The sequence below is a fragment of the Miniopterus natalensis genome, chromosome 8 (genome assembly GCF_054644295.1).
Source record: "Miniopterus natalensis isolate mMinNat1 chromosome 8, mMinNat1.hap1, whole genome shotgun sequence".
NCBI lineage: Eukaryota > Metazoa > Chordata > Mammalia > Chiroptera > Miniopteridae > Miniopterus > Miniopterus natalensis.
In genome coordinates, this window is record NC_142088.1 from 49,348,802 (window position 1) to 49,637,159 (window position 288,358).

Below are 288,358 nucleotides of genomic sequence, written 5' to 3' on the forward strand. Positions count from 1 at the left end.
AAGATTTACTCCTAAGTTTTCTTCTAAGGTTTTCATAGTTTTACCTCTTATTTTAGGTATTTAATTTATCTTGCATTCATTTTTTATATCTAAAGTGAAGTAAGTGTCCAACTTCATTACTTTGCAAATGGATGTCCAGTTGTCCTAGCACCATTTGTTGAAGAAACTATTCTTTCTCATTAAATAGTCTTGGTACCTTTGTCGGCATCACTTGACCATAGATCTGAGGGTTTATTTCTAGACTCACAGTTCTATTCCACTGATCTATATGTTATCCCTATGCCAGTATCACATGGTTTTGATTACTATAGTTTGTAATAAGTATTAAAATTAGGAAGTGTGAGATCTCCAATTTTGTTGTTCTTTTTCAATATAGTTTTGCATTTCCATATGAATTTGAGAGTTAAATTTGCAGGGGGGGGGGAGGTTATTGGCATTTTGATAGACATTGTATTAAATCTGTAAATTACTTTAGGTAGTATTGTCAGTTTAACAATATTAAGTCTTCCAATCCATGAATATGTCATCTTTTTCCCTTTATTTAGGTCTTCTTTCATTTCTTTCAGGAATGTTTTGTCCTTTTCAATGTACATGTCTTACATCTCCTTAGTTAAATTTATTCTTAAGTATGTTTTTTTTCCTATTGTAAGTGGAATTGTAGTCCTGGTTATTTTTGGATTTCACATTGCTAGCATACAAAAATAAAACAGAATTTTGTGTGTTGATCTTGTATCTTGCTGCCTCACTGAATTCATTTATTAGTGCTAATAGTTCTGAAGAATTTTTAGGGTTTTCTCTATATGAGATCATGTCATCTGTGAATAGTTTTGCTTCTTCCTTTGCCATATGAATGCCTTTTATTTCATCTTCTTGCCTAAATTCTCTAGCTAAAACTTCCAGTACGAAGTCAAATAAAAATGGCAAAAGCACGCAACATTGTCTTATTCCTGGTCTTAGGGAGAAAGCTTTCAGTTTTTCACCACTCTGTAGATGTTAGCTGTGGGATTTTCATAAATTTCTTTTATCATATTGTGAAAGTTTTAAGGGAATTTTTTTGCAACTTCAGATTCAACACTCAGCCAAGCTCTCAATCGGAAGTGAGAGCAGAATTCATTTTCAAACTTGCAATGTCTCAGAACATTTGCATCACATTAATCTTTTCATAGGCAGTTGCTTGACAATGTACTAGAGCAAAACAAGATACAAAGTAACCAAAAGGAAGATGTGGGATACAAAAATAGTAGCTCCACCCAATCCAGGAGCATAATAAAAGAAATTTCTAGAATGACATCAATATAGAATGCAATTAGTCCAATTAGATGAAAGGATTCTAGGAGAGCTCTATGGTAAGAGTTGGGAGTAGGAATAAGTATGAAAATATTCATCCACTAATGAAGAAACTGGTCAAATTAAAACATAAAGTCAGGAGCCTCAAGGAAGAATGAAATTGATTCTAAGTAATAAAGAGTAAGAAAGAGGCTGTTTAGATACATAGGGGGGAAGCAGCATAAGAAAATTGGCTGGTTGGGTGAAAAAGGTGATGGGATTAAGCAAAAAAACAAAAAACCTCATAAATACACACACACACACACACACACACACACAGGAAACTGTCTGAACTAGATATTATGAAACAAATTGACTGTAGAACGATTTTAAGTAACTGGTGCATAAGAAAGACACCTTTATTTGAACTTAACACAAGACACTATCCTTGGAATGGCACCAAAGTCCTGAAATTGTTCCATTGGGAGGCCGTTAAGTGATGAGTATTTACATACTCATAATAATTTTAAAGTTGCTTATTGCTTTTCAGTGTTCATAAAGGACTTCAAAGGAAGTTTTAATCATGGTGATAGAACAGAATGAGAAATATAACCGACAGTTCAATGGAAAGACAAAAAAGTATATATTTTGGATTATCCCTTAAGCAAGAATTTTTTCCTATCTCTTAGGCTGGGTTCTTTATGGGAATGGACTCTACCAACAGAGTCTTCCAGAAGTGCGGGAGGAGATGGCAGGTTTACAAGGCAACGTGAGGATTGGCGGCATGAAGTTCTAAAAAGGATATGAAAGACACTTTTCAAAAGCATGGGTTAAAAGAAAAAAGGAGGATATTCTGTCCTATTTTAGGGAAGAAAGATAGAAGTAGTGGTAATTAGTGTAACTGAGGTGGGGGCAAAGAGAGTTACAGAAGAATTTGCCAGATTTCTCTGAAAGTTCCATCTCTATTTAACTCGTTTCTAACTTTTGCCTGAAAAGCAAGAATGATATATCACATCCAATTCATTTTAAGCATAAATTTGAATCCATGAATAACGTTTTTCATTTTTGCAGGCACCACACCCTTTTCCTGTCCTCCAGTCCTGTTCAGTTTTGTTCCATCAGACAATCGTGCCATTATGATCGTGGAAACCATTCCGCGCATTCTTGGCATTAACTTTTGGTCCTCTTGGTATCTATAACTCTTACTGGTATGAATGGGCATGACATCAGTATCAAAGAGTCATTTAGTTTGGCATGGACCATGTGATATGCTCATAATGAATTATTTTCAGTGCGTGTAATATATACAACTCAACGCTTACACAGAATATAAATAGTTCTTGAACATATTCTGTCCCTTTTGAAAAGCAATGCTGTATTTATATGCATAAATCCCATGATTCCTTCTAGCCATTTTGGACATATTATATGTGATTTCACTAGAAAAAGAAAGTGGAAAGTTAAGCAATTACCCAATGAAAGTATTTAATGGAGACAGTCAGTCTGGACCACATAAATAATAAAACATTTTCTCAGAACCCCTTTTTGAAACTTGAATTATCAATACAGACACCTCAACTCCCGAGTTATTTGTTTATGTGCTACCTATTACTTGGAATGGGGATATTAAATGGCAATATTTTGCCTATTTTCATAGAAAAAGAAGAAATTGACCCTGTTCAAATAAATTTTCAGACTTTTGAAGTAGATATTGGCAAGTTTAATTCTTTTCAATGTGGTCAGTGAGGTATCATAAGCTCTAGCTGAATTATGAAGATTGTTGTGCTTTCCGTGGGCCTCCTTCAAATACAACTTTTCCTAACACACCAAAAGTGGAGGAAGGAGAATAGACTCCCCTAGAGATTTCCACCACTTATCTCAAACAGTCTTTTACAGACATATGTACTTACAGTTAAGAACCCTGGGGCTGAGAGTGCAGATGTGTAAAATACATAAATTAGCACCTTGAGTCAAAAGCCAAGGTATGTTTTTTAAAAGCACTGGAATCTGGATAAGCAGTTCCTCCTACTCTTCCACCTGCTGAGGGTGATCCCACAGGAAGCAGAGGGAGGAATGCTTCATTTTCCACTCTCCAGCCCTCCGGGTCCGTCCCAGGCAGCCGCAGCCCCTTGGGGTGGTCCCAGCAGGCAGGTTACACCTGCGTGTGAGAGGAAGCTGCTGAGCGCTGAGCCGCATGATTTCGCGAGCCTGGCCTGGGTGCTACGAATACCAAGATGACATCCATGATAAAAGATAACATGGAAACTCACTAAGAATTAGTTTCAAGACAAGGCTATGCAAATATTCAACTGGATACGGACCTGTTTTCAGGGTTGACCGGCAAAATCATGTAGCTGAGAAACCTCTGCCGTAAGGTATTGATCTCTAAAGCACTCTTCCCTGTGTCATGGGGACTTTCGTCTTCCTCACTGTGTTTGAGCATCTTCATGTACCACCCCCAGCATGGCCCTTCCTGGTACTTACCCTCCAGCCTCTTAATCCATGAATTTTCTATTCTTCCCATCTCTATTCTCACTCTGATACTCACGAGAAGACCATGTACTTCAACCTCCAACGTTCTCTACCTTGGAAATCCTCACTCTAAAATCCCCACGACCGAAGAGCCTCCTATTTGACGTGTCTCCATTCATCAGCTGAACGCCGGGTGCGTTTGGTTATCACTGACATGGAAATGCCCCAGCAGCCACATTTTCAAGCTTCCTCTCTGTCTTGATGTCATGTCCATCCTGGCAGCCATTTAAAAATTGTCACTTGGTGGCTTTTAGAGATAGCCAAGGTTGAAAGGGTTTTGTTTTTGTTCTTTAAACTCATTTGCTGTAGGTGATGAGAAGGCAGGCTTTGCGTCTTCAAGTCTTACCCCTTCCAAATAGTTGTATCTAAAAAGGTGAGGTTCCCCCCACTCCCTGAACCTGTTCAATATTAAAACAGAAACTACTCAATACATGTAAAAATTGCACAAAAATATCTTCTATGGAAATGATTTGTATTTTGTAGGCTTAATACCTGGGAGATCTCTTGGGAATATGGATCCCATGCTTTGGGTTGTGGGACTTTTTTGTTTGTTGGTTTTCTCCAAATAAATATTATCTTTAAAGTTTAAGTAAAGAAATGAATAAAATGTGTCACTTAAAAAATATCTTTTCTTTTTTCTACTCACAGAAATAAAATATGCTCATGAACACCTCATTCCTTAGCTGCATACTACTCCTTAGAATAGATACATCTGCAACATGACTGACCATTGCAATAATGTGTTCATCTGGAATCCTTAAGTATTTGCTGATCTGCAAACCACTATCTTCCTTCAGTAGGTTGTGTTCTGTTTTCTCTCTTTCCTACTTTTGGGCTGGTAAATATTGTTAGAGCAGACTCTTGTGCTAAACCACAGTGCAAAGCTGCCTCTCACTTCAGCTACTGTCTTCTCTCTTCTTCCTTGCTATCCCATTTTCTGAAAGAATGATCTCTGCTCTTGATTAAATCTTAATCATTTACTCTTTAATTCTTTGCAGTTTATGACCCTACTAGTGTCCTGAAAATACTCTCACTCGTCGAAAAGCTTTTTCTTGCTCTCATCATTCTAACTTTTCCAAAGGATTTCAATCAATTGATAAGAAGAAAGGACATGGGAAGAGAATTCATACTTACTATTAGGTATCAGAGCCTTTGCAAATTATCTAGTCTAATTTTTACAACAACTCTACAGTCTGGGTAATATTTCTTTTTCATAGCTGAGAAAAAAATACTTGCAGAACACATTCACTAAAGAATTTGTTTAAATAGAACTTATTTTTTAATGAAAAATAACATTTTAAGTCTCAATAATAATAAAAAAAGTTTTTTAAATGAACAAAAGATTTGAACAGACACTTCACCAAAAAGTGGTAAATGGGCAATGAAAAGATGCTTAAGGTTATTAATCATTAGGAAACTGCAAATTAAGACAATACCACCTACACACACACTCAGACAAAATTAAGAAGCTGACAATGCAAAGTGTCTACAAAGATGTGAAATAATTGTATTCATTGCTGGTGGGGAAATAAAGCCACTTTCAAAACAGTTTGACAGTTTCTTATGAAGTTAAACCTATGTCTACTATACAACCAACTAATCCCACTAAGAGATACTTACCCAAGAAAAATGAAGACATATGTTCACACAAATACTTGTGCTCATATATTCATGTCAGTTGTATTTATAATTGCCAAAGACTGGAAACAATTCAAATGTCCATTCAGTTGATGAACAAACAGCATATTGTGGTGGATTAAAAAATGGATTTCTATTCAACAATAAGCAGGACTGAGCTCTGATACCTGCAAGAGCATGGATGAATCTCAAAAGCATTAGGCTAAGTGAAATAAGCCAGACACAAAAGAGTACATACACATGAAACTCTAGAAAAGCCACAGTATTGATAAGAAGCAGATCAGTTGTTGCTAGAGGCCAGCAATGACAGGAGAGGATTGAGTAGAAAAGGCTATGAAGGAATTCGGAGCAGTGATAAAAATGTTCTATATTGTGACTGCAGTGGTAGCCTCGCAGCTATAAACATTTATCAAAAATCATCAACAATTCACATAAAGTTGGTGAATTTATAATGTATTACTATATATTATGATAAAATAATTTAAAAATAATAAAATAATAAAATTTTAAAATATATTTTAAATAAAACAAAAATAATTGGCAATTAGAAGAGCGACATTGACCTTAACTATGTTCTCTCTTCTCTCCCTTTACGTCTTTTCTTCTTGTCGCTCTGTGTTATTCTACAGTCTTTTCCCCATACCTCACATTTTTATTGCCACAATAAGTGATTAGCTCTACAAATTATCTGATAATTTGTAATGCTAGAATGTGGCTGTTACATGAATGGGAAACAGAGACAGCCTTATGGAGTCATGTGGTGCGAAGTTTCTCACGGCTAAAGAAGCAAAGCTCTGTTAGAGTGAGATGTGGACATACTATGTCATCGTAAATGCTGACTGCCAGCAAGGCACAGCCAAATTCGATGCCCCGTCACAGTAACTCTGCCAGCGCTTGAGGCTCACATATTCGTTTTCTCCTTCCATGGTCTCGACCTTCTATTTCAACGTCATCATCCTTATAAAACATCTCTTCTTCATGTGCTCCCTAAGTTCCTTTTGAGAAAGAAAAGGAATATAAATAAGGAAAGTAAAATTATAATAATAATGATGGTGCTTATGGTAATGGATTATTCTTTTATGTGGAAAGAACTGCAGTGGTTTGTACTCTACTTACAGTTCTTTTCTCAAAACGCAGAAGTAATTAGTATTTTCCAGTACCAGTGATGGTCTGAAATCACAGAAAAAAAAGGAAGAAATATGTTCTCATTGGTGTTTTACATATGGAAAAGGCTGAATTTACTGCTGCATTTGTGAAAGCAACCTCATGTGAATCTCTAACTTGAGACCGTTTCTGCGCCTCCTCAGGAGTGGTAATGTCCTGAGGTGTCCCATGTTCCCTGTTTGCCCCTCCAGATCCACTCTCCACCCTTCTCTGTTATGGACCACATCATTGAGCATCCTTACCTCAGGCCCTCATTTTGATTTGGCCAATGAGAGGCAACAGCGAGAGGATGGGGAGAGAGTAAGGTTGGGCATTTATTCCCCCAGCTTTTTTTTTTTTATGTCAGCCCACACGTTGAAATTCTTTCAAAAGCCTCACTGCTGTCAGGTACAGTTGCTGGCTCTACAAATTACCTGGCATTGGGTGCTTCCTCCCCTTTCTCCTGCAGCCCTAGTAAAGACAAACCCTGTGGGGCTTCACTGTCCCTTGTTTGTTCCCCACAATCCTGTAGTGGATTGAATGGTGGCACCCAAAAAGATATGTCCACAGTTTAAGCCCTAATTTGGAAAAAAAAAAAAAAAGATCTTTGCAGATGTAACTAAGTTTTGGATCTTGAGATGAGGAGATCACCCTTTACTATTTGCCTGGGCCCCAAATCCAATGACAAGGGTCCTTATAAAAGAAAGGCAAAGGGAAATTTGACACAGACAGAACATAACAACATGATGTAAGAAAGGTCACAGAGATTGGATGACGTGGCCCAAGTCAAGGAAGCCAAGGAATGCCAGCAGCCACCAAAAGCTGAAAGAAGCAAAGAAGGATTCTCCCCTAGGGCTTCAGGAGGGAGTGTAGCCCTTCTGACACCCTGATTTCTTACTTCTGGCCTCAAGATAGGTGAGAAAATAAATTTCTATTGCTTTAAGACACCAAGTTTGTGGTAATTTGTTATAGCAGCCTAGGAAACAAACACACCTGCCCATACCTTTGTAAACAGACCCTCCTAAAACTGTTGCCAATTACCCAGTTTGTAAGTGCCACCTATCTCCTGCCGAGATCTGTGGGTATATCTGGCAATGGGTGAGTGCCTCATTATTATAACTCTGAACTCTAGGAGTGTTCTGGTGACATAAATGCAAAACTGGCATTTATAATACTTATTAAATAACATTGAAATTTGTATGCACTGGTAACTTTCCATTCAGCTTGAGGTATGTCTAGATGCATAAGGTACATTATAAAGTCCCCCAAATAACCATATTGTGGGGTTGTTTCCCCTGTAAGACAATTCCACAGTAAGGATTGCAGTTTTTAATGTGTTCTAGGAAGCAGCTCCTGTGCAGTGGGATTTGATACCTGGAAGAAGAGACTGTAACTTATCTTCATGAAAAAGAATTTTCATATCTAAATTACAAAACTATGGTCAAGTCCAGAATAAAGTCAGTAGGTGGTCTACTGAAACAACCCTTGCGGGAGAGATCAGGCCAACAGATAGTTGTGAGAACATTGTTTATAAAGAGGTAAAGCCATGACACAATCCAGGGACAATGACTCAGAGAAGAAGCCTAGGACAGCTCTTTGGGGATCACCTATATGTAAGGTGCCAAAATTGAAGAAGAGGCAGAAGAGCAGTTAGATATACAGGAAAATGTACAAGAGAGGGAAGAGTTTTAAGGTGCCTGAAAATATGAAGTATTTTTACCTCTGAACTGTAAAGATTCAGAGAAATGAACACCAATAAAAAGCCATTGATTGGGGGACATTCAAGAGTGCCTGGGACAAAAGCCAGATTGCAAGAGAAGGGTCTGCTGATTGCTGATAAGGGTCCACTGTGTGGGGGCAACTTTCAAATACACAAACAGCAACTATTTCAGAGCAATGGCTTACACAGCGTTGACTCTGCATTTTAATCCCTGGGGAGTTTTAAATAATCCCAACACTGGGGGCTGTCTCAGACCAAGGAAATCAGAATTTGGAAGGGGAAGTCCAGACAATACCATTGTTTAAAAGCTCCTTGGTTATTCTAATGAGCATCCAAGATTGAGAATCACTGCTATGGAGTGGTGCACAAACTATAGCCCAGGCCCAAATCCAGCATGCTGACTGTTTTTATAAATAAAATTTACTGGAAAACAGCTGCAATCATTGTCAGCAGGGTTATTGTCAGTCGCTGATTTCATGCTACAATAGCAGAGTTGAGTAGTTGTGATGGAGACTGCATGGCCCACAAAGGTGAAAACATTAACTATTTGGCTCTTGTAGAAAAAGTTTGCAGGCCTCAGTTTGCAGCCTTGGCACTGCAGATATTCTTGATGGGGTAATTTTCTCTTCCTTCTACTGGTTATTCAATATTTTGATTCACTAACATTGACTCACAGCCAATTGCACTATAACTCATGTCCTGTGTATTGTAGGAAGTTTGAGATCATCCTTACCTTTGCCCATTAGACGCCAGTAGCACCCCATCCCAACCTTTAACTTCCACTTAATCTTGGCCATCAAAATACCTTTACACATCGCTAAATATCCTGTGGGATGCAACTGTCACCATGACTGAAAAACACTGCTCTAGAGTATCAAAAACTGTAATCTTATATATAAGTTGGTTCTTGTTACTCACAGTAGTTATGTTCTATAAAGTCACCGGAAATACTGAATTAGTGAAAACGAGCTATTGCTCCTAGGGGAAATACAGGTTAGGTTCCTTCAAGCCTCTGGTCACAACAAGATCAATGCATAATCTTGTTTTATTCTATTTAAAGTCTACATATTTGATACAGATTTTTCACAAATAGTTGTATGCAGTATTGCTTTATAATAAGCCACTAACCTAGAAGGGCTTAACATTTTCCTGGCCCTGAGTAAGGTGACTATAAATTTCTTTGGCTTTCAGCCTCACAACAGTTCATTATCTCATGAATATGCAAATTTAGCCACTTTCCATATACATGTGTGAATATATATATGTTTATCTTTTGTATCTTCATCATCATGTACTGTAGATGCTACTGTAGCACTTTCTGGAGCAGTCTCAAGTACAGATCGACGAATTTTCTCTTCCTTCTACTGGTTGTACAATATTTTGATTTATTAACAATGAAGTTATAGCCAACAACACTAGAACTCATACCTAAACAAAGCTGAACTAATTCGTGTATTTTGTCCTTAAGTCATATCACAGCCTTGGTGTAGGAACACTAGCCAGCACTTCAGCACTCTACTTGGAAACCTTTTAAATAGCAAAATTACCAACAAAAAGCACAAAAATGCAAAAAATATGGCAACAAATAGGCTGCTGAAAGGACACTGGTTACGTAGTGAGAACTGAAGCAAGAAGGCAGAGCGTGGCCTTGCTCGGCTCCAACAGAGTGTGCGAGCGACAGGGGACTCAGCCCGTTCGCTGCTCTGCGCACGTTCGCTAATGACCACAAAGCACCACAGCTCTTGACAATGGAATTACAAACAAACTTTATCGAGTAGACTAAATAATAACGAGGATCGGCTATATATGGAATCAACAGTAAACCTGATAGTTTAGTTACACCAGAGTTTAAATCTCTTATGGACAAGGACCACGACTTATTTATCCTCATGTATCAATTGCTCAGCACATCCTAGTGTTCAATACATACTAGTCTACTAAATTCATGAATACTGCAAAAAAGGAAGCATTTTAATCTACTTGTAATTCTTTTAAAAGTAAGCAATTCTTACATATAGCGTGAACAATAGGGGGAAGATCCAGTGATTTTTACTGACTGTTCCAATACTATCCAAAGGAGTTTGAAACTTGCCAGCTGGTTACCCGACTGTGGGGAACACAGATAGCACGTGGAGGCTGCACCATGGGCAAGCAGAGAGGGTGACAAATACGCAGTTAAGGCAGTGTGCAGGGCCCGTTACAGGAAAAGAAGTTTGGGACGGGCATGCCCATTCATCCTGCATTAGGTCGGGCTGGCTCCCGACATCTCAAGAAAGTGATAGTTGCCCCTGTGACTCTTCATGACAGTTAACTGAACCTTTAGATTTAGTTAATCACAAAACAGTGGTCCCTCTGCTTAGTAAAGGGTAGTTCTTCCCTCATGTTTTCACATCATCACTAGTTCCCGTGCTGTCTGGAATTTCTATGAAGAATTTCTCATTTCTAAACACCATAATTTTTGCTAATGTCTAAGATCAGTCTAATAATTACAGCAATAACATCTTACATTTTAAAATTAGTAATAACAGCTCACATATATGGTGCTTATTACTTACTAGATACCCTTCTCCATGATGGATACATGTATATATGAATAATATAATATAAAAAGATATTATTCATAATAAATTTAATATTCACAACAACTTACAAGTAGGAATAATTATTACCTTCCCATTTTATAATGAGGAAACTGAGGCACACAGCAATGAAGCGAGAGCGCAAGACTTCAAATCTAAGTTTATATCCTGACTCCCACCCACTGGGGCATCTGCCTGTGTAAAAAGGCTGCATTATCATTTGATATGATCAGCAAATATATCTTTGGCTACACTTTCTGAGTCTGCAAACTATTAACCACTCGGTAATATTTGTTGAACATATACCTACTGAACGTTGCTAAAATACAAAATTATATTGCACTTGAGGAGGCCATGGGTTTTTACCGGAGCCTGATGAGAAAGATACCTTGTTTTCCACTTTGTTTTATTTTGTTAACAGATTCAGGCTGTTGCCTTCTGTTTTTCTTTTTTACTAATGTCACTTGCCTCAAAATTATAACATGAAAAATAAAATCATGTCTTTGTCATGGGGAATTTATAATTCATAGAAAAAAGATCAAGACAACCTGTCAATGTGATATTAACCATTCTTGCAAGTATAAAATATGATCCTAGAAAGTCCAGGAGACGCTGTAGCAGGAATGGAAGGAAACAGTTGTTTTAACTAAGACATACTCTATGTTAGTTCACACAAGCTGCGATGGTTTAAAGGCACACCTTCATACAGTGGCTGCCGGAGGAACCTTGAAAACACACTCTGCTTTGCCCCTGACAGAATTAATCATGCGCAGAATGGCTGATTCTGATAGTCTTATCTAGCACGTGTGGCTACCTGTCGGCTTCAGAGCCAAAAAGGGAAGAAAACAGACAAAAGAAGACTGGATCAAGGGGGACTATTTGCTATTGTTTACATTCTTCGAAATAGAAATTTTCTAAGAAAAAGAAAATAAGGAAACTAGGCCAGTCAGAATGTTGATATCAGAGGGAAATAATCAATCTACTTTTGTAGAATAAATTTATAAAAAAATTGTCCAAAACCACAGCAACAATACATGATGCTTTAGGAAAGCATGTCCTCACCTGTTAAGAAAAATGCCCATGCGGTGCTGGGCAAGCAGGTGGAGGGTGTGGAAAATATTCAAATAGGGATGTTGATCAGGCCACTTCTGTCTTTGACTAATCTTTGTCCTCTTAAGTCTCCTCAAAAATTTCAGCTTCCTGATATTTAAAACAAGTAAATAAAAGTTGATGGGAGGCAATTAGCAAAACACTGGTAGAATGGTAAATAGTGATTCCCACCCCTTATTGAACAAAAATAAAACCATATTTTGTGTGTGGAACAAGGTAGAGTGATTTTCATGATTGTGTATCTTAAATATAACCTTGTCAAATATAATCTCATTTAAACATAATCAAATTCACTAAAAAAGAATAAAATATTTGGGGAGGGGTGAGTGAAGGGTGCAACTTTATCTGCTGTCTTAAATATAATCAGTCAAATGTCTTAAAATGTTTAAGATATGTGTTTCCACTTATAGAATTTGGGACTTTTAGGAAATATTTGTCATTGCATATCTTAACATTATAACATAATACAATATTATACTAGTATATCTAAAATCATAGACAATATAAAATACTTTGTTTTTTCTATTTTTCCCCTTCACTTTAAATTCATGAAAAATGTCTCATATAAGGTCTAAAATTGTAAGGAATACATGGAGGCTCTCTGTTAATTGCTTGAAAATTAAATCGAAAGTGTGGATAGGATTTGAAATGGGGTTATTGAGGAAATGAGAAATGCTCCCAGTCCCTGGATCTTGTTAAAAATAGGACAGAGTGTCATCTGTCTGGGCTGGTTTGGGCGTGGTCCCGACTGGAGGTAGGAGAACCGACTGGAATAGATGACCACACACCGTCCCTGACATCCCGAGGACGCTAAGGTTCCAGAAACACTTGGACTCAGGACTGTGGGAGTAAATGAGAGAAAAACTCTCCTGAGTTTTTATTGACCAACCAGGGCCTGAGAAGTAAACACATCCTTCATTCCTCTAGGTTTCTGTAACTGAAAAATACCTAGAATATATGGGTAGCTTCATTTTGCCCAATCAATGTGTTAGTCACGGTGGTGCTAAGAAAGGATCTCAGAAATTATCCAGCCTCAGGCAGACCTTCACAAAAGTGTGTAACTTAATTTTAAGAAATTGAATTTCTTGGGGACTCAGAGGAGCATACTATTTAAAGGAATTCTATATTGAATCTTTTTGTTAAGAAAATATTCACCTCGCCTTGGTTGGTGTGGCTCAATTGGCTGAGCATCGTCCTGTGCACCCGGAGGTTGCCAGTTCCACTCCCTGTCAAGGGCACATCCTCGGGTTGTGGGCTTGTGCAGGAGGCAGCCAATCGATATTGTGCAGTCACGTGTTTCTCTCTTCCTCTCCCTTCTTCTCTCTCTAAAAAAATCAATAAATTATTCTTTAAAAAAATCTATTCATCCACTGTTTTGCTTTCTTGTTTGTCCATAATTCTGGTTTTCATAAAGTGAGGTGCACTTGTATGGTACTGTCTTAATTTTCACTACAACATTTCGAATGCTTCTTTTTTTAAAAAAAAAAAATTAAAAAAAAATATATATATATCTTTACTGATTTCAGAGAGAAGAAAGGAGAGGGAGATAGAAACATCAACAATGAGAGAGTCATTGATCAGCTGCCTAGCCTGCAACCTGGACATATGCCCTCACCGGGAATCGAACCCTGATCGCCTGGGTCCTAGGTTGACGCTCAACCGCTGAGTCACGCCTGGCCGGGCTAGAATGCTTCTTTAATGATTGATATTTACTGACTGCCTTGTTGTATAACCACTGAAATTATAACTATAAAAGGTATGCAACATGGGAAAATGTAAATGAAATGTTACATGATAAAGGTAGAACTTGAAATTGTGCATTTGCTATAATTACAACTATATTAATATAATAGTTATATTTGAAGTAAAATCAGAAGGCACCTTTACAAGATAAGGGTAGATTAAAACAATGTCAGAAAATTTACATAAATGTGCCTACTATTTTGAAAATTAATTATAAAATTAATTAAATGAACTACTCATATTTTCCATCAACTTTTTGTTTAAAGTGAAATAATGATGCATGAAGCATTCAGTATGAACTCAGTTCAAATCCTGATTCCTCCACTCTGAACTCTTGGGCAAGACGTAACCTCACATGGCCTTTGTCTTCTCATTGGCAAATGCAAGGATAGTAACCTGCAAAGCAAGGTAATTGAGAGGATTAAGTGAGATGACATTTAGTAAGTGGCTGACATTGTGCAAGAGCTATGAAGTGTAAAAGATTCAGGGAAGTTGAGTGTAAGCATGACCTCCAGGAAGCCAACTGAAAATGGCTGTATTTCTGCAAGATCCTGGTGGGCCAAAGGTGCCCTGACCTAACCACATTTTGCCCATTCCCCACCAAAGCCAATTATCCATTAGGCAATCTAGTCTCCCTGCACAACATGCATTAAAGGGTGTTAACTTTACCTTTTGAGCACCCTAAGAGGCAATCTTTCAAAGAGTTGGAATATCCTATTGATTCCACGGCAGTAAACACCACTGCCCTGTAATCACATTACCCAGGAGTCTAACTTACTTCCTCCTAGACATCAGGGTACAGGTACTGTTCTTCTGAATGCTAGATTAGATTTCCTCCTTCCCCTAGGCCAGATAGCTCCTAAATACAAGGAAATCCATCTAAAGCATCTTGACAGGGCAGGATTACTTGCATTTCATTATCATTGCTGTGTCAATCACAATATATACCAAACACAGAAGGTCCTGACAAAGACTGGATGGCTTACAATCATTGCATTCTGCATTGTACATACAGGAAATGGAAACAAGTGAGGTTTGTATAAGCTAAAATTTAGTCCAGCAGATATATTTATAGTTTTGCTTATGCTCCAGTATTCATTAAAGTGTAAAGGTTGCAAACAAGAAAAGGTTTATGAAATCTTAGAAACATAATTTAATGGGAGTAGTGTCCCCCAAACTGCAGGTGAACATCTTACTGTCAATCTAGTTGAAAGCTATCACACTGGGGTGAATTTTAGGTCCCCAATGTTGTTCAGTATTCCTTATCAGTGACAAAATGTAATCAGAGAAATTCTCAAACCTAGTATAACAAATATGACAAGATTACTAACAATTTAAAAAATATAAGAAAAAATTGAAGTTTTTCTTTATAAATTAGAGATATGTATTAAAGAATTTTGAGAAAACTGTGAGGGCATCATTAACATATTCCTTGAAATTAAAATAACCTCTGTTGAGATGATAAGAGAAATGATGACTTAGACATAAACATCAATGGGTTTAAGTTTACAATGGAACACAAGCTAAAGGTACGGACAAGTCAATAGTGGATTTGTCTTGTTCCTTTTTATAATAATAGAACATGATACTATGCTAAAAGAAGGGTGGACTATAAGAGCTTGGAGAGCACATTCTTTATTGAGCATGAGACAGTGCTTTGCTAACCTATCCATCTTCCACAGGGCTGGAAGTGATTTCTTAATGTCATAAATTACAACTTGAGCACCTAGAAAAAGGGATTCTTGATCATAAAAATGACTAAACTCTTGAATAAGTTATCAAAAGAGGTTATGTGATCCTACAGTCTATAGGTCAATGATAAATGAGAAGCTCTGCCTATTGTAAGGTAGTTTGATGCTTAGGTGACTCAAGGTGTTAGACCAGAGTGTATCTAGGGGTTTTAGCTTAGTTTTATATGCAATAAACATTTTTACTTAATTCCTACCTTTGGTCTGTTGCTTTTTTTCTGTACATGCTCTCCTTAGGTGATCTCATCTCATCTCTTGGTTTTGAACACAACCCATATGGAGTTGCTGACCTCAAGCCTATCTCCATCTCTGACCTTCCTCTTAACTTGAGACCTGCATGTACAAATACCTGATGAACATATTCACTTACCTATTCACAGACACCTCAATATCAGTGTCCTCCCCAAACAAATACTTTTACACAAATGTTCATAACAGCACTATTCACAATAAACAAAAGATGGAAAAAAACCAAATACCCACCAATGGATGAATGGATACATGAACTGTATATACATACAACAGAAAAGTATTCAGCCATAAAAAGAGATGAAGTAATAATACATGGTTCAATGTGAATAAATCTCAAAAACATGCTTAGTGAAAGAAACCAGACAAAAATGGTCACATGTTATATGATTCCATTTATATGAAATAACCACAATCAGCAAATTCATTGAAACAAAAAGCAGATTGTTGGTTCCCAGAGGAGGAGATGGGAATGGGGAATAATCATTTAATGGGTAATTTTCTAAATTAACTTCCATGTAGCATACAGTGCTTATTATATGAGTAAGCAAGAACAATAAGTAAAAGAATAAGTAATAAGAATGTGTCCCTTTGAACTTTCTATGTACCTTATTGTGAGAGACATCAAGATGGCCCCGACTGATCCCCACTCCAGGTATTCGCATACCCAGGCAGTCAGTCCCTTGCCACGTTGTAACTAATAGAATATAGAAGAATCGATAGTGTATCACTTCTGAGATTAGGTTATAAAAGATACTGCAGCTTTTCTCTTTCTCTCTCTGCATTGAAGAGTATGTATGAGCATATACATATACATTTACATATACAATATATGCACACACACTGGTTAAATCTCAGCTTTTAAGACATTGTTTTATTTCATTTTAAAATACTTTTTAAAAAGTCTCTAACATCTAAGAATTGAAACTACTAGATAGTTACCTTTAAAACTGGTTTTTTGAAAGAGGTGAGGAAAGGCAAACACTCTCTTCTCTCTGTTGCTTCTATACCTCTTTAGAAGTTCTCCTATTGGTGAGCACACTGGAAACATCTCTGATTAAAAGACAGCCTTAAAATGTTCGTAGCTGAGGCACCTTTTGTTGACTTCTTCTGACTGTGAAATCATGAAATCACAGCCTACCTCTCACAGGCATCTAAACATATTGCTGCAGATGTCAGACTATTTTAAAAACTGAAATTATAGTTAAAAAAATAACCCTTGGTAGACACATTTAATAATATGATTTTGTTGGTCCTCTTAAAATATTTTTTAAAATTATTCCATCAAATGATTTTTATCAAAAGCATTTTTAAAACCTGGGAGGCAAAGGAAGAAAAATTAAAATCTATCTTCAGGAAATATTGGCCTCTATAAAATCCAGATTTTAAACAAAAAGCAGCTTGAGTATGCCTGGCCTATATAGGAAAGAAATCAGACAGTGAAGTGAAAGATATTTCCCCCTTCTCATTCAACTGCTTACTCTCTTAACTTTTGAAATTTTTAGCTTTGATGCCATCAAAGATTATAATAATACTTATCAGCAACCTGTTTATAAGTACATATGTTGGATCAGCTAATGAGTACAAATAATGGAACCATGGTTCCTTGAGGGCAGGATATGTATCTTTACTCACCATCAACAAACAGTCCCTTGCATAGTGATGGTGCTTACTAAACGCTTACAGGATGAGTTAATTAGTCACTAAGTTATTTCAGAAGGTCATCTGGGCTAAGTCAGAGAGAGCGTGGTGATAGAGGTGAAACCTTCTTTATGGACCACTCATCCCAAGCAGAACTGATTAGGGGAATATACACACTTGATGGTCAACTGAGTCCTTAGTCCCACCACATTCTTGGAAAGCAGCATCACTCCATGCATTACTTGCTAAATTTGGAACATAGTAGCTTACCATCAGGGACATTATCAGATATTCACTGTAACTGAGTCCCTCAACTATGCCCAATTTTGCTCTCATTAATCAATGTATCAAAACATTTTTTAACTTATGTATACTTTTTGTCTATTTTACTTCTTGGTAGAATGTGTTCTAAAGTTTAGTACCTACTATTTGAAATTTGTGTTCCTTTTTTTTTTTTTTTTTTTTGGTCTAAAACACACTGGGGCAAGGAGGGGATGAGTGGGTACTCATCATATAGTCACTCTTACAAGTGACAAGCTCACTGAATTCTAAATTGGAAGGGGTCTTTGAGCACTTAGACACCATTTCCTACCACAAATTCTGGAGGATGCCTAGTCTTGACACTTTTCCATCTGCAGCCAATGAGTTTGCAAACTAATTGGATAATTGGTGTTCAGAGAGAGATTCAGACTGGGTGCCAAGGGAGGGTAGCTGGAAAATGCCATGACAGAGCTGCGTCTAAAGGGAAGAGTAAGAGTGGACCAGATGAAGAAAGGTGAGAGGTGCCTTAGGCAGGTGGATCAGAAAAAGTCAAAGCTGGTTGGAGTTATACAGCAGTATGGGAGGGTTGGAAGGAACAGGCACGGAGGAGGCCAGAGCTACTACTAAGAGGTGAGGTAGTGGAAGGAAATGAATATGAATAATGGGAAGGGTCTAGTCAGGAAGGGAGTTAGGTGCCGTGATAAAAAAAAAGAAAAAAGTGTGAGTTAAACAGTGTTTCTCAAACTCCGGTGGGGGTAGGGACACATTCTGAGAATTTTCATGTTTGTGTTTCATTTGGATGAAAAAAAAATTAAATGTATGACTACTTATGAAGATAATAACGCCCTGGCCAGGTGGCTCATTTGGTTGGAGCATCCTCCCATACACCAAAAGTTGAGGGGTTGACTCCTGGTCAGGGCACATACCTAAGTTGAGGGCACGTAGGGGAGGCAACCAATCCATGTTTCTCTCTCTCTCTTTCTCCCCCCCCCAGAAATCAATAAAAATATAAAGTTAAAATAAAAACTAAAGATAATGAGATTTTAGTTCCTTCTGACAGGGATCCACAAAATATGGCCTGAGGATAAATAGCTGAGAAACATCAGGCTAGAAGATTTGTACATAAGCTTCCCTGAAGACTGTAAAACAATTCCCTACTCATGACAAAACTTCATTGTAAATTATAAGCGCTGGTTCCCTTCTACCTACATTCTTATTTGTTTAGCCCCCTAAGAGCTCCACCGTGTATGTCAGTTACAATGACACCTTCCTGACATTACGGGGCCTTGCTGACTACGGGTTCGGTCAACGTATTACAGACATCACCTAGTGACCCGGTGCGGAAGGAAGAGGACTCACTGATCAATAATTCTCCAACTTTTGCACGCAGTCTTTCTGATGAACCTAAATCCCATTTCTGGTTCGCTGAAGCTCTGGCACAGGGGCTTTTTTGTAGCAAAATTTCTAACTTCATCCTTCAGTTATTTCAGTACTCCCGGCAGATGGCAATAGAACAAAGGCTTTAATCAGTGCTAATTTGTTTGGTCCACTTCTGATTAACCGTAATAAAAAAAAGTTTACCTTTGGTTATGATGGAAACCAGATTGGAGATCTTGGATGGGACAGTTTGTGCCTCAGAGTCTTTAACCGGCTGCTGCTTCTGCTGGGACACAATGCGCCACCTTCCTCCTCATAGGAGGTTCTTAGGGCCCACTCATTCCCGGTCACCATGTCTCCCCCAAGGGGTTTTCCCCGACTACTCTGTTGAACATTTCTAACCCAACTGCCACAGCGTTTCTCCCCTCCCATAACACTGTTATCTTCTTCACAGAGTTTATCACAATGTATCATGGTCTCTCTCACTAGATCGCAAGCTCTGTGCAAGCAAACACCAAGTCAACGGGATCCCCAGGGTCCTGCACATAGAGGCTGCTTCTTAAACACTGGTGGAAGTATAAACGTATGCCTTCTCTTGCAGAAAATTGCTCAATGGTTCATGCTCTCTTAGGGGTTATCTGAGCACAAGTTCCATTAAGAATCTTTCATGAGCTTCTTCCCCCAAATGTGATAAGTATGAAGAACACTTTTTAAAGTATTTGTTATTATTTTTTTTAAAAATGTTTTAAGAGCAAGCTAAGGTTTCTCTGAGAAATAGTTGATCCAGGCTTGAGCATGAACTGCATAAGAACTTGGGACACTCTTATCATGCTAGGAAGCAAAAAAATCTATCAAAGACTTTTGGGGTCTGGTAAAAAAAAAAAAAAAAGACACAGGAGCCAATTCAAAGGATTTCCCATTGGCTGAAGATGGAACAATTTGAGCATCAATAAGAATAATGATTGTGATGGATTAAAACAATTCAAATGTATAAAAATTCACAAGTTCAGGATGCTACTTAAAACTGATTAGCTTTGGTGATTCCTATGGCATCAACTCATTATTCTGAAAATGGGGAAACGGAGAAATTTATTCTGCCTTCCTGTGCTAATTGTATTTCAAGTTAACCAAAGAGTTGAAGGGGGAAAGTTCTTTAACATAGACAATACCCAACTAATAAGTGCAGAAGAAATGACAAAATTATAAAAAAAACCCACAATTTTATAACCTCTAATAAAATGATAGACTGAGGTAACACTCATGAATGACTATTAAAACCATGGACAATTTTAATGGAATAGTCAGAATGATACAACCTGAATTTTTGATCCATCTTAACATCAATAAAAGTGAGACAACCAAACATTATGTGTCTCCTGATGAGATGTGATGCCTATCATACCACTTGTGTGTGTTTAGTACCATCTAAGAAGTGTTCTTTGCCTCTCAAAAATTAAAAAAAAAAAAAGAAGCTGCATGTAATTAACTCCCTCAAACTAACCACCACAAGGTTGCAATCAGCCATGTGGGAAACTCAATAGGACAAGTGACGATTTCTTTAGCAAAGAAATAGCAAGTTAAAAAGTGAGTTGGGGTGGGGGTGAAATTTTATATATTAAAAGAGACTTAAGAGATATATCAACCAAATTTAATATGTGGACATTGTTTCATCCTGATTTAAACAAATGAACTACAAAGAGTGATTTTTAGATAATCAGAGAAAAATGAACAAGAAGTGGGTCTTCGTTGATCTTAACAAATTATTGTCAATTTTGCTTGATGTGATTATGATATTGTGTTTTTAAATAGTTCTCATTTGTTAGAGGTAGATATTAAAATAGTTGCAGGTGAAATGATACTATGTTTAGGATTTGCTTTAAAACACTCCAGGAAACTAAAACTGCGTGTGCATGTTTGTGAAACACAAATGACAACATGTGAATAAATGTTGAAGCTGGGTGTTAAGAATGGAAGGGCCATTATTTTATTCTCTCTGCTTTTGTATTTGATAATCATGATTAAAATTCAAAGCTGAGTTTTGTTTTTAAAATGTGTCTGTATAAAACACAGCGAATATACTTAAAGAAAATTGCTTAAGGAGAAAGAATGAAATCTATTTCTATGTATCCACAAGCCAGTGCAAAGGGCAAGCATCAGCATCTCTACAAGTCCCCTTGGGTGCCCCCTGAACATCTGCACCCCCCCCTCAGAGATAACCACTATTCTGTAGGTTGTGTTATAATCTCCTTATTTTTCTTTATAGTTTCTTTTACTACCAATGTACCTCTTCTTATACAACTTGCTGTTTAGTTACTTTGTTTTTGAACTTCATGCCAATGGAATCACGCTTTTTGTTGACTTGTTTCTTCAACATCAGGTTTGAAATGTGTGCTGTTGCTGTTGGCCATAGTTTATTCATGTTCACTGTTGCAAGTGTTCTCTCGCATGCACACACCACAGCCTTTTTATCCATCCCACAGCTGCGAGACATTTGCATTCCTTTCAGTATATTATGAACAATGCTGTATATTTCTCATGGTGCACATATAGAAGAAATTCTTTGAGGTGTATACCTCTTTGAGAGTCACTGTGACATAGCCCACATGCAAATGGATTTGGGTAATGCTGAACTGTTTTCTAAAGTGGTGGTTGTACCAATTTACACTTTCTCCAGTAAGCAGTGTTTTTAAGATTTCCCCCCCTTTCACATCTTCACCTACTCTTAATATTTTCAGAGTGCTTAATTTTTGCCAGTCTGGTGAGTGTGAAGTGGTATCTTATCATTTTAGTTTGCATTTCCTTTAATACTGAGTGTGAGCATCTTTTCATACATTATAGGGACACTTGTGTTTCCTCCTCTGTGAACTACGCACTTTCATTCTTTTGCTCCTATTCTAACAAGTTGTTTTTCTTTTTCTTATTGATTTCAAGGAGTCCTTTATATATTCTGTATATTAAGCTTTTGTAGTTGTATAGATTACAAATAACTATTTCGTGGCCTGCCTTTTCATTTTCTTTATGGAATCCTTTGATTAATCATCAGTGTTCTGAATTTTAATAGAGTCAAATTAATCAATCTTGCACTCTTGGTCACCTTATTAAAGAAATCTTTTCCTGCCTCAAGGCTATAAAGATACTTCCCTATATGGTCTCCTAACAACTTTATAGTTCTGTTTTTTACATCTAGATCTTTAATTCACTTGAACTTTTTTCTTCCCCTTTTGTGAGGCAGGGCTCCAATTTCATTTTTTCCATATGAATAGCCAATTGACCCAGAATCATTTATTGAAAAGCTCATTCTTTCTCCACTGCTCTGCAATACCAACTCAGTCATAAATCAAGTGTCTACATAATTGTGGGTGTGCTTCTGGGCTCTCTAAAACAGGCTGAGTTTTCATCAGCCAGAAATAAAGTAGAACAGTCTAAGTTTGGTAATTTCCCTTATCACCTGAAGCCTAGAACTTCTGAGATTGTTCTTAACTTGTTCCCTTCCTTCAGTTACTCCACCAAACCATCATTCCTACTCCGAGCACTAGTTAGTACGTGTCAGTTCTCTGCTCAAAAACCTTTAAGGGTTCCCACAATGAAACAATATAAAGAACTGTTTTAGGTTCCTCAAGCTACACTGTTAACTACTCCAACCTTCAGGTTAATGTTAACCTCAATAGTGACCACAATGCAGCAGAAGCTCAGTAAATACAAGTGTCCCTATAGGATTTCACATAAGTTAACTGTTGTTATTATTATTATTATTATTTTTTTAAAGAGAACATGATTTGTCTCCTGGCATATCCAAAGTGTTCTCATATGAACTCATTTATTTTGTCAAAATGTATAACCTAGAAATTTGTCTAAATTATATACAGATTATATAGGTTTCAGTTCCCTATTTCATTGTTTTCAAGTATCTTACTAAATCTGTTTTGAAATGTAATCATATAAAAATGTCACTGTTTAGCAAAATCATGCATTCCATTTCAGTTTGATTTACCTTTGTGCTGTTAAGAAAACAGACTCTCGGAAAACCAAAATGACAAAACAAAGTAATCAAGCTCTATTTAATAACAAATAAATATTTTTATTTCATTTTATTAGATGTGCAGGAACTCCAATTTGGAAGCTTTCTTACTTATCCTATTTGTACATTTTGGTATTATCTCTTTTTGAGCTAGAATATAAAAAGTCTTCTACAGGCAGCTGCAGGGACCAATTAACTCCATTAAATTATATCCAGTTATGTAGTGAACTGAACCACTGCTGTCTGGGGCTGTCTATAGCTGTGGCAATTAGGAGATGGAGAGGGGCAGAAAGAGAGAGATTGATTTTGTATGTCACTGAAACACACTGCAACGATATGCCAGCGTGACTTTCAAAATGGCCTTAAAATATTCCAAACTCAGGGAGTTTCCTTGCTCCTGAGTGGGAGTTGACAGACTGTCTGGCAGCATCAGAAAAAGGCAGAGAAAAGCTGATGTCTATATTGTGTCCTCTAATAATAACATTCTGCCTCTTAGCGGCACCTCCCCTTTAGAAGGATCCCTCTATTTGTTGTGAGGTGTGTGTGCGTGTGTGTGTGTGTGTGTCCAAGCTTTGCCTCCCCTGGTGCAGAGGACATGATTTTACCTCTCACATCTGGGAAAACCAAACCGAAGGACACTAACCCTCCCAAGGTCACCTAGAAAAGCAGTGCTGTGGCCTGGGGCGGGGAGGTGTTGGGGGAGTGGTGAACACAACCCAGGTGTCCCCATTCCAGCCTTGAGGTTGGGCACGAAATAATTTTTCCTTCCCTTGTGGAAAGAAAAAAAAAAAAAAATCATTGGGCAGGGGGAAGTGAGAGATTAATCAGATTTCCTTCTTTCCTTTTACCTCCCCTCCCCCTTACGGAGACAACTCGGGTGAGCAAACGAGGTGTCCACTCTGCAGTTCTCAAGCTGGGTGCCCCCAGTGCACTCCCCCCCCCCAGCACAAAGCGACCGGCTCCCGGGCGGCCGCGCGCCCGCAGCGCAGCGGGAGGTGAGGAGCGGTCAGAACTCAGCCCGCACCTCCGGCGGTCCCGGCTCCGCGGCGCCCAAGCCCCGCCCCGCCGCCCCTCCCCCACGCCGCCGCGCGCCGGCCCCTCTCCCCTCTCCCGGGCGGGCGCACCCACCCCAGATGCCGCCTGGCACCGATCGCAGCCACCTCCGCTGTCGCCGCCGCACTTTCCACTTATATTGATCACCTCCCAGCCCTGCTCAGCCTGCTCGCCCGAGCGCAGCGGCCAGCGCGCCGGCCCTTGGCAGCCCCGGAGCGGTCGGGCTCCCGGAGGCAACTCCTTGGGAGCGCCCTGTCCGGGGTGCCCTCCGTGGTCTGCAGCCTTTCTCTCTACCTGGGAGGAGGAGGAGGAGGAAGAGGAGGAGGAGAAGGAGGAGGAGGACCTCTCGTCCGGGCTGGGAGGTGGAGCAGCGGCAGCCGCCGCCGCCGCCGCCGCCGGAAAGGGAGAGGCAGGAGAGACCGAGACTTGGAAACCCCAAAGTGCCCGCGACCCTGCACGGCAGGCTCCCTTCCAGCTTCATGGGCAAAGTGTGGAAACAGCAGATGTACCCTCAGTACGCCACCTACTACTACCCCCAGTATCTCCAAGCGAAGGTAAAGGAGCGCCGGGGGGGCTCCGGGGGCGCTCCGGCTCGCGCCCGGGAGGGGCGGCGGGCGACCCCCGCCGCCCGCCGCGGAGTTGAGGGGAGGCTGCTAACTATAGCGCCGGCCTGGGCAGAGCGCGCGGCGCGGGGCGGCGGCTGCGGAGGCAGCGGAGTGCGGGATCGGGTTACAGAAAGCCGCGGGGGGAGAGGCTAGACAGGAAAGAGCCGCCAGCCCCTTCCTGGCCCGGGAGGCGGGAGGGTCGCGGGGCCGAGCGGCGCCCCTCGCCGAGCCCCTCGCCGAGCCCCGCGCCGAGCCCCCAGCCGAGCGTCGGCGGCTCCGCTGCGGACGCCTGGGGCCCGCGGCGGGACCCGCTGGCCGCGCGGCTTTCCGACCCCCGCTCCTGGGCCCCGCCCTGCGAACGGCAACTCTCGGCTTAGCTCGGAGTGGTGCAGAGCCCCCACCTCCCGGGGACGCCCCTCGGCCTCCGGCGCGCGACGTCTGGGGCTGGGCGGGGGGCGGGGGGCGGACGGGACGTTTCCCTCCCCGCCTCCAGCCCCGCGCGCCCGCCCCTCGCCTTGATCTTTGTGCGGTGTGGCACTTCACCTGGTTACTGATTTCTACTTTTACGCTGGTGTTTTGGGTAGGAAAGTGGCCAAAGTTCACTCAGCGTTCATTGATGTCCCTTTTAATCTTCCCTGTAGCTTTTGCTTAGAAGGGACAATGGGCAGATTTCAGTGCAGAGAAAGAAGTGACTTTGTATTTAGCTTAGAAAAATACTACCTTACGTGTTTACCACAGATCGATTTCCAATGGTGCTTTCTCAGAAGTGGCCTTGGCATGCTCTTGGGTAACACGGATGATGACCTGTAACCTCGCAAATTGCGACTGGCTTTCTAGGGACCCTGGGTACTTGGTTAGTGGGCCTGTCTTATTTTTACAAGAATTGGATGCCGCCTGAACTCATTAAAAAATACACTGGGTCCATGAAGAGTGAGGGTTTCACTGCTTTGGAAGCTTCTTCCACAGTTTGGGAAGGTGGAAGTTGGATGCACCAGCCTTCTTCAGCAGTCAGCATCTCCTGTCGTGACTCCAGGCACCCTTCTAGATCACAAAAGAATCAAGCATGGGTGCAGTGTCTGAACTTTCTTTGGGAGGTTGTAATCATGCCCTGCTTGCTGGCAGAGGGCATTTCTGGCCTGGTGCAAAGAATCTCTGATTCATCCTTGATAAGCTTTTCTTTCTTACAGCGCGTGTGGTCCATGTTCTGTACCTACAAACACAGTATTTGTCCTAGAGAACACGAGTCAGCATAGAGATCAGACATTTCTTAGCCCTCAAGGGCCTCATTCTCCCCCCCGCCCCCCAATTCTTCTTTTACTTTGGGTCGTCTGAAAGCAGCAAGATGGTAGTAGCAAGGAAATCTATTATTCATTTCTGTGTGGTCCCCATAAATTTGTTTTCAGGGACTGGAGGGAGATGCCTGCTTTTTTGCGAGCTACACTGTAAATATAAGTTGTTCAAAGAAATTTTGAGACGTAATCAATGCACTACCTTTTAGATAGCATATATGTTTAATGCACTTGTTTAAATTATGCAGCATTGGGTGGCCAAAGGACAGCCTATTCAACACTTAACTATATCAATAATAAATACATATACTCAGGTGAAGAAAAAAGGCCATGTTTCTACAGGCACATTCACCTTAGTAATTTTTATGTACCATTAGTAAGTTAGAACCCAAGTACATAGCATTTAATATAGCTAATGCAATGCCATTTGGCTCTTTTTGCCCCGTAAATAATTGAAGAGAGAGACAAACGGCAAGAGCTTGCTCTGGTAATTAGGGTCGGATCCCAGAAAGCTTTAGGGCCCATTTTCTGAAAGTGTGCTTCCTGCATAAAGCATTTAATATTGATTTGTGTTACAGTAAATGACATTCTCAAAACATATCTTGTGGTTACTACTATGAAATCTGAAATCCTATTACTCTGAATCTCTTTGTTTCCAGAGAAGGACATACATACCCACTTGACCTATATAACATGGTATTAAAATTTGATAATTAAATCTAAATTCCCTATTGTAATGTATCTTGATTATCTCAAAAAGGGGCATCTCCTAAAATGTAAAGTGACTAGTTGCAGATTTTAGATAAGCACAGTTCAGAACGCATAGCCTCTTTTTTCTCCCTTACATATCTGTTGGTAGCATGGTAGTGTGAGCCATTTAAAAGAAAAGAGAGACTTCTTTTGATTTTTAGTTTAAAAACAAGTGTTGCCTAATCTACCTAAAGAGTTAATAAACTCACTTATAATCTGTTGTCTTCAGGGATGATCCTTGCCTGTGTGTGCGTGTGTTTTAACCTTCCTGAAGTATGGGATAGAAAACATCACTGTTTAAAGTACAGTGATGTGTTTACTAGTCAGAGTTGTTTTGAAACTTCTGTTTGGAAGCTATAACAAAAACCAAGGAATCCACGGTCAATTATGAAGTGATATTGGTCTTAAACAGTGATCAAGAGATGGATGTGATTGTTTTAAACTGAGGAAGAAGGAACGGATGGGATTTCTTTGCATCAGAAGGAATAGATACCAATTAACATGCCCCTTGAAAATGAGTTTTGTTACCATACTTTTAAAAGTTAACATATGTCAAATTATTTTTTTGTGTGTGAATCATTCAATCAGTGACTGATTTGGAAAATTTATTTAGTAATTTTCCCCCATAAAAAATATTTACTTGTACATTTTATTAGCAACAACAAAAAAGTCCACGGAGCTGTATTATAGTGTGTGAGCGTATTGGTGTGCTTTGCTCTTTGACAGAAAGAAAATCATTAGAAAAAGTAATACAGCTGCATTAAACATAAATTTGAGGAGGCTGTGGAAGGGCAGGACATGGGTGGAAATGAAGAAGACTGCGAAATTTTCATAATACCTTAGTTTAGAGCAACATAGATTTCAAGTAACCTGATTTTATACACTCGTGTTTTTGTATCTCTCTGTCAGGATGGTCTTATCACAGCAGGTGCTCTTTGTCACCTGACACATTCATTCTAAGATGTAGTTAGACATAGCTTCGTATATATAAGCACATATTGTTCTAAGGGATTTTCTGAATTATATAAAATGACATGCTAGATTATGAAAAATTAAATTTGGAATCTACTTTGAAGCTATACAGATAATTCACTGTATTTTTTTCTAAAGGTGTGTATTACTCATTTTCATACAATGGCTATATTATTTTCACTTACTGTAAAAGCAATCCTTCAGTCATGGTCTGTTTATTTCAGAGATACTACAACTTACCTTATTGCCATTTCATGTATGCAAATTTTTATGGGAATTGAAATACTTATTCTACTTCTTTTGAAGAAAGGGAAGTACAGAATGTTCTTTACATGAATAGCTATTTGTACTAGCTAAAAGCAATTTGACAAATGTTTGACCTTTATTCATAGTTATCAAAATGTTTCTATAAAATATAGCATAATGAAAGCTTCGTTTTTAAGTTTTATGTATACAACAGTATTGTTTTTCTATTCTAAGGAAATGTTTGTTTCTAAAACAAAAGTTTGTTTTAAAGCCATCTTGTGTAAGTGCATGCTGAAGAACATACCTGACCTGAGATTCAAAATCTGGAAAATAGTGATAATAATTTGGAATTCTATTAATGAAGGCTACTAGAACAGAACAGTTTTTTCTGAATTGAATTTCTGGGAGCATTAACATTTTGCTGAATTCCTTAACTTCTTCTTAGTTGTAGCCAAGTGAATATTATACTGCCTCAGTCTGTTTCTCCAGGATTTAGGGGTCATGATTTGATAATGGAACTACTGAGCATTTTAAGGTGGATTGGAGGTAGAGAAATTTGATATTAAGACTTGGAGTGCTTTGAGCTTTCAGAAGTAACCACATTTATGAGGTGAATAAAGTATGTTTAAATGTATCAATACAGTCATGCTATACTTTACACAAAGAATACACCTTATTAGGTGAGGGAGGCATTGTGGCTGTCTGGACGTGGCTTTGGAAGAATCAAGGTCATGGAAATGTTAAAAAGAAGATGCATTATAATGCAGTATTGTAGCACCCTCCCCGTTGGATAGCTATTCCTTTTGAATTTCCCATAATGCATATTAATTTTTTATATGTTGGGAGCCAAATTTTAAGCTACTAGAAGGGAACAGGAAAAGATAAGTAAAGAGAAGTAGGAAAGTGTTTGATCATGTATTATCAGCATAACTAAATATACGTTACAAATTTGGCAATCTTGGCTTTGAATTTAAATTCAGATATGGAAAATTTCCATGTAGTACACTTTTAAGGAAAAAAATTTAAAACTTGACTGATTTATTGCTCAGACTTTATATTTTGCTTACTGGTTTATTGGGACTGTAAAATGACCCCAGCATACTTAATGAATACAGAAATTTTAAATTATTACGGGTCTTTTAGCTAAAGACAAAGGGATCTTTTTTTCTTTTCTTTTTACTCAGGAGTGAGTCGCCAGAAAAGAAAATCTTTCTTTATTTCCCCCCTCTCTATCTGCTTAACTAGTAAAAATCATGCGAGGAAGATCTAGAATGAAAGGATAGGGGCTTAGTAAAAATGATATGGACACTCACATATTATTCATTCTTTTTAAAGATGAGGAATTTCTTGTCTGGTTTGTTTTTTATTGGAGGCTCAGTTCACTGAAGTTTATTTTCCCCAAGCATGGTCTTGATATTGTATTGTTAGTCTCTCTTCAAAGGGTATCAGCACCTCCCTCGTTTCTTGCTTCATTCACAGAGCAGTAGGTGCTAAATAAATGCTCCTTTGTGACTAGTAATATTCAGAATAAGTACCTGCAAAATTTTTCTAGACTAGAAAGAAATCATAGACCAAAACCTACAAATATAATGAATAATCCAGTTTAATTTTCTAATGAAGTCTCGGTATAGTTAGGTTTGTGTTTTGATTTATTTTGCCCCTATAATAAAAACTTCCAAATGTTTTATGAATCGAGTAAGATCCCTGAAATGAATCACATATCAATTGGTCAGTGCTTCACTTACGGAATCAAACGTACCTTTTTGTGCAACCTTCATTAAAAAAGAAGGCGCCAGAGGAAAATTTCGTAGCGTTAGATTAAGGGGGGCGGGATATGTTACATACGATGGGTTGGTGATGTGGCCTGTCTTTGCCTGCTCTCACTGGCACCAACCAACACAATCCAGACTTTTTCCTGCTTAATTTTCAAGAGAAGTCCCTTTTTTTCCAAGGTATTTCAGACTTGGTAAAAACAAAACATTCATTCATTTAATGGATAATAACTAAAATATAAACTGTCCTTGGGGTGTTCAGAATTATAGTTATCTCTCAGTTACTGACTGTTTCGTAACCCTAAACTTGACATTCAGCCATCTAGCTTTTTATCCCATTTTTTGGGATATTATAGGAATAGGCGGGAACATGCCAAGTTGCTCTTAGGTCGAATTGTTTTATTCAATGTAACAGCTTATTTTAAAGAAAATGTAATGATATACCAGTAATTTAAATGCAATGCCATAATAATTGGTATAAAGTCAGACCATATAGTATTCAAGATTGAACATTGGGCTTGGGGATTTTATGTGCAATGAATTTAAATGTTCTGGTTTCTGTTGTTCATTTTGATGAGTAAATAGTAAAACCTGGTGGAATTCAGCTGTGCCTCATAAGAGGCAGCACGTGGATGATAACAGACGTTTACCACTAGTTTGGTCAGATGACACCCAGCAGACTGTCTTCTTAGACGTGCATGTGCGAACACACACGCAAATTTGAGCGCACACGCAAATTTCATAGCAGAAACTAAACACGTCCTAATCAGGTCGCTATGAGGGGAAAAGTGTAAAGGAGATGATGACAGCTAAGCCAAGAACGAAGTGAACATGTCTCCCATAACCGAATTCCTTATTTTGCCTTGGCACACCTAGTCTCCTTAACATAATTATATGAATATTTTAATTTTTCAAACAGGAAAATAAGCATATCACAGATGATGAGGGAGAGAGAAAAAGGAGAGGGCAAAAAATCAACATCCATCATGTTCAGAAAAATGTATGAAACTGAACATTGTCCTTCACCCATACATCTTGTTTTAGCTAATTCTTAAAGGAATGCATTTGTCATTTCAGAGGATAGAGAAAAGTCTTCTGGACAATGAATATGAAAACTTAGATCCTAAAAGAGGGTTTAGATGCTAATATGAACAGTTACCTTGCTTATATTATCTGGTACTGTAAGCACACAATTCGATGTCCTGTGGATGATTTCCTACGCTCACTGTAACATCTGTATTCTGGAATTAGGTTAATTTTTAAGCTGATAGCTTGTTGGAAAATTGCTGAGGCTCGTGGCAGGCTAAAGTACTAATCGATCATATTTCCTGAGTGACCATTCTCTGCACGTGCCAGTGGGAAAGGTTAGGGAGTGTAATATCTGGTCCCTGCTCTCCAGCATCTCACCAGCTACCAAGGGAAGACAGAATGGACACAATACGAGAAATAAGCAAAGAATATTTACAAAATAGCACACCCAAAGGTCTGTCTTAGTGACAGAGAAGGCACTAAGATCTATATGTGGGATTAAAAACAGTGCCATGTGTTTTGTGAGAAAAAAGTAAAATGCTAATTAAAGCTACAATAAACCTGGGAATTTTAGAAGGAGGTTGGGGTTTAGATTAATGAGTGAAATTTTTAAAAATTGATAATCAGCATTGTTTTGTATTTATTCTGCTTTATAATCCTCTTACGAGTACTTAGAATTTTAGTGCTTTGTGTTAACTCCTTCCTCTCTGGTTTTATATTCAATTACCTTATTTTACATTATTATTTTTTCAGTCTCATGCTTATAAATGTGCATGGGCCAACCTATTAGGGTTGTGACAGCCCGAGAATATAATCTTAAATGATGACATAATGGTTATACAGAAACATTACTTTTGTTGTTTTAAGCCATTTTGAAGGGATGTTTATTTCTCTTAGTTTGTTAGCCTTGCTCATGGCAAAGGGGGAAAATAAGTTTGGAGTTTTGTTTTGCTGCTGATTGGATCACTGTGCCTGCAATCTACACATTGATAATATGTCTAATGTCAGCTGGTGTTTCATCAGAAAATAACAGATTTTTTATTATTCTTGATCTTATGTGGCTATAGCTATTTATTCTCTTTATTTGGTCATTGTCTGGCTTTAATTCTTTTAAAATAAGCTGTTATTCCCCTCTGCATATGGAACACAGTCCTTTAGGAGTCACGCTGTCCTCTGGCCTTAGTGTGGGACACGGAACGCATCCCTCTTGCTGCTCATTGACCAACACGTGCTATTGGGCTGCTGGGTCCCAGATGAAGAGTGGCTTCAGGGAAAGGTTTTGTATAACAAAATTACATCATTTCGTAGGTAGCAAAAATATTTTTTACTGATCTTGAAAGAAAAATGCATCATCTTCCCAGCAAGCGTGGGGCTCATTTTACATGATACCAGTTTTGCTTATTTTATAAGTTGAAAATGTAATAATTAGCATGGGCAGAATTGGATATATCACGGAATGTTGTGCTCTTAACTTGAGTTTCTTGGAGGGGAAATCAAAGTTGCCCAAATGAATTTTAGATTAAATTTACATTTATCTTAAACTCTTCATGACACTGTACTATTTTCCCTGTTTGCCACTTTTTAAACACAGTGATTCTGAGAGTTGCAATTGGAAGTATATTTCTACTTCGGAAGAGCCTCTAAACCCTTTCTTACCTGTAGAATAACTGGGAAATATTTTCACACTTTATAAAATAAAGTCCCAAACAAAATATTTGTTTATAAGGATAAGTAACTCTTACTAGACATTTGTAATACTATCAACTTTATGTCTGTCTTCTCAGCAGCAATTTGGATTTATCATCAACAGGCATTTTGACAAATGCAGACATTTATAAAAAGAAAAATTTGCCAGTTTTTATTTTCAGGTCATTAACTGAAATACTCCCAAGAGCCTCTCTGCCTTCCACAAAGCACAGCTTTGATTAATTTCATTGTTTTAAAAATGGAAGTTTTAAAAAAATAAGGTTCCTAATCTCAGTCTCTTTGTAGGTTTCATTCCACTTGATAACTTGCATACTCTTATTAAACAACAACAACAACAACACAGAAAGATTTGGCTACCAGATACCAACTGCTAGAACAAAAATTCTAAAGCGGGGCAGATGGTATTTATTTGGGGCTCTATATGACTTGTTTAATGATTGGGCATACCTTACCTTACTAGTGAGTTGTGTTTCCAGCAGGTCTTATTCCAAAAAGTTCACTCGTCAGTTATTTAAAACTTGAAACTCATTTCCTATATTTCATATATAAGAGCCTGCAAAGTGGGAGTGGGTGGGGATAGAGACCCTGAGTTAGGGCAGTCTCAGTGTGTTTCCTCTCTTCCTTTCCTATTCCCTCGCTCCCTTCTCCCCCACTCATACTCGCAACTACTCTTCCTGCAAAACTAAGAGTAGTGCCACTCTGGGCTTATATCGGCAGGTGTATGTGCCAGTGGTGGATCTACCAGGGTGATTGTCACATATTAGCTACTCGCACTGCATTTGCCTGAATCAGGGACCAAGTGTGCCTGGCTTAATTTTGCTAAAGAAATCTTTACTACCTCTTAATGCTCCAGTTTATGATTAAGAATTTCCTAATGACAATTGCCTCTTTGAATTTGATTTTCTTTCTGATTTCTTATGCAGTCTTATATGGAAATTTTAAATAAAATTTTATTGGTTAATGTACAAATGAGTTAAAGAAGCTCAGACATGATGTAATACTTTGAATAAAAGAGAAGGTAATTAGCATAATAGAAAATATTTTGGTGATAAATATATATTCAAATGAGATTGGAATGTAAATAGGGGGTAGTGAAATGGTAAGATGTTTACATTTTTTCTCCATCCATACTTTAATTTAAAATTATTCATAACCATTTTTCTGTTTCTTGAATATTTCACAAAAAAATTCTTTACCTAAAAGTAATCACAAAAGTATTGTGTTTTTGTAATTTGTAAAAGACTAAAAAAATGTTTCTTGGTAATAGTTCCTCAGGTTTTAATTTTAATAGCAGAAATCTTAAATGTTGATTTTGATTGTGTTTTTTTTTTAAGAATAGATTATAACTTAATATATAAATAGGATTTAAAATGATAGTGGATGATATCTGCTGTTCTTTTCTACCCCTCTGTCTTTATCACAAAATTCAAATTCATGTTTCAGCAGTACAGGATGTACTTCAGTGCACATCCTTTGAGCCTTCAAAATTTGATTTGACTGTGTGGTCTGAGGAGAGCATGTTCAGATAAATACATTGTGATAGTAATCTGTGTCTGGGCCCTAATGAACATCTGCTTTCTAGGGCACCACAGCTGCACCTTTCTTTGTTTCTTTTTCCTTTGCCTTTTTTATTTAAATCTTATTTAAACTCTGCAAATAGGGTCAGTTTTTCAGTATGCAAATAATCGTATTTCTCTTTTTTGGGGGGAAAAAAGCTAGGTATTTTAAATATGAATGCATTGGGAATTTAAAAGGAGCCTGCAGGAAGCAAATCCACAGCTATAGTTCTACTATTGATAACTCAGACACTGTACTAAAATTATCTAGTTAAGATGTAGTTGGAACTACCTGGTCAATTTAATTAAATTCAACAAACACTGAGCAGGCATTGTATTAAGCCCTGGAAACTACAGATATGTAAATAAGGCATGATTTGTACCATCTTGGAGCACAGTGGAATATTTTTATTTACTTGTTTCTTTGTTTAAAATTTTTATTACAATGCATAACTTTTAAATAAGTGGATACGCTCATATAATGGCCACCCAGGTCATTCTATAGCATTTCCAGCACCCAGAAAACACCCTCATGCCCCTTCCCAGTTTGTGCTCCCTAGAAATAACCATTAGTCTTATTTCTATCTCTGCGGATTGGTTTCACTTATTCTTGTACTTCACCAAAATGAAATTCTATAATATGTATCCTTTTGCGTTTGGCCTCTTTAGTGCATCCTTATTGGTTTGATTCATCCATGTTATATGCAGCAGATGTTGGTTCTCTTTTTTTTTTTTTTAACCTTTATTGATTTCAGAGAGAGGAAGGGAGAGGGAGAGAGAGATAGAAACATCAATGATGAGAGAGTCATTGATCGGCTGCCTCCTGCATGCCCCTGACTGGGGATGGAGCCCGCAACCTGGGCATGTGCCCTGACTGGGAATCAAACCACGATCTCCTGCATCCTAGGTTGATGCTCAACCACTAAGCCATACATGGCTGGGCTGTTAGCTTTTTTTTTTTTTTTAATGTTATGTAGTATTCTATCACAGAATAGATCACAATTTATTTATCTATTCTACTATTAATGGGTATTTGGATTATTTAAATTTTCAGCTATTATAAGTAAAGTTGATATAATTATTTGTGTCCATATCATTTGGTCAACATTTGTACTTACTCATAATAGAGGAACTGGTAGGTCATGGAACTGGTGTGATATGTGTGTGTTCAGCTTTGGTAGATATTACCAGATATTACCAGGCAAAGCATGAGAAAAATCTAATTGCTCTATAAGTCACTAACACTTGGTATTGTCAGTCCTTTTAAGTGTAGCCCTTCTGGTAGGTGGTATTTCATAATGATTTTAATTTGTACTTCCCTGATGATTAATGATGTTGAGAACTTTTTAATATATTCATTGGCAAGTGACTGTCTTCTGTTGTGAAGTACCTTTCAAGTTTTTTGTTCACTTTTAAAAAAATAACAGCTTTATTGACTATAATTGACGTAACTTACAACTTAACCTTTTGCTCACTTTTTATATTGGATATTTCTTTTTATTGGTTTATAGGTTTTCAAATATAGTCTGGATACAACTCCTTCATCAGATATGTGTATCAGAATATCTTCTCCCAATGTTCAATTTTCCCTTTCACTAGTGTCTTTTAATGAATAGAAGTTCTTAATTTTAATGAAGTGCAGTGTACCCACCTTTTATGATTATTGCTTCTTGTGTCTGTTTAAGAAACTGGTGCTTACTTTAAGGTCATGAAGATATATTCCTATATTTTCTTATAGAAGCTGTATTTTACCTGTCACATTTAGGTCCGCATTCCATTGCCAATTAATTTTTGTGTTTGATATGGAAAGGGTCAAGATTTGTACTCCCCACCCTCATATGAATATCTAATTGACCCAGCATCATTTATTGAAAAGACATTTTCTTTCTTTCTTTCTTTTTTAAATTGATTTCAGAGAGAGGAAGTGAGAGGGACAGAGGGATAGAAACATCATTGATGAGACAGAGTCATTGATCGGCTGCCTCCTGCACGCCCCACACCGGGGATTGAGCCCACAACCAGGGCATGTGCCCTGACTGGAAACTGAACCATGACTGCCTGATTCATAGGTTGATGCTCAACCACTGAGCCATGCCAACTGGGCTGAAAAGACATTTTTATGTCCTCCTTTGAATTTCAGTGTCGCCTTTGTTGTAAATCAGGTGACCAACATTTATGTCTTTCTTTTTCTGGACCCTTTGTTTTGATCCATATGTATCTTTGTGTAAATACTACATGGTCTGAATTTTTGTAGCAATATATTAAGTGTATATTCTTCAAAGTGGTCTTAACTTCTAGATCTTTTTCATTTCTTTGTAAATCTTAGAATCAGTTTGTCAGTTTTCATTAAAAAAACTGATAAGATTATTATTGGGATGGCATTAAAACTATACATCAATTTTGGGAGAATCAGTATCATCCAAACTAAGTATATCTCTTCTTATTTATTTATGAACTTACCACTTTTAAGTAATTCATAATAAAACACATGGAAAATTATTATTGTTTTAAGTACTCATTTTAAAAATACATCCAATAATTGCTTCAAGATCTGTAGTATGATAATTGACATAGACTCTGTTAAGAAAATAATTCTTTTCAGGAGGTAAAGAGACTATTTATTATCAGAGATCAAAAAAATTTTGAAAAGTAGCTTATTAACTGAAACTTACCCTTTAAGAACAGATGGCATTTTTTTTGTTTTTTCTTGAATGCATCTTAAAATATGATTGATTCTCCTTTACACTCTTTATTCTCCTTCTGAGGCTTTATTTGATGTTGTGACATCTCATTACCCTGTCTTATATATTTATACACATACTAAGAAATTGAAAGTTAGTTGTATTTGGAGAATTTTCTGACATCCCTTGTGATTTTTCATTATGCCCTGAATATTGTGAAAACGAGGCCTGGGAATGCTGCTTAGGTACAGACTTCTGAGCAATAGAACATGCTGCTCTATGGCTTCAGCTCCTTCAAACTTTTTCTTAGATGTTCTAAAAATCATATATATATATATATATATATATATATATATCATGCTTTAAGGTTTTAAAGCTTTGATTATTGCAGTATTCAGCCAGCCAAAAACAACTACATAGAACTTTCAAAGCTTATTAGTTCTGGCTAGGTTAGCTTAGGTTGAGCAGGAGGTTGAATAGACGACTTCTGAAGTCCCTTTCAACTCTAAATTTTAGGATTCTGGGAATTTATAGCATCCAAGAATCACAGAATGTTAGAACTGGAAGGGACTTTAAGATAATCTGGTTCAAGCTACTAATTTTACAGATGAGGAAAGCTACCCAACGTGGAGAAACCAGAGTAGAGCTCCGGAGAGGCAGAGTTGGGAGGCGTGGCAGGAGGCCCAGAGATCCGGAGGGTGGAGGCCTGACCTCACACAACTCGTCAGAACAGTGACCTGAAGAGGAAGAAAGGAGAAGGGAGGCCACACACAGCTTTAGCAGTCATTCCAGGAAATGTATCACGGAGGCTGGACTGGAGTGTCAATGGGCCAGTGTCACCAGCTGGTGTCGGATCAGGAATCAGTAGTGGTCACTCTGTCTGAAGCCACCCCACCAGGCAGGGCTGGCCAGACATCTGCATTTCCTTCCACTAGCAGGATGCTGCTCCTTGCTTGCCAGAACAGTGTTCAGAACCGAATCTGTTTTGTTCTAATGTTTCTAACTTTGCAGATGATGGGAGCCTCTAGTTGGGCGCTGCTCGTCCACCATGGCTTCCTCATGGCCTTGTTCTTCTGGGTCCTTCCATTACCACATTCCTAAGGGCCTTTGTCTTTATAGCCCTGGGCCTGGGGCCAAACCCTCTCACTTTTTTTTTTTTTTTTTTTAGCATGCCTAGAGCTTTCCCACATTGACATGATAGACTCCAGACTACTACATTCTTGCTAACTTTCTTTATTCTGCCATCACCACCTGCTGTAACCTGTTAGAGAGTCTCTGATTAAACACCTTTTTTATTTGTTGAGGCCACCCTCTTGTTCATCACTCTGATGGGAACCATCTTCTTCACAATGCCAAGCACTCCACACTAGCCTCTCGTATCTCTTGTTTTTTCATGAGACACTTGAACACAGTTGACGACCTTCAGTACTCATCACAGGATCATGCTTCAGGACTCTGTTTTAGTCAGGTTTGTGGAGAGCCTCGGAAAAGCAAAACACACAGTAGGTGGCATCCACAAGCCCAGGTGTCACTTGGACATAGCTTCTCTCTCTTGCTGTTCGTATCATATCCTCGTTAAGCACACAGAAGTATCATGCCTGGCTATACGCTATGTGCTGTGGAAATCAAATACGGAAGAAATTGGGATATATTAAACAAATAAAATGGAATAATTTTCCCACAGTTTACAAAGAGATTCGCCAGTGAAAATACCTCCTTAGTTCATTTACGTGTTTCAAAGATTATTACAGGTCCCTAAGCCTTTGACAGAAAGTATAATTTAAAGGTAAGTCATAGGGAACCACAGCTTATTAAAGATGAATTAGATATTAAGGAAAATAGTTTGTGAAATAATTTCTTAAGTCAGTTGGAAAGGATCAGTTTATTTTGTTATATTTGATTTTCACTCAGCTTCTTAGGAATGCACAATTGAGCAGAGGTACAGCTGTAGCTTAGCTTTGTCTGTTTGGTTACTTTTATTCTCACTATTTCAAAAATCCTCTGTACTGATTGGCTCAGACCTTCACTTTTCCTCCTGTAAGTGTGTGTAACCATAACTGTGAACTTTGGAAGTCGTGGGCTGTACAGAAGGAAATGACAGAAAGGGCTGTGGATGATTGAAAATAGATAGGTCCTCTGTGTGATCTGTAGGGAAACCAAGTTGTTTGTGGCCTATTATTTGACATGTCAAAGTCAAGGTTCCAGTGTGGTGGTATGTTTAAAGACTAGGGAGAGGCATGACCTTTTAGACATTTTAGGGTGCTTTTTTTTTTTTTACAGAACAATTGATTACTTGTGCTAGAAAGTTCTCTCAGGTGAGATCCAGTGAATCACCTTAAACAACTGATGATCCAAAGCATTTTGCTGTTAATGTGTGTGTGTAACTTACTCTCCTAAAACACTGCAGTTGCCTTGTATTTGCATTTCCTTTACCTAGGATTCAACAGTGAAAGATGGGCATGCTTGAAGTCATGTGCATTATTCGTTTAAGTTAAAAAGGTACCTATTCAGTCGGAGTGACATAAGGTCTAAAAGGAAAGCTAGGGCACGGCTGGTGTGGCTTTGTTGGTTGAGCGCAGTCCCATGCACCAAGAGGTTGCACTGGTTCGATTCCTGGTCAGGGCACATGCCTCGGTTTTGGGCTGGATCCTCAGCAGGGGGTGTGCAGGAAGCAGCCAGTCAATTGTTGTTTCTCTCCCTCTCACATCCTCTCTCTCTAAAAAAACCAATAAAAACATATTTTAAAAAATTAAAAGGAAAGCTAGGGTTTAAATAAGCACATGAGTAATTGTTATATTAAGAAACAGAGGGAATTTCCTTTCTGATCTAAGTTTACTTCCTAAATACAAGTTTCTGGCTTTAGAACCTTTCATCTAACCCTCAACATGTGAAGCTGTTGAGGACAGTTTACCCACATTTCAAAGAACATACAGGAAAATTGAGGGAGATATGTCAAATTCTGTGTTGGTTATATGCTCACTCATAGGCAGCTTGTAAAATCTCATTTTTAGGATATTTAAAAAATGGAGACATGAGAGTTTACTAATTTGATTTTTTCTTATTATATTTAAACTTTTTCCAAGTGGCATTTCATTTAGACTATACTGTATAATAAATTTACATTATAATCTAATATAATTTACCTGTTGGGGGAAAAGACTAAAAAAAATCAGAAGATGTCAGGGGAAAAAAAGCATGCATGAAGTTGATGTATATTTAGTAAGTAACAGTTTAATGTAGTATTTTGTTAACAGTAATTTGTGTTCCTGTGGTCTCCTTTGTAAGAATGTAAGAGTCTTAAAAAATGTATCTGGTTCATTTTTGTGCCCATTATAATGTATTGCACATAGTAGATACTTAGTAAATATTTTATTAAATTGAATTCATAACTTTTGCTTTCTAACATGATAAAGAGAAACATGAAGCCAGATTTTTTTAGGAATGAAAATGCTTCTGCTTAAAATACACACATGATTAGGATAAAAATGGGCTCAATTACCTAAATAATTTTCTCAGTCCTTGGCTTGACTGTTAGACTTTGAGTTCATGCCTAGCAGGCTATTAGTGTATTGTTGGGCTAGTTTGTTATTGTCATATAAGCACTCTTTGAGGCACAAAAACAAAATATTCAATGACTATCTTAAGTCAAATACAGTGAATATAATGTGTTAGAAATGAGAGGCCTATTTCTACTCTATTAGTGTAACTTTTTGAATATCATCTGGATGGGGCATTATTATTGAAAACAATTGAATTTTTTAAAAGGGCTCTATTTCTAAGAACTATGAAAGAGATTAAACTATCTGAAGAGATTAGCTGGAGGTCTCTAAGGACCTAGGACTGTGCCTGAAAGGATACGTGCTTACATTTGTCAAGATCTGGACAGGAAACATATGGTATTTAGGTAATATTTAACAAACAAGAATATTTACAAATGTGTTGGCAGGACTTAGGAAACCAAAAAAGGGTGATGATGTATTCTGAGGCCAGCAAAAGGCAGTTTCATTAAGCGCAGGGTCTAGGGCTAGGGGTGGGAACAGTGACAAGAACCGAGAGGGGAACCTGCTTTGTGAAGTGGGCTGCCTGAGAGGAGCTGTGGCCTTTAGCTGAGGACCAAGGCCAACCCATGTTGAGCATATATCTCTGACTTTCTTCCTACTTTGGAATCTCCTCCCAGTGCCTCCAATTGGAACCTACAGGAAGTTGGAGAGAGGAGGATTCCCTGGATGCAAGACTTTATGGGTCAGCCTCCCGGGGCACAGAATAGGGTGGAGAAAGAAGGTGGACAGGCAGACAGAGGTTGGGGGATCAGTAAGTAGTGGTTGAATAAATGAACTGCTGCTAACTACTTTTCTTAATGGATAGTTTTGTTTCTTTTAATTAACAGTGCTATTCACTGCCTTCATAAAATTCTGTATTATTACTTGAGTGAGTTAAGTAGTATTTAGTGAGTGCCTACTATGTGCAAAGCATTTTGCCAGGCCTGTTTCTATTGATAGTAGATAACTTTCTAAGAAAATTGGCTGGTACTAGAGTTGTATCTCCCTTTACGTAATACATAGATACTGAAAACAACCAATCAAGTGTTGACATTAAATAGTTTGAGGTGACATAAAATAATCCAAAACACCTTATTTCAAGTAAATTTGGGAAGCTTGCCCTTTAAAGCAATCCTATAGTGCAGCTCTATCCAGCAGAACTTTCTGCGATGCTGGAAATGGTCTGTATCTGCAATCTTACGCAGTGGCCACTGGCCCCATGGGGGCTATTAAGCACTTGAAATTTGGCTAGTGCAACTGAGGAACTGAATTGAAAAATTTTAGCTACATGTGGCCAGTGGCTGTCATATTGAACAGTGCAGCTATGGTTAATTGTTAAGTAAATATATGCTGCCTGATTTAATTTTTGTATGAACTCCTTTTTAAAGTAAGAAATTGGATCTTGCGTTTTCAGATTTTCAGATTGCTAGCTTCCATATGTAGGAACGGTGCGAATACTGGTGACCATAATGTAAAGAGGCAAGAAGTCAAAAGGAACTAACATGAAGCAGGTCCTAAGGTTTGGCTAATAAAAGCAAAGCAAAAGACACAGGAACCCTTTTATGTTACAGAGTTATGTATGCTTTACAAATGTAGGTTGCATTTATTTAGACTGAGTTATATATAAAAATAGACCATTGTGTCCAGGTTTCTCATCATTAAAAATTCTACTTCAATTAAAAAACAGTACATTTATTTCTATGATGTAGTTGTTCTTGCTATTTGATATTTAATTACCACACTAGTTGCTTTTATGCATAAGCAGTTTGTTACAAAGAAGATATTCAAAGAATGATAGGAAATCTAATGTACACAGCTGAACAAAAATATGACAATATATTAAGGGCACATAGATTTTGACTTTTAGTGGCTTTGTTTTATATATTTTTTATTTTCTTAGCTTTATTGGATATATGTATATATATATTGTATTTATTCAGCTTTAAGAAAAATTCTGAGAGTTCTCTTGGCCTTATCATAACACTTTTTCTTCCTTTTAGCTTGTCTTCGAGAAATCTGTGTTAAGTTCAGAATCTGAAAAAAACAATCATTTGGAATTCATAATTATTCCGTAAGGACAGACAGATTATCACATCATAAATATGACATATTACCTGTAATGCAATTGAAAATACTTTTCAAAGCAGTAAGTTCATGAGTATTTGTTTTCTGATTAGTCCTATTCTATTCAAGTCTACCTTTTTGACATTATGCTCTATTTGATCTGTATTTAATAGGACATAACAATTATATATACGACTGTGCCTTTTAAAGGGAACCAGTTCCAAGTCCATTATGACAAATTTTTTAAATGGCTTTTGATGTACAAACCCAAGGTTGTTTTTGTTTTGTATATTTATCACAATATACAAAACATAAAATTTACTATTTTAAATATTTTAAGTGTACAATTTCGTGGCATTAAGTACATACATATTGTTAAACCACTCATGAACATTTTTTAATTCTTTATATTGAGAGGTGATGTTTCCAGTTTCACGGAGGTTATTTTTTCTCTTCCAAGAACAAAAAAATCATCCATAAATTCTTACTCATGTCAATAAAGAATTATCTGGTAAAATCCTATCAAATGGCATTTTTAAAGTGGTATTAAATTAGCAAAGCTATTGTTTGTTCATCAACACACAAACAGAACTTGTTGAAATAACTTTTTAAATGAAAATGGCCCTTTAAATAGGAAGATACAGTTATTTTTCTCCTTTGCATTTCACTTTTGAAGGAATTTTGTCAAAAACCCAACTACAACAATGGTCTGATGAAGAAAGGCTGTGGTTGTAGTGTATGGGATATACGATGCTTTGTGACTCAAGTTCCTTTACTGTGTTTTTCAAGTTTGTGTAATTATATCCAGACCTAAGCTTGCTTTCTTTTGTTCATTTAATTGAGTTCTTGAGATGATACTAACATGACAGTAAAATTTTAACTTACTTTTATGTGTGATAAAGCATGTAATTAATTCATAATGTTTTGTGAAAATATAAAACTATCTTTCTTGCACAACATGGGCTCCTCCTACTTATCTATTGCCATAGTAACCAGGTAAACACTAATAAAACCAAATGGGCATCGAAAAAGTTTCTCACATAATTTGTGTTGAAAATTCATAGGATCTTTTAAAGCATAGTCTTACCTGAGTAGGAGAAGGAAGGATTCAAGTGATGGAAGAGAGAAATCAAACTTTATTTGAATATAGAAAGGGAGTTGAAGAGATGGGAGTCTGTATTGCTGAGAAAAGCGTTTTCAGAGCAGACTGTTCTGGTGTTTTATACCAATTATGTGCAGCTATTGCTTTGAATAAATTTAGCTGTCCTGCTGAGATTTCCTTTTTACAAATCCTGGAGCAATTATAAGATGGAAGTCTGGAATGTATAAACAATGTCCTTTGAACAGTAAATGAGCCTCATTCTTACAGAACTCAAGGGTCAGAATGTTCCACCTTTTATTCAGTTTTTCTCTACCTTTCTTTCCTCCTTCATTGCACAGAAACTAGTGTTTACTTCGAGCGTACAAAAACATAAATTTTTGTCTAGGAATAGTTATAAATAATTATTTCCATCAAACTAACAAAATCTCTCTGTTGCTATAACATTATAACAAGGTTTCTTAATACCTGTTCAGTAGAGCTATTGATTATACATTCTGCATTTCCCACCTTAACACAACAAATTACCTTTATGTATAGACCTGGAAACAAAACATGCACCAAGTCAGTGTTCATGGGGGAAATAGACACTCTTAGAACATAACATTAGACTGAGTTTCTAAATGTCAACTTGTTTTATGTGACAAGCCAGACTGCACTACTCATGACAAACAATATAGAAAATCCAAAAGAGAAGTCAACTGTCACTTAGAGTTAACTATAAAAAGCCTGAACTCCATTATTTTGCTGAACTTACAGACCTTATACAATGTTTACAATAAGATTTGGAGAGTTGCCTAGCATTGGAATATATACAATTAAACAACACAGTTGAACCGCCCTTTTATGTCAGCACAGCTAAAAGACTGCCATTATACTCACATGATAGTCATTCTTGGAACTCTTAGCATAAACAGGAATAGAGAACATTCATCTGTAATTCTATCTAAGTGCATGTAGGATTTTATTTTATTTTATTTTATTCTATTCACATAAACCCCCATGGAAACTAAAGATAGCAATAATAAAAGGGATAACTGAATGAGAATTATTTCTTTGACTGTCAAAGAATGTAATACTTTTATTTTGTTTGCAACTGAGCCTAAGCACTCAGCTCTTTGGACTTTTATGTAAGCTTATGCAAATAAGGGAGATTGTGTTTAAATTTATTACCAAGTGAATTTGTTTGGAAATTAACTTAAAGCTAGAAATTAACACAAAATGCGCTTCCTGGTTTTCTCTTTCGGACATTTACTTAAAATAACAAATGCAGAGAGACAACAGAATATCATAGATTAAGATGAAACCAAACAGACCAAGCTTTATGTCCACATTCATGTTTTATTGAAGTTAGATTAGGCCAATTTAATAGTAATAGGCCAGAAGGGTTGAGCCTTTGGCCTTGATGGCAACAATAAGAGGGAAAGATACACAACTGAAGCAATTTCTTCCTTTTGGAAAGTGGAAATATTTAAGAGATTGATTTATAGTGCTACCCTTAAGTAATATAAATATATATTTTAATACACATTTGGGTTTCCCCTGTGGTGATTTTTTTACCTGTCAGTTTCCCAGAGATGTTTGGCTTTATAATTCTGAAAACTAGTTTACAGTGACACCAAAATAAAGCATAGATATATTGCATGACTTAGTACAGAAAGGAAGATTTGAGCTCAGTTTAGGTCACCGGAGCCAGTCACTACAGTGGTTTTTTTGCCTCTGTTTTCTAGTCTGTTGTCTAAAATTTGGGAATTTGTTAAGCATATTTGTAGAGACGTGTGAGCTGCTTGACAGAAAGTTGACCTGTTATATGGCTTAAAAACAAAAAAAAGAGCCCGGCCGGGCGTGGCTCAGCGGTTGAGCATCGACGTAGGATCCAGGAGATCGCAGTTCGATTCCCAGTCAGGGCACATGCCCGGGTTGCGGGCTCGATCCCCATTCAGGGGCATCCCTCTCCCTTCCTCTCTCTGAAATCAATAAAGATACATATTTAAAAATAAAATAAAATAAATAAAATAAAAAAAAGATACTATCAACTTGACTCATGAAAGGTTTGCAGCATGATATGTTAGAGTACCTCAAAAAATTAAAAGGTTATCTGAAATACAATTTTTGAAATAAAATATTTGCCTTCCCCTCACCCTGGAAACTTATAGTTTAAAGTCTTCAATACAGACAAGTTTTCCTCCTTTACTTTCTCTTATAATATAAATCCTTCCCCCCACTTCTCAAAATACCTAGTGGGCCTCAATTTATAATCAGAATATATGAAAGTTTATATTGAGTTGAACCAAAGGATTTTCTAAACATGGTTTTGTCCCTACTTTTGGAAACAAGGGAGGGACTTTTCAGAGCATTAGTCAGTTGGACGAGGTCAACCAAATGCTCCAAATATCCCTTAAATAACCAATGAATCAATCATCTGTGAGTGTGCCGAGACCATTCTTGGACCCATTTCTGTGTTTAGGACTTGAGAGTAATGAGATCCACACACATTTGTGAAGCACTACTGACTTTTTGTTTGTTTAAAAAAAATACATATTTCTAATGTTTTCTCTATTCCTAGTTTTCCATAATTTGAGGAATACGTTTGGTAACAATTTTATAAACTTTAAATATATCTCCTTTGAATGAGTATTTTTCCAGACCAAAGAATCCTAATTTTAAAATTATACTCTCATGGAAACATCTCTGTTCTTTGAATCAGTTTAGTTCTGTTTTGCTGTTTTGGAAGGGCTTCCTAGAGCAACTCAGGTGCACTTGAATTTGTACTTAATAAGATTAGTTTTTTATAAATGTTATTTTCATTAAAACTCTCTGTTCTTAGTGTTTATTGTTCTTTTGGGCTATGGCTCCTGTTGGGCTGCCTCCTTTCAGGTCGTCCAAAATGGTCCCCAAACATTGTTCCAGTTGTAACTGATAGTTTAGTGGGCTGTGTCAGGCTTACCTTTATGGATGTAGTGGATAATTTGTTACCTTTGGATCCACTTTCCCACAGCTCAGCCTTATCAGCTCAGTGTGATTAAAAGGTAGAGTGTTACACATAGGTGTGGGTATTTTATTTTATATTTTAATTAAATTTATTGGGTGACAGTGGTTAATATGAACATATAGGTTTCAGGTGTTGGTGTCTGTGTCACAAGATCTGTATATTGCTCTGTGTGCCCACCACCCAAAGTCATATCTTCTCCCATCACCATATATTAAGACCCCCTTTACCCCCCCACCCCCTTCCCTCTAGTGACCACCACCACACTGCTGTGTGAGTAGATATGGGTATTTTAATATGTACCTCTTTTTTCAAATGCTATACATAAAAATGTTAAACTAAGCCAGACATGAGTCTGAGAGAGGTCATTCTTGCAACTTAAAAGAATTATGTGATTGATTCTTATGTGAGTTTCTTGTTTAATTTCTTAATAATAATGTTCTTTGCACAAATATTCTTAATTAGACATACGGAGGATTCAAAGGTCAGAAGACACATCCCCACTATTGGAGAGAGTGCATCACACGTAGGGAAAACAGTATATAATTAACAGCTATTAAAACCTAAGGTGAGGGGCCACGGATGGTATGAGGGGAATGGCCTCCGGAAAACTGGAGAGACAGACCTCACTTCTCTCCAGTGAAGATCAGCAAAGCTCTGGATGGGACATTTGTGCTCAGCCTTGGAAGAAAGATAATAATCATGGTGGGAGGTGTTGGTGGCAGAATAGCCTTGTTGTGTTTGGGGTGGACGGGAGGAGAGTGTGGGTACAGCCTGGCAAAGCCATGAAGGAAGATTAGGCAAGAGGAAAGTTCTTACCTTATCCGTTGGGCAGTGGAGAACCATTAAAAGTTTTAAGCTGAGGAATGACAACATTTCAGAGAGATTAATCCAGCATATGCCTGAAGAATGAGGTGAGAGGGAACTCGACGCATAATAAGGCTTTTTTGGTATGTGTTCTAAAGTGGATTCTGTGGGAATCTTGTCCCTTATTTCTTGAAGTCTCCCCTCTCCCCCCAGCTAAGGTACTGGCTATATTCTTTTCAACAAAATTAGTGTTAAACAACTCTTTTCCCTAGTGACCATAAAAATATTCTAAGTACAAAATCAAATGTGCCTGTGATGTGTAGAAAAGAGATCTAACCAAAGTGATTCTACATTTTTTCATTAATTGTTTGAATTTGGAGCCCTGCATTGCCAGACTCAAGTACTATGTAAATCCATCTAGCAAGCTGTAGGAATTTCCTGGCAGGTATAGGCTATGATGTAATTAAAATTGATTACAGCAAGGTAAATTGTTATTAACATTAATGACAAAAATAATAATGATAATGATTACCGCTAACATTTATTGAATATTTACTATGTGCCAGGCATTGTTCTAAGGAGTTTATATGTGTACAAATCACTATTGTTAAAATATACATAGTTAAGTATGAATGTACCTCATGTTAGAATAAACAATAGTAAAAGGGAAAAGAACAACAAATTTGATGTGCTTGATAAATAGAACAAGTTCCATCTATAAATATTGTGTCTTTTTATATAATGAAGAAAATACCTATGTACTAGGCCCTGTGGGAAATGAATAGTGTCACTGTTTTATACTGACAAGTCTATAGTATAGTTCATTAACATATGCTAGAAAGGAAAAATAAATTGGGTGTACAGAATAATATTTGGGGAGTGTGATGTGGAGCTATTCCAAGCAGAACACCAGCGTGGATTTGTTTTTCTTTTACATCTACACCCGCACAACAGCCTCTTGGATTTAAAAATATTATCTCTGGCGTTTTAGCTCCTTGGCTCTGGAGCCGCCACTCAGTGAACATCACAGGTACCTGCGTTAGGCTGCAGATGCTGCTAGCGCAGGCCAAGCATCTTTCATTAAGAACCTTCTTCCACGTTTCTTCTTTCAGAAATATGTAACCCTGTCCTCCCCCCATGTTTCATTGTTTTATCTGTTCACCATGAGGTCACCATGGGTATTTTTTAATGTGTACCTCTTTTTTTTAAATCCTTAACTTTATTTTAATTTGTTTTTTGAAATGTCTTTTTTACTTGCTTGTGGCATTTCAGTCCAGAATGTGTATCTCCTATAATTACACATGCTGCCTTGGGACAACTCTCTCCATGCTTCCCTGGTACACTTTCTGAGTTGTTTACCTAAGCCTGTGGCTTCAGCGAGAGTTAGAGGGATAGCAGTGAGATCCTGAAAGAAACAGAAGATCCGGATATAAATGCTAAGATTACCAATTCCCTGAAGAAAACTGGTCTGTCTGGTAGTGGGTACCAAGGTGGGCAATTAGAAACCTTTGGGTAGTGATTCTGGTGGAGGGTTGTCCAACTGGGAAGAAGCTGAACCTATTAGAGAAATGATGAGTTTGGAAAACAGCTGGAAGCTCTCAAAGCTCTGCATACCGTAGTTGCCATCAGGGGCCACATAACTTGTAAGGGCAGAATCCAAGGAAACCTGGAGTCAGGGCTGCCGTGGCAGCAAGAACCCAGGGGATGAGAAACAGATCCAGGCAAGAAGCCCTGGGTCCTTCATGTCCAAGGAGGCAGACAGAGAGAACTCTGGTTTGAATTAAGGTTGAGAGACTTGGAAAAGAGACTGAAAATGCCATAAAGGAATGATCTAGTGTGTAAACATGAGCCAGACCATGTGGAATTTGAGAGTGCATACCTATAATAAGTCTAATTTGTATGTAGTTTATTTCTCGAGATTCTTTTATGTTTGCTTGCAAACAGTTACCAGTCAGTCATTTTTTTTCAATTTTAAATGACTTTCTGAACATGCAGGGCTGAAGGACTCAGAATGGGAAGCAGAGCATTGTAAGAAAAGTACAACCGCATGAAACCAAGTGTCTCTATGTTTGGAGGAGAAACCTGTGTTCCTTTGGGTGATGGTAACAGAACATTTCCCAAGAAGTGGCATCAAACAGAGACTTTTTGTGTAAGGGTTCCCTGGGGCTGGGTTTTGGCATATGTACATGTAATATTCCCAGCACGGGTAAATACTAACTCTATCATGGGCAAGCTCAGAACTAATGCTAACAAATCATTTTTTCAATGAGCTGTTATTAATTTAGCCCCATACCTCTTTTCATACAAAAGTTCAAATCTGTTGTGACCAGTAAATTAGACGTTCACTTTTCAAAGCTGAATTAATGAACATAAGTTGCTTTTAAGATGCCTTACATTACAGTATTTTTTGAAAAGCCTTAAGGATAAAGCTTCCTCAGATTTCCCTGCCCAAGATAGAAGTTAATCATATGTACTTAGCTCTAAATTTTAGCTTGATCAAATGATCAAGATTGGATATCCCACATGCTGTACACAATACTGTTATTTTGAATGAAAACTAATCAAAGTAATCAGAAAGTAGCTTGCAGGGTTTTTTGTTGTTGTTGTTGGAATTGGAGGAATTAAAATAAGTTTACTTTTATTAAGCTGACTGTATATAAGCACTCTTAATGCTAGATCATAAAAAGCAGAGCCAAAATGGGTGTGTGTGCATTTCCCTCTGTAACCATTTAGTGACAGCACTATAACCAAGCTGGCAAAACAACCCAGTAGTAAATGAGATAGAAACAGGAATCTGTGTTCCCAAATAGATTGTTAGTAAGCTGCTTGTAACAGGGGTCATGCCCTCAATGGTTTTGAAACCCCTTTTATGCACATACTAATAAATACTTGTCTAGCGATCCAGATTTATGTATAATATCATCTTACTCTTTTTAAGAAAACAGCTACTGCCATTTCTGTAATTCCAAATGCATACATATCCCCCCATACTTCAGCATCCCTGAAATTGGAATGTGTATATATATTTCTATTTGAGGGGCCATCGGCCTGGATTAAAGTCCAGTTCTTCCAGAGGGGTTTTGTGGATTTGTGTTTATTTGTGATAGCTACCTGGAGACACTGCCAGTCTGAGACCACTTGAAATTAAATTCTCTGCTTGAGGTTTTCTTGTGGTGCATTGGTTGTGTAGATGCAGTGGCAGTTGGTAGTTCGGATTCTCAGGGGAGTTTTTTTCTTCACTTTACCCAGGCACAAGCTTGAGTCTTTCAGCGTGGTGAGTTTATTTCTTGTTTGCGCTACCCCAGAGAGTGGGACCCTTTGATGTCTCGGTTTCCTACAGCGCTCTTCCATTAGATTCTCATTGTGGAATCTAAGGGGTATGTAAAATAGTGGTGTATCCATTGTTGATGGCATCTTAGATTTGTTGAAATGTAGTTCTTGTTCAGGTTGTAATTATCCAGCCGATCCACAGCATTTGAAAGCCCAGACAGAGATTCTGCTCATTGGCCGCCTGTGGGTCTAGAAATCTTATTTTGTATAGAAGATGGTTATGATACCCTTGTGGATCCAGAGGTGTGAGTCAGTCTGGATGACAATTAATGTCTTAGCAGTGTTATTTCTGCTAAGGTTCCCTGGGTTTGAGAAACAAAGTCCCACTGTAGTTACTTCATCACAGTTCCTTGCTATGCCTGAAGTTGACTTTGAGATGGCACTTGAGTGATACTATCAGGAATCCCAGTGGTTTTTAATCAGAAGTCCTTTTTCTTTTCATAAACTCTCACGAAACAGCCTTTCTGTTTGTTCCATTATGGCTAAGCTTCTACCGTACAGATTTACTGGTCAGCTGCCTCCCTTTCGCATTTGTCATAGCAGTTAGCCCTTGCCCATCACATGTGCAGAATAGAACAGCCTCCCAAGTTATAATCTCAACTAGTAACAGGTTATTCATTTCTCTCCCTCTCTCCAACACTTACTGCTCTGTCCCTGGATGGTTCTCTTCTTCCTTGGGAAAAGAGACAAGGCGAAGAGGGCTAACAGTTATTTAGTGCTTATAGTTGTCAGGTACTTCATGAAATTATGTTATTTGGTTCTCACAGCAACCTGTGGTAGATAATTCTTATTGTCCAATTTTACATAAGAGGAGACTGAGTCTCACAGAGGTGAAGCACCTGCCGAAGGTGCTGTACAGCAGGTAAGGAGTTGAGCCAGGGTTTGAAACCTGTGTCAGACCTCAAAGCCAAACTATTTTCACTCTGCCTCATTGTTTCACTGGAGGGAAGAGTTTTTTGGATTTTTTTTCAAGACTCATTTAAGTGATTTACTCACAGTAAAGATTCAACACACATATAGAATTCAGCTAAAAGCAGATGCTGCTTCTGACTACATCAGAGCAATAGGCCCTGAGGCTTGAAATTCGGGCTTTCCACACGTGTGTGTGTGTGTGTGTGTGTGTGTGTGTGTGTGTGTTGTAAACATGCTGGTTTTGACTACTGTGTTAACATTTGAGAAATGAGTACTTTTACCTCAGCTAAAAACAAAAGCTGAAGCTTCACTAATCTGATTCTCAGTTTAAACATCTTAAAATTAGCCCTACATCTGCTTTGGTGTCTCATTTTCAAATAGCTGCCCAATTTAGAATTTTTTTCTCTTTAACTAGGATTTGACAAAGTGTCAATTGAAAGCAAACAATATTTTATATTTTACGTAGTTATATTCTGAAAATCTCTAGAACTTACTATAATAATTTGAGTAAATTTAAGGTCATAAAAGAAAGTGGTTTTAGAAACTTGTTTTTATAGTTATGATTGACAGACATAATCTGATTCACTTGGGATTACAACAGATTGCAATAAAATTATAATAGCACACTTTGAGTGTATATATACCATATGATAGTAATACACAGGTACACTTTAAGCTAACAAAAACTTTCCTGATGTTAGAATTAACCTAGAGAGGGAGGCTTTGTGAAAGCTATATGACATTCAAAATTACTAAGTAAAGATTGAAATTCAAAAGAAAGAAAGAGAAAAGAGAAGAGAAGAAGAGAAGAGAAGAGAAGAGAAGAGAAGAGAAGAGAAGAGAAGAGAAGAGAAGAGAAGAGAAGAGAAGAGAAGAGAAGAGAAGAGAAGAGAATGTGTGTGTGCACACAGATCTGTAGCCCTACAAAGGCCTGATTTCTTTACCTGGCCTCCTGTTTCCTACTGCTTGATCAGACCCAGGCACAGGTTTGGGTAATCTGAATCAGTGTTTCAATCTGATGGGCTCTGCTGTGAACTCTGATGATTGATGAGCACTTTCAAGAGAAAGCATTAGAGAGAAGAGAGAGCCCTGTCCCACAGTCCTCTCACTTGGTTCCTGAGCCAAGCCTGCTTTAATGATTTCATGCTGGAATTCCTTACTCCTGATACTGGCTGTGCTCTGGTTAGTATCTGACTTTTTCTCACCCTTAGACCTAGTCCCTCTTTGAAAGTAAGTAATAGTCAGAACAGCCTGACTGCAGGCCTGAGGGCTGACAGGTGATGACTGAAAAAGTGGCACCTTTCTTATCTTTATCAAATAAAAATAGTTGAATGAAAAATGTAGGATTGAGTTGGACAGGAGCAATAATGCTGGAGGTAGCGAACAATAGAGGGGCTTGATTTTTTTCAATATAGTTGGCGATATATGTTTGTCATGTAAGGACTATACACAGCTACGTTAGAGAAAAACAGGATGCACAAGACTTTTAGTCTTGAATTTCTACAGAATTGAGTCATAAGATGTGTTGTAGTGATTATGTCAAAATCAAGTTTCACTATGTCACATATGTTGTCATTAGTAGTGACAGGTTGGCCAATTAATCTGTCTCTTTGGAAAACCTTCAAGGAAAGATCAACTTATTTGACTTTTTGTCATTATGATTGTCTGTTTGATAATATCTCACTTTGGAACATCTTCAAAACTCATTTGCTTTAATGCCCTTTAAAAAACTCTTGGCAAGAATGTGGTTACAGATAAATATTGACACATATTTTTGGACTTACAGTAGCATGCTATCCTGTAAATAAGCACATTGCAGTTACTCTTGAGCAATTTCAAACTTAATGGAAACCCTTCCTTACTGTATACATTGTGGAATGTGACAGGATTCCTAAATAGGATTTGGTCCATTTGTGTGGGCCTTACAAGGGCAAAGATCTTTTCTTATTCTTTTTATCCCAGGATTAATGACATGTTTAACAAATATTTATTGAATTCATGAGTAAATGGGCAATTGATTGATTTTAAGAAAATGTATGACTTTTAAATAAAAGGTATTCAAAGCTACACTATTTTAAAAAGTCAATTTCACACCCAGAAAGCTGCAGAGAATAACTTAAGAACCCATATATCTACCTTAAAGTATTAATCATTAACATTTGCCACCTATGCTTTACGGTCCTTTTTCCCCTTTTAATTCAAGAAATAAAATATTGCCTTCCCTCCTTCCTCAAGGCACTGCTCATTGTGAATTTGAAAACTATTCTTCATGTTCATGTCCTTATACTTTATTTTTTTAAAATCCTCACCAGAGGATATGCTTTTCATTGATTCTAGAGAGAGAGATAGGGAGAGGGAGGGAGGGAGAGAGAAAAAAAAATCTATCAGTTGCCTCACCCAGGCACGCCAACCTGGGATCCAACCCACAACCCGGGTATGTGCCCTGACTGGTAATCAACCCCACGACCCTTCTGTACACCAACCAGGGCTCCTTATACATATATGTGCATCAACAAAACAATTTATAGTACTGGATATTATGTTTTTGAATTTATGTTTATGACATCATACTCTATGCTGGAGTATCATTCTGCAGTTTTGTTAATTCAAAGTTATGTTTTTGAGAAATGCCCATGTTGATTACATATATATCTATTTTATTCGTTTTATTGCTTTGTAGTTTTCTGTATTATAACACAATATATCCATTCATGCCCTAGCTGGTTTGCTCAGTGGTTAGAGCGTCAGCTCTCGGACTGAAGGGTCCCAGGATAGATTGCAACCAAGGGCATGTACCTCAATTACAGGCTTGACCCCCTTCCCTGTCGCCAGCCCTGGTCAGGGCGCATGCGGGAGGCAACCAATTGATGTGTCTCTCGTTCTCACATCCATGTTTCTCTCTCTCTCCCTTCCACTCTCTCTGAAAAGCAATAGGAAAAAAATACCCTCTGGTGAAAATAAAAATAAAATAAATAAATATATATATCCATTCACTTTTTTGATGCATATTTAGATTGTTGCAGGCTTTTCCACTGTTCTAGATCTGTTCCTGTCAATGCCCATGTTCAGTTCTCTGGTTCACGTGCAAGCTCCTCCTCCGAGTGCCCTGGGAGTGGAGTGGGAGCTCTCGGTGTGCTGTGCGCTCCCTGAAGGTCTGTCTTTGCTCACCCTTCCACCAGCATGCAGGAGAATACCTTTCCTCCATGTTCTCTCAAAGGGGCTACAGTATTTAGTTAATAAAATATGCAAAGCAGGTGTTTCTTTTTGTGTTCATGGTGGATGGCTTAACGGCTATTTAATTTTGTGAAATTCTTTTTCCTAACCTTATAGGAGAAAGGAAGACAACCTACTAAACAAAACGCCTGTGAATGATGAAAGGAGATTGCCATGGAATAAAATAGGAGACGTTTGGTTAAAACCCCTTTTGTTGCTCTCCATCCAGGGTGGCTGTGGAGCTGCACTGAAGTGCATCTCGTTCTGTAAGGCACGGTCACCAAACCCCCGGTACCGATCCTGGCTGAAGCCCTGGCCCAGTCGTGCAGCTGGTTAGAGCATCGTCCTGATAGACCAAGGTTGTGGGTTTGATCACTGGTCAGGGCACCTGCCAAAGTCAATGGATGTTTCTCTCTCTCTCCCTTCCTCTCTCTCTGAAAATCAGTAAATAGATTCAGTAAAAAGATTAAAAAAAAAAAAAAGTAATCCTGGCTGGAAAAACGATATAGTAACCTATTTTCAGCCCTAATAACTTAGTTTCTTAGCAGCCTGAACTGATGCTTTTTGAGAGGCATATTATAAAACGAAAGTAGATATCTAATGAAAGGTTCTGGATTAAATAGTGGGACTAAGAATTAGCTTGCTAATCCTGACCACTCGGAACAACTTTTTAAACCTTTTTTTTTTTTTTTTTTTTAAGAAAAAATGCCATCTCTTTTATGTGGAAACCACTGTTAGCAGAAGCGAAACTCTGGTTTTGTCAGAAGACAAAAAAATGTATGACTGGTTTTATGGATCATGTTTTTTTCTCTCTTCTCCGGACAGTGGGTTCTGTTTTCTCAGCTCTGCAGGAAGAGCCCATTTCCTTGCTGTGCTTCTTTTTTCCTTTACTATATAAATAGCAAGAGTGAGGCTGCCTTTTTCACCTTAAATCTCTTCCATTCATCTCAGGTTTTCGCCCTTTGACTGAAATGTCCACCTAAAGCTAGCAGATGGCCATGGCTAATATGATGTTCTTTATCTTTTGCCCAAATTCTCTATTCTTCTTGCCAAATATTTTTATGGCCGAGAGTATCATTTCTACTAGAGTACTAGAATCTCAAAAATCACCTGGTTGTAAAGTCTTTCTCATGGGTACCGTAACTCATTGCCCTCCTTAGAAAAAAAAAAAAATCACCTTTTCTTCTTTTGTCAGCTCCTTCCTTTTCTCTCTTAGTCTGACCAGTGTAATACGTTAAATTATAGGTCTGCAGAAGGCCTTTTCGGGGCTGCTACTTTGAAACCTCTGGGCAAAGGACATATGTAGGAGCAGAGGGCAGGGATCATGTCCCTGTTATTTCAATAGAGTACTTAGCACATTTGTGAACTGAGTAAATATTAAGCACAAACTCTTGAGTGTCCACTTGCCAGTTACCCGTGATAAATGGCATAAAACAGATTGATTTTCCTCACAGCGCAATATGCTTTCAGGCCCCTTGAGTATCCTCCCTCAGATGAATTCGGGGCCCATCCAAGTTTGGGGCCCACTGGGCTAAGCAGAAGACAGCTTGGGAAGGAAATTGATGGGGGCAGGGCATGTAAAACAATAATAGCTAAAACAATAATAATAACCTTTATTATCTGTTGTTGTGGGTCATCTGCTCTGCTACTTGCCTTCTGTTGTCATAGAAAACAGAATATTGATTAAAATTATTAAATCGAGGAGATAACAATGGCGATTCCATTCAGCTGCCTGTAAGCCAGAGGGATTCTTTCACAGCTAAGCAAATGGGCACATGGCTAATGCCTGAAAGAAAATGAGCAGCAGGTCCAAGGGAAATTAAACTCTCCTTTCTCTGACCCCTTTCTATTATATTTTACTGGAAATTTGTGTTTGGGAAGAATTTCTGAGTCATTTGCTGTAGGCAAATACTCGTGTGGGCCTAATGGAGTATGGAGCAGTGAAAACGGAGGTTATAACTCAGGGAGGAAGGCGGTGAGTGGCAGTGATGGATGGCAGCCAGGGCAGGGTGTCTTCCACAGTCTCAGTGGCCCTGTGCACTCACCGCAGCCCCCAAGCTCTCATGAAGCCAGACCAGCCACAGGGACTCTCCTACCAGGGGTGACAAAAGCCCTTCAGTGACCATTGTGCTGACTTTACAAAAGTTAAAGGAAAGAGATGGGAAGTCACCCTCCGGCCCTCCGCTGACTTGAATTGGAGTGCAGTGAGTTCTAGAACCTCGGAGCAGGCCACAGCCACCCTGCATTTCTCTGATGAGTGTAATGCCACCATTTGCACTTTACTTTGTTCCTTTCATCATGGCATGATCCGTGGTTCAAAAAAACAAAAGCACCTGGTCTAAGATGATGATATGAAACATCATTGCTCATTTAACTCTTATTGTAGTAGGCTGGATGGAGAACAGAGAGACCTAGAGGGTGCTGTAGGTCTTTAGAAGAACTCCAGCAAGGTCACCGGTTGGGGAGGTGGGGAAGGAGATGGTCATTCCTCAAGGAGCTTAGAGACCAGGGAGAGAACGCATCTCCTTCCTCCCTACCTCACGTAGCCACTCGCTGTGGTTGTAATATTGGTAAAATCAGAATAAGCTAAGCCAAAGGCAGCCTTAAGGGGAGCACAAGAGCCAAAGAGAAAAATACAAAAAAGCAACAGTTTGTCTGATGGCCTGTGATGGAACAGGGAGTGAGCACTGTTGCAGCAGCCACTCCAGAGCATCTTTCCTCTGGGAACTAGCCAGCTGACTGATCTGTGGCCAAACCCCAGTAGTTTTACAATAGCCTTATTTGAGACTCATCCTCTGAATCACAGTGTCCTTATCAGCAAGTTGTCCATTGTGGGGCCCCCGGCTGTCGATCCCTTTAACTTGTGGTGACATGCTGAGCGATGAAGCCACCAGATCGGTGACCACCTCCTCCTCCTGCATCTCTCACTTGGCGCCCTTTAGTATCTCCACATGGCCTCAACTTCCTGTTCTCCACAGAAAAGCAGATGCACCCCAGAATGTATGACCAGAAGCAGGACACTCACCTTGATTGCCTTTCTTCAGGTTAAGGATGGGAACAGTTGGGGGCAGAGTGGGGTCATCACCTGCTTCAGCGAGACTCTACCTTCTATGTGCCCAGAGATTTGTTTTGACTTTTCTACAAGGTTAATGGATTTAATTGTGTGTCAGGTTGTAATTAAGGATTCTTCCCAATTAATGATGCTGGTGTAGGAAAAGTCATAAATTCTCCCATGGCTCCGCAAGCTTAGGCTTGAAGTAAAGAGGTGTTTAGAGGAAGTTCCTCTCTCCTAATATATGCCTTTGTGCACATTGGGTTCAATCAATATTGACTAACTGATCTCTTAGAAAGAAGATAAGTGCATTAGACCTTATCTTATCTATCCAGTGAGTCAGTTGCTGTGCTTTGAGTTAGTGTCAGACAGTATTCTGAAACTTTACTTTCCAAGTAATGGAAAAGTGGGATCAATTATTTACTGAGGAGGACATTGGTCATAAAATGCCCCCTGGTCACTTGAGGCAATACGATTAACTATATAATATGTGAAATAATATACGACTTTGGTCAACAGTTAATAATGATAAATGAGTGAAGAAAGAGAAAAATGTTTTAAAATAGGCCAGAAATGTCATGCTAATGTTGGTTTCTACTTCTGCTGGAAATTTTTAAAGATCAGCATATGTATCATTTTCAGTTATTTGAAATCTGCCATTAAGAATTATGGATTTAAAGTTTCCCAAAAGTACATTTAATCTTTTAAGCTTTTGTGCTATTAAAAAGATCATGGGGGATCAAGTAAAAGCATTTTAAATGTAAATCTTATAGCAGGAAGAACGGCGCATTTTGTGGGTCTAGTTTATTTTTCTAAGATGAAATTAAATGTCATGTATTTGGGAAGCCTACTAGAGTTTTCTGAGGGAGACTACAACTTAGGAACCCTGAGAGAGCAGGCACCTATGGGGAATAGGAATAAATATGCCAGCGCTAGAAAGGAGACAAAGAAAGCTTAAATCTACATGAATGGAAACTAGAGTGTGGTAGACACTCTAGTAATAGGATTGCTTGGAACATAAATGCAGATCAACCGTAGGCTGAAGACCCTTAAAACATAATTGCATCCCCAAAACAATTAGACCACATGGCGAGTATTAGATCTGGTCTCCGAAGCTGCATTATTAAGGTGCTGCCGGAACTTCTAAGGAGCTTTTTAAGCTGATGTGGTTTTTGCCAGGGTGCCTCTGATTTGTGGTTAGAAAGAGTGAAGACAGCACATAAAGCCTGTGTGAGTCTAAAGTGACTGAAACACAAGGGCTCACCCCACCCAAGAGCCGTTTCTCCTCAGCTCTGTGCATGTTGGTGTCTGTTATAGAACTTGTGTTTAAAAAGTTTCTCTGTTGCTTTCTTTCTGCCCATGGTGGACAGAAACACCAAGGACACCAAGATGTGACCAATAGTTCTTACTTCAAGTCTAAGGAAGTTTTTCAGGGTGGGCTTGGTTGCTGCATGAAAACCTCTCCATTGTGTTAACTTCCATAACTTTAAATGTTAGTAAATTGGGAAGAAAATGCTTTTAATGTAATTTCATGTGTGAAACAGCTTGTATAGAAAGTTTCTTGATCCACTTTTGAAATAACCTACCATTTTAACGATCATTGTGAATAAATGAAGGTACACATCAATCCAGTTACAATCACTGTGCCTAAGTGAATATCCCGAATGATATACTCTAAAAAGTCACTTCTATCCTATCATCTAGCATAATATGTAGCACATAGTATCTGTAGCCCCATATCTACTTCATACATACTAGGTAAATAAATAAATGCATTTGGATGACCAGTCTGAAATAGAATTGGGCCTAAGAGGAGAGATGAATGGGCTTTGAATCAGATGCCCGAACAGGGTAATCAGTAAAGCTTGAGTGTGATCATATGCAAATATCGATGCTAGCAATATATTTATTCTAAAGGATACTTAGTATCCTTAGAGAAACCTATATTACTTTGCACAGTAGTTTTATCCTTATGCAATAATCTGCCTTGAAAGTGGAGGGTTGCACCCAAGAGTGCCAAGAAATCTCTGAGGAAGTCACACGATGTGTGCGAACGTGGCATTCAGGCTGGCAGGGGTTAATGCGTAGGCAGCCCTGCCCAGCTGGCCACACGTTGTATGCTGCCTGTTTAGCAACCTCTGGTCTGTGCTCTGAATCCTGTCTTATAATTTCAGTGCAGATCTGTGCTATCACTTAATACTTGCCATACATTAAAGACTGTAGCAAACTGTGGCTATTTCTTGAGGCCATCAGTACTGCATGAAATTGTGTTTCTCACTCCCATTTGTTGCAGTGAACCTTAGGGAGCAGAAAGACCATGTTTAAATCCTACCTCTGCCACTTATTAGCTGTGAAAGCCTGAGCTGATTAATATCTGAGCCTTGGTTTACCTCCCTGTAAAATGAGGATACCACTACTGATTCATAGGATTGTCAGTCTTCTCAACCTCTGTTAAGCGAGAGTGTCCCTCAGAACTGCACAGCTGAGGTTTGCTAGAAAGGAAGTGTAAGTTTTCGTGGTTTGACACAGTATCTCTGCTATTACTGTTGATAAAATAGCCCACAGAGAACAAATACAGGTCAAAGTTGACTTTATAAATATGTGTTGAATTGAACTGGTTGGAGTTCAGAAGGCAGTGGATGGAACAAGAGAAGGTTGGAGAAGCAGCTGAAGCGGAGGTGAGGGAGGGTAGATTGCAGTTGATAATTTGGCAATGAGGGAAATGACAGTCAGAATATGAAAGAGGAACAGCTCAGAGCATTTGGCTCTCATTTGGTGTATGAACAAACGGTCCTCCATATCTCAGTACCTCTTGAGGTTGCTATTAAGGCAGAACATGAGAGCTAGTGTTTAGATTCTGCTTGGTATATTGTGAATTATTAAATTATGCTCATGATATTCTGTTTAAGAAAGAAGGAGAATCTAAAGTATGACTTAGAAAACTTTCTCTTAAAATAGTTAAGGTAGAAATCTATATTGTATTTTATTTAAGTTTTAATTGTCTAAATTAAAAAAACAACAGAACTTACCTGGAATTCCTTTGCAGAAGCTCCAATCAGACTGAGCTGAACTCATATTCACATTTTAGTTTCGTGATACTGGATTTAGCACCAATTTCCTCAAATGGAATTTCCTACCCACCATAGAGCTGGTAAGAGGCTTAAATTAGATAACCCATGGAAAGCAATCAGCACAGTACCTAACACAAAGAATGTGCTAAATAAAAGTTAGCTTTTCTTATTGGTGTTCTTACTATTAATGCACAACTACTATTTTACCTTTTCAAGATTATTTTTCTGAAACCATTAAGTCCCGCTCCTTGTACATTACCCGGGGGTCCTTGCGTTCTACCCCCTTGTTTGGCCTGGATTTCCCTTTCTCTCATTGATTTTTCTAAGCATTGTGTTTTTATTGGATAATATAAAAAGCTTTTGGACAAGGAGTTTATATTACACTGTGTGTGCAGGTTATGCTTTTCCCCTGTTCCGTTCCTCGTCTTGGCTGGATGTTGGCTATTTCCTTGGTGTCCTTCCTGTGCATATTCACCGTTTTCCTTCCCAAGCCCTAAGCAGCACCCATGCCACACTGCTGCTTGCTGGCCACAGTCCGTACACTGAAGGAGTGTGCAGGGGTGTTCCTGTTAGTCTATGTTCAATCTGCAGCTATATTTCTCTTCTCCTCTCCTTTCCCTCTTTCTGGTTGTAACATTTCTTTTGGTTTAACAAAATGTCACAGGAACATTCTAAAAATGATACTGGGCTTTATCTCCTTTTTGTGACATAATTGTCACTTGAGTGAATTTGTTCTCAGAGGAGAGGATTGTAACATTTATAGACAAGCAAACATTGCAGCCTTCACCGTTTCTTATATGCCATTCATAAAGCATGAGCTCAGATAGAAAAGGCCAAGTCTTCCACTGCAGTTAAAATGAAAAATGTGAGTTTCAGGCAACCTCAGATATTAGTCTTTGTCTTGACAAGAGGCTTTAAACACTTTGGAACGATAGCTCAGATTAAACACTTGTTGGCAGTACAGTGTGGCGCTCTCGGCACCAGGGTCTGTACTGTAACTCTGTACCCCTGAAGTGTATTACTCAGGGAAACAAGAGCTACAGGGGTGGTTTGGGTTTCACTTTTGAGAATGAACTGAGACAAATATTTGACTGATGAGTATAATATTTGACTGATAGATGTTCAAATAACTATTATCTTAAATGTACTGGAAAATCAAATAAACGAAGAACTTTTCCATCTCACCAGTAATTCTACCTAAAAGGAATTTTAATTCCTCACTTCAGGGTTATATTTTAAATAAGAAAATCTGATCCCATCACCCCCGCTCCCCCTACTGGTCCCCCAAGACTGCCTAAAATCTCCAGTGGCTTCTGGGTGCCCTGAGAAGAAAATGCAGTCTGTTTTGCAGAACCAACACACCTTAAAGGAGCTGGCCCGTCACACTCCTGCTTCTGCACCAAGGTTGCTTGGCAAACTGGCCATCCTTCACTTTCTCAAAGGCTTAGTGCTCCCTCCTGCCTCGGGTCCTTCCAAGACATTTCCCTCTTTTGGCATGCTCTTTCTCCCATTTTTACATGGTTCATTCCTCCTCAGCCTTCACTTCTCATTGTCACAGTTACTTTCTTCGAGAGGCCTTCCCTGGTTCCAGGTTTAAGTTGGAGCCTCAAAGTTGCTATCTTTCCTGGCCTCCTGTTCTTTTACCTTGTGGCACTTCCCACAGTCTGTAATTGTATGTTTGTTTGCATGTGTCTTTAGCATCCATCTCACAAGCAGATCGTATGGTGATGGAGATGGAGACAAGGATTCTGTTTTACTTACGACTGTGACGTGGTTTCCCGCACAGTGCCTGGCACAGTGAGCTCTCAGTACTGTGCTGAAGTGAGAACGCTCCCGTATGAGTGCAAGGGAAGGGTGAATATCGGAAATGGTTTGCATGGGTTGTCTTCGCTTTTTTCCTACCTCCAGGATCCTCTAAATGTTCTACTTTTCATGATATTTCCTCAAAGAAATTATTACATTATTTTAATTTGAGCAACAACAACACAGCATTTACTCACTTTGAGCTGGTTGCTTCTATACACGGAGGTAAGTTAGATGTAGCTTCTACTTTAGTGGAACTCGGACTATGAGCAGAGAGATAAACATTTGTCTAACTCTTTGGAAGCCTATATGGGGATAGTTCCCAAGGGGCCTATATGGGGATAGTTTTGGGGAGAGGTGGACAGGGCAGGAGAAACTTTCATAAAGGAGATGGCATTGAAACTCATTGAGTCTTGGAAAAGGAGTAGAATTTGGTGAGATGGAGAAGGTTGGAAGGCTGCTCTTGGCAGCAAAACTAAAATGGGCTAAGACAGAAGGGCCTTAAAGTACATGCTGTGTTCAGGCAACTTGGTGAGGAGTTCTGTGTGGCTGGGAGTGGGTGGAGAGAAGGGTGAGTAATGAAGAGTGGCAGGAAAGGACACTGGAAAGATGGAAAGATAGCTTGGGCTTAGATCTTAGATCATTGAGGTGATTTTGCTAAGAAGTTGAGATGTTATGTAGGGCCTAAGAGGCCATGAAATGTTTTAGGCAGGTGAGCGAGAGAGCAGATGCGTGTTTTAGAAACATAATGCCAGAGTTCTATCTAAAGGCCTTTCCCAGAGAGCCGTTTCAGTGGAGTGGTGACAGTTAGCTGCCGAGTGGGTGGGAAGGAAAGAAAAGAGCAATGAAGAATGGCCAAGCTTTGCAGAAATTAGATTGCTATGGGAAGGGAAATAATGATGGGATCTCTCTTCTTTTTTTAATTGTGGAACATGCTTAATAGAGAGAATTTGGAAAGTGCAGAAAATTATAAAAAAGAGATTAAAGATTACAGTATGGAATCTGGCAGGGAAAATGCTCTTACGAAGATCTGAGTGAGGAGGACTTTTGGAAAGGATCTTTCCTTATACCTTAGTTTCTTCTCTTTTTTTTCTGTAGGTCCTAATTCTGTCTATCTAGAGGGGCCACAGCCTTTCGGGTGTCAGGCTTTTGCATATATTTCTGCCTCTGTCTGGAATAATTCCTTGTATTGTCCCTGTGTTCTTCCTTTTACCTGGCTAACTTACTCCTTCAGAGCAATAATAGTAATAATAAGCATCATAATAATAACAATAATTGCAGAAACATATATTGATCACTTGTCAGATACTAGTTGCTTGGTTAGTTCTTCCATTTGTTATCTAATTTAATCCTCACAAGAGTTCTATATGGTACATATAATTATTATCCCATTTTGTAGATAACAGTACTAAAGCATTGCCAGATTAAGTGACTTGAGCAATCGTCAGTATCACTATTTATCATTTCCTCAGGGAAGCCTTCCACACCCCAAAGTTAGGAACCCCTGTAATGGGATCTCAGAGCTCCTAATTTCTCCCAGGAGACTTTGATCACATTAGTACTTACTTGGTAAATGGGGACCTTCCCTGTGAGACTGTACAGCCCATGAGGGCATGCTGTGTGTCTGTCTTATTCCTGGCTGTGTCTCCAACGCTTAGCTTTGTGATTATATGACACACAGTAGGGTGCTCAGTTAACCAATCTCTTGATAGTAACGATGGTTGCTACTCCTGTAGTGAGGTCAGTCTAAGCCCGTGATGCACCAACCTAGTGAAAGCACCCACACTGGGAGGATATATGTGTTAGCTGGGCTCCGAGATGGCCTAGGGCCTTGAGGTATGAGGACTTTGGGAACTCCAGAAGCCTAGAGGCCTCTAGGTCACACTGTATACATCTCTTTTCCATCTCTTCTCAGTTTCCATGGAGCCGTCTTATAACTGATCTGATTTTCTAGGCCTTGAACTTGGTCTCATCCTCACGCAGGTCTAGACAGCAAGGACTCCAGGCCTGACAAGGCTGATGTTCAGATTCTCTGAGCAGTTTCCTTTAAGGGTCCAAGCTTGCTTTTATTTGGGTTTTATGCGTCTGGTTTTCACCGAACTTTTAAGGCTTTGTAATTTGAGAAAAAAAGTTAGATGGAGATCCTACAAGGTGATTTTTCAAGATAATACTGCATTAAAGTTTCATTTTCATATTTTGCCTGATGGATTAGATTAAGTCAATTTGAAAATTACCAATAAAGAAACTGAGATTTCTTTAATGCAAAAAAAAAAAAAAAAAAAAAGATGAGTTATTGATGTTTACATTTTAATTCTAATATAAGTTGCATATATATTCTAAGGTAAATATATTTTGGATTAGTTTTGGACTTGTTGCTTCTTTATTTTATTTACCAAGAGATAAGACCTGTGAAGGCACCAGAGAATGAACATTCTCATTTCAGCAGGTTAATCGAGGGTATTTTGAGCACAACCACCAACATCCAGAGAGCAAGTGTTTGTATTAATTTTGATAAAAACCAATAGATATAAAGATTCTGGCTTTTTTTTTTTTTTAACGGTTAATACAGAGTATCAAGAAAAGAAGCACACATTATGAAGTTTTTTTGTCTAGTTTTAGACATAGTTGAGGTCCCCTCCCCTAAATATTGGTAAGCAAGGCATTTAAGGCAGGGCAACATGAGTTTACAAAATATTGGCTTGGGAGCTGCTTCAGTCTTATCTTTGTCCTTCTGTTTATTTATAGACTAGAAAGGGAAGACAGCCTTTCCTGCTGTTTCAGTTTCCTAATGATGATATCTCAGTTTGTAGTGAATTGATCCAAAGGAAGGAGTCATTCTTTCTACATCTGCAGAAGAAGCCACCACTGTGAAAAGCTGGGGTCAGGGTTGTCAGATTCAAATGGCTAAGTGATTTCCACCATTTCCCTTTATTAAGAAATTAATGCAACTTTCTAAAAAATTTCTTAGCCCTAAAATGTATTAGAGGGTGGTATTATAAAAAGAATATAAGAACAGACTGTTTTAAAAGGCTATAAAGATAATTGTTGTAAGCCATAGTAAAATGAACTCTATTTTGGCATTTCACTGCTGGTCCTGGTGTCAAGTTTTGCTACTTTTGGCATGAAATTAAAGTTAATAATAGAGCCTATGTTGATTATTCTATTTCTAACAGTATTTTATATTCCTTCATTTAGCAGACACTTTCTAAGAGTGCTGAGTGATAAGGATTCAGAGATGAGTAAGACCTAGCTCATAGTTGAGGGAGAAAGAAATGGCTTAATTATCAAGGGTATCATCTAATCTAAGTTTTAAGAACCACTGTAGCATCTCTTGACTCCTAGTGCATAGAGGAGGCCTGCTTTACTACATCTTGATCTTTGGGTCTTCAAGATTTCAGCAAGCTGGTCAGGAACAGCAGGAAGAGTAGGCCAAGACTCCTTCATTAATCCATTCACTCACAAGTATAAACTGGCATTTGTGGTAGGCATGTCTTGTGTTACATGCTAGCAATGTAAAAGTGAAAGTCACAGTGCTATACTCAAGGAGCTTACAGTTCAATTGGGGAAACAAACAAGTCAACATAGGTAATTTCCCCATTCTGTGTAGTAAGTGCAATGGGATCATTAACCGTAGACTTTCAGGGAGATCAAGGTAGAGCCCTCTGGAGATAGTGCTATGGATTCAGCAGCCCTGTTTCAGTTTCCTCTGCCAGCCACATTTCCCAGCTTCTTTTGCAGTAAGAGTAAGAGGCCTGTGACGAAGTTGTGATGGATAGAATGTGGGCAGAAAGGACCACACCAACCACGTCATGGGCTGACCGTAAAATCCTTCACGTATTTTCTTTCCTTTCTGAGATGACCTTGGAGATCAGGTGTAGAAGATGTCAGCATTTCCCAGAAAGAAGGAGCCTGGATCCTTGGAAAATTGTGTGCAGATCACTCACCCACTTATAAACAGGTCCCCTTCCAAACAATATGGGACTGCAATATAAATGAGAAACTTTCATTGTGCTATATTCCTAAATTTTGAAGGTTATTTTTATAGTATTAATATATTAATATGTATTGATTAATGTACTCTCTGTCCAGTGTCAGGATATCTGCCCCTCGAAAGCATTAGTTACGTGATGAGGAAGAAGAAGAGTGTTCCTGGTGGAGAGCAGCATAGAGGAGGGAGAAACCTTGGAACTTTCAGGAAACAGTAGTTTGGTGTGTCCAGGGTGTAACAGGGGTGGAGGATAGGATTTATGGATGGGACTGGAAGAAAAGTCAAGAGCAAATCATGGGAAACTTTGTGGGCCAAGCTAAGGGAGGAGAACCGTCGAGAACTGAGGGAAAAGCAGCCTAAGGGATGGAGTGTGCGATGGTGATATTCAAGCAATAAAGAAAAGGTGCTAACCCAGATTCAGTAAATGGTTTTAATAATAGAAACAATTTGTCATAATAGAGAAAATTTTTAATAAGGGACATGCTTGGTGAGTTTTCTCATATACAGGGTCTCCAAAAATTCATGAATGTAGACCCCTCCATTGAGGCTAACGTGGGCATGGACATTGATAGAACATGAGAAACATGAAGAAGCTGGGAATGTTTAGCTTGAGAAGGGGGAACTTGGAAAGACCGTAATTATTACCTTTAAGAATATAGATAGTAGGTGGAAGAGGGATATACTTGCCTGAGTGCCCTCAAAGGACTAGTTAAGACAAATAGGTAGAAGGGAAGGGAGACTGATTTAGGTCCAGCATAAGGAAGAACTTTCTGTCACAATTGCCTGAAGAACCATCATTCGGTCCTGGAGAAGATGGCAATGAGTTTTAGGAACAGGATGGGTTGAGATAGACTGGCTTTATAACTTGGAGGTATTGTCATGGAGATGGTTCTCAAGTAGTGGATGAGGCTGGGACTAGATAACTTTTAAGGTCTTTGCTAATAGTCTCATATTTTTTGATATTTATCTGAAATTTTTAATTTTATGAAGGCCGACTTTACTTACATTCACCCTGATTTCAAAGTCAAGGAAATGTATGATATAAGGTCAAAAAGCTTCTAAAGAGAGAAAACTATACTTGCACAGACATCTTTACCTAGAGCTAACCATTTGACACATAATACATACTTTTTGTTGGAGCTGATGAATAGGCATTTAGTCTGGGAAGCATGGCTAAATGACCTTGCAATGATATCACTGAATTGTATCTCCAATAGAATGTCAGCCCCTAACAACAAGGCAGTGGAGTGAATGAAAAGGGAGATACTATCTTCCTCTGAGATACTGGGGGAAGAAACTTTCCCTTAACTCCCTTATTTATCAAAGCCAGATAGTTCAGCTGTTCCTCTGAAACTGGCAGAATTTCTCTCATCGCCACCTCTAAACTGATGGATGGGGTTTGATTGGTCTTGCTTACCAAATGCGCATTGTACCAGACACAGCTTTATTTAAAATACCATTAAGATGCAAACACATTATGGCTAATCTGAAGGCCTTTTCTTACAACATGAATTATTCAAATAGCTTCTTAATAATTGCATTGATTTCCACAGTTAAAAGCAGATCAGATTATGGAATCTGCTCAATACCACTTAAATGTTTATAGATGTTAGAGTTGACAAAGACCTTTTAGACACTGATAATTCTTTTCACCGGTGGAAATGCTAGAGATTTAGCATTGCTGATAGTGCTCTGTGATTGTTTTTAATAAATCAGGAACGCCGTATCAGTAGCCATTTAAGGCCTCGATTCTTATCCCATTTCATTCCTAGAGTCATTGCCTGAAAATCTAGTTATGCTAAAAGTCTGACCAAAAACTTTTATATTTCTCTTGAATAGAAGCTTTTATGTTTCTTTTTGCAAAGGCCAGTATAGTAAACATGTCTTAACCTGCATGTATTGATGCATATGTTGTAAAAATCTATGAATATTTATAGTGGTAAAATCCAATAAAGTTTCAGTTTCTCAGATGCTTTTAGTACCTGATAAAAGAGGGGCAAGTTTACTCGTATGAGAAGAAATGGTAGGTGAAGCAAAAATTAGATCTTGTGTTCTTTTTGTATCTCCCTTTATTTGGAAATTTCTGCAAATATGATTTCCATAATGTTTTAGTCTACCAAAATACCATAGACTGCGTGGCTTAAAAAAACAAGTTAATTTTCTCACAGTTCTTGGAGGCTGCATGTCAGGGTGCCAACATGGTGGGGTTCTAGAGACAACTCTTTCCCTGGCTTGCAGATGGCTGCCTTCTTGCTGTGTGCTCTTATGGTCTATCCTTGCTGCCCACAGGAGTGGAGGGAGAAGCCACCAATCCTGTTGAATTAGAACCCTACCCTTATAACCTCACATGAGGAGTTAGGGCTTCAACATACAGATTTGGGGGAGACACAGTTCAGTCCATAGCACATATGCAGTGGGCTCTAGAGTCAGGTTGCCTGAGTTTGAAGGTGCCCTGCAGCACATGACTCACACTCTCTGTTTCTTAGTTTTGTGCATACTTAGAATAAAAATAGTAATTATTTTGTGGCTTTGTTATGTTAAATAAAAAAGTTAAAACATGTGAAGTACTTGGCACATGGCATCTACTAAGCGTTAAATAAATGTTAATTCTTATTATTAAATATCTAACTGGACATTTATGCCTTACCTAAGACTTTTATGATTCTATATGTGATCTCCAAGTACTTCATGTTTACATGTCAAATGATTACTGACACTGGCAATTCACAGCATGCCTTGAAAAATTTCCCCATGTATCTTGATAGATGCTTAAATAGAAGAGAATAAAGTATATTTTATTTTGTAAAATTCTTATAAATAAGTTGTTCCCATCACTGTTGATTTGGTCTCCCCACCTCCTCCTAATCGTGTTGTGTCCTCCAATACTGAAGACAGTCTGCTCTCCAAACAGGCTCGGGACCTCTTTACCACTTAAAGATTTCAGGATGGTATTGTGCACATTCTACCAAGAAGCAAGAGCAGAGTATTTTCCTAGCCCTGGAAAAAGAAATTCTCTTATCCCATTTTCCTACTTACCTACCCCCCCCCACACAGAGTTTCCTATTTTTACAGTAAAAAATAGCACACATGGTTGCATACCTTATTACTGTGGAAATCAAGGTACTTCACCCATAATAAGAAATCCAGTAATCTTTGGACTCTACCTATAAGGAATTTGGAGTCAAAGACATTCATTCCATTTAGTGTCTTGGAAAGCTAAGTAGAAGACAGTTGATGACTTACTGGTAGCTCTATAGGTAATGTACAGTTGCCTAATTCATTGGCCAATATTCTGTTTCCTTTGTTAAAGTAAACACTGACTAGAATTTAAATTGAATTAAAAGCGTGGAAACAGTGCACTTAACTGATTCTCAAATAATAAATTATTTGTCAACATTTGCAACACACACTATCAGAGTGTCTCCAATCCTTTTTCTTTCTAAGTCTAGAAAAAGAAGAGCTATGTTTTCTGCCAGCATCAATCAAGGTCATTTCTATTTGGAAGGCAGGGTTAAAAAAAAGAAAAAGGAAGGAGAGAAAAAGCAAGAAAGAAGTGCCCACGAGTTCTCTTAGCTCCCTTCTTAAGAAGCATTTCTCTTCTCCTGCCTTCTGAATTCTTGTTGCAAGAATTGGGCCCATTGCTTATCTCCCTATTATCCCATTTTGAGGACATGAACAAGTCATGGATATTTTACACTTATAAACATTTCATTCTAAATAGTTGTACTTATGAGTCAAATTATAAGACTTTCTATCTAAAATTTGAAAACTAAGAGTCTTTTGATATCTGAACTCCTGCTTTAAAAAAAAAATTAAAGTGAAATATTTATGTAGCCCAATCTTTAGCTGCTATAGGATGTGCAGTTTAAGTGATTTATCCTTGTAATACTTTTCAGTGTTAAGGTGGCCAGTTTTACTGGAATACTGAATGCAGTAGGAAATAAAACCAGCATGGTGCGGACATGTACAACTTACATGAACACTAAGGTGTTTATATATTATATTTTAAAAACTATGAAAACATATAGTATCAAGAAACCACCTCTTGGGGAGTGGAGGAGGGTATAGGGAATATAAATGGTAGTGGACAGAGACTAGACTTGGGGTGGTGAACACACAATATATGTACAGATGATGTGTTATAGAATTGTGCACTTGAAGCCTGTATAATTTTGTTAACCAGTGTCAATCCAATAATTTCAATAAAAAGGAAGAAAATCGGCCAATGAGAAATGGAAACCCCCCCCCACACAAAACAAAAACAATCTCTCTGGGGGAAAAAGGAACTTTGGCACCTATCTCCATACTAAAAAATTAATTTGAACTGGATTATAGACCCAAATGTAAACTCGGAATCATAAATCTTCTAGAAGACATAGAAGGATGTCTTTGTGACCTCAGAGTAGGCAAAGATTTCTTGGACACCACACAAAAAGCACAAATCATAAACTAAAAAAAAATTGATAAATTGGACATCATTAAAATTAAACATTTCTGCTCTCCAAAATATGCCTGTCAGAAAATGAATAGACAAGAACCAACTGGGAAATTACTCAAAGCACATACAACTGACAAAAGACTTGAGTCAAAAATACATACAGAATTTCTACAAATCTAGAAAAAAAGATAAACCAATTAAAGACTTGAACAGGTACAGTACAGAAGAAGATATATGAATGGCCAGTAAGCTCTGAAAAGGTGCTCAATGTCATTACCCACCAGGGAAATGCAAATTAGAAGCACACTGAGATGCCCCTTCACATCCACCAGAGTAGCTAAAATAAAAACCATAAAAACGCTGCCAGTGCCAAACATTGGGGAGGATTAGAAGCACCTGGAATTCTCAGTCATGGGGGGTGTAAAATGGTCTCACCACTTTGGGGAACTATTTGACAGTCTTGTAAAGTTAAACATACATTTATCATATGACCCAGCAGTTTCACTCAGGTATTTACCAAGGAGAAATAAAGATATAGGCCCACAAAAAAACTTACATAAGAATGTTTATAGCAGTGATATTCATAAAGCCAAAACCTGGAAACAATCCAAATGTCCATTAACAGGAAAATGGATAAACAGATTCCTTTATAATGGAATACTACTCAGCAATAAAATAACAACACTGCAGGTTTGAGCAAAAACATCGATGAATCTCAAAAACATGCTGAGTGAATTCTAGAAGCCTGTCACACAAAAGGCTTTATTCTATTCTTTTATTTTTATGAAATCCAAATACAGTTAAAACTAACTTGGTGGTAGATATCAGGTAGTGGCTGGAGAGGGGGTTGACAGGAAAGGGGCATGATGGAATTCTCTTAAGGACGCAAATGACTTACATCTTGTTTGAGTGGTGGTTATACAACTGTATACAAGTGTCATGAACTAAACATTTAAGACCTACGCAGATCTACACATATTTTGTCCTATGTTAATTATATCTCATTTAAAAATAAACAAGAATCTGCCTTCCTTCACCAAAATGATTGCAGATTGATGAATAATCCAAGGTGGGAGCCTACAGAGTGTGAGAAAATGTATGGGATTTCTTGGAAGAAGAAGAAATTGGCTGCCTCCAGTTGTGTACGATATGCCTGAACTATGAGAACCTCTCAAAAGAATCTTGTTAGAGAGGAGGACCTGGAGTCATCACTAACAAAGTGGAATGGGGAGTGCAGTTTCTGTACCAGCAGATCTAGGAACTTCACCAGGGAGGCCCTTTTAGAGTGAACGGATTTTGGTGGGTGGTGGGGGGGCTTTGCTCGCAGTAAAGACACCCACTTTCAGACATCCCCCAGAGAAGAAGGTGGTACATGGAGATCCTTTTGGGGATGCTCCTGGTGTTCCTTGGTTTGGAAGTCGACTGACCAAAAGGATTAGTTAGTGGGTGTGTGCTGAAGGTAGAGCTGAGGTGGAAGCCTCCTGATGTCCAGGATGCTGGATTGGTTTTAACGTGTCAGAATTGTTTTGGGGCCCAGTTTCTTGAGGCCAGGAATGTTGGATTCCACCTCACGCAGGAGGTCTGATCTGTCTGGTCAACCTTCCTGATGCAGAAGAATTCCTTTATGTTCCTAGTTACTGGAAGGCATTGATCCTTCTAAGATTGCCTTTCGTCTGCATCAACAGTGGGCTCCGTATAACTTGATTTCCCTACGGAGTCCCTTATAATGGGCTCAAAGAGTATCCTTGACTTCCGAGTGCTTTCAGTGCTGCTGAAAAGCACAAAGGACTTGATGGGAAGTCAGAGAGGGCATCGGCATCAAAGTAACGTACTCCCTTCCTGCCGTGGTAGGAAGAGCAGGACCCTAAGGCATTTCTTATTACTTGTTCAGGTCCTGTCAGAAATCTCAGCTGATCACAGGAGTAAAAGTGGTATGAACAGGGTGATTCTCCTGCATTTTTGAAATCAGGCTCTTGACAACTGTTTCAGAGAAATGTTCCTGTTATCCTTAGTCCCTTAAATGGAGAAGTATCTGATATGGCTATACTCAGCACTTGGTTTTAGAGAAACTGGAAAGTATCGCTTGGGTCCCGTTAATAATCAGTGCATCTGATTTCCCCCAAATCACAGCAATGTGTATGCATGTGATGGGGACTGTTCTTTTATACTTATAGCCCTCACAGTTAGAACATTTCCTATTATACGCTCTAAAGATGCAAAAATATTGTGAGACAGTGTCCACCAAACCCTTGGGGGGCTGACCCAGAAGGAAGTGTCATAGTCATGGACTGCTTTGTTCATATGGCTGTAGACATTTCAGGATTCATTTGTCAGCCACAAAAATTGTTCGTTTATATTTCAACATCTGTTACTCCTGCACATACTGATGGAAAGATGAAGATTGTATGTAGTGAATACTGGATTAGAATGTTGGCATTTTTGACAGGACTGGCAATTTTTCAAATTGAGTGAGGCATGGACTTTGCCTTATGGATTATATATCACTTTATTATGGATTATATACCATTCTTGCTAATTGTGCTGAACTGGGAGAGTCTGCAAGAGAACTGAACAGTCTGTGCTTTGCACCTCTCCCTCCTCGGAGTACCTTCAGAGGGATCAGGTGGAAGCCACAAACCAGACAAAAACTAAGGAGGTAGCAGTGACGGAGCTAAGTGAGGTGTCACTAGGGTAAGCATGACGGTCTGAGATGATGGCTTTTCAGATAGTTGCTGCCAATTTCCTATTTTACTTTTATGTAAGTTTTTTCCCCCCTTCAGCATCACTCTTTTAGGGTTCAAGCTCATTGGATTAGGAACTCTAAAGCAGGTTTTACCTTGGAGGGTATCCTCTTTAGCATTTCAGACTTCTCTAGCTATTGCTTTTTTCATGCCGTTCATATTTATTTTGTCTATCAGAAGTATTTTCCCAGCATCATTCCACCATAGGGGAAAGGAAGCAGACCCCTTCATAAGCGAAGAAAGTTAATGTGCAAACTTAGCACTTATGTACTTATGTTTTGCAGTGATTTAAAGTTCTTACCCATTGTTGAATTAACTATTCATGGTCAAAAAGAAAAGACAAGAAATAAAGTAGGGTGGGGGTAAGATTCTAGGGTGTGCTCCAGAGATGGACAGCCTGGCTGCTGGATTTCAATGTTATCTGGCTATTTTTCTTTATTAGCCTGCAAATGTCAATCTAAAAGCCTCAGCTAAAGATTCTTTTGCTAAACACATTCTTTCTGAATAGTGTGAAAATGTATGCTACACTTTTCCAGGAACCTGTTCTTCTGTTAAAAAGCTTCCCTCTTTCTTTACTTTCCTTCTTACTTGGTGGTGGCAATGAGAGTGAGGCCGGTGTAGCAGGAAACCTCAAGGATGAGCTCAGGGTGGGCCTTTCCTGTGCCAGTAACACCCTCAGAGATGTCTGTGCTCAGCCTTCTTTAACCTGGACTGAAAATGGACAATGGAAACTTTCCAAGTTAGTTCTTTCATTCAGAACAAAAAGCAGAAGTAGCAAGTTTGGTAATAAAGTATGGAATAGATATCCTAACAAATCAACCCAAAACTTTATAATTTAAAACAGTGATCATGTATTCTTTCTGCTGATCCCTTGGCTCAGGAAGTCTGGAGAGGGTGTGGCTGTTGTGCGTGTTGTCAGCTGGGGTGGGGCCCGGCTGTGTTCCGCTGGGTTCATTCACTCAGCTGCGCTCAGCTGGCAGCTTGAATGGGCTGCAAGCTCGCAGAGGTTTCACTTTTGATAACTGGTGCCCCCGCTTTGCCCTTGTCTTTTCTCTCTCCACCCGAGCAGCTTGGCTGTTCTCACAGGACGGGAGTCTTACGACGCTGGACTTCTTACACGGTGGCTGGCTTCCAGGGGGAAAGGTGGAAGCTGCCAGGCACAGCATCCCTTCTACCACATTTTTATTGGTCAAAGCAGGTCACCATGCCAACCCAGATTTAATGAAGTGCGATAGGTTCCACCTTTACATGGGCAGAGTAGCATGTGAGAACAGGAGGGGAGGGAATTGATGGTGGCTGTTGGAGATGATCTATCACAGGTTTTTACATATGTAACTTGAACAAAGGGACAATTTTAGAAAAATTGCAAATTTTTATTTGTCCCAATGAGGTGGACTGTTAAAATGAAGATTATAAAACCTTTCTTGATGGATTGTTTCATGGACATGACTTTATAAATTCAATAATGTTGATTAAAATTCCTTTCTGACCCCACCTCCCTCTCAGTTTATCAGTACTCATCAAGTAATAACTTGACTATCTGATGGTACATTTATTTACACATTGTAACTAAATCCTTGGGATACTGTCATGAATGCATTCTTGAGTCCTAAGAAATTTAGTCTAGTTCTGAAAGGAATTCTAGATTTCCCATGATTGTACTTCGGTTTACCTTGGCCATGTAACCCTTCTTGTTTTCCCTCCTACTTCCTCAAGGAGTGGTTAATGTCCATTTTCTCACAGCCAAAGATGATCTTGAAAATAAGTGCTTTTTTTCAGAAGAAAAAAACAAAGCTGGAATTCTAATGTAAAAATTCCCCGTAATACAAAGACTAGTCTATGGCCTGGTGAATATAAAAATCTGCTGTTCCTATTGCATTCCAATTATTAAGCCATAAAATATGTTGCAAGACTATTGTGTATTAAATATTCTGAAGAAAGACCCATGGAGTAGCCATGAGAGGCCTGATGTTTTGGTCTCCTTTTGCAAGTCGCTAAACTTCCAGCCTTTCTCTTAATCTATAAAATGAGGAAAATAATGGAAAATAATTCTTACTCCACCTACCCCAGGGAGTGTTTGTCACACTTAAATGAATACAAGTAATCAGGGCCACACATAAGTTATGATAACTAGGTGAAAAAAAGAAGTGTTGATGTAAAAAAAAGTGAGAAAGAACTCAAATATATATATGTATATGCATATGCATATGTATATCCCAAGAGATTCAAGTCTCATTAGAGGGTATTTGCAGTAGGATATCTAGTTAAGGCATAGAGATAGTTTAAAATAATACATCATTTCCAGAAAGAGTTAGCAAGACCTAACTGTTTGTTTAGTTCTACTTGGTTCTGCAGGTTATGTAGATAGTTTGGGTCAGGCTGAACTTTCCTGGCTACCGTACCAGTCTCCGTTAAATGTTTCATTCCCTGGAAAAGCTGGGTAACATGGCAGAACAGTAACCACAGGACTCAGGATTGGGCTTGTCCTTCTGCCCCAATTCTATCATTTCTGGCAGTACTTTTACTCATTTGCGGTTAAAAATCCTTTTCATGACCATTTTAATAAGGATTTTAAAAGATCATTAGGTAATCACAGGGTAAAAGTAATTCTAGACTCCTGCTGGTCATAAAATAACTGCCACATTTAGCTGATGGTATACAACAGTTTGCTTCTTTATTTTTCAGGAATTCAGTAAAATATAGGACTTTGTTGTCTAATACAGTAGCTGGTAGCTATGTGTGACTATTTAAATTTAAATCCATTAAAATAAAAATGCCAGTTTCTTAGTCAACAGTAGCCATATTTCAAGGGCTCACTAGCCATGTGGCTAGTGGCCACCATATGAACAGTGTATGTACACAACATTTTCATCATTACAGAAAATTCTAAAGGATAGCACTATTATAGGCTGCTTTCTAACTCATGTGTTGTTTCTTTCTCTTGCTGTCTCCCTCAAAGGCTCTTTCTTTCATGCTCGTTTATTTTGGTTGAGCAATGGGAAAAGAGATCAAACTCATGTCCAGTGTCTTGTTTTTAGTAGTGTTGATGAAATAGCTGGTAACTGGATGGACTGGAACTATTGACTAGAGTAAGATTTTTTAAATTTTTTTAAAAAATATATCTTTATTGATTTCAGAGAGAGGAAAGGAGAGGGAGAGAGAGAGACAGAAACATCAATGATGAGAGAGTCATTGATCAAGCCCACAACCTGGGCATGTGCCCTGACCGGGAATCGAACCCCGATCACCTGGATCCTAGGTCGACGCTCAACCGCTGAGCCACGCCTGGCCGGGCTAGAGTAAGATTTTTGTAATGCCTTTGAATTTAATTTATATCTATTACCCCAAACAGTGCTTGTAGAGGTAGCTGTATCTATTTTTTTAAGTGGATTAGAATCATGTGTTATCTAAATACTTCTCTTGAGCTAGTGACTACAGTTGTTCTATTGAGTGTTGTTTCATTACTTCTAAAAATTTCACTTCATTACAGACTGCTTTCCTAAATGAAAATTAGGCCACTATGCTCCTATCTAGGTCATTTGAAGTAATATGTGCCCTTTTCTCAGTTTAAACAGAATTTCTGATCCAAGATATGTTCGGATCTTGATATATGCCAATTAAAATATTGACTTTAAACAAAGGGATCATAAAAATGTGAGATTAAAATGAGTAGGAGCTGAGTTCTTATCGCATAACCCAAAGTAAACGATGATTGCACAGTTCCATACTTAAGAAGCACAGTTCAGTTGCACAGGCATGTTCCTGGATATTCCAAACTGCTTTAAATGATAGTGTTTCAGAGATTGATATTTAAATTTCTAGGGAATTAAAGCTCATTTACGATGAATAGTTACTAAAAAGACTTTAAGATAGCTCTATGGAGACGTGGTATAAAACAGTATAGTCTTCAAAGCCAAGCCATTTCTTCAGATCTGAACCAGGAACATTTGTGTAAGCAGTTTAGTTTACCAAGCATGTGTCTTCCTAATGGACGTTTGTATTTATCTTTACATTGACATAATTTATGCAAAGCCAGGAAACAAAAGTATACCCTAATGTCACTTAGTGTTTGCTACCTGAACCCAGTTTTAGTAATTTTAATTGTGAAACTAAAATGAAGTTTTATTGCTGAAAACTGAATTCTGTGAACTTGTTTTAAACATATTTTTCCATTTTCATATCAACACTTGTGAGAGTAGGTACTCACCCAGGAGATCTGACCAAGTAGCCAGGAACCACGAACTGCAGAAGGGAAGGGTAGCTCTCATAACTCATCTCATTGGACTTCCACGTGGTATGCATTGCTTGAGGACTGGGCAATGAGGGTGATATCCCAGGTCTAATCTATTTTGTTCTAGATAGTTGGGCAAGATACTTAGCATATCTGTCCAGAATTCCAAACCATTAAATGAAATGATTGTAATCAGTGTTTCCCAGTCACTGTCATGACACATCAACATGTCCCAAAGATTTCCCTGCAGGGTTGCTGCAAAGCTCTGGCTCTTTCTTTTTTGGACACACAGCCTCCCAGGCTGCCTACATGGCCTGCATGCTCTCTCCCCATCCGCAAGCATTTTGCATTCCTTATATCTGGATTTACCTAAGGACTTTTCTTGGGCAAGGGTGGTAAACCTTCTTTTTCCTGTTCCCTCATTGTATGTTAGTTAGATCTCTTATCATATTACTACCGATCAGGTTCTGCTTTACCACTTGGTCATCTGTGCATGTCTCTTTCTTATTGAAAGTATCAAATTCTTCTTTTTACCTTCATAACTACTTATAATGTAACATAACAATATATGTTTATACATATATATATTTAATATAATAGATTCATACTCAGTAAATAGTATTCAGTACCTCAAGACATTGGTGAAAAAACAATGAACAGAACAGATATGACCCCCTTCTCTCAAGGTGCTTTCTTCAGAGGATGGGCATGAAATAACCATTTAAATTACCACCTGATGAGTCCAGAAAAGCAGACGTACAGTATGCTAGGAATTAACCAGGCAAAGGTAGAGGAAGAGGGTTCCATGCCGAGGGACCCGCATGTATGAAAGATGTTGATGGGTAGATGGCCTTGTAGACATGAAGCACTGAAAGACCAGAACACCTGGAACTTAGTGGGAGAGGAAGAGATGGTGGGAAATGGTGCTGGAGGAGTAGATAGGCATCAAATCTTGCAGGGATTTGTGGCCCATGTGAAGGATTTGGCCTTTAGCCTAAGATCAAGGAATGGTCAATGAAAGGTATAAAGTAGAAGATGCTTAATTTGCATATTTATTCAGTTAAATCCTAAGAGCCTCCAGCTTCTGTAACTTACATTTGCTCTCATTCTCATTTGCACTGTGACTGTTGGGGGGAAAGGGGAAGTGGAATGGCCTATACAGGTAATTGGAACCTCTCTATCAAAAGGTAATGCGGTGCCTCAGAAAAGAAACTGACTAGGAGTTTGGAAGGACCACCAGTCTGGATCCCAGGCTTTCAGGGTTTGAATTTTATTCTGTCTTGGACATGGACCACTCAGTTTATTCTGAAAAACCAATTTCTAGTAATCATCCTCCTCCCAATTTAATCTTGGACTGTTGCCTAGGTGACCTAGGTCATTCTTGGATTCTGAAACCATTCCCCTGACACGTATAACACCAGCCCCCACCTAAACACTTAGCTGTCAAAGGAAAAAAATCCCAACATTTTTCATTTGCTAGAGCTGTGCGTCCATATCAATCATAAGCAGTCTTACCAGTAAGCTTGGAGGAGGGAAAGTGGGGGGTGGGGTAGGGGGGTGGAAGGACCAAAATGCAAAGGACCCGGTGCTAGATTTCCAATCATTATTATGTTGAACTGGAACTCAATCAGATAGGAGAGCTGTAAAATCTGTGAGTGCAATTAGAACAAAGAAGGCAAGAATTTTTTAAGGGTCTTTCCACATTTAAAAATCCAGTTTATAATATTGCTTGAAAATACCAGTGCTTCTTGCATAGACCTTTTAAATGATTAACATTTCTTAACCATCAACACAAAACTAAGGTGTACATACATAAAGGGGTACTGGTCCACAAAGGTTATTTTTTGCTTTTCAAATCATTAGGACTGATAGAAATTAATAAATTGTTTAGAATTGTTCAGTTTTTACTGAAAAGAAATGCTGGAAAGAATAGTTTTGGTCAGTGCTTGATTATTTGGTAATCACTACTGTACTAGGTACAAAATTTAAAAATAGAGATACAGCATTTTCTAATGGGAGCTTGGCTGCAGATGGAATGTCCCTGATGGCCACAGTCACATGCTTTGCAGTTGTCACGCTCTTGGCTGGAGTGCCTCTGTTACCTCTACCTGGCTTCTGATTCTGCAGGGCCTCTCTCTCCATGTGGGCTTTCTACCTGGATAAGTACACCTACCCAGAATTCTTTACATGGTAGTTGGCTGAGGCCTCTTAAGACCTAGACCAGCAAGTCACTCAGCAGCACTCTTGCATTTTTCTGGCCATCACATTCAGGGGTAGGAAAAATAGGTTTCAACTCTTGTCTGAGGAAGGCAAAGTGACACTGGGAAAGCATATGCAGAATGGGAGGGACTGTGACAGCATCTATGGAACATTGTACCACAGTTATTATTCAGTAAAGTTTGATGATTAAAGATTCCATTCTTGATGAATAAGCAATTAGAACCCAGTTCTTGACCTGCACTACTTCCAGAGATCATTTTAAGTTGTTTTTAGTATCAATGAGCTGTGCTTGATAACCATCAAATAGCTTCACTGTAGTTACTCTAGTTGAAGGGGGACTATATCTCTCAAAAATTTAATTCCTGATTCAAGTCTTATTGTTTAAAAAAAAAGGAAAAAAGGACTACAATCATACTTCTTATTGTTTCAGAAGTTATATTTTGAACTCCCTCTAGTGGCAAAAGATTTTCTTTTATTTTTTTTTCAAAGAGCTTGCTTGAAATAATAAGATGGCTGACACATGTAACAACACGGTTTCAAAAATGACTTGCTCTTGCTGAGATGTGTGCTTTCTCCCGTGTGAGTTATGGTAGAATTCTCATCTCTAATGAGAGCTATCCACCTTCCTAAGAAACACTCATCATATTGCACGAAGAAAAATAGACTTCCTGTTAACTTTTAAAGTATAAAAACTGCTAACTGCTCCCATCAGTCAAGCCCTTAAGTAAAAATTATTATATTTGACAATTAAAATATCCTGATCTCTGGTCAAAAAGTAAATCAATTTTTAATTTTTGTCCCAAGAATTCTTTTTTGAACAGAATGATGTATTTAATTGCAAAAATCTTTGGAAAGAGAGTAATTAATAGGCAGCTATTGAAATGTGAAGCTTAGACAGTACTGATAGTCAAAAAAAAGAGGCACCAAAGCATTATGCTGTCCTCTTAAAAAAAAGTTCACATTTGGCTTCCCGTGGCCAGTGGGGAAACAGTATTCATCACTGCTATCATCATCCTCTGGACAAAAGGAAGCACAGCGTCAGAGGCTGGGAATAGAAAAACAGCTACTATCGGCTTCGTAAATGCAGTTTTCCTACCTCCACCCACCACCAAAGAGAGTAATTCTTATTAACTTACTTGGTTATCTATCCATTTACAGGCAGATATACCTCGATTCTTTAAAATAGGAAAGACATCAGAAAAAAACAGTCTTACAAAATGCTATTTTCTCAACACTTTGCTGAAGCCGATCCGAGTCCCTTGTACTGCGTTGTCTTGTCTGGCAGGCCGAGGCCCTCATCCCTCTCTTTTTTCTGACAGAGAGAATGGCCAGGGATAGTGGTAAGAATCCACAGATTTATTTATTTATTTTTTCCTTTTAAAACTCTGGAAAGCAGAACCTAGGATTAACAGAATAATTCCCACAGATTTTTTTTGTATTTGGGAGTAAGCTATGAGCTAGTAAGATTTCACGAAAACAGTTAAACTATCCAATGCAGAGTTCGACTTTGTTTCTTTCCAATACCTCTTTTCAGTCCGACACGTATAACCAAGTATGTGTCTCTTGTGGTCTCGATTACATCCGGTGTTTTTAGCTGGCAGCATTTCCTCTGCTGAGGCCCCACTTTATTTGCCAGGCTTTATTTCTGTGAATCTAAAGGTAGAAAAACAAATTGTATTAGAGAGTGAAATTTAGGAAAAAAATTAACTGTTACTATATCACGGGTTTTTTGAAACAAGAAACCAAGGCATTTAAGTTTGTTATAAACAAACTGGTGATCTGGTTATTAAAATATAGAGGCTACAGAGTACATGGAAAGTCTTATAGCCATCTTTTAACCACGCCGCATGTTTTCTTTTGACTATTTCTAAAAACCTAATTTACCTGAGACCAGAGATTCCTCTCCTTTTTAGTTTCTTAGATTTAGAATAATGAAAGTGAATTTGCAATTCTTAAAATGGTGTTTTCTTTCATTTTTCAATCTAGTTCTCATAGAAATGTTTTTGGAACAGCGATCTGTGCTAACAGCTGTATTCAATCTTGACTAAAAGTCACTTCCTGAAGAGAATGAAATTCAACTTAACGTGTAAACTTGCCTGGCACGTAATTCTGTAGGGCGAGTGTACTATGTGATTATGAAACTGGACACAGGCACCCTGCTGAGGTGATTTCTTGTAAATAGTACCCAGTAGAAACCATTAATCAGTGTCAGTGTTTTTAACTGAAAATTTAATGATCTAAAACATTGCTTATTCATATACATAACTGTCTTAATTTTTAAGAATTTTACTCTTAGTTATTTTGAAAATATGATTCCCTTTGGAATTATACTTATATGAGATCTAATAGTAGTAGGTTTGTAGGTAATCTATAGTACATATATCTATATCTGTGTACACATACCTAAAGATAGATAGATCAATAGAGATATAAATAAACATCCATTTATATATATTTAGGCTTTTTAGAATTTTTAAATTGTTATTCTTGTGTTTCAGGCAAATTTATTTTTGATTCAGTTTTATTAATTTATTCATTTATTGTAGTGAGCCTACAATAGAATTGTTCCTGGCCTCATAAGATAGTTGATTTTATATATATATATACACACACACACACACATATGAGGTACAGTTTTAGCTATTTAACATCTGTTTTCAAAATATCTTTTAGGTAGGTATTACTGACTTTTACTCTTTTAAAGATTGTAATTCCTTATTTTAAAGAAAGAAAATGTATCAGTATAACTTGGATATTGTTAAATCTTCATGGAATCATGCTTTAGATGGAAAAGTTCTTTAGTGAATCATTTTTTTCATTTTAATGGATCACTCTTTTGTTGTGTAAACAATGAATGCAGAGTTTTCAATCAAGGGTATAAAATTGAAAGAGAAAGTCTAACACATTAATTAGAATTAATAAACATACATAAAAATCCCAACCTACTCAGTTTGTAGGAACCAAAACCATTTTCAGCTTTACTTTGGTAACAGAATGGGAGGCAGGCTGATTTTCATTCCTTCACCAAATCACTAAGTTGCCTTGAAGTCCTTTGTTCATAATGTCTTCGTGCACTATTTTTCTCGGGACGTGCTCCCCTCCCTCTAGTGAGATACTAATTAAAGAGAAGCCACTGTGACCCTAGGTCTTTTAGAAGTGACCGGGAATGAGGCAGCGGCACAAATCTGGACAGGAAGTGCTTATTCCTAAAATATAACACAACGCTTGAGACTGTCTTACCAAAAATCTGTTCGTTTCTAATAGCAAAAAAGTGCCTCTTTTGATTTAAAACATGTACACTTAAAACCATAACAGAATCCCTAAGACTTAAACAATGCATCATATATACACTTTTTAGAAGAATTTGCAACAAGTAACATTGTCTAATGTATCAAATGATAGTTTATTTTGGAGTCATTGAAATATTTAAACATTAAAGACATTTTCAGTTTGATGGAGAGTCTAATTTGTAAGTGGGTTTGTTTGTTTTGTGTGGGGAGGAAGCCTATAGCTTGTCACTCCTTTTAAAGAATTTTAGACAGCTCAGCTTGTATATGAGAAGCGTGGTTTGTTTGGACATCAGGTAACACTTTAATTGGGATGATAAGAAAGATGAATGTAGTACCTGCTGATCACATACGTGCAATTAGGGCAATTTTGTTCATGATAAGAGATTTGAAAGAAATAATTTAGTAACTTGTCTTAAATAAGCAGGTGGTGCTGCCTGATATCAAATTATTTCCCTCTTGCAATGACTTGCTGTTGCCAAGTGTTAACTTTCAGGACTAGTTTCTTATACAACTGTGTTAGTATTTGTTTAGCAAGATGCTTTTGATTGCAAGTAATAGAGACACACTACTCTTTGTGTTAAGTCATGGGAGTGGGATTGTTCTAAGAATATATAAGGGCATCAGAAACTCAGCTATGAGACCAGGCCTCAAGGGAACCCGGGAAAACTGCCTTTCCAGGCCTCAGGATGGGGAGGAACCATAGTGGCCACGGGTCTCGTGGAGACTAACTGGATAATTGTTCTTAGTTCAAGGCACAAATTCAAGATTTGGAATTTGGAATTTTGGCTCTTGAACTTCCACCATTTCTGTCACCCAGTTGCTTTTTTTTTTTTTTTTTAGGAGATTTCTTTGTCTGGCTACTTTGCTTCTTGCAATCTACTGGCATCTCATCCCTCCACTCCTGTGAGTCTCATAGTTGTTGAAAATCCCTGCCCTGTGAGTCACTATTACAAGTGATGACTCTTCTTTCATTGTTTCTGTTCCCTCCCATCTCCCGCTTAGTCATAGGTCTTCAGCGACCTCATGGCCTCCCTGCACAGCACCCAGCAGTTTGACTATAGTATGCTCCTTGTAAATGTTGGTTGATTGAATAGACGAGGAACATTGTTAGGGAATCAAAAAAGAAAAAGTTATTTTCTCTTTCAGTCAAACTTTAAAAGAGCTAATAAAATATAAAATAACTAAAAGGCAGCTAGAAAAGATATTTTGAAAATTTTAAGAGACCTGATCATTTCTTTTTGCGTTAAGAGGAATTCACTGGTAGTAGCAGTAAGAAATTGTTTGCATAGGCACTGAAGTGTAATGTTTAAAACTGAGAGTCCAGACTTTCCATTAAAAGATAGAAGTGCCTTTAAATCCTTCTACTTCATCCTGCTCCATTTACTCAGCTATATGTATTATTAGGGATGAAGATAATCTAACTTCAGGTGCCAAGAAGTGGAGTAGTCATTTTGTTGACCATATTGCACCCAGGAACCAAGATGCAGATTTCTAATATGGGTTTGAAGACTACTCTTCTTTTTTACTTTACTAATCAGATCTTAATTACATGTCTGAATAGATTATCAATTTCTGATTACCTTAAGGCAACCGTCCCTTCCATGTTCATTTTTTAAAATCCCCTACCTTACTATAGCTGCTCATGTTTAGCTTTTGGTTGCTCAGGGTATAAAAATAAACACCAGAAAAGATTTTTCAATTCTTCATTCCCTTCTTAGCTTTTTGTTTTTTTAATGTAAAAGAGATGTTTTGAAGTTCATTCTGTAAAGTCTTTGCTAGATTCTGCCATGTCTATAATAGCTTGTGAGTAGATGGTAGACATAATTAGACTCAAATGTAATTATTTTTTTCTTTTAAAAATTTTTCAACTAAAAATTGAAGAAGAACCTGAGGAGCAGTTTAAAATTCAGTTGCAGAGCTTACCTTCTTAGAGCATGAAGGTCCAATATTCATTTCCCTCTTAAAGCATGAATGTCCCCAGTTAATGGGGCTTTTATTTCCCCTGCACTTTGGAAATAATCAGCATTCCCACATGCATTAGAGAGTATTTTCCCTCATTAGAGAAAAAGTGCTTCTCAGATTCTGAATACTCTCTGTGTGAAAACAAAACAAAATAGATAGTAAAAGTGCTACATGAGCATGAGGATAATTTTCTCTCCAGTTTTATGAAAATTGAACATTTTTTTCTTGGACCCCTAAGTCAATAAATTTAAAATAACTTTTGCTTATAGAATTGCAACTGTGTGCCAGCCAGTGAGCTAGACCTCTAGCTCTTAATGGCTTAGATTCCAGTGAAATGCACTGATAAATGTAACCAAAGTACACTATGAGTTGCCATAGTAGGCAGCGAATAGATTTCATTGGTGGCATCAGACAGAGAGAGAGGGAGAGGGAGAGGGTGAGAGACAGGGAGAGAGAGAGAAAGCAGTGAATGTTGACCAAGGGAAATAAAGACTCAAGGAAGTTTGAACTGTGAGTCTGGATCCCTACAGAGAAGAACCAAGATTGGCTCTCTAGATGTGGGCCTTTTTGTTTAGGGTGATTATTGACATGCTAGTCGTGGGTGAATTCATATATGGAAAATAATCTAGAGCTGGGGGCAAAGAGGGCAAAGGAGGGCAACCAAAATAGTAGACACCTGGAACCCCATGAAGGTGACTTACAGAACTAAGTCATGTTGGATGGAAACCAAGAGGCAGTTGTGGGTGAGTGGTAGGGGCAGAAGCCAGATTAGAGTGGTCTGAACTGGAAGGGGAGTGAAGACCTACACACTTCCACTGATAAATGGTCTTTTCAGAAGTCTGGCAATGAAAGAAAGAAGGAATAAAAGTGCTTAAGAAGCAAAGAAGCATTTCCTTCTTTGAAGATAGAGAAGACTTTTCAGTAAGTTGCTTTAGAGGGAAAAAAGTCATTGCACCTGTTGTTCTAATTTCTGAAAGGAAAATATATTAATGCATTACTTTTATAGTAGAAAAATGTTAAGTAGCCAAGAAGAAGTGAAGGCAGGAAGGAAAGAAGGAAGAAAGGAAAAGGAACGGGGTGCGGTGGGGGGGGAGGAAGGAAGGAAGGAAGGAAGGAAGGAAGGAAGGAAGGAAGGAAGGAAGGAAGGAAGGAAGGAAGGAAGGAAGGAAGGAAGGAAGGAAGAAGTAGGAGGAGAGGGAGGGAGGGAGGGAGGGAGGGAGGGAGGGAGGGAGGGAGGGAGGGAGGGAGGGAGGGAGGGAAGGGAGGGCGAATACAGAAATTGGGTTGGAAAGACAGGTGAAGGTGACAGGAGAGTAAGTAAACCAACATCTTGAAAAGAACTGGGAACATTCCTACTACTAGGTAGTAGATGGCCAAGGAAAATACGCACGTGCACACACACACACGCACACACACACACACATATTTGAGTATTCATGCAAATTCAAATGATGTCTGCCTGAATATTTGACAGTGAAGAGTGAGATTGAGAGTTTGAGGGGGAAATAAAAGGTTTGGACTTAATTCTGTGTGGGATGGGGTAGGGAGCCACTTGGAAATGAGTAAAATGAGTGCTAGGCTTAAGTGAATTTTTTGGAAAGCCAACAAGTATTGTTATGATTTGCAGTTATCAGCAACTCAGGAGGAAGCATAGAAAAACTGATGGTCAGAAGTGCTCCTCTGAAAGAATGCAAAGACTGTGGGTACTAGAAATAACAAAGCAGTGTAGCCTGATTTGGGGATTTAAATTGGTCTGAAGGAAATGAAAGGAGGGACGGTTGTGTTGGTGATGGTGGTGCCCTGCTAGACAGAGTGGGAGAACAAGGACACTGAGGGGAAGCTTGAACTTCCACACTTGCACCGGGAAGAATAATGGTGGTGTGAAGCTTAATGAGACAACGCCTGTAAAGTACTCATAATACCTGGCACAGATTACACACTCGTACTGTTATATAATACTATTATTTTTATTAATAAGAGTGCAGAAGAGATGGAGATGGGATTTCAGACATGATGACATGCAGTGATGTTAGTCATTGAAGCAAAGCAGAAATGCAGGTTTTCTTGAAGTGGAGTTTAAGGGCCTGTGAGGTTCGGGCTTTAGATGAAATGACATCACCTAGGCAAGCTCTTAGCCATGTGCTAAATTATCGGAAGGTAAGTACATTTATGCTAAAAGTAAGTAAGTGATGGTAACTAATCTTTATAATTTAAGAAACTGAAGTGTCTTATTTGCTTCTCCCAAAAACTCTGTAAGGAAGGTATTGTCTTTTTCCAATTTACAGTTAAACAGATGTAGATGAAGGTTGGTAAGCTGGCAGGTGGTAGAATTGTGTTTCGAACAAGGCAGATTTTATTGAAAGCCGATGCCGGTCCACTACTCCAGGCTGTAAATGCCATGGCAACCTGTAGGTCATAGAGGAAAGTGGAGTCCGTTTCCAGGCCTGTGCAGATGCCTCTTGGTTTGGGAAGACAGAAGAATCAACACTGGCGTCAAGGGAAGTTGTGTCATCAGGGAACATTAATTTGAAGCTGCTTTAATCATTCTAAAATACATTTTGGTACCATCTTGGATTTTAATAAATACATGCTCACCTTGGAGAAAACATTTAATCATTTCCAAGCCCTCTTAAGTCAAGAGACTGTGATTTGTATGTACCTTATAGCAAGGTTCTTTTTCTTTTTAATAGGAAAGCAGTATATATCTATAACATATGTCTTTTATGTAAATGAGAGAGGGAGAAAGAGAGAGAGAGATGACGAACACACCCAGCTAAGTGCAGGAGCGCTGAGGTTAAATACTTATCTTTTCTGGGTTCCTGTAACCGTGGTTCTTTCTCTATTAACAGTGTTTTTCAGATAAGGATGGGAGTGTGTGTCAGAATCATGTGAAGTCAGACTCAGTGACTGATGGGAATATATAGTATTCTTCAGGTGTACCTGGAGTAGAGCCTGAGGACCAGTGATTTATGGTGAAGCCAGGTCACTGAGTACTTGCCTTTGGATACAGTAAGCAGTGGAGAGCACATGGTAAATCTTGGCCATGGTTTTATCAGTAAAGGAGTTCATAAAGTAAAGAAACTAAATTGACCTACAGTGTTTAGAAAATAGAGTGAGAGGTCTCGGAAAACAGATGAGAGTAGGAAAAACTCACAGGGGGTGGACCATGAGCTGTGATTTCAACAGAGTCAACACAGAGAGGGGTTAATGTGGTTTGGCTGATGGAAAAAACAGCGACTGTTTCCTGGCAAAATTCAGAGTCAGAAAAGAGTGAGTTCATGGGCAGCCAAAACACAAATCGTAGCTGGAAGAGAAGTAAAGGGGGAAAGGAGTTAGAAAGTAGAGTGCTTTTCAAGTGATGCTCAGAAATTTGCATTTGATGTGGGAGTTTTAGGAAGCAGGATGATAACAGAGAGGTCATAAAATATTATTTTGGAAGCAGTGTACACAACAATTTGGAATAAATAAGGACCAGTCAGAGAAAGAAATAAAAGAGGTTCCAGTAGTCCTACCTTGAGGAAACTATAGATAAAAGATATAGAAAAAGAATAGAGTCCGTAAAAACCATAGAGATGCTGCTAATTTAGAACATGCATTTTCATTGCCGAGTGTAAAAATTGGCTGAATTCTATCTGCTTAATCACTTGAATTTGTAGCGTTTTCTAGCAGAGTTACTGTTAACCTTTGTACTGTCCAGACCATAGTCTCATATCTCAGCTTTTTAATTTTTTTAATATTTTTAGATTCATGTTTCAAAGAAAACTTTTATAATCAGCTATGTTGTCACTTTGTAGGTTTTGGAGCACCAAGAATCAATTTGCTTTGGTTTGGGGGATCCTCTGAAAGTCAGCCTCACAAGTCTTTTAAGTACGCTGGTATCATCTAAAACTATGTTCATTGTGGAAACTTTCAAATTTATACTAAAATAGAAAAAATAGCTTTAACGATTATCAACAATTTGCCCATTCTTATTTACTGATAGAATTTTTTTTTAATGTTATGTGATAGGATGAAATAAACTACATGATTTTTAATCACAAGCATTTGTACACCTACTTAATAATTTTTGGTAAGCATCAAAAACATAAATCATGGATTTTTTTTAATAAAGGGGTAAGACAGATACAGAAACAAGGAAAAAACAGTTCCTCCAGAGATTTGCAATATTTTATAGCCTGATATACGTAACAATATCCATGGTAAATAGCTTAAATGAATCCTGAGACTTCTTAAAAGAGCCCCTAAAATAGAATATATTTTTAAAACACTCAGGAGCTCATGAACTGCAGAACCTGGAATGATATTCTTTAATACTGAAGAAGTTTGGTTAATAAATTGTAATTTGTCATTGAATTAACATCTCAGAATAAAAAAATTTGTTTTACTTTTATGAAATATCTGTTTGAATAGGACTTGCACGCATTTAGATGTTCATTCATTCATCATACATTCAATTGAACCAATATTTGGATGCCTAATGTGTGCCTGAGTTGGGACTCGGGTTGTGTGAATGGTTTGATGTGTTAATAATTCCAAAAAAATAATTTTCCATGTGAAATCAATTACATTTTTTTATAACAATGAAAAACATTACAGATAAATGAAATTCATATATAATCACCAAGCTTCAGTTTCACCAACCTATAGTCAATTAATAAATAGACCAGTTTGCTTCACTTTTTCATATCAGCTTCATCTTCACCCCAGCGGTGAGATGACTAAAAGGGAAGTTACATAAAGAAGAAGGAAGAAATGAAAGGGAACTAGTCATTCCTGAACAAATGCAAAATGTCAGATACTAACATCTTCTAATAGTCACTGCTTCAGGTGCAAACCATTTACATCGTTTTCTACAACTGGGTCATCTCACCTGCTAAGTTATTGCTTTTGATTCACTTTGTAGTTTCATATCAAGTTTAAGGATTGTGATGACCATTTTAGATATATGTCTATTTATCTGACATAGCTGATCGACGTAAAAATTACTTTTCCTGTCTGAAGCCCTAGGAAGACAGAACTGGTGTTACAGGCCCTGCCAAAATATGGTAGGTAATCTGTGAGACTCGTAGGCTGGAATTGGTACTGTGTGCCAGAGCAACAATGGTGACCGATCTTTGGAGTGTGTGTGTGTCCATGTGCATGTGCATGCATGTGTGTGACTAAAACTTGCTAAAGAATTAACAGTCTAGGACGAATGTTATCAAGTTATGCTTGCAACTGACAGCTTTAAAGCACCAGTAGTAAGAAGTGTGGAGTGGAGAAGTTTGATAAATACCTACAGATTTACAGTCTTCTCTCTGTAGCCTTTCTTATTATGTGAATGCATTGTATGTCTAAAACACTGGGTGTAACTTGATGTAATTGTGTGAGGGAGGGATGGATGCAAGGGAAGGAGACAGCCCAGCTGGTTCCTTTGTGAAGGATGCCTTTGTGAGATGAGGGTAGTTTCTCATTCTAACTCGCAGACTGTGCCCACTAGCTGTAAGACGCTGTCAGATCTCCTGGGAAAATTGAGTGTGTGAGGCATTTACTTGTAACCTCTTAGTAGCTCTTTGTTCTTCAGAAGGTTAAAAATTAGTGCTTGAGCCTGGCCGTGTGTGGCTCAGCGGTTGAGCATTGACCTAGAATCCAGGAGATCGCGGTTCGATTCCCAGTCAGGGCACATGCCCGGGTTGCGGGCTCGATCCCCAGTGGGGGGCGTGTAGGAGGCAGCCGATCAATGACTCTCTCATCATTGATGTTTCTATCTCTCTCTCCCCTCTCCCTTACTCTCTCTTAAATCAGTAAAGATATTAAAAAAAATAAAATTAGTGCTTGAAAAAATATATTTCTCGAGCGGAGGCTGTGAATAAGAACACGAGGGTGCATCTGCACGCATGTTTCATGCCCCTGTGTGCCATACCGCGCAAATTCCAAGACTTAACTTTCTCACATTTCAACATCTCTGAGATCAGGATGCATCTTATAATTTATGATGCCTTATAATTACTGTTGTCCATTTTTTCAAATGTTAACATCTCAGTAATTGTCAAGTATTTGTAATCAGTAGTATCTTAGATTGCATGGCATACAGTTCATAGCCAAATATTTATAGGGGACTGATTTCAGAAAGATGAATAGCACAATTCCCTTTTCCCCCAAAAAGTGAAGCAAGATTTATTCTGACAGTAGTAGTTGAGGTCAAGAGAAACCATTTGGTCCTGGAATCCCATTTCCTTAATAAGTCACATACAGATACGAAGTGCAACATTTATTACAACCCCTCTTATGATCCCAAGTGAAATAAAGATTGGGGTGCGAATTCACCAGGTTTAATATAATCTGTAAAGTATAGTCTTTAAAATTTGATCACTCCATAGCTTATGTTCAGCTCTTTCTAGCTTCAGATAATCATCATTTTGAAAAGAGGGTGAAAATAATCATTTTTGCCATTTGTGTTAGTGTTTATATTAAAGCTAGCTTCCTTCATCCATTCATGGCTCCAACAAAATTGTGTAGAACAGTAGGTTAAATAACTCATTAGAGATTTGCAGACTGCTTAAGTAATCTTTATAAGCTTGTTAAGCCTCAAAATAAAGACTCCACCCTTATTTATATGGGTACTATACTATTCAGAAGGCACAGACTGTGGTCCTGGAGTGGCACTGTGATGGGTAGGTTCAGGCTTGGAGGCCATTTAACAAAGAACTTTCTAGGGATATGGCTAAATATGGATAGGTGGGATGAATTTAGAGACAGTGGTGTTCATTCCATTATTGTAATATTGACCTAGGACAAGTTGTTTAACCTACCTGAGGCTATCTCACCTGCCCTGCTTCATTCTCTGAGACTTGAATGAGGTAATGTATAATAAAAGCATTTTGTAAATGATAACATTTTATACATTCATTCTGCTTCTATGTGTTAATATATATATACACATATAAAATATTTAAAACTATATATATTTTAAATAGGTCATATCTATTTTTTTTTTTTTTTTTTTTCTGAAAAAATGGCTTCAGAAGTTATCTACTTCTTCCTCTTGGCACCTTCTCCAACTTTAAACAGTTTAGCAGGATTTTAATGCTTAATAATCCTTTGGTTGAAATATCATCACACTTGTGACTGAGGGGAGGGGAGGGTGGTTTGGGGAGGATCTGTGTAGTATGTTGTCAGCATTCAGGGAGTGTTCTTTATAGTTTGGAATTAGGAACTGCTGATGTCATGATCAGTCATATTGTCATGACAACATCAGAATTTCCTCATTTGCCTTCTCTTCGCTTGGGGAGTATCAGTTTGCCTCAGGTCTGTCATCAGTTGGCCCCATGTGTTAAGTGTATTAAATAGCCCAGAACTAGTCATTCTTAAAGACACTTAGGGTGGGGAATTTGTGTAAGCTCCTTATGTAGCCCATTTCAGAACTCTTAACTAGATATTCTAATGTTGAAAAGTTTGCCTTCATACATATTCACCTGAATAGAAATTCATTTCTAATTCTGCATTTTCTTGATTGAACCTTTATATTTATAGTTCAGTTGAGAATGAAAAGCTTTTAAGCACCTGCACTTACAGGATGTCATTAATTATTCTACTATCCTCCTCTTTAGGCGAAATGGACCTAATTTAATGGTAAGCGTGGCAACTGAAGAGAAAGGGAACTATCCCCCCCCCCCCCCCCCCCCCCGCCGTGTTTTGAATGCTTTATCTTGTGCTATGGATCCCAGGTTTTGGACATTGCTTCTGTCCCCCAGACATTTAGGAATGTCTTATGATAACCCTTTGTCATTCTTAGCTTTTATGAGGGTCTTGTTTGTCTCGGTTACTCACCCTGTACTGTCAGAGTTGTCATTCGAACAGTTATTTTTACTCATGGAAAGGAGGTGGTGATTATAGGTTTGAATTTTGCTTTTTATGTTTAGAAATTTTTACTTTGGCTCTCGTTTTCTACAAATTCCATTGATTTCTTAAGTACTTTCTTTCTCTTCCCAGGTCATATAGCAAGAGGTGGATGTGATTAGCTGTTTCCATAGCACATCAGCCCCAACCTTGCTCATCTCAGTTTTATCCCTTGCCCAGTTTGCTCACATCCAGTAGATGATTACGTTACTCCCAACTCTTTAGGTAAGCTGCAATTTCAAAAAATCACCTAGTAATATATTTTTTAAAATGCTGTAAGTTTTACTATAATTCATGAAAAATTTATTGAATTATCCTTATGTATTCTGAAAGTAAGCACTAATTTTCTTATAAGCTTGCTACAGGAATGGAGCAGCTCCGATACCAGATTTGCAGTCAAAGAATATGGAGGATTGAGGCATCCATCCCTAGTTGACTCTCCTTTATTTTGTTATAGAATTTGATACAAATTCTATATCAATTTGATTCAGATACTATATTGAATTTGATACAGATACAAATTCAATGTAGTACAAACCAAAACAAAACAAAAATCTTGACTTTTTAATTCATATAGCTTCTCCCCCTATCCTTTTTGATTTTTGGAGAGAATAAAAACCCCATGTACCTATTTTTATACAAACACAGGAAAGGAAATTGAACTTGTAGAGAACTCTTCTGCCAGGAATTTAAGTGAGCATTGACTTTTATTAAGTATTCTGTAGGAGCAGAATTTATGAAGAGATTATATCCAAAAATTTTGAGTGTAAATTATTTGTTTCAAATTTGGAGGATGTTTTGCCATAGAGAGAAATGTCCCAAATGGTGATTAGGATTTTTATTGACCTATAAGCATCTGTGAATTAAATAATGAAGCTGATTGCTAATATGGTCTCCCATTATTTTTTGAGGGAAAATATGTTCATAATTCCAGTTCAGGATTCAGGAAACATCTTTCACTTATCACTCTCCTGGTTTCTGCCCCTCTCCCAACTCCATCCCACCAATGATCCCAGAAAATAAAACTGGTTGTAAGAGAGCGGTTACACTTTAACAACTATTAGTTAAATGAAATTAGGAAGTAATTTGGACCAGAATATATATCTGGACTATATATACATTCTAATATTGGAGAATTTGCCTTCACATTCAACTGAATGGAAATTCTGTGCAATTCCGAATCCTTGCCTAAGGTCACATAGATTATAATTGTTGAAGCCAAGATGCACGCCCAGGGTTGGGCTCTTAGGTTTTCCCTTATGGGATTTGGACTCAGTCTATGGGTGATAGTAATAATAGCTATCATTAATATTATTAGAGACAGGGAACTTTGGAGTTACAGAAACCTGAGTTCAAATCTCAGCCTCATTATGTATTGAATTTTTGTGGCCCTGGGAAAGTTACTTAAATCTCTGAGTCTCTGTTTTCTCTTCAGCAAAATGGGATAACCATTCTTCTCTTGTGTGTGTGTGTGTGTGTGTATGTGTGTGTGTGTGAGAGAGAGAGAGAGAGAGAGAGAGAGAGAGGAAGAGGGAGAGATGCTGAGAAAGTGCCTGGAATATAGTAGCTACTCAGTAAATAGCTATTATGTATTAGTTCATGCAGAGAAGCACAGTAGGATAAAGCCCATTTCTTTTTTTTTTTCTTTTTTTTTTTCTTTTTTTTGTTTTGTTCATAAGGATAGATTTAGGAATTACCAGAATATTGCTTCTGGTAAAAGTCATCAGTATATGTCTATGTTTATGTTTTCTATATACCTTCTAGGATTATAGCTACAGAGCTATAGTTTTATTATAGTGGTTTCATTTTACATGTGTCTAGGGAGCCTTTGAGTCTAGAATAAGAATCATAAATTTTTTAAAAAGAAAATAGTAAATAACAGAAACTATTTCTGCTACTTTAGAAATAGGGTACTTTATCAACTCTATTTTGTACCAGGAAAGAACAGAACTTTAAAGAATCTGCTGACCTCATATTCTCTCTCTCTCTCTCTCTCTCTCTCTCTCTTTCTGTTTTGCTGGGAGCCAGAGGCTTTGTGACAATAGAGACTCTGAATGTAAATAATTTTTTAGTGTGAACTGCTTCCATTGACCTATTTGAAATAATGGCAGATAAATTTTCCTCTTAATTCCTTTCTGTTTTTAATGTGACCCAAATAAAAAGGGTGCCTGAAGTGTAGCAGCAGTGACAGAAGGATCGAGCCTGCTATACAGGTCTGTTCTTTTTTTTATAGAAGTGTTCTGTTCTTATTTCATTGGGCATCTTCTCTGCCTCTATTATGTTTTTTCCTCTTTCCAAACTTAGCTTTCCCATCATACTTTCTTTGTAATTTCATTCAAAGGCTTCTCTCTTCTACGGGGCACAGTAAAGTGTGTGTTGGAATGGGGGGGTTGCCTTTAGCCTTGGGACTTCTCACCATCTGCTCCATTCTGGGAGCACATCTATTAGCCATGATTTCAGTAGCGGTCGCCCCAAATCTACAAATCTCATCCTCTCTCACCCCGGCCCTCTATCTCAAGTTCTGTTTTTCTGGCTATCTGCACAGTGCTTCTTTCTGAATGTCCCTCAAACAAAACATTTATACAGCTGAGCTTCCCACGCCCATGTTACATATCCTGTATTGATCTCTCCCTCCTGTGGACTCCTGTAGCACATAATTGTCTAGACCACTTGGCTGGCACTTATCACTTAATGCCTCACATTATTAGTGCACAGCTACTCGGGTGCTGTAGGGGTTACAAGTACTCACCTGGGAATTAGAGCATTATTTATAAGGCTTTTTGGAGACACAGCTTTATAGAGTTGAAGGAGCACAGGACAGACAGTCTTTTAACCCTAGCTAGGTCTCGATTTTAACACTTGCTACGTACTAGCTCTGTGGGTAGGTCAGTCCATCAGTCTTACTTAACTTTTTCCCCTCTCTGCTGTAAATGGAGACTAATACCCTTCCAACCTTACAGGGTGGTTGTGAAAATGAAATGAGATATGAAATATAAATGAAAGTCTCATTTTCAAATCGTTTCTATGGGACAAATGTCTTCTACAGTCAGATTCTCACATTCCAGTTATACAAATGCTTATAAGTCTCAGGTCTCATCTCTACAAGTTTGCAGGCTTTTGCAGGTACTGATGGCTCCAGCCTTATTGCCCTCTTTCGTCTACTCCTCCTGCCTTACAGAGTGTGCCCATTCATACGGATAGGGCCCTAGTCCAACACATAACTTCATTAAAGGAAATGAGACAAAAACACATAGGGGAGAAAAACTAGTGCACCTAGGCTATTGAAACAGTCAGTTTATCAGACCCTTTTTTTTTTTTTTTTTTTGTAATGTCTTAAAATTAAGTCTGTGGTATAACAGCCTTAGAAAACATATTCATTTAGCCACCCTGCAGTTATCGGAAAGATGGCCTCCCCTTACCTAAATTTGCTCTCTTTACTTCTTGTCAGTTCCAGCTACACCCTTACTTCTGCTCTTTGATGGCCAGCCAGACTTACTAAGCATCAGTTATTTACACAGTACACCCACTTAGATCTACAAACCACCACTGTAAAACCTGGAAAAACAATAATAACAGCTGCCAGTTATTGAGTTTAGCACTTTTGTTGGTGTATTGTATATACATTTAAGACAATCTGTGAGGAGTCTGGGACTCAGAGAGGTTAACTAACTTGCCCAAAGCCATGTGGCTAGTAAGTGGGACGTTGAAATATGGAACTAGATCTCTTTGGCTGTTTTAATTTTGTTCCTTGGATTGCAAAGTCCAGATTTGCTTAAGTTATCTGAAGAAGGGGGTAGGGGGTTAACTATACACGTGGAGGGGCTGTTGTAAGTCTCAAGGGCTAAAGCAGCTCCAGGGACTCTGGCTCCCTCCATCATCTAATGGCCAAGAGCTCACCCACTCCTGGCATCTATTTTACTCTCTGCTTGCTGCCAGTCAGCTTCCTGTTTACTCATAGTTTCTGCTTCCTCATAACCTTGGCTTGCATATGGTTTTGGCTTTTTGTGACCTCAGCTCTACCCCCAGCACGCTTGCTGTTTCTTCTGCCCCTTTCCTAACTGGTTCAGCTCTTGGAGTTTTCTGAATCAAATTCCCAGGGTGAGAATCTGATTGGCTCTGCTTATTTTTTCAGTCCCAGGCATGTCATAGGTCACTGGCTCATCTGTGGATCGGCTGCCCTTGGGTCAGATTCCCACAACTTTACCCATCAGCTCAGTTGGGGGAGGAGGGTGATGTAGAACTGCACAGCAGCAAAGTCTCAGTTTCCCCTCCAGGAGGATGAGTGTGTACAGGACAGGCTCCAAAGCCCTTGCTCTTAACATAACTTGCAGTTTCTCTAGAATGTTTCCTTACTTTGTCTGTCTTAAAACCCATTTGTTTCAAAGATCAGTAAACCTTTCCAGATGAATCTCACTAGGATCTATCCCTGAAATTACTTACAACTAAGCACTTGTGGATACCTGTAATTGATTATATAGACACACGTGGTTTCATAGTTCTGTTTTTCTCTTAATGTTGGAATTATTTGAGCTTTTGTGGCTTCATTACATTTTATAGTCTTTGCACATGGAAAATCTATCTTCTCCTTTCTTTATAATGCTTTACTTAGTTAAGAGTGTAGCACCTACCTAAGTCTGGAGCTTTTGAACCCTGGCTAGTAGACATTGTTTTTTTAAATATATGCTTGTCTGCTCTCCTGTTATGTCATTCACCATTATAGAACACTACATTTTGTTGATAGGTACCTTTTTTAATCTTAAAAATAGAGTCTTTTAAATATTCTTTTAGTATTCTTACTATACTTTATTATCTAGTATTATAATTCTTTTCATATTCTAATTGAAAGTTTATTATCACTTGAAATCTTGTCTTACCTTGTAAAGCTATTGGAGAGTATCAAGTCAAGTCTTAGCAGTGGAGAATAGCACAATATCCAAAGCATGACAGTGGAGCACAGCCATAGAAAAATTTAATCTACACTGTTCTTTTGTGGTTTGGGTTGTGGTTTCCTAAGAGACCAGTCATGACAACTGAGGTTGTACGTAGAATTTTCCCCAAAGATAACAGGTCTGAACTATCGGGATCTTGGATATTAAGTTCTAAGGAAAAGGCACCTATGAGTTCAACAGTTCTACTCAAAACCTTATATTTTATACTTGTGGTTGATAACTTTCTATAAAGGGTCTTAGTGAGAGGACAAGCAGAGGGGCAGCCAAAACAATTGTAAATGTGTGGAGTAGCAGGAAATAGTTCTAGCATATATATACTGAATGTTAGCTGTGCTGTGTTTATTAAATCACCTTAAAGGACTGATCCATTTCTGTGAATTTTAGCAAGTTCTTACTTGACCATTGCATGCCTAGTACTGTCCCCAAAATAAGTTTGTGGGGTTTACTGTGCCCAAAATAAGTTTGTGGGGGTTTTTTGTTTGTTTTTCTGCTGCTTTCTTTTTTATGAAAAGAATTAGGAATATATGCATACTTTGTGTATATGGTTGTTTTTGATTAGGTGAGACTTGTCAGTTCTTAATACTTTTGCAGAATATTTGGAGCACCTGGGAGTGTGGAGGTGGCTCACTAAGTTAGGGTGGATATTTGTCAGTTTCTTGCTCCTGGACAAATCCTTGAAGGGCCACATCTTTGCTAGAAGACTCAATTTCCATAGGGACACTATGTTTTCCTCCTGGCAGCCAAAAGTTGAGTTGCTTTCCCTTCTCAGTCAAGTTAGGATTTTTCATTATCAGGGCAGATGGCCCTTTCCAGGAAGGTGTTAGAGGCCAGGTTCCAAGGAAGAACTTTGTGAAACTTACCATGGTGATATTACCCTGTAATACTACAGTTGAACGGGCCAAATTGGAAATGTCCAGCCTGTCTTAGTGGCCTATCCAGAGAAGGCGGACTATGCTTGTGGGACTTGCTGTAGAGGCCTCTGCACTGCACAGTTCTAGGCTTGACACACTAATGCACAGGTGATCCAGAAAAGTGGCATGTTGAGCCACCTGAGATAATTGCAACTGGGAAACAATGGAAACTACCTCCTGCCTTTGTCCCCCCCCCCTTTTTTTTTTCTTCCCTGTTTCTGTGTCCTTTCAATAGAACACATTTGTGTCGCATCTAATAATTAACACATAGAAGGATTACACTGTTCCAGTCTTCTGGAAGGCTTAGCACACCGATGGCCTTAAATGACGTTCATCTTTGATACTGTCATTTTGAAGGTAAACTTGCAAACTCCGGCATAGGAACGAAGTACGGAACTTTACTGTGCGTATTTGCGGCGAGGGCGTGGGGAGTAGAGAGCTGTTTTTGCTGTTAAAATTTTAGCGTGTGAACTGGGGGGAAGGGGGTTGCAGAGATTTGACGGAGGGTTGGTTTGTTCCTTGAAGCGGGAGTGACTGCCCACACCTTTTCCGGGCGAGTGGAGGGTGGGGGGATAGTTTGGAAGGATGAACGAAAACAGAGGCGACCTGGGACCAGTTCGCTTCCAACCCAGGTGTCAGGGTGACTCCCCGAAGCGATGCCCTTAAAAGGGGCTTCGAGCAGGGGTGCAGAGCTGCCTCGGTGCTCAGGCGAAGAGACGAAGGGGGGAAAAAGGAAAGGGGGATGGCTACTCCAAGGAATGTGCGGCATGCGGGGAGCCAGACCCAACCATTGCACCAGAGCGGGGGCGCCGGCGGCTCCCCGGGCCGCGCGGCCCCGGCCCCGGCCCCTGGAGCCCGAGGGAGCGCGCGGGGGGCCGGCGGGCCGGCCAGGCTGCGGGCGCGGCGCCCGGCGGGAGGGCGGGGAGGCGCGGGTGGGCCTGGGCGCGGCGCAGGGCGGTGCGCGGCCGCCTCCCCGCCCCCGGCCGGCGCGCTCTCTGGGCGGTGGTTGAGGCCACGGTAGGTGGGGACGCGGCGGCGCTGCTCCTCCGCTGCCGCCCGGGAGAGTCCCCGGCGCCGCCAGCTCCGCGCGCGAACTCCCGTTCATGGCCCCCAGGGCGGCGGCCGCCCCAGCTGTCCCAGGCGCTGCCCCCGCCGCCGCCGCGCCGCACTTTTAGGCGAGTCGGAGGTGAGAGCGGAGGAGCGCGCTCGGAGCTGCAGCCCCCGCCGGCCGCCGCCGCGCGGCGAGAGGGAGTTCCCGGAGCGGCGCGGTCCCGGCCCCCGCCCTGCGCCCTCCCCCGCCCGGCGAGGCTGCCCGGCGCCCGCGCCCGCGCCCGCCGCGATGATCTTCCCCAGCAGCAGCGGCAACCCCGGGGGCAGCAGCAGCTGCCGGACGCCCTATCGCAAGCAGGTGAGGCGGCGGCGGGGATGCGGCGCCGAGGCCGGCGGCCCCGCGTTCCGAAGGGGGCAGCGCCCCGCGGGACGCCGCTCTCCCCCCGAGGCGCCGGGCTGGCCGGTGACCTTGTTGCCCGCGGGGCCGGCTCGGGCCGGTGACCTTCGGCGGGGAGATGCCCTCGCCCCTCGGGCCGGGCCGGGCCGGGCCGGGGGAGCGCGGAGGAAGGGGAAGGGCGGAGAGCGGCGGGGGCTTCGCCCGGCTCCGCAACAAGTTTGGGTTTTTTTCTGAAACCTTTGTGTGTGGAGCTGTACCGTAATAAGTCGTGCCGTGGATTCGCAACAATCTTCACTTGAAACCTCAAAGAAGCTGTCTGATTCGTAGGAAACCCGGAAGACGCGTGTGTGAGTGTGTGAGTGTGTGAGTGACTGTGAGTGTGTGTGTGTGTGTGTGCGCGCGCGCGCCCCCTCCCCTGTATATTTAAAAAAGAAACAGGAACTTCTCCTGTCACTCTCTCAAGGTTTTCAGTTTTCAGAAACACAGGGAAATCCAGTGACATCCTAGTTGCAGAGATACTTGGAGAAGCCTGAGTCATACACTTGCCTTTTCTTATTTTAATACCTTTTCATACATTTTTTAGCAGATTGAACTCCAAAGGCACTTGAGCAGTTGGATCAGAATCCCCTGCCAGGAAAAGGAATGGAGCTAGGATCTTACAGTTACGGCCTTTTATTTTGTTTTTCATCCTTGTTTTTAAAAAGAAGGGCACTGGAGCCATGTTGCGATATATCTCACAGAGCCTTTCGAGCCTTTCGAGCAGCAGCAATAACAAAACCGAGCTTTAAATTATGTAAAAAATGTGCAGGTCCGTTTAGAAAAGGTTAGGCTGATTTAGAGGTCAGTGGCAAGATGCTTGTTGAGGGGGAAAAAACACGATTGCAGATATTTTTCTTCCATAATAAATCTCTTGTCTACATTCTTAGCCACTGAGACAAATCAATTAAGTTATTATCCCAGTAATGATACAAGCGAACTGTATCTTTCTGTGCAGACCATGGCTCTGTTAAGATCGTGACAGATGACAGTGATGCCTGGTGGCTTTTCTGAAGACATTTCAGGGTTATTGATTATGTTTAGACCTTCTTGTTCTGAAAGTCTTTTTTTTTTTTTTTTTTTTTGGGAGGGGCTATGTTCTAGCATAAGTATATCTGAAAGTAGGGCTAATTTTGTCAAAAAGTATTGTTTTCTGTTCTTCGGTTCTTGTTTTTTCCCTTAAAAAGGCAGTAAGTGCACCCTGGTGTCTGTGCCTCTGCTGTCCAAGTCAGTGGAACTTTTACTGGCTTAAGAAAAGCCCTCTCCTTTAATTTAAAAAAAAATTTAAAAATCTACATTTATGTCCTGGCTGAAGTATATACTAAAATTGTCAAGATTCAGAAACAGGAACCTCCAAACTTCATGTGGCCTCATTTAAAATAAATGCCCTCGGGTCCAGCACACTCACATCAACTTCATAAGTGGAGCCAATTTACAATAAATATTCTTACCCTGAACCCACCTCTCTTACCCACTTCGCTCTACCTGAAAAGACGGCTAATTATGTAAAGGCCTGTGTATTCATTTATTTGTTGTCAAAACCCGGCAGGGTGTTGGCTCTGAAATGGGGAAAAAGCTCTGAGGGCGAGGCCTTTTGCTGTGAGGGGCTGGAGGTTTTGTGTGTGGAGGGGGAATGCCTGCTGGTCTGGAGCACGCTGATAAGATGCTCTTCTTTTCACTGGGCTCTCCTTAGATTCAGAGACTAAAAGGGCTGACTGAATCAGAAAAACAAACAGACTTTCTTTTTCTATAGGCAAAGAAAGAAATGAATGTGTAGGCATTATACAGACACAAGACCCCGGGTACCAGTGGTATTTGAGTCAAAGGTTTCTTTTGTTAGTATTTAGCCATTCACTGGGAAAGCACACTTCCAGCTCGGGGACCTGGTTACCAGGAGTGACTTTGTGATCTCATCCCGGCTTAGTCTAAACGGGAAGTCTAATTAATGCCTTTTAAAAGGTTTTGTGATGTTCAGCTTGCATCTTTCAATTCAAGTTTATTTGTTCATTTTGATGAAAGAATAGGTAATTTTTAGGCGTATAATGCAGTTTAGTTTTAATCTAGAATTATATAATCAGCTGTTAGAGCTGATTACAGATAATTTGCCTGAGGGGGGAAAATTGAATGTGAGGAATACTTAAAAATTACCTTTGGAAAAATGTAATGAATCAGAATCACACTTGTATTATATACACACACACACACACATATATATGTGTATGTATATATATATATATATATACATACACATATATATAGGAATGATAGTAGTAGCTAACCATCATTGAGCACTTTCCTTTCTGCCTGCTGGTGACTGTGCTAAGTGCTTTTGGTGGATTAACTCATTTAGTCACCTTGACAGTTCCAGGAGGCAGGTAATAATAATATTTCCCTTTTACAGTTAAGAAAACTGAGGCAGGTAATAATCATATCTTCACTTTACAGTTTAGAAAACTCTGAGGCATTAATTAAGTAGCTTGCTAGATCTGTACAATCCAAAGTACAGAGCCAGGATTTGGAGCCAGGCAGTAAAGCTCTTAAAACCACTGCACTGTCAGTGCCTGATTACAGGCACACCTCAATAGAAACCCACGCAGAGCCCATCTGCAGCACTGTCCATCGCCCTTTTAAGTCTCAGAAGTCCAGTGAAGGGATTCCTTCCACCTTGTTTGGCAGGGGTGGAGTCTGTGAGGTTGGAGGTGAAGAATGAGGTAAATAAATGATGACATGGATGGTGGCTTTGTGATATTTGGAAGCAGCATTGAAGTCAGAATATTGCACTCCTGAATGATTGTACAATTTCTTCTTAAAACTTTACATTTCCCTTGTATAGGAGTCAACCAGTTTCAGTTAAAGCAGGGGTGGGTGACGCTTGTCCCCTTCCTGCTCCAGGTAGTATATTGAGGGCATCCAGGAGCACTGATCTCTGGCCTCATCAAGGATAAACAGGATTTTCCTGCATCGCAGGCTTCAGAGCACGTTAGAAATACACCTGGTTATCTCAGGTCAAAGAGAGTGAGAGGCTTTCTAGTGGAGAGAGAACCCAGTAAGTATCTAGACAAAGATTGTTGGTTCAGGTCTTAGTGGAGAAATGTCCTATTATTATTGACTTTCAGATATATAACATTCCTTAAGCAAATTCAGTCTGATTATATGAAAACAGCACCCCCACAGCCCAAACAAAAACTATTTACGAGGACTTTCATAATTGTGAAAATATTTTAGTGTGTTTTGAAAGAAAAAGTGTCTTATGCTGAAAGCCTTTAAATATAGAAAATGAATTTCCATTAAAATTATTTTATTAGCTACTTCTCTCTTGATGTTTCCTTACTTGCATCTTAAAACTGCTTGCTTGAGGTAGTTGACTCAGTTGTGTCGTTTACTTTGGTTTTTACAAATCATGGTACACAGCTTTGGGCAGTGGCAGTATTGTAGCCAATGGGGTTTACCCTAGGGGCGATTTTATTGCTAATTGAGACAAATCATGGCGTGTAGCAAGCCCTTTTTTGCTAAGTAATGTTTCTAGTGGTTTACCATGGTGTTTAGGGGTAGGAGAGTGAATGCAAAAATTTTCATGGATGTGTATATATTTCTTGTTCTTTACAAATGATCTTGCCAACTAATAGCTATACTTGTTAAATGCTGATAACTGTTTGATGAGTATTTATCTTCCCAGTTTAAGTAGATTTACGTAGTTTCCTTCTTTCTTGAAGATTAACTGGGTGTAGCTGCACGTGAAGAATTCAAGTGATTCAGTTCAGAGGATGACACAAAGCTGTTGATTAATCCTCTGCAAGCATTTTCTGCTCACTGCGCTTTATGTGTAGTAGATTGAGTTTTGTTAAAGTTTGGAGATTAAAGTTGTGCATAGAAATATTTAAATGAACACTGTCTTGAGCTAGTCCCAATTTTTTGCTTTTTAAAACAGGGTAAACATACGCAAGCCACAGAGTTGGAGGTTTAGTAGAAATTAGTAGAACATTGGATTGGTATGGGTGACTAAGGTCTTGTCCTGTTTTTGTATTAGGCTATCTCGAAGTGTCCGTGATTCAATTTATGAGCCAAGGTAACTGTTTTAAATATGTATCCATAGCCATTTGAAAGATACAGAATCCTCCAGCAGTGGTAACCCAGATTTTTTGCCAGGTACCCCCTTTTGCATCTCACTACACTTCCCAGAGTTCACTTCAGGTTTTAATCACATTTCTTGATTTTGTTCTTTATTTCCTTTTAGAGACTGCTGTCAGCTGGGCTCACCATACATTTTAATACTTTCAAGCCCTTTCTTGGTAGTGGGAGAAAAGTCTTGTCCAAGTTTCTGAGAATGTATTTCCAAAGCACTCTGCCAATAAATGAATATTTAAAGATATATACGATATCCCCTCGCAACCTCGGTTGTATTTAATCTTCACAACACCCATATAAAGTAGAGAAGGGTGAGGAATTTTGAGTCAGTGAATTTAAATAGCTTAGTTGGTGAAAGCGAGGTCTCTGGAGTGAAGGGCTGTGTCTGCTACCAGGAACAGAAGGAAGCTCAGTCACGAACAGCTGTGGCCCCGCTCACTGTACTTCCCTTTGCTTGGCCTCCCAGAGACATGTGGCACACAGAGCGTCCCAGATTTCAGCTTTGGGAATTGTAACTGTAATTTATTAATGTGTGTTGTTTGTTTCATAAGGGCCCTTACTCTAGGGTTGTCAGATAACATACAGGAAGCCAACTGAAATTGAATTTCAGATAAACAAATAATGTGTTAGTATTAATGTCTGAAATATTGCATGGTACTGTATATATTATACACACACATGCATTTGTAGTTGAATCCAGCAACCCTATGTCTGGGGAACCCATTTTCCTTTTTAAAATTAGTTATAAAAAGTCATAATTATCAACCATATTACTTCTACTTTTTCCACTTAAAAGTTTGCCTCTTGGCATTTTCCTTCAGCCCTGATAATAATGCAGATTTCACATTTTAACTTTGTTAACCTTCACTCAATCTGCTTGAAAGACCGGGGCTTAAGTTCTGGCTCTACCACTTGCAAGCTTTTTCTCTTCACCTCAGTAAGCCTCAGCTTCTGTTAAGTAAAGATAATAGCGCCCACTCCACAGGGTTGTTGTTGTTAATCTTTCTAAGGTGTTATTATTATTAATGTCCCCACAGAGCAAGCAGCAGCGGGTGGTCCTGAGAGGCTCTGTGTGTTCCTGGGAGACTTTGACACAGCCTCTAAGAATGGACTATGTTTAGAAAGTGGGGGCAGCCTCCAAAAGGGAAAGGGAAAGGACCTGGAGCTTGAAAACAAGAGTCTCAACCACATTTGAACCAAAAGAAGTATGAAAGTGAATTCCACTGTATTTTAAAGCAGCTGTTCCTGTATTACGCGCTTAGCAGGGTTTGCCTTCTCTTTGAGGAAAGAAAAGCCTGTCAGTCCTCTATTCTTTATCGGTGACTGGAGAGGGGTGAAAAGACTATTGCTCTCTTATTGATGAAAAATGCTACCTTTTAATTTGCTTGCAGGTGGACAAATTTATTAGTGTATGCATGATGACTTCCTGAATTCTTTTCTTTGTCTTGTTTGTATATTTGGTTTTCAAAGAATGCTGTCTTTGCATTACTCAGAAAAATAAACATTTTTTTTGGTCCTTGGATATCTGTAGGTGTTTGGTAGGTGTTTGTTTTTAAACTTGCATCTGTAGAGAATGCTTTGTTTAATGCATTCTAAAAGCTCGGTAAACTTCAAAATAGGATAGACATACCGTGAGGAAGGAAGCAAGCTTTTCCTGGAATTAGGGCAAGGTGAAAAATTAAATGGTGCAAACTAAATTCTGCATTAAAATAATCACTGTCGCTGTTGTTATTGAACACTTACTAAATGGCAGCAGCAACAACAAAATGGTGTTATACAGACTAGTACCAAAGTAACTTTTACTCATTAAAACATGGAGTTTCAAAACAGTGTAATGTAATCTAGGATCGGTTATACAGGGTGTGCCAAAAGTAGGTTTACAGTTGTTCCTATGGAAAATAATACAGTACTTAATAAGTAATAATACAAGAATAAACTATTTTGCATACTCATAACTAGAAGGCTACTTTTGCTCTACCCTGTATTTGTACTTATTAATTGTAAATACAATGCAGTTTCAAAATGCATTAAAAATGATTTGGAAGAAAATATGTCAAAATTTTAATGTTTCCCTCTGTTGGTAGGTAGAATCGTAAGGGACTTATTTTCATGATTCTTTACATTATTTTCCAAACTTCTAGTCCCCCGTGCTTCAGACAAGGAACATGCAATACTTTGGTTATCAAGAAAAAGATAGTGAAAAAGAAATCTAGAACATTTTATTATTTTAATGTCTACTTGTGGTGAAAACCCAAGGGATTCGTGTTGTGGAGAATTTCAGCAAGTAGCATTAGGTGATACTTGCTTCTGTGTGTGAGCTTTGAGATGTGGTCTCTCCTATTCTTATGAATTTCTGTTTTTATTTTTACTACAAACTCCTAAACCACCTTTTTGGAAATCAGCTATTTCTGATAGTTTCTGTATGTATAAACTTAGTATTTTCCTATTTTATACATACTTTAAACAGGTCTTTGCTTTTTAAAAAACATTCTTAGAACACCAATTTATCTGTATGAGTCAATGAGCGAAAAGTATAGCTATATATATGAAATTTCATATTCTCAATTACTTTTTAGGAAAGTAGCTATTCTAAATATTGAAGAATTACCACTGTTGTCTCTGTTTTCATGTGACTTAACAGCTGCATTTAAATACAGCTGTTTTGTGGACAAATTCCCCCACATTTAATTTCTGTATTAAATGTGAAAAGAATTGAGACTGCGCTATTACTTGTGTCGGAATCTTTTGGATTTCTTTTGTTATGAATACTCATGATTGTCTCCATCACACACTTCCTTTTTGGTTTTAGCTTTCAGAAGGGCAGTGCTGTGGGAGGGGTGGCATCTTACTTATAATGGAACAGTGAAGGTTTCTGCAAGAAATGCCCTGTATAGATGTCAGCACTTTGCAAGCTGTTGTTACTGTGTAATCAGGGGGAGTTTTCAGCTATCAGGAGTTTCAGGCTGCCCCAGAGAGGCTGCAAGACTTCAGTGAGAGCGGAGAGGAGGGAGGAAGGAAGAGCTGGGGGCGGGGGTCGAGTGGAAGAAAGAAGGAAAGCGATATTGCATTGTTAGGTTCTTACTATATTAATTGATGTGTCACGTTAAGAAATCTGTTAAAGTCTCATTGTCTTGGTGCTGTGTAGGTTGGCTGCAAATATGTAGCTTCATTGTTCTGTATTACCTCAAATTCTTACATCCCATTTTTATCTTCATACCATTCCCATTACCTAGAATTTCCTTTCCGCTCTCTTCTGAGACAAGATCTCTGTCTCTGCACTTCAGGGAACTGTCTAAAAATCACTCTTTTAGAAGATCACTTGTGATCAGCCCAACCCTACCTAGTCAAATATTCCAGGAACTGCTTTGTCTCTACTCTCCCAGCATTCTCAGTTTTATAGGTCAGGTGCATCAGACCACCTCCTGGGTAGCATAAGTTAAGTGGGTTTTGGAGCCGACGTCATTATGTAGGAAGTAAACTGGTGGAGTGCAGGGGATATGCTGTTGCTGGTCAGGGGAGAGGCTGGTCAGGGAAACCAGTTACCTAGCTGTTCAAACAGCTACGAGATGGTGAGGACCCAAAAGAAGGCAGTTAAATTGTGGGCATGAGGAACAAGCAAATTTTCTAGACATTTGAGTCTTTAAAAGTCCAAGTTGTATGTAAAATGTTGCATGTATGAGCTCTTTCCTGGGGGGAGGCTCAGAGCATTTATCAGTATGCCAAAGGGATCTGTGCCCTCTGAACGATTTTATGACTGTGGAAGGAGAGGGAGAAGGAGAACTTAAAGCCCATGCCAAAATTTCTAACTCGGCAGACAGGATCTGTTGCTTGCATCATGGAAGGTGACATTTCAGGCGGAAGGAACATTACAGCAAAGATTTGAACATAGAAAACATGGGCTTTATTAGGGGAATAGTGAGTAATGCCGGTTAACTGGACTGTATGGTAAAGGTTGGCAGGCAGGGGGGATGGGGTCAAGCTTGCTAAAATGAATGAGAATGGAGCCTGCGTTTAGAAGGTGTAGCCACTAATGAAATAAAGTTATAAAATGGAAGAGTGTCAGTGTGAATGTTTTAGATAGAGGGGACTCAAAATATTGTGCAGCAAGAATTGACAAGATTTGCCTGGTGACTCACTGGATGGGAAGGGGAGGGTCTTGGTAAAAGGGTCCTAGGTTCCTAGTCTTAAATGAGTTAGGAAATGAAAAGTTACTGTAAACTTGCTTGCTCTGGGCTCTGATGAGGAAGAACCCAGCTATTCTCTTACAGGAATTTTCTACCTTTTTTTTTTTAAGGTGTTAAATAGGAAGGGGGTTGTGTTTGCTAAAGGCTAAACTCTGTTGTTACTCAGTGTTCACACACGAGGCATGCAAAAGGCATTTCTGTGTCTAAGTCAGTCTTGTAAAGAAGAATTGTCCAGCCTAAAGTGCTAGTAGTGCCCACAGTGTGAACCACTTTAGGAACTCATTTTGGGTCCAGGAGATAGTTGTAAACATTTTTTTAGGCTCCTTTGGGATTGCCTTAAAGTCATTGTAGAGGCTGTGCTACCTGGGTGCATGCATTTTTCCCATTTGGCCTGAATCCTCAGTCTTTTGAGGGGAGCACTTACACAGTAAGTCTTTTTCTTGATAGTGTTTGTCGTCTCTAATTGTGTAGTTGTCTATAACAGCTACAGTGTAACTAAAGTGTGTTGGTTATGCTAAAAGATCTCCTGCTTCAGCATCAGTGTGGAAGATGGCCAGGTAGGGCGGTGAAGGTGTTAGCATATTCATCCTACCACAATAAAATAGTCAGGAAAGTGATGAGCTTGGTTTGGCTATTTTAATTTGGCCGCAAGAACCACCCTTTACCACACACCACCCCTTTCCATTCCAGGCAGCAATTTCTACCAAGCAGTTAAAAGTACAAAACTGGAGCTCTGCGCAAGCGCAGAACCCCCTCAAACGTAATAGGTGGGTCACTGGGAGTAGATTAAAGCATCCAGGAGAGAATTGTCTAGAAGAGCTTGTGGAGACCTAGGGGAGCACAGATTCTGTAGTGGGAAGGAGGATGAGCCTTTGGCAAAGGAAGGGAAAGAAATGGCAAAATCCTGGGAGAACCCAGAGAGTGTCACAGGAACCCAAGAGCAGCTTCCAGGTGCTCAGCTCTGTGAATTGTGTCCTTGAGGTAAAGGAAGACAAAGGCCAAAGTAATAGGCTACTGGAAATAGGCCCCCTTTATCCACGGTTTTAACCGCAGTCCAAAAATTTTTAAACGAAAAATTCAGAAATAAACAATGCATAAGTTTTCAATTGCGTGCTGTTCTGAGCAGCGTGACGAAATGTCGAGCCCTCTCCCTCCAGCCCTGGGTGTGAATCGTCCATTTGTCCCGCGTATCCATTCTGTATACACTCCCTGCCCCTTAGTCACTTAGTAGCCCTCTCAGTTATCAGATCCGCTGTCACAGTGTCACAGGGCTTGTGCTCAAGTAACCCTTGTCTTACTTAATAATGGCCCCAGAGAGCAAGAGGAGTGATGCTGGCATTTCCGATATGCCAAAGAGAAGCCATAAAGTGCTTGTTGTGTGTCATCAGGTCAGCCGTAGCCCAATGCTGCTCCGCAATGCCGGCCATTCACTTCACTTCATCTCATCACGTAGACATTGTTTCATCTCACATCATCACAAGAAGAGTGAGTACAGTACAGTGAAATATTTTCAGAGACCACATTCACATAACTTACTATAGCATATTATTATTATTATTCTGTTTTATTAGTAGTAATCTCTTACTGCGCCTACTACGTAAATTAAACTTTATGTGTGTATGAGACAGTACATAGAGGGATTGTACTATCCATAGTTGTGAACATCTACTGGTGGTCTTGGAATGTGTGCCCCATGAATGGGGGGGTGGGCATAATGTGTGCAGTGGGAGGTCTTGAAAGCTTTTGAATCAGAGGTTTCATTAGAGTAGTATGTGGGGCAGGGAAGGGGGTTGGGCCCAAGGGTGGTAGAAAGCACACTCTAGAAGGTTTAGAGAATGAACAAGCAAAGAGGGTGTATCTTTAGAAAAATCAGGAATCTGCCCAGCTGGCATGGCTCAGCTGTTGAGCATTGACCTGGGATCCATGAGATTGAGGTTCAGATCTGGGTCAGGGCACATGCCTGGGTTGTGGGCTTGATCCCCAGCAGGGGGCGAGCAGGAGGCAGCTGATCAATGACTCTCTCATCATTGATATGTCTGTCTCTCTCTCCCTCTCCCTTCCTTTCTCTGAAATCAGTAAAAACATTAAAAAGAAAAGATCATAAACCTTAAAAAAAAAGAAAAATCAGGAATCAAAAAGGAAAGGGAGTCCCCTCACACAGCCTTGATGCCAGATTATTTTAGTATCTCACTGTGGATATAGGTAGAGCAAGGTAATAGAAATAAAGAGGATTGTTGGAAACAGGTTTTTCTTTTAAGAAATACTGAGGCAGGGTTGGTCTTCTGGGAAAGGAATGTGAGAGTTTCCATCAGTGGTACAGGAGGGAGGAGATTGGTTAGATTGGATATGTTGAGGAGGAGGGGGACCCGGTGAAGCTCAATCTCTGAAAGCTTACATTTCAGTGAAGAGGCTAGCTCATTTGTTAAGATTTTTTAAAAAGAAGATGGAATTCTAGGCTTAAAGACTGTGACCAAAAGATTTGGAATAATTGCTCTAGGGAATTTGGTGAGCATTCAGATAGACAGGAGTAAGAGGATGACTGAGCTGTATGAGGATCCCAGGGAGTTCACTGGCCTGAGTCAGCAAGATATTTTCACCCTTTTCAAGCAATAAATAGAGGGAAAGGGTCTGGGTAATGAGCTCATGTAGGGTTTGGCATTGGTGAGGTGAAAAGGTGTGAAAATTGAGAGCATTGTGAAGGTTAAGGAGACTGGTGAAACCAAGAGAGAGAAGAAACTTTGAGAACAGGGAAGGGCATGGGGGTTCTGATAAGATAAAGAGAAAAGTCCTTGGGAGTTAGGGGAGGAAAGAGTTCATAGAGGAAATACCATGGTCAAGATCTTGAAAGCAAAGTAGTTCCAGGATCTTCCCTTGTAGTTTGTTGGGAGGCTTCAATGAGATAATACACATGTGTCCATCTGGCATGGCCTAAATGCTTTGGTGGTAAAATTTATTAAGATGTGGCTCTTGTATAATTTATACTTCCCTATAACTACTGTTACATTATTTGTGTAAATAAAATCATATTTCAGGCTTCAACCAACCATGAACCACAAACCAAAATAAAATATTATTTTTTTAAACTGAACCACAAGGCCAACTTAAGTTTTAAAATATACCATCAAACTATTTCAAAACATCGGAACTTGGTTTTAAAGAAAAGAGGTGGATACGAGTGTGGATCCCAACTTCATCGCATATTATGTTACTGTGAACACTTTTCTTTTAAGCACTAGTTCCCAAATGTAGGCCTCTCCCTCACTGAAGTGTAGAAAATTGGATGGATTTCTGCATTTATCGGCAATGCCTTTCCCATCATCACCACTTTACTTTGTCAATACCCCTCCTCCAGGATCCTTCACTCGCCATTCCAGACACACCTGTTTCTTTCTCTGCCCTTGGTTCTGTTTAACATCGTAGCATCTGAACTATCTTTTCTAATTATTTCTCCTCATAAAATTTGTAAGCTCTCTGAAAGGAAGGGGCTAATATTTACTGCACAATCTCTATGGATCAGGCATAGGCCTGGGTACATTTACATCCATTTTCTCTCTCTCACAACACTTCCGTGAGATGTTTCCTCTTATCCCTGTCTCACAGATCAGGACAGTATAAGTTGTTTACCCTCAATCCCAGAGCATAGGTATAGAGCCAGGATTTTCCCCGACTTCTAGGGCCTCTCTCTCCACTAGACCAGCAAGAAGAATCTCATAAGTGGCTTTTGAAGAGAAAAGGTGGACATGGGTGTTGATCCCAACATCATCATTTATTAGTTCCATTATTGGGAACACATTTCTTAAACTTTCTGGGTCTTAATTTCCTCAGTGGCAACACTAGGTGTAATAGTTACTTAATGTCATTGAGGTGATTAGATGAATTCATTTGTCATCTGTGACAGTACTTAACACATTACCTGACACAGGCGCTCTCTCTGCATCCCTCCTTCCTTGGGGTGTCGCCCAGCAAGTCAGTTTACACAGGAGGATCTTGGAGGATGATTCAGAGAAAAAGCCTGAAATGGTAATAGTGGTAGAAGATTGTGATCATTCTATTCATTAGTAGAAAGTACTTTGTAATGAGAAAGATCTAGAAGGGAAACTCTAGACGGTAAAATGGAAATGATTCTGATATCAGTCCTTGACTTCCTAGAGTGAAGGGTCAGTGAGTTTATGTAAGATAAAGTGCTCTATGACATGTAAACACTGTAGAGATGTTGTTACGGTTTCTGAAATGGATGCCTTAACGTCTCATGTGAGCATTTTGCTTCTTTTAGCATCTGATTTTAGATTCATGAAGTTTATTGTTTAAGGCTGCTTTCCCCAAATTGTGTTCACTAAGATCCTTGGCTTTTATTAAATGTTGAAAGTGTTCCAGAAATTAAAATACTCAGTCTTCAAAGAAACTTGGGAAACACTCCATACTATGTAGTATTGTTTTAGAGCGTGTAACAGTATGAATTAGTATTAAAAAGTCTCTGAGAAGTCTGCAGTAAAGACATTTGTCCAGCTTTGTGTATTTCATTGTTTCCTAGAATTATTTGATTATGGAACCATTTAGACCTAGAATATTTACCAAATGTACTCTGAGGAACAGTTTGGGAAACACTTATTTAAATAGGAGCATTTTGCATTTTAGAGTTGGGAGGGACCTTAGAGATTAGTGATTCCAACCCCTTTAATTAAAGAAATTAAAATTCAGAGACATTGAATATTTGTCTAAAATCTCACAGGTTGAAAAGCTTCGGTCTTCTATTAATGCTCCACCATCCTACTTTAAAAGTCTTGGCCTGCCAGGTGTAGCATGTCCTTGTGCCAGTGTTTTCTGAATTGTTTTCATGTGAGGTTTTTTTATCAGTCTGTGAACAAGTAGGCCCTCAGGGATGGTATGCTGTGTGTTATTTTCAGACAAAATAAAGTAGTATCTGCCAACTATCATCTCTTTCATTTTTAATTTCTCCTCTCCATAGGGTCAATTTTCCCACCTATTTTATAGGTTCTTAAAGCCTTTATGAAGTCAAGATCACTGACTTGGGAAATCAGTCTAGGTCAAAATATTGGTGATCTAGAAAACCCATACATTCTAATTATTAATGAATGTACTTTTGCCCTCTAAATTGTTGTGTGTGTTTTTCATGTAATTGGCTGTGGGTAGATGAATTTACATATTTTAGCCCCTTCCTGCCTGATTTATTACAGCATGTAAAACTTGCTCTGTGGTTTCTGGGTTATGTTCCTGTACAGAGAATCCACAGTGAAGACTTCACAGCACTTCTGTGATGAATGCCTGTCTAGGACATGCTGCTGTGTGTTCCTGAAAACTCTGAATGACCAGTTTATTGCCCTTTGTTATAATTAAGATTTATTTCAGGCAGTAATAGTTCACTTGGGGCATTTCTCTTTTTCTGTATTTTAAGGTTCTTTGATGCTTAGTCTAAAGAAAAGTGGGTGGGTTTCTGTCAGAGACCCTCATTGATTATTGCATGAAAATTTACCCTGAATGAATCCTTTGACATGATACTAGTGTTTTGAATGAAGTGATAGGAAATAATGTCTGTTATATTATGTGTATCACAAAAGAAGCATTAAATATTAGTGCTGAAAGGGCTTTAAGAGATCAGCTTTTCCAGAAACTCATATTAGAGGCGAGGATGTTTCAACATCACACATCTTATTTGTAACAAAAGGCAGGACTAGGAGCCATATATCCTGACTGCCAGTACAGTTTGGACCTTTTCAAACAAATCCAACGTGGATCATCATTCATTCAGTCATTATTTTAGAGCCCATTATGGGCCAGGCACTGTGTTAATCCCTTAAGGGAATAACATATTAATGATCTTCTTCTCAACCCGGTAGTCTAAAAGGGTCAGTGGGACAAGTATGTAAATAACTCTATAATGTAGAAATTAGTCAGAGCCGTAAGAGCTGCAGATACTTAGGAAGTTCATAGTAAGAACATGTCTAACCTATAGCGATCGTGCTCCAATTGACCTGCGTTTAGACTGTTTTATTTCCAGGTGTATTTAATTTGATTCTAAGATAGAAACAAGATTTTGAGTTGGCTGATCAATTTTGTCATCGTGTTGGTTGTCACCTTAGAGTAGTTGTACCCTTTTAATTGACTGTATTCAGCTGCTTATTAGGGTGCTAAAGCAGAGAAGAGAAGAAAAGAAGTATATCTTCCACATTATTGGCATCAATTTATTGCCAGATTTGGTGTTATTAGTCCTTTAAAAGGAATGTGAAAAAACTGGAGAACATTAAGAGAAATTCAAAGCAAAAAAAGGCACTGTATCAGTTTCTAAGAGGCCCTTCCTCTTTTCATTGTTCCTTAGTCCAATGTGTGATGTAGGATTGGAAAATGATACCTGTGGAGTTGGGATTGCTAGCAAAGGAAGCAATCAGTAAGGGTTTCCATAGGAATTGCTCATATATTTCATAGGCTGGGGACAGCAAATGTTCTTCTGTGAAGGCTTCTTATAGGCTTTGCAGGCCATAAGGTCTTTGTCACTATTCACTGCCTTTGTAGCTCAAAAGCAGCCATAGGTAACACACAAATGAATGGACATGGCTGTTTTCCAGAAACTTTATTTTGAAAAGCAAGTGGCAGATGGGATTTGGACTGTGGACAGTAGTTTGCAGACCCCAGATCTGTAGAGTCTTTTGTCTGATGGCTCTTTTACCAAAAGGTGCACAGAAAGAATCAAAAGAAAATGAAACTCAAACAAATGAAACTTAAACCACATAATAATGATACTTATTAGCACTATCAACATAGAGCAGATACAGAATAAAACCAAGTGAATGAAGGCCTGACTTACAGCTTTGATCAAAAGGTTTTGTATTAAAGGCTCAATCTTGACAAGATGCTTTGTTTAATTCTGTTTGGGGAGGCATCCTTCATGTATCTATATAATCACTACTACCTTGGTCATTTTTTATATTTTGAATCCCAAGATTTGGCCATAATTCTGAAATGGTGAGACAGAGCGCTGTGGTAAAATAGAAATAGCATCCCAGGAGTAAAATGTTAATTTTTTTTCTTAAAAAAATACTTTTTGGCTAAATTTGTTTTACTAATCACTATCCAAGTAACCTGTCCCAAGCCGACTGCTCATGCCCCTGTGTATTCATTTGCTAGGACTGCCATAACAAAGTTCCACGAACTGAGTTAGCAGGAATTAATTTCGTCACACTTATGGAAGACAGAAGGCCAAGGTGAAGGGGTTGGCAAGGGCCATGCTCCCTCTGAAGGTGGTAAGGAAGGACCTGTTCCAGGACTGTGTCTTAACTCCAGTCTCCACCTGACATTCTCCCTGTGTGTGTCTGGTGTGTGTGCAGATTTTCCCTTTGTATAAGGACACTAGTCATATTGGATTAGGGCCCACCCTGATTATCTCAACGTAACTTGATTACCTCTGTAAAAACCCTATCTCCAAATAAGATCATATTCCATGACAGTCAGGGTAGGACTCTAGTGAGTGTGTGTGTGTGTGTGTGTGTGTGTGGTGTGTGGTGTGTGTGTGTGTGGTGTGTGTGTGTGTGTGTGTGTGTGTGTGGTGTGTGTGTGGTGTGTGGTGTGTGTGTGTGGTGTGTGTGTGTGTGTGTGTGTGTGTGTGTGTGTGTGTGTGTGTAGGGTGGGCGACACAATTTAACACATACCAGCCTAGTACCGGATACTCATTCACCTTGGGCAAAACTCATTATGGGTACATTGTTGGACCCAAAATAGTGCTAAAATGCTTCCTGACTCACTTGTGGTCACATTAGCTTTCATACCAAAAGTGCTATACTGGTTGTCCTGTTATGCATAACATATAAGGAAACGTTATGTTTCGGTTTTAACCTGCAGGATAAAAGTTACTTCTTCACAGACATAGCTTAAACATGGAGATGGCTATGGAAGCATCCATTTCAACCATAATCTTCAAGGACCTTGAGCAACTGTTCAATCCCTGATGGACTTTGCCCAAGTCCATACTTGTCATTCCAGCCAAAAGTTCTTTCCTTGCTTGAAGTCTGTTTTTTTCCCTTTCTCTCCTCCAGACTTTTTGTTAGCCCGTCACAAAGGGACACAGAATTCTATCCTTTCACCTTCACATTCCTCTCTTCTTTAAGTTGAGGTTCAAGGTCTACCTCTTCCAGGAAGGTGATCAGTGTGATCTCCCTTTTCTGCTGTTCCTGCGATTACATTAGAACAGGATTCTGATGTGATGGTTTTCCATCGACCACATCTCGGTTGGGGTGTGTGTATGTGGGCGGAGTGGGAAGCAGTAATGCCTTTTTTTATTGAGAAGGGGATGAGTTACACCACTATCCATTAAGGCATCAGGTTACCTCTGGGGACTTGGGATGGGAGTGAGTTCCTGTAGTTATTAGGCAAGTCCTTCAGAACAGGAAAAGATTCTTGCCATTTTTAAGTTTGTTTTGAAAGCTATTAGAGAGCTACAGTTCAGTAAGAATGTGAAGTGGTATCAAAGCATCTTGAGTCTTATACATAAATTTAAAACTGTTCATATGACCCATTAGGGGTGGAACGTCAATTCTCGATTTTTACTTTTCCTCCCCTTTTTTTGGAATACCATGGACACATCTTAGATGGCACTAGTTGTTTTTTTAACAGCCAAATTATTATTTCTTTTTACAGTAGGAATTCTCATTATATATAATTGTTACTTAATTGCTGAGTTGTTCTTGAACATTTTGGGGGGGGCGGTCTTATTACTAATTAGACTATTTAATGTCTTTGAGCACCGGAACCTGTGTTTTCTTTGCAGCATAGTGTTTAGGTAGCACAGAGTTTTACATGTATATTGGGGGGACAATATTTGCTGGCTTCATTTTCAGGTGTTCTTTAAAAATCCTGTTTCCTTACTGCATTTAAAGCATGGGTTTGCACACGTAGATTTTTCAGAAACACATCAAGTGTGTGAATACTTATAAATCATTATTTCAACAAGAATTTATGGGCGACTGGCAGTGCCATGTGTCAGAGAATGTAACTTTCTGTCCCTAATGAGGTCGTTGGATTTATAAGAGCAGCTACTTTCTGAGTTTTATTTATTTTTGGCCACAAATAGCCGCATAAACTAAAGTGAGGATTGAACATGAGTGGAACTGACTCCATGACTGAGCTGGAACAGAAAGATCTTGTCTTGTAACTGTGTAGGAGGGACACTGTAGAAGGCCTCTCTCTGCGGAATCATCAAGCAGACACGTTTTTATTTGCTCGTACCCAGTGAATATGTGGAGTAGTTAACCTAGAGCTGGATGTTGAACTCACTGTGTCAATAAGAAGCCATGAAAATCTCTCACATCTGAAGAAGCGTTGGTAAGAAGTGTCAGATCAAGGAAACAGAGTTTGCTTGGATCAGCTGATGCAAAAGAGGATCTGGAGGGTGTGACCAGAGAGTGTGTTGTTTCAGAACCGGGAGACACGCCTTTTCCTGCTGGCAAGTCAGAGGATCAGCTGTCATTTATAAGAGTTGAAAGATAGACCCTGTGGGGGGCAAGGGACAAGGTGGCAACTGCTTTGTGAGTGGCACAGTTGCAGCCAGAGTGCTAGGGTTTAAGTGAGTGGGGAAGCCCAGTGCCCTGAAGACAGATCAGCTTGGAGACCGTGGAGTAAACCTTCCAGGGTCTGAGGGGCACCAGGGTCTCTGAATTTCAATGATGCACCTTCTTGGTTCTGCCCTTTACGTAGGCTTTCCCTGAAGTGTGGTCCTGCGACTGTCTGCATGAGAATTTCTTGGGGTGCTTATTAAAAATGTAAGTTGTTGGGCCCCACTGCCTCGGGAATACACAAACACTACAGGGCATGTTTTATTGGGCCCCACTGCCACGGGAATACACAAACACTACAGGGCATGGTCGGGTTTCTCGGTGATGGAGAAGCTCACTGAAGCCTGAGGACCACTGGGTGAAATATCCCTCAGAGACATTCTGCTCGTTGGCGTTTCTCAGTGGTGAAGAATATGCTGTATTCTAAAGCGGCGATCTTTTACATCCATTGGTGATGCAGGCAGGAAAGGTGGTGGGTGCCAAGTAGATAATGACACATTTATGAGTAACTGAGTCAAAATTGAGTCCAAAGAAAAACTGGGGCACATCTCCTCAGGCTGACATCAGAAAAGCTAATAGCACATGTCCCTTGGAAGCCCGTTGGCCAGAGGGCTGGTGCATTTGAGCCACTCTGAGTGCCTGCAGGAAACTGGAAACAGTCTCAAAGGTCATTTGTAGACTTGCTGAGCCAGCTAAGATGCCACTGCCAGCCGTAAACCTAGGGAACCAGGTGCAAATCTTTAAAATCCAGGATACAGGAAGCTTTTTCTTTTTCCTGTTGAGTTTTTGCCATGAATGTTTTCCAAGTAACAGCCTGGGGTGCGTGCCTGTGTTGGGGGACGTGGGGAGGATAGGTGGGTCCGAGGCTTGCTCTGTGTGTCTTGGGGGAGGACATTGCAGGGAGGAGAGAATCCTGAGCATCTCAGAGTCCCCAGACAGTGTGTGATAGAGAGAGTGGGTTTCCATTTTCTTTCTTTCATTGACTCCTCTCTGTTGCTGCTGCACACAGAGTGGGCGAGACTGCCACTGGCAGCAGAGATGGGGAAGTTTCCAGGGCTCACACACACCCTTGCAGAGACTGCCCACCAGCTGGACAGCTGTGCAGTCAGAGGCAAGCGAAGGGCGGTCCCGTCAGACAGTGGCACCCAGCTCCTTGCATGGTCAGCTACACTGACTCTGCTTGCTTAGCCAGGGTCCACAGAACTTAGCAGTTACCGTTTATTTTAGGAAGCAACATTTAGTAATTAAAAGCTCTTGCTAAAATTTAGAGATTTACCCAATTCTTATTCATCCCTCCTAAGGGTATATAGTGCAAAAAGAATCATTTGGATAAAAAGAATAGTTACTGTAATGTAATCTCACTCACCTCAGCCTTTTCCCCATTGTTACCACCTCCCCAATGCCATTTACTACAGCTAATGACAACATTTTTAAATGTTTAACTTTTCTGTTGACAACCATATGTAGTCAATTGAATGGCCAGAGGGGAAAAGCAGCCAGGAAGTGAGAGGTGGGTTAGTCATAGGATTTGATAAGCCAGACAGTGAATGTCTTGTGATAAGATCTGTTGAAAACAGCAGCTTGTACATCACGAATAAAACATGCTTCTCAATTCTTCATGTGACATCCAGCTGGGAGGGATGGTGATCCAGATAGAATGACAGTTAGCCAAGAGATACCAGCACAATGGTAGGCAGGCCCAAGTTTTAACAAAAGAAGGGTTACTAGGAATAAGTAATCATAAAATCTTGCAGTGTCGCGAACGGTGCTGAGGAAAATCTCATATAACTAGATATGTGAAATGACATGTGTGGTTGATTTGGCCATAAATGAGCATCAGCCAACAAACTGCTTTACCCGCTTAGACCATTAGTGTATAATTTTACCTACATTTAATAAAAATTATAATACTTAGATTAAGGAATAAAATCATCCTGCTGCATAAATATGGAAAGTTATAATCCAAATTTCATCTCTTAAGTTGAAATTTTAAAATTAGGACACACTTTTTCATAGAAGCATTGTATTTGGTAGGTTGGTTCCCAGGTTTGCTAATTGCATTTTTGCTAGCAGTGATTAGATTCCCAGGTTAGCCTCCAAGACCATAGTCTCCTGATGGAGTTTTAGAACCGATAGTGCCAGCTTCAGCTCTGAGTCTGGTCAGCTCTGAGTCAGCTCCGAGGGCTGTCGTATGGTACATTAGGTGGAGGGAGAAAACACCTCAACTTCAGGTTGAGAATAACAAAAGCTAGGCACCGCTGAGGGAATGTATGCACATCTTTAGATTCTCTTGCTGACGCTCATCTCGACTGTCTTAGTGATGACTATTTTATCGTATCATATCCTGGAGGTTTTGGAATTTTTAAAGAGGGACCCTAACCCAAATGCATCTCTAATTGGAATTTTAAATGGTGAAACTAACCCGAGTGGAAAAGCCTAGGACCTACAAAAGGCTTGACCAGGCCGTCCTCTCCTGGGGAATCGGCTCTTCCAGTTCTCTCTGCCTTTCGCAGCATCTTCCACTGTTGAGCCCACAGGTCCTTTTCATTTGGCTGCGTTTCTTTCTTTAACTGTGGCTATGCGAAGGAGTCTCTTGAGTAGGAGGAGAGGAATTGAGAAAGTTACTCACCCGTATAAGTGAGTTTTCAGATCAGGACCGGTGGTGCCTACACTGGGCACAGCCCTCGTGGCCATCTGGATACCAAGTTTAGAGAGTGACACGGAGAAAGGTGAGCTCAAGTGCAGCTGACGTTTATTTACTGAGCGCTGCTTACAAGCTTGGCACTTGACCGAGGGCTCAATAGTAATTAGCTTGTGCAATCTTCACGACTCTGTGAGCTAGAATTGAGGGTATCAGCCTCACCTTGCAGATGAAGAGATGAAGTTTGGAGATGTTAAGTAATTTGCCCAGGGTCACAGTGAGTGAGCAGCGGTGGTGCGATCTGAACTCGGGCAGTGTGATTTCAGAGTCATCCTTTCAGCCCTACTTATCCTTAGAAGTTGTCTAGTGAAAGAAGTTGTTTGGATATTGGCATTTGTTTGGAGGTTTACAGGAATACCATTTGGTGGCTGGTGGTAATAGTTACCATTAAAGATTTAAATTTGGATAAAAGAATGGGAAACTAGACTTGTTATATGTTCTAGCAATTAGAAATGTTTTAGAAATAAATTGGGCATCTGCTGTGTTGTAATGATTCCCCGCCCCACCCCTAATCTCTGCCATAGAGAAAAATCTCTGTGTATGAGGCCAGACAAGATGCCCCATAGGTTTCTTCTGAATCTAATTGTGGTTAAAGAACTAATGGGTATTATAGCTTAGTGGGTGCTTATGTACAGTAATTTTGTATACACGTTTTGATTACGTGGCTCAGATTTTTAAAAGTAAGATTAGATGAGTCAAAAACTGACCTTTGGCTCTGGCCAGGTAGCTCAGTTAATTAGAGCATCATTCCGATAGGCAAAAGTTGTGGGTTCGATTGCCAGTCAGGGCACATACAGGAAGCAATCAATGAATGCATAAATAAATGGAACAACAAATCGATGTTTCTCTTCTCTCTCTCTCATATCAAAATTAAAAAAAAAAAAAAAAACTTGAAAAATAATCAGCCTTAAGAGAAAGCATAGTGTCTGCCAAAAATTCATGTCTAGCTAGAACTTCAGAATGTGACTTAATCTGGAAATAAGATCTTTGCAGATGTAATCAGCTAAGGGTCTTGAGATTAAATTAAAGTGGATTTAGGGTGGGTCTTAAATTCAATGACAGTGCCCTATTAAGAAGATAGGACACGGAGACACTGGGAGAGATGGCCATGTGAAGATAGAGGCAGATATTGGACGTAAGCCACCACAAGACAAAGAATAGCTGGAGCCTCCAGAAACTAGACGGGGCAAGGAAGGATTCGCCCCTAGAGCTTTCAGAGGGAGCATTGCCCTGCTGGCACCTCGATTTTGGACTCCTGAGCTCAGAGAATACATTTCTGCTATTGTAAGATACCCAGTGTGTAGCGATTTGTTACAGCAGCCCTAGGACACTCATACAGCCATTTTCCACGTTGACCTATTTGTATTTTAACCTTCGTACAGCCTGGTGCACATGTATCATGGTGTACTGCACAAACTATAAGTTTTAAATTTCCTGACACGAACTAATCACATTTAAATTGCATTAGGATGGCTATACTTACATTTAACTTTTGAAAGAGATGAGAGACATTTCAAGGAATAACTTTTTTTTTAAGCCACGCCGGACTTGGGAGTGGGTGGGTTTGTGATTCATCTGAAAGAATTTTATCAAACCACTCAGATAACTCCATTAAGAAGTTAGCCCTAAATAACTCTCTGTCTTACATTTTTCTAAGCTTAAAAATCAATTAAAAGGATCGGAGTGAAGGTGTCATTTTTCAGTTGAGAGTTTAATAAAGTACGTCCTGGAAAGAATGAATAACAACTGCCTGACCAAAGGCAAGAGGCTCCCAAAGTGATTCCATCTTCCCGAAGGCTTAGAGTAACTCCGATTAATCTATTTTGAAAAGACAGATACCCACACATCTCATGTATCCAGAGGCAATAAGATTAAGATTATTAGGACTCATACTTTTCTCTGATTTATAATTTTCACTATCAATCATAATTTGTCTAGTGTCCCCAGTGTTTTGAAGTTTAAACTAGGAATTTTAAAAGTCCACCTGTCAGATTTGGGAAATTGTTCCAGAGATGCTTCAGTCCAGACAGGAAATACAGTAGATTGTCGGTGAAAGTAGAGATCTTGTTTCAGCTCAGAAAACGAGATGGTTGATGCATTTCCCCCTAGGTGTCAAACTCCTAAAATACGTAGGCTCCACCACCATCTAGCTCTCGCTAACTTCTCTTACCGCCTTATGCCCCAGAGCTGTTCAGCATACAGCATTTTAAAACCACTGCATCAGTTACATGCTTTGTAACAAACGTCAGTCTGTGTTTGTTCCCTCACCAGAACATAAAGCTCTTGGACCGGGCACCTTGCTCTACAGGGTGAGATTGTCAGGCAGGATGTCGTGTCCTCGAGCTTACAGGCTCGTGGGGGACATTTGGTCTTTTATTCAAATGTGGAAATATTATAGTAGAAAGTGTTAAAGCTTTGTTGAGGTTAAAATATCATGTGTTGGGAAGATCTAAAGGAAAGCAAGCGGCCTTACTGTTCTCCGGCAATATTCCTTCATAGTATTGCTGCGCTGTTGGTACTGGAAGGACATGCCACTAAGTTTCAGTGTTTTGCAACCAGTGTCTTGAGCCAAACCTTTTGCTTATGTTTCATTGATGGGCGTTAAGGAAGATTTTCGTAACTATGACATAGGTAAACTGTTCATGGCAAAGGTTAGTTTTTCTAAAAGTCTTCATTAGAGCATTTGTGCATCCAATAAGGCCCCCAGTACAATGAAATTTAATGGTCTACCCCTCATTTTCTACTTACCTCCTAAAGAGGTTGTCAGAAAGACCTTGTTTCACCACCCGACTGCCACCTTTTTGGTGATATAGAGAAAATCCCTTCTGTTTTCTTATCTGCATAATGGTGATAATTATACCTACCTTGTTGTGATTAAATGAAAGAACACATACAAAGTACTTACCTTGCTTCAAAACGGTAAATACTCAACAGTGTTAGTGATTAGTACTATGAATGACACTCAGTTCTCTAGAAAAAAAATGTGTTAAGGTGTCGTGGTTTCAAATGTATTTTCCCTTTGGTTTTTGCTTATTTAGTTATTTTAAAAGACTGCCTCAATTACTTTGATAGTAAGAGAAAGTATTATAGATAGCCCCAACTAAAATAGATAGACAAATAGCTAGACCTACCCTTTTCAATTAAGAGAAAAATACTGTTCTTGGCATTTTGTCTCTTTCTAGAAGGATAACACCTAGCAAGGATTTGCACATTAACTATTATGTAAGATAAGAGTGGGTTTTGCAATAAAAAACAAAGATGAAGTTAGAGTCTATAATGCAGGCAAAGTTTCTGCATGTATTTCTGGGAACAGCAGAGTAAGATAAACTATTCATGATTTTATAGATAAATCTGGCCTCAATATTTACAATTTATGTATGATCTTTTAAAAATGTATCCAGGCTGGATTAAACTATACTTTAGATTTGTATCTTCTCCTAATTTGCTTGGTGATGGGAGTTCTTCTGGAGTAGATAAATGGTGATGGAAAAAAATAATATTAAATTGAATTCAAAAGAAAAGAAAAGCTACTTGATATTTAATAAAGTATACAGTACAGAGGGAAAAAATAGTTTTAATTTGAACAGTTGTAACTGGAGCAACTTCTGGGTTGCAGGGCAGAGCAGAGTAGCAGCTGGTCTCCTCTCTGCCGTGAGGTGCAGGCCCATTTCCTTGGCGTCTTGGCCACAGTGTTGAGAAGGCAACGCCCTTTTATTCCTAAGTTGTTTTTCATACTAGAGGTTGTAGTGCCTAGTTCTGACCTTTATTCCCCCCCCCATTCTTTTTCATTCATTTCTTTGTTCTATGCTCTGATTTTTAAGTTGGGCAGAGAGTACTGCTTTGAGATTAAATCTAGTACAAAATGTAAAGGAAGTATCAGAAGACTTGAATTTTAGGTTGTGTGTTTTCTGCCTGGAGAAACAGAAATGTAAAAACTGTTTATATTCCCACCCTGCATTTCTTCTTTTTTAGCAAAACGGTTTGATATGTGTGGGTGCTCTGAAGTTTTGATTCACTTAATTTGGTGACCTTCCTGTGGCTTTAGGCCCCGCCTAGACCTTTGCTCCTGTTCACACTCTGCAGGCTGGGTCCATGGCTGTGTGTGCTTGGGCCTGTTCCCCTCCCTGTGCTGGAAATGCTCACGAGCTGCTTTGGATTAGGTGGGGTGGGGTGGGGTCAGGGGGCTGGTCCCTGGTCACTGGTCATTGAGTGTGGAGTCGCCCAAAGCCAGTTTCCATTTAGGCACCGTTTCTTCATAAACTTGTTTGTGTGGGGTGGGAAGGGATGGTTTTGTTTTCTTGTTTTGTGCTTTAGAAGGGCAGAGACTTAAGAAACCCAGTTTGGGTACTTGTCACTTGGTAAATTAGGTTAATCTGGGATTGAGATTGACAGTGAAAGATGGCATATTCTGATTATGCGCAGGAGAGGTAAAATACATTTTATTTGCTATTATAATGAAGCTAAATAACATGAGAAGAAAAAGGGATGGGGAAAACTCAAGGGAGTGACAGTGCTGTGTTGCTGTGGGGCGTGTGATCCCCACACCAAACCCCCCTTCCCCCCAAACACACCGAGGTTCTGGGCCTCTGCTTAGAGGGCCAGGACTTCATTTCTGTTGTCCGAGCTTCCTTCAAAAAGAAGCCCCCTCTGAAATTTTCATTAATCAGCAATGTGTACATTTAGCTCATTTTGGTATAGGTGGTGAAACTGATGCTTTGTGATGAACTTTCGCAAAAGAAAAGAAGATCTCCTGGGAGATTAATAGTTTCATGTCTTTTCTTTTTGAGCAACAACTCCCTACTCTAAACCAAGAGTATTGTGAAATAATTTGAAAACTAAAAGGAAGAAAGAGCCACGTCTGGTTTATGTAAATATTGAAACCGTTTCTCAGATTCTGCTTCCCGCAGAATGAAGTTCTGCAGTGTATCTTCCAGAAAAGATGAAGAGAGGAGTGAACCGTGCCAGCGTTTGGGTTGGTTAGCGGCCAAGGCACTAGGTGTTCCAAGGATAGCATCACTCCGGGAGTGATTGGACAGTCGTGCAGCGCCTGGCTCCCTCCAAGAGGAACCTGAGGACTGTTGGCAGCAACGGGTATTCAGTCTGTGTAGTGTAGATCAAGAGAAATCTGACATGTCAGAAAACGTGTCCCTGCAAAAGTGGAGAAACACTGATCAGGTCAAAAGAGGAACAGTTCCCCAAGTATACTGGCCAGCTGCAGGGAGCAGGGGTCATGTACCTTTCTGGACTTGTGATGGAAAACCAGCTCATCCTGGAGAAGTCATGAGTGTGGTCATTGTGGTGCTTCAGGATAGTAGCCAACACTGGAATGTGTGAAAGGAAAGTCCTTTTTGGGGGGGTAAGGAAACGGGGTTGAAGACCGTAGTGGGTGGACAATTCTAGTGATTCTTCATAAGTTTCTAACCTGAGCCCATTAAACTCGGTTGACCCCGAAGATACATTTCTGACAAAAAGGCTACAAGGTGCTATAATTAATCTGTTTGCTATTTGTATCTCGTAGGTGGTACAGAATGATTGTGTGTGCTGTTCACAAATTTTTACTGTAAATGCAAAAATAGAAATAGTTGCATTCACAAAAATTTTTTAGAAATTGTACATTTAATACATGGTATAATCCTACCCCTCCTTTTTTTCGGTAAGCCAGAAACTACTTGTCTAGCTAAGAATAGACAAAAATATCCAAGTAAGTCATCTAGAAAGTTGAGGTGGATGGAATACGAGGTGTAACAGAGGCTGTACAAAATAGATACTTTTTTCTGTGATGCTTTACCAGGACTAGCATATAAGTTTCTTCTTTAAGACTCATTAAGACACCATGGCATGTACCTTCATCCTTGCTACAATCTTTGTGGCAAACAAGCTGGTGCTTTCTGACAGTGGGGGTGGGAATGGAGACCCAGTTCTGCCTTGAATTAGCTGTATGACCTTGGACATATCTATGCTTTGACTACTCTGGACCTCAGGTTTCCTGAGAAGTGAGGTGTTGAATAAGATCCGTGTTTCTCAACATTAAAAAGCCAAGCCCTCTGATAAAAATAAAAAATACTGCCCCCACCTCCACTCCTCCGACCCATCTCTTGAGATTCTGTAATACTTCCAGTAGAGGATTATTGGATTGTGTGATCTCTGATGTCTCTCTCAGCTCTAACATTTTGTGATTCTGAGTGGATATGCGATTGGAAATCAAATGAACAAAGATTTTTATCTCATTTTGTGAATAGGTGCAGCTTGCTCCTTTTTAAAGCTGGAAAGAGACGTTTCTGAAATTCGTCCTCACACGCCAAGAGTACTCACTGCCTTGAGTCCTGCTTTGTGCATGGACATCGCTACAACTGAAGAATCTTGGCCTCACCTAAATGCTGAGTGGCAATCTGCATTTTTACAATGCGAGTGATTGCTGTGCTCATCCAAGTTTGAGAAAGGCAGCAGGCCACTGTTTTTTTAACCTGTAGGTAGCAATATTAGTGGGATCTCAAATCAATTTAGTAGGTTGCTGTCAGCATTTGTTTTTTAATGAAATAGAAAAAATAATATTAGGGTACATTGCATATATGGTAAAGGAAAATCACAAAAATTGTGTTTCAGTTTTGTCTGTTTGTGCCTGTATACATGTATAAATGGTTGAAATGTCAAGCAAAAAGTTAATTTTTTGGGTGGATTTCTGGCAAAAATGTTTTTAAAAAAATAACACTGTGTTTTGTATCTCAGAGTACCCATCTACGTATTCCCTTCTATTTACTCACGGCTACACACAGAGACGCTTACAGACGCACATAGATACAAAATACAGCTTTTCTATACCGATTACCCACATTGTATCAGATTTAAACTGTTGGATTTCATCATGAGAAAGACATATAATCATTAATTTTTTATAGTAACTCAAAACTTCTTCCTGTCAATGATGTTTTACTTTGGCTAGAGACAAATCACAACACTGTCAGATAAGATTGCATTTCTTAAATTATTATGGGGAGATTGCAAACACTCGTTCAGTTTCCTGAAAGTACAGATAATGCTTTTTTTCTCTAGAGGCTAATTTGTGAAACTCATAATACTGTAGGTTCATTCACATGTCCCTTTGCATGTAAAAAAATAAATTAACTTGAATAAATTCATTTGGAGTTTTATTTTTGGATAAACTGACTCATAATTTTTAGTTAATCAATTTACAATACTTTCAATAAGTGTTATTTAGGTATCAATTTACAGTACTTGCAAAGTGTTGTTTAATGTGAAGAAAGGATATTTAAAAATAGATTATTTCCACCCTGAAGCTTCTGCAGTCTCAGTGATAGCTCTTTACTTACAAGAAATACTAGAAGATACGGACTGTACTGTACATGGACTTTAAAAAACAGCTGGAAGGAAGTTGTCAACGCTGGAAGCCTAACTCCATTGGGGTGAGGCAGGAAACTCAGAGCCCTGTAGAGGTGTTCTGAACTGTCCTGATAAAGGTGATCCTGCACTTCCTGTAGGAAGTTTTTCTTTCAGTTTATTTTGAGCAAAAAGAAGAGTTTGTTCTTGTCCACTTCACAGTGCTCTGTTTTGAGTAAGAAAACTGGTGTGGATTTGAAAATCCCTCATTTGGGGCTCAGAAGGAGAAAAGCACTCTCTACACATCTGCATTCAGAGTGGTTTTGCACCTGGAGAGTCGGGCAGGATTTTATGTTTACCGTGTTCTAATAGCTGGCCGCTTGGGATGTAATTGGCTTATTGTTTTGAGCTTCCTTTTAAGGCGGTTTTGGAGCTATTACATGGTCCTTTTATATATAAGAGATTAAACAGAATGTGAAATGTACCTTTTTATCCTGATTACACATTGAAAGAAAAAGATGCCAGGCTATTAACCAACAGAGTGTGGATAGGTCTAAGTTATTAAGGTAATTTCAGCTGTAATATTTTCACTTAAGAACACTCCAGTTCCAGGAACTCTGAATATTATGTCAAGAAAAAAATTTTTTTTGTTCCTTTAAACTTTAGTTGTGATTTTAGTATAGCTTATGTCTATATATTTTCTCGTGGTGATCTGTGACTAATAGGGAATCAGTGCTTGGCCTGAGTGGGTGGTGCAGGGAAGCGAGTGGCAGAATGACTCCTGCTGGTTCCCGGCTGCACCATGAATTGCTGTGAGCCTTCCTTCTCGGTCTGCCAGTTTCACCTCTTGCTCCATTTCTCTGGCTATTGGCAGACAGAAAAGAGAACACAAGGGCCTGGCTGCATGCTATCTTGATACGCCTTAGCTGGAGATGTCAAGAAGCCTTTATTCCAGTTAGAATTGGAGAGTTGGAAGGGAGTTTGGAAATCACCCGGGCTTACCTGTTCATTTCCAGGTGAGCAGCTGAGCTGCCCAGAGATGACATGCCAGTCACCGGCTAAGGCAGGATTTGAACCCAGATATTGAGATTTTTCCATCCAGTAATTTTTCTTTTCTATGTACCTTTTCATAGATAGAGAGGAGGGGAAAGAGTTTCCCTGGTTTTATGTTCCCCACCAGCTGTCCTCTTCGTTTATTATCTTTAAATTCTCCCTTCTCCTCCCTCTGAGACTCTGTACAGTAATATCTGACGACATCCTATCCAAATTCTGTCTTCGATTTCTAGGGTATCCTCCTACCTTCCCAGTACCTCCCCCCCCCCCAATCAAGTTGTCTTAGCATATCCTCTGAACCACCCAAGATTGTGGTTTTCGCCTGGCTTTCATGAAGAATGACGCTTCCTGCCCGTATCTTAGTTGTCTCCCCCTCCCCTCTCCTCTCCCCCCACCCCCACCCTCTCAGGACTGCCGTTCCCAGTATTCTTCATGGCTTGTCCTTCATATGCAGCTCCCTCAGCCGTCTACCCCTCTGCGAAGCCTCCTGCAACCTTTCTGTCTCAGGCTCTTTCATCCCTGGCTTTCCCTTGGTTGAACTCTTACTATTTTTAGAAACGGTACCATACCCACACTATTATATGTGATGCAATGAAGGGTAGATAAGGCCAGGAGCCCACTGTTAAAAGCTTTTCCTTCCTAATGCGTGTGTTTTCTGGTAAGGAAGCTTTGAACCCGTTGCTCAATCCCTGTGCTTCCTTTCTTGGCCCTCCGGTTTTCTGATGAATGATTTAGATTTAACTCCTTCAGTCTGGTATGTACATATTGGAGTTGTTATTGTTGTTTTTAAATGAGACTTTACTTCTTGAGAGCAGTTTTAGATTTACCACAACATTGAGAGGAAGGTATGGAGATCGCCCATGTACCCTCTGCCCCCACGCATGCATAGCCCGCCCCGTTATCAGCCTCACCCGCCAGAACGGCATGCTCTTTACCAAAGGTGAGCCTACACTGACACATCACAGTCACTCAAAATGTCATAGTTCACCTTAGGCTCCACTCCTGGTGTTTTACATTGTGTGGGTTTGCAGTAATGTTTGATGACATGTATCCACCATTATAATATCATACTAGTATTTTCACTGCCCTAAAAATCCTCTGTGCCCCAACTAGTCATCCCTCCCTCCCTCCCCTACCCCTGGAAACCACTGATTTTGTACTGTCTCCATAGTCTCACTTTTTCCAGACTGTCATGTAATTGGAATTCTACAGTGTATGCTCGTTTTAGATTGGCTTCCTTTACTTAGTAAATATGCATTTAATGTTCCTCCATGTCTTTTTATGGTTTGATAGCTCTTTTTTGTTTGTTTGTTTGTTTGTTTGTTTTTAAAACACTGAACAGTATTTCATTGTCTAGATATACCATAGCTTATTTATCTGTTCATCTCCCAAAGGACATCTTGGTTGGTTACAGGTTTGGACGGTTGTGAATAAAGCTGCTACAGACACCCAGGTGCAGGTGTTTCGGTGGGCATACGTTTTCAGCTCCTTTAGGTAGAGGTACCAAGGAGTGTGATTGCTGGATCATACGGTAAAAGTACGCTTAGTTTTGTAAAACCTCCAGACTCTCTTCCAAAGTAGCTGTACCGTTTTGCATTCCCAACAATGAATGCAAGTTTCTGTTGCTATGTGTTCTTTGCAGTGTTTGGTGTTGTTAGTGTTTTAGATTTTGGCCATTTTGATAGTGGTATCTTGTTTCAATTTTTATTAAATATTTATGTCCTGATGACATACGATATGAAGTAGCTTTTCATATGCTTATTTGGCATCCATATATCTTCCTTGGTGAGGTGTCTGTTAAGGTTTTTGGCCCATTTTTTAAATTGGATTGTTTGTTTTATTATTGTTGAATTTTAAGATTTTTGGGGAGGGGTATATTTTAGATAACAGTCCTGGTAAGATATATCTTTTTGCAGATATTTTCTTCCAGCCTGTGACTTAGGTTCTAATTCTCTTGACATTGTCTTTTGCAGAACAAAAGTTTTTAATTTTAATGAACTCCAGTTTATTAATTTTTTTTTCATGGATTGTGTCTTTGATGTTGTATCTGAAAAGGCATCATCATACCCAAAGTCGCCTAGGTTTTCTCCTGTTATCTTCTAGGAGTTTTATAGATTTGCATTTTATATTTAGGACTGTGATCAGCTTTGAGTTCATTTTGGTAAAGGGTGTAAGGTATGTGTATAGATTCAGTTTTTTGCATGTAGATGTGCAGTTATTCCTACACCATTTGTTGAAGAGACTACCTTTGTTCCATTCTATTGCCTTTGCTCCTTTGTCAAAGATTAGTTGACTATATTTATGGAGGTTTCAGGTTGGTTTTTTATCTAACCCCCCCCCCCCCCCCCCCCGATAAATGCTGTTACAAAAGCTAGAAGGAACAAATAGGACAAGAACTCTGGTGTGTTTCTTGGCCCATAGTTCTGAATAGGTTATTTGGGGGGATCAGTGGGTTCCTTGGGAAGACCTTTGGAGGGAATGGAGCAATTGAACTTTTTTGCATGCTAGAGCACAGAACTAGATTTTTTAAAGATATTTGAATGATAAGAAATCTAATGTTTTAGTGGGATGTTGAAGGAAAATTTCACCTCAGAAATCACACATACTGTGATATGTTTTCTACCATGGATTTTCAGTACCTGCTTGCCCTGTCTCCTTACCTCTTCACAACCGCTGCCTCCACCCCAAAGAGCTTGTCCAAGTTGTTTTCATTTTTAAGGGCTTTCCCTTTGGTTTAAATTGATTTTCATTTCTGCAACATGGTCTCCATCCATTCTGTCAGCCATGTTGTATCCACAAATATTTATCTATTTAATGCAAAGCTATTATTTTATTTTTTTTTACATGAAGAGATTTCTATGTAGAGATTATAGCGTTATATGCAAGGATCAGCTTTGGTAGGTATCTTTGAGAATATGAAGTGTGACATCTATTGGGAATTTTTGTTTTTAGATTTTATTTGAACAGCTGACATAACAATTTGGACCACTCTCCTTTGACAGGTGTAATCCAGCCAAAAATATTGAATAACCTATTTCTGAGTTTCATAGTGTTAGAGGCTGCAAAGTTTGTCACCAAACAAGGGACAGTGATAATATGAGAACCAGTTTTATTAACTAATTGGATGTGATTTTAAGCTTGATATCCTAACATCAAATGGGATTAAATGATAGTTGCCCATTTGCCCTTCCTCTCGCAGTGCGGAAAGTAAGAGCCTATCTGTGTGAAGGGGCACTATTGTTCTGCATTAATGTAGGTGCTGTCTTTTAGTTGGCCCTACCCGGAAGAACATCTGCTTCCTGACCAGCCTCTCATCTCTCATTAATGCACCTCCTGCTGCTCAGCTTTGTGAACTTTCCCAGCTCCCTGTGCCGGGAACTTTATCTTTCTCAGCTACTGTTCCTAGCCAGCCCTCTTTGAGCCACTCAGATTTCTAAAAGGAAACAAAGAAAATATTCTAACTGTGGTGAAATTGGCCCTTTGGATGCTTTTCCCTCCTTCCTGTTTGATAATTCCCTCAAATTGTTCAATTTCTTTTACATCTAAAAAGCTTATGGAGAGGGACAGTGTGCGGAATTAGTGTAGTATACAGTATCTTTACGTAGTACTCAGTTCAGGCCAGGCTTGGTATTATACTATGTCCTGGTATAAGTGATATTCCATAACTTTCATCGGTTCTCAAGAGCAACTGTAGTGATTATTTTGCTTCTGGATAAGGGAAAGAGTTGATGTAAATCTCCCTGCTGTTTGGGGAGGGTGTGTGTGTCTGTGTGTGTGTGTGTGTGTGTGTCTGTGTGTGTGAGTGAGTGAGAGGGTGGGGATGAGATTATGGATTATAACCTTCCTAAACTATAAGGATGATAACCTTAAAGGAAGACTTGAGGTAATTAAAAGGCAGATTCTAGGTTTCCTTTTCCTTCAAAATGTATTAGAATTCTTAGGGAAGTTACTAAGTAAGGGGGGAGGGGAGAGGACAGCTTCAGCTGTAAGATTGGCCAGAGCACTATTCTTGAGCTTATTAGAAATAGGAAGGAAATGAGACAATAGAATTTATGATAGGTCTTTATTTTTTATTGTCTTTGCTGAATAGAAAGCTACAACAAATGCACATGGTTACTAACATATTTTAGTTCACATATGGTTAATTTTTGCCTTTTTGTAAAGGACTTTTAGACTTGCATTTATATAGAAGTGACTGCTCAGTGTGGTGCTGGGGTGGGTATGATGTGATGGAGAGGGAAAGATTTAGCATGTGTGTAGTTGTCATGTGCCTGTTGTTGATCATCCTGTCTTTTAACGTAGGAGGCAAGTGGGCCTTCCTGGCGGGATGGAGGCATCAGAGCTGTCCACACAGGACGCCCTCCCTGAGTGGTTTCCACACAGGAAGTCCTCCCTGGTTGCTGACTAGCACTCTTCCTGCGGGTGCCCACACCCACTTGTGCAGGGAGTGCCGAGAGGGTCTGCTAATCGAGCCACCCCATTTATTTACCACTGACTTTGTTTTTCTATCAACTTTGGCATGCAAATTAAGCCCAGATAAATGTTATCATGAAAACTGAATTAGCTTGTTTTCCCTGCCTTTGGATAGACTGCTTTGATTGGTAGCTTGTTTACATGACCTGAAGCAGTGAAATTAGGCCAGAGAAGGCTGAGATAGACTACTCTGCTCTGAGATAGACTGCTAGTACTAGGATGAGTCAGCACTTAGCTGTGCTATTCCAGCCACCCAGTTCCTTAATTAGGTGAATTTATGTAAATTAGTTACAGACTTCATCCAAGGGCGGGGGGAAGGGAGGGGTGTCTTTTCAAATTCCCGGGCAGCTTGGGGGCTTTGAGAGGCAAACTGTAAAAGGACAGCCAGTGGTGACAATGGAGTTTGGTAAAAAGTCCCCCTTTAAGCTTTTTTTTTTCTTTAAGTTTAGCGTTTGTGCTATGGAGGCTTAACTACAGAGTGTAATTGCTTTGAGTTGATCAGGGTTCTGAAGCTATAGTTGAAGACTTGTCAGTGGGTTTCAGTTTGGGAGTGAGGGTTTAGTTCTTCACTTCGTAAGTTGAATGTTCCTAAAATGTTGGTTCTGTTCAGTCTTAATATGATGTAGCTTTCAAAAGTTCACAGAATTTTTTGTTAATGAAAAGATAGTAAGGTAAAATTTTAAAAAAACCCACCTTTTTAAAGTTAAACACACACACACACACACACACACAGGCTGACTGCTCACTAAATTAATTTAAAGGCTCCTTTGACTCTTTTTCTTAGGAAAACATAGCCACCGATGGTTTTGTCACTTATTAGAGAAACTAGAATTTAGTAACTAGGTTGAAGGAAGGCTGTGCACAGGAAAATCAAAGACTACAAATAGGGCTTTTAGGAGACAGTAGACAGTGTTTGGGGTGCCATTTAGAGTACTGTTTCAGGGTTCCGGCTTTGTTGTCTGGCAGACCTGGGTTCAAATTCCAGCCGTGCCCCCTACTAAATGTGTGGTCTTGGCACATTACTTAACCCCTCTTGAGACTTAGTTTCCTAATCTACAAAATGGGAGAACAATAATGTACCTGCCCCATTGTATTAAGTAGAGTAATTCACACAGAGGAGTTGGCAGACTGTCTGGCACATTATTAAACATGCAAAACATGGCAGTAATTATTACTCTTTTAGAATTATCATTAACCCATTCTGAGTATTTAGGAGTAGTCAGCTTTATTGTGTATGAATTGTCTTCTTTGCATATGTGTCCAATCTTTATCGGGACTTAAATTTTTCAACAAGTTCTAAAAACTTAATCTTTGATGAAGAATTTTCTGCACCAGGAAACAAAAAATGATGACAATAAAAACATCCATCTGTGGGTGACAGCCTAGAATAATTCAATGCTTCTTTCTTTCAGATATCTTTCTCTGTCTTCAGCTAGTTATGGGAAATAGTTGCTATTAGGATAACATCTGAATTTGAACTTGTTCTGTATAGGATTCACCAGAGGCCAGTTGTCCTCCTCAAGGTACATTCAGGGACCCCCTCCTCTCACCTGGGATCAGGGTACTAGGAGATTTCTTTCCCCTTAGGGCAGAGCAGAGAGGAATTGGGGAGGGACGGCTGTAAATGCTCCCCACCTACTTTCCAGAGTTGGAAAATATTACTGTAAGAAATATGGAGGCCTGTCAAAGATATATTAAATCAGCTGTGCAAATGCTGAGATGTAAATCATGCTTCTACTTCTGCCAAAAATAAATACATAAATAAAAACTTGCTACCTTCATGTCCAGATAATCTCCAAATAAATCATACCCTTAAATGTTTCTTTTAATCATACGGTCCACACCCGGCTCTCCACTTCCCATCCTGGAGCAAAGCAGAGGGTCCAGCTGGTGTAGACTGGGAGTGGCGCCTCTGAAACAGGGGATGGCCCGCTTGCTCTGTGTTGGTATAATCCCTGGGGGGGCGACCCGACCCGCACCTTCCTTTAGACTTCTCCAGGTCTTACCTCAGGTGTCCACGGTTCATCCTTTGCCAGCTGTGCTGGACATACCGAGTTCTGCTGTGGTTTAGAAACGGTGTGGTTTGTGGCAAGGACAGGTTCTCAGACATTAATCAAAGATGATTTAAGGAAAAAATTCAGTCTTGCCTAGCTTGTCTACAGCTACAAGTTCTTGTGTAAATCAAGGGCTTGGGACAGGGAGGCAGCTGTGTTACTTCCCAGCACCTCTGTTAGCTGAAGTGGGGGACAGGGCACGCCTGCTTAATTTCAGGTAGCAGCTAGCACATTATTCTGAGTGGCTCTGGAGAAGAAACACAGGCCTGTGTGTGGCACGGCTGGGAGTCTGAGGTGCCACCTGTGTGTGGCAGAGCAAGCGACAGGGCTTATTCTTAGTTTTACATCTAGAAAACCAAATTTGTTATCCCTTAGAGAAAAACCAGGGATGAGAGGAAAGGATATGAGTTCAACTGCTTATTAAGGGCATAAATCAAGGACATTAGATAGGATATGATCTCGGGCAGGTTTTGTCTTGGATTAAGGAATATTGTTTTTTCCAGTTCAACTTCCTTTGTTTTTACATTGACTGTTGTTTACCTTTCTTGCTATTGTCTTTCTAAAAGAGAATTTCTTGAGGTAAAGTGGTGTTTGGATCCAATGATCTTAGCAAGGACCCTGGGCAGTGAGAGGTAGAAGCTGCAGATTATAGGACATAAAGAAATGGCTTCATGGCAGATTAATGAAAATTGCAGTGCATTGAGATTCTGGGGAACGAGGATGGTCATGGCAGAACTGGGTGCAGAGCCAGGTATCCATCATGGATAGTTGAGATTACTGACAGTCTGCAAGGTGACATTTATGGCAAGTGGTCTGCTTTTTTGAACTGTTGAAAGTGAAATTTAATTGTGTCTTACAGATGCCTATTTTCTTGTTTATGCTAGTAAAAATCAAGCCGGAAGATTTGAAATTTTTGTTGAATGTCTACTTAATTTTGTATTTTCAAACTATTACTTAATCTAAGTGCTGTCCTTGGGTTAGTGTATTTGTAATTTAGAAGGTATGAGGTGAAAAAATTTCTCTCCTGCTGTGAAGCTGCTGAGCATTTGCTTTGGGGTATGTTCACTTCCATTTCAAACTGAGCTATCTAACTTCCTCAAAAGTCATGTGTGTGGCATAGGGACAGAGGCTGTGGTTGCTTTCGATTGGTTAACGGAGAATTATCTGGTGTGAGCACAATTTCAGGCATTCTTCCTAGGTGGCTGCTGACTGTGAAACCACACTGAGCCCTCAGTTGCAAGCTTTACAAAAGATGTTGCTTGCTGTGAGGCCTGAGAAGGTTTCCAAATACTTCACCATTCTCACAGGGGTTAAATTTCACAAGGTTAGCCAGAGCGAAGGGCTGCAAGCCTGTGTATCTTACCCAGATGTCTGGATGAGGCTGTATGCCTGTCCTAGAACTAGGTGAAGTTTTCTTTATTTGAGCATCTTGATTGAACTCTTTCTTATATGTGAAGAGTAGTAGTTGTTTTTTTTCTTCCCCCAAGTCATCCTAATAAAATTATTGGCAACTTTCAATCAAATGTTCTTCAGAATTTGAAACCTATTTAGAAGTCTAATGATTTCTAAATTACTGTATATTAAAATATTACCACGTAACTGCATGCAAGTTAATTTCGAGTCTCAGTAGATATGTTCCTTAAAATGTGTAAACAAATTAATCTTACATAAATTTAGTCATACTTAAGGTGCACATACAGAATAGTCTACTGAATAAAATCCTATTATTAATTTCATGTTGAAGAGGAGAGGGTGTTTTTGTGTGTTTTTTTGTAGAATGAACATATCTTTTTTAAGGTGTAAATTAAAATGTATATATTAAAGTAGCTTAAGACAATCTGTATAACTTGGTAACCTCATTTTATTTTGCAGATCAAACAGCTTCAGAACGCTGCTGAATACCGTCCATGTAGAGTTTTTCTAATGCCCATCTTTGTTTTTCAGCAGTCTCTGGTCCCAGCCCACCCCATGGCCCCTCCCAGCCCCAGCACCACCAGCAGTAATAACAACAGTAGCAGCAGTAGCAACTCAGGATGGGATCAGCTAAGCAAAACAAATCTCTATATCCGAGGACTGCCTCCCAACACCACAGACCAGGACCTGGTGAAGCTGTGTCAGCCGTAAGTAGCAGTGGTTCTTACTGTTTTTAGCTGCTAAATATTTCTTTGGTCATATTATAGAGTGATATAAACTGTGTTATAAGAGAGGTTCAGTACAAGACGAATCTGCGAATCCTCATTATCGACACAGTGACAGAGTTTCCAAGTCTTAAGTCCTTGGGCACTTATTCAGTCAGCTTTAACATCAGCAGAGTACACATGTAACAAAATAAATTGGAGCATTTTCTCAGTAGAATTTGACTTTATTGGCATATGAGAAGTACAATATGAATTATTTAAAAACTTCCGACTCGATCCGTTTGAGGAGTGCTCATTTTTGTATGGAAGCACTGCTGGGGGGACAGTCAATCTCATAATAATAGAAACTTTCGCTGTCACTGTCAGAGAGGCAGTTACCGTCAACCCTTATCCTAAACATGTGCAAAACTCTAAATTCCAGCCAGGAAGTGGTAGTCTGTCTTCGTTAGCCACCTGCACTTCGTGGTTGGGCTCATCTTCATCTCCTTGGGAGTCTTCTCCACGTTCCTGTTTCTGTTCCCACTGCCCTGCTTTCTGAGTCTTGTGAAGAGATATGCACACGTGTATAAAGTTGCAAAGCAAATTTGCATTCTACCCTGATGTTGTCAATAGAATAGAAATATGCTACTTTGCTGCAATTGCATTAGCTCACTAAGTAAGAAAGCACTCATTTAAAACCAAGGAGCCAGAAGCACTGTGCAGTACAAGGACTGTGGTATGAAGACTTAAAAGCCTCTGGTCACTTTGAACTGTAAAAGCCTACACATATAACAGCATCTTTTGTTATCCAAAGACAGTAATCGTCCCTCACAAAAGGGAGTTTATAGAACTGGGAAAGAAGACGTCCACTAATGAATGTTTCCTGTATCCTGAAAAAATACCCAGTTCTAAACGACTGATTAATAGCATCTCATTTCTGTTGTCCTGGGTAAAATAATTAGATTTATTATTTCTTATTTTAAGAAAAACAATTTTTCAAAACTTACTTGGGTAGTGTTTCCAAGCCGGAACTAAAGGCAACTTCTGGCCTTCCGTAAGGAAGGTGGTGGTGGTGGTTTTGCTTTGTTTTGTTTTTAGAGAGCAGGGTGGGACAGTGGCTGGTGGGTCTTTGGGATCTGAAGACCTTTGCAAATCTCACTCTTAGCACCCTCTCTGTGCTTGGCTTGTGTTACTCTTTTGATCACCCGTCTTGGACTTTGACTGCCGCCCTTGGCTTATAGGACAGTGAAATAAGGTCCTGTGCTGGAGACTATTCTGAAAGCAAGCCTGGCTCTTAGTGTTTGTCATGCCTGGTCCCAGAGTCAGAGGGAACTCTGCCAGGCACACCCTGCCCTGTTGCAGCTGTTCAAGACCACAAATAGGCCTTCTGCTATCTTGTCTGCTGCTGGCCCTTACTGGCGTCGTCTTCTGCTTTTGCAGCATAATTACAGGTAGATAGAGTGCCATAAAGGAGCTAAAAATACAACTTTGTAGGAAAAAGAAGAATGAAGCTGCCCTTAAATTCTTGAGGTATAAGAGAAGGGAAAAGAATTTCAGATGTCAGATTGCTCCTCACCTAGTTTTGAATCACATGAGGTGAGTTTTAACATCAAGGAGGTAGAGTTCAATAACCATAAAATGATAGAGTAACATCATGTTTTATATGTTGTAAATATGTATTTGAAAAATTGAACCAGCAACTTTTTTATTGAAGGAAATCTTATTCCAAATGCAGAAGAAGAACATTTTATCATTTTTCCTAGAAAATTCACTCCTTATTTATTGTTGGTCTCTTCGATGTATGTGGATTTTCTTAATATGGGTAAACATCACCTTTTGCTGTTATCAATAGCACTCACTCACTCTTTGCAAAACTCCAGTTATATGTATTATACAGAGTCAAGACATACAGTAAGAGAGGATTCTGTCAGTATCTGCTGAAATCTTCATTCCATTGAACACAGAGCGTCTCATAAATACCAGATTTGACTTGCTGAGAGTTTTGTGTCTTAGAATGGGGGTGGGCAGGCAAAAAAAATGGCATTCCTTTTTCGGACTTAATTGTTTCCAGTAAAGAAGAGCTAGTTGGTGACATGGAAATGACAAGAACCTTATGGGAAAGTGACTCATCCTAGAGCTTAAGAAACCCAGTGGACATAATTAGAGGTTTTAGAAAAGTTATTATCAGAAACTTCTTAGAAAAGATACGTGTAAATTAATAGCTCTAAAAAAGAAAAATGTTTTAGAAAGAAATATTTAGTAATTACAAATTAACCTGAGTGGGGATGGATTGCAGGACAATGATTGGAATAAATAATTTGGGTCTCTGGGAAGTTTGGATATTTGAGGGTTATCTAACAGAAAGATGGGACTAGATGCCTGAGAATGTGTAAAATAGTGACCAGGTCCCATACAAACTGCATAAAGTCTACAGGCAAGAATGACATGACAATTGTGAAAACTGGAGAGGAAAACAAAAAATTTAAAAATGCTATGTTGGGAGTAGACTATAGCGATATTACCATGTTAGAAGAAGTGGCAGTGAAAAGGTTGATGTTGAAATGACACAAGAAATGACAAGTTGAAAAGAGATGACAGTGGAAAAAGGGCTTCTCCCCAAGTCAGAGAGAGACTCATGACACTGGAAAGTGTAGATCAAATTGGTTAAGAGGAGAGGACGGGGGTCCAGTTTTAGGTTACCGAAGGAGGTAGCATCAAGGACCAGAGACGTGACAATAGTTATGGTTGTAAGGTGATGTGAGTTGAAATTATATTTTCTTTTAATCCTCAACCAAGGATATGTGGGTGGTTTTTTTGTGTTTTTTTTTTATATATATCTCTTGATTTCAGAGAGAGAGAGAGGAAGAGAGAGAGAGAGAGAGAGAGAGAGAGAGAAACATCAATGATGAGAGAGTCATTGATCGGCTGCCTCCTGCACGCCCCCTGCTGGGGATCGAGCCGCAACTCCGGCATGTGCCCTGACTGGGAATCGAACCGCGATCTCCCAGATCCTAGGTTGATGCTCAACCACTGAGCCACACCCGGCCGGGCATGTTTTTTGTTGTTGTTGTTTTTGTTGATTTTAGAGAGAAAGGAAGGGAGAGGGAGAAAGAGAGAAACATCCATGTGAGAGAGAAACATCGATCTCTTGCATCCCATAGGCACCCCAATCGGGGATTGAACCCACAACCAAGGAATGTGCCCTGGCCGGGAATTGAACGGAAACTTTTCAGTGCATGGGACGACGCTACTCTGATTGAGCCACCCGGCCAGGGTGAAGGGAGATACATTTTCTATGAGCATTTAATGAAAGAAGCGGACCAGCTCTGGTTAACTTCTAAGTTGTGAAATGTGTATGAGAAATCTTGTTGGGACCTCATGACTCTACCCCCTCCCTGATGCTGCAGCTTCGCTTCCCGTTTCTACAAAGTTATCTACTCAGAGAGAGTGCATCGGTACAGTTAACCAGCAAGTTAGGGCAAGGAGTAATCTGGGAGGCAGGGCTCATCTGTTGCCCTTGACCTTCAGACATCCTTAACTCTCCCCTTTCTGTAAAATCAAACAAATGCTTTTCTTGACTCTGTTACCGTTTTATTTCTCCCATTCAAACTTCTCAGGTGATTTTCTGGCAAAATGAGTTGAGGGCTCTTACTGCTTCCATTTTCTTGCCACCTTAACCCTTGGCATTTCGCCTTCAAGTTCCCAGCGGGAACTGGGCGCCCCCGTGGCTCTCCGCTCCCCACCTTCCCCCTCTGCTCTTGGCTGTTTTCATACCAGTTTCCCTGGCCTGTTCCTCTATAGGCTCATCCTTTCGTGGAGTTATTCTCTCCTCTTAGCACCTCCTTCCTCTTTGAACTGTCATTTCTCCAGATTCACTGTCCTCAACTTGAAACTTTGGTCGTTGACTCTTTCCGGTTGTCCTCTAAGTCACCAGGTTCGGTGGCTTCCTCTTAGGCCCTTCTTCCCCTCCCTGCCCTCCCTGGTGGCTCCTCCCTCCCTCCCTGCAGCGTGCAGGTGGGCCGGCTGCCGCCGCCTCGCCCCGCCCCAGGTGCCTCTCCACGTTCCTTTCTTGATTCTTCAAGGCCAAGTCCAGGCTCACCCGGCCTCCTTCATGCTTGGACCACACTAAACTCTGCTGATTTCTTTTTATGTGTCACAGTCAGCATCTTATTTCCATGTGATTCTGTTCTCCCAGTGCCTGTACATTATTTAGCAGCTTGTCTGTGACAGTAGGAAATGCTGATATGTTGTCATTTTCACAGATTTTTTTTTAACCTAAATTATAAAACCATGGTGGTCAGCGTGGCACCCCAGAGTCTTTGGTACCCCAGAGTTACCTACCAATTCTCAGTCAAGAACCTGTAAAATGGGTGAAATAATGATTATACCCTGAGGTTGTGATTAGGATTAAATTGAGTTGTATAAGTAAAGGAACTGGTCTGCTCCCTGGAACACATTCATCATTGAACAAACATTAGTTTCCCCCATTCTGGCCTTTGCTCCTCGGTCCTAGTTACTAGAATAAACTTAAATTGTGCGTAATCCTACATGTGTAAAACTATGGAGGGAAAAAAGACCAAACATGTTCTGATCTGGAAACCCGGGAAAGCTGAAGAAGTAGATTATGTGAACAAAACTGCCAGTCTCCTCCTCCTGGAGGCTTTTTTTTTTTTTAACTTGGCACTTGCAAAAGACCACTTTCAGCCTCCTGAGGCCCATTCCTGATTTATTTCTTGTCATAACAATGACAGCTGCATGTAAAATCTTTCATTGTATTCAAACTATCTTTTCTGAAGATTTATTTAAAACCAATATCTGTATCCAAGGTTTGGTTCACAGCTCTTCCTGTCTGCAGTGGGAGCTAATGAGTGAGTCTCTGTTGGCCTTGGCTGGGAAGCTTAGTGGTTACTATTCTTTTGACATCACATGATCACATGAAAGGTCTAGATAACTCAGTGTATCAACAACTTATTTTAAAAGAGTCTATTAATAATAAAACAAAATTAAGTATTTCCACTTCTCCCACTTTATACAGCCTTTCTCTTATTCCCACACTAACCTTGGTCAACCATTTTTTTTCCCTTGCACTCATTAGATATCTAATTTATTTCTAGATGCAATAAATTAAATCCAGCTTAATATTATAGCCTGTTATTAATTAAAAGGAAATATTTTAAAAATATAATCAGTTATTCTGGTTGTAATATCCAATACATTTTAATTTTCTATCAGTTTGTTTTCTCCTCAAGTTCCCTTATTTTTTTGAGTACATTACAACTCTTAAAAAGACAAAACAGAAAAGCAAGACAGGTCAACAGAGGTAGACATAAAAAATCAAACATAATTTAGGACAGAATAAAGTCAGTGTTATAACCAGTGAGAAGTCATTGTTAACTTTGATGCCATGCGACTGGGGTAGCTTTCAGTGAGGAGATGACATCTTGACCTTAAAGGACAGGGAAAATGTCGTGCAGGGTAGAAATAATTGTGACCTCGAGGCCTCAGAAAGAGCCCAAGAGGTATGAGAGTGCTTGGGTGTCTACAAAGCACAAAGAACACTTCTTGCAATGGTAGCTGCCATTCAGCAGTTAGTTAGCCAAGGCTCCTGGTGACCAGTGTGGAGAGTGCGGGTGCAGAGGAAAATGTGGCTGGAGGTTGGGGTACACGTTGGGACCATATTGTTAGCACCTTGAGTAACGGTCTAAAAAGTTTGGAGTTTTTTCTTCAGTTACAGAGTAGTTAGCTCTTGGAGTGGAAGAGAAGCATAATTCAGTGTTGTTGTTGTTTTTCCTCTCTCTTTTAAAGTGATAATTCTGACAAAACTAGGAAAGCTGGCTTGGAGAAGGAGACTCATAACAAGGGGTGATGTGGTGCTGCACCAGGGCAGTGATAGAAATGGGAAGGGTAGAGAGCACTGGGAACTCGGAGGGGTGGGGGCCGGGTGTCTTGGAGCTAGAAGCATCCAGACTCGAGCGTGATTAAAAGTGACTGTAAGGTTTTAGCTCTGAATAAAGGGAAAGCTTGAGTAGCATTAACTGAGAAAGAGAGTACAGGGAAAAAAATTAGGCCAACTATCAGGAAAATGGACAACGTGAAGTGATTGTATTCTTTCTGTATACATTTCTGTTTATCTCTATAACTTTAAAATTTCTTAAGCACTCTATCCATTGACAGTTGTTTTCCTCTCTCCTGGAATAAATGATCATCCCTCCTATTCAGAATGATTAGGCTACTTTTAGGATAAAATTTGAAAGTGAAGGCATTCTAGTAAAAAGAATGTTAGTCAACTTTTACCCATGTAAGAAGTTAACTTCATTGTTTATTATGAAAGTGACAGTGGGCTTGCCAGACCCATGGTAAATACAAAATCCTTTGGAATTTATAGAAACTACAGGAAATGAGAGGACATTACATTCAGAACAAAACAATGACCCTGTGATGAAGTGGGAAAAGTCATTCCGCCTAAAAGAGATCTGCTTCTTACTTTCGAATTGAAGAGAGAATTTAATTTAGTACCAGGTGACTCAAGCTCATTCAGGTATTCCCTAGTGACTTAGTCCAAGAAGCCTGAATGTACCCAGAGTTACTACATTTATTTTAGAAAAGAAACACACACATATACATATCCATCATGGATTCCACACTGGAGTATTCAGGAAGCTAGACAGACATGAAAGATGCAGACCAAAGATTTTATTGCCTCAGCATCATTCTAAAGTCAGGCTGTGAGTCTTACAAGCCCAAAGCTATTGATGTAGGGTTGAATTAGAAGCTGATAAAAGAAGAAGATCTCTCTTAAAGGTATAATTTACCCTTCAAGTACTGTCTTCCAGACAAGTTGAAGTAGCGTCTTAATGTGATGGTGGTAGTGGTGTATTTAATTCAACAATGAAAGGCAGACAGATCATTTTTCCTTTGGTACTGACTGCATCTCAAATCATTGCGATTTGGCTGTATTGAGTTGTATTGTATTCCAAAGCCATTTAAGATTTTAGGATCTTTTTTTCGTTTTTTTAAAAATTGATTTTAGAGGAAGGGAGGGAGAGAGAGAAACATTGATGGGAGAGAGAAACATCAATTGGTTGCCTCTCATATGCACCCCGACCCAGAATTGAACCTGCCACCTTTTGGTATACAAGACAACACTCCAACCAACTGAGCCACACTGGCCAGGGCAAGATTTTAGGATTTTTTAAATTGTGTTTTATAAAAGTACCAAAACTGTATCTAGTGGATTTTTCTGAGATTTCTTTGAAAGGCAGAAAGAAAAAAATAAGTGATCAGAAACATAGAGTAGTGGGAAATAGTTCTTTTCTTATAAGGAAAAGAAATGGTGTTCTTTATTGACTGACATTTATTTTTCTAATCCTCCCAAAAAGTGAAATTGAGTTAAGATGATGAGTTTTCCACTGTTAATCATAGAAAATGCATGCCATTTTTGTTTCTTTTACTTTTATACAGCTTCTTGCCCACAGATAGATTTTACCTATATTACAAATAATAGGACTTTTTAAAGTTCCAAATGTTTTTTCTTCCGTGAAGCAGCTAATTTTTACCCTTCAGGAATTCTTTCTTCATTGATCTAGAAGATTCTCAATACACAAAATACTAATAGCATAGTTTCTGGGACTTGGCCTTTCCTAAGATTGCTAGCATAACAAAATAACACATAATAAGCAACTCAATGAGACCTTAGACAAAGGATCTTGAGCATTTTACTGCAAAGTGTAATCTTAAAATGGGAAAATTTTCGGACTTTTAAAAAGGCACACCAATCTACTGAGTCAAAATGTTGAGTCAATAATTGTGATTTAACTCTTCATGTACAGTATTCCAGTACAGTTTATGTAGTCAAAGAGTAAAACATTATGCATTGAAAGCTAAGCAAAATACGTCATCTTTGTGATCTTTTCTCTAAAGTAGAAGTCACAGCAGATTTGAGAGTTTAGGAGCAACAGTGTATTTAGCTAAATCTTCTTCCTCTTCATCTTTTGGATAAACCATACAGAATCATTTCCTTGTTCATGTTGATTGCTGCATTTCCCTTCTTGGTATGAAAGAATTCTGGCACATTAGAAATTTTATGTACAGTAGATCTTTGATATACCAAGATATAGTCTGAAGACTTGGAAATCCCAGAATTTTACAAAAATAATTTTAGCATCAAAAAAATTCCCCACAAATACCTACTTTCCCATAGAGAACCATCTCTTTCATAGACCTCTCTTAGCTCTTTCTTCACTTGTATCATTAGAACTATCCATTTGCTTTCATTAGGGGGTGGGTATTTATCAAAAATTAACACAATATTTAATCCCTTCTTGAGAGTTACTGATACACAATTGGAGCAAAACCTTCTTGAAATATGGACCCTGATGATGGGCTGTGCTTCATTACTGGGTGCCTTACTCACTGCCTTCTGCCTAAGAGTGCTTACTATTCAAATACATGCTGCAGCAAAATTTAAAATAACTATAGGTCAGTACTTTCAGTGTTATCATGAGTCATTGAAATCTCAAGTACTTACTGCGTGCATGCATTTGGTATTTTGCAGACAATCTCAGCTATGTTTATTTTCTGATTTCTCCTCACTGTAAAATCTGCTGGTAAGCATGGGTATTTCGAGATGTAGCCAACCCTCCTTATTGTTGGTTGACCTTTTTCTTGAGGACTTCTTTTTGTTGTTCCTAGGCATGATTGAGAGCTACCCTCCCAGGTATTGCCCAAATACTGCACAAGCTGTTGGCACACCAGTTTTAATGACAGTATTAGCAAAAGTTCATTGGGAAGCCAGCACTGAAAATAATGGCAGTAACCGCAAGAATTTTTTCAAGAGAACGGATAGAATTTACTTTATGTCCATTCCAGGTTCCTTTATATGAACCCTAGATTTCTGTATCATGAGCTTGGAGTTGCTTAACCATTATATGAAGAGGAACAAAAGCCTCTAAAATTTTTATTTGGCAGTTGTGCTTGACTTAACTTAGAATTTCTTTATTGGATTACTATGAATCCTAGCAATTTACAACCTCTCCCTTTATCTTTCCCCATCTTTATCCAATAATCAGTGTATGTGCAAAAATCCTATATAATGTGTATAAACACCTGAGTAATGCTAGCAGTTAACCTTTGTCAACTGTTTGTATGTGCCAGTAACTGTGCCAAGTGTTTTATTATTTAATCCTAAGAACAACTTTATGAGCAGCATTATTATCCCTATTTTTAAAATGAGGTTTGAACTAGGTTTCTTATTGCTCAGGATAATGCAGCCGATAATGGTGGAGCCAGTACTTGAGCTCGGGCAGTCTGACTCCAGAGCCCGAACCCTGAACCATGGTGCCTGCTACCTCCCCAGACAGCCTTGGGATGCCAGTCCATCACCCTCTTCCTCCCTTAGCAGCACCCGGGTGCCTCTGTTTACCACAAGCTACAGAAAGACTCATTTCTTCGGGACCCTAAAAGAGATATTCAGACATGGTAGATTGAACAAGATTTTGTTAGAAAAATCAGCTTTCCTTAAGTCCTCTTGAATAGCCAAGAGAATCAAAAGCTCAAAGTAAAGGCAGGAGGGTAACGGAGGAGCTTTTCACGTAGCTGGTTATACAAATGCAGCTCCTGGCTCGCCGTCCAGGGTGCGGCTCCCCAGGATCACACAGCGTAGGGAAGGGGCATAACTGGTCATTCGCTCGATGCCTGAGCAGGTTAGTGCGTAATATAAAAGGAAACGTTCTTTTGGGAATCACTGTCTGACAAATCCAGGCGACATTACTTTAGAAGTTAATGGACACAAAGCAGCATTACAATTTTACTACGAGTATAAATCTGATTAAAACTTAAGACCACTTTTGAGGAGAAATTAAATCAGTAGAAGTGCATGGTAAATTCCATTATTTATTAAGCATCATGCCTTTGATTTTGCTAGACATGCACCAGACACATTTCCTGACCTCAAGGGAAGTTCTTGTCTTGTATAGAAAACTAACTTCATACATAATGTAAAGCCAGAATTAGATATGTCATGTGAGAGGTTGAAAGTTCTACGGAGATTACAAAGTAGGGAGTGATTGCATGTGACTGAGGACATCAGGAAAAGCTTGGCATTTGTGTGGATCTTCAGGAGGGTAAGTAGGTCAAGCTCAGGTTTGAAGCCAGGATGAGCCTGGCTGCCTGCCATGTCGGGTCCTCACAAGGATCATATCATGAGGGATTTTGCCACCGGAGGAGAGCTTGGACTTCACTGGGGAAGTAGCTTGGACTTCACTGCTTCATGTTTTGCCCTTGATGGAATGTGAACAATGATTCAAAGATGAGTATAAGATTTTGAGTCTAGAAAACTGGGAGTTTAGTACCATTAACAGATATGGGTATTAGCAGGAAGAGCATATTTTCATTCTTGCCTGGAAATTCTCACCCACGCTCAGGAAACTTTTCAGATTAGTGCTTGTTTGCTTTATGAGTTTTTGTGCTTTTGGTGTGGTTATTAAACAGAAAGAAATAATGCATCAATTCCAGACTGGTGATTCTTCAGCGCACAAGAGAGACTAGTAATTAAACATGTTTGTCAGCTGGAATACTGTGTATTAGAACCTTTCCATTGATACAGTCCTTATGGTCAGCAGTGATAAGATCTGTGTATTCTCCAACATTTAATTCTCTTCTTACATTTTTATAGTTCAGTTTTAGAGGCTTAAACTTTTTTAAAGGTTGCTTTTTGTTTAACAGATTGCTTTGCAACTCCCTTGGTAGGATCATTTGGCTTCAGACTGGAGACTTTTGAGAAGAGATTTTGTAAGAGAGCCATGGGACTGAGTGGGAGGAGAGGAGGGCGAGTTTCCCTAAATGGGGTGTCTAGAACTAGAGAAGAAGTACACTCCTAACACACACAAACCTGACCAAGTTCATGGCTCTACCAGGGGACAGGACTCTTTCTCCTCCTGGCTCTCTGTGCACTCACCAACTTCTGGCTATCCCGGGCTTAAACTTGTCTGAACTGCCTATGGGATCATCACCACTTGTCTTCCTCATTTTCTCTTTATGCCATAGCATCTTCCTGCTTCTACTAAGTGTCAAATATCAATGAAGGAGCCTGTGTGAAAACCAACATTTTTTTGGAGTATCAGCATTTTTGATGGCATAGTTTTAGATGTCCAACTTTAAAAAGGCCACTTTCTGACAGCATAAGGACTGTTTCTTTAAAGATGAAACAGAGAGACCGTCATCTGTGATCCTAGAAACACATTAGGCTGCTAGCCCATTTGGACTAGAGCTTGGATCCTTTCCAAGGGTTTTTCCAAAATGCTTCATCTTCACTCTCAAATCTAAGCCATAAAACATGAAAATAGTATTGCCCCTTTATAGGCAAAGCTTTTGCTCCAATTCCTAATCTGTTTAAATGGCCTTGTGTAGTCCTTTAATTAGCTGGCTAGATAACATTTTGTTTCTTAAATTTTTCCTACTATGTCTATATTCACTATCTTTTTTTGGTTGATACCATGCGATTAGCTGTGAAGAGCCAAACTCATTTAATTTTGACTCAGATTTTTGAGGCAAAAGAATGAGCATTTATTTAATTCAAAAGATTATTGCACTTTTTTTCATCTTCAGTCTGAATCACAGAACTTTACATCTCTTCCAGTCAAGTGGCTGTTGAGGAGTGCTCACCAGAATAAAATCTGCATGCCCAGGCCCTTCAGTAGATTCTCAGTCAGAAGATTCAAGGAGAAAAATATGGAGAGAGGCTAAGTAGCATGCAATTGTATTAAAGAGCACACGGGCTCTGGAGCCTACCACCTTTCTCTGCCACTTGCTTAGGCACATTTCTCAACCTCTCTGTGGCCCAGTTTTTTCACCTATAAAATCAGGATAATAACAGTACCTACAGCACAAAGTTCTTGTGGGGACTAAATGGGTTAATACATGCAGAGTAGAGTGCTCAGGACATTTCCTGGTGCGTATCAATGTTACTGCTGCTGTCATTACGTATTTTTTAAAGCTTCCAGGAGGTTCCGATGTTGAATCCCAGTTAAAAGCTTCTGATTTAGTCCCCTAATGTTATCACTGAGAAAGCTGAGGCTTAGAAGGTTAAATGACCTTCTTGGAGTCAAATTTAGGAAGTGGCAGGCCTGGGAATAGGTCCCACTGTCTCCTGAAACACCCACCTATCTTGATTTGCCTCTTTACTTTTCATGCATGGATATAAACTCTGCCCTCAATCATGAATATGAAATATCTTCACCTCAGATTTTTGCCAAAGAATTTAACTTTGGCCTCTAGTTGCCAGCACTTGTCAAAGCTGTTGGAAGGAACCAGATTTATGAAGAGTTTCCTGAAGGATTTATAATACCTCTGTTTACCACAGAGCTTCCCAGTCTGGTCACGGCACACGGGGAAAAGAATAGTGTTTGTGTTAGATTATACTACTAGGATTAGATTAGATTACGTTAGATTAGATGAGATTGGTCTGTCAACAATTGGCAAGGCCGCTCAGTGCTGGAAGTGACAGGCCCCACCCACTCTCCCAGGGTTCATGGGATCAATAACTTCACATTTATAATAGAATGACCTCAGCAGGGGGTTTAGAAATTTTTTAGTAGAAAAGCCCTTAGATGAAATCTTCAAAAGAACTACACGTACGAATATTTCACAGTAGTAGTATTAATATATGTTTTATAAATACAAATTTGTAACATTTATAAAATTTATTGAGGGGAACAGTGAGGCAGTTTTAATGAACTGGAACATTTGAGACTGGATGGCAGTTGCAATACACTATCAATAACTTAACCTGTCTAGATATTTCTGTATTCCATTTTAGTTGCACAGTATTAGGAAAAATACTTACTCTCACCCATAGGTAGTTGCAAAAGGTAACGATTTTTTAACATCAATTTTATCTTCTTAGCATATTCCTGAATTAATCTGATCCAGAAGCCAAAAAGGACTGGGAGTTTTTTGTTTTGACATTGAATCCCAAATAATACAGCTATTTCACAGGCTTCATGATAGATATAAAATTCAAACCAAGAGCACCTACAGCAAAAATGGTCTATACCAGTCTTAATGACATCACTTCATCCCGACTCAGGGTGGTAGGCAGCTTATTGCACAACTGGCTATCAGGTCACAGTGAGGATGTATGCCAACTAGTTGTACCTGCTCTTGGCCTGTGATTTAGTTGAGTGTAGTGTGTGTGTAGGTCGTTTGTATAATTTTATATGAATGAACATGTGCAGACTTGAATTTCCAGAATACCTACATAGAGTTACAGCTTTCCTAATGAGTGACTCATTCTTAAGAAGTTAAAATGTACCTGAAGAGATGGCAGGGACACATTTGTCCGGCGTCTGCACTTGAAGCGACTTAAGGTGGTTGTGCGTGTGTTGAAATTTGTTGTAGGGTATATTTGCTTGCACTCCGTTTGTTTTTGTATTTTAAGGCTAAGAAAGAAAATTCAAACAAAAATTGGTAGCATTGCTAAAACACCTCTTTGGAGCCTAACTTGATAAGCACTGTTCCAGGAAGTGTGGATATTATCCCAGGGCCTCTCTTGGGAAGGCTTGCTTGGTCTTTTCAGATATCTAATGGCATTTCCATTGCAAAGGAAAATCTGCTCCCTTCTCTTCATGGCCCTGTAAAGACATAAGTGGATGCACAACTGTCCCCAACTATCAATAAGAATTAAAATCAGCAAATGTGCAAAATCATGATTTTCAGCAACTCTTAGCTTGATTAACACCTCTGATGGGTTTCTTTTCCCTTCATCTTGAACTCCATATATATTCCTGTCTTCTGATGTTGCTTATATTTTTGCCAGCAGTCACTTTTTTGGAAAGAGGTATGAGAAAATGTTTCTCATGCTCTCTATTTGACCACCCCATTCTCACTTGGAATTCACTTTGGCCTTAAACTAATTGCCCTTCTTTTTAATGTTTGAAGATGGCACATTCAGCAACTTTTTAGCTATAAAAATTTGTTTCATCTGTGTTTTTGTGGCTTAATAAATCACAATTTAAAAATATTTGTTTCTAGCTTCTTTTAATCTTCTGTGCACTATACATCTAGTCTCTGTCTCCTATGAGTTTCTGATAAATTTCTTGATAAATTCCTAGACTTGAACTTGAAGGAACATTCTTCTTCTGGAAGTAGGTCATCATACCACAGTTGTTAGTTTCTTTTTCTCCTCTCCTTTGCTTTTCTCTCTCTGTGGATGTCTGTTCTACGAGCACAGCCTTTACTGGGCTTGCATAGACAGTAATGATTTATTGGTTCTGAGTTTTTCAGCATTGGCTCTATTTCTTTATAGGGTTCATTCCTACCTCAATCTTATATAGCTTTCATGGTTTTCTGGCTTCTGCTACTGCTAGACCTGGGTTTCCTCTGTGGGTCTGCCACTAACCAGTGTCCTGCAGGAAGAATTTTAACACCACATTGGTGAGAAAGGAGGAGGTCACGCTTTATAAGTAATCTCAGACTGCAGCCAATTGGGTCACCCTTCCGCTCTCCATTTGTATTGCTTTTACTGCCTGAACCTCCCCAGCAGCTCAGTCTTAAAGGGTGCTGCTGCCACACGGGCACAGTTGCCAGGGTGTGTCACAGTCTGAGCAGGTCTTTTCATGTTATGGACTAATATGAGACAAAGATAAGCATCTTTGGGCGTGTGCCTAAAATGTGTTCCCTGCTGCAGCCCACATCTGCACAGAATGTACAGGTAGGCCCTGTCTCTAAATCAGTTGTCCTGGCTTACTGACCCCAAGTGGCCCTTTCGGCGTTTCTCAGGCCCACCAGGCCTGCTTCTGCCTTCCAGCCCTGCGATGTTTTTTTCTCCTTTGCTTGCATTGCTCCTCCCCAATCCTCCTGACTCACTCCCTCACCTCCTTCAAGACTTAGCTCAAATGTCGCCTTCTCAACAACTCTATCTTAATCTGCCTCCACTTCATCTGGGCATTCTTAATCTTAGTCCCCCTTTCCTTGAGCAACTTAATTGTCATAAATGCCACCCTCTAACATACTGTATAATTTGCATGTTTTTGCTTATTTATTATAAGCAAACATCAATAAATATTTTTGAGTGAATGAATAAAATGCTTTTTTATATGGCACAAAGGACAGCCAGATATGAGCCCAAGCGTTTTAATTGCAGAAGCATTGTTTTGATAGCCAGACTCTGGAAGTATTCCTGCATATTTGTGTGTCACACACACACACACACACACACACACACACACACACACACTCTCTCTCTCTCTCCTCTCTCTCTCTCTCTCTCTCTCTCTCTCTCTCTCTCTCTCTCTCTCTCACTGAGATGAGCAACTAAAATCTCAGTGAATGCAGATTACTCAGTACTGGGAAAGGCCCTGGAGAAAATGAATGCTTTAAAATTTGCCACAGGGACAAACTTTATCTTTCCCCATTATATGTATATATATATTTTTTTTTTCCCTAATACTTTTTTTCTCTCATCTGTTTATTATCCTATATGTATATTTCTGTAACAAATAATTTCTGTAACATAACATCAAATAATTTTTGCAATAAGGCAGGCTGTAAACAAATAAATCTAAACAGAAATGGTAAATAAGTAAGCAACCTCTTTTAGCCTTCAGCTCCTCATTGGTAACATCAGCAAATGGGACCAAGAGGAGGAATAAACATGGAAGTAGCAACCTGCCGCCTCATTTCCTCCTGCCTGCAGAACTGCTGATAAATAAGTGGGAACACTCGTTCCTGGGCCTCAGAATCCCTCCCTACACTACACAACCACTGGCCATGCATCGGTGTTGGCATGTAACATGAAAGCTATTTGAAACCCTTGGCAGATTTCTTCCAGCTCTGTAATCTAAGGAAAGGGAGAAATAAAGAGTTACTCTGTCTTTCTAGGGAATGGAAACCTTGCTTTTTTCAGTTTTTTGGTATTTAATATCTTTGCATAAGGCACATTAACAAACCAGGGGGTTGTATCTCCAAGTAACCAATAACTGGGTTGTTTTTTAATTTAGTAAACAAAAAAAGCTTATATTAACTAACTCAGTTTTCTGATTATAGAGGTTTACCTTATATGGATATTTTATATGCATTGTCAATTTTCAAAGCAGTAGGGTACAATGGAATGCATTTTCCCATCATGATCCAGGTTACACTTAACACTTGAGTTTCAGAGTCATCAGTAGGACCAGTTGTCATTGAACTGTGCTTATGATCAATTTCTCATCAATCAGGTGCTTGATCGCCAGGTCATTTGCTCTGTTTGATCAGTGCTGGTTCATAGTCATAGACAAGCTCTTCAGGCTTAACCACCAATGAGCAGTGAGGCACTTGAAACAGTTGACCTGTGTTAGTAAGCCTTTTTGCTCCTGCCTCATTTCCCTTTGTCCTATATTCCTTGCTATTGATTTTTACCTTTATTTTATCTTGTGGGGTATGCCTTTTAATAAGCTACCCTGACTCCATTCTTGAGCAGGACAGCCTGTACACATGCATATGTACATGTATGTATGTATGTTTACATATCCACACATATATACGCATACATGCACACAAGCTTATATGTTTGAATGCATAAACAGATGAATAAATGCCATTTTTACATATGTGAGTAAAATAATGAAAAAATATCCACTAGAAATCTTTTTCATTTGTTTGGTAAAAGGATATTTTAAATGAGACACCTTTTGAAATTACTGTAGGGAAAATTCGGAGGTTTAAAATGTGTATACTCTTTTTTAAAATAAAGAAACACATACCCAATATTATTTGGGGTAGATTTATATAATGATTTCCTTTCACATTACATTTTAAGTGGAATAGATGGCATTCTTTAATCAGATCACAATTAGGAAAACTTGTTTAGGGTAATATAATTAGAGCTCATGACTGTGTCAGCCATTGTTCTTTTCTTATGGTCAAAGCTCAGAAATGCTGCCCCGACCATTCCCCATACAATGGACAGTGTCTGACTTGTTACCGTTTGTTTTAGCCCACTTTCTCAGTCATGAACTCTAAATTAAGACTGAGATAATGAATGTGAAAGAACTTTTGTAAAGAATAGAACTATCTTTACAAACAAGATCAGAGATATCAGGGCCCCTATCAGACTAGATTTGAGATATTGCCCACGAAATGCAGCAAAATCCTTTAGTTTCGCAATGGTATGATTCATGTGATAATATATGATAATGTATGTGAAAGTGTTTTTACATGGTGTTAGAGATAAAAAGAAATGTAACTCTCAAGATTGCTCGTTCCATGGATGAAAATGGTGGACAGCCCTTGTAGGTGGTTTTACCCCTAATATTCAGGGTTGGCCGTTTATGCCAGTCTGTTATGACCTCCAGTGGGGAAACTGATTAGTCCTGCTGCTGTCTTGTGTTCACCACCATTCTGCTCCAAATAATTTTCCAGTTTTACAGTCTTGCTTGGTCTCTTGCATCAATAAAATCCATTATTATAACTGTCCTTTTCTACCACTGGATGTCACATGGATACTATCATTGGGAATAAAAATAAAGTTTAAAAATGCTGTTTAAATAAAGAAGCACAGCATGATATTATAACCATTACATGAAAAATTACTGTTCAAGAATCTTATGTGTACGCAGGGTTGTGTTCACTTTGGTGTTTATGTGGTTGGAAATGTCTTGTGAGCACTATTCTGGGTTTATCGTTGAATCTTTAAACCATTTGAATTAGTGTTACTACAGAGCCAATAGAGTATTACGTTAGCATTCTAAGCAGTTAATTGTTGGTCCTCAGACAGGAAAAGACATCCATGGTTCCATGTCTGCATTAATACTGAAAGCAATTTTATTCCGTTAGTTCAAAGTCACTCATTCTTTCTCTGACATTAATTTCTTAGGTGATTTAAGTTAAAGCACAGACACTCTGACAGTGGGTTTACACATTTTTTCACTAGTGGTAAGAAAAGATCTCTTTTATGAGTTTTCTTTTGTAATCATTCTTTTGCAAAGTTTGCTTTTTTTAAAAAAAAACAAACTTCTGCATAATAATTACAGTTAGTTTAAATTGATAAAAAACCCAAATGAAAAATAAGAGTTCTCTTTGCTGTTTTATTGGATGGTAGCTTTAAGAAATTTTGTTCAGAACACTGTAGTGTTAAGAGGATTTTGTTATTGGACACGAGATGACTAACTTCTGTTCTTTGGTCCTTCCATTGCATTGCATTGCCTTTGAAGTCTTTTATGAATGGCTTAAAACAAAGAAAGGTTCAGTCCTAGCGTTAATCATTGAGAGAGTTAATGTGTAGCATCTCTTGCTTGCTGGCTCTTTTTACTCTAACCCCATTCCCGTGTTGGTTAATGTGTCTTTAGGAGGAAGGGACAAAGAATGGAAGCTCAAGCCAGTTTTACAGCATAGCAACTCAGGTCAACTTAGGTTAAATTTAGATATAGATATAAAGGAGATTTGAATATTTTCTGTGATTTGTCTGTATTTTACGGATATGATCTGATTATTTTATACAATTTTGATAAGTAAAATTTGCATCTCAGGAAAACAGGAAAGCAGGTCATCATTTGGAAAGAACGTTCAGGCTGGCTTGGGGGCTGCACTCAGCACCTGGAGGGCCCACTGGCCGCCGTGCATTCCGACTGCTTGGTGCCGGTCACACCAGGAGTTCAGTGTTCTCAGCATCCTGTCTGGGCTGGCATGTCTGAGTTAGAGTACATTCTGATGGTGAATAGTACTGTAGCTCATCTCTGATAACTGTAAAGACTCCCCAGAAGAGGTCAAGAGCTGATGCTGTAATGAAATGCTTTTAGAATGAATGGTCAAGCACGGGAGGATGTCCCAGGGTTGAGGAGACCCAGAAGACTGGAGAAGTCTTCCCAGATTTGGAGAAAATTTGTTTATCGACTAATTCAGCAAATATCTATGCAGAATGCCTACTACACTAGGTGCTGGAGATTCAAAGTAGAGTTAATAACAGTTCTTCATTCTCAGCAATCACTGTCTGCTTCAGTTAATAATTTTGATACCATGCTTGACATACCCTGGACTGCTAAAGTGATCTCCAACCTTCTTAAAGTTTTAAACAGGGCATTACAAAGGAGGATTATTGCTGCCGTTTGCCATCCCCTTCCAGAGTGACAGTCGAAACACTTAACAATCAGAACAGACTTTACCCAATCAGAATAAGCACTGGCAAACTATTTATTCTCATCTTGCCCACCCATGGGGAACTTTCCTAATTTTGTAAAGGGATTTAAAGGCATACAATTTAGCTGGGCTTTCTTAAGGAATAAATAAAAGACAATGCATATGATTCAGAGTCAGTTTAGATGCAAGAAACCTGAATTCCAGCCTTGAACCTACCTACCCATTACAAGGGTTGGTTATAAGCTGCCCATTAGACATGCACTAAATTTAGTTTCCTTTTTTTCATCTTTAAAGATTTTTAAGATTTTTAAGATTTTTCATCTTTAAAATGGAAATAATGTTATGGGGAATGTGAATTTTTAACCCCTGCCCCAGGTTCCCTGACTTCCCGCACAAGTGGGCAGTGTCAGTGCCCCTTAAGAAGTCTTCACCCTGTCCCCTGGCACTGTTTACCAGCCTCTCTGTATGGGCTGCCGTTCCTGGCGCTGAATGTTGATAACTCACTCCTTCCTCCCTCGCGCATATTTTCAGTTGCTCTCTATATTTCTGAGATGAAAATGTCTGGTTATGGCCCTCTTTTCTGAGCTGCTTGCTGTCTTATGTTTTTGGTCTGCTAGTCTATAGGACCTAATGCTTTACAGATTACTCAGCTTAGTGTTGTGGGTTTTACAATGAGAAGAGAAAGGGTTCTACTTTCTGTGTCATTCTACTGAAATTACTGTGCAATCTTGGACAGATTTACCTGAAATTTAATCTCCTTTTTAGTAAAATAGGGGTAGAATACTAACATTCTAAGGGCTTTTTTAAACAGATAGAGACCTATCTTAGCTGTCATTTTGACCACCTAACCTATGGGCACTCACAGATGGATGTTTTTATTTTTATCATTTTTGAAGTTAAGGATTAATGGTGCATCACCAGTCTAGTCTGGGGAGTCATTGTATACTGGGTTCAATTTAATAAACTTTGGTTTGAGCATCTGCTGTGTGTCAGGCACTGTACTAAATGATGGCACACTGAGATGATGCTAAGCTGAACAAGCAGAGACCCCTATAGCCCATTGTACCTAACGCTTACCACCTGTTATGTACTGTAATATCAGGTTTTCTTTGCTGTCCTCTTTAGTCTAGAATCTGGACTGAGTGCCAGCACTTAGTAAATAGTAAATAGTTGTGAAGCGTCATAGCTGTGAAATGTTTTGCTATTCTCATATACTTGCCTCTTGAAAATTAAAATCTCATACCTTCCTTTTGAATAGTTTGTTTGCATCTTCATAGAACATATTAGTGTTTCTATATATTGTTAGAGTCATAAATCAAAATGCTCATCAAGGCACGTAAAACAACATAGATATGGAAAGGAATTGAAAATGTATCTACCTAGGTTCTGCCTTTGAATAAGGCTACTCTAGAAGTATCTCAGGATACTTGATCTTAGGTTAAAATTTCCAGAGGGATGAACTATTGCCTTGGTAGTAATACCTGTTGCCCCACCTAGTATTTCTTCTCACAAGTTACTTATTTTACCTATTTTACTCACTGTTGTAATGTGAGATAATTAATAAATTATCAGAAATAGATTAATTTTATTGATTTCATGTTGACTTTTAAAAAATAAAACTTAAAGGTTAAAAGGGAAAAAGTCCATTAAATAGTAAGAACTGTTTTCTTAAGTCCAAGCTGTTCAGAGCATTTGGCAATAAAGGGTAGGAGAGGAAATAAATACCTAGTTTTACATGCATTGGCAAGTTCTACAACACTTTTATTTTTTAATTTTTTTAAAAATTTACTTTAGAGAGAGAGGAAGGGAGAAAGAGAAACATTGATTTATTGTTCTACTTATTTATGCATTCACTAGTTGATTCTTGTGTGTGTCCTGTTTGAGGATCAAACCCACAACCTTGGCGTATTGGGATGAGGCTCTAACCAACTGAGCTACCCAGCCAGTGCCCTATAACGCTTTTCAATGTCACTCTAATTTTAGTCAGTAAATCCAGTTTTTTGTAGCTGATATTCTTGTACTATGAAAAATATACTATATAAAGGATTTGCAGAATTAATAGCACACATGAAAATTAGAACAGATACATGGTGGTCTTGCCTTAGGAATGAATTATTTTTAGGTTTTAGAAAGGGGTTTAGTTGTAATTATTTTAATGTCAAAGCAAAAATTATAAAACTGTATTTTGCAATCCCAGATGCCTCACGATAAGCCATTTTATATAATCTGTACTCCTGTTTTCTCTGGTTGATAATTAAATTTTACTTCAGGTGACTCACAGCGGAGGTCACAACTTCCTATAATGGCAGTAATGCACATTAATAACTGTGTGGTCACCAGTAACACGGCCCTTAATTAGAACCAGTAATCCGATAGGTTTAATAACGAAACAGAAGGCCCCACTGAAGTAGTTCATTTTCCACATGCAGACCTAGGACAGAGCCACTGCTATGATTTGGCCGCAAGAAGACAACAGAATGTGGCTAATGCTAAAATCAGTGTGTTCTTTTCCTGTGGATTTTACATTTTTGTGTGTTTTTTTAAATTTATGGCATTCAAAGAGAATTTCTAAAATACTGAAATAGACAATCTTGATTTCACTTTTAGGTATAGTCACTGGAAGTCAGGTTCTGTCTTGTCTAAGACCCCACAAAAAGAGGAATTCCCAACCCTATGAGAACTGTGCTTTGTCCCTCCTTGGATATTACATTTGATTGAAGTGAACATTTTTAACCCAGGCAGCGGCCTTCTTCCGGACATGGCCTGTCTGCCTGGAATCATAACTTGGCTTCATCACTAAGTTTCCATGAGGTGTGATGGCTTCTTAGGTCCCTTATTCCAGTTCTTGGGAGGTAATTATTTTTTCATATATCACTTGAAGATCCTTAATTTGAATTGCAGTGGGGTGATGACAATGTAAACTTCTTCCTAAATTTTTTTGTCTTTCTTTACTGCTAACTTGATATATGCTTTTTAAGAACTCTGATCTTAGCAATGATGTGGATGCTGTAGGGTAGAAAGAGTATCGGACACCTTAGAATATGTTCTATTTCTGCTGTAATGCTGATTTCACAATCTTAAGAGATTTTACTGTGTGAACATTTAAATAATTAGGTAGCTGGCACTATTAACGAATGAGTGTAATGGCTTTCAAAAATAATCTCTGGTTGGATTTTCTTTGCATCACACATTTTGCATCTTTCAGTAACTGTAAGAGACACCAGTGATGTCTATTTATATGTTTAAACAGATACAGGAACATATCTCTAATTGACATATAACCTTGTATTAATTTTAGGTGTACAACATAATGATCTGATATCTGTATAGTGAACTGATCACCATAATAAGTTTAGTTAACATTCATCACCACACATAGTTACAAATTTATTTTTCTTGTAGTGAGAACTTTTAAGTTCTACTCTCTTAGCAACTTTCAAATATACAATACAGTAGTGTCAGCTATAATCACCGCGCAGTACGTTACACCCCAGGACTTATTTCTTTTATAACTGGAAGTTTGTACCTTTAGATCACACCAAGATGATTTTGCCTCTCAAAATTTCATGATGCAATGACAAGCATTAATAGAAGCCATTTTCTTCAAGGAAAAAGAATCAGATATTTAAGACAAATATCTGTAAATGATAGTAATAAAACAGCTGCTCAGAATTCAGAGCATCTTAATTAGCCCTTTGAACAAGGTGCTAATGTCACTGGATTTCACAGGCAATTTTACCAGGTTTTAAGGTCAAACATTAAGATTGTGAAATGAAACATATCATTGCTAGATAAGACATGGTTTAAGAAAGATCTCACCAGGTTTACTGAACTTTTCTTTTAGAGAGTGTTTTTTATTACATTTCTCAATATTATTAGTGGACCACATTAAGCATTTTAATTTAGTTGTAAATGTTTGAAAACATGTAACTACATTGGAGGTAAAAGTTCAACTTTAGATCTTGTTCACATTCACCTACTCAAATATTTATTTGAGATTTGGAATGGAATGGAATTTGAGATGTGAAATAAAATTATTTGGACTTTTTTTGGTTAATCCTCGCCTGAGGATGTTTTTTCCATTGATTTTTAGAGAGAGTGGAAGGGAGAGGTGGTGGGGAGAGACATTGATGTGAGACACATTGATTGGGTGCCTCCTGCCCAAGCCCTGACTGGAGCTGGGATCGAACCTGCAACTTAGGTATGTGCCCTTGACCGAGACTCAAACCTGTGACCTTTCTGTGTGCAGGCCAACGCTCAAACCATTGAGTACACTGGCCAGGGCAAAATTATTTGGACATTTTAATGTACCTTGCTGGTTTGATTTAAAACAGAAAATAGATGGTAGTATAGCTCAGCTCTCCTGGCCCTTCTGTATTTACAGATACCTATATCTAGGTACCCCTAAGAACAGGAAGAATGTTCTCAGGTAATATCGAATTAACATGTCTCTTTTTGTGTTAATGTCACTAGATTTATTGTTTGTTTTTCAGTTCCGATTTCTCCCTGTACCCTTAACTCTCTCTACCTCATGGTAGACATGGGATCCCCCTGTCCCTTTTGAGGTGTCAGGATGGAGACTTTCTGTGCTTGGCAATGGTACCACGTTGTCAGCTTCATTGTTAGCGCTGCGATTCAGTTCGGTGCTGGGCGGAGGCAAGGTAATTACGGGGCTGGAGTTACCAATAAAAGGATGTTTATCACAGTACCATTTGCAGTACTAAAAAATTGGAAACAGCCTAAATGTTCAGAAATAATTAATGAAATTATAATGTGTCCATTAAAACATGTTATAATCATTAAAGATCTTGTTTTTGAAGAATATTTAATGCCATGCAAAGAATTCTCACAATGTATTATTAAGTGAGAAAGATTCAGTTCTTACATATTCACCCTTATCCCAGTTTTGTTGAAAATTTTAGTTGTCTGTTCACCCACTCACATACATACAGTTTTAAAACTCTAAGAAAATTAATTTTTCCAATTGTATAATCTTTTTAAAAATGAACATTCACAGAAGGGGAGAAATAAGAGCAAAAATGAGAGTTGAATGTGAAACTGTTCCTAATTATTGGATTAAGGGTTATTTGGATTAAGACTATAATAGTTGGATTTTTAAGTCGCTTGAAGGTGTATCACTCTTCTAAGACTTATATGTGTTTTAGAATAGCAAGTTTTAAAAAAATTCTGTACCTTTACTGACATACCTATGAGTGTCCCAGTTTTCTAAAAGATTGAATTGGAAGTTTCACCTTTTCGTTAAGGGTTGGACACGTACTACTAATTTCTTTAGCTCTGACTTTAAAGTTTGGGTGGTGGTTGTTTTTTCCTGGGTGGGGGTAGTTTGCCTGTCTTTATAACTTGCATATCATAAAATTCTGGTTATCTGCATTTCTTTACTGTTGAATTTGCACCTACTTCAGATCTTTCCTAAATGTTGATTCCTCACACTCTCAAGCTTCCTATAATTTCTGTCATTGTTTCTTTAGAGATCGCCTTCCTTTCCTCCTCCTGTGTGTGCCCAGGTCAGCTGGTGTGTTTCTGCTGTTACTGGATTACTCCTTGGGGAACCAGAAGCCAGTGTTGGGCCTCCTGGGAGTGTGTTTTGAGAAATCCTTACTTACAGTGTCTTCCAGAATCTCATATTCACCGTAACAACATAGCCCAAAGGTGTCCCTTTTTAAATTTGTCAGTGAGCTTCAACAGAATTAAAGATGTTTCAGATGATTGTCTCATGGGACTATTTCGATATTTTGGCTACCATTCTTTAATGTTGGTCCATTAATAAATTATAGTAGAGGAAATGGTATGTTTTAATATTTTTTTTCTCAAAAATAATACATGCTTATAAAAATGAAAAAATATATACAAGAGTTTAAAGAAGATACTAAGAATCAGAAGTAATCCTATTGCTAAAGAACTCGTCTCCACAGCTTGTCGATACTTAATATATGTACATTCAGTTAACCTAATGTGACTTGTAAGGTCAGCACAACACAGTGTCAGAGTTCCGTGAGAGAGAGAGATGATGACTGATTGAGAGATGAGAACCTAAGCAGTACAGCTTCTGAAGGACAAGGGCCGACTGGGGTTACACAGCTCTCTGAATATTGTGAGCATTTAATGAGCACTAATGATGGTTCAGATATCACCAATCCAGAGATAAAATAAATGCCTTTATATATAGTTCTGTATAATAAGAAAAAACACAGAGCTAAGAACTAGCCTAACTTTTACTAACTATACCTAATTGCACTTTACTTTAGTCACAAAGGCTATTTCATACATATATACACACACAAATATTTTTAATTGTATTGCTCACATACATACACATGTGTGTAAGGATGTGTGCATATACACACACACGTTCATCTTGCTATTTTGCTATTTTTGTACACTTTACTAAGAACTTTATTTTAGAACAGTCCACAGTGAGTAATAAATACACCCTTGAGTTTCAGTTCCTGGCACTTTAGGAAAAATTAATTTACAACTGCTATTCCCAGAACTTTTAGATCACCACAAATAATTTTAGAGCGTCAAGATAGCTTTGTCATCTGTTTCTTTCCAACTCCAACAGAGACCAGGAAAGACAACAGGCCAAAGCCATTGTTACCATGAACTTCAGAGGCTCAAAATAATTTGTTTTCCTGGAATTTCATATCGAATATTATTAAAGTAATGTGGTCATCAGTTTAGAGTTTATGCTCAGATTGTAATGTTATTCATAATGGAAATAAACAGTAAAACAATGAGACTTGTGACGGGTAAAGGAAAAAGAAAGATAACTACTTGGATAATGTAGCACAGAATTTTCCTCTGGAGTCTACACAGCTGGCTTCCTGGCTTCTTCTTTACCCACTTCTAGCCCTAGAGCTGAGGGCACAGGGGAAAGGGGTGTGATTTGGCCCAGGCAGGCCTGGGTCAGTCTGGCTCCCTGGATGATCCTGGTTAAGTTGCTTTTCCTTTCTGGCCTCAGTGTTCTCAGTCATAAAGTTGGGGAGATTAAGTGAGGCAACATATGTAAAGTTCCTCCGCCGGTGCTTGGCACAAAGAGGGCATGGAACAAATACGGTTTCTTCTTTTCCCTCGCCTTCCATCCTCTGCCGAGTGGTTATTGGATATTCCTCCACACTCACCCTCTTGTCTGTGCCTGATGGCCCCTGTCTTTACTTTTCACAGTTTCACTCTTAAATCAATTCGTTCAGCGACCATTTATGGAGTTCCTATCATGTGAAAGGCATTGTGGTAGAAAGCATAAGACATATAAATAAGTAAGACATGGTTCCTATCCTTAAGTTAATATTATAGATGAGAAAAAAAATAGACAGATGAGTTTGGCTTGAAGTTATCGTGCACTTTCATTTAGACCCTGTTTAGATGGACAGTAGAATTTCCTGTAATGTTTTTTATACCATACATGTAAAATGAAATAGTTTTTTCTTCTGTTTCTATTACAGTCAAGTTGTTATAGCAAAGGAGGAATGAAAAAGCATGTGGTCAGCAAGCTCCAGCTTTTCCAGTTATATCACAAAGAGACTCTCTCAGAATCATTTACTCTGTATCTTATAAAGATTTATGGAAAGCTTTTTTTTATTATTAAATTCATCATGGATTCATTCATATTAGGAACTGCCTTAACTTTGGAAACTGTATTTCCAACTTGTAACAGCAGTTTTACTTTTCTGGATTTCTGCACCTTACTTTCTGTCTCACCTGTCGTAAAGGGGCTGTCACCATTTCACAATATTTAATAAGGATCATATTCTTTGTAGCTACGTACCGAGTTCATTACTGTCTCCAGAGCTTGCTACCCATGTCCGATGTTGTATACCAGAAGGGAAATTGTTCCCATGTACAGCTGGGGACATTGTCACCTGCACAAGAAATGCCTGGCCCAGGAGGTGTTTCGGGCTGAAGTCCATCTCACACTCAGTCACCAAGTCCTGTGCCTGAGGGATTTCCTCCTCTCATAGAGGGCACCTTTTTCTGATCTACAAGCAAGGTGCCTTAAAGGCTAGCAGTGGCCCTGTTTGCTCCCCTAACATCATGTGGTGGCATCTGGTTAAAATATGATGTCTGAGACAAGTAGAGGTCTCCAATCTGCAAGGCCAGTTGGCTTCAGATTTGGTCAGTTCCTTGTTTTTTGACAGAGAGTAAATATTTGGCTGCCCCACCCCCATTTTTTTCTCGAAATGAGGCTCATCAAAATTATGTACCATTCTGACATGTGCTCCTAAGTCATTTGTGCTACCCCTTCCAACCAAAGTAGATGATTAAAGCTCATTCAAAGCCCCATAGTAGGGATGAGGAGGCGAGACTCGTCGAATGCTCTGCTGTGTGCCGCAAGACTTAATTTATACTGTGAGACTAACCATAAAATCATACCAAGTAAGTTAAAAGGAAAATGCTGCTGAGACTTTTCAAGTATATTTTGCTGTTTAGACAGTCTCAAAGATTAGAATGATCATTATCTCCCTTAAGCCAAGTTTAGAAAAATTACTGCAGAGGTGCAGAAGTTGGAATATTGTCCTAATTTGTGCCCACTCTAAAGCAACTGCCATAAGCAATCCAAAGTAGAAGTTACCAGCTGTATAGCCACAGTTTAAATGGTGCCAGGCTACTGTTTCCCCCGGCAAGAGAAATGTTGAACTGTGGGTAACGCAACAGCCCCTTCACATCCAGATCTGTGCAGACAACACGATAGCCGTCGGCCACGTGTGGCTGTAGAGCTCTTGAAATGTGACTGATCCCAGATTGAGATGTGCTGGATGTGTAGAACCCATGCTGGATTTCAGATCCTTGGTAGAAAAAATGTTCAACATCTCATTATTATTTTTATATTGATTGCATGTTGAAATGATAATATTTTGGATATATTGGGTTAAAATATTAAAATTAATTTCATGTTTCTTTTTACTTTCTTAATGTGGTTACTACAAAATGTAAAATTACATATGTGGGCTGCGTTTGTGGCTTGCATTCTATTTCTATTGGACAGCACGCGTCTAGGTATTTCAAGGAAAAAGGAAGGGTTGGAGTGTGTATATCGTTTCTTCATAGTCTGTATCTCATAAAATACAATAACTTGCTCTCTTATTGCTGGAGACCTGGGCCGCCTCACCACCGTACCAAGGACAAACAATATCATTGATTACATGGTTTTTCCATCCCAGGGCTATTCTGCGGTTTACTTAGTATTTAGATTACTTATATGTCTATATAATCTTTGCTAGTGAATCTTTGTACACAATGTTTATAATTTCCTTAGGAGAAATAGTTTTAAGATACTGCTCCAAATTGCCCTCCAAGTGTGACCAGAGGTTTATAAACGCGTCTTTTCCATTTTCTTTGCAACCTGGGTTTTAAAAATTTTGTTGCTGTTATCATCTTACCCAATTTGATAGTGTGCATTATCTCTATTAGCAAAGGAGAAACAACTAAATTTGACACTCTGACATGAGCTGCTCAGTGTAAAATAACAGAAAATGATGAAGGATAGCTTATTCTAACCTATTTTGGACACAGGTTTGAATTGATTTGTGGCCTATGCAGAAATACATCAGACTCAGTGATCACTCCACATTATCATTTTAATGAATGCCTGGTCCTCTTTGCCAGCCATGAAGATCCTAAGGAATAAATAATTTAAAATGCATGGAATACCTGGCAGATTAATCTTTTGGGAACCAATCCATCCCTGTGCCCTAGAAGTGAAAGGAAACCAAGAACAGTTAACAACATTAATGTAGTTTTAGAAGCACATAATGAAGATCCTGGGAGAAAGAGCCCTTTTCGACTGGGAAGTTTTTAATTGGCATGGCTACCTGGGATACAGTTACATCAGCATTGCAAGGCCAATTAGCCCAAGAGGTTACGAAAGTCTGTTCTGTGCCTTCTGCACTTGAAGAGAACAAATGAAAAGAAACCCTGAACACACGTTAGCTTCCCTCCTTTCCTTAAGCAAGAGGAACTGGGTTATGTCAAGAAATTGATCGTGGCTGTTGTCTCTGGCACATTAACATCTCACACACAACAGTTTGAACAGTGCCCTGGGAGGTTGCTGTCCGGTTATTGTCGGGTCGCGGGTTTGCTGCACAGTTTTAACAAGAAGAGAGGGTCAGTCAGTTGATGAATTGGTTGCTCCTAGACATTCATGCTGCCTCCTTCATGCTCCCTGTATCCCGAGGAGAGCTGGATGCTGCTGCTAATCCTTATACCTTTGCATTTTTTCACTGGATTGATTAGTTTGATGATAAAATAAATACATTTTCGAAAATATTTCCCCCTCAAAAAATGTCTTATGCATTCTCTCAGCCCCTTTTCGGGCGCTGGATAGGTCACATGCTGTTTCTCCAGAAACTGTTTCTTTCTTTTTGCTGGGCTTATGTTTATAAACCATATTCTTTAGAGTCTAGACATTTCTTCCTTTCTGTCCTACCCGTGGGTGATAGATTTTAATTCTCATTACTTTGCTTTTTGTTATGTGCTTAGCTGAAGGGGTTTGGCCTTCACTGTCTGAGATAAATACCTTTCCCCTACCTTGCAGGATAAAGTCTTAGGTATACATTATAGCTTTTTTGTTTGGCTCAGTGTTTTGGGGCTTTTCCCCTTGAATTGTCTCAAGTCTTTACTTTTTTAGTATAAAGTTAAAACTTTTGTTTTAAACTTAGCCTGCAATGGTGATTGAAGGGATGAATTTCGAGTTTAAATGTTTTAGTTTCATTTTCCTAAAGTGGGTTGCGTTGCATTATTTTCTTGGCCCAGTGCACCCTTCAGGGCACAGGTCCAATCTTGGCTCTTGTAACAATCTCTTCCCATTTTAGCCAACAGTTTCCTTAATACACATTGTCACTGAAAGTGGCTACTCAGTGGACTTCAGGGGGAGCCTGGCTCGGGCTCATTCCTTTCACTGACCACCTACCGAATCACCTGGTTTCCTTTTCTGACTCCCTTTCTACTGCAGAGCAGTGGAAAGATGAGTCACTTTTCCCCTCAGTCTTAGTTTCCTTTCTCTGTAGAACAGGACTAGTCTCCTTTTCTGGGTTGTCCTGGGGCGTGAACGAGATGTACGTGTGAAAGACCTTATAAAATGTCAAATGTGTCAATTCTTTAAAAAGCTTATCATAGAGACTAAACGCTTGTTAGAGCTTCTCTCCTAGTTCTTACATTAACAAGCCCACATGTTCACCGTACACTCATTAGACATACAAATTCCCCATTCATTAGCTCATTTGTTTACTCAGAAATGTTTTGTCGAGGACCTAAAGTGCATTACTACATTTTCTTCTTTATTTCTGCAAAATCTGCTTATGTAATGTCTTGTCTGAGAAATGGAAATCTTCAGGTACTGTAGATACATGTAGGATTCCCCATTGAATGGATGAAAATATTTATGAAACTGAGTGCTCAAAATTACCATCATTGCCCAAGTGGAATTCAAGTGTAAGCATCTCATTACACATGATATTAGAACTGGTGCCATACACCTCAAGTTTTCATCTCGTTTAAGTGAATACACTTTATATCTCTGTTTTCCTTATGGTTCACTATTCATGCTCAAGAGTTGCATGGTTTCATCTCTCTGAAATATTTGGTGGTTTTAAAGAAACTGGTTTGTTATCATCTCCTGAATTTCCATTGCAGCTTCTTTTCTGATTTTTCTGTGATTGAATATTACTTGTGTTTTATGCCCAGTCACTAGAAGGAAATTTAATTTGTCATTTACTGGACCTAAAAGTACTTATTCCTGCCCATCCCTCATCCTCTACTTCGCTTGCCCTTCATTCCTGCCCTGTCACCTCTGAGGTGCACGGTTTGGAAAGGCTTGGAGTCTGGTCTAGAAAGTGAGCTGCAGCTTAAGGCCATTCCCTGCTTTCTTTCTCAGTTTAGGTGTTTGTGAGAGGAAACAAGCAGGGTCTGGAGTAATTAGTGCGCCCATGGTAGGCCTGGGTGTTAAGGGGACAATTATCACCTTCCTCTGGATATAGTTTGGAACAGACACTGGCCTGATGAGGCCGACCCAGGTAAAAGCAAAACAAGTATTTTGGTAAGCTGAGCTGTGAACTGTTAACTAGTGGGAAAGGGTGCTTAATTTTCATTTAGGAGTGTGTCTTTTATTTTACATCTACGTTCTAAAATAGATACCATGTCCCTGACAAGACAGTGGGAGTTAGTATTATTAGGATCATAATATAGATTATATATACTATGTACTTATCAAATAAACACAGGAGAGATAACCATGTCATATTTCTACTTTTCACTCTCAACTCAAGCTCAAAGAAAGCCCACCTATCCTTCCCATCCCCACCCCAAAGTGCCTGGGGATCTAGGAAAAGTTAATTTACTTCCACCTGGGGTACGTTATATTTGAGTCCCATTTTAATGCCAGAGATATTACATTTACTCTTTAAGTATGAAACACTTTTACTTACATGAAAAGGATTATATGTGTGTGCATGAAACTATGTTATGTAATGAAGCTTTTTGGTTCCTTCCTTTGACACCATGTCTTTAGTGATTTTCTAGAATTACGAGGATCTTGGCTCCCTTTTGAGGACCCTCTTTTTTGCAGGTTCTATGAGGCTTTCCTAAGAATCTATAAAATGCTGCATTTATATTTAGGACCTGTTTTACCTTGACTGTTTATGCATACAAGGTTAAGGGCCACAGCAGGACGTCTGGGTAGCTGAGGGTTGTGTTCTGCTGATTCGGCAGGACAGGTACAGGAAGTGTGAGGGGGCATCCTTGCTGACAGCGATCCCCACTTCGTCTGCATCTGGGAGAGAACTAGAGGGAAGAAAGCTGGTAAGAAGCCTTCTCCCTGTTCTCGTTTTTTTTTCATGTTTATTTTTATTGGGAGCATGGTCAGTTCATATACAATTTTATGGAATTTTATTGGGCTGTTTTTGTCTCAGTTTATAACTTGACATTAAAATAAATGGAATGCTGTGAAGTGTGATTTTTTTTTTTAATGTTTTTGCCATTTTTTCTTTACCCAGTCATTCTGTCCACGTAACCATTATCCTTATGACATTAATCTTATTGATCATCCAGTCCAGTCCCCCTTTCAAAGCAGGGATCCCAACCTACTACCCACCAACCTGTCATGTTTTAGTAAGTCTCACATTCTTGGATTTTAAGGACCAGTACACTAAACAAAAATAGAGATATGGATCTAGTCTAAAATGAAGATTTTGTTTTGTCAAAGGACACCAACCAAAATGACCATCATCTTTCATCACTATTTATAAAGGCGCCATTTTAATAACAAAAATGTGAGAAGTACATAATCTTAGAGTGAATTTAGCTTTTTGAAAAATGCACTGCACTCATTTTCCTGTTGACCACTAATGGACTGGTGATCATTTCCTCCTCGGTCAGTTTTGTGAGATACTTCTCTGTAGCAGCATAAATGACCCAGGCCCAGAAGGTCTCCTGACTGTGCTCGAACACTCCCCGGGGCAGCAAACTCCATCAGCCATTACTTCCTCAGGGGTTATGATTTCTAGGTTTTCGTCAGTGGTGCTCACTGTATTCTGAAAGATCTCAGACTGGGAAAAAAGAGATATTTAGAACAAATGTGTTCCATGTAGAGAGCACTCAGTGTGAAAGCAGGCTATCGTGATTCATTTATTTTTCCTCTACTCCTTTCTTCTGAATTTTGTCAATTTACTATTTGTCAGGCACCGCCCTGCGACCCGATACAGAGGAAAGCAAGCCAAGGGCGCACATGTTACAGGGACGCAGACATGCAGGGAGCGTGGCAGTTGCCGGCGTTGCACCTTGTTCAGCGGGCACAGGCTGCCATGGGCACAGTGCAGAGGCAGCTCGTGGCTGTGCCAGGGAAGGTCAGGAAAGGCTTGCTGCTGGAGAGCCCCACAAAACTGAGCCTTGCAGGATGACACTGAACTTCTCAGGTGAAATAACATCTTAAAGGTCAGGAGGTTATGGTGGAACAGAGCGACGTGAGGACTTGTGTAAGGACATGCCTGCAAGCGGGAGCTCTGAGTTCCCTGGGGCTACTATAACACAGTACCACAAACTGGGGGCCTTAAAACAACAGAAATGTACTGGAGGCTAGAAGTCCAAAATTGGGGCGTCAGAGGAGCACCCTTCCTTGCTTCTTCCTAGCTTCTGGCGGCTCGCTGGCAGTCCTTAATATGCTGGCTTGCAGCTGGATCTCTCTACCTGAGTCATCACCTGTCGCATCTCTGTGTCCATATATCTCTCTTGTGAGGACACCTGTCTACCTTGGATCAGGGCCTAACCGAATGAGCTCATCTTAACTTGATTAGATCTACAAAGACCTATTTTATAAGATCACATTCACAGGTACAGGGGCTTAGGACTTCCATGGGTCCTTTGGGGGACACAATTAAGTCCATAATGGTGGGTGCCGAGAATGTTGAGCAAAGACTCCCCAAGAGCATAATTCCTTTCTGTGATCCAGATCATGTGTTTTTCTTGGTGTAAACCTAAGTCTGGTGTTTTTGTTTGGTTGGTTGGTTTTGGTTTTGGTGTTTATTTTCTTTGTAGAACTTGAACTTGTTCCTAATCAGAATGCCCAGGTATTTTTATGCGAATAAGCCAAGGCTGTCCCTAAATTTGTATAGTTGATTTTTCCCCTCTTGGAACACATACGTACGTTTTTCCTGTTAAATATTATAGTGTTGGCTGTGGCCAAGTATTCATTCTAGCCCGTTGAAATCATTTTAAAGTATTAATTCTGACATTTTACATTCACCATCCCCCCCCAGCTTTGGGACATTTATGTATTTAATAAGTGTGCTATCAGTTACCTGACTTATGTCATTGTTTAACTGTTAAAAAGTGCTGGCCAAGAGCAGAGCCTTGTGGAGTGTCACCAGAAGCTTTTCTCCCTGCTGACCGTGACCACGCTGACCAACAGACTTTAGCTCAGTCACTTCTTTAACCAGTCACCCCTCGTGCAAACCGCGTGCCCTCTCTCCAGATAGCCTCCATGAGCAACTGATGATTTTTACTTAACTCTGATCAAAATCTATTAGGCAGTATTCCCAAGCGGACCTGTCTTCCTCACCTGACCAGGTCATGTAAATAAGAAGCACTTTTAGCCCTGACCTCCCTTCACAGTCCCCTTATTTGCAAGGGAGATGAGAACACCTGGGGACTGGAGTGAACTCAAGCTAGCTTAAGAGCGAGGCCTATTACTTTCGTTTGGGATATGGTAATTTTGCAAAACTGATACTAAAGTTACTTCCAACATTTGGTTGTCTTCTGTTCTGTTCTTACACATAAAGATAACTCCCCTCTGATTTTCTTAAGTGTTATTATAGATTTTTAGAGCTGCATTACTCTGTCTTTGGAGCGATTGCTTATCTTTATCTGTAGTGTCTAAGGACAGTCTTATTCAGAGGCAAAAATCAGTAGGAGACCAGTGTGGGAGCCCTGTGTATCTGTTTCCATCTGATCCATTCTTAGAGCTGTGACCATTGTCACGAGTGACCTTTGAACAAAATATCTAAGTTTAGAAACATCAACTGTGCTGGCAGGCTACCTTAGCATTCCCTTGCTTATATAGTCCAACTGTATTTTTTGACTAGTGATGCATTTATAATAAATATATCCCCAGATTTCTTAGAGCTGAAGTGACTAAAATAGATATTTTCCTTTCCAGTCTGTTCTTCAAACTGGCGCTTCAAGGTCGTGGGGGCAGTCAGGATTTATTACTTCAGAAAAGAATGGGCTGACTGCATTTGGAAATCAATACACTGGTGCTGTTTTGGATCAAAGCCAACATTAGTGTTCAGTCTAGGAAATGTCCAGTTTGACTCCTGCCTATTTAGCTTGTGTTAGAATCAAGAGACATTTCTAGGTAATTTGCAACTCTGTTTTAATAGTTTCAGATAACTCTGTTTTGCTTCAGAGAGCATGTTTACTTTTACCCTCTGTCACGCTCTTCTTGTTTTGAATGAAGCAGTCATTTATGGTTTTCAGTGTTGGAGTTTAATGCATTCAGTTTCTACAGACTCTGACAGTCTTTTGGGGGTGTGTGTGTGTGTGTGTGTGTGTGTGTGTGTGTGTGTATAAGTAAAAGATTTCCAGTTTTGATTTCTTTTAAAAGAACAAATTTAGAGATACTTGAAAAGCAATCTACAAACAAAAACTCTTCTAAGGTTTTTGGGTTTGTCCCCCAACCTTTTATAGTTTTCTTATTGATATTACTAATTGTTAATTCCATGTTAAAATCTTAAGTTATCATGGTTCCCTCATGTATTTCTATAACTGAGTCGGGATAAAATACAGGGCCATGTCCATTTTCCAAGGCAAGATGTAGTATTTCCCTTCTCCCTGTCGCTGCCAACCTCTCTTAATTCTCCACACCAAGCATTTCCTTGGGGGAGGGGAAGGAATCCCTTACATGTGTATGTTTCATTCATCCAATTAATATATATTGAGTGGTTACAATATGCAAAGAACTGTGCTGAAAATTAACCGTAAAATGGTAGGAATGCCTTTCTTATGTAACATAGGACCACGCCTATATTAAGGTAATGAGGTAGCCTCGTTTAGTGCTCTCATGTGGTAAGAATTAGAAGGACCATTACTTGGAGGGGCGTGGGGAAAAAAGGACAACATTTATTAGTTACTGAATATCTATTATGTGCGCACTGTGCTAGTCTCTTAACAGTAGTCCTGTGAGGTAGGTGTTATTGTGCCACTTCACAGAATGGGTTACTGAGACCAGACAACTACGCCAGCGTCACAGCTGGTCATTGGCCAAGTGAGCACTTGAGGATAGGTCTTTGGTTGCAAGTCTATCTTCCTCCCTGTATAACATTGTCTCCCTAATGAGCAGTAAAGTGAAATGCTAGATAAACATGGAGCTGAGATTATCAGAGCAAAGAAAACACATTACAGGTTTTGGTAGGAGAGGAAGAGAATTTAAGAAATGTTCAATCATTGTCAGTTCATAAATTTAATTCAGAAATAAAAGACCACACTTTCCATAATCAAATTGCTTTTGTTTAAAAGTTAAACAGCAATCAGTGTTTGAGGCTTCTAGGGATTCATTTTTGTGATAGATAATCTACATTTTACTTGCAGGCTTCTGAGTTCTGTTTTCAGGATGTGTTATTTTCCTCTGGCATATCATATTTAAGAGCTCTAATCTGGGCCTGGCCCCCTGACTGCATCTGTAAGTGCTGCGGTACAGTGACTGGTGGCAAAAATAGTGTCATAAGATGATGTAAATGACCCTTTGTGCTATGTGCTGTTAAAAGACCACAAAATAGTGTAAAGCTACTTTACTTTGATTGCAGACCATAATAGACCTGATACTAAACTATAATAGCAAATCTATGTAATAAATCAAGTGCTTTCCGGAGTGCTTTGTATTTGGAAGAGAAGTATAAGTTTTTCACAGAATATGGCAAAAATGCACCTTAGCCATTTTAATGGGGCAGTTTTCATGTACATTCCATATGAATTATTTAGTTCAAGGTATATATCCAACAAACAGCATCAATTGTTACTTTTGTATAGCATTTATAATAGATTAGCTATGCCACCCAGAAATGTTGAGATGGCGAATTAGCAGGAATGGTTATAAATTTAGTCAGAAGAGGTTATTTATTAATCCCTAAATCTGGGCACAAGTTACCAATTTTATTTGTATTCTGAAAGGATGTGTTTATCTTAAAATTTTAATACTTTGAAAAATCAGATATGTAGACGTATAACTTTTCTCTTGAAAAATGTGAAACTTTATCCCAAAGCTTCTGTAATTTATTCTTCACCAGCTCACATGCTATAGGGCAGCCAATCTAACTGAGGGTGATTCTGCTTGAGGATGGTCTGAGCTTCTGCTGAGTCATCTCTCATCTGCAAGCCCCAGGTCTATAACTGGGGCTGAAATTCACTGTCCTTTCCAGGACATTTCAGAAGAGTGAACCCTGGTGGTGGTGGCTCCTGTTCTCCATCTTCTCTGCATCGACAGAGACAAGCCACTGGCTTTTCAGAGCACAAATACCCTGAATGGTTTTTCTCAGAAGTCTAGTTAGGCACTTAAGGCTACTTCAAAGAAGGCCGCTGTCCTAATTTTTTTTCTTTCTTTCCTTTAGAATTTTCCCATTTACCTCCTGGCTCTTGTCATTTCCTCATTTTAATTTTTTGAACTTGAGTGTCATTGCTTGAGTCAAAGATAAAAAACAACAACAATAATAAAATGTGACGGATCTCAGCTAATTCTGGCCATAAGATTTTCATTAATCTTACTAAAATTTTGCTTTCATTATATTATTCTGCAGTTGCAAAATTTCTACCACATTCTTTCCTGACTCCTTTTCCTGTAAGGACCTTTTCAGACTCGGCCTCCACTCCTCCTCCCACACACACGTGGCATTAGCTAGATTCTTCTGTTTATTTTCCTCCATAGCCCACCTGACTTTCTACTTTCCCCAGAGTCTTTCTTGCTGAACTTGACCTTCATTCTCTGTTTCTGCCCCCTTTATTTGGCATTCACCATACAAGATCACAATATTATTAGTTATTTTTTAATATTAAAAATTCCTACATCCCCCAGCAGATTGTAATGACATCTTAAAACCATCTATTGCTGACCTATTTTGAGCCAGAACTCACCCATGCGGCCCTCTACTTTTCCATCGTGACTGATCAGCAGGTGTTTAAAATTGCTTTAATTAATGTAAGTGCTGACACCAGTTATCTCATGACCGGTCAGTAATGTTTGGACACGGAAACACGTGCATACTCGTGACCGGTCAACAAGGTGTTAAATATTTTTCATAGGCCTCGTATGGTGAAGGGCATGCTGGAAACATGCTATAAATATTTGTGGGTTGATTTCTTGGTCTGATCTCCTTCTTGACTATACTTGTGTTTCCTGTGTTTCATTCACCTTCAGCACCAGGTTTGTTTCTGACCTTTAGGGCTGTGGCAGCCTTTCCTGCCAACTATTTTCCTCCTTCAAGCCCTGGCTCCAGTCCAGTTGCATAAGATGTTGCTTCCTGTTCCATCCCAGGTATCAGGAGCCATCGATTCACAGACACACCCAGCTAATCAATACAAGTGGAACGGGCAGTTACCAAATTGGAGAGTTAAACCAAAACTGCTGGAATGAAAACTGGACTATCTTTCTATACCTTTAATATTTAGTCTTATAGAAGCATTGAAAACCTTCAGGGCCAAAAAAAATAAAGCTTTATAAAATCTGTTTGGTATTGATTTCCTAATTTTAAAATTTACATATCTTATATTTCATCTTTAGATGTTTACCACTTCCTGTACCAAGTAAATAAAGTAAATATAACCAGCAGAACTATTGAAAGTAGTGAGGATTCAGAATACAGGGATAAGTTATTTTTTCTATTCTTTGATTATTTTTTTATTCTCCAACAAACTTTTCTATTAGCAAAATAGATGTACGAAATCTATACTTTCTTTCCTTTCCCAGTTCAAACTCCATTAGAAGAGCGAAAGCAAATTTTAGGAAATCCCCTGTTCCTGGGAGGCTATGTAAAAAATAAAGCAGCAGAAAAAGCAAGTTAGAAAATTACATGTATAGTATCATGTTTGTGTGGGTGTATACTTATGTGTATTATTTTTTCTTTCCCCTCAACAAGTCTAAAATAGCAAGAGGGGTTTTGGCTTTGAGTCCCCAAATTCATTCCCAAATAGATACATGGGTTACTCCTTCTAAGCTTGAGAGCCATCTGTGCTGCCTCCTTCCTGATACTGTTTATATGTTCTGTTGGTGAGTTTCTTTTTTTTAATCCTCACTTGAGGATATTTTTTCGATTGCTTTTCAGAGAGAGTGGAAGGACGGGTGGGGAGACACACACACACACACATAAACATAGAGGCACCAGTGTATAAGAGACACATCAACTGGTTGCCTCTAGCACACCCCCTGACTGGGGCTGGGGCCCAAGCCTGCAACCAAGGTATGTGCTCTTGGCTGGAATCGAACCCAGGACCCTTCAGTCCTAGGGCCAACACTCTAACCACGGAGCCAAACCGGCCAGGGCTGGTGGGCTTCTTATTCTAAACAGACCAGTGTTGTCTAACCAGAAAGTCAGGTAACTCCTTTCTGAATGGAATCACCATCTGTCTTAGCTGCTGTAGCAGTTTGAGTCTGCTCTCATCTTCTCACAAGTTTGGAGCTGTACCGAGTCAAGGTGGGAATTGCTTTGAACCTTTGGAACGATCTGTGTTTGGTGACCAAAGTTTCTGCAGCTGTCGGTCAACATTGTTGGCCAAAGCAGACTTCCTGCTCCCCATTTTTGCTGCTTTAGTAGGTCCCATACTCACTCTGCTCCTCAGTTTCACATCGACATAGTGGGAGTCACACTGTACCTACTCAAAAGGTTGTTATGAAAATCAAAACAAATTACTCACTTAGAACAATGCCTGGCATCAAATAAAAGCTGTATAAATGTAAGCTGTTACTTATTCCCCTGAATTAACTCACTAGGTCATGCCTGGGCTCTTCCTTGTTGATGCTGATCTGATAGCCACACACACAGAAGTTTTGTTTTGTTTTTTCTCATTTCAACCCCCATCTCTCCTTCTTGCTGTTGTCATTTGCACGGATAGGCACAGCATCTCTCGCAAGATGCGTGAGTTCCTCTTTGTCCTTCAGCGGCAGTTCAGCTATTAAAACAAGTAAGACCAATCCTATATGCATGAGCAGTACTACCCTCTTTCAGACTTACAGTCTTTTTTGTTTATAAGTATACACTTCTTACTGTTGTTTTCCACACACTTACACTTTTTCAGGTTTAATAAGGTTCCTAAAATATTCTAAAACTAACACAAATACTGCAGATGACTCCATGGTGCCTTAAATGAATTTACCATTGGAATGACCAATATTAAAATTACTTATCGACCATTATCGCCATCTATTGGTGGTGGGTGGAGTAGACGCCACTCTCAGAGCCTTGGCTTGTAACTGGGAATGTTCAGAAGCTGCAGGTTCCCTGATAGAGGACTGTGTATGTGCGGACACGCACACGTGCACACGCATGTATGCTCACATTGCACAAAATCTATAACGATTTGCACCAATATGTTTAACATTCATATTCAGGACTTCAGGTGATTTTTATATTTCAACCTATTTTTCTGTGTCTTCTAATTACAATAAGTTTGCACTTTTTTGTGTAATTAAGATACACTAACAGGTAGAATTAAAAGGTAGCATTTAGGAGAAACTAAATGATGGGGTAGAGAAAATTAAGCTTTATTTACTAAGTGAAAATTAAAATAGACTTAGATTTTATGTTACAGGAGATGAAAGAAGAGCTATAAATGAAAATGGGGTGGGGGAGAGGACTTAAGCTGTGTTGCAAACAAAAGAAAGTTTGGTAGATTCATAGCAAAGGTTTTTATCAGCCAAGTCCTCCTGGGCCAGTAGGTTGAAAGGTGAATTTTTACTTGTTACCCTCTCCCTTTGAAATTGTAATTATTCTGTAGTCAAATCTCTTAGTTACTCTTTATCTTTTCACTGTCAGAGCTTTCTCTGGAGTGGATTATCTACTCTTAGCAAAGAATATCATATTCTAGGAATCTAGGTAGTCAGGGCTGTGGTCTGAGCCTTCTTACTTTGAAGCTGAGTAAAGCCCAAAGAATCTTTGTAGTCACATTTTCCCCATAAAATTCTGCAGCTTGTCTTCTTGGGCGTGCATCTCCTTGGTGTTCTGGGAGTGTGAGTCCTTCCGTCAGGAGACCTATTTCTCCCAATACATTGTATATCACTGTTACTTAGTGGTTTTGTTGTTTACAAAGTAAGCTGCAGAGAGGAATGAGAGGGAGTGAAAATCTGATTGCTTTATGAATTTTTACCCAGATATCTGTTACCCTCACAGGCACTGATGATCAACAATAGAATTAGACTAACTGCTAGCCATATATAACGGCTCCTGCTCCTCTCTCCCATCCCTTGACCCCCCATTATTAAATCTTACTGCACTCCCCTAACCAGTTTGGCTCAGTGGTTAGAGTGTTGGCCTGCTGACAGAAGGGTCTCAGGTTTGATTCCAGTCAAGGATATGCCCAGGCCAGGGTGCGCAGGAGGCAGCCAATCGATTTGTCTCTCTCTCTCCCCCTTCCACTCTCTCTGAAAAGCAATGGGAAAAAAATATCCTCAGGTGAGGATTAAAATAAATAAATAAATAGAAGGCCTTGCCCGGCCGGGCGTGGTTCAGTGGTTGAGCGTCGACCTGGGATCCAGGCGATCGGGGTTCGATTCCCGGTCAGGGCACATGCCTGGGTTGCAGGCTCGATCAATGACTCCCTCATCATTGATGTTTCTATCTCTCTCTCTCCCTCTCCTTTCCTGTCTCTGAAGTCAATAAAGATATATTTAAAATATATATATATATATATAGAAGGCCTTGTGGCTTAAAAAATTTTTTTCTTTTAAATCTTACTGCACTAGAACTGGTAGAGGGAAATGGTGACCTCTCTGAACCCTGCCACCTCTTCTCCATTCCTCGAGGTGCCATTTGATAGACAGCTCTTCTCTATATTCTAGATCATTTCTCATACCATCAAAAGTACTTGTTCTGTACTCTATTCCCACAACATGGTGGCAGCGTCATCCTCTGAGTAGCTTACCTAGGCAGAGCCTGAATGATTTAAAGTTTTATGTCTTCCAGGAGTCTGTATTTTTTTTTAATGTCTTTATTGATTTCAGAGAGAGGAAGGGGAGAGGGAGAGAGAGAGAGAGAAACATCAGTGATGAGAGGGTCATTGATCGGCTTCCTCCTGCACACCGCCCACTGGGGATGGAGCCTGAAACCCTGGCATGTGCCCTGAACATAGGTCAATGCTCAGACGTTGAGCCACGCCAGCCAGGCGGGAGTCTGTATTTTAATGAGCGTTTATTGTGCTGTGAGTGGTGTATCTGCTAAAAAGCAGATATTTTAGAAGAGGGAAACCCTTCAACACCCCTTAGTAACTGCAGATAAGCATCTTCCTGATTCACTAGATTGCAGGGAGGCCAGTAGGCAGTAGTCCCACAGGCAGAGTGAAAACTGTCTTCTAACTTTCTGGGAAGTCATGGTCTTTCAGTCTTAACCCACAAATCACGATGAAAACCGCAGTAGAAAGCAAAACTGATAAATTTCAGAACTGTTTTTTCTCCTATGCTCCCCCCCACACATGCACATTTATCCCTCTTTCAGCCATGAACTACATGTTTATTTCTCGTGTTTAAAACAAAAACAACTTGAAAAGTAAATGTATTCCAATACCACAATAGAAGAAATCTCTATTCCTTCCTCTCTTTTCATACTCTGGGTGTATAAAGGCAACATTGTTTCTCGACATTATATTATAGATAAATTGCAGTCAGAACTTAAACAGAATTCGGTTTTGAGTTTGGGGGTTTTAGGGAAGATCTTAGATTCAAAACATCTATGAACATTTGTTTTCTTGTTTGCAGAAATGGGAATAACAGCACCTACCTCATAAGATTATTGTAAAGTTAATGAAATAAGATCATGCATTTGAAGAGCCTGGCATAGTGCGTGGAGCATGGAGCTGAGTAAATGTGATCCCCTTTCTGGTTTCCTATGAAGTGGCCAACTAAGTGGTTAAGGAGTTTAGGGATGGTTTCATGGAAGGATGATGTTTGAACTAGTTCTTCAAATTTAAGCATGGGTAGAATGAGGGGCATGTTTAAAGTAGATGAATGCAGCAGAAAGCACTGGAAGGACCGAAGCCTGGGGCCAAGGAGAACCACCGTGTGCTCTTTGCAGACAGCTAGGCACCGTGAAGGGAAGGAGTGAATATTAGACACGTGGGGGGCAAGACCCAGAAGAGTTACTGACTGACTGGATTCGGGAATGGCCGAGCTGATGTCTCGCGGACCTCACGCAGGTGGAAAGATGGACAGTGTTGCTGTGCCGTCGAGTGAAAAAAGGGACGTGAAGGGGGGACAGGAAAAGATGTGTTTGGAGTTCTTTGGGATGGGATTCAGAAAATAGTGGGCACGAAGTGACATTTAACTAGATAAGTATCTTATTAATAAGATTCTACTGTGTTTAAGTTAAAAGAGGAAGAGATTAAAACTTTCATGGGATTTTTTTCTTTTTTAAAATATGGAATGTTTCACGAATTTGCCTGTCACCCATGTGCAGGCGCCATGCTAATCCCTGTTTCATTCCTATTTTAGTGTCTACTATCGAAGCGAACAGACTTGGATGGGACTTGGGGCGGAGGAAACCTAGGAAGGAGGGATGGGCATCGTTGACAAAGATGCATTAATTACCACCATGTCATTAGATAAACGTGCTAGGATTAGGAAGGGTTGAGGACTGAATATTAAACGTGATGAAAGCACTTGGTTAAGGAGGGAGAGGAGGAAGCTGAAGGGGCCAAGAGCCACTGACAGAGTGCCCAGAGGTGGGTGAGGCCCAGGAGAGAGCAGAGGCAGAGCAAGGTGCTGTCACTTAGATGTGGAAGTGAAGAGTAGTGTCCAGTGTAGCAGAGAGAGCAAAGAGAACCCAACCAGAAGGGAGTGGCGCGGGCTGAGCATCCGTGCTGCCAGGGCCTTTTCTGTTTGCCCACTTCCCACACCTCCCTCTCGCGACGTCATCATCTTTCCCATCATTAATGTGGGGAGCACAGCCCAAAGGTAGAAGGCCAGCCCCTGACCTCTAAATTTCCTTTTTTCTGTTTGGTTTACAAAAGAGCATGAACTCTGTGACTTCAAGCCAAGTCTCTTAATCTTTGTGACCCTCAATCCCTTATCCTAAATTGGAGTTATACCAACTTTCTTCTTTACTTTTGGAAAGGTATAAAGCAAAAATGCAATCTGAAAGCATTTCAGCTAAAACCTGTACAAATGATAGAGTGCTGGTAAATATCAAGCATGTAAATAACCTAGGTAGATAAATGGTTGCTAAAAAAAGGTGGTCTTTAAATCGTGGTGTGTATTTTTCTGGTTTGCAGATTTTTTTTAATTATTATTATTTTTTTTTGTAAGCTCAGTGACCTGTGTTAATGTTGTTATAAATACTCAGAATCTCTACAGGGAATTAAAGGTGTTTGTGCAGCATTATGCCTCTTGGATGTGATTGTCATTTGAATCTTAAGTTGCCTTTACTTTCATGCCTACTTAGTAATCATTTGATTACATGATTACACAGAGAAATTTAACTGAGGGAGAGAGGTGGCTTAAGCCAGTTGTTTTATCTGGATAAATATACTTAAGCTTCTTCAGTGCCTGAAATAGAAACCTACAATACTCAAAATGGTTTTAAATGCTACACAGATAGTTTTCATTTTCTAAAACTTTTAAGACTCTTTAGTCCTCAAAATCAATCATGAGAAAGCAGTATTAGAGAAAATGTGAAAATTTAAAATATGTATATGTAAATACATATTTATATATGTATGTGTGTAAAATTTTGGAGCTCACCCTGTATAAATCAGGAAATGAGTTTCAGATACATGAAGTAAGCTATGTGCATTTCCCAAAGTCCCCATAAATTTTAAGAATTATTTCTTAAAGCTTTTTTCCCTCCTCAGTTTCTAGAAGATAAACATAGATAGCAGTTGTTTACATTGCTCTCTGGTCACTGTAAAAGGGTCTAGAATTAGTACATATATTTAAACAATACTGCCATTTCATTTCCAGTAGCAGTGGACTAAATTTTAATGTTCTGAATTTTTCCCTTCTTTTCCCCAACTTCGGTTGTACATTAAGGAATTTGAACACATTTCTCATTTTAAAAAACCATATAAAATTAATGCTTAATTCCTCATTCATTTTTTTCTATTCTTGATTGTCCATTTCTTGTACACACGTGCATACATGCACATTAGCAAGTATACTATTATTACTGAGTTAAAAGAAGTGTGAATAAACATTTATTAACGGTCATCAAAATCTTTTGTATAAAAAGAGCTGTTTTAAATTCATCAAATGTGTTAAACATACACCTGCACATTCACCTTTCTGTGATGATCTAGAGCATGCAACCAAAACGAATGGGTACAATGCAGGCAGTTTTTCCCCTCATGACCAGTTTTAAAGGCTGTGTGGATCATAGTACTTTCCTTTATAATTCTGTGGCCTTACATTAAGTTTTATATTCGACCACAGACATTGTGTTACTAGAAGAAATTATTTATTAATTTTATTTTTATTATTTTTACTGATTTTAGAGAGGGGAAGAGAGAAATATTGATCAGTTGCCTCCATGTATGCCCCAACTTGCAACCCGGATATGTGCCCTGACTGGGAATCGAACCCACCACCTTTTGCTGTACCAAAGGATGTTCCAACCAACTGAGCCACCCAGCCAGGGCAGACATATTTTTTTGAAGAGCTTACATTCCACTTTTTTTTTAGTCTCAGGATTGTCAGGAAAGTACCTTCACTCCTCAAAGCTAAACATCAAACTATAATCCAAAGATTCCAATAGGCCTAGCCATTCCCTTTTTTAACTTCAGTTTTGAGTTTAGAGTTCTCATTTCCTGCCCCCTAGTAAAGAACATTTTGTACTTTAAAGTTTGCAGATGTTTGAAAAGAATGTGTGCTCTCTGGACATTAATAAGGGCTCCTTGATTATAACTTTTCTTTTCCTTTTTGTCTTTCAGATACGGGAAAATAGTCTCCACGAAGGCAATTTTGGATAAGACAACGAACAAATGCAAAGGTGTGTTTCCTTCGCAGATTTGCTAAAATTGTAGCTTTAGAAAAATGATGGAATTTTTAACTTGATCTTTGGTTTCAAAACTACCTCCATTTTATTAAAAACCAGATCTTACGTGTCACCCAGTTTCTGTCTTGCACAATGTCAGCATATTGCTTACGTTTGTCCCTGGTCGAGCTTTGGCTGGAAACCCAGCAGCAGCTCGCAGTTTGCCAGAATCCCAGATTTGACGCCAGCAGAGTTAACTTGCAAAATACTGGTTGGCATTTAGCCCCTACTCTTAAAAGGAGAGTAGAGTTAGAAAATAGCTTTTCTTTGCTGAGCCTGAAGAGATTAGAGCTGCTCACTGAAGCCCACTGGACTGGACTAAAGAACTGAAAAGATTACATATTGTGCAAATTGGCTCTATTAATTAGAATAGAGTAGTTTTAAGCAGTACTTAATTACATGTTTCAATACTCCCAATTGTTCTCTGCTGAATGCCTGTTGACAATATTGGCAGCAGGGAGGAGAGAACCATTTTCGCTGACCAAATTGTAATAAGGAGGGGAGGTCATACGCCCCTTTGAAATATGCTGCTGCATTAATTTGATGCACTGACCTTCAGTTTTCTGTGTAATTAGGATGAGCTCATCCAGCCTCATGAGCTGGAAGAAGAGGCGTCTACAGTAGGCAGCCCTGATGCTCCGTGTTTCTGACTTTTAATGATCCAGCATCTTAACAATAGGCATATGATTTCTAGGAAAGGGGAAGGATGGAGTCAGCCGACTTTGAGTCTAACGACTGACCCCATGAATTGAAATAAGGTTGACAGGAATAGGCAGAGAAGGCAAATCTCCTCATTAATTAGACCCTAGTTTTTCAAGTAGTGGTCACGGCTGTGGCTTAGCACAATCTGAAAAAGGCGGAGAGCGTAAATGAACCCTATGGTAGGGCCTCGCCTTAGAAGCCAGCCATTTCCTTTAATCTAGACTTGAAGTGGTTCATTGTATTTCTGTCTCTTCTTCAAAGCTCCTAAATTTAAAGGAGTTATTGTTGCAAGTATCTAAGCCCATGTTTAATCAACGTGACCCATGGAAGCAGTTTTGCCCTGGGACAGTGAATAGAGCAGCTTTCTGTAGAATGGTACTCAATAAATATTTTAAATGAATTCAAGGAGAGAGTTAAATTCTAGACTGAAATGTTTACACTTAGTTGCCAAAAGTAGTCTTATTTAACATATTTGTAAATGATTTGGGAGAGCAGGGACACAGAAAATGGATTCTTGCACATGAAACAGGGAGCTGATCTCAAAAATGAGTTTCAAACCAAGAGAGAAATCGCAACAGACAAGTAGTTTTAGAGTCTTTTATAGTCTTACCCTACATTCCACCCCATCCAAAAAAAAGAAAGAGAAAGAGGGAGAGATCTTACAGTGTGTTAAAAGCAGAGTTGCTCTAGATAAATGAGGGAGAGGACCCAGAGGCCTCCCTGGTGAATTCCCTAGCACAGCCCTACACTGCAGACTACTACTGTACACTCTCCTCCATTAGGAACCTCTTTGCTAGAAACCAAAATTCCCCAAAATGCTCAACATAGTCTGGAAAAGGTATGACCATAAAAATACTAATGCTAAATCTATAGTCATAATAAAAATCCATAACAATTGGAAAGGACCCAAAGATAAGTGGAGAGATTTGTGGGGCTTTGAAATATAAGGGTAGGGAATAATTCAGATCTGATTTTCTATGCAACATGTATTGAAACCTTTGAAGTACTGTCATGCGTGTGTGTGTTTAGGATGGTGAGGATGGTAGAAATCTTTCAGGACTCTCTCTCACACAGGCCTCATGAATAGATGTCAACAGATAATCTGGTGGGTGTGTGGGTCAGTGAGAGTGAGGAGAGAGTATACAAGAATGGGTTTATAAAATCTTGGAAGTGAGAATGAGAGAGCTCCTGAAAAAATAACAGTAATAATTTGAGAACAAATGAGAAGAAATAACACAACATATAGCTCATAATGAAGACAGATAAGATGTTAGCCTTGTTATAGATAGCTTGAGAAGGTCGGTAACTAGATGGATGGATGGATGGATGGATGGATGGATGGATGGATGGATGGATGGATGGATGGATGGGTATAGATAATGCATAAGAGTATTAGTCTAAATGAAAACTGCTTGTGTTGTTTACTAATTTTTTGAGATTGAACAGGTCAAATAATTTTACACCTGGAAATTAGAGACCTTAGAGGTCACAGATCATTTTTTTTCACAAAACGTATTTTAGAGCATTTATCCAAGAGAAAAAAATAGGCTGAAAGAAACATTGCTCTGAATAACATGTACCTTAGTTGTTAAATTTAAAAATTCATGATTCACTTCTTCTCCATTTCAGTTTAGCCAACAAAAGGTATTTAAATGTTTTTGACACTGGTACAATAGTTGCCCTTTATCCATGGGAGATGCCTTCCAAGACCCCTAAGTAGGTTCCTAAAACTGCAATAGTACTGAACCCTATATGTGCTATGTTTTTCTGATATATACATACCTTTCATGAAGTTTAATTTATAAGTTAGGCACAGGAAGAGATTAACAATAACTAAAAATAGTATTTATAATAATATACTGTAATAAAAGTTATGTGAATGTTAGCTAATCTAATAACTGTATAATAGTATATACACCGTGGATACCCTGGACAAAGGGATGATTCATATCCCAGGCAGGATAGAGCAGGACAGAGTGAGATTTTGTCATGCTTCTCAGAACAGCTCATGGTTTAAAACTTTTGAAGAGTTTATTTCTGGAATTTTACATTAATGTTTTTGGACCACGTTTAACCATGTGTAACTGAAACTGAGGAAACTTAAGGTTACTACAGAAATGGTCCTGTGTTTCCTGTATGCCACAGCAAAAATAGAAACATAGCTATTCCCATGGTTCAGTCATCACAATGTGGAGGGAAATCCAGGAAGCAGGAGACCTGAGACCTGAAGAGAATCCTCATGGAGATCCAGAGAGAGGATGCTATGTTACCTTCAAAATTATCTTTATACATATTTATATAATGAAACCCATAGAACCTGTGTAAATCAGTTATATACTCTTAGTTTACTTGAAAGTAATAGAAGAGAAAATGAAAGACCACAAGGTTGTATGCTTACCTGTTATATTTGTTTTCAGCACATATTTATGAAACAATTGGAATGCGTTTGGTAAGACCAAAGAAGGAAGTAAACAATTAACTAAAATTCAACCATTACAGATTTTTCCTAATAAGAAAATAACAGATAAAGTAATACTAATAGTACCTTGAGTGGATAATAACTTCAGCTATAATAACATCAGAATTGAATCTTCTGTTATTGTAATTTATTGACAACAGCAAAATTGGGGGGGAAACTTAAATATCCACCAGCAGGAGTTACATCATTTTAGTGGAATGGAGTGTTCATTTTTGACCTTCTAAAATTGTGTTTGGTAATAAAAAATATATGTGAATTAGAGAGGGAGTGTGTGTGTGCCTGTGTGTCATCTCCAGAGAGAGTTACACTAACAGAAGATTTGTGGAAAAAGCCAAAATATATGTAACCTAATTTCTAACTGAGCAGTTGAGTAACATTCTCTGCTTTTACCTGGATCGGCCTCTTTTTCTTTCCAACCAGGCTATTCTTATTTCAATCCAATTCTGAGCAATAAAAGGAAGCTGCTTCTTGCTTCAGCTTTAACACTCATCTCTCCTAAAAGATATATTTCTATAATAAATAGTTTACTTCATTTCATTACAGCTTATTTTGTTAACAATAATATTTTTGGTACTAATATTACACACTGACCTACCTATTTCCGAGCCTTCTGTTTGGTCTTGTTGCTATATATGTCTGTTTTGACATGAGTCCCTTACACTCTAAATTACTGTATCTTTATAATACCTATAAATAAGTGATAGGACTGGCCCCTCTTTCTATGCAACTTCCAAACAGTGCTTTTCTTTTTCAGAATATTCTTTTCATTTAAAATTAATTTAAGCCCCTGCCAGGTAGCTCAGTTGGCTAGTGTCATCCCAATATGCCAAGGTTGTGGGTTTGATCCCTTGTCAGGAATAGGTTTGAGTTTCTAGAAAATCTCTGTTGGAATTCTTGCCTGATACCCTGATCTTTTAAACAAGGTGCTAAATATAATTTAACCTTTTCTCAGTGACTTGAGAGTTATCACAGTGAAAAATCAGTGATTGCCTATTTTACTACAGTGATGCTCATGGGATCGGTTGATTCAGGGGCTGTTGCTCTTAAGCAGCATAAATTCTGTTTTTGGTATAGTTTTCCTTTTTTATTGCTTGTTATTAGTTTTCTTTGCTAGATACCATCCATGAGCTTATTTTGTAGCAGTCCTACCCTCATCCCAACCCCTTTTTTCTCTAAATTGCCTGGATTTGATTTGTTGTAGCCAGGGGAAATAGCTGACCAGCTTGTTAAAAATGTTTGTAAAGCTTTGGATAAATAAGCTTTGAACTAGGGCCTTTCTTAGAAGGGTATTTGATTATTGGTTTATTTTGTTATATTTTGTTTTTAGACTTTAGGATATGAACCACAGAAACAGCTATTTTGGGTATCTAGAGACATGTTTTCCTCCCTTTCTTTTGAAAGGAGATCATGATGAGCTGTATTTTAGGTAAAGAAGTAATGACATTTTTAGCCAAGTACTAAAATTTACATTATTTTATATTTTGGATATCTAATGATTATACTTAATTTATTTGAAAAATAAAGTTTAGTCTACAGAATAAACATAGTTTTGTTTCTGTCATTTGTAAGCTCTGTAGATGACTTCATCTTTCTTTACCAAATCATTAAAAACGCTACCTCTCTGAAGTTGATTTTTTTTTTTTTCTTTAACCCTGGTTGGTAACTTAGATGTCATTTTTTGTCAGTAAATATAGGACCCCTGAGAAAAAGATCTGGAAAGGAGAAAAGCTGGTTCTTTACTTTGAAGGGAAATTTACCTGGCCCATGATAAACAACAGGGAAGGACACCTGAGGAGGATGCCTGCGACATTGCAGCTAAAGTTGGAAACCTGTCTGATCAGCAGGGTTTTCGTTTTTTGTTGCCTGCATCAGAAACCAAATGGAGTCATTCTTTCCCTCTTTATGTAATCGAACAATAATGGCTTAAAAACAAAGTGTGTTTTGCATTGCAGGTTATGGTTTTGTCGACTTTGACAGTCCTGCAGCTGCTCAGAAAGCTGTCTCTGCCCTGAAGGCTAGTGGGGTTCAAGCTCAAATGGCAAAGGTAAGTTGAGAGCCAGTAATCACTTCTCTGGTCGCTGACTTAGGTTCTGAAGCCTGATACCATTGCCTTTCTCCCCTCCATCCCAACTAGCCATGGTTACTTCTGGACACTTAATCCATAACTCCACATCCTTAATAGTAGTATTAATGCAGTGTAAGCTATAGTTGCTATTTTTGAATCTGTACAAAAGTCAGACATTTTTAGACACTGGTTATTTGTGAGATATAAATCTACTCTTACCTATATGAGGAATATTGTTGGAGTGATTATTTATGCCCTAGTCTTGACACCTAAATGTAAGCTTGGGTTATATCATACCTAGCACCTATAGTACACTTATTAAGACATTCATATAATTATGTTTTGGTGTTTTTCCATTTGTGGTCCTGGAATTGCTGTGGAAAATATTTTCAAGCCTGAAATTCAGCAGTTTGATACTTAGTACATTCTTTTCAAAGGGTCAGTAATTTTATATGGTCTGTCTTCTTGAAGTACAGAGGAAGGGAGTTTTGTGCTGTCTGCTGCTACTGTGAATAGTAGCATGTGCTCATTCCCTGAGGAATTATGGAAGAAAGGATTTATGGAAGTTCAGGGGCTCTGGTAAAGAGAGAAGTTACCTGCTAAGAACATAAGGAGTCTGGAGGGCATATATGCAGCTACCAGGGCAGAGCTTTACGTAGACTCAGAGAAGCAACATAAATAAAGATTTTAGGAATTAATGAAAGGTATCACCTTTCTAAAGTAGTTCTTGACTTAATATTTGTAAAGCTTGGGATTGAGTTGGACTTATTTTGGATTTTCTTGAACTCCAGACTAAGAAGTTAAAATAAACAGAAACTATAAATATTAAGCACCATGATTTTCAGATTATTTGTCCATAACATAGAGCAGTTTCCTGTGACATTGTTGGAAGACAATGACTATGAGGTTTTAAATCATGTAATTGTGAATGTGCAGTACCTGTACTATATAATGATTTATAGAATGTTTAATTTTTCCTCTATGATTTATAGAATGTTTAATTTTTCCTCTACTCTGTCCATGTTTAATTCACACCATGAAGCTTCTGCTTCCTCCTCTCATGAATAAAATCCAGGGCAGGTCCCATGACTTTTCTGACCACTCTCATGATTTTAAAGAGTCCCTTAAGTTGTTTCATTCATTTCAGGTCTTTCTGATTAATTCTTTTTGGTAGAACGCTTCTTGATTTTTCATATACAAACTTCATGGAACATAATTATCTTTGAATACGTTTTCCGCTATTTATATATGTATTTATACCAACTTCAATAAAATATTTTAAACAAGATGTCATATGGGGAAAGTCTCAAGTTACATTTCAAGTACAGTTTGTTAAGTGCCAAAATCATGTGTAGATGTTTTAAAACTGCCGAGTCAGCTAAAAGGATGTGTGTCTTGGATGTTGCTGGTTCTAAAAGAAATCACAGTTTACAAAGCAATTGTTTGCTCAGGAAGCAATATTTTTAAAGGTTTACATCCCAACAATCATTTATTGCCTGTGTGTATACACACTGAGAGAGAGAGAGATTTAACAAATGTCATTGGTTACATTTTAGGAAATAGTAGGAAAACAGAAATATAAATAGTTATATTTTAGGAAATTGGGGGTTGTAATTAATGTGTTATACATTATAATTTTTTTCCTATTTGAGATACTGTGAACGGGCTTCTAGTTAACATTTTGATGCTGAATGTTTGATTTTCAAGAACATACTACTGATGTTAAATGTGTGATGCCTGTAATTTAATGTCCAATCCTATTTATCTGACAAAATTTTGAGTACCATATAATGGTAAAGCTTTTCCCTTCCCCTAGCTAAGGTCTGCTCTGAGTAGTAATCCTATAGTGGGATGGGAGTATGGTTTGTTTCTTTCCTATTTCCCAAACTTTTGTCTTTCAACCCACTCTTTCATTAGCTCACTAGCTGTGGTTTAATATATGGCAATGTGAATTTTTAAAACCTTATAGTATCCTGATGAATCCACTAGAGGGAAGTGGACGGTGATGGGTCCCTTACCCCCTCCAGGGTGGAGCAGTAGTAATGGATGAGAAAGCTTCCTGACCTGACAGAGATGTTATCTGGTGTTGATTTCTCTGGCCAGACAGAGAACCTCTCCAGAACATTCCACCCTCATACAACTCTTTGGGAGTTTTTCAGAGAACTCTTACCACCATCACCACCCCAGTTGATCTTTTCTCTGTGGCCTCTTAAAGCTAGAGAATACATATCCTCAGGCTGCTAGCCTCAGCTCCTAATAATCTAAGGGTCTGTCTTCAGCCCCTTTCTCCTGGGACCTCCTTGCCCTTCAGGACTGCCTTCTTGGGAGGCTCGAACACAACCTTGGGCCAGCTCTACCTTGCGTGCCCACATCTGACCTACGTTTTTGCCAGCTATCCATCCATAGGATAGTAGTTACTTTCCAACTACATTTATTAGGGCCCTTCAGCCAGCCTTTTAGATTCCTCAAGTTCAAGTTGGACACTGATCCACCGTGCCCCACAGAACACTGATCAGGCCTCCCGAGTGGTCTGTTGAAGCCCCTCTTGCTTGAATGGTGGTGACAGGGAAGCAGCCCCCATGGTGAGACCCAGACTGTATCTGTGTCTCTCCACTGCCATGTTCATTCTCAGCCTCTCCAATATCTCAGAGACAGACAGGAGGTGGGTGGTCAGCCAAACATCCCAAGCCAGTTCTCAGCCAGCTCCTACACAGGCTCTCTTTAGGCGACCTGGTTTCTCACCGAACATGGGAGTGTTCACTGACACTCGTTGCTTTGTGTTTGAGGCCTGTTTTACCAACCAGCGACAAATGTGGAGGCCTTATTTAGACTGGTCCCATGTACACTTGCCTAGCACCTTTTCAGTGTCTATGCTGATAAGCAGCAGAGTTTATTAAATATACTCTGTTTTGAAGAAGCCTTTACAGTGCACTTAGTCTAAACTGGACGGGATGTAGTTTGGCAGTAGTGGATGTCGAGTCAGCTGTGTACTTTGAACGCCAGCTTTCCTGTGAGTTGATAATGAACACTGTTTGAAGACCTCCTTGGGAGGCTTGGTACTGTAAGTAGGCTAGAAAATGATCGTTTCCCACATCAGCTGTAGGGAAAGAGCAGTACACGGGGTCAGAGACACCGGCGGTGTACCAACATTCTGCACCTTATGAATTTTTTCAGGTCTCTGTAGGATGACTGAGTTTCCTAGATCTGATTTCTTTAGTATTATATCATCAGAGTTACAGAAGGTATTTTAAAGGCAAGAGAGTCCATTGTTCTATACCACTGAACCATGGATTTGAGTATCGGGAGTTGACTTAGCCCCTTTGTGTTGCCTGGGTTAAAGGACACCTGACACACAGTTTTTTGGAGACAGTTTTTAAAAGAAGTTTAGGTTTGGCTCCCATGGGACACATCACTGTCCACTTTCCTGTAGGGAGTTTATAAGATTACTATAGGGTTTTGAAAATTCACTTTGCTATGTATTAAAGACTTGCTTTCTTATATAATCAGAAAAAATTAAGGAGCATTCTACTAGAGGTGCCCAGGGCGTAAGATATTGTTTGACACATTGGCTACCGAGTTGAAAAGGAGCCTACACATATTCAAAACTCAATTGCAAAACTGCCAATAAAGAGCATTAGACAGCAGTGATTGTTTTTATTCATGTTTTAATTTCCAGTGCCTTACTTAGTGCCTGGCATATGGTAGCTATTAAATGTTTGTTATGTTAATAATCAAAGAAGCCAATTAAGTGAGAGAAAAATTCTTCCCAGCGTGGGCAGATACTCTGAATTAAGAATGGGACTTTAAAAAATATTCATTGAGCTCTGTCCATCAAGTACCTGATGAAATTTATCAAAGGGTTTTCCTGAAGTCTCAAGGCCAGTCCTGTTTATGTTGGCATTTGTTTCGAATGTGTGCATTTTAAAAATGAAAGACTTGGAATCTATGAAAAGAAGAGAAAAACTCAGCTAACGAGCTAAAAGGATGTAAAACTCAAACCAGTATTAGTGATATCTGTTAATAGAGTGGCATGTGTGGGCCTTTCAGCAGTGCCTCTTAAGGCCGGCTGTGGGTCAGCAGGTCATCATATGTAATTTGGCTGGTGGTAAGCTTGCACTTTTTTCTCAGTAAATAGGCAGTTAAAGAGCAGGAATTGAATTCCCCTTCCTCACTGAGGCCTACCATGCTTCAGGCCGTTTGTATTCACAAGCCTGTGAGCAGCCAGCGGTCTGCTGGTTGGTGAACCTACTCAGTACAAGAGAAAACAGATGTCTGGTCTTCCTGCCAAGTCCCCTTCTTGCATTTTAGGAACCATTCCACACGCACAGGGAGGCTTTTGTTAATTTCTTTCAGATGATGACTGAGTGCCTTACACCACGAGGGACGTCCAAGTCCCGCTTTTCTACTCAAGTGAACATTAGTAGCCATTTACCCCTCTTATGGCCAATGTGGGACCTAGTTTTCTACTTGTTAAAGAAGCCATTGAACCCTTTCCATGGGTATAAAGAGGCCTGTTGGCCCCATTTTTATGTTTGGCCACCCATAATTTACAGAAGAATTGTTTCTTCAGACATAGCATTGTATGTAATAAAACAGTTATGGTTGTCACTGGTTTTAAGGAAACTAAATTACCCTCATTCAAGAACCACCCCCCACTTACTACAAGTATTATATATTTTGTTCCTATGAATGGATGGTAATTAGAATGCATGGGAACTTTGAGGGTTAGATATTTCTTTGGCCGTTGCTGCCAACTTGGAGGTTTTTGTTGTGTGTTTTTTTAATTATTGCAACTGTGTGGTCACTAAATGACATTAGTTCTAAGGGTCATCCCAAATGAAGACCCTAATTGAGTTGTTGCTATTGAAAACAAATGCATTAAAAGTGTAGAAAACATTTACTTGTGTTTAACCTATTTTCTCTCACTGTTATTCAAAGAATGGGTTAGTAACTCAGTTTCTTTCTGGATTCTGATTTTAGCACTTACTATGTCTTTCTTCATTGGTATATTTGCAAGGTGAATCAAGACTTTAAAATATATATTTTAAAAATATTTTAATAATAGAAGCAACTCTAAAACAGATTTAGAAAGTAGTACCTACATTGTCAACCCTTTTAACAATCGTTCACATATGACAAATTCTCCTATGAAATTCTTAAATATGAGTCATTCAGAATTTTATAATTGTAACTTAAAATGAAAGCCCACAATATTTATTATATATATTTCTTAAGTAACATTTTTTATGCCATATCTTTGCCCAAGGAGTATTTTAATGCTCTTTAATTATGAGATTCCCAGCTGTATTCTGATTCTGACTAAGCATGATTCAGAAGTCTTTCTAATTAGATAGGTTTAATTGTATTACTCTGTACCTACAAAAGCTCCCCATTTTCCAGGGTGTGGCTTTCTAACTGCAATACATGGATGGTGGTTCTTCCTCCCACTCCCCCCTTACCCATCAGAGTACATGAAATTACAGAATATAAACATGGCTTACCTCCCTTTTGTATGAGTATTACTTGAAAGTATTAGGACAGAAATATTGTTTCTATATTAAAACAAACTTAAATAGTTAAGGGATAGATTGCAAAATTTACTCCCCCCACTTTTTTTTTTTTTTTAGATAAAGCATAAGGCTTCAAGGAAATTTTGCAGTTCTTGCAAGGCTACTTTGGCCCTTGCCTACAGATTTCTCAGGATACATAGTCATTCTCCCTGCTGTTAGCATTGCTTCAGTGGACAAGTTTAAGTAGCAATGCCTGACGAAATAAAATCAAACTCCTTAGGTAGCCTTTCACAATCTGGCTTCAGCCTCGTAACTTCTGCCTGTTTCTCAAATTTCAACTCAAAGTCATGCCCTCTGCAAAGTCTTTCCTAATCTTCCCAAGATAAGTTCCCCTATCTGTCTTCCCACCGTCATTTGTACACATCTGTATCGGTATTCATTACATGTATTTTTATCTCCCCGACTTAACTGCTGGACGACAGGACTGGAGTCATAGTTAATGATGAGTCTGGGATGTGTGAGATGCACTGTCAGTGTCAATTAGCCGCATTAAGCTGCAGGGCCCCCGAATGCCCACCTTCAGACAAAACGGGCCCCATCTGTGTTGGCCAATTAAGGACCAGACTTCCACAGGAACAAATTCTGTCTTTTGCACTGCAGGAAAGTTTGGGGATTTGGGAGGTCAGAGCTCACATGAAATGGCTAATCAAGGAGCTTTGTGATTAATTGGGTGAAGTTGGTGGAGGTAGTGAGTGAAGTAGAAATGGGATTTTACCTCTCATCCCATCCGTCTCAGAAGAATTTGAAAACTTTAATACCTAAGACCATTTTACTTCTCCCAGTATTTTGAAATATTTTATCCATTACTGTCGTGCACTTATTAATAAATCACTTTCCATTTTTATACATTAAAGATACACTTTTATGTAATTATCATTAGGAGGTTTTGCTCAGCTAAAGATAATCAGTGATACCACACTGAATTGATCTCATTTCAGCTAAAAGCAAAGATGGTTGATTTTGTTTAGTCTGTGGAAGGGCGAATGAGGGTAACTATTCAGCTTGCTTTTGGACATTTGAAAAATAATTTTTTTAATTGACTTCAGAGAGAGGAAGGGACAGGGAGAGAGGATAGAAACATCAGTGATGAGAGAGAATCATCAGCCAGCTGCCTCTTGCACACCCCCTACTGGGGATCGAGCCTGCAACCCGATCTGACTGGGAATGGGTCAGCACTCAACCACTGAGCCAAGTGAGCCTGGCGAGCATTTGAAAATTTTTAATATTTTCTTGGACCCAGCCACATTGACACACCCCTGAAAGTGCGGGGCACCCACGCTGGGAGCCTGCTCTATGCTTTGGAACTGGCCTGGTTCCATGCCGCCATCTGTCAGAGCCAGGGCGTCATAGGGGCAGTACTTTCTGCCTGTAGTTTCTCAGACTTTGGTAACTTTAATTCTTGGGAATACTAGGGTATTTGTCGTTTGCTAGGATTCCAGATTATTTTAAATCTTACCAGAAAAACCAATGTTCACTTTTACTTGAAGATTATATAAAAGGAAAAGTTTCAAAACTTCAAGTTTCATTAGTGTTAGGATACATTTAAAAGTAGAGACTTCATACAAATTCAAACATGCATTTGCTTTACATATATTTTTAAAGCACTGTGCACTTTGGAAATTGAAAATATACTGAGTGTGCTATTTTGTTGCCTAAAGCTAAAACATCAATGACTTTACTAATGGTGCTTATTAAAGAAATATTATAAGCTTGCATAGTTCAATATGTAAAGATACAATTGGTTAATAAGATCAAAGGAAAGCCTGGTTTAAAATTAAGCATGATTTAAAATTAAAATTAAGGCTGTCCTAATCTCACAGTTAGTTGCAAAGGTGAATTTTGACTTGGTCAGAAAATATTCCATTCGTCCTACAAGTTTATCCCCTGGTGATTTGAACACCATACTCTTGGTAACTATAACAGTTACTGGTTCTCAGAAAATTCTACTGTATATCTTTGAGTTTAGCTGATTCTATCTCAGCAAAGGAAAGATGAGTAGGAAATGACCTAATTATTGCTGCTTGAACTTTCATATGCAAATGAATCACCTGGAAATCTTGTTAAAAACACAGCTGTTGATTCTGTAGGTCTGGGGTGGGGCCTGAGGTTCTACATTTCTAAAATGCACGAAGGTAATTCTATTACTGCTGGCCCCCTGGATCACTCTGAGTAGCAAGGATCCAGCAAAATTCCCCTCCCCCATCTGCTCTAAAGTTTAACTTAATTCAGATTCTAAAATTTGATCTGCTTAGAGTTTTTCATTTTGTGTGGCTTTGCATTTCCTTGTTTTTATTAATTTAGGAGCTCTCCTTTTCCCTGTGGTGATCACAACTCAGAAGTAGTAAGGACTCTGCCATAGAGCAGAGGAGGGGATTTGGGGCAGAGTCCCACTGGGCTTTAGATTGCTTGGTCCAGAATCCTACATGTGTCTCCAGATTGAATTATTAGCAGTAATTGCCTTCTGCGCAATAGTGTGCTTGAAATGGACTCCTAAAAATAGTAGTAGAGAAGAGGTTGGTTATTTTGGGGAACACTGCAAACAGCTGAGAGCTGTGGTTCCACGAGGGGATCCTCTCCAACTGCACTGTCCCTGCCAGCAGTTCCACTTCCAAATCTGCTAAGAAAGGCTCTGTCAGATCATGTCTGACCTGCACAGGTTGTCCAAACTTCAGGTCCTATTTTCAAGTGTCCCAGGTGACTTGGTATTCTGTAGTTCCCATGATCTTGCTTGAGCAAAGAGAGTGGCTAAGTAAAAGTAGGTGTATTAAAATATCTCACCTTCTATTGGAAATTAATGGATAATCCTCTGTTCTGTTTTAGCAACAAGAACAAGATCCTACCAACCTGTATATTTCTAATTTACCATTGTCCATGGATGAGCAAGAACTTGAAAATATGCTGAAACCATTTGGACAAGTTATTTCTACAAGGATACTGCGTGATTCCAGTGGTACAAGTCGTGGCGTTGGCTTTGCTAGGTAAATATTCTTTCCTATCTTTATTATGCTGACAACATAGCTCTGCTAAGTTTCCCAGGAAATAAATATTGAGCCAGAAGAAAATTTAAACCAGAGAGCTAGTTGCACCATAAACTTAAATTATGTGTAAATGTTGGTTTGCATTTTTCCAAATCTTTTGGAAGTGCATTAATACTTTGGACACTAATATTTAGTGACTCAGGGCAAAGAAATACTACATGAGCAATAGTTCTGAAAGTATGTGACTGTAATATTTTTATTAATTCGATCAGGATGCCTATAACTTCTTCGAAATAATAATCTCTGACTCCTAAATTTTGTGCAGAAATCAGTATGATTTTCCTCATTAGATGGAAATTTGATTCATCATTAATAAAGTCAGTGACATTGTTAGATTTTTAAATAAAATATTTCAAACTCTGAAAAGCAGGACAATGATAAGACATCTGTCTAACCACCAATTGTTATACCAATGGTAACATTTTACAATTTTGCTTCAGATTATTTTCTTAAGAAGTAAAATGTTGCAGATAGATCTAAAGTGCCTTCACTCCTTTCATCTTGCTTTTGTCCCTTCCTCCCTAGGAAGGCTACTTCTGTGTAGTGGTTAATTTGGTTTCTACAGGAAAAATCTTAATTAGAAGGAGCTTTGATTTGTTACATAGTTCTAATCTGAAAGCCCATGTACAAAAACTTATTTTACGTGGTGCATTATTTAGGTAACTTAATAATATTGTGCAGTAGTAACAGATAATGTCTCCATGTCCTAAAGTACTGATTCTGATTTTGGAGGAAAAATAGCTGACATTTTACTTTTATACACATTTACATACATTTGATGTCAGTCACATGTACAACAAAGCAAGCATTGTTTACTATTTTACAGATAAGAAAATTGAGGCAAAGGAGGGCTAGATATGATTGTCACTGGGCTGCCGAGTAATGAGGCAAGGTCTTCTGACTTTTTTAGTCTACTGTCTATTAGTCCAGATAATTTTATAATAAAACTAAAATGTTCTACAGTCGAAAGTCACCAAGGCTGGCTTCTGCAGTGTGCATTTGATTGGTTAAAAGGACCCAAGTAAAACAATGAAGAGCTCAGTGCCATCTAATACTTGTCACCTCTGTGGGTGTTCTTCTGAAAGCAGATCAAGTAGTTTTATTTCTGTATCCAAAGATGGAATCCAATTAAGTTCTACTGCTTTTTAAAACTATTATTGTCCATTAAAACCTGTGTGTAACTCTGGGTAGTCCAGGAGTGTAGCAAGTTTTGAATAGATAATTCAGTGTTTCTTCCATTAAAGAAAAATAAAGTCATAATAATTGAATTCCCCTGAAATGTTTCTCAAGTGTTTTTAGCCCCCTGCAGATGATGAAGAATAAGTTGTAAAGTTAGGCTCCATCCTTCAATTACTCCTCCGAAGCCAAGATTAAAGGGAAGGTACATAATTGACTTTAACTTAATTTTAAACTTGAAGCGAATATAAAAACCATATAAGGTTCTACATCCTCTGATTGACACTAGTTCTTATTGCAACTTTTGAGTCTTTTTTTTTGTGACCGTGTAAAAGGAAAGGCCATCTTTAAAACATTCTGGCAAACAGTAAACACATCAGCATTTTCAACTGTTTTTTGTGTTTAATTCAATATCATGACTAACAAAGCTATTGTATATAGATTGTCAGTTTTTCGGCAAGTAGATAAAAATTATACATTTGGTATGCTTATCTTAAACACGCTAGGTATGATTTATTTCTTTTGTGATTCAGAATGTGCCTGTTAAGTTATTTTACTATAGAAGTATACAAGCCACAGTTAGTAAAAATAGGATAAACCCACTTCTTATTCATATTTTTGCTACGTTTCATTTGCATTCACTAAACCTGTAAAAATGTATTTACGTGGCCAGAACAAAATGAAAACTAAAAGATCTCTAAATATTTATGTATTTCATTTTTATATAAATATAGGATGGAATCAACAGAAAAGTGTGAAGCCGTTATTGGTCATTTTAACGGGAAATTCATTAAGACACCACCTGGAGTTTCTGGTATGTTATCTGAAATTTTATAAGTAGTTTTTTTTTTTATATAATACATGTATAATTTTAACACATAATGACTCTCATCAAAAAAACAAAAAAAAACACTTCATTTAGCTCTTTAAAGTTTATTTCTTTGGATCTGCAAATAGGACTTAAAAATTCACCTCTCTGCGGACATTAGTTGTGTAAATATGAATGGAAACTGACCTAGCGGTAAGGGCCTGCCTGCCTTGTAAAGCCACAAGCAGCCTCTCTTCCTTTGGTGCATAAGCCATCCTCTAATCCACCGTGTCACCATCCTCAACAGCTCTGTCGTCCAGTCACCTCATTGAGGACTGGGATGCTTTCCACCCCAGTTCCTGCCTTTGTTACCCCTCCCTCCCTCAGTGTCTGGAGCCCAACTCCTATGGCCTGTCTGTCCACTTCCTCCCCTTGCTCGGCCTTGTGTTTTCATGACCGAGAACACGGCACCTCTGTAGCTTTTCATTCCAGCATCACGCCCTGACACCCGCTGAACTTGCTCTGAAACACCAAGGGCTTTTTCCATTCACTTTCGATTGGTCCATCTTTCCCACCCCATTTGGTCTCCATTTCTGAACACCAAAACCGTTTCTTTAGCCGCATCCTCAGTTTCCTTGTACTCCATCCCTTGGCCACACCGGTCGGGCAGAAATCTGAACCTGTATTAATCCTACTGTAACCCACCTTTCCTGCTCCTGTTGCATCGGGCAGGGAAAGGCCGTCTCCAGCGTGACCAGACCCTGCACGGCACTGTCCTCCCTCGGCCTCCCCCCTTCCCTAGAAGCCGATATTCATCCCGCTCAGCCCCTGCCCCCCCCCCCCCCCCCCCCACTCTAAGCAGATGACTTCCCTTCCTAGTTGAGGAGTAAAATTGAGATCACCTATCGGGAGTGCTGTCATCAGCCTCCTGCTTCCTCCCAACTAGGAGACCTGTACCACACCCGTTCTTCCCTCCCCCACCCCCCACCAAAGTCTCAAAGATCGGGTTCAGAGCTGCGCCCTGGATCTCATCCTATCAGGACTTTGCTCTGCCAGTTATCCCCTCCCTATAATTTCAATCTGTCTCTTGCTTTTATTCTCCCCCCGCCCCAACAAAACCAAAATCCTTTATTTTTCATTAATAACAGATCTCTGGCAAAACTAACTGGTGGAGAAATGGGAGAAAATGCACAAATAATACTAGGAACAAAAATTGTGAACATAACTACAATGGACATTTTTAAAAGCACAGAACTATGAACTATTTTACACAAATACATTTTAATAAATAATTTTCTAGGAAAATCTGCCCATTTGTGTTTGAGATTGTTCAGGTCTCCGTGCTCTTGAAACCAAATTAAACAGCACTCTCTGGCTCCTCGCACATAAACCTTCTAGAACTGTAGTCCACTTCCTCGCTTCTCATGCCCACCTCAGTCCTCTCCTATCAGACTCCCTCCCCGAGTGCGCGACTGAAATCCTCATGGTAAACTTACTGCGTTTGACTGCCAGGGCTATCACCGGGACAAAGTACCACAGGCTGGTTGGCTTAAACAATGGAAATGTATTGTCTCAAGAGTTCTGGAGGCTGGAAGTCCAAGACCAAGGTGTCAGCGGGGCTGGCAGGGAAGGTTATGTTCCAGCCTAGCTCCTTGGCTTGTAGATGGCTGTCTTCTCCCTCTGTCTCTTCACACCATCTTCCCTCTGTGCATTGTCTGTCTCTGTCCAAATTTCCCTTTATAATATAAAGGACACCAGTCATTGGATTTCAGCCCACACTAATGACCTCATTTTAACTTTAAAGACTCTGTCAAAATAAGGTCAGATTCTGAGATGCTGAGAGAACACCAGCTTTTTTTGTGTATGTGTAGAGGGAACATGATTGAACCCTAACACCTCCCAGTGATCAGACCGGAGGCTTTCCTGTCTTTTCTGGTTTGTCTGCCTGCTGGGTTTGGTACTGCTGGCTCCTCACTCCTGGAAACGTGTCCTTCTTGGACTGATGTTTTACCTGTCCCTAGTTTCCTCACACCTTGTATTAATTTCTTCACTTTTGTGGGCTTGTTTTCTTCTATCTGCTCCTTAATTATTAGTGTTTCCCTGACTTCCATTTTTAGCTCATGATTTTGCTAGATTTCATCCACTGTGGAGCTTTCAGCCACTGCTTCCATTTCAGATGACTCTTGGACATCCATCTCGTGTCCTGGCTTTTTCCCTGAGTTTCAGGCTGCCGGCCTCGGTCACCTGGCTTTCATCTACTTCGAAATTCAGCTCGTCCCCCTTCCTATCTAATCCTCTCCTCTTTCCGTTTTCCTTACCTCAGTGTAACTGGCACTACCCGGGCACCCAGACCAGAAACCCAGGGCTGACTGTGCTGGGCTCCCCCAACCCTTCCGTTTATCGTATCTCACATGCAGAGTCATTCAGGTCTTTACATTTACATTTTCTCCATGATTATTTCTAGAATCTACCATCTCCCCTCCATCCCTCCTACCACTGTCTAATTTAACCCCTCATCTCTCACCTAGGCCATTACTGTGGCCTCCTGCTTGCCTGCCCTGTGTCTGGCCCTTCCTCTCTCAGATGTTGTCCCTCACTGCAGCCAGAGGGACTTAGATCAAATGTAGGCCTTTGTGTCACTTTACTGCTAAAAGTCATCCCCTGCCCCCCATACATGCCCCTTGCAGAAGATCCAGGATTCCTAGAGGGGCGTTGCCTCATTCCTCAGCCCTGCCTCCTTCTGTTCCCAGCCTTGTTGTTTCACCTCTCCGATACCGAACGACTAATGGTACTCCAAGCACACCATGCTGCTTCATTTCTCTTACGTGGTTTCCAATTTCTCAGATCCTTTTGGTTCCCTTTAACCTGGAAGTCCCTCCTCACCCTTTAAGACTGTTCAAGGCTTGCATCTCCCTGGGAGGGCCCCCTCTGACCCAGTTGGGTTACCCCCTTTTCCCATGGCACCCCAAGGACACCCACCTGTAGCCTAGCGTTGAACATGTTTACAGGTGCCAGTCCATTAAACTGGAAGGTCTCCTAAGGCAGAAACTCTTCTTTCTGTTTTCTCACCCAGCATAGTACTGAGACCATACTGGGTAACAGTAGATGTTTGTTGTTGGTTTTGCATAAATTTCACTACAGTCTTCACTAAGGCAATAACCTGTTTACAAGCTGGCATGTTGGTGGCTGACCGCAAACCAGAAGTTTAACTGGTGTCAGTATTTACTTTGCTATAGCTCCGAAGTACCATCTTTAACCGAATGGCTGATGATTGTGATCACGGATTCACTTTAATTTTGTGTGTCCACTTGAGTCTCACTCTATAGAGCACCTGTTTGTAAGGACATGTGGTACCACAGGCTGCATTTATCCTGTCATGCTAAGCAGCACACAGGTTGCATGGCTGTGTAGGAGCTTGAACTGCCACACGCACAAGTTTGGAGTGTGAAATACAAGACCCAGAGGGAAGTAAACTATTCCAAGGAACTCAACTTTGTGAAAGAGCTTCCTTTTGTTTGTTTGTTTTTGTTGTTGTTTGTTTTAATTTTTTTTATTGATTTGAGAGAGAAAGAGAAACATCGATTTGTTGTTCCACTTATTTATACATTCATTGGTTGATTCTTGTATATGCCCTGACCAGGGATGAAACCCATAATTTTGGTGTATCGGGATGACACTCGAACCAACTGAGCTACCTGGCCAGAACTCCCTTTTGTTTTTTTAAGTTAGTTTTCTTCTTCCATTAACACCTGAATTGAAAGAAAATAAGATAGAAAGGAATGTTTTTAGCCTCCAACCAAGTAAAAACAAGGGAGAAATTTCATATGTGGGCATCTATAAACCCTGTCCTATGGGGCCTCTACATTAACCCCTGTGCAGAGCTGACCCCTCGTGTTTTCCTCACTTCTGTGTCATCCTTTGCACAGTCAGGGCCCAGAGTATTAGTTCTTATGAAGGGCTGCTTATCCACCAACCTATGACCTCTTTGCTTTCTCAGCTTGCTTGTGCGTGCAACAAAGAAAGTTTGAAAAGAAACATCCCAGCCCACATTTGTTTTTGATGTTGTTATCAGTCTAAGATAAGATCTACCAGTTCCCCAAGTGAAACAGACTTCACACTGTCCTGGGTGGAGGTTGGACAGTTTCCTTTTTTCTCCGAAGGACTACATGGTTTTATAATTTAACTGTTTTCTTTGAAGTGGGTTTGAAGGTTATTGGTCACACCCATTCAAGGAAAAAACCTGGATTTCCAAACCACATGATAAATGATAGTAGGATTCTCTGTATCTTGCAACTAATAGACAATAGTTTCTTCCAAGTTGTGCCAAGTGTCCAGTGAGACACAAGAAACAGACAATTCCTTTTACATCAAGATCATCACTTGGGGGGGAGGCAACTGTGCCGTCAAGCCATTCTCATTGTTCTGAATCAGAACCTAATTTTATGCCATTTTCTTATGTTGAAGGACCTTTCCTGTGTGTTGGTCTTGGGTCCCAACTAGATCTCAAGCTCCTTGGCTACAGGGATTGAGCCGTATTTTTAATTCTGCGCCAGGTATAGGAAGCCTGTGCATCACCCTGTAACAATAGCTCACCCAGTGGGTTCTAAGCATTTTTCATGTGGGGCTCATCACAATAATCATGGCTCTTTTAAGGACTTTTTTTGGATACCTTTCTGCATATAAACAAAGCTAAACTATCTTTAGGCCGGGGTTTGAAATGTACACTGTGGTACTTGGAAGCACACTGTCTCGATGAACTCAGCTTTTCCCCAAAACAAGTCCCCAGTGGATTTGAGAACCCACAACAAAATTCGAAACACTTTTTACCTTCTCTGGATCCGGCCCCTCTTTTTTTGTATACATAATATGAGAATTCTCTTTGACTCGCAGTCTGTTTATTAGGTGCTGCTCTCTCCCTCCAGTTACCTGAGTGGCTGCTCCGTAACATGGGTTTCTCCACGGAGGTCATATGATTATTTTCAGTAGAACCAGCTGACAACAAAAATATCGTCAGGCAAGGGTCATTGGAGTGACCCTCCACTTTAATGTTTAAATAATGCAGGCTCATTGCTAGGTAGACATAACATGTCATAAATGCGGTCAGAGGATGGTTTATTTAATGATGCGAGTTGTTTAGCCGGCAGAAGCAGAATTACCCAGGATGGTTTCTGTCAGAGAACCCAGATTCTTGCACAACTGGCCATCTGCCCATGACATTGAAGCCAAGTACAGAAAAGTAACTCATGTTCAACAGAGTCCCCAAAAGACACTTTGTGGAAATTAACAAACTGTACAGTGAGCTCATCTTAACTGTGACACTCTTAAGAGAGTCTGAAGGTGGCCAAGCAGAAGGAACTCAACGCACATGAGTTGTCACATCTCATATGCCACCCATCCTTCTGCCAGCACACTCTTCACACCAGAGTGATGTGGCTGGTTCCCCTGTGCCAAACACACCCCAGCCTGGCCCTGGGCATGCTACACAACGTAGTATGTGCATATAGTTCTGTAAAGACCCACATCACAATTTTAATGCAACCTGTATTCTGAAATTGCTTTTTAAAAATCTTGTGCTTTTATGTCTCATGTTACCATATTTTCAAAGAGGCATGGTCTTTTTTTACAGCAAGTTCTTCTTTAAATGTACAGTACAGCTCCTGTTGGGAAAAAAAAAATAGCTCGTAAGGCTTTCCTTTTGTCTGTCCCTACCCAGTCTCTCATTTTTCCTGAAAATGTTGGAGCCTTTTCCTCTACGTGGATTTACCTTGGTTTTGAGAGCTATCTGCTTTCCAGGAAGTCAGATTTGCTTAGAAGGTCCCAAGCAGGGTGAAAAAACCAATGACTTCTTTGTGAGAAAATCTAGGTAAATTCCATAGAGGTTTAACGTAACTACTTAATATTTACTTCATAAAATTCCATTACGGAGAATTACCATGGTGGTGGTTTCCCACAAAGTGAGTGTTAGAACAAGGGGTGGGAAGTTTTAGTTGGGTGGAACTGATGTCCAAATTAGGAGACATCCCCAAGGCAGAAACACTGCCATGGCTGTGATTCAGGGATGTGTCTACAAACTCCCCTTGCAGTACCTTCCTAGAAGGCAGTGCAGTCTCTGAGAAAACTGATGCACGTGGCATGTTAGAGGGAACTCTCCTAGAGCTACACACCCTGTGCCCATGGTTTTTGCCTCTGTAGGAGACACACACACACACACACACACACCCCGAACATGAACAAAGGCCATATGTGTGTTCAGTGCTGCAGGAGGCAATGCAACCACCCATCTCTCTTTCTGGACCTTTCCATGACGTTAATGGAGTCTGAATAAGTTCCTGTGTGCTAAGGGCAGAATGTTAAAAACAGATGTGTGTAGTCACTGGGTATGTGAGTGCTTGTTAGGTTCTCAGGGTTGTGCTGGATCATTCTGCCACGTCCCCAAGGTTCATCTGTGTCACAGAGGAGCTCCAGTGAACTCCAGTGCATATGTGACTGTTGGCCAACTCCATCCAGACCTCGGCTTGTCTTACGTCTGCTTTCTGTGTTACTCGGACTTTTCCGATTGGGTCTGAAGACGTGTGCAATGCTTCTGGTACTTTGAGGGCAATGTGATCATACGTTTGGGACTGGGATTGCTCACGTCTCCCTCGCCCAGTGTGTACAGCAGAGCGTTGGTGAGATGTGCCCTCCACGCACTGCACTCTTACAGGCGGTCACAGCCACAAAAACCAGAGTGCTGGAGCAGTCCTGGGTGGCCAGGGGCTGAGGGCTCTCCTGCAGATCTAAACTTTCAGCTCATTCTCCACCAAGGAGGGAAAGTCTAGTTTTTAAAATGTGACAAAGGACCACAGCTGAAAAGGTGCCAGTGTTTTTTAGCTGAAGGTGCTTTGAGTGCCATGTCAGGCTTATGATGGGCTGCCTTCGGGTAGTTGTCACCATCAATCACACCCAGCCTGCAGCAGACTCCTCGAATCAGTTTTACACTTTTTGCCATCAGGTTGTCTCAGGGAGGAACAGTAAGTAATGGAGGAAAATTGTATTAAAGCCTCAGGCTCTTGGGTGGAAGATGTAGGTGTTACTATGAAACAGTTTTCTACCAGGCGTTTGCCAGCAACTTCATCCTGAACTACAGTGCGAACATTTCTTCCATTCTATGTGGAGCCCGGCAGCAACCCTCACCAGCTGGTTAAACCCCACGGGACGAAATCTCATGGAAAACAGGCCAGCTTATAACTTCTGAACCCAAGTCCCTCTCCTGAGAACTTATCTTAGTAATTCAAAGGCAAGAGGAGGAACCATAATTGAAATTTGAGCTCCTCCTGTTTTCCTGGTAGCAATAATAATAGCTAATGTTCATTGAGCTGTTGAAGCACTTTATATGTTTATCGCAACAGTCTTTTGAAGTAAGTACTGTTACTATCCCCATTTCACAGATTATGAAACCAGAAATATTAAATAACTCGCCCAATGTCACTAGCTAGTAAAGCCAGATTTCAAACCCGGGGAGACTAATCTAGAGCTAGTGTTCTAACCACTGTACACTCTGACCACCAGTACAGCCGTCGGCACTGAGACGGGGGAGATAAATTATACACACACATGTTCACACAGTGTTACAAGAACAGAGAAACTGTATGTGATTCCTTTTCAAGTACAACATTATGTAACCATTTTTTGATGATTCTATAAAAAGGTAGGGGCCCAGCCGGGCGTGGCTCAGCGGTTGAGCGTCGACCTAGGATCCAGGCGATCGGGGTTCAATTCCCAGTCAGGGCACATGCCCGGGTTGCGGGCTGCAGCCGATCAATGACTCTCATCATTGATGTTTTTCTCTCTCTCTCTCTCTCCCTCTCCCTTCCTCTCTCTGAAATCAATAAAGATATATTTTAAAAATAATAATAAAAAGGTAGGGAAAGGTTGACAATGTAAATGGTAGAAGGAAACAACCTAACATTGTAAATATGAAAAACTAAATATAGATTTAGAAAAGTAGTGAACATAGAATAATAAAATATTTATGTTAGAGTGATGGGAAAAGATTGCATTTTTGTTTTTTATTTAATGTGACTTTAATATTGTTACATCATTATTTTACTGATAGTTAAAGCTGAGTGGGAGATGGAAGCACTGTATAGGGGTCAGGAAAGGAGAGATAGAGACCTGCCAAGGGGTGTGGAAGGATGGAGGGTCTTCTCTGTAGGGAGAGTCGGTAGCTTTGAGTCATGATTGAGGGGGACAGCAGGATTTGGTTAGAAACTAGGGGCTAAAACATAAAACAGAAGAGATATCATTGACGCACACCCTTGCCCCCCCCAAAGGAATGGATAATTTTTATTAGATCCTTAGGTTGAATTTTCTAAAAGAAGAGCCCCAGATAGTTCGTGCATGTTGTTAGTTGAGGAATTTTGAAAGTAGGCAACATTATCAGAAAGAAAGCTAATTGCAATTGCTGAGTGGGCTAGTTTTCCACAAATGATGGAAAATGCTACTATTGAGGGCAGTCTATGTTTTATAGAATGTTGATTGGGATAAAATACTACATAACTAGAAAAATGGGAGTTTGGAAGTAGCCATTTCTCTAGCTGTTAGAACACAGCGAGAAAAAGGTCCACTCTACCAACTGCAGAGGGCTGAGTCTTCCAGACTTGATTAGACCTGTGAGGAGGACTTCCAGGAGGGCAAATCATAAGCTTAGTGCTTAAGTCAGAGCGGGTGTTCTAGAAGTGGTTTTCAGTGTGGGTATCGGGGGAAGACAGTTGAGCATAAATTACTGCAGAGTTTGAGCTTTAGAAGAGAGGTAAGGAAACCACTCGGTGGCGATGCGCAGTGAGTCATCCTGGGGATCACCAGGTGGCACGTGGTCCTTTAGGGGAGGCATGGTAGTACCAAGAGTCAGGTATTTGTAAGAGATCATGCCACTCGCAAAGCCCTAGTGAGGGCACATGGGAGAATCCAGTAATGCAGCTACCCTAGGTGGCTCTTCAGGGGTGCCAGAAAATATCAGCTCAGCGTTTGCATTTGTGGCCTTGCCTGTGACGGTGGCTAAGCTTGTGGAGGTACATGTTCCTGTTGGTTCTGATGAACAAGAAAATAACTTTTCTGTCTTGGAAAATAAGAGAATCTGACCTGAAAGATCACAAACACACGCACACGTAGGATAATATACTTTGGATGCCTGGGTTGAAATTTTTTAAGGAAGAGCTCCAGATATTTCCTTGCATGTTAATTGAGGAATTTTGAAAGGAGTTTCGAAAGGAATCGGAAAGCTAATTACAGTTGCTGAGTGGGCTAGTTTTCTACAACTGATGGATAAGCCTCTGTCGAAAGCAGTTTACATTTTACAGAATGTTGATTGGGATTAAATCTGAGCCACACCCTTTACAAACACAAAAGACTAATTAATGAAGGGGAAACTCAGCTTCGAATACTCTGAATATTTGGTAAAATAAATTGATGCGGGGTGACTTTATGTAATTTCTACATCAGTTTAATGCAGGAGTATATCTTAAATCATAAATCATTTGTTAGAATTTCTGCAATTATTGTTTTGTACAATAAGGTAAAGAGTTGCTAATCTAGAAAAGTGACTGTATAAAAATTATGGGCTAACAGTTCATACTGATTTTTTAAACTTAATATACCCAAACTTACCTGTCGATCATAGTCATATAATAGTAGTCATGGCACTTCCTTTCCTGCATGTGAGCCCTCCTCAACATGTTCCTTCCATAAAGAGCAGTTGAGGAGGCCATCTGAAGAACTGAACAAGCTGACATCACATAGCGTCTCCCAATCTTTAACCTGGAACCTGTGTATTAGGCTCTAAAACACAAACCAGAGGCTATTCCCTGGTCTGGTATAAAACATGCCAGCCAAATAAGAATCTCATTTTGTAACAAGCTTACATACACTTAAGAACAAGTGGGCCATGACAGATCTGGGGGGGAGGGGTGTTTTTCGATTCAAAAATCTAACTGAAATTATCTAACCTTTGCTCAAGTTGATGATAGCAAGTGTCTTCAAGAAGTGTTCCCTGTCCTGAAGCAAAAGGTACAATATTTGTAATGAATAATATGCCAAGGACTTGGGTGAAGCTATTTCTCGTAATGTCATCCAAGCGCAGGGAACAGCAGCTGTAAAAGAAACAGAGCTGTTCCTGTATCAGAAGTATTTCACTTCTGGGTGGTACGTTTTATTAAAAAATAAACATCTCTGAAAACAGATAAAGGAAAATAACCATCTCTGTCCCATAAATGGTTAAATGGGTTTCCATAAGACCGGGTACACTCGTCCCCATTAGACTACAAGCTGATTTTATCGACCACTATATCCCTAGTTCTTAACACTATACCTTACACATAGTAGGCCCTCAAAAAAGCTTTCAACTGCTAAATAGACCAAAGGAGGCTTTAATCGATGGGAGAAGCTGTTAGAATTTGACTTGATACTGCTTTACGTGGAATACTGGGGTACCCAGTGTGTTTTTAGCAGACTTCACTGCTGCCTGAGATTGTGTTTGACAGACAGAAGTCTGGGTGAATGGAAATGTGTTGGAAGCACCTTACCAACAGGGACACTTGACCTTTCCACAAATGTGGCATTTCTGTGCTCGTCGGGGATTGCTACCAGCTATGTTCACCTACACCTACCTGCTTAGGCAGCCTGCAGTGAACTTCCAGATTAGTCCAACCTGGTCACCTTCTTTCTATGGAAGAAATGGAAGAAAATGGTTCAGCTGCATTACTCTCCGTGCCAAGTAAACTTTTTTTTTTTTTTTTTTTAGTTAGATTTCAGTCCAGGAGGTAGTCTTTATAATGCCTGTAGATAAATGCATCCCCTTAAAATTAGGTCACACAAAATGCCAGCACCGCAGAATTTATTATCTCTCTCTTGCCCTCCAAGCAAAATCCTAAAACCTCAGGTGCCATTGGGGAAAACATTTATTGCCATAAGGACCTTCTAGATCTAAGAAGAGTAAGATCTTGCTTCCTTTTGTCTGAGTTCTCAATTTGTCCTTAGAAGTCAAGGTGAGACATCTGAGGTCACAGAGGGTAGGCACTCTCCTTATCTCAGCAGAGTTTGCGTTGGATCCTCTCCTTCGCCTTTAGGTCTATATTTCCATGGCCCTAGTAGTTTCCATCTCCCTAAATTAAATTAAAAATATCATCAGTGATTGGAAAGCTCTCTTTCTTCGTTGCATCTGTTTACTTTACCTTCCATGATTGTTGGTAAGGGTAGAAATTCCCAAAAGCCAATTTTTTTTTTTTTTTGAAAAGACAAAAGAGAGTAGCCCACCTGCTGTCTAGGATTTGGCCCCAGTCCATCTTCCATCCCAGGCAGTTTGCCTGAAATGGGAGGAGTACCTTATTCAGGTCAGCCTGGGGGACGTGGCGTGGGGTTGGAGTCAGAAGGAAAACAGAGGACCCCTTTGTGAAGGGCAGGGCCAGGGCTCCCGGTATCCTCACCAGAGGCCTCCGGTTTTGCTCTCGCTCCCTGGAACCCACGGTACAGCTGTCACTCACAGCGCGCTCATGTTCCCGCACATCCTCTGGCGGGGGCCGCACCGGGGGAGGGCGAGAGCGTGCCAAACAGCCTAGACAGCCGCCCAGAGGGAATTACACTGGGATTTTGTGTTGTGTTTTGTATTTTGGCAGAGAAGTGTTGAGAGACACTATTTGCTTCCACCCTGTCATTAGTGGGTGGGTAATAGCGATATAAAATAAAGAGATGAATTAGGATAATAAGAGGCAAAGAAGAAAGGAGTAAATTTTCCACAAGTAATATTTTTCTCTTCATGGTTATTTAACTTTGAGACAGAACTTGAAAGTAGTAATCACAACTGTGTAGTAGACAAAGGACAGAATGTGAGAACCAGACAGGAAGGTGTGATTGCCTTTATTGCGTTAACTAGAAACACACCGAAACATGTACTGTTTTCAGGAATACAGTGCTGTGTCCACTGTAGAAAGGCAAAGAAAAGTCACAGGTGGCCTGCTCTGCTGGCGCCTTTTTTTTTTCTTTTTCATTTTTCTCTCTCTCTCTGTCTGTCTTTAGCTAATGTGCATGTATCCCTGTGACAGTGTCTCGGCATCTTTTCCTTTCCTGTGTTTTCTTTAGCAGTTTTTCAGTCATCTTATGATGTGGACATGGAATGAAGCAACACTGAGTGGGATGGTGAAAGGCACAGAAAAACCTTTCGTAGGGTGTTCACTTGTTTTCACCTGTCTCACAACAGCTGTCTTCAGTGCTGCATCCCAAAAATAAACAAAGGAGACTTACTGATTCATTCATTGATTGAACCAAGATGTAAGGAGTGCCTACAGCTTGCCAGACCCTCAGGCCCTGGGGATATGGTGATGAGCAGAATAGACCATCAGATGTCACTGCCCCCGTGGCGCTTCCACTCCAGAGGGGCACAGACACCAAACAGATCAGCGTGTTCGCCAGTTGTTGTAAATGTTATGAATAAAAATACATGTGAGGAGTATAAAGGAGAATTTGTTTCTTCTGGGGAAGCAAAGGCCTCTCTGAGGAATTACATGGGAAGCTATGGGAGCATTTTTAAGGTTGAGAGAGGAGAGGATGACATCACCATATTTACCTTTGAAGATTTATAGAGGTGGAATTGGAGAGGCCCCAGAATTTTTTTAAAAAGTGAATCTGCACTTAAAGAAGTGGCAGAAGTGAATCAAAAGATCCCTTTGCGTCCTCAGAATAGCTCCTTAAATACTTTCATTACACTCTGGTTTGAAAATAATAATGAATATATTTTTCACCAGTGGATCGTCTTCTGAGGGTCTGAGTAAACTTTTGCCTTCAAGTGTTCTGTTAGCTCCCTTACAGCACTGTCGCTGCTGTTAAAGAAGACATTCAGTGACATTTTGTCATTCGTATACACATGTAATTTTGGTCTCATGTTGTTTCTCCCTGTTTGTTCAGCTCCGACAGAACCTTTATTGTGCAAGTTTGCGGATGGAGGACAGAAGAAGAGACAGAACCCAAACAAATACATCCCCAATGGCAGACCCTGGCATAGAGAAGGAGAGGTGAGACTTGTAAGTTCTTTCTTGAAACTTTAGTGCGGGTGTCTGATTGGGAAAGCCTTTGTGACTCGTTACTCAAGCATCATCTGAATTTGGCCACCACACTTCTGGAATAGGTGCCAGAATTATAACTTTACAATCCAGATAATGTCAGATTAAAACACTTCCCAGTGGATACGGTGCTAAGAGAGTGACAATTCGCCAGATGGCCAGATAGATGGTGGAAACAGCTATGTTTACCGGTTAGCTACACATCAAGTAAAAGAGCACTTCAGATGCCATGAATTCTTAGGGAGGTTTACATTTATAATTATTCAGAAATCATTCTAAATAACATTATTAAAAGGCATCATATATTTGCCATTGAGGGGTTTTTTTGTTTATTTTTTGCCTAATTCTTTTGAATAATGTTCTTTTATTTTTTAACCAAAAAAGAAAGCTTAGTTTCTTAATAAAAATGGTGGCCCTCCATTTCCCCATGTTTATTTTCAATGAATTGTTTGCTTGCTTTTTTTAAAGCAACGTACTGATTCAAGAACGTCTAGGGAAGTGCCATTTGGTAGAAATGTTCTGGGATATAACCTATGATAATCACTAGGCATGAGTGGCTGTTTGAACACTTGAAATGTAGCTTGGATGCTGGAGGGACACAATTTTTAATTTAATTTTAAATAACTGAATGTGGTTACTATGTGGGACAGTGCAGATCGAGAGCTTAATTCTCCTGTTGAGTTCATAACTATGTCTAACAGAAACTCCTCATTTTATCAAATGCTACTAAACCATCACTGTTTCAAGTTGCCATGATTCTTAAGAAACGGAATTTTTTAATCGTGCCTTCGCAGATGTTTCTCTTTCTTTTCATTCCCATAGGCCGGAATGACACTTACTTACGACCCAGCCACAGCTGCTATACAGAACGGGTATGTCATTAAGATAAATACGTAACAGCTTGAGGGAAAATGTGAAGGCTGAAAGCTATAAGACGTTTGTTCCGTGAAATATTCTACTTAAAGGACTACTTAATAAAGGCTTTTGTGTTTGTTCTAGATTTTACCCTTCACCATACAGTATTGCTGCAAACCGAATGATCACTCAGACTTCTATTGCCCCCTATCTTGCATCTCCTGTATCTGCCTACCAGGTTGGTACCGTCAGGGTTCCTCAAGAGTTCGACAGCTTGCTACCTTTTTGTGTGTCTCAAGATTTTGAACATTTGTGCTGCAATTTAAGTCAAATGTTATGCAGCTTGGATACCCAATTTAGAATAAGCTGCCTTTTATTTGACAGAGTGGTTTACTTTTTATGTATCAGAGAATGTAAAACAGGGGAAAATGGTTGTCAGTCCTTGAAATCATAGCACTTTAGCATAGGGATGAACCCCAGTACTTCCTCCAGCTGAACCCCGCTGTTCGACACCACGTGTCCTAGAAAGTGAGACTTGAAGAGAATTGCCATCAGGTGAAATACAGAATAGGGGTGCACACTTGCCTTTGTTTTTTCGTCAACAGGACCTAACAAAAGAGCAAGTAAACATGCTAATAAATAAAGATGTGTCTCTATTAGGCAACATTAAGTGAGCAATACAGTGAGATTTTGGGGGAGGGGGGAACCACACCAAAAAACAAAAAGGTCACTCCATGTTTAGGTTGTTTTTGTGAGGAAGCTTATCTTAAATTACCAACTTAGAGCCAAGATCTCATTAAGCACCTTGTTATAATACTGACTTGGTTTTATTTCAGGGTTAGCTCCTGTTCCTCAGGAACCCAGTGTGTGCATACATTTCTCTTCAGCAGAGTACCTCTAACAGGGTTGCTGCATTGGCCCAGACAGGAACATTGTAATGGTGTTTTATTACAGATGTAGGAATAGAGTTCTCTTTTGTTGACTGTTGAGATCCTGTGTGACAAAACTAAACTCTTGTGTATTCTTGTTTTTAAAACTATTGAATTAGATCTTGTAGCACTGATTTCTGGGGTTAGGGGGTTGCAATATCTAATAACTGTGTTTATTTTGCTTTTGTAAGCCTCAGTTTCCTCATCTTTAAAATGGGGATAATAATAGTTTCTATCTCATAGGCTTGTTATAAGAACTAAATGAGACTATGTATAGAGCTTAACACAGTATCCTGGCATATCATTAGCACTCAATAAATGTTAGTTGGGATTATTATCATCATTACTGTGCAGGATTAGCTGGTTGATGAGAATATATTCAATATACTTTTTTAAAAATAATGGATTGGTCAACATAAGCAATATCATAAAGATGGTTCTGTTTAAAAACATAAAAGTAGCTTTGAATAACAAAGGGTAGTGATCAAGTGCACTAAAACTGAAGTTTTAAAATAGCATTCGTAGCCTCCCTCAGCTTTCAGGTTCTTTTCTCCTCCTTTCCCTGAATTGTCTCTTATTTTTTCTTTTATCTCTCCAGGTTGTTATGTTACTTATACTGGTGTTTCAATCTGCTGGACATAGTATTTACTCATTTAATGCCTCTCTAATTATTTTGGACTTAAGATTTCCATATTTCCTTTGCCTGTGTAAAACTCAGATCTGCTTTAGTGCATTTTCCCTAATTAACAATTCCCTGATATTAACAATTCTGATATTGAAAGGTAGTCTTCTTTCTTAACTATCTGAGCTTGGAACTCTATGCTATATATGGATATCACTAAAAATAGGTACAAGTAAGCTTATTCTCAGGCAAACGAAAGATTGTGCATATTAATTGGAATGTATGCTGCTGTACATATTTTATAACTACTAATGCATCTCCCCACCACCTCTTTTCTATAAAAGCAATGAACATTTTGGCCACAGAACTGTTTCATATAGTTAAAAAAATCAGACTAGTGTTGGTAATAAACTTGGTATGCCTAACTAGAAATAACATTTCACTTCAAAGGCCCTGATTTTTTTCTCCTAGGCATTCTGTGTTTCCCCCTAAGATACGTGTGGAAATTTTTCCATTTGCCTTATACTCCGTGCCATAACATCAAAGACTGATTCTTAACCCCAAAAGTTCAGGGTCAGCAGATGAGCTTTTAAGTGGTCTTTCTGTGATTCCCTTAAATTGTTTGCAAAATGTTGCTTGTCAGTGTGTGCAGTTAGTTGGGGGAAAAAGTTCTGTTTCTTTCATCAGGTCTTCAGTGGGCTCCATGACCCAAACAAGGGTAAGGAATCAATGGTAAAAAAAAAAATCATAGAACATAGATTATTATTCCCATTTTATAGTTAGGGAAAAATGAGGACTAGTTTTCTTAAGCAGTTGGTTTGCTGCTTAAGAAAGAAAATTGGATTAGATATCATAGCTCCCTAACCCCCATAATGCTATATTAGATTATTAAAACACTGAAGCATACAAAAAACTGGGAGCATCTGGCCCAAATTGGGGTCTCTAGGGAGCTGCTCGCCTCTCCATGATTTATTCAGTGAAGGCCTTGTACTCATGTTGGAGTGGGCCTTTCTCCGCTAAACCACCATATGCTTATACAATTGGATTTGAGAAATTGGCATCTGCAAGAAACCACCAATACCCCAATGGGGAAAGGCTGCAGTCCAGATAACTGAAATGTTAACAAGGCAGAAGCACTTAACTTTGGTCTGCCTTAGGTGGCAAAGGAAACCAGAGAAAACAAGTATCGGGGCTCTGCTATCAAGGTAAATCATAATACATTCTTCCCCCATGACTCTCCCCCATATCCTCTCTATAGAACCTTTGAAGTTAACAGTAGGGGATAAGACACAGGAGGGTTTTGCTGTTTAGAATTAGAAACTGAAACTTGTTCTAAAAATTACATAGTTTGAGGAAAGTGCTGGGCATCAAGAAATGGGCTGTTTTTTTGTGTTTTTTTTTCTCTTGAATGGCACACTTGTCTTTCCTGCCACAGAATCTGACTCTCACATCTTATTTCTCAGTCCAGAGGGTCTACTGTGTGGATGCCCTATTGACTGTAGATATCAAGATCTAGCTATTGAAGTTTAATTTTCTAAATCTGAATTTCAGATTTTTATTTTCCACACTGGCTAGAAATTGTTGACCACCAAACAAAATTTCTAAAACCTAATGAATGTCCTGGGTATCAGAGAGGGATTAAATTTTATTATTCTTTTTAAATAAGCACATACTTTAAGGATTAGTTTCTGATAAGATGTGCTGGAATTAATTCTCATTCATCTGTATTCTTGAAGCATCTAGTTCATACCTTGATGATAACACATTTCACATTGATTGGCTTTGCTTATTTATTTATGTCCCTTGCTGAGACCGTAAATTTCTTGAGGGTGGGCCCCATGTCTCATTCACCTTTTTCTCTTTGGTGCCTGATACTCCGTAAATATTTCTTAAAAGTGGGCAAATGGAATTTTGTTTTAAATAATCATTTCATCCTATTCAGAGTGACCAGTTTGCCAAGAACTCTACCTGCCTTAATAATCTTTATAATCATTGATAGTATTGTTTCCTTATTTTCCTTCTGTAGATTTTAACATGATTAAAAAAGTTCTAGAGAAATACGTAGCATTCCAATGGAAATCAATGTTTTTTTTGAAATCCTCCCTTTTCCAGGTGCAAAGTCCTTCTTGGATGCAACCTCAACCATATATCCTACAGCACCCTGTAAGTTTTCATTGTAATGGCTTTCTGCTTTGCAAGTAAACCATATATATGTTAAAAAAGTATTCTCTGGGTTAAAACCATGTGCCAAAGATGGTATAGGATTTGGGAAATTTTAAGCATATAATATGTAAATGTACAAGTTCATTATAACACTTTCACTCACCTTTGTCTTAAAACAAATTGGTAATTGATAAGTTAAATTTGCAATCTGTCAGAACTTAAAACATATCATATTGGAGATGGGGCACCATTTTCTTCCTCATTACAGTTCTGTAGGAGATCATTAAATTGAGTGTGTTTTGTTTTGTTTTTAATACTCACCTGAGGATATCTTTTCCATTGTTTCTCAGAGAGAGTGGAAGGGGGAGAGAGAGAAAAACATTGATGTGAGAGAGACACGCAGATTGGTTGCCTCCCGCATATGCCCCAACCAGGGTCAGGGATCGAGCCTGCAACCAAAGTACATGGCCTTGACCGGAATCAAACCCAAGACCCTTCAGTCCAAGGGCCGATGCTCTAACCACTGAGCAAAACCAGCTAGAGCATTGAGTGTTTTACTTTTTAAATTTTTTAAATTGTAAGGTTTTTTAAAAATTGCTAATATTTAACAGTACTTGGGATGAAACCTCTCATTTTTTACATTCCCTTTAATGCAAATATAAAGTGTTCAAAATTGATCTAGAGGTTTTTATCACTTAGCCTCTTCATGGAAACTATAACTACAAAAGTAGTAACACCTTTGTTGGTAAATAAATGTGATTTCTTTAGTGGCATGAGCATTTGTTGCACTCACGTATACATTACATTTCTTTTAGCTGAGTGACCTACACTTCACCTTATTAGTATATTTTAATGTGTTTTCCGAAAATACATAAAATCCAGTTTGTTGAATTAAAACATGGATTTGAAAAGTTGAAAAAATAAAAGTGGAGAACAGAATCACACAAAAGCAGCCCAGCAGTGACAACACATGCTTGCAGTGGGAATCTTGATAAGCAGTACAGTCCACAGTACTTACGAGATAAAAACAGGTCAGGTGCTTGGGAAAAGCACGCTATTTGGCCTTCAGATGAGATAGGAATTTCACTCAGGACCCCTAAAGAGGACACACTATGTAGTGTAAGATCATGTGTATGAAACAGCAGTCCAGGGACAAGTTCTGAACAGAAAGTTGGTGAGATGACTTTGAAGAAGTGAATAAAAGATGTTTAGTTGATAGCACAGAGGAGAACTCTGTGCTGTGTGTCTTTATAAACACATAGATGTTTCTGTATGCACACATAAATCTGCAAACACATAGCTACTCGTGTGCACATTTACACCCACACGTACACAAACACTTCTGGCAGTCTCTTTCCCTACTTTATGCCGTCCTGTTGTGAAATGCTGGAAATGAACTCACTTTTCACTTGGGGATTTCCTAGTATAGCGTAGCTCCTACAGATGGATGGGAAAAGGGAGCAAGGAACTCCTTCAGCATAGTCGGTTTCTGAGTCATTTCCATGTTACCACACACTTTTTTTTTTTTAATATATAAATATATCTTTATTGATTTCAGAGAGAGGAAAGGAGAGGGAGAGAGAGAGAGAGAAACATCAATGATGAGAGAGTCATTGATCGGCTGCCTCCTGCACACCCCCGACTGGGGATCGAGCCCGCAACCCAGGCATGTGCCCTGACCGGGAATCATACAGCGATCGCCTGGATCCTGGGTCTATGCTCAACCCCTGAGCCACGCCCGGCCGGGCACCACACACTGTTTGATGGTGCACATTACACCTTAAAAAGAAAAAAAAAATTATGAAACGTATTACACAACAAACTATTTCTGACATACATCTATTCTTTCTTGGCAACATTTAGAGACAAAGCTGCACATATCTCGGTTTAACATCTTTAGGGAGACTGTAGTGTGAGAAGGTTCCTGTCTGAGGATTCATTTCCTTTCCCACCCAGATCTGGACTGCCTGCAGCCAGAATTAAATGCCTGCACATCAATCTCAGCCCCCAGTTGTGTATCTAATCTCAATAAATAACAGTGTATTTAAGGGATAAGTCCAGTAGAGTAATACAAAAACCTTAACATTTTGTGGTGTTAAAATAATTGTATTCTCAGGTAATTGGGTGATTGCAAAAGTGAGAGGACTGGTATAATCCATAAGAATATTATATAGGATAAATTAGAGAAAATGTAAAAATCCAGAAATAAAATTAATTGAATTTTGGTTTATGCAATCAATGTACTATTATGGAATCATTGAAAAGGATGATAATAACAGTTATACAGTAGGTTAGGTAAATATTTATAATGACATGTTAAGTTAAAAGCAGAAACCCAGGGTATGAAATTGTTTATGTACCCACATTACAGCTCTAAAAACATGCCAAGGTTAGAACCTGGGCAGCAGTAGCCTAACAGTGCTAACAGTGATGTATTAGAGAGAGAGGTAGGGTGGTGGGTGATTTTTTTTTTTTCCACCTCATCTCTCTGTTGTTGTTTTTTGGGTTTTTTTAAACTTTATTTTACTTTTAATGACCAGAATTTTAAAAAATGAAATCAAAGAATCTGAACTTGGCTTATTCGTTGTATCTGAATCAGTTTCCCTGTCCTGGTCCCAAATTGTAGTTGACAGTGCTGGGAAGCATTGAGTGAATGAAGAAAGTGATCTTGATCCTAACAGCCAGATCTTGAATTAAATGACCATCTTTATAGAACATTTTTTAACAAAACACTGTATTTATAATATTCAATATAATATATTATTTTGTGGCCGCATAAATCATCAACTCTCATTTATTTTAAAAAATAATTAGCCTTTTGTAACTGCCGCCAGCCAAAAATAGTTTGCATTTCCTGTTACAGCTCCTCCTGCTGGACTGGCTTGCTTTACAGTTAAGTGAGGGTAAGGCGAAAGGTGTTTAATACAGGGATTTCCATGAAGTAAGTGCTCCTTAAAAAGTCTCAGGAAACACACTCTAGAAGAGTTTAAGGAGGTAATTTATGATAGTTTGCAACTTTGAGGGGAGGTTATCTTTGCTTCACATTTCTCAACAAACAGGCATTGCATTTGCAAAAGGTAATTACAGAATCTTAACTCCATCCCTCTTACCTTGTATCTTACATGGTTCTTGTCTCCAACTTCCCAGGGTGCCGTGTTAACTCCCTCAATGGAGCACACCATGTCACTACAGCCCGCATCTATGATCAACCCTCTGGCCCAGCAGATGAGTCATCTGTCACTAGGCAACACCGGAACAGTAGGTGGCAAATTAATATCCTCTGTCTAGGCAAACAGAGGAATTAATTAATGCAGCCTCTGTCTTCCCTGTCACAGTCTCTGTGATGTCACCGATATGTCTGACCCCCTCAACACCCACCCCCTCCCCACATTGCCTTCCTCGTAGTAATACTCAGATATTTCTTGATTAATTGATGAACTAAAAGTTGGTCCCCTGGGTATCTCTTCTTTAAGCACCCATACATGACTATATCTGGCCCCAATAACCAGTGTCATTCACTCACACTGGCAGATCTTGTCTCATGAATCAAAAGATGAAGGTGATTCATGGTGGTAAAGGCAGGGGATTTCTCCTCACTTATTTCTTCTATGGAATTTGGGGGCATTGAATCGTGATCTTTGTACTGAATTATTTACCTAGAGTTCAGGGGACTTAGCTAGATATTGAGTTTGAGCTGATACCACACCAGATTAACTTCCCAGGTTGATATGGGTAGTGTTTGGGTAAAACAACTGAAGACTTTTAATTCAGACTATATCTATGGTGGCTTAAAAAAAGGAGTAGTATGTTTTCCCCACTTGTATTCAAAGCCAGCAGCAGCTTCTTGTGAAGTCTAAACCAGGGCCACACAAATCCAATGAGATTGACTAGAAAGCTGTCTTGCCTTTGGAAAAGGATGCCTGTCAGCATCAGGAAAGCAAGGGTCCACTTCCTGTTCTGCAGTGACCTGTTAAAGATCTAATAAGTCATTTACCCCTTGGGTCTTCACTTATGGAAACAATTCTTAATACTAGCTCAGGGGGCTGCTGGGAAATAATGAGGTCCTTTGAGGAGAGAACTTCTAAAATAGCACATTAATGATGTTGAATTATTGAAAATGAGAAACCTTAATGATCTTCACCCATGTGCTTCTTTGTTAGGAAATCCAAAGGAAGGTGAGATTTTTACTTTGACAAATTCAAAAAGTAGAAAGCATTCACTTTGCCCTTCATATGATATATTGATGTATACTAATTAAATTTTGGGCCCATTTAAATTTCTTCTTTGAGGCTTCCAAATACTTACCATCCCATCTCAAAATTCCCCAAGTGTTCAGAACTTTGCATAGCTTTCCTGGCCCACCCTTACCATGTTCTTCTTTTCAGTACATGCCTGCAACATCAGCTATGCAAGGAGCCTATTTGCCACAGTACACACACATGCAGACGACGGCGGTTCCTGTTGAGGTTGGTACCATTCTGGCAATGAATAGTTTCAGAAATGGGTAAATTAGATGGAACTCAAAGAAAAATCAATCATTGTTCAAACATTTGCATAAAGATTTCAGTTTAAAGGGAAAATATACCTAGAGTTATTTTTAGCTTTGAATTATAATTCTCTGCATACAAGTTAGTATAGTGACACCCAGGCCACACCCCCAAGACTCCCAGAAACATTTTCTAAATTTGAAACGCATTTCATTACCCCTCAAGGCTCTGTCTTGTCTCGTATAAAATGGTGCTTACAGGCAAATTAAGATAAAGCTGAGTCTGTAATCCTAGTACCAAAGATTATATCAATCATATTAATTACAATTAGTTATAACTAAGATACTTGAAAAAACTGATGTTTCAAAACTTTAACAGAGATGAGGAACAAACCGTACCTGTTTTTATAGAGGCTGTTTTTATAGCTAAATAACTCTTAGTTCTTGTTATGGAAGATACTAATATATTGATATGAAAGAAGTCTGACATTTGAATTAAGCTTGGACAAAATAGCATTTTTCCAACAAAATACCCTTAAAGTTCCAAGGAAATTCATCAACCCAATCAGTCCCATTCTCCTCCACGCAGATCCCATAGGTTCCAATTTCCGAAGCAGCCCTAGGACAGTGGCTGGATATTGGGGAGGTGTGGGGGGTGGTTCTTGTTTTGTTTGCTTCTGATTGGTTTAAATTTATGCAATTATTGACAGTCATAGTTACCAGAACCCAAAATCTCTTATCTGCAATTCTGAAACACACAAAAAACATAAAAATAAAAATTCTCCTTGTAACTACTTTAGCAAATAACTTGACCTGCAGCAAAACTGAACCCAAACTGATGCCAGACAAAAATCTTTACCCCACTTCCTGTGCATATTCATGTCTTTCAGTGCAAACTTGTTAATATGATTGAGTATGAGGCACAGCCCTAAACCCCACTGGGTATATTCAGTGAGATACTGCATATGCATACCGTTATTTCAGATCTTAAAATATGAAAACATTGAACTCCAGGTCACATCTGGCCCCAAGGGATAAGAGATTTGTTTGATAAATTATAGCTTGGTTTGAAGATATAACTCATAAATGTTGGGGTGGGAGGTTCTTTGGGTCTATTCAGACATTTGAACTTCCTAGGGAAATCATTCACGTTGAAAGTTCTACATGACCTTAAGAAAATCGCTTTAAAAAAAAAAAAGTCACGTTTAAAGATTGTTTTTTTTGGAAGATGTTGGACTCAATCAGACCTGGGTATCAGAGTTTGGATCTTATCACTCACATGTCTCATCTGTTCTTTGTTGTAGGAGGCGAGTGGTCAGCAGCAGGTGGCTGTAGAGACGTCTAATGACCATTCTCCATATACCTTTCAACCCAATAAGTAACTGTGAGGTATGAGGGAAAGGTCTCCGTAATTGTAGGGCTCAGGCCAAGAAAAGTCTATGGTTCTTTTATCAAAATGGTACTTAGAATAACTCAGATTGTGTCACCCTGCTGTGATCATTGCCAAGGAATCCAGTGTTAATTGAAATGTTAAAATCCGTGATTTTGTGGATTTGCAGATTAAATATTCTGTCCAAAAGGGGCTTATATTGAAGTCAAATGTATATTTACTCTCCCTTCTCTCCCCAAAAATCTGTAACATATTAAAAAACACCATATACCAAACTTGTCCTACAGAACATGTATTTTACATTGATCTTACTTTATTGTTCACAAACTCATGGAAATATAGCATAAGAGTTTGCATAATCTAGCTTTGCAAGGTTAGCAGTATCTTGACTTAGGAGTTTAATGTCAGTATCCTTAGATTGAGAGGTTGCATTCCCAACTCTCACTTGAACCACAAATCTCAAAACTTTTACTTTAACAGATTGCAGTAATACAGCTGTGCGGAACTTGAGTTTCTCATTGCTCTGGCGAAAGTACGTTGCAGGTCCCAGGTTTCAAAGGTGGACTAGAAGTGTAGAAAGTTCCAGAGTTTGCATTTATTGGTCTCCCACCAGTGATGAGCACAGTCTTTTTAAGCACCTTCATCTTTAAAACAAGAAAGATTGCAAAGCTCTGTGGTGTATTATACTAAATGTACAAAATCGTTTGTCTTTTATTTTTCTCTTCCAGGTGTACAGAAGGGTGTTCTTACATGAAGAAGGGTGTGAAGGCTGAACAATCATGGATTTTTCTGATCAATTGTGCTTTAGGAAATTATTGACAGTTTTGCACAGGTTCTTGAAAACGTTATTTATAATGAAATCAACTAAAACTATTTTTGCTATAAGTTCTATAAGGTGCATAAAACCCTTAAATTCATCTAGTAGCTGTTCCCCTGAACAGGTTTATTTTAGTAAAAAAAAACTAAAAAAAAAACAACAAAAAACAAAAACAAAACAAAAGATTTTTATCAAATGTTACAATGCAAAAAAAGAAGAAAAAAAAAGAAAAAAAAAACAACAAAAAACAAGGGAAAAAAAAAAAAGAAAACTTCAATTTTCTGGGTATGCACAAAGACCATGAAGACTTATCCAAGTGCATGGCCGGATTTTTGTGGTTTTGTTCATTTTGTGTTTAATTTGTGTTTTTTTCTAGCTGTATGAAATGGGCTTTCTGACGTTTAACTAGTCCGACTCCACCCATGGTGTTCTGTGCTTGCAGTGCGAGTGTTGCTGTAATTCAGTGTTGCCGTCCGTGTCTCTCTCCTTCGCTTTCCGTTTCTCTTCCAGCGTAGTGTGAAGTGTCTTATCTTTTTCTATGAATTCCAATTTGCCTTAACTCTTTTGATGCTGTAGCTGTTTCAGTAAAAGTTAGTTCAAACTAATGATGTAGAATGCTTTGACCAAATGAGCTGGTCTATTATGCCTTGTAAAACAGCAGCATAGGGCTTTTAAAAGGTAGTCAATAAAAGTTGCTGAAATTTTGGCTTTTTTAAATACGTAGTAGGTGTTTTTAATGATTTTTCACATAATGTGTAAGGTAGTGAAATGCAAGAAGGGAAAAAACGTTTTGTGTGAAACACATTTTCTGACTGGGGAACTTTTAATAGGGTAAATTGTTTGTAAGGCTGTACGCCAACAGTTTCCTCTGATAGTTTGACTGATTTAGGATATCTGCTGTATGATGCAATGTAAAGTCTTTTTTGCCTTTTTTCAGGAGATAAAAAAAACAAACCTAACTTGATGTTCTAGATTTAGTGTAGGTAGTGTTGGGACTGGGGGTGGGGGGCGGGGGAGGGGTGTCCCCAATGTTCTGTCCTTCCTTTATACTAATGATAGTGCTTTAGAATGCGAATTAGGCCTGAGATCTGGCAAACCGAAAAATGTTGCTATTGCAATTAAATGGCAAAAGCTAAAAAGTAAGGATTTGTCTTCAAAACGAGCTGAGATATGGATAGAAGCAAAATGATTGGCTACTAGCTCTCTCTCTCTCTCTCTATTACGTAAATTTGAGAAATAAACATTACTTGGCACTTTTAAAGGTAACTTCACCAAAGACCGAAGAGCCAGTAACCAGTAGCTCCACCTTGTCTCAGCATCACATCTTCTGTGCTCTTTATTTTTGCCGGACCAGTTTGCGGTTAGGAGAATGTGCCTTTTTTGTACCTTTGCATTTAGGTTTTATAATTTTAATTGATGTATGGACACACACAAACAAAAAAGCATGAAGGAAGATTTGGATCCAAGCAGTGCCACACTTTACATCATCACTACAAGTGTTAAGTGTAAAGAAAAACCAATTTTGAAACTATGAAATTCCTGATTCATAAATACACAGTTATTTCTACTTTAGTACATATAAGATGATTCACTGTTATTAATGCTCTTTTATTAAGATAATTGCATACGTTTGAAAAGCAACGGTAAATTAAGTTGTCTTCCAAAACTGTGTACTTGTCTGGTCAACTGTGTGTGATCAGTTATCTACCTCAGAGTCTATTTTCTTTTGTGCTGGGACAGGTTGCTGGCCCTCCCTGTTTCCACAGACCAAATCCTCCTAGCTCAGGAGCTAGGGCTAAGCAGTTATTTCTTTCAAGTATTTTTTAGTTCTTAAATTTTATGCTTGTATTTGATTATAGATGTCAGTGACATTTCATAGTTTCAAAAGTCCTTGCTGCTCTGAGAAGTGTAGATTCTATTGAAAATTACGTAGTCATAAGAGAAATGTGTTTTTGTTTTTGTTTTTGTTTCCTTTTTTAAAGTTGTGGTATTATTGGTTCTATGCTCCCTGGAATATTACTGCTTTGTGAAAGTCCAGACTGAACGCAGCGCCCTCTGTGTACCTAGTACATTTATAAACCTGGGTCTCTCACTACTTGATATTTTTGCATTAGTTAAGACAGAAATTTGATAGTTCAGTTAGAGGGGAGGGCAAATCTGCTGCTAGAAATGTCTGAACTAAGTGCCATACTCGTCTGGGTAAGATTTGGGAAACATAACCTCTGTACATAAAAAAAAAAAAAAAGTCAGTTAAACATCACATAGTAGACAGCCATTAAATTATAAAAAAATTAATTTATGAAGAAAGACCTTTTGTACAGATTGAAAAAAAAGATTTTCATAGAGATATCTATATGATCAAGAGAGTTAATTTTTTATTTTGTTTTACTAGTGCCACAAACTTGCCAGTGGTAACTTATTTGTCCGGTTCAAGATAACTCTGTAGTTTTCTTTCCTAGGACTTGTTGTTAAACGCCAAAAGACATTTTTGAACTGTACATTTGATCAGATTGTTAGCTTTTTCTGTTTTATTTCTTTTGAGAACCTTTGAATAAAAAACATCTGAAATTTTATTTTTCCTGTCAATTTTTTTAAGTAGATTAAATGTGTGTCAGAATTTTATCTGACCTTTCTTGAGCTCAGTAGATTGGTTAGAAACATTATTTCAGGTTCAATATGTACTTGAAACGCATTTTCTTAAAAAGAATTGTAAAAACCTTTCCATGCCCTTCTTTTTGGTTATTTAAATCTGTGTACAGGGACCAGAGATATCAACCATTAGCTCCCCACATTTCATCTCAACAAAAGCGCACCTTTGGTCTGTTGTTAAAGGGCCCCCTCCCTCCTCCTTCCTTCCTGCTGCCCTTTGACTATGGCACTGTTTGTCATTACCCAGCAAGGAGGACAATAAAAACTGTGTCCCATCAAGCAAGCACACAGGTAAGGATTTCAAGATGATTTTATCCATGCCTTGATGACTGTGGGCCTCCTTGGTGACCTCATTTGGCTGTTCCCAGTAGGAGGCTGTGGCGCAGCATTCAAGGGGGAGAGAGCTCTTTCCCATTCTCTGTTTTATGGGAAGCACTTAGTACAGGAAATCGACTCCTTTTACCCAAGGCAGATTAAGTGTTTTAGTGTAGCTGTACAGTATTCATTTTCTCTGTCATGGTGGTGAAAGGAGTGGGCAAGAAAAATATCATCCCCTCCATTTGTGTGCGCCTCCCCTGCAATGCGGGTGGTGTGGAATGTGAACTAGATACGCAGGGTTTAGAGCACTGCCCTTGCTCTGGCAAGGGGAGCCTGGCACTCAGTGCCTTACTCAGAAAGGGACACACGGTCCTCTGATGATAACCAGTGCTTCAGGGGGAAAGTTGGGGCAGGAGGGAAGTGTGGCCTCATTTTCTGCCCCAGCCTCAGTCCCAGTGCTCCTCCATATGACCAACAACCAAAGCACCTTGGGTTTTGTTTACCGTATTTTTGTTCTCATATTTTAAGAAGGCTTTCTGTCACTGGCGTCCTGGGACACCCAGTGACTGCCTTTACATAGAAACGAATAAACACTTATTCAAGATCACCTTTCTATGCAAAAGAGATGGCCTGGCCAGGCGTGGCTCAGCTTTTGAGCATCGACTTTGGATCCAGGAGATTGCAGTTTGATCCCAGTCAGGGCACATGCCTGGGTTGTGGGCTCGATCCCCAGTTGGGGGCGTGCAGGAGGCAGCTGATCAATGATGACTCATCACTGATGTTTCTATCCCTCTCTCCCTCTCTCCGAAATCAATAAAGATATATTTTTTTAAATAAATAAAAAAGAAATAAGCAAATCAAAATGAGGATGGTTCAGCCCTGGCCAGTGTGCTCAGAGGTTACAGCATTGGTCCAGGCACGAGTCAGGGGCCTGTGCCTGGGTTGCAGGTTTGATCCTGGCCCTGGATGGCACATGTGGGGAAAAACCAATCAGTCTTTCTCACATCAATGTTTCTCTGCCTCTCTGCCCCATTCCTTCCCTCCCTTCCTCTCTTATCTAAAAATCATCAGAAAAAATATCCTCTGGTGAAGATTAACAAAATAAAGTGATGATAGTTCAGGAAGAGCTGTCCCTCGTATGAAAAGAGGAACTGCAGTGCCTTTGGGGATAAGCACCTTGCTAAAAGGCCATGGCTGCTCGGGTCACCCTCGGGGCCAGGATTTTCCCTGCGTCTGAGATGGGCCGGGACCAGCCTCCGAGGTGGAGGCAAGAAGCTCTGGCAGTTGCTCCCGGACATCCCTGTTTCCCTCTCTATCAACTAGGAAGAGGTGGGGGGGGGAGCCCCGTTTTGTTCCCTCCATCCCTGCCCTTCATGTGCATTGGCCCCAGGTCAATCCACTGGAGTCTGAATTCCACCTCTGGAATTTCACAAATACTGATTAAATATCCACTAGGAGGAGGGTGGTGCCTCCCAGGCTGGGGGGGGGCCCAAGAACGTTCAGGTTGAATGACGATGCCCTCGCTGCGCTGGGACAGCCGAAAGGGAAGGAAGCGAGCTCCCGTGGGGCGAGGCCACGGACCTGTCACCCCCCTTCCCCAGCCACCGCAGAGCTTCAGAAGACGGGAGGAAAACTCGGAGATCGGGCTTTAAGAAAAGCCCGCAGTTCCTTCCCCTCACATGGCAACGTGGTGACACAACCGCCCTGAGTCGGGGGAGCACGCTGGCGCCCCCATCCCACCCCCACTCCCTCCCCCGGCGGCCGGCCGCGTGGCGGGGGGCGCGGGGCCTGCGAGGGCGGGGCTCCTGCCACAGCCGAGAGGCCGAGCCCCTGCCCAGCCCTGCGTGTGGCATGACCTCCAGCGGCAATGGAATTTCAACCGTGAAATGGCTCCAGGGTGTCTCTTGGGTCTTTGTAGGCCAGAGAGTGTTTCAGCTCCAGCCACTAGGGGGAGGACTCCGTTCTCCTCCCCCTGGGCTGCGAGCCCTGAGGCAGCGGCCCAGGCAGTCGTGGGTTATGGCCTGGGGGGGGCGCTGCTGGTGGAGAGTCAGTTGGAGCGCAGAGCCCACGGGGGTCACAGGGCGCTGGAATGGGTGCTAACTGTAAGGACTGACGCGCACCTAACCCCCTTGCCAGTGCGGGCAGCTGTCTCTCTCGAGCATCGCTGCTCGAGCTGGGGAGTAACTGAAATGTGCCCTCTGAGGCTCGAGGAAGCCAGAAGCCTTGGCAGACCCCGCGAGGCCAAGGCGCATGAAAGCGCTGGCAGGTCCCTGAGCTGCTCAGAATTGAAAACAGGTGGCTTTAGATTAAACAGACTTAAGTGCTATTATTCATTTTTTTAAACGTGACTCTCAGAGGCTGAGATTTGATCTAGTTATTCCATTGTTCATTTACACAAGATACAGGTCATAAACCATACTCTGCGGGTTTCACCTACCTTCTAGTATCCCTGAAGCCACTTTCTCTGCTTGAATACCTCCAGTGACAGGGCACTTCCCACCTCACTTAGCATCCTTATCTTTTTGAACCAGCTCTCAAACTTGCTTAAGGAAGGAGTTAAAATTCTGTCTATGTGACTTCTACTTAGCAGCCTTACTTCTGCTAACTGAGATGCTGCAGAGTAAGCTGGTCATTCCCATTCTTGAAAAGACGTAAGTATAGTGACAGGAAACATCGGTGATTGCCAGAATGGGGAATGTGGGTATGAAGACGTAGCACAAGGGAGCTTTGGGGGGTCATGAAACTATTCTCTATCCTAATTGTAGTTACACAATTTATGTGCTAAAATTAATGGAACTGTACACCAAAAAGCCTAATGTATGACCTTTTATAAAATAAAAGCTTTTTTTTTTTTTTAATGAGAAAAGTCGGTCATTCCTCAAATGTGGAAAACTGCAGGCTCCACAAATCTCTGAGTTGAACATTCCTTGTGGCTTTAACTGTTCCTCATCAGCTCTGGCTCCACACTCCACACCCCCCAGCTCACCCTCCAAGTGCACCACAGGTGACTTGGGATAAAACCCAGAACTCTAAGAATAGCCTGAGCCTTCACCTACCTCCCAGCTCCATCCCTCTGGTACAGGTGAAATGATTTCCCTTTTGACTCCTGAGCCACAACACTGTTCTTAAAACTTGCAGCCAATTAAAATCCTATGTTTTATCTTTTATCATGATTAGTTATACTGAAGACACAATGAAATATGTAGTCATTTTAAATAAAGACATCTTAATAGCATAAAAACTACTCAGGATATAAAGTGAATGGAAAGTGTTGGGTACAGAACAGCAGATACAGTATGCTCATAACTATGAAGCATTTAAATATAAAATATGAGAAGGTACTTCAAAATGATTAGCTGTAGCCCTGGCTGGTGTGGCTAGGTTGGAGTGTCGTCCCGTATACCAAAAGGTTGCAGGTTCAGTTCCCTGTCAGGGCCAGTACAGAAAGCAACCAATCAATGTTTGTCTCCCACATCGATGCTTCTCTCTCTAAAAATCAATAAAACATATCCTCGTGCGAGGGTAAAAAAAAGCTAAAGGTGGAAGGGTTAAGGGAAGTTTATATTTTCTCATTTATACTTTTCCAAATGTTTCCAGTTTTCTACAATGACAATATAATCAGGAAAAGAAAGTTTTAACAAAGAATGTTGTCAGATCATCCTGAAATCCTGCACGATGGTATGTTATATTCCCATTCAACACGTTTATTCGTTTTTTGTGTGTAAAAGATCCATGCACCAGATGTCACAAAGATGACAATGTGGTTCTGGTCCTCAAGGAACATTCTGTGGGGAGACACAAGTGTATTGTAAGGAAAAGTAACAAAAGTATGAGCTAAATAAACAGCTTTGGGAGCTCTGTGAGGGGGCCGAGACGACACTGACCCTGTCTCCTGAGAGTTTTCTCATTTCCACATTACCAACCAGTTCCTTTTTTACTGATCAGAAATCACTCAGAAGCAGCCATTTTTGCTCACTGGTTGCTCTGCCTTCTGAGAGGTGAAACTGTCAGGCAGACAAAGTCTTTGGCAGGTCAGTTCTTGCCAGAATGGGACTTGGAATAGATGTCCAAGGAGTTGATGTTCCTTTGTCACTACTGCTCTGAAAATAATGGAACGTGTATCATTTTGTTTTGTTTTAGTCAAGCAGGTGTAGGATACTTTCCAAATAATGTCATTTTGACTTCATTTACCCCCGGTCAAATGGTCTCCACATGCCAGGTTGTGGATTTGCAAACACCTGTAGTTTCCTGACACCTTCCACTGTGTCTTAAAAACTCACAGTCGTTACTTACCTCACAAGAGTCTCAGCAGGAATCCTATCATATCCACTTTGTTGCACACTGTGCTTTGACACATGCCCAAGACCATGAATATTTGTCTCTTATTGAGGGAACTTTCTTGACATTCTTGTTATATGCATGATTTTCTTCCTAGCATTTAGTTTTGTTTTATACAGAAGATTTTGTTCCAACTTTCACTCTTACAATAACCTTTCTGTCTACTTATTTTACACACTTTTTATTTTACAAAGTTTTAAATTTTTTTTATTGATTTGAGAGGGAGGGAGGGAGGGAGAGAGAGAGAGAGAGAGAGAAACATTGATCAGTTGCCTCCTGTATGCCCCCTGACCAGGGACTAAACCCACAACCTGGGCAAGTGCCCTGACCAGTAATCGAATCAGAGACCTTTTGGTGCACAGGATGATCCTCAACCAACTGAGCCACACCAGCCAGGGTTATTTTACAAAGTTTTGAAGCAACTTACAAGAAACACAATAAAACATGTTTTAAAATCAGGGCTTGAGAGGTTAACAGTGAAGAGAGGTAAGGAAAGCACAGAATGTAGCTCTGCAAGTCAAAAGGCCTCCACCATCCTTATAGTCGAATCTCAATAGTTCTGAGTTTCCTAGCAGCCAAGGTGAAAGGGGAGAAAGATACACACATCTATAGCTCTTATTATCAAAGGAACCAAAGCCTCCTAGATCCCCAGGAGAAAGATAGCATTTACTAGCTTTGTACAGAGACCCCTACAGGAGACACTGGGCAGTATCCACTACATTTCCCTGCCAATACAATGACGCTTTCCCAAGGGTGTTTCAGGTGGGGACCTTCAGTGAAAGTGACTCTGGAAGGCTATAGATTCATAATGGACATTTTCAGTTAAGTCTCTTCTCAATTGCTCCTATGCGATGTACTCTGTTGCTGTCACCAAGCCCATTGCTCTACTCTTAAGGACAAGATCTGTTCTGCAACATCACAAACATTCCTAATGCTCCTTTCGCTTCCACATCCAGCCCCTCGAATAAGAGATAAGATGCACACCACAAGCCATGATGCTGCTTACCAAGCACTTCAGGTGATACCCAAGGCACTGTCCAGTCTCCATTTCTCTGGAAGCAGCAGAGTGCAGTCGAGTGGATGGGCTGGCTGATTTGGGCAGGCATTCGCCCCTCTGTGGCAAGTGTGAGCTAAGTTAGGATCATGGCACTTTTCATTACCTAACACTTCAGCTTTCCAAGGACTCAAAAATAATATTTCCATCAAAGGATTTGTAAGAGCTGAGGAGAAATCAGAAGAAACTCCAGCAATGTTGAGGCATAGCCCTGTGTGGCTCACCATAAACAAAATTTCTCTTATTTTCTCCTCAATGAATGGGAATTTTGTGTTTATAACATATTTTTCTCTTTTTTCCCAAGGCGATTGTGCCATTTTATTTATTTCTTAATTAAAAATAAATTAAAACAAGGGTTGCAAGCACAATAGAAAGAACTTTTATCCTGATTTATCCGAGAGCAAATTATCGACCCACTACTCCATTATCCTCTTAAAACAAGGACATTCTTCTACACGACTGCAATACAACCATCAACATCAGGAAAGGAATGCCAATACATTACTGCTGTCTAATCCTCAGACACCAGTCAAGTTTCATCAGTTATTCTAGGAATGTCCTTTGTAGTAAAAAGCTCCAGTTCAAAATTATGCATTGCATTTAGTTGTCGTGTCTCTTTAGTTTCCTTTATTCTGAAATAACACTTCAGAATTTTTTTGATATTTTATGACTTGGACACAATTTAAGATTCCCGGCCAGAAATTTAGCAGTGTGTGCTCAGATTGGTGTGTTGAAAGTTTCCATTGGTCCTTCACTTTTGGCAGGAATATCACCAAAGTGAGGCTTGTTCTTCTCGCTGCATTCCATCAGGAGGTGAGTGATTTCAGTTTGCCTCTCTGCCGATGAGGTCCCCTTTGATCACTCAGTTAATGTGGTGCCTGCCTGGCATTTCCACGATCAAGTCACTCTTTCCCACTTTGCAGTTAGGTGTTTTGTGGGGAGGTGCTTTGCAACCACATAAATACCCTGATCTTGCTCAAACTTTGAATTTACTCATTTACTTATTTATATGAATATGGACTCAGGACTTTCTATTTTATTTAATGGATTCTAATCTCTTACAATTATTATTAGTTTTGATGTTCACATTGTCCCCAGTTTGGTCAGTGGGAGCTCCTTACAAGCCAGCTTCTGTGTGTGTTTGTTTTTTTAAATCCTCACCCGAGGATATGTTTTTATTGATTTTTAGAGCGAGAGAAAGGAGGAGAAAGAGCGAGTGAGAGAGAGAGAAACATTGATGTGAGAGAAACACCGATTGGTTGCCTCCCATACGCGCCCCGACCGGAGATTGAACCCACAACCCAGGCGTGTGCCCTGACTGGGAGCCCAACCCGAGACCTGGTGTACGGGATGACGCTCCAACCAACCGAGCCACCTGGTCTGTGTATTTTTAAGAAATGTTTCCGTTATTCTTTGAGCACGTCCTTGCTTTCTGGCACCACCAGATGTCCCAAGCTCACCTTGTACTTCCCCGTCTCAGTTCTGGATTCAGCCATTTCTCCAGAGTCCTGGTTCCTTTAAGTGAAGAATGGCAGCTAGAAGGTAAGATTTGGGCACTAGGTGTACTTTTTGTATTCACATGTCACTGTCCCCAAGCCCTCAGTGAACAGGATTAGGGAATGTGTGGGTGTGCACATATATTTACATCGATATTTTCTACATTATCCATAAATATTGAAAAAAAACATGTTTGCACATCCATACGTCCAAATCCAATCCAAAACCACTGGGTCCACTTTCTCTTTCCACGTTTGTAATTCTCTTTTCTGACAGCAAGAAACCTGGCTCCCGATATCCTTGATACATTTAGCAATTTGATCAGTTGCCTGTGTGTAACCAGCCTCCCAGCTCTGACATCACCATCTTGGCCGTGCAGACAGGTGCCCTTGCCTCGCTCCCCCTGCCCAGGCTCCCATATGTGTGAGAGTCCGGGGGTGCTAAGGAAGTTCATTCTCCTCCTACTCTGCCCACAAGGAGACAGGGGCCACATATCAAGGAACAGGAATGATTCTGCAATAAGAGGGTAAGTGCTCTCCAAAGGAAGGGGCCTTTTGTGATGCCATAAATTTGCCACATGAAGTCTGCTCAGCTCTCACTTTCAGATGGAACATGGTAAAAGGCTTGAAGCAGAGAGCTGAAGAGCAGGAACGCTGAGGAAGTAGAAAACCCAGAAAGGAGATACAAAGAAAAGATGTGAGTGGATGGAAGGAGAGAAAGGAAGCAGAAAAGAGAGCCTTTGAAATGAAGAGCGGTAAGAAGACAAATACGAGAAAGTTTAGAGGAGAAAAAGAAGATGCCATGAGCTCTGTTGACTGATATCATCCTCCCAAAGCTGCCCCCTGAGCGTCTGGTGAACATGCTGAACTCCAAGCTCTCAGCTGCCAACTTTGGTGTGTCTTCAATTAAGGGAACAGAGCTGCTTCTAAGGGGTCAGCAGTGAATTGCCATCTCTGAGGCAACAAACGCAACATCCTGCAGAAACTGCAGTGCACCAGCCTCTGATACTGCCAGGTATTTCCCCAGGGCCTCCCAAGTGGAGCTAGTCCAGCCTCACAGAGAATGGGGATGCTTCCTCACCAGTTAAACCATATCTTTACCCATGAGTTAATTGTGAGGTCTCTGAGATAAATGCCTTTGAGTTTTTGAGAAGGAAAAGAGCTACAACCTTTTATGATCATGGGGATATAGTGAATTCAGCTATTCAGTGAATTCACCTCACCTGTCTTTTCCTCCAGTTGGCCTTCTTTGCAACATTGGTCAGTGCTGCCAAACACACTCGTCTCCACTCCCCTACCTCCCATCCCGCCACCTCTGCCGCAATCTGGTGTCTGCTGCCGGCTCTCCACTGCACGATTCCCACCCAGGGGCGACAGGGACCTCTTGTTACCAACTCAGGGAACCCTGGATCCTTATCTGAATAGCCTCCCTGTTGCATTTGTTGCTGTTGGCAGCCCTCCTCTTCTTGAAATTTCATTTCCCTGCTTAAAATCCTTTCGCAAGCCCACCAAGCCTAAATGCCTGTCGTTCCCCCCCCCCCCCCATGGCCTCATTTCTTTGGGGCCTCACCTCCAGCCACACCCCATCTGGAACTTTAAAAATCACAGAAGAATTCTGTGCTCTGCACCTTTGCTGCTTCTTGTCTTGCTCCCTAGAATGCCCTCCTCTCCCTGGATAACTCCTAATTATTCTTAAAGATTCAACTCAGTACCTAATCTTCCTGAGAATTATTAGGCAATAAATGACTACTTTCTTTTTAACTCTTTAAAAGTTGTCAAATAAGCTTAGAAAAATGCATAAAACATAGAGGTACAGCTCAAAGTATTGTTGCAAAATGAGCACCCTGTGACCTCTACCCAAGCTGAGAAATAGAACACAGCCGCCTCCCAAGAACCCCACGGTGCCCCTTCACAGTCATAAATCCTTCCTTAGGCTCAGCAGGTAACGCTACACAGACTTTATAGTGTTTCACTCCCTTGCTTTTCTCTATGATTTTACCATCTAAATATGGACCCCTAAAACTTAGAGTTTACTTTTGCCTATATTATACTTTATATAAATGAAATCATGCATTAAATATTTTGTTCTGTCTCGCTTCTTCCACTCAATATTTTATCTTTAATCGTGTGTTTCTGTGTAGCTATAACATTTGTTTTTATTATTTATACAGTATTTCATTGTATAAATATATCAGTGTCTATTTTTGATAGACAGGGGAGCTCTTTCCAACTTTGGGCTATTATGACATGCTATGATGAAAACACTTGCGCATGTCACTTGTTGCATAGATGCATGTATTTCTGCAGCGTATATGCTCAGGAGTGGAATTGCTGGATCTTGGGGGATGCCTATCTTCAGTTTTACAAGATAATACCAAAATGTTTTCAAAGTGTTAATCACAGACCCTAGACTAGATAAAATAACTTATTCTTGCAAAGAACATCTCTACTTGAGATTTAAAAAACAAAACAGAAACCCGCACACCCAACAAGAAAACCACAGTATTAGAGCCCAGGGGGTGAAAGGGTGAGTGCTGACAAAGATCAGCAGTGAGGATGAGGGACCACAGCTGAGGGGGACTGGCCCTCATGGGAAGGGGAAGGTACTGGCCAGAGGTGCCGTATAAATGGCTTCCCATGTCCAGTTGTATGGTTCCCCACTGGGAACCTGAAAAAGGGCTCCCCTCTTTTCTCCTGGAAAGAAAGAACTGAGCTTGTCTGCAGGATGCAGTTCATCGTCAGGGTGCTCCGTTGTCTCGGATGTTGGTTTGATGGCTTCTTTCCATGGACTCCCCTGGCAGCTGGGGAACTGAGCAGGCTGCCCCTGGGCCACCCTCCTCCCCAGCCCCCAGCCCCAGCGGCTTCCGTCCCTCAGACTCAGCAGTTCCCCCCACTCCCGGCCTGGCAGGGGCTACCGTGGGTGTCACACAGCCTTCACCCTTCCAGCCCAGGGAGGAGCGCAGGCGCCCTGTGCTCTCACAGCCTGCGGGGCGCCGAACGCTCTCCTTGGGCCTTTTACTCCTCATTTGCCAACGGAACCTGAGACTGGGACAGGGGGAGGCTGAGGGGTACCTGTGTGTCCTCCCCTTCACCCGGCAGAGAAGTTGGGACCATGTCTTAATCCTCTTTGGGTCCTTCCCTCTCCCCAGCCCCATGCCAGTGCCCAGCAGAATTCCTCACACACATGGGTATCTAACCTGTCGCTTATCCAAAAATCAACTTTATAACAACTGGGGACAAAGGAGGTACCTGTTCTTAGAACTCTATACGGCCATCTGCCAAGACTGTCAGAACAACCATACAAATCTGCAATGACCATGTGAATGGCGCCCCCTGCGGTTGTGCAGAGGATAGCTTTCCCACTGTAAGGTATATTCTGTCTGGTGGAGAAATAAAATCTGCCGCTTATCCTCATATCTCATGTTTGCCCATAAATGGGGTTACCAGAGGTGCTAACAAGGAACAGATATCTAAATGAACATTAATTACTCCCTTTAGGTGGAAGAGCCACCAAATAGTTAAAGTTCAGGTCAGCAGAATCTTCCAGTAAATGTATCTTGATTGATTTAATAAAAGAGCTGGATTGATTTTTTAAAAATAGATTTGAAGTTTGCTATGGCTTAATGATATTTTTCCTTATAAAACTAGAAAGCTGCCAGTTTGCAGAGTACAGCAGACACAGCATCGAAATGTATCCTCCTGGCTATTCGTGGTGAGGGGCTGGAAAGAGGGGACTGACGGCGTGTTGATTATGAACCTGAGTCCATGATGAGGGTCATGCAGGTGTGTCGGGCTGAGGAGAGTACCAAAAGCTAGGCACCAAAAGGACTGCTGGATACACTGGAGGTCTCCTTTTTCTAATTTGTCTACCCACGGAGGATGTCTTTTTCTGATTCTCACAAAGACTAGTCCTGTGGAAGATATTCAGACAGTTTCCCCAACATGGAGCCTAGGAAGTGCAATTCTCTGAAGCTAGCATCTCGAGTGAAATTCACAAAGCCAAACACCCTGACTTATTATTTCTTTCCTTCTTTCTATGTTAAATTATTTATAATCCCATAGGCCAATGAAACCTCTGTTCTAAGCTCAGCACAGTGTCTTTGTGAGCTGGCTATTTTCTGTTGGCTCCTCCAGATTGCTCTTTTTAACTCTCTATGTCCCAGGAGACTGAACTTTGGGGGCAGCATCAAACAGGCTCCCTTAGCTCTGGTTTCCACCTGGGTCTGGCCAATTTGAGACACTTACAGACCGATGGCAGGCTGGAGGGAAGAGTGAATAGGGCGTTTTGCCCATTCTTCCTCCTCGTGGACCACAGATTGGCAGTGTCCAGGTCATGTGTTGAATATTGTGTCCCCACAATATCCATATGTTGAAGTCCTGATCCCCAGTACCTCAGCATGTGACTGTATTTGGAAATAGAGCCTTGAAAGAGGTAATTAAGTTAAAATGAGGTCATTAGGGTAGACCCTAATCCAATATGACTGGTGTCCGTATAAGAAGAGGAAATTTGGACAAAGATGCATGCATGGAAAGAAGACCATGTGAAGACACAGGGAAAAGACAGACATTTACAAGCCAAGGAAAGAGGCATCAGAAGAAACCAATTTTGTCAGGCCCCTGGATCTTGAACTTCTAGCCTCTAAAACTGCAAGAAAATAAATGTCTGTTGTTCAAGCCACCAGGTCATAGTGCCTTGTTAGGGCATTCTGAGCAAACTAACACAGTCCCTCTACCAAAAATCAGAGGTGCAGAGCATGCTCCCTCTCCCTGGACTTGGGTCATTGCTCTCCCCGCCCACCCTTGACTCCAGGCTTTGGGTAAGGAAGGGCTCCTTGATTTTGCCCAGTTTCCCTTTGCTAACCGCCCTTATTAAATTTTCTTCAATTACCCCATTTGAGTGCACCAGGAGTTACTTGCAGTAACTTAGGCTCATCTACTTGTTTCTCTCACAATTTGCCTGAGTTGTTCCTCAAAAGTAATCTCCCCTAGCAGAAACAAACTAGAACGGTTCCTTGGGCAAGATGAATCCTTCTATCATCTTACTGTATAAAAAAAGTTTTCTGAAATTCCCTATGGTGACAAGAGGCTATTGGAATATACAACCTACCAAAATAAAAACACCGAGTCTGTCCAGCCAAGATCACACGACATTGTACTAATGGGTGGGAGAGTTATTGCTTTGAAAAGAATTTCATGGCTATGGAGACAACACCTTGAAAATGGAAATTTAGAATTGTTTCCATCATTATATAAATTTGTTTCTAAAAACAACATTTTCTCCATTAAAAATTCTGATATGTACACATTTTAAACACTGGAAAGTGAGATTTTTCTAAGTTATTTAAAAATCTTTCAAATGTGTAATTTCAGAGAACTTTGAACACCTCTCATCTATCTGCCTACCTACCTGTGTACTATATGCCTATCTGTAAAAACGGTGCATCCACCAGGCTTCCTTGCCTCTGACTTTTCTCTGGAATTGGCCAATGCGGAGTACTTTTTGATTTGATTATAAGGACAATTGACTGATTATAAGGAAGATGGAAATTTATTAGTAAACTTTCAACAGAATCTTTTCATAGCTGGTGGATGTGGCCAAAAACACGAGTCACAGTAGAGTAATGAGAGACAACAATGCCTTTCTTATATGATCTTTGTACCATGATAGTCATTAAAACCAGGTATCAAAATAAGCTATGCTTAGAATCAGACTTTAGAATCTCATCACAAAGCGGTAAAGCAAGCTTTTCAAGTGAAGCATATTTAGTTCAGTTACATGTAAATATAAAATGAGCATACCACATTAACAGCATAGTAAAAGCAAAAAGGGCTTTTGTACCATTGAGAAAATAAACAACTTGATATTGTTTCATCTTTTAAAATGTTCTATTTGTATGTTTTTAACTAACATAGTATATTAGTTCAACAGTACATGTATATTTATAATAAATAACAAGCACTGAAAGTATCTGCTTAAAATCTTTTACTGATTCTGGTGAGCTATTCAAAAAGTCAGGAGACCACTGAGCATTGAAGCATAAAGTTTGCAAAAAATAATAATAATAATAACCACTGTATCCAGAATCTTAGAACTTCATAGTCACACAATTCCTTCTCCTTCAAACCAGCTTTAAAGGAAACAAAGGGGGAGGCATGAAGGAATGCTGTGACACAGGCAGCCGCCCCTCGCAGCCTGCCAGCAGGGGCCAGGAGAGCATGCTCATTTGGTTGCACCGCTCCATCTTAGGAAATTTTGGAAATATTTGGAATGTAGTGGGAGGCCCAAAGGACCACCCAGAAGTAAAAACCCAAATGAAAACCTCCCAAAAACAACAGGGTGGAAAATGAGGGTCAACTCCTCCCAGCTGCACTCCCTGGCCAAGGCTGGGCAGGAGGGGGTCAGTCATCTTATCCAACTCTGCCTGCATCTTACATCCATTCCTGAGAGTCACAGAGGTTACGAGCCTTGGAAATCATGTTATCCCAGTGTATAATGTTTGGAGGTGACAGATAACACCCTAGTCATGTCAGAGAGAATAGCCATTTAGGCTAGACCAGGGGAAAATGCCCTGGGGCTCAACTCAGCATGCCTTCTCTCTATTGCCGCCAGCAGAACAAGCCCCTGCTCCAGGCAGAGCTCTGGATGGATGTATATTTATTGCTTGGCCTTTCCGGCAAAAGGCTATAAAAACACATTGGTGGAGTGAAGATGGCAGGATGGATTTTGAAATCAAAGCTGCTGCTTCCAATCTGTTTTCTGTTATTGTTTTTTGGTGTGTGTTTTCCAGGATTCCTCACTGATTAAAATTAAAATCTAGTCACAAACAGGGGACCTGAGAGACATTCACTTCTCTACATCTCCATAAATGCATCCTGCTGTTTCCAGCATTTCTCCTTTGTCAAGAAAACAAAATTCAATCAAGTGAATCTGAAGATCTAATTGGCTTTATTAAGTGATTCGTGAATCTGGCAGCATTCCATCTAGAAGCTAGAAGGGTGCTAGAGCGGTTGTACAAAAGGGAAGGTTTTTATAAGAGTGTGTGTGGTAGGGGAGTATTTAGCAAAAGAAAAAGGAATTCTTTTTACACCAGGACATCTTTTTTGGTGGGGGGGGGAGGTCATGTGCATTGTCTCTCCTTCCCATTGGTGGTGGTGGTAATGGGGGGGAAGTAGAGAGGGCCCGCATGACACGTTACCTCATTGGTGTTAACCAGAAAATCCCTCACTGGTTGATTAAGACTACATTTCTGGTGATGAAGGTCGAAACTGCGATTAGATATTAAGTCTAGATTTGGAATGGGCTTTAGCACAAGTGATGCCATTTTGGGCCTCTAGTTTTCTCTTTAACACCTTAAAGGCAGGGTGAACCTAAATTGCCTTCTCAGCACTGAAAGATGCACCAAAGCAGTTTCATCTCCCCACAGAAGCCTCTAGAAGAGATTGTGTGAATGCCTGAAGAAGCCAGCCTTCCTTGCAATTATCTAAAAGGAGTCATCGGCTGATGTTAACAAGACATCCTGTCTGCTACCCACATCTACAGCCATTTCTTTGTGAAATAAATACTGGTGATGTGTTGTTGCTTTGTTCTTAATGTCCATTAAATGGTGGTCTGATTAGAACTTAATGGGATTCTATAATCTAGGTGAGGTAAGCCCACCCCTAAGTTTTGCTAAACCGCATCATTCAGCCTCCTGCTCAGCTCACTGGGGACATGGAAGCATGACTTCTCTGCCTCACGCCTGCCACACTCAGTGGAGCCAATGCTGCCGTTTCACATTACCTCCAAACTGGGATTTCCTTCTTTTCACTCCTGCAAAGAATAAGGTCATGTGTTCCCAAGATGGCCTTCCAGATGGATACCCGGGGCATGCAAACACCCTCCAACTGGGAGGAATTGTAACCGAAGAACCAGCTCAAAGTGGACCCATTTAATGAAATACTGGGTTGTTTTGCAGAGACAACAGACCAAGACGGAAAGTTAGGCAGCCGGGTATGTGCAGAGGAGAGAACTTTGGTCTCCAGGAGCTGCATCCAGAACTAAAGTCTCATGCCCCATCACCTCACCCCAGGAACCAAACCAAAGGACCAGGGCACGACCAGAACTTCAACACTGAAACCCTTTCAGAAGCTCGTGGTCCATTGTCCAGGAAGAACAGTGTTGATGCCCCTTCACCCTAAATGGCCAACCTCCAAGGTTCTTCAATTAAAACTTGCCCTCAGCGCTTGCGCATACCTGTTCCCTCTAGCCCGTTAAAACCCTTGGCCTTACTCCAAATGCTGATGTTTTGCCTTTTGGCCTTTCAAAGCATCAGGCACGAGGACTTTGGTCCAGTAATAACACTTGTCATTTACTCCACACACTGCGCTCCAGCAAAACCAGACTTCTCACTGTAAGAATGAAGCGCCCACTTTAATGCATTCGCCTTTTTGAAAAATGAAGGCGAAGCCTTGATTTACTGAGCTTTGCCTACCTTGCTCTGTAATGCCAACAGATTATTGGGCCTACGGCAGCCTTGTACTTTATGTTTTGCATTGGGGCCATTCCCATCTTGGCTGGAGAGCTAAGAGTGGAATTTTAACTATGAATTTCCTTGTGTTTAAGAGGCTAAAGTCAAAAGGCCACATTCTACATCAGATTTGCATGAACAACTTCTACTGGAATTACTCATGTATATCTGAGTTTAGTTAAAATACCCCAACACTCAGGCACTATTTTAACATTCTTTTTAAACAATCTATTAAATGTACATGTGGGAGGGTGAAACAGCCTGTGTAAATTAATCAAAAGTCCACTCAGTTTGAGGAAATGTTCCATTTTTAAGGGCACAAAGCCATTTGGACAGCCCTGCTCATCAATTCCCTCTTTATACATACCGACCACTCGGCTTCTCCAAGCTTGTCTTGGAGGCCTCGTTAGCTTAGGCTCACCTGGGTATTTAAGGGGCAGCTGTGGTGACGTGGAATACACAGCAGGCCTGGACCCAGAGGAAGCAAGATCAAGTTCCAGCTCTGATAATAGTTGTATTGCCTTGGGCAAGTCACTTAATCTTTCCCCGTATCGATTCATATGTAAACTGTCGACTTTGCACGGTTACTGTGTGAATTCAATAGACAATGGTGGTTAATTTTGTATTTTGCCTATTATTCAAGCAGAAAATGTAAACAAACAAACAAAAGCCCAATAATGACAGCCAAAATAGGGAGAAACTAATAGTCCCACAATGGTAGTTTGAGTATTAATTGGTATAACTCCTTTGGAAAGCAACTGCAATGCATATTGATAACAGTGAGTATTTAAAATTGTCTTCTTTGATTTAATAATGCCACATATGAAAATGTGTCATAGGAAGTACAAAAAATAGTAAGGAAAACCTCTTGGAGTACCAATTTCATTCATAGCATTTTTTTGTCATGGGAAAACAAGTGGAAACAGCCTAAATTTTAAGCAAATAAGGAAATGTTTAAGCACATTATTACATGCTTACATGATGCTTAGGTTATATTCTTATAATGTTAAATAAATAGAAATGGGTTCAAAATACATATTCTATATGATTATATATTTGTATCAAGAAAAAAACACAAACAAAAAAACCAAAAAACCATAAGCATTAAAAAGAATTGGAAGAAAATAGAACAAAATTTTCAGCAATAATGGGTAGAGGAAAATCAGAAGAAACTTTGGATAAAAGCACTATATGAACTTTTGCCCCTCTTTGCATTCCTAATACCTTATATATAGATAACAGCGTAGTGTAAATGAATATGTTTTAAACGTTATACCTTAGTTCCTAATTAACTAGAACATTCTGTTCAACTAATTTTCCAACTAATCAGAGCTTTGCCTTAATTAGCCCCACAAAAGAGTTTTGAGATTTTTTTTTTCCAGTGGTTTATTCTTATTGCTCCATCCAACTATCTGTAAGATCATAGACATTCAGGAACTAGCACATTTGGCATTTGGTCAAATAGCAAAGCTTGGATTTAGCCATTGAATGTCACAAGGCGCAACATCAAAGGAATTTTCCAGCGTTGCTCCCTGAATACAGCCTGGCCCAGGTCATTTGATCCTCAAGAATGCCGAAGAGTGCGCAGCAGCGGGGGCTGAATGCCCAGGGCGGGGGAGCCAATGTATACATTTCCATCAACAGGAGGGTAGGTGCGCGCCAAGCCGGCCGGGGTGGCACGCTTTCACTGTAGACAGCAGTTTTGAGGGAAAACTTGTCAACATATCGTTGTGAATTGTACATAAGGAAGGGGATACAATGAATAAAATTTCATTAATATACAGAAATAGAACAAAGCATCCAAAATAAGCAACTACATGAATATTGGTTCCCTAACCCACTAGAAGTAATTTTTATTGCCTTCAGATGAAAGCTAACTTTCATGGCTTCCTTTTGTGATAATATAAAATACTATTTTGTGTTTCTAGCATGTCCTACAGGCCTTGCTATAGCTCGCTTAGGAGCAGAGCACCACACTCAGCACCCAATGGAGGCGCCCACCTGGGAAATAGAAGATAAGTCTGTGTTATGGCAACCCATCGAGGAAATGAATTTTGCAGAAAATGAATAATATCTCTATGGCAGAAATTAAGTCAGTTTTGAATTTCAAATAGATGGGTTTCCTCACATCTGAGTTCACTTAAAGAGCAAAAGACCAACTGTGCACACAATGGCAGGGAATTAAAAGCCCCTTGAGGGCTTATAGAATTACAGGTTAGAAATGAAAGGTGGTTTTAAAATCTTCTACTACTTCACTACAAACAAGACTCACATTCCTTTTTTTTAAAATAGATTCTTTTTTTTTTAGAGAGAGAAACATCGATTGGCTGCCTTCCACACAGCCCCTACCGGGAATTGAGCCTGAAACCCAGGCATGTGCCCGGACTGGGAATCGAACCAGCAACCTTTCGGTGCACAGGATGACGCCCAGTGAACTGAGCCACACCAGCCAGGGCACAGACACATTCTTTACAGGGAAGGTGACAGTCCAGAGAGGTTAGAAATTTTTCTGATATCACTCAGCCAGTAAATGGTAGAATCAGGATTCATTCCTGGGCCTCCTGGCTTCTTGCTCATGTTTCTGTACAACTCAGATACCACAGGGCCTGTAAGCTGCTAACCCTCCACCAGTACTGTTCATCGGGTGTTCAAGAAGCAGAGTAGCATGACCTTGGACAGGTGAGCTAATCTCTCTGAACCTCAGTCTCATCTATAAAACAAGATCATAAACCTCACCCCACGATGTAGTGGTAAGAATGAAATGAGACAATGCCCCTGCGTGCTGAGCAGCAGCCCTGGCGCACCACGGAAACTCCATGGACAGTACATATCGCAGCCCCAGCCTGGAGAGGAGAGTGCGATCCAAACACTTCATCTTTCTTCACAAAAGCTGAGTGGATGTCTCTGTTTTCAGCTGGGCCTTAGCAAATCCAATCTGGACCATTTAGTGCCTGGCACTGTTTTTAACACTAATCCCATCAGTTTTTATTTTCATTTTCTAGTTTACCCAAACAAACCATTTTTACAGGCTAGTGACTTTAAACCAAAGCTGCCAATAAAATAGGCTTATCTTGAAAACACCGGATCCTTCTGAAAGAATGTGAATATAAACGCACACGATACAGGAAGGTTTGATAGGAGTTTGGTCATTGACGTGGATGCCAGCTCAGCTCTAAACTGGCCCAGAACTATTTTGGGGTATTAAAGTCTATACGTACTTAATATCCCGGCGACCCTGCCATCCATTAGGTTTGAACGTCTTTTATGGAACGAACCTGATCCTCCCGCCTTACTTTTGGTCTCTCTCCAGAGAAGCTAATGCGCTGGCATAGTTCTGCCATTTGTCAGCCAGAAGTCTGGTTACACATTTGCTCGTCAATCTAAACCTAACCTATTCTCATATGAGCACTTGGGGTTTCGTGTAAATCAACCAGACGTTCTGTCATTCACCAGCAATATCTCTCTATAGTATTCTACACCCATGTGCCTTCATGAAATATTTCACTATGCTTGTGGAAGAACTATTCAAATGAATGTGCTTTTTCAGGAATGGTGACACCAGAATGTTATAAATCTGTTCATTACCACAACAAGGACAAATGGTATTTCTGCCAAAGACTTTTGATAGCCGGTACAGTAATGAATCTCAGCACTTTCTGAAATTAAAGGTCTGCCCTGAGAGGTAAGTGGTATAATGCATGACTAACAAAACGCAAACCCAAATTTCAGAGCTAAGCTTTCCTTGTCAGTGTAACTGATCGTTGCCAACAGACACTGCCTTAGGGAAGTTCATAATGTTATTTCTACTCTCTTGATATTAACATCCAGGTGAGGCTGACCCCTCCGTTTGTAAAAGGGCAGATCCTTATTAACTTAGCATGTTTTATTATGATTTTTCTTACATTGGAATTCACACACTTTTTAACAGTTGTACTTTAAATGTGTGTTATGGCTTAAGGATAATATTTCCTAGAATTATTAGTTCATCTTTCAGTGAAATATTTTAGCATTCAGTTGGATAGTCTCTTAAGAAGCTTTTTAAGATATTTGTTTCTGATTATAGTGATTAATTGTTAAATTTTTTTAGGTAAGTGATCTGACTAGCCTTCACTAGCTCTTTCAGCATTTTCAAGAGGCATAAAGCAACTAAGGAACTGGGAATATAAACAAGAAAAATAAATATCAGTTCTCATGGACATGTGCAGGACATTGGGCCAGTTAACTTCAGTATTTCTGGATTATAAAATGGTGTTTTAATGTAGAACTAATTCATGAGAATAATGGAGAAAATGAGGAGGGGAAGGCTTCCAATCTAACATATCTACGAAGAGTACATTTTATTCCTGGTAGTGTCTGAAAACGCCTGGTATCATTACTCTTCACTTTGAACCCTGGAGGTATGACTATAAGTGCTGTAAAAAAATCCAATATCTGTCAAAGGTTATTAATCCAAATACTGTTCCTCTAAAATTAAAGACTCACAGATAGAGCTGTATTGCATTGGCCCCAAAATGCCTAAAATGGACAGAATATATAGATTCTGGTCAGAGAGTAATGGTTTCGGTTTCTGAACAAGTTCAGCAGATCATAGTTAAAGTTTTATGGTACCGGGTTTCAGACACAAAGTCAGTTGGTCACAGTATAAAGGTAGTGTCTGCTTAAGTAAAATTCTGTGCCTCAGTGAAAGGCAGAAATGCTTTTCTTTTCATTCCTGTTCATTCTCATGGTAGCCTTTTTCTTCTATCTGACTTACTCCCTCTAGTGTTTACTGAGTGAAGCACAGGAGCTAAAGCTCAATTTACAAACAAAAAACATTATTACAATCTCTCAATATTTTCCCCAGTAACCATATACTAAAGCAAACTTACCACCAGATGTTTGGACATGAATTCTAAGTGGCTGCAATAATTTTTTATCTGAGAATCTCAAAGTTAGGCTTTCGTATTCCAACGTTATATCCCAAGAGGGGTCTTTGACTTCCACTCTGTTAGGGCTAGATCCCTTCTCTGCCTTCGAATCCTTATATTCTACTTGCTTTACTGTGATACGATTCTCTAATGAGCTAAAGCATGCAAGCAGGCATTTCTTTCACATATTGTCCAGGGGTAGAACTTATACTTCGGCTCTTCTAAGTTACCCAAGAGGGTCATGACATTTTGACTCAAGAGAAAAGCGATTAGTTTTTTTAACAGGTTTACAAAAACTGCTATCTAATTTTTCACCACAGAAGTCCTTAGTCAAACCAGGAAGAGCGGCGTCTTGGGAAACATAGTGCTTACGTGTACTTCTTTATAGAGAAGAAAATATACTTCTAAAGTTGTCAGCTGCCATTGCTGCTACTTTGGAAACCAGCCACAGCTGAGTGTGAGAGCTAACTATAGGCCAAGGTCATCTGGGGACCCACGCAGCCTGCCCACAGGAATGGCACCCACACCTTGCCAGAGCGCATGGCCTGCCAGCCCAGCCAGTCCAGCCAAGAGAGCTATTTTTGGTTGGAGTTCCCACAAGAAGGCCCTTGACTGTCCTTCATGCTGCTGGCATTCAGTTTTACACTTAACCATTCTGAACCATAATTTTCTCTGTACTCTGACCTCTTCTCTCCTTCATCATATCCTACCTTTTTGAGACCCCCATAGGAGGTTGATAGATGTCAAATTATAATATTAAAACAGATCTTTTACTTAACAACACAAAACTCACCCACATATACAACTCTACAACATCAGATTACTTTAGTCAAGTGCCTGAGCAGGAAACCTCAGGCTTACTTAGCTTCCTTCCTCACTAGAGTCATCCACCAACTTCTAGTCTTTGCCAGGCCTTGTCTATTCAGATGCCTAAGGACCTGGTATTGACCCTCTCCTCTTCCACATCTACTGACATTACATTTTATCCACTATTACCTAGACTGCTGTAATAACTTCCAAATCTCCTTGCCTTCAATTCACCAATAGTCTGTCATCATTTATCTTTCAAAATTACAAATCAGAATGTATCACTCTTCTGTTTAAAATCCTTCCATGGTTCCCCACCACCTACAAAATAAATTTCAAACTCCCTACACTGGGAGTCAAGGTTCTTCAAGATCTAGAGACACCTTCTTACTTTTCTAGGCTTATCTCTTATCATTTTCTTCAGGCCATCTTTCCATCCCCCCCCCTTCATCACACACATATACCCTACACTTCAGCCAAACTAAGTAGTTATTCCTCCCCAAACCCATCATACTCTTCCATGTCTTTAGATCTGCCTAGTGATCTCATCTACCTAGTGATCTTCTAAATCTCTTCCATCAAGATTCAGTTTGAGCATCACCTATTTGATGAAGCTTTCTTTGACACACTTCCAAAGCTCCCCACACAGCTCACACACACTTTGGACTTTCCCATTAGGCTGTGAGACTCTTAATATAGGAACCTTATATTATTGATTTTGTGTTCCCAACATCTAAAGCCATACTTAAATTAAAGCAATAAATAAATTTCATCATATTAATTAATATAAACAGAAATCTCATAAACAAAGCAGCCAGTTGCATCTAAGGAAGTGTATTTTAATCCAAGTCCAGTCTTGACCTATGCCCTTCTCCAGTGGCTTAAAACAGAACCTGACTTGCCAGATAACAAGCTGGGGTGTTGTCTAAGAATCCATACCTGCTTTTCAGGAAAACTGATGCTTCTGCCAAGAGATGAACTAGAGAAGTCTTGAGGACCAGGGAATTCAGTTAGAGAAAGTGTTAAGAGAAAGTATATGCTGGGGCTTTCTGCCCAGTAAGCACAGTCCAACTCTGGAAGTCTTCAGAACCAAAGAGGCTATTAAAATTGAGACAGACACCGTACATAGCTCATACATGTTGTATGCCTTTAGGCTGTCTCTTCTCTCACTTATATCCCTATACTCTCTCTGCTCATCTATGAAAATTCTCAGCTTGGATCTAGGCTTAACTTGGTAACATTGACATCACACTCATTTATCAGCACAACCCCCACGTTTGCCTTTCCAGGTTAGATATTTTCCCTATGGGGTTTTCCCTTGAGACAACCCTTTCTTTAAGAGGCTGCTGAGGTTTAACTGATCTATGTTTGTCTTTAGTGATATTCGGGAGACAAAGTTCATGACCCGTAGTCTTGTCTGCATCTCCTTAGCACACCAAGTATCAACCTTGTGTAAGTTCTGCTCAAAGCTCAGACATGTGTGGATCCCTCACCAGCTGTGAAAAATTGATTCCCAGGAAGACATTTTGACCATAAAACTCTTTTCAAACCAGGCTAGCCACCATATCTAAACTTACCTTACTCTTCATCTATACAAAAATCTCCATTGTTTCATTATCTCTTTAAAAAAAAAAAAAGTTGCTGAGCATTTATGTGCCACATCTGGGATGGAGGCAGTGGACAAGACAAACACAGTCTTTGCCCTGCCCCAAACTGGCAGTCTAGCTGGTTTTTTGTTGTCCCTTGAATCTTACCAATATATAGGAACCTGTCTGTACATGTCAAATATGCTCCCACCTTCCATTCCTCAGGACCTTCCTGAATTCATATAATTCATTAAGTCTTCTTATCTACGTTTGGTGGTGTCTCTCTTACAGCAGACTGGGTTATGAACTAGCTAAAGAATCATATCTAAAGGGGCTGCATAGAAAACCAATGCTGATCTTAAGGAAACTTCTAGTAGTATCTCCAAGGGCTCTGTCATACCTATAATTTGTATCAGTTGGAGGTTTTGATAAACATAGAAAGAATGTGCTTGCTCCTTGTGTGAACAACATGGAGCTGGATGGGTAAGAGAGATATCCAACCACAGAATCAACGTGTATTAGTTATCTCTTGCTACATAGCAAGTCACACCAAAACTGAGTAGCTTAAAACAACAAACGTTTATTATCTCATAGTTTCTTTGGTTCAGAAATTCAGAAGCAGCTTAGCTGGGTGTTTCTGGCTCAGGGTCTCTCATGTAGTTGCAGTTAGGATGTGGATCAGGGCTGCAGTCATTCGAAGGCTTGACTGGGGCTGGTGGATTCACTTCCAATCTGGCTCTCTTGTGAGTGAGGCTGTGAAGCAGTGGGCAGGAGGGCTCAGTGCCTCACCATGTGAGCTTGTTCAGCTGCAAGAGCATCCTCAAGACATGGCAGAAACCTTTCCCCAGAGAGAGCCATCCAAGACATAGAAGAAAGTCACAGTACCTCTTATGGCCTAGTCTTGAAGTCACACACCATCACTTCTACTTTATTTCATTTGTTAGAAATAAGTCACTAGGTATGGTCTGTACTCAAAAGGGGAAAATTAAGCTTCACTCCTTGAAGAGAGGAGTTTCAAAATTTTCATGAACATATTATAATATAATCACTGAAACTGCTAAATAATCTTGAAGATTGGAACTGTGTCCTAAGTCCAGGATGTGAAAGATATAATTTTACAGCAGTCTAAATAAAAATTCTTAAGTGTTTTAGTCAACAAAGCTCAGTGTGGGCCTCCTCCAAAAGTCAACATGATCCCAGGCTACTATGAAGAACCAGGAGTCATCTGGGATGAGGAAGTGAGTCATGTCTGTTTTACATTGTCAGGGTCAGACCACGGTAGAGAGCTGTGTTCAGTTTGGAGCAACACATGGAAGGACACACTGGGGCCCATGTGGAAAACAGCAAATAGGGTGGCCAAGAAATTTGAAACAATGTCTCATAAAAGGTTATTGAAGGAAAAAAGAGAAATTTAGGCCAGAGAAGACTTAGGGATGTTGTGGCCATTACCTTAAAAAATGTGAAGGACTTTCACATACAGAGATAGACTTGTTCTGCTTTTCTTGTGCTGCACCCAGAACCAATGGTTGAAGTCACAGGGTAAACACTTCGGATCAATGTAAAGAAAACAGTTCAAAGAGTCAAAGCAGACTTAATATGAGAGAAGGTGCCTTAGAAGGTCACTCTTATTATCAGAGGCATTCTGTCAGAGGACTGACTTGGGGTATAGGAGAAGGGAACTGGTATGGAACTTTGCATACAATTTCTGTGATCTTACCTCACAAGCACTTTCCCCATGTAGCTGCGTAGCCACTATTACCTCAACATGGAGGAAATTGATACCAGTGGGCAGAATCTTGTCCTCAGTTTGACCAGCGTTGCATAGTATTAGTCCACATTTCTATGATTGGACTAATTAGTCCACATTTCTATGATTGGGCTAGGCTCAGCTGGTTGGTTCTTCTGAAAATCTCATTTTTGCCAAATTGTTGGTCTAGCATGAGCCTTACTCACATGTCTGGTGATTAACAGGTTGTCTGCTGGGGCTTTGAGCTTATTTTCATGGTGGTCTCATGGATCCAGGGCAGCAGAAGTTGGTATACCTCCATGTGCCAGTGCTTTTCAAATCTCTACTTGCGTCATATTTGTTAATATTGCAATGGTCAAAACAAGTTACATAGTCAAACCCAGAGTCAAGGAGTGAAGAAACAGACTTCTTGATGGAAGGAGTGGCAGAGGCCAATACACAAGGAAAGAAGTTATTTGTGTCCATTTTGCAAACTACCACAGATATTTTCAAAGTTACCTGAATTACACCTGGAGTTTAATCAAAACTCATGCCTATCACATTACTCTGCATAATTTTTTTTTAAATCCTCACCAGAGGATATTTTTTCCTTTTTTTTTTTTTTTTCAGAGAGAGTGGAAAGGAGATAGAGAGAGAGAAAAAAAAATGATGGGAGAGAGATACATCCATTTGTTGCCTCCCATGTGTGTCCCGACCAGGGCTGGGGATCAAGCCTGCAACTAATGCGTGCCCTTGACTGGAATTGAACACAGAACCTTTCTGTCAAAGTGCCAGTGCCCTAACCACTGAGCAAAACTGGCTAGGGCTCTGTATAATTTTTATCAAACCACAGTGAGGGTATCCACTCTGTCATGGTGAGCCCAACAATGATCTGGAGTAATCACTGCCCAGTTGCCATGTTCAAAGAGCTCAGGCTATCCCTGTGAATAAAGAGGAAAACTTTCAGCCTTCATTGAGGAGCCTCCCATCCACTTGGGGGAAATAGAAGGACAAGACAAACTAAAGACATCTGAGGGGCAGAAATGGCAATAATCTCCGTGACACGCTTGGGGAGGAATTGTGTTGTAGGAGAACCTGAAGTTATATTCTCGGCCCCCATTTTCACTCAGCAATAAGGCAACATGGCACATAGTGAGCAGCTGCTCCCTGTGATGACCCACAAGCTCTCTTACCGGACAGTCCCCACCACTTCCTTGTCACACTTCCACTGTCTCTTAACACTGAACCCTGCTGTTGGTTGCCATTTGAATCAGCACTTACCCTATTGTTGTCGTATTAAACAGTTCAAGAAGATACTCTTGTCTCTATTAAAGATGTGAAAACTAAAGATAGACAATCAGGGTTGTGGTTTTGTAGAGGAAAGAATATTCCTGTGTATGACATATACAGCAGGTAGGTCCTTGTATAACGTCATTTTGTTCAACGTAGTTCTGTTATAACATTGATGAATGCCATAGCTACTTAACTCTTGTTTATATCAACTGGCCTAGGTAAAATTGGTTTCATTATACATTGTTTGGCCAAATTCCAAGAACCTATTGATGACTTTAAGTGAGGAATTCCTGTACAAGGAAAATGCATCTGTGTAAAAAAATAAAATAAAATAAATGTACCTTTAAGATGCTATTATGAAATGGCATCATTTATTCATTCATTCATTCATGTTGCCTGCCTGGCCCATGCAGCCATTTGAGTTTTCCTGTCTCTATGTACAAATACTAACCTCATTTTCCAAGCTAAGTCTTTAATAACTTGTAAGGCTTCACTTCCCTCTGCACCCTTGGCTTCGTGCAAAATGGGGTGGGAAGAGTTGTCAACAAATATTTGATTGACTGATAGCGTGGGTCAAATGTCTGGGAGAGAATAAATATGAGGAAAAAAGACATCCTTCCTCATTTAGTTAATATTTTGCCAGAACCAAATGGTTGATTCACATCTAATCATTGTATTTTAAGCAGGGACAGCTGGAGCTTACTGCTTGCATCCTGCCCGGTCTTTATTCCTTCAGTAACGGCAGGACACAGAAGGGCTCTGCACACAGCAGTCACAGAACCTCATCAAAGACAAACCACTGATATAGGAGCTTAACCAGAAAGGGCTGGCAGGCCCAGCATCGGCTTTTGGGAGCACACACCAAGTAGCATAATAAGCAGTCCTCTTCCTTCATTTCTTGGGGAGGGGGTCAAGGCACCAGGCTTCCTTAGTTTTCTAACGAATGACCTATTTCAGTGAAATAAGAATGGGAGGGCAGTCATGCAGTCAGTCAGTCGGTCAGTCAGTCAGTCAGTTATATGCCAAGTCGCAGCAATGCTAGTATTTCATGCCAGTAATTCTGTCTAACAGAAAGTCATCTGGCTTTTTTCCATTCCTTTTAGCAAGATTGCAGCTGTAAATCAGCAGAGTGTCCTGAAGGCTGCTTTGGGTTGCTTGTTGGGAGCAGTCTAGGGGAAGGAATCTTCAGCATAATTTAGAATATGAGTCTGAGAGGGAAGGTCAGTTTCCATAGAACCAGAGCACTATGCCATCCTGGGCTTTGAAGGGACGTCCTAAATGTCAGCCTTGGAATTGGAATTTAGAATATCGGAAAAGCACAGTAATTCATACTTTGAACCCCATGAGACTTAGTACAGGTTTTCAGCTCCCACCTCTGACCGTCCTCTAAATTGGGGAGATCACTTTAATAATAATCCACTTTGGATTGGTAAAATCCTTTTTTACTCATAAGAGCAGTTTTATTTGTAGCTCCAAGAGGAAGATAAGGAGAGTGTCTTTCTGAAGGGAAAGGCATTATGGACAAAAACTGAATTTGCAGGGAAAGTCCAGGTCCTGGTCCTATTTATTTATTTATTTATTTTACCAACTTCTCCCTATTTCACTACCCTCCAGCTCCTGGCAACCACTTTTTACTCTGTTTCTATGAATTTTACTCTTTTTTTTTTTTTTTTTAAAGTTCCACATGTAAGTGATACCATGTGGTATTTATTTTCCTCTGTCTGGCTTATTTCATTTAGCAAAATTCCCTCAAGTCCCATCCATGCTGTTGCCTGTGACAGGATTTCCTTATTCTTCATGTCTGAGTAATATTCTGTTACATATACGCCACGGCTTCTTTACCAGTCATTCTTTGACAGGAACGTGGGCTGTTTCCATATTTTGACTATTGTGAATAGTGCTGCAATGAACATGGGGGTGCATGTATCTCTTTGCTATCCTGTTTTCATTTCCTTTGGATAAGTACCCAGAAGTGGGATTGCTGGATCATACAGTAGTCCTATTCTTAAGTTGTTTGGTCCTATCTCTTACTGACAGTGTGACCTTAGACAAGTACCTGACCTCTTTGGGCCTTTCCTTCTTCATCTTTAAAATTAAGAGACAGAGTTATTCAGAGGAATAAATGAGAAAGAATTTTGTAAAGTATTAAGAAGGTTGAGTTAGAAACCATGGTGCAGGGAGATAAATAGCCAGAGTCACTCAACCAGCAGCTGCAGAATCAGGGATAGAACTTATGTCTCCTGACTCAGCACTTAGCCCAGCACCAGCTGGCTTGTTAACTAAAAGCATACCTGTTTTCCTCTGAGGTCAGCAACTCTGAGCTAGGACTGCATTGATATGAGACACAAATTAAGTAGAGCATGAAAGGTTGGACCTACCCACTTCCCAGGGCTCTGATCTGTCTACACTGCAACCCCTGTCAGATTTACCTAACCCCCAGCAAGTCACAGACACAAGCAGGACTCAGTGGTTTTCTTTGATGGAAAGAATCTAGTGTAGGAATTTATTATGGCCCCATTATTGGGAAGCATGAGAGATAAAGGCAGGAGAGGCATTGGAAACAATGCATAGAGATGGCAGCAATTCATAGATGTGGACTTCACCACAATCCTTGCCTAAAGCTCTCTGCTCTGGCCCTGGCCCTGTATCCTCAGCAGATTTGCCTCTTCCTTAGGTGCCTATGAATGCTTCCCCTCAGTAGGGTCACTGTTAAATTACACCAAGGACACCTCTCCCCCAGCCACGATTTCTGCTGCAAGCTATCTCTGAAGACCTCCCACACTCTGTGTATTTAAAGAGGAAGAACAGAGGCCCCTGGAGATAAAAACCAACCCTCCTCCCATAAAAGCATCATTTTGGACAGTTCCACACTAGCTTTTTCTATCAGAAACCATTGGGAAAGAAAGAAACACCTCAAGTAATATTTAACTCTGATCACACTGTTTGCTTTAATTATTAATGTTTGGTAGCCAAAGGCAACAATAGTACTTCATCCAGATACTCGAGAAAGAAAAAGGAACAGCTCATACCCCAACCTTCATAAGATGTTTGAGCAATCATTTTGGATGGACTCACATAGTCTTCACACATACCAGCAAACACTCCAAAGTGTGATGACTGATTTATTCATTCTGCAAATATTTATTGAACTGGCACAGGTTTAGGTGTGGGGAGTATACCAGTTGACAAGAATCCCTGTTCCTATGGAGGTTAGATTCTAGTGGGAGGTAGAAGAGAAAAATATTTAAATATAAACATAATAAATAAGGAAAGTATATGGTAGGTTAGAAGGTATGAGAGAAATATAGTAAAGTAAGAGGAATGGGAAGTGCTAGGGTAGGAAGGGCCTCATTTTACAAGGTATAGTCAATGTCAGCCTCATTAAGAAAGTGACATTTTGGCAAAGTCCTGAGGGAAAAGAAAAAGGGAGCCAAGTGGATATCTGAAATGAGGTGCTATAGACAGAATGGCAAGTGCAAAGGTCCTGAGGTAGGAGCATGCCTAGAGTGTTGGTGAAACACCCAGGAAGCCGGTGTGTCTGGAATGGAGTGGTGAGGAGGGAAGTAGAGGAAATGAGGTCATTTTTTAGAGTGGTGAGGAGGGAAGTAGAGGAAATGAGGTCATAGAGGAAACAGTGCCCTGATGGGTAGGACCCTGTAGGCTGATGTAAAAACTTTACTTTTCTTTAGAGAGATGAGGCCATTGGAACAGACAAGTGACATGATCTGACTTAGGTTTTAATAGGCTCACACTTTGGCTTCTGTGTGGTGGTTTCACTATATGCTCAGATAAGGCCACAGGGGTAGGCCATTTGCCCACTTCCACTTATTTCCTCCAAGACGTTCAGAGTTGGCGGGCTTCCAGGCTAACACAGCAGTGTCCCCACTGAACTGAATCCTTCTGTGGCCTCCATCATGCCTCCCTTCCCTCCTGAAGTCTCATCATCTTCCATCCCAGCATCACATGGAGATGGACAGAGAAAAGGAAGAATCTCTCCTTTCCCTCTGTTTGCAGACTTCCCAATAATTCTGACTCCACCTAGGAGGATCCATTAGAGCTAATCAACGACCTTCCTTTCAGAAGGTGTCCCTTCACAATGATTAATTCCGGGGCAGAGACAGAAAGCTCATTCCATTATGGTTCTTTTTAAAAATTATTATTATTCAGACTTCCAATACTGGCATGAACGGCGGGTGAATTTCTGAAGTCATGTTACTTAGCTGTCACAACTAGTAATAGAAAAATTCAATTTATAAAGAATTAGGGGAGGCAGGAGAGGCATGCTCTTCGGTTTAGAACAAAGGAGATCAATCCTGACACAATGGCAGCATGACATTCGTGGACTTTGAAGATTCCAGGCTTCCTCTTCATTAATTAGAGAGAATCAAGAGTTCTGGTGGTTAATTATTTGCAGAAATTGTGCTCTGCAAAAGCAGCTGCCAACTCACTCCAGCCCCCTCCAGCTGCAGCTCTGCATGATAATTAAACTGTGTGTCAGCCCTAAGCTCTATCTGGGTTGGCAAATAAACACTAGGATGGCCACCCACCACCCCTTGGCTTTAGGAGGGGTCATGAGACTTCCTCCCACAGGGACCCCAGGAGGCCAACACTGTTCTGAATGGATTACCCTGGATAAGCAGTGCTTTAAAAATCCACATCAAGAAACATAAGATCAAAGTCACCTGCACTCTACCCTTACACAGTGTAAGTTGGGTGGGGCTGAGAGTATTTCCCGGCAGGGTATAGTAAGTACTCTTGTTTTGCTGCTGCTTTATTGTCGTTATCACAGGATTAAATCATCAGTTCTCTTAAAAACAACTTTAATTATTTTTATTTTTTTAATTACAAAAGTAATACATAGCTTTTGTATCAATTTAAACCATGTAGAAGTGTATAAAATAAGAAATGAGGGCTCCTCTGTGCCTCCTTCCATCCTTACCCTCCTGAGAGAACCTCAATGGGGCCTGAGGCCGTCCCTTCCAGACTCTTTCTACCCTTCAGGTTGTCATCTTTAAATACTTTCCTGACCAGCTAGAGCCTAATGTCTTAACATGACAGCTTAGAGTCCCTGCTGCTTTTTGGGTACCCACAAGATCCTCTACTGCCCCCCACTTCTCTTCTTGCACAAGCCTCCGAGGCAGATTCAGCATAGGGCCACCCCCGTTTGGGAGTCTTGCCGTTACGCTGGGTTTAAAGTCAGGGCTGGTGTAAGAACGCAGGATGACACTGACACTTAATTGCACAACCTTAAGGTCTCCGTGCAGGAGACGAGGTAAATCCAACAACTCCATCATGGTGTTAGCAATGCACCTGCAACTAACCACGTTAAATCCCGTCTTTAATCTGACAACAGGTAATGTTGGATAGTAGAAGGACATTCACGTTAGGAAAGCCATCAGAGGTCTGCTTATGTCTACCAGGCACAGGGGGACAGGAGGCATGTCCTCCCGAAATTTAAATGCTACCGATTAGCCCAGGGCCTCATTTACCGTAAGAAAGGCAGCAGGCAAGAGTCCCATCTCTCACCTGCCCTCCCAAGCATCTATTTCTTGGGGGATTTACCCAGATGACTTCAGACCTAAAGCTGAGCAAGGCTAAGGTACCTGATTGACATTCAGGAAAAGCTGAGGCGAGCAGAACAGGAGTGGCTGTCTGGCCCAGCTTCCCCCAATACCCACATTGCCTTGGGTGTTCAGACATTTGCTGGCATTGAGACCCTTTGGCCATTTCACAGCCCATTTATTTAAGGTATTTGAAACTCTCTACCGAGCAGCTACGGTGGTAATATTAGCCTCGCTGACATCAGACCCTCTCTCCGGTTACCAAGGTCATTCTGACCACTTAGAGGTTACCCGACTCTAAACAGCAGTAAGCGAGTTTTGTCCACATCTTGATAATAGCATTTTTTAAACTCTCATTTGTAATGATCTGTCTATGAGACAGTCTACCCACTAGAGAGTTATCTCCTTGAGGGCAGTGAATACGTTTAGTATTGTGGGGCTGCCAGCACCTGTCTGGAGCTGGGAAACGGGGTGTAGGCTAACTCTGTTCCACTGGGCGTTTATTATGTAGTATTTGTTTGTTTGGTGGCAGGTTTTTTGTGGTGGTTGTTTGTTTCTATTAACATAATTTGATGCAGGATGTGAGGGTTAGTTTTACGTGTCAACTGTAATACCCAGATATTTAATCAAACACTGGATGAGGGTATTTTGTAGGTGTGATTGACTATCATCCAACTGGTTGAAGGCCTGAAAGATAAAAGCTGAGGTTTTCTGGAGACGAAGAAATTCTGACATAAGACTGCAACATCAACTCCTGCCTTTTTCCAAGCTGCCGGCTGGCCTTAAGGATTTGCCAGCCCCACAATTGTATGAGTCAGTTCCTTTAAAAAAAATCTTTATATATATACTCTCTTATTGGTTCCGTTTCTCTGGTGAACCCACACTGATACACTTAAATCGATGTAAAACACACCATCCATTCATCCATTTATTCACTCATTCATTTATTTGGTTACTCAACAAATATACATATATATTTAAAGATTTTTTAAATTGATTTTTAGAGGGAGAGGAAGAGAGAGGAAGAGGGAGAAACATCGATGTGAGAGCAGAACATTTATCAGCTGCCTCTTGCAGGCCCCTACTGAGGACTGCGCCCGAAACCCAGGCATGTGCCCTGACTGGGAATTGAACCAGCAACCCTTCAGTGCACAGGACAATGCCCAACCAACTGAGCCACACCAGCCAGGGCTCAACAAATATTTTCTGAGTGCCTGCCATGAGCCAGACTTTGTGCTAGTGCAAATAATGATAGGAGGAGGCAGTCCCTGTTCTGAAAGAGTGGTTTAAGTCAAGTCCAGGGCAGTGAATCTGCAGGAACTAGACCCAGACAGTGAGTCACCTGCAGCTGCCTTGGCCTGGAGAAGGAACAGCCAGGGCTGGCACAGAGCCAAGAGGGAACAAAATACATTTGCTCAGGCGTTCAGGGCACCCAGGCTTCCTGGTGCCAAAAAAATAAAAAAGACACAAAGCTCGGTGGAGGGAGAGGCAGGGTGGTGTGGTGTTCTGTTTTTTTATTCTGCTGCAGGCTACCCTGAGGGTGAAAAAACTCCTCCTGGCAGGCACCAATTCCCAAGAACTCCCTTCCCAATGGTGGGGTGACCTCACTTCCTTTCCAAGAGCCCTGGGGATTTCTTATCAGCCCAGTGGCTTGAGAGAAGCGCTGCCTTGGGCTCTGTTTTCCCACTTTAAATAGTTTGGCCCAGAAGACTGGCTGATGGGAAAAGCAGGAGGAGCCTTGGCTCTTTACAAAGTCTCTGAAAGCGGCAATTTTCAATTAAATTGTAAAGGACTATGCTATACTGATGTTTGTAAGGTTGAAAAGATATAAATATACAACGCTATTTTCTGTGCCTACAAGCCATTCCCAGGAGGAGCGTTTTCCCTCAGCCCTTCCCCAGGCTTCTGGAAAGAGTTGCTGCAAAGCAGTAGCCATATCGAAGCCTTAAGGAGGGTTGGGAGAGTGCTGACGGGTCCCAGCGCTGTTTTGGAGCAGCACCGCCCATGGAAAGGCAACGTGAAGGTGAATCGCTCACTAACTGGGTGGTTTTGAGTTGCCCAGCATAATTCCTGATTTGTAAGGTTACTGAGAACTTTAAATGATGTAACCAAAGGGCTTGACGCACACTGGGTGCTTCCTACTCTTGGAAAAGTTTCACATCAACCTGAGTTACAGAGGGGCCCATGCAGCATGCATCACTAGAGCAGGTGGCTAAAAGCAGGTTCCTGGGACAGATCCCTGGGCTCGAAGCATTTACTTACCACTTAATAGCTGTGTGAAGTTAGTAGGTCTCTCAACTTCTCTGCATCTTGTTTCCCAGCCTGTGAAGTGGAACTGATGGTAATAGTGTGGCCCTCATAGGAGTTTTTTGAAGGTTAAGTGAAGTGCCAGGTGTGTACGTAACATATACCTATGTTAGCTGCTATTATACTATGTTATTATGCTTCTGAGCATTATTTTATTTTCTCACAGGCATGAGATGCAATGTCATCCTTAGTTCATTCCTTAGTTTATTTTACAAATATTCTTGCACACCTATGTCATCTAGAATAACATTGTACAACTATGTTATACAAAATTATAAGTTTCCAGGGTACTAAGAGATGCTTTGTGTGGGGAAAAATAGTTAAGTAGTCAAAGAAATATGTGATCTTTGGCTTAACGGTGCTAACCTGGTATTATTGCAGGACTACACAGAACTTTTAACGTGCAAAACAAACTCTGGGTAGAAGTCTTTCCCCCAGAGGCCCCTCCCTCAGAGAAGTGGTGTCACCAGGACAGTCTTTGGGAAATGCTGGCCTAGGATCAGGTAAAAAGTGATTTGGATACAAGTTAATGAGACTCTGGCTGATCACGGAAGCATGTGAGCATTGGAGGCAGGGGCATATGAAGGGTGCTGTTGGGCGTATCGGAGAGTAGAAGCCCCAGGAAAAGCCATGCTGAGAAGGTCTTGGCAGAATTTGCCTGGGAAAGTGACAGTTACAATGCTGGGAGATAGCAACACCAAAAGATCAATCAGACTGTAGCTCAGAACAACCAAATAAATAAAAGTAGAAAGGACAAGAAGGCTGTGTTAGCTACTCCTCAATATTTTCTTTCTCCTAGCTCTGAAATCAGCCTTTTATTGAGCACATACTGTACCCCGCACACGATCCTAGACGCAGAATGCCCTATGTGCCCAGGAGTGCCAGTGCACTCACAAATGGTTCCAGGCAGATAGGGAGCAGGGCTCTCTGGAAAGGGCAGAGAATAAAGAGCTCTAGGGGCCAGAGAGGAAAACATGCTTTTCAGGTGGAGGACCTGGGAAAAACCCTAGAAAAGGGTGTGTGTTGAGTTAGTCATGAAAAACACACATTATGTCAGGCAGAGATTAAAGGAAGGGCTTTCCAACATAAGGGTAAAAGCGGGCAAAAGAGAAACAATACTACCTGGCTGGGCGTGGCTCAGTGGTTGAGCATCAACCTAGGATCCAGGAGATCGTGGTTTGATTCCTGGTCAGGGCACTTGCCCAGGCTGTGAGCTCAATCCCTAGTGGGGGGCTTGCAGGAGGCAGCCGATCAATGGCCACTCTCTCATCATTGATGTTCCTCTCTCTCTCTCCTTCTCCCTTCCTCTCTCTGAAATCAATAAAGATTGAAAAAAAGAGAAAGATTAAAAAAAAGAGAAACAATACTGGCTGGAGATGGAGCAGGTGAACAGTGAATTTGGTTAGGGTGCGTGGGGATGAGGCAGGGACAACCACTACTTAAGACAAGACTTGGAGAGCTTTGAAGATCATGCTTATGCCTCATTTATTTATTTATTCAACAAATATTTAGTGAACACCTACTATGTGCCAGACATACTAAATACTTGGGGATAGAACAATGACAAAACAAAGCTCCTGTTTTCATAGAATTTATAATCTTGGTGTAGCGAGAAACAGTAAACAAATAAACAAACATATAATACTATGTCAGGTAATAGTAAATGCCATAAAGCAAAATCAAATGGGTTGGAAAATAGAGTAAATGGGGTGGCTAAAAGGAAATGACACTTGAGCTGGACCCTGACTGAATTCTTGAATGAAGTGAAGGGGTCAGCCAAGCAAATATGCAGAAGAATTACTTTCCTAGTGGAAGGAACAGTCATCACAAAAGCCTGAACTGTAGTGTACTTGGAGGGTCCTGGAGCAAGTCCTAGGGGTCGCTGGAGTGGGCTGTGTTCAGGGGGCGGAGGAGGGAAGGAAATCAGAGAGGCCACAAGGGGCCAGGCTCTGCCATGACTTAAGGGCCACTGTAAGAACTCTGTGTTTTATTTGAGATGCAATGGGAGATTGGGCTGTATTTCACAGGCAAAGGAGTGTTGAAGGTTTTGGAGCAAAAGTAGAACAGAGCATTATGATGTGAACTATTTTTTAGGTCAGTGGTTTTGCAATTTGGGGAGCACAAAGAAGTTTTACATAGAAGCATCATGCTTAATTCCAATAAACAAGGGATACTCTGGCTGAATTGGGGACGGGAGTCAGAGCCCCAACCACTGCCTCCTGGTCTTGCCTTCCCCAGGAACCCGTGGGTCCCTCAGAGCTCTAGGTATCAGGGAGGTGTCTGGGCAGGTGTGTAGGTGGCCGCGAGCCGCAGGCACTGGAGGTGGGACAAGAGCTCAATCAAGGCTTGTCCAGGAACCCAGAGGAGAAATACTGGAGCCTTAGACTGGGATAGGAGGGGTGGAAATGGAGCAGGATGGATGAAATAAATGTAATTTGCTCTGCTTATGTTTCTGAGCTAGTGTATGCCTATGTTGTGCACAACCAGTAAGAAGTTAGAATATGCCATGGAATGTGCCAAAGAGATGACCATCTTTGGGATTTAAGGGGTGTTTTTTTCTGATGGGTAGTCTGTAGGGACATGAGGTAAGCTCAAGAGTAATTTCTACTTGATGGGAGAATACTTTCAGATGGTTGGAATAGGCTTTCTTCCCTCTCTCCACACAGGACCCATATTAAATGTCACCTCTTGGGCTTTATAACCATCATCTTCTCCTCGCTCTGCCGGCCTCTTTGGCCTCCTCCATTTTCCTTGACTGCCTTGGAAAGGCTCCTGCCTCAGGCCCTTTGCACCTGTTGTTCCTTCTGCCATATGGCTGATTCTTCACTGCCTTCAGGTCTTTGTTCAAATGCTACCTCTCAGTGAGGGCTTCTGTAGCCACTCTACCTCCTTGACAGTTCCTAGCTCCCCTCCCTGCTGTTATTTTTTTCTCCTTAACACTTTTTACTGCCTAATGTACTATATGTTATACTTTTAAAATATTGTTTATTGTTGCTCTTCTCCACTTCAAGACATAAGCTCTATGAGAGCAGGGACTTCTGCCTGTTTCATATCTCCAAGGCCTGCAGCCATGCTTGTCATAATGGCAGTTCCATAGAGATTTATGAAACGAAGAAAGGATTTTCCCTTCTATAAGCAACTATCACAGGGCCTAGAACAAGTTAAATAATTTATTACAGAGGGTTTGTTACATTTATTTTTAAAGCAGCAAAGCACATCTACCTTGGGCCATGTGGTGATGTGAAAATATTCCTTGTTAAAAATACAAAAACATAGGCTAAACAAGAGGTATGTTAGTCCACATGAGAATTTGAGACTTCTTTTGACAAATGTTTCTGTAGAAACTCCCAGTAGCCTGTATTGTGCGGAGCACTGGGGTGCAGTGTTGAGTGAATTTGGTAAAACACTGAATTCTAGTTGTCCTTTGCACTCCCTTGAAGCAAGTCTAAGATGCTTAACCTATATCTGCAACTCACTTCCGCATATCACTGTACTTACATACAGCTCCCAACTGACAAACAGGTTGTGTTCCTAAGATGCATTTTTAATTCAACTGATGGAACTTGGAACACATTGTCTTATAGGACCCTTATGATAAATGAGTGAGAGTTTCTTAGGCAGGGCCACAAAAATACATTTTAAAATAATGCAGTTGACATACCACAAATTCAAGATGAAAAACTGTAACAAGAATACTTTTGGATTACTAATATCAAATCAAGGAAAATATTGAGTTAGAAATTGTGTTGGGTACCCTGGTTGACCATGCTTGAGAAAAAGCCTTTAAACATGTTGAAAGGATCTTTGGATTTCTCAGGGGAAATTGGAAACATGAATTTTGGTCTAGTGACCTCTCATCTGGTGGCCCATCCTGGGACAGTGCTGCTATCCTCCAGTCCTTCCCTTTCTTGAATTTTCTTTGCACTTTTCTTTGCCATTTCCTCTTCCCCTTTCCCATTTATATGCTTTTTCATCTACCCCTGCCTTCTCTAACATTTGGTGTACCTCTCTTACCTCTCTCTTGAGCACTACAGTCTTAATAAAATTTTCTTCCATCTTTTCTCTTTTCTTTCTTTTTTTGTTTAAACTAGAAAAGGAGACATGGGAAGGGAACCTGTCAAGACCACCTGTTTGGCAGTTTCTATTTGGAAGAATGTGGTGTCTTGTCTGGATTTCTATAGACAGAGGGAAAACTTTTCCATGTCATTCAAGGACATAAGGAATTGTGGCAAATTCAATACTCTTGGGATTTTTGGTTTTGCTTGTTTGTTTGTTTTTTAATTAATGTTGTAAATAATCTTTATGACTCAGGGGATAGGATCAATACGAGTATGAAGGTTTATATCTATTTTTGTTTTGGTCACAAAATATCTAAAGCAATGTAGTAATGTACTGTGTTTAATGGGGTTCAGCTCTTCCCCGGAAGGGAAGCTAAATATGGCTTCAATCCTCATTGCTTCAGATCTAAAAGAAAGAAACCTAGATGGAACCAGGAGACACCTGGTCCTATCATTATCTAAGTGAGTCACAGAGTCAGTCCCCCAGGACTCCATTTCCTCATCTTTAACATATGGGCAGTAAATCTGTTCTTCCAATCTCATTAGACTATTGACAGAAACAAATAGCACAGTAGAAATAAAATTTCTCTTAAGACTAAAAAGCCCTAGAAGCTATGGTATTATAAATTATCAAAAAGTTATATCTGGCCATCTCTGCATTCTTATTATAACCTGGGTAATTTGGAAAACTTTGGTCCTCTTAGCTCACCCAGGAAAGTCCCAGGTTTTAAGAAAGATGGGTTGAAATTACTCAGACTCTCATATTTGTTTTGGCACTATTACCAATAAGCAGGAAGTTTAGTCTTAAGTGCTATAAAAAATATTTGCAAAACAAGAGCCAGAAAGAACAAATGCTGTGTGGAATGAATGCTAAATTTTATACCTGCATTTTTTTCCTCCTGAATAGGTTGGGCCATTTGCCCTTTAGAATTGGAAAGAGGGCCCACACATTTTGAGTATGTCCCAGGTGGAAATCTTTCCATGTCAACTGCAGAATAAGGAACCTTCCTTTCCCTGGGGCCTGACTCAGGTGTCTAGAATGTATACTTGCTCATAAGTAACAGTGATTATTTTTCTCCACCTGGGTTGTTTGGGGATTTCAGTTCACTCTGGGTAAATAATTAGTGTGTGTCCTTGTAGAATAGATGCTACAGTGTGTGAAAGAGATTCACAAAAGACATCAACAATTTGTCCCATTCCCTTGTGAGCCAGAGGCTAGTATGGGCATAGCATCTTTTGCTCTAAGACTCATTTCTATGCCTGGTAGAGTATTTCAGTTCAAGATCCTTTCTATAAGGAAAACTTCAGGGCAGACAGAAGACACTGTCTGTTATTTTAAGAGATCAGGAGACAAAGAATTGGCAACCTCACACTCTTGTCCTGAGAGAGTAACAGTATGACTGTGGGTGAGACACTTAGACTCTCCGGACCTCAGTATCTCATCTATAAAGGGACAGACTCTTCCAGCTCTACAAATGTCAAGAGACAAAGCCAGTGTTATAAGCACTAGCTGTAAATAAAGAGGTAAAAAACTGAGGTAAAAAGGTAAAGAGGTAAAAAACCAAGTCAACCAAGTAGAGCTCTAAAGCAGATTTTATAGGCCCTTTATAATGTTTGTTAAAAGTTTTTATTTCATTACAAATCTTCAAAAATTGGGAGACATCACATAAGAATCTAGATTTATGGCTGCTCTTGAAAAACCAAAAGATCTGGCCACACTAAGCCGAAATCCAATATGGCAACAATTAGCTACAGCTGAGTGGGGGTTGTTCCCTTTGGATCAGGTATACGCTCTTCAATTTGGCCCAGTCCCCACCATGCTCTATTGCCACCAACACCTAGTCTACTATATGGTAACCTCCTGACCTTTGTTAAGTATTTGAAATTGTGATCCTTGCCCTAATATCTCTCCCTACCCCAGGTGCATGAAACTCCACTTTCAATACCTTTTCTAAAAGTAGATTTTTTTTGCAGAGAGAAATCATGAACACCCTGGCATGCAGTAGGTGAGCAGATCCCAGCTTACCAGACAGGGAAACCTGAGAGTCCTGGTGAGGAGGTAGGAGGGCTGAGAGGAAGGGCAAAGTGTCAGGTAGAGCTGCTCTGTACAATAGAAATATCATGCAAGCCCCAAATGTGAGTCATATATTCAACTGAAAATTGTCTAATAGCCACATTAAAAAGAAGTAATGAGAACTAGGTGAAATATTTAGCTGAAAATACCCAAAATATTTTCGTTGCATCATGTAATCAATTTAAAATTATTAATGAGCTATTTTACATAATTTTCCCACTAAGTATTTGAAGTCCAGCATGTATTTTATACTTGCTGCACTTCTCTGTTCTTTGCCTGGGAGAGTGACAGTATGACTGTGGGTAATCACATTTCAGGTGCTCAATAGCCACATGTAGTGGCTGCCACAGGGGACAGCACAGAGGTAATCACCTTACCAGTGTTACCTAGAGTTCTTGCCAGCTGCCTAATGAAATTCAGAAAGGAACCACATTTATTGAGGTCTCACTATGCACTATATGAAATACAAATATCATTTGCTTTTTTTTATTTTGTATGTCTAACAAAGTCAGCTAGAGCAGAGGGTAAGTACCATTGAAATGGCACCTCAACTATGTCTCCTACTATGGCATGTCCCTAGACTTAGTATTTTTTAGCTTTATCTCTAAAGTTTTCTCATCTCTAAAACTGGTAATAAATGAATTTACCTTAAAAGGTTAGTGTTAAATTTATAAAAATGCTTCACAAAATATAACTAACAACAATTTTAAGAGAAATAACTGTATTTTATTGAATGTTAGCCTCTGTGCTAGGCACTTTGCACATGTTGTCTTCACCTTTATAATACCTCTAGCGAATGGTATTATTATAAAGATTTTAGAAGGAAGGAGCCAAGGCTTATAGAAATTAAGTATCTGTGCAGAGTCATACAGGTAGCAAGTGGCAGAGCCAACTACAGCTTTGAAAATATGTTGGATTATATTCATGGCAGTATTCTAATTAGACAGTGAGAGCGAACGAGAGAGAGAATGAATCCTATCTTTCGTTTTCTGAGGCACTTTAGCGTTTTAAAGATGAAGAAATTTGGGCTTTATAATTATGTCCAGGATCACACACATGGCAAATTAATGGCCCTGGTAATTTTAGAATTGGACAATCTCGAGAGTCATTCTGGTTTTAAGTCAATTGGAACCTCCGAGTCAAAGGAGTTTCCCAATTATTGAGATTATTTTTCAATTCCAAAAACAAAGAGCTAATTCTTCTGAAGTCAAGTCTCATCAATGGAGGAAATGAATACATAGGACTGGTAGGGAAATTTGTTACCAGTTGATGGTTCTGCTCCTTCTTTGCTCAAATAACGTCAATAAATATTAGTCCACCCCAATTCTTCCTACTTCCTGGGAAGTGAGTTCCTTTAATTAGATGATTTATTATCAGCTTGTCTAGTGCCAGCCTGAGATTATTTGTGACCAAGTTCCTCCACAATTGCACATAGACTCAGTATGAGCTGAGGCATTATTGCCTCCAAAAAGATACAGTTTCTATCACAAGTGACACGATTTGTGTCAGTCTACTTTTTTTTCAGTGTCCCCACCAAACCTTCTCTCTAGGTGGGCGCCCCCCTCTCAGCGTGCACACCCTAATCCTTCCCGACGTAGTACCCTTGCCTGTTCTGTCCCCACTGCCTGGAGTGCCTTGTCCCTCCATCTCTCCCATCCAAATCATGCTCGGCCTTCAGGGATCATCAGCTGGGGTCAGGAATCTGATGATTTCAGTTGCATTGTTTCTACATCTTTGACTTCCAACCGCATGCTGCCTGCACCTCTCGTTTGAGCCCATCTCACGCTCCACCTTGTTTTGTCATTGAGCTAGTGCGTGTGTGTGTTTCTACCCAATGAGATAAAGGTTCCTGAGAGACAGGGCCCTGGTATCTACAGTGTTCTACACTTCAGCAATACTTAAAATATTTCATTTCTAACTGCTTGAGTGTATATTCTGTATAAATAGGCTAGGTTTATAATAGGTATGTAATATCTGTTGAATTAAATAAACTTTAGATTTGAAAATCATATAGAGTAGTTCTTCTGGAGGAAACAAAGCTCTGCCATTATTTCAAGGTTCTCAGCTGTTTCATTCTCCTTTTCTCTGTCATATCACTATAGACCTTAACTGTAAGTTACTAAATCTTGCTTGTATTTCCATTTTTATATCTGTTTAAGAATACTTTCATAATGCTACCCCCTACTTACAATATGTACTATTAATATCCTCAAGCAAAAGACTGAATTATCTTGCAAAGTATATGATCAGAGTAACATGGAAAGCAATAAAATTAGTATGGATATAATAAAACTTTGCTCCAGGTGAAATTGAAAAACTAATTGAAAACTATGACTCAACCGTCTGCATTTTTCCTGGTTTAACAAAGCAGCACATAATGTACGATATCCATGGATAAACTATTTATGTCCTTCCAGGTAATGAGTAACTGTGTGTGACTAAGAATTAGAAGAACGTCTCAGGCCTTGGGGAAAAAGTTCCCATAACTAGCTAGTCTTGGATACTCCCAGTCTGGGAAAGGTTATCATGTCATAGGCTTGAGTGACATCAGTGTTTTTATTTGTCAATAAGAACCTATAAGGGGTAGTTATTGCCTTCAATTAGAGAATAAGTGCAGTGATAAAATTCAGGGATATGTAAATTCCCTGAGCTCCCTGAGGCTCCTTACGTCATACATTTACCCTTGTTGCTAGGTTTTCCATATTTCCATCAAGGTATGTTTGTGAAGTCAACAAACACCGAGGCTCAATGAATGTTGGCAATGCAAAACGTTCCTTAGGGGTCTGGGCTTTCAGGTCCTTGGAGAATAGACTGGGCAGGCAGTCTTCATGAGAACAGGCACTCAGGTTTACCTTTAAGTTAAACAAATTAAATTCCAACTTGAAGACTCTTATCAGAAATCACCAAGACCAGCCCAGCTCCTGAACTCTGCCTCCTGCTGCCATGGATATTTCATTGGGTAAACAGAACTGCTGGCCACTTTAATGCACTCTACCTGCCTTGGGGAATTTTGAAGTTATTTGACTTTCTAGCCCATGCAATTGGCTATGGTTTGCTTTCAAACCTGGTTTAAAAAAAATCTGAAACCAGTCAATTCCTCTAGCAGGTTTTCTCCAGCACCTGTACATGGCAGGGGGCAGGGGACGAGGCGCTTGTTCTTTTCCCTTCTTGAAGAATATACCGCATGCCAAAGGTCTTCACAACCACCCTAGTCAAGCCACCTGCAGCCTGAGCTGGTGAGGGGCTTCTGGTTTCCCCCAATGCCAGTCTAGAAATCCTCCTGGCACCAGCATTTCCTCCTCCACATCCAATCAATCATCAGGTCCTCTCAACTCTGCTTCCAAAGACCCCAGTCTGTCTCTGTGTCTCTGCTCTCCAGGTCTGACAGTCACCTGATCACCATCCTCTCCCATCTGTCCTACCACATCAGACTTCTGCCTGGTCTCCCTTCTGCTTCCCTTGCTCCACTAGAGTTCATTCCTCCCACAGCAGCCTGAGTTGTCTTTTTAGAACTTAAATCAGATTAATGTCTCTTGCCATGCACAGCCCTCCATCTCTCTTGCCTACTCACTAAGCTCTTCTGGCACCACCTCCCCTTCCCTAGAAGTCCTACATTCTTTCCATCATCAGAGCTCATGGAGCTTCCCTCATTCCCTTGCCTTCGCTGTCCCTCTGCCAGGAATTCTCTTTCCTCTGATCTTTACAGGATGGTTCCTTCTTCATTCCAATCTTAACTTGCAACCACCTCCTCGGGGAGGCCTCCCTTGGTGTCCCAGTCCAAAGGAGACTCCTAGTTACCCTCCACCACATCACCCTAAATCAGCTCTCTGCAGAGCACTTGTCACAGTGTGATATTTTCTTATTATTTTAATTAATTTATTTAGCATTCACCTTTCCCCATTAGGTTATCATTCTCTTACTCTTATATCTCCAGTATCTAAAACAGAGCCTGTCAAAGAGTAGGTGTTTAATAAATATGTTTGAATGGATGACTAGATAAATATAAATAAATGTTATAGCCCATAGCCATTCAGTAATGGTTAAACCTTTTATTACACTGACATGACCAGTTTCACTTTAAGTATAACTTGTACCACGTTATCTCTTATGATCCTTGTGGGAAACAATGGGGGAATCAAGGAGAAAGGATCATAGGACCTGACTGCCAAGAAGCTATAAGCTGCTTTCAGTTTGATGTCAGAAAAAAGAAGATGTATGTGCCCTGGGCAGTGTTTCTCAGTGGTTAGAGAGTCGTCCCATGCACCGTAGGGTCTCAGGTTCGATTCCTAGTCAGGGCACATACACAGGTTGCGGGTTCAAGCCTTGGTCAGGGTGCATGCGGGAGGCCACTGACTGATGTTTCTCTCTCACGTGGATGTTTCTCTCTCTCCCTCCCTTTTCTCTCTCTCTAGAATCAATGAAAAAAAAAAATCCTCAGGTGAGGATAAAAAAGAAAAAGGAATATGCCTGTTACAGGCTCCATGCTTTTCTTGTAGCAAGACAGGCAGCTGAGCCCAAGCAGAGGTCAGAGACACCTGAGACCAGGACCCGCCACAGTTTCTGAGCTTTTATTAACATGGTTGATCTGCAGCACCCTGTTTTTCAGCTGAAGGACCGAGGAAGAGTTTAATGAATGGGGGTGGAGACGTAGGGGAAAATGGAAGGAGGAATGTTGTTCAGGACCGTGAACGTAGGCCCAACAGGGCTGGAGCCCCTAGGGGAGTGAAACCAGAGCCAGAGCTGAGGAGCTGTCTGCACAAGAGTGTTGGATCCTCAGACACAGCTTTGGAGCTCAGAATATAAAAAACGGTACAAGGTGGGGTGAGGGTGTTGTCCCTTCCTCTGCGAAGAATGTAGTGTGGCCACAGCATAAGGAGGGACGGCAGGAAACACAGAGCTCTGTGACACTTTGCAGGTGGGGCAGGGGCCAAGGGACAGCTTTGTGGCACCTGAAGACAGGTCCCAAATGAGACTTGGGCTCACACAGGGCACTGGGAGAGTGGCAGTTTCAAATGACCAACAAGCCATGAATCTCTGAGAGCTGCACACGGTTTCTGAGCATACTTGATACATCCGGTGGACTCTCCCCAAATAAGTAGAGAGACTTTGAGAAAAGGGAGGCCTGGGGGGCCAGGGTTATGCAGGTGGAGCAATCAGCTAGCAGAATTCTAGTGAAAACGTGATCTAATTGGCCCCCACAGGCTGGTGAGGCCTGGAGACATTTGGTTACATCCCTGCCAAGGAGGCTCAGTAAACAGGTTCAGACCTACTCAGCTGGGAGGCAATTAAGAACGGATGCCAAGGGGGAGCCAAAGGCAACACTGGGCAGAACAATGGCCCTGTTGTGGCACCCAGCACACGTGGGCTTCTGGGTGGTTTCCAGCCTGTCGGCTGCTCTGCTCCTGCACCTCAATAGGCATAATTAATTAACAGGAGCTAATTGTAATCACTTCTGCCTCAGGGTCACACTCTGCATAGATTTACAAAATATGGAAAAGAGTTTCCTGCCCTGCAATGACACTGTAACCCCAACAGAAAGGAGCCCCAGATTATAAAAAGATCTATGGTGAAAGGGTCCCATTCAGATTGGATCTGTGAAATGATCTATTAAGAAGTTAAATATAAATATATATAATTATTTTCCATATCACTAACAAGGAAATTTATCTTTGTTTATGGGGGGCAGAGGCTCTATCTTATGCATCCTTATATCCTCAAATCCTCACTAGGATTTTGCACATAGTAGGCACTTAGTATCTATTGCATGAAAGGATCAAACTCCAAAGAGATAACTGTCCTTTCCGACTTGGGAACTTGTCATCAGCGGTGAGCCCCTGGAGTGTGGTGTGAAGAGACACATTCCTAATGACACAGAGAAAATCAGGTCCTTTCCTATTAATGCTCCCAGAAAAAATAAAACAATTCTACTTAAATAGAACTGCATGCAGGGTAAAACAAAAAGTGAGTAAAACAATTCTACCTTTTGCAACCGTCTAGCCACCCCCACTTGAGAAAAGATCCACACATTTGGTTTGATCCTATTGTTTGGAAAGCTCTGTGTGTAGGTGTGGATACCGACTGTGGGGGGTGTGCACCCATGTGTGTTTGTGTGCTATGTCAACAAAAGGGGAGAAATCATCACAGGTAAGCACTGCGGAGGCCACTGCTCAGCAACTAGAGTAAAAACTCTTCAATGGGCAGGATGGAGACTTAAAAGCTGTCCTAAAAGCAATGGACTGTTACGGTCCTTGAGTAGCCCAGGAACCTTTGGCTGGTCATAAAAGAAAGTCTTAGGACAGTGTGAGGTTAGGGGAGGCTGGTGTTCTGACTAGAGGATGTCCTCAGGGCAGGCAGATGTCTGTGCAGCAGAGCCAGGAGCTCACAGCTCCACCTCACTTACCCCTCCTGAGATGGGCCTCCCTGGGGGCGCTCAGCAGACCAGCTGGTCACATTGGTCCCATCAGGAATCCAGCAGCATCACCACCAGCTCTGGGAAGTCTGCCTGTCTCAGAGATGACTTCACAAATCAGCCTCCCAGGGGTTTCCAGGAGAGCTCAGGAGGCTGTGGGGTCATGGCATCAGGGACTGTTTGACGTACTGTAAGCATTACTGTTGCATCATTACGGCTGCTGTGACCCGGAGAGCAGTGTATCCTTTAGGAAATGTGAGGTCCTGAAATGGTACCCATCCTTTTGGAGAATTCAAGCTGCCCAAGACCCTGACTTCAGATTCATGTGATACATGACAGCCATACATGCAGGCTTCCTAGAACATTCTCACTCTCAGGTGTCCTGACCCCTGTCCCATGAGGGCTTGGTGCTTGCTTTGGGCTAGGAATATATTACTGCTTCAATGATAGCAAAACAGAGGTTCTTTCCATCAACTGTTACTTCAGAACTGATGGTGACTCATCTGTTCTCACCACCTTCAGAGCTGGAGGTGACTCATCACAGGGGCAAGAAACCCTGAGGGCCTGGGTTTAGGAATGAAAGGGCCAAGTCAAAGTGACAGGGAAAATCCAGAGGTCCTTACCACTCTCCCTGAGCTGAGCCATGTTAAGCTTTAAATAAATTTAATCCAGTTTTCCTCCTACCACTTTTCATTTTTATTTATTACTACCCATTGAACCAGAAGCAGAATGGTCAAAACATTTCTAGTGAAGCTGAATTTTCAGGGTATTTACAGCCAGCCTGGAAGCAGCAGGAAGTGGGATTTATAGATTTGTATTACCAGGCAGGCAATCTCCAAAGCCTCAGTGTTTGGGCTTGTTTTTAATTAAATAAATGTGCAGGCTTTAATGGGACAAGATCTCTGGAACCCCGGAGGGTCGCCCAATAAATTGAGATAAGATCCTTAACGCAAAGGCATTTGCATCCCCTAGAGAAGGCCGACAGGTGGGCGTTCTGGGAGTGGGAAGGATGATTGCAGAGTGAAATAAACCCCTGGGAGGTCAGCAAGGACTTGGCAGCATGGAGGATGCCGCCACATCCACTAGAAGGAAAAGGTCCCTGCAGCAGGGTGAGCTGTTTCAGCAATGGCGCAGCAGTGGCCACCAGTGATGATGAGCTCGGCTCCTTCTGCTTGGGTTCAAACCCTAGCTCCTACCCACACTGGCTGACCTCAGATGGGTTTCTCGAATTTTCTAAGCGAAGCTTCCCCACTTTCAGGGCAGGGGTAATAATAGTGCCTCCATCAGAGGTTGCCATATGCAAACCTCAAGTGGCTGCTGGTTTAAGAGCCTTATCTGCATCCATCAGACCATAGTGCTCCTCTGCTCCAAACCCTCTGATGACTTTCCGTCGCACTTAGAGGAAAACCCAAGTGCTCTCTAGTACCTTCAAGGTACTGGCTCCCCGCTAGCTCTCTCACATGCACCACCCTCCCCATACCCATGACTCCAGCCTCTCCGGATGACCTGCAGTTCCTGGCACACAGCAGCCTGCCATGCTCCAGTCTCAAGACCTTTGAACTTGTTCCCTCCTCCTGAAATACCCCTTCTCCCCACGTCAGGCTTCTTCAGGCTTCTCCTTTACAGTCATTTGAGAGACAATGCCACTTCCTTAGAGAGGACTACCCTGATAACACTGGATAAAATAGCCAGCGACACTTCCCCCAACACTCCTTGGATATTTGCTGAATGAATAACAGCAGGCTCTCAGCTTCTCCCAAAGGTCTCCCAGCTGCTGCCTGGTGATTGTCTCCAAAGTCTGTGAGATCTGCAGCTATGCCCATGAAGACAGTGAGCATTGGTCACCCAGGATACCCACTAGTCCTTGTTACAAAGCTGCGGGGAACCTCTCTACTGCCACCCATCTTTGGGTGGGAAGATTCCCATGCCAAGGGTACAGGCTGCCTGCCCTTAGTAGCCAGAAGGTCCTGGGCACCACTCAGGCACAGAAAAAGCTCCTTTCCTAGGGTCTTGTCACTGGGCCCTGAGGCAGTTCACTGATAATGCTTCGCCTCCCCAAGATTTATTGTACAATTTTTATCTGCTTTAACCATTTGCTCTGTGACCAGAGTTCAGGGTCTTCCAAGGTAGATGAAGTATGAAAAACACCAATCCCACCACCTTCCTTACTTTGTCCCCTCATCCAGAAGCTTCTTCCCCAATTCCCTCTCCAAAAGAAAAACAAAAGCTCTTGTGCATCTAGCATTTGTAGATACCTCTAGATGCAAATAGATCTTGAGAGCAGGGATACATGTGTGAGGAAATAGGTGGTCAGAGTGGAATAATAGTGCCCACATGGTACCTTTATGCAAACTGGAGAAGAAGGTGTCCCTTCCTCAGGATACTTTACCTCCAGCTCCTAGAAAATTGTAGTAATAAATAGACAAATCTACAATGTCAACACTGAGAGTTGTGTTTACCCAACAGTCCTGCTGTACATGTGATCAGAATTAAGGTAGCACCTTCATCCCAGTGCCAGGCACACCATAGACAAATTTAGGCTTGTTCTGTTACTATTGTTCATCAACATCAGGAGCAGCATGAATAGTCTGTCGCCTCCCACAGTTTCTAGTCATTTGCAGATTATCTTCCCAGACTTTCTTTCTTAATCCATGACATCGGAGCAAGGCCATTGTGAGTGACAAGAAGCCAGAGGGGGAGCAGCTGGCCCCAGACTCACCCCCCTCCCATTCCACTAGGCCTTACCCATAACACAAGCTACTTCAGACTTGCAGGAGACTCCCAGGGCTGGAGACTGGCTGCTGAGAGGACAGACTGTTTGCATTGTTCTAATTGTTTTGTTTAAAGAAGGGCAGTCTAGCTACTGTGCTCAGCAAAACCACATTACCCTGGGATGATTTATTAATGGAAGACCAAGACTTAAAGCCTCTACTTCCTTCCCCCAAAAAACTTTGCCAAACACTGAGCCCTCTAGGCGGGTCCCACTGCCTACTCACTCCTGCCAGGCTTGCTCCTGCCCCAGGCCACCTGGTTGTCCCTGCCCTGGTTCTCCATCCATTTCTCTCTGCCTAAAGCTGCCAGGAGAAGCTGAGGAGAGAGAACTTCCAACCGAGGCTTTAAAATGGTTCCTGGGATACCGAGTCCTGAACTCAGGATGGCAGAGGTTGGCACCTACAGTACCGGCTGAGCCCTCTCTCTTGTCCCAGGCCTGGCTGGTCGGTGATGTCTCCACCCCCCATCCTCTGGGCCTGCACCCTGCACCCTGCACCCAGCCGATGGGAAAAAAGCAGTCTGCCGATGGATGGCTCACACTCAGACACAAAGGAGAGAAGACTATGAATGTGAGAGAGATGTCGAGACTCAAAATGAAGCAGAGACGGTACCAGTTATGACTAGTGCTCTGAGAGAAAAGGGGATCTGAATCCTGACTTGACTCCAATTATTAGTAGCAGGACATTGGACTAGTTACTTAATCTTTCTTAGTAGGAAGCTTGAGTTACCTTATCTATGAAAAGGAAAGAATACTGTTTACCTCACTGTACCAGTCAGGGTCCCAGCAGGAGACAGAAATGACATCAGTCATTTCAACAGTAGGAATTAAATATAAAATGTTGTTGACAGGGTACAAAGTTGTCAACTAGGCAACTGAAAGTATGAAAAGATATGTCTAAGGTATCACTGAGGTAGCAACTCGGAAATAGCTACCACCCTTGGGGCTGGGAGAAAATAGGGAAGGATCTGAAATTATTAAAATGTAGAAACATAAGGAAGGTTTGCAAAGGGCTGGGACTCAGACCTCTGAGGAGGGCACTGCTGGGCTGGCACTTGGGTCTGTGAATGGGCATGATGAGGCTGGCTCTGTGAGTGTTGAAAAAATAGCAAACTGGATTTAACTATGCTACTGGAATGAGCTTCACTGCCAGGGTGAGGAGGTGTTGCCGGGGAGACATGGGAACAGGAAGCAGACAAGAAGGAGCAGGTCCCTTCTCCCTCCCCTAGCCGCGCAGCCTCCTCTATGCCCGTGTTGGCAGAGCCAAACATGAACCACCTGGCAAAGCAGAAATGTGGTTTGCAGAGTCTCAGTTTCAGCATCACAAAGCAGGACCGGGGCTGGGGCTGGGGCTGGGGCTGAGAGACATTAAGTTAACAAGGGGCCCATTCACAGTTAGGATTAAGTCAAAAAATGTGTGCAAAATGCTTAGCACAGAGCCAGGCACAAAGTAGAGTCTAAATAACTATTGTATTATTACATTATTATTACTATTTTTATCATCATCATCCTCATTATGCTAAATGGGCTTGGGCTTGACAGTTAGGTACAGGGTAAGGCAGACTCTGTGATGGGTTGACTGTGAGACTGGAGATTAATTTCTGGATTCCTTTTGGGAAGTTTCACTGATTTCAGGTATAATGTAAAGGAGGAAAATGCTATCAAACAGTAGCAAGTTGGTAAATTAGTCACATGAATCTGTCTCTAAAACACCCATCCCTCTTCATTCCTATGGCCCTCACACTAGATCAGATCTTCATCTTCATCTTGCTAGGTTCATTCTTCCACTTCCAGTCTATCTAAATTGCTGCTATGAGTCCAATCGTCATTCCTACTGACTGCTGTCACCTCATTAGACTCCCATTCACCTACTAATTAAAAGCCAAATTCCTGTGACTAACATATAACACACCCAATGATCTGGTTTGGGAGCTGCAGAAATGCTACTTTCCGTTGGATTTGGCACCCCTCCTCCCACACTAGGGTCAAATTAGAAAAGCGAGTGGGGGGAGGGGGGTCAAATTATGCTTGACACCTAGAGAATCTCATTTTGGATGCCCTAATGTCAGCTCTAATTCAGAATGTCAACAACAGTATTAATGATTCCTTCGCCTCCCACCTACCTCTAAAACCTTTAATAAGGTCCTCATCGCTGATGAGGTGATGTCCTGATGCCCTGAGCTTATGAGGCGCTGCTCTCCTCTTCCTCATTAAATTAGCAATAACTCTCTCATCCAGCTTTTTTCTCTTTAATGGAATCTTCTTTTAGAGTTACCCGTATCAGTCAGCTAAGGCTAAAATAAGCTGTGGTAACAAGTAACCCCAAAATCTCAGTGGGTGACAATAACAATTTCTATTCCTATACATATGAGTGTCGGCTCTGGATCAAAGGCAGCTCTACTCCACTCCCTTTTCACTCCAGTGTCTGGCCTTATGGCGCACCTCTTCTGAGGAACATTACTAGTTTCATGATAGACAGAAAAGAGTCTATAGCGGGACCTCCCAGTGGCTCTTAAAGCTTCTGCTTAGAAACAGCATGTATCATTTCCACCATATTTTATTGGCCAAAGAAAGCCACATGGTTTCTTCTGAGTTCAGTAGGATGAGATGTATGATATTTATTAGATTAAAGGAATTGCAAGTCATATGACCAAGCTTGACATCAGTGGTCTTGAATGCATAAAATGAACATTTTGATCAATAAAACAATGTACCATACCGTCCTAATCAAAGATCCTACCACCTCACACCTGGATTATTAAATCCCAGAGGATGATGAACTCTAATCTAATCTGGCCTCAGAGGAAGCATTCCTACAGATCCTTTTGGGTTTCCCTGCCTCAAGTGCCTCCATATTACATCAACAGTGGAGCAGCTGCCATGAAGTTATTTCCTAAATGCTTTTATCATCTTGTCATTCTCTTGCCCAGAACCTTCAGCAACTTCCTATTTCCAATCAGTTCAAATCTAAATTCAGCAGCCCGGTGTTCAAGGCTTCCATCAACTGGTCCTCTTTTTCAAATCCAACTACATCTTAGCCCTGACTCCTCGATCCAGCCAGGGGTCTGATGCTTGTCTTCATGACCACTCCAAGGTTTTGGTTGGTGTTCATCTTTCCTTACTCTGTATGCTTCTTCTTGGCCCCTCCCCCTTCTCTTTTCCAACTAGTTTATGTCCATCTTTTTTTTTTAAGAGTTGCCTCAAATATCATCTTCAAAAAATGTCCTTGAATAACTTTCCTACAATTTCTGCACTCCACAAAATTCAAAATTACAGTTCTATGCTCTTGTTTTTATTTTCTGTTTCTAGAGTTATTGCATACTGCTGTGGGAAGAGACCTTGGGGATTTTCTATTCCACATTCACCAGCTCTTTTGAATTTAGATATGAGGAAATTGAGACCTAGGGAAAAACTGAGGAGAAAAGTCACTAATTTATGGAGAGGCTAAATTGGGAGGGGAATTTAAGTCTTCTAGCTCCTTGTTACTATTCTTCCCCTGTATCAGTTTGCCTCTTTTGATTTATATCTATTTCTCAAGGCAGATGATAATCTGCTTTAGGGTGGAAATGCCTCATTATATTATGTTATATAAGACCCTTGACATACATTATTTCTAATTCTAACAACAACCTTGCAAGATAGCAATTATTCTTATTTTACCCATGAGAAAACCAAGGGTTATATAAGTCAAGTTAAGGACCCAAGACCAAACAATAAATGGCAAAGCCAGGGTTTACTGAATGCTGTATGCTTAAAATTGTGCTAGTTCTCACTTGAAAGAAATACAGTTTACTTAAAAAAATAAATGCCACAACTTCAACATAGTTCATAAATGCTTAATGAGTATTATTTTCAGGGTTATGGAAATTCATGTAGAATAGGTATTATAGCCAAGGTACTGGGAAAGAGATTGAGCTTGGCAATTAAGGATGCACAGGATATGTGTTATCTAAGCAGATGTGGTGGGTGAGCATAGGCATTTCCAACAAGGTTAAGGGAGTGAGAAAAAACTTCCTTTTTTGATTTTTATCAAAAAAAATTTGGTTATTGGGAAATGGGGGAATTCTTATTTGGCAGAAGCCATAGTTTTTATAGGAGAGCCATGTGCAATAAATTATAACAGTAGATCGGGGCAATATTATGGAAAGCTTTGAATGCCAGGTTAAGGTATTAGGGATTTGTTCTGTAAAGTTATGGGGAGTCATTCTGTAAGTTATGAGGAATCATCAAAGATGGCTCACTTGTAAAAGTAGTGTTTTATGTGTTATATGCAAGAGGAGAATACAGAACTGGGAGAGAAGAGACCACTCAAAACACCTAAAAGAGTGGCCTTTACTCACCTCTTGAACTGAGAAGTCTGGCATGGGGTGAGAATATTTGGGGGTGATGGAAATATTATTATTGGTACAAGAATTATTACTGTTGTTTGTGGAAGTGGGAGATGCAAAAGTGAAATCTAAATTTAAATTTTTTTTTAGATTTATCAACTTGACAGAGAGAGAAAGGGAGAGAGAGAAACATCAGTTTGCTGTTCCACTTATTTATGCGTTATTTGGTTGATTCTTGTATGTGCCCTGACTGGGGATGGAACCTGTAACCTTGTCATATTGGGAGGGCACTCAAACAAACTGAACTGCCCGGCTAGGGCTGAAATGTAAATTTTTTAAGTTGCCTGTCCAAAAGCAGACAATCTTGTTTTCCTGAACACTTGATGGAAGTTAAAGTTACAAAAGCTAATCAAAATTGAGATAGGGTGAGGGAGATTCTGTTCCCAGGGAGTTAAAAAGCTTTATACCTCCAATTCCATCCTACCCTTTACATAGTCTTCAGTGGTATACTTCTAACATATGTTCTTTAATTTTGTTTTGTTTTTCATAAGTAAATACTTTACCTTATTCTGGAACGCCAGATCATGCTTATACCTTCCATGAGACCAACTTGTATACATTTAAGTGGGTGATCCAGGAACAATTATGTGGCCTAGATCTGTGTGTCTAAAGTCTCAATCTCATTTCAGGGATAAAAGTATGAAGACGATTTCAATGGGTCTCAGAAGGTCTAGGAAAAGGGTCTTCAGACTGCACGACTAGTGTCCTTTCCTTACTCAGGGGTTCTGAACTTTTTGGGTATGGCATGGACCCCTTTGGCAGTCTAATGAAGCTTATGATTCCTTTCTTAGAAAAACAATGTTTTAAAATTCATAAGTAAAATACATGTGATTAGAAAGAAACTCATTAGATTGAAACATACTGAAAAATATATTTCTATTATAGTAAAATATATCTCTTTATTAGCACTGTATTCTTTTTTAAAATTTTTATTGAATTTATTGGGGTGACATTGGTTAATAAAATTATATACATTTCAATTGTACAGTTTTATAATACATCATCTGTATATTGTAGTGTGTGTTCACCATCCCAAGTCAAAGTCTCCTTCCATCACCATTTACCCTCTTCTACCTCACCCCACTCCCCTCTCCCTCTGGTAATCACCATACTATTGTCTGTGTCTGTGAGGGGGGTTTTGTCCTCAATTCCTTCAACTTTTTCACCCAGGCTCCCAAACCCCTTCCCCTCTGACAGCAATCTCTATATATCTGTGAGTCGGTTTGTTAGTTTGTTAGTTTATTTTGTTCATTAGATTCCACATATAAGTGAAATCATATAGTATTTGTCTTTCTCTGACTAGCTTATTTCACTTAGCATAATACTCTCCAGGCCCTTTCATGCTGTCACAAAAGGGAAGACTTCTTTCTTTTTTACGGCCGAATAAGTATTCCATTGTGTAAATGTCCCACAGCTTTTTTATCCACTCATCTATTGATGGGCAATTGCACTGCTTCCAAATCTTAGCTATTGTAAATAACGCTGCAATTAATATAGTGATGCATATTTTCTTTTAAATTAGTGTTTTGGGATTCTTAGGATATATTTCCAGAAGTAGAATCATTGGGTCATAAGGCAGTTCCATTTTTAATTTTTTAGGGAATTCCATACTGTTTTCCAGAGTGAATGCACCAATCTGCATTCCCACCAACAGTGCATGAGGGTTCCCTTTCTCACCAGCACTTGTTGTTTGTTGATTTATTGATGATAGCCATTCTGACAAGTGTGACATCTCATTGTGGTTTTAATTTGCATCTCTCTGATGTGACATTGAGCATCTTTTCATATGTCTATTGGACATCTGTATGTCCTCTTTGGAGAACTGTCAATTTAAGTCCTTTGCCCATTTTTTAATTGGATTGTTGTTGGGGGTTTTTTTGGTATTTAATTGTATAAGTTCTTTATATATTTTTTATATCAACCTCTTATCAGATGTATCATTGGCGAGTATGTTCTCTGATTCAGTGGGTTGTCTTTCCATTTTGTTAATGTTTTCCTTAGCTGTGCAAAAACCTTTTATTTGATGTAGTCTCATTTGTTTATTTTTTCTTTTGTTTCCCTTGCCCAAGGAAATACATCAGAAAAAATATTGCTACGAGGAATGTCCAAGATTTTACTGCTTATCTTTTCTTCTAGAATTTTTATGGTTTTGAGTTTTACATGTAAGTCTTTAAACCATTTTGAGTCTATCCTTGTGTATTGTGTAAGAAGGTGGTCTAGTTTCCCTTTTTTTTTTGCATGCTTCAGTCCAATTTTCCCAACACCGTTTATTGAATAGACTATCTTTACCTCATTGTATGTTCTTGCCTTCTTTGCCAACTATTAATCGACGATAAAGGTGTGGGTTTATTTCTGTGCTCTCTATTACATCCCATTGATCTACATGCCTGTCCTTATGCCAGTACCATGCTGTTTTAATTACTATGGCCTGGTAGTATCGTTCTTCTTTCTCAAGATTGCTGTCTCTTATTATAGCCTTTGTTTTGAAGCCTATTTTCTCTGATAAAAGTGTTGCTACCCCAGCTTTTTTTTTTTCTTTTTCGTGCAATATCTTTTTCCTTTACTTTTAGTTTGTGTATATCTTTCGTTCTGAGGTGAGTCTCTTGTAGACAGCATATATATGGGTCTTGTTTGCTTATCCATTCAGCCACCCTACGTTTTTTTATTGGAGCATTTAAGCCATTTACATTTAAAGTGATTATTGATAGGTACATATTATTGCTATTTTATTCTTTACAACTATATTCCCCTTTCTTCTTCTTCTTCTTTCTCTTGTTCTTCTTTTTCAAGAAGGCCCTTTAACATTTTTTGTAATATGGTGGTTTGGTGGTAACAAACTCCTTTATCTTTTTCTTACCTGGGAAACTCTTTATTTCTCCTTCAATTTTAAATTATAACCATGCTGGGTAAAGTAGTCTTGGTGTAGTCCCTTGCTTTTCATCACTTTGAACATTTCATGCCAGTCCCTTGTGTCCTGAAATGTTTCTGTTGAGAAATCAACTGACAGTCTTATGGGTGCTACCTTGTAGGAAATTGTCTTTCTTTTGCTGCTTTTAAGATTCTCTCATTGCCATTTTAATTACGATAAGTCTTGGTGTGGGCCTCTTTAAGTTCATCTTGTTTGGGATCCTCTGTGCTTCCTGGACTTGTGTGTCTTTTTCCATCACTAGGTTAGGAAAGTTTTCAGCCATTCTTTCTTTTTTTAACACTTTTCTTAAAAAAAAAAAAAAAAAAAAAAACTTCACCAGAGGATATATTTCTTTGATTTTTAGAGAGAGAGAAAAGGAGAGAGAGGTGTGAGATACATTGATCAGTTGCCTCCTGAACATGGATTGAACCTACCACCTTTTGGTGCATGGGATGATGCTCCAACCAATTGAGCCAGGGCCAGCCATTATTTCTTTAAATAGGTTTTTGATCCCTTGCTTGCTCTTTTCTCCTTTTGGTAGTTCTATGATTCAGATGTTATTACTCTTCATGCTGTCCCAAAGGTCCCTTAAACTGTCCTCATGTTTTAAAATTCTCTTTTCTTTTTTCTTCTCTGATTGGGCATTTTTTTTGGTACCGTGTCTTCCAAATTGCTGATTTGATCCTTTGTTTCATCTAATCTAGTGTTTACTTTTTCTAGTGTATTCTTCATTTCAGATACTGTATTTTTTATTTCTGACTGGTTCTTTTTTATGATTTTTTTGTCCTTTTTTGTGCTCATAAAATTCTCATTAAGTTCCTTGAGCATCCTTATAACCATTTTTTTTTTAAACTCTATATCTGGTAAATCATTTGCCTCCATTTCATTTAACTCTTTTTCTGGATATTTTTCCTGTTCTGGATATTTTTCATTTGGAGCATGTTTCTTTGCTTTACTATTTTGACTGCCTCTTTGTGTTTGTTTCAGTTTCTGCTATGACTTTCAGTCTTGGTAGGGTGGCCTTATGTAGTAGATTTCCAGTGGGACCTAGTGGCACAGTCTCCTTGATCACCTGAGCTGGGTGCTTCCGAAGTATCCCTTGTATGTGTTATATTGTAATTGAGTTCTTGATTGCTATTGGTCCTTTTGTGCTTGGGATTGATTCTCAGACTGGCTGACTATGAGAATCAACCCTGACCACGCTGTACAAGCTGCTGTGCCCGTGCTGACCTCACAAAGCAGAATTCGCTTCTGCAGGGTCTGGTGCCTGTCAAAATCTCCCCTTGGATATGCCACTTGTGAAGCTAACTGGATCCTGCTCTGATGTTGTCTGAAGCTGATCACTGGCTATGTTTATTCTGGGGCCTTTTGGGAAGGGCTCTGGTGCAGGTCAATGTTAGATGCTGCCTGTAACTGGCGTGGGCAACCTGTTTGGAACTAAGAAGTGATCCACAGTTTGTGGCTGCCTCTGTTGGTCCTTAATGTACTTTGGAAGGACCAAGCTATGCACCAAAGTCAGCTTCTACCAGCACCAAGCCCAGGGGCAGTTCATCAAAAGTCCCAAGTCACCCAGAGAACCACCTCTGCCTGCCTCTGCCTGCTGGCTGCCTGTTAGACTTGATCACTGAAAGAATCTCTGGCTGTACTTGAATTGTATGAAGTAGTTTCTCAGTGAGTCACCAGGTAGGGGCAAGTGGTGATTAACAGATTGATACAGGTTCAAACTTGGTGCTAGTACTGGGTCTAAAGCCACTCAGTAAATGTCCCAGAATATACCCAGAATGTCCCAGAATATAGCTGCCACCTGCTTGGTGCTTACAGACCTTTGTGGTGGGGCAGGGTCTCAGGGAGTCATAAGGGTGAGGCCAGCAGAGTTTATCAAGCCCAAACAGATCAAGATGTGGCCTGTGAAGGGAAGACTGCACTGTTCAGGCATGCAAGGGGAAAGTGGCCCCCATTCTAGAGCCACACATCTCAGTCTATCCCAGTTTCTGTTGGGAGTCCAAGCTCAGCAGGGCAGGACTGCCGGGAATCAGCTAGGTTGGGCTAGCATATCTCTGGAGAAGCAGAGGTACTGGTCAGGTTCATGGGAAAGTGAAGGGAATGACCCCCACCCCAAAACCACACAAATAAGTTACTGACAACCTTTGAGTCTGCTTGGACCTCTACACCTTGGCCCTGAAAGTTGACTCCTCAGCAGGGCATGAACTCTGCAGGGTAGGGTGACAGGGAGTCCAGAGTGTGGGACTATTGCATTCCCCTAGGCTTATGCTGTAAAGAAGGTGGTGTTCCATCCAAGAAAGCTATCATCTGTGGTGCAGGAGAGGGGCTTAGCACTGGGATACTGGTCGCTGTTCCTTTAGCTCTCTCCCCAGAGTGACAAACCCTAGTCTCTCCTCATGCAACTGTAGTCTACTCTAGCCTACCTCCGCCAGGGCCCAGGGTGAGTGTCTGCAAACTACGTTTTGGGCCTTGGCCCTTTAAGAGGGTGCCTCTGTCTCTAGCAGACTCCTGTCTCTCCCTGATGGGGAGAATCCTTGTTGATTTCACAGCCAGATGTTATGTGGGTGCCTCTTCTGGGCTCTGGTACTCTGAGCTGGGGAGCCCAGTATGGGGTTGAGACCCTATGTTCCTCAGGGAGAAGCTTAGTAGCTGAGATATCCCTCTAGAATTTCAGTCACTGCCCTTCGGAGCAGGGCCACCCTGTTTTGCATCTCTGCCCTTCCTACCAGTCTCAGTGTTGCTGCTCTATAAATCTTTGGCTGTAAGGCTTCTGTTCATCTAGTCTTCGGTTGGTTATTCAGGTTCATTGTTCTATATTTTAGCTGTAATTCCAGTTTTGTCCTGGGAGGAGTTGAGTGTACCTTCCACCTACTCTGCTGCCATCTTGGGTCTCCCAGGAACAAGTTTTGTTTAAAATCAAACATCCCTGGAGCGACAGGTTCCATCCAGTGGCCAAAGCTGGTTCTTTTAAGCCATCTCTCTTTATTAACACTTTAAATAACAAGGTCCAGTGGCAGGTCTAATGTGATTTCTATACAATAATGTGTTGACAACATTTTGAGATATCTGTAACAACTATAAAGTGATATTAAAAATATGTGTGGTTTCTCATAGTGAGAGTTACAGGCACTGCTAATATGTCAGTGGTTTGTTGCCTACATTTATAATGGAAGGAAATGTTTGATTTCAGTCTGGGATTAGTGCAAATGAAGATGCAATATTTTCCCCCTTCCAAGGTGACAGACCCTCCTTCCTCCTTCAGGTTCTGTTAATAGATAGACCTCAGGTTAAGAATATTTATATTAAAAGATTGTTTCTAAGTAAAACATAAGCTATCAATGTTCATCAGAGATTATACAGACATCTACTCAAGACATGTGGAGGTGACTCACTGTTACTCTGGAAAGCTGCCCACCAAGCTTGCTCACCACTGTAACTAGCACCTAGCATCCTGCCTTATCAAGAGTGGATGTTCAGTGAATATCTGTTGGTCGACTTGGGTGAAGAAGGGATTGGAGAGACAATGGAGTGGGTTTGGATTTGACTCAGTAAAGGCTCTTCTTGCTGCCCTTAATTCAGAGGCTCAGTGGCTTTCTGATAAATGCCAAAGGAATTCACTGAAGCCAGCTCAGGGTCCTGTGACCACAAGGAAGAGACCACAAGAGACAGAGCAGACAAAGGATGGAGCATCTATGCAATGCAGTGGGTGTGGAGTGGGGTGGGGGTTCAAAGCTCAGCCCTGAGTTGTAACTCTGTCCCTGAGATAAAGATCCAGATCAGAAAATGGGGGTGCTGCATCCGGTGACTACAGAGGGTAACCAAGGGGCAGAGAAGCAGCTGAGACTACCCAGCTGTTTTTTCTGCTGTGTGTCTGTCAGCAAGGGCAGCAAACAGGAAATTCATTCATCAGGACCCTGGCTCATAATTCTCTTGATGAGGAGATTATTTAGAAGCTTAAAGTCTATTTGTGTTTCTGACAAGTGTCATTAGCTGAAAGTGCTGACTGAGGATGTCCCCTCACCTCTACCACCTAAAAAAGGAGTAAGAGAGACTGAATTCACACAGCTTTGTGAAATTCCTGGCAGGACCAATGTTATAAACTAAGACTATAATATAAAATTATTATTATGTAAATAACAGTTGTATAAACTAGACACAGATAAATACCTTCATTTCAATAAAGACATTTATCCAAGTTAACCCTTTTGTAGGGGGTTGGGGCTCATGTTGTACAAAAAAGTAATAACAAAAGTGGCTGCCATTTTTTAAACATGCCTACCATGCACCGTGCATCAGGTACCTAAGTAGTTTCATCTCACTTAATCCTCACAATAACCCTGTGTGCATTATTAGGCCCTGTAGTGGGTTGAATGGTGTCTGACCAAAAGATATGTTCATGTGGGACCTGTAAATATGACCTTATTTGAAAAAGGGTCTTTGCAGATATAATCAGGTTAAGGATCTTGAGATGAGATCATCCTGTGGATTATATGGGTGGGCCTTAAATCCAGTAACAAGTGCTCTCATAAGAAGAGGAGAAGACACAGACAGAAAAGAAAACACAGAGGAGAAGGCCATGTGAAGACAAAGCACTGGAGTGATGTGTCTACAAGTCAATGTCCTTGAAGTATATCTGAACACTAAGGATTGACAGCCACCAGAAGCTAGGAGAGAGACATGGAAAGGATTTCCTCAGAACCTTCAGAAGGAACCAACTTTGCCAATACCTTCATTTCAAACTTTAGGCCTCCTGAACTAGGAAAGAATAAATTTCTGTTGTTTTAAGCCACCCAGATCCCTCCAGAATCTATTCAAAGCTCCAAGAATGAGGGAGCTGTACTAATCTAAAACTGTTCTAAAATATTGGATTAAATTAAATATTATTTTTTAAATGGGGGAAATATCAGCACGTCACCTC

The 288,358-nt window shown here is 40.0% G+C and overlaps 1 protein-coding gene and 1 non-coding gene across 5 annotated transcripts; one reads left to right on the plus strand and one right to left on the minus strand.

Moving 5' to 3' along the window:
• Positions 1 to 24,468: 24,468 nt before the first annotated feature.
• RBMS1 (RNA binding motif single stranded interacting protein 1) lies at positions 24,469 to 226,854 on the plus strand. 4 transcript variants are annotated; one of them, XM_016195627.2, is made up of 15 exons: positions 24,469 to 24,632; positions 138,085 to 138,260; positions 183,990 to 184,048; positions 189,227 to 189,318; positions 197,730 to 197,887; positions 199,858 to 199,937; positions 212,865 to 212,980; positions 213,842 to 213,891; positions 214,019 to 214,112; positions 216,583 to 216,630; positions 217,538 to 217,588; positions 220,736 to 220,846; positions 221,974 to 222,054; positions 223,379 to 223,463; positions 224,193 to 226,854. In XM_016195627.2, the coding sequence occupies exons 1-14, from the start codon at positions 24,558 to 24,560 to the stop codon at positions 223,454 to 223,456; spliced, it is 1,269 nt and encodes a 422-aa protein (XP_016051113.1). In that variant the 5' UTR covers positions 24,469 to 24,557; the 3' UTR covers positions 223,457 to 223,463; positions 224,193 to 226,854. The 4 variants fall into 4 exon arrangements, with proteins under 4 accessions (XP_016051113.1, XP_016051249.1, XP_016051321.1 ...); XM_016195763.2 differs by having other exon boundaries at positions 24,470 to 24,632; positions 212,865 to 212,971; XM_016195835.2 differs by lacking the exon at positions 216,583 to 216,630 and having other exon boundaries at positions 24,471 to 24,632.
• Positions 181,478 to 181,580, minus strand: LOC148092619 (U6 spliceosomal RNA). Its single transcript, XR_015714973.1, has one exon. It is a non-coding gene; the product is annotated as a U6 spliceosomal RNA (small nuclear RNA).
• Positions 226,855 to 288,358: the final 61,504 nt, after the last annotated feature.

Excerpts from the sequence above, each read along its gene's own strand:
- RBMS1 (XM_016195627.2), top strand. The coding sequence starts at position 24,558 with ATGGGCAAAGTGTGGAAACAGCAGATGTACCCTCAGTACGCCACCTAC. Across the intron at positions 189,319-197,729 it reads TTCAAGCTCAAATGGCAAAG|CAACAAGAACAAGATCCTAC; the intron begins GTAAGTTGAGAG and ends GTTCTGTTTTAG. Across the intron at positions 220,847-221,973 it reads CACTAGGCAACACCGGAACA|TACATGCCTGCAACATCAGC; the intron begins GTAGGTGGCAAA and ends TCTTCTTTTCAG.